Source organism: Dermacentor andersoni, chromosome 7 (genome assembly GCF_023375885.2).
Source record: "Dermacentor andersoni chromosome 7, qqDerAnde1_hic_scaffold, whole genome shotgun sequence".
Lineage (NCBI taxonomy): Eukaryota > Metazoa > Arthropoda > Arachnida > Ixodida > Ixodidae > Dermacentor > Dermacentor andersoni.
In genome coordinates, this window is record NC_092820.1 from 65,645,918 (window position 1) to 65,862,219 (window position 216,302).

Consider the following 216,302-nt stretch of genomic DNA (forward strand, 5'->3'; position numbering starts at 1 on the left):
TGCTGTCACCCTTTAGACTCGTACCAACTATCGACATACCCTGTCTATTTGCGTACTTCGTCGCGTCCGCATAGACCATGTCCCTCGCATTACGGAATCTTTTGTGGAGAGCTGTCTCTCTTTCGATTCTTTGATCTTGGTGAAACTCTAGGTGCATGTTTCTGGTTATGGGGGGCGCGTGAGCACATGACAAAGCGGCCCTTCGCGCCCTTTGGCGGTGCACCCCTGTTGTCAATGCTGACGCCTGTGCGCATGCGCGTCTCTCCGGGTCTCTAAATATACAACGATTAAGCGCACTACGCTGACGCGGCTTGCATGCTACCATAAAAAGCAGATAGATGTCCCCTTATTTTCCTTGGGATGTCTCTCCGCCCTCCGTTTTGTGCTTCATAGGTTATTGCGATGTCATCTAAGGTGCGCCTCTCCATCAAACTCCGTGTAAGTCTTTCATACTGCGCAACTCTCCGGGCCTCAATAAGTTTGTATAGTGCGTTGTGCACGCCGAGCGCCAGGAATTTCTACTTTGACGTATTTGTCGGAAGTCCCAAGGCTTGCTTAGACGCACTCCTAATAATAAATTCTATCTTGGCATTCTCCGCAGCGTTGAGCTTGACGTAAGGGACCACATATTCGATACGACTGATTACCAATGTGTCTATTAATCGTACAAGATTGTTCTCTTTCATGCCATAGTACCGGTTGGATATCCGCTTTATTAGTTTGATTGTTTGTTGAAGACTATTGTCTAGTAGTCTAATGGTTTCTCCATTATGGCCATTTTCAGATATGCGGACTCCCAGTATTCTCAGGTTCTCTACTGTCGGTAGCGGGGTGCCTTCTACTGTGACCACAATACCCGGCCTTTCTCTAATGCTGTTTCGACCCCAGCATGTGGTCAAATTTTTGCGAGGAGCATCTCAGATCTTTGTTTCTGATGTTGTCTTCGACCGTGTTTAATGCGGTTGGAAGGATCTCTTCCACATGCCCATCGCTTCCGGCAGCCACCCAAAGGGTCATGTCGTCCGCGTATAGGCTGTATCCGAATCCTTCTATCTTTTCGAGTCTCGCAAGAAGACCGACCATTGCCACGTTGAATAGAAATAGATAGCACTGAACCCTGCGGGGTAACCCTATTACCTAGTTTGAGCGCCTCCGATTTAGATTCTCCAATTGAAATCTTTGCTGTACGATCCGCCAAGAAGGCTTTGATTTACGCGTATGTTGACGTTGTATATCCACCTTTTGGAGATTTTGTAGTATTGCCTTGTGCGTGACGGTGCCAAAGGCCTTAGTTAGATCGAGACCTAGTATTGCCTTAGTGTCTAGACTTTTCTCACCCGCATCTATGATCTTATGTTTTAGTTTAAGCATAATATCCTGCGCCAATAACTTTGGTCGAAATCCAACCATGGTATGTGGGTAAAGTCCTCCATTATCCATCTATCTCGTGAGACGTGTGAGAACCACATATTCCATGAGTTTACCGACTCAGGATGTTAGAGATATGGACCTTAAGGTCATCAGTTGTGGTTTCTTTCCAGGCTTCGGTATAAAAATAACTTAGGCTGATTTCCATTGACTTGGAATGCCACCTTGCTCCCAGCAGTTATTCATTTAGTCCGTGAGAGCTCGGATGGATCCATAGCCGAGGTTCCTGAGTGTTTTGTTGCTTATCCCATGAGGTCCTGGGGCAGATTTCGCGTTGAGCCTGGTAAGTTCATATGTGACTTCTGCCTCCGTAATAGGGATATCGAGATCAGGATTCTCGTTGCCTAGGTAATCCGGGAGTCGTTCTTTTCCGCATCTCCAGTGTACATTTTTTGGAGCTCTGGAAAGAACTCTTCTTCTGTACCGTCTTAGCTGAATATAACCTTCTGTAGATTGTGTCTTTGTAAGGTTTTTGTACTGCTGGGGTCGAAGAGGGAATCCGAGAATGTTCCAGGTCTTGGACATTCCTATCTGCCTTTCCATAAACTCGCACGTTGCTTCCCACTTTTGTTGGGTTAACCTATTTGCATATATCTCGATTTTCTTGTTTAATTCTACAATACTCTTCCTTAATTTCCGATTATATTTTTCTTTTTCCATCTTTTAAGCATACTACCTTTCGCTTTCCACATGTGCAATAATCTGTTATCCATCTCTGCTATATCTGCCTCCCCTGGAACAGTTTTGGTAGCTCGTTTAATGCTTTCTTGTGGTTTCTCTGCCCATTTCTCAATGTCCGTTATAGTGTCTTCCATATCTTCTTGACGGATTCTGCTGAAAGAGTCTCATTCTACAAGTTTCAGTTCTTTACCCCTCTTTTTCCTTGGGCCTGCTTGTACCGTTGTGACGACGATGTACGGCCCTTAATGCTTTCTATGGTATATCCTCAAGCCCCGTTTGGCGCGTTAAATTCGCTGGCCACGACTAGCACCTGTTTGTGCGCTACACTCAACGCTTTGCGGAAGGAAGGGCCGAATTAGGGCTTGTGTCGGGGTGTACTGTACATGTTAAGAATAAATAGACTTCCCTCTTTTTTACGGGATGGGTTTATTTCAATGAGGACGGGGTCTATGCCGCGTATACCGTTATCGTGCTTGACAGCCGAGAGGTTTCTGTGTATCTGAGTACAGAGTTTCTTAAAGAGTGGAATGGCTCATAATGTTTTTCGCGAGGGGTTTAGTAGAACACAATGGCTGGGAAGAGGAGATCTAGCGTCTGTTGTAGGACTGCGAGCATATCTGTGCTTCAGATAAAACGTGGGTGTAGTGGGAATGCATGGGCAAAGACCGATGACTACTACTGTAGTATGCACGTGCTTGGTTCGCGACTAGACCACCTACAGCAGGATAAATAAAAACTATGTAATCGCAACAACAAGCTAGAAAGAGAACCTAAGAATGCACAAAAAGCACAGGAACGTTGTAGAAGAGGAGCTAGATAATGTAGAAGAGTTGTGGGCATCAATTACGCAAAGCAACATCTTAAGTGTTCGCTTGCCCATTAAGTAGAAAGGTGGCATGCTACTGGTGTTTGTACAGTAAAATCTATTGTCTCAATATCGAAAATCTGCTTAACCTCAACACCAATTATTTAGGAAGCAGAATAACGTACCACTTCGTCCGGACATGGACAGTCTCTGAATATACAATGATTAAGCGCACTACACGGACGCGGCTTACATGCCACCATAAAAAGCAGAACCATTGCCTTTGCATAAAAACTCAGGCACTGAGCAAGGGTGAGTGTGGATGTCTGGGAGAGTGCCGCAAGGGATAGGAAATAGTTTTAGCAGCTTGACGATTGTCGCTGACGCTCAGGCCATCCTCTTAATGGGAACACAAGCACGCGATCCCACACCATTCATGCACGCAGCAGGAGGCGACTGACTGACCGAGGCGTGACCGCACATCCACTTAGCTTTGGTGTTTTGAGGCCCATGCACGTTGAGCGTGTCTCTTGGAGAAATCATGGTGCCTTAGCAGTGCCTGCTTTATATTTAAGGCAGTATTAAATGAGATGTGAGCGTACCGTATAAGACAGTCACCTACAGCGGCCGAACGGAGGTTCTTATTATTTTTTTTCCTATGCCATAGCCATCAATAACAAGAATGTCTCTTTCGCTTCTTCGTCGGGCTCGTATAACGACGCGCAGACACAGACGGCGCTTGTCGTTCGATGGAGTTAAATGATCCACCTACAAATGGTCCAGGCAGGCAGCCTCCTCCGCTTGCTCTGCGATTAACACGTTTGCTAGAACACGATTCGCAAACGCCCCTTCAACGAGTGTGCTTAGTTTCTTTCGGCGCTGAAGGCCGCTGCATCGAGGTGGCCGTTGTAAACGTCGTTTTTCCAGACGCTGCTGTGCAGCCGTCTTCGCAGCTGGGCCTTCCGCGCTGAGTAGCACCGCTATGGTTACTGCCACAGCTCCTCCTTGTACGCCACAGTCAGCTGCTGGCGCAGCGAACATGACGCCTTCGCCAAATAGGAATGCTCCTCGGCAAACGGGACGAGCATCCCACGCTGTCTCCCAGATACATGCGGCCCCAGTCGTCCGTCCTTATGAGGCGACGCCAATTTCAGCGCATAAACAAGCCTAACACAAAAGCGAAGAGAACCAAGATATTTTCATAACGGCCGGCACGTGACCTAGCGACGAAAGAAAGAAAACAACTCAAATAAAGTTAGAAGACTAGTGGGTGCCTGTGTCGCCAGCTCACAATTATTACTTAAAATTGAATTTGAACGTGTTTTATGCAAACCAAGGTTTTTTTATGAAGCTAACATGTTTTAATTACTCTATCGTCCCCAAAGTACAAACAAAAATGATGGCGTGAGCTTCCGGCAGACAGCTGCTTGTTGAATGGTCCCCCTTGCCCCGCCCCGTTCCGCTCTTTCTTCGAGTGACGTAATCCAGACGTGACAGCCACAGCGAACCGGTTCCTAAGCGAACCGTTACATAATACGGCTCCAGGTGTTTGCCAGGAATAATAGCATCAGGAGGCCACTTGTTCCTTAAATGTGTTTTTATACCCCTCCGCCGTGCACCTGCATATATTTCTACATATGTTTCTGCAAGTTGACATTTACAGATTACCTGCTACAAAGGTGGTCATAAAAATAAACGTCGTTGCAGCAATATCTTAAGAAAAATGCTCAATCACCCACTGTATTTCTGTAACTTATGTCTTGCAATGCGGCTTTGGCATCAGTGGTCTACAAGTCATGTATTCTGTAAGACTTGCACTCTTGGCCAGTTTGGTTGTCGCAACAGCAGGCACATACACTCTGGAGGATCTAAAGCATGTAAGCATTTATTATTTACAGAAGTATTACTCTACGTGTACGGAAAGTTTCTCAAAACGTAATTCGTCGGTCCTGTACAAATATCAGAAGTTGCTGACTTCGCTACGAAAACAATTGCCTGAACGATATAAACACATTTTTGCAGCAATACAATGGAGTTTTTTTTTTCTGATAAAAATGCCTCTATTTTGGAGACCGTGTTCAGTTCTTGCTTGTTTAGAGAGCTGTTAAGTCGCAGTGGGAACGTCAAGATAACGGCAAAAGAAAAGAAGTTTACCCAAAGAGGGCAAAAGAAAATGACAGTTTCTGCCAAATTCAGGCTCTGAAAGGGATATCTGCATTTAGCGTTACGCTTGAGCGGCTGGTACGATGTTTTTACAATACGCGTGCACAACATGGCGTGACGCAACACGAGTAACACCTGCCACTGCGCAATAGGAACAATGTTTTGGTAGAGACCAGGCGCCTAGGACACTCGCATTAGGACAAAAGGCAACGGCGCCGTCATCGGCGTCGCCTTACCGGGTGCACTAGGTGCGACTGACAAAGAAATGTATGCATTTGTTAGCGCCCAATGAAAGAAAAAGGTAGATTGAGCTTGAAGTTTATTGTCCGCTCCAACCAGATCAGTGATGCACTGCCGTATGGTGTGTACACAACTTCTAATCGGTAGCTCCTAGGTGTCTGAGCAGCAATGCCACCCTGAAAAGCCAGCACACATTGAGACCATCGGCGCGCGCGCTATGTGGTGTAAGTGTGCGGGGGCCAAGCAGGAAGCGTGGCTTGTCGTTTCCGACGTTGGCATTTCTCGCAACTGGCCACGTAACGTCTAACGGAACGAGCGAGACAACGCCAAATGAAGTGGCACTGAACACGGTCGTACGTGCGGGATGTGCCGAGGTGTTCAGCAGTTGGTTCGTCACGAAACTGATGCATAACAGTGGAACAGGGAAGTTTCACTGCTACGAGAAGCAAATCAGGGCTGTCGGGCTGGATATTAGGACGGTTTGATGTTACACTCGCGCGTAAGATATTGCGGGACGCTAGAGCGGATGACAAAACGGCCATCCGCGCCCTCTGGGGGCGCACCCCTGCTGTCGATGACAACGCCTGTGCGCATGCGCGTCGCTCCAGGACTGCCAGCGTGCATGTTTCCACGCTTCCTCCTTGCACGCCGGCGACATCCGAATCAAGCCAGGTGGTGCTCATCTTGTGGTTGGCGCTGGGGCGACTTCGACGGGCAAAACTATGTGAAGCGCGAGCTCGCGCGCACCACTACGGCCGCTTTTTGTCAAGTCACGAGCGCGGACACATAGGGCCCGGTGAAGAACGCCACGTATCATTGTTTTTCTGCGCTGCGCATTTTCGTGGACAATCATCGTTGTTTCTTTCTTTTTACGAACCGGGCGTTCTCCCGCAAAACGGCGTGGCAGAAAACGCGCTGTATAGGAGACAGTCAAGATGAAAATGAACTGGTGATTTCAGTTGTACAAACCAAGTTTTGCCCATCGAAGCCGCCACAGCGCCAATTGTAAGAGGGGCACCTCGCGGCTACATTCGGATATCACCGGCGCGCAAACACGAAGCATGGAAACATGCACGTTTGCAGTGCCGGAGGGACGCGCACGCGCGCAGACGTCCGTCTCGACAACAGAGGTGCGCCGCTAGAAGGCCTAAATGGCCGGTTCGATACGCGCTTGATCGCCCCGCAATATATTTTGGGCGAGTATACCATCCAAGAGGACGAACATGTGTAGTGACGCGCCCTTAGGCGCCGATTTAAGACGATCGGTCAGCGATCGCAAGGAAGCATCCATGCGTTGCCCGTCTTGAATCTGCAGGAACTGAGACATCGAGAGGACGCATGGGGCCAGGCCGATGTCTCATGCGCCAGGTTGGTTGAGAGGGTAACGAGACAAGCAGTCGGCGTCTTGGTGCAGACAGGTAGACTTGTACGCAAGCTAGAAAGTAACGCCCAATGACTAAGCCGTCCCTTGGGATCTTTCAGTGAAGAAAGCCAACAGAACGCGTAGTGTTCAGTGTCGACACGGAAAGGCCGGACATACAAGTAGGGACGCCATTTTGCGACTGCCTAGTGGAGAGAAACGCAATTATACTCTGCAAATAGTAGTAGCTTTCCGATTATGACAGCAAATGACTGACGTACGCAAGAACGTAGTCTATGGGCAGTTATTGTTTGCCAAAGGCTCATGCGTAGTTATTGTTGGGCCAAGGCTACGTCGACGCGATGGGTACTGTCGACCATTCGCGCTTCTGCAGAAGCAGCAAGGTCGAAATGGCCGAAGATTGGTGAATTGGTTAGAACGGCCATTACTTGAGAGAATGCGTCAGCTTCTAGAGGACACCAACAAAACGCAATATCTTGATTGAGAATGTCGATCAGAGGGCGTGCGAGGGCCACAAAGCGTTTTGCGAAATGATGGAACTATGAGGATGGCACCACAGAACGAAGTTGCAGCCGCATTTAGAAGTCGGGTGAACCGTTACCTTATTCGGCGGTTTATGGCTTGTTCATACCGCCCACATTTTTATAGATGGTATCTACAGTGCAGACGTTTGCGTAAACAAGCAGGTATAAAGCGTCGTCTGCAATGCCTTTTAACACGTACGCAACTTTTTCCGACTCAGACATGCGGTCGTGAACCTTGCGGCAAAGATCCAAGACGTCCTTAATAAAGACGACGTACGCCTCTGTAGACGCCTTAGGTCGAGTCGCCAGTTCTTTTTTGGCAGCAAGCTCGTGACCAAATGCGTTGGCGAATAGGTCGCGGATCTACAACTTCAATGTGTCTCAGCTGGTAATACTAGCGTCCTGCGTCTCGAACCATACCCGTGGTGTTGCACCAAGATAGAAGAAAAAATTTGTGAGCATGAGAGTCGTACCTATAGTCTCCGGTCACACCTTCGTAAAGGTTGATACACTCGTAAATGTCAACGTTAGCTTGGCCGCAGAACATGCCAGGATCCCAGGCAAGAGGCATATGTATATATATGGGAGGCACGGGAGGTGCGGGGAACGAAGACGATGCTCCTACCCCAGAAGACATGATCGCAGCTGCGATTGAGCGGCCGCTGCGGAGCTCCGTGGGGGTACAGGGAACAACGCTACCTCCACCAAAAATGTTACTTAAAAGAAAAACAGGACCTTATTATGTACAGGGTACATTTACATTAGGATTCTAAGCTTTCATCAAATTGATGGAGAGGTCGCATGCAAAATGACACCGTTCTCTTCGTCATTTTTTATAGCGACGGGTCTTTCCTTTCGCCTGCAGTAAACGCGTAGCAATACGTTGTGTACTAGATTGCGTTGTGTTGTCGGGCTGTCTGCAGAATCCATGCTCACAATGCATAAAATGCACTATTGCTAAGGGTGTATGAGCATATGTTTCCACATTACATGATAAAGGAGCGTGTATGCGGTGCAATTGAGAGAAATATGCTAATAGCCTCATACGCCACACTATGCTCTGCATTTTTGCACGGGAAACAGTTCAGGCATTTTTAACATGCGGGGAATTGGTGAAGCAGGCGTGCTAAGCATTCACCATACGAGGGTCGACGCCGAATATAGTACAATACCGGCCCGACCCGCGGTTTAGGTGGAGCAGGCGTTAAGCACTCCGCATACGTGGGCCTATTCCGAAGAGAGTTCAATGCCGGTCCGACCCACAGGGGAGGTGAAACAGGCGTTAAGCACTCCCCATACCTGGGCCGATGCCGGAGATAGTGCAATGGAGGTGCAGTTCTCCATTAAAGAGCCCACATACACAGCTTCGCTTCTCATCCTTATTCACAGAGTGGAAGGGGACTGAGTTTTTTTCTCATTTTTTCTCTCTCCCTTGCCTATAGAATCACTTTACCCCTCTCCCAGTACAGAGTATCCAACAAGATGGAAATAATGTCTGGTTAAGCTCCCTGTCCTTTGTTTCGCCTTTCTCGCTCTATCTCCATAGCTGGCCCCAGGGACTCGTCATAGTCCTAAGCACCATTCATTACCCGGCATTTAATGCATAAGAAACAACCACATGGGCACCTTCAGCGGCAAGCCACGCGATTGGCGGCACCATATGAATATTTGCTCGAAGCAAGACGGAGGCCGATGCCTACACCAAATTACTTAATTGCCATTGCCTCTAATGGAGACATCATTATGGAGAGCTTGGCTCATTGATATGTCTGTGTATGTGTATGCGTAGCGAGAACAGAAGTTTCGTGTGGTTGGACACCTACATAATCTTGTGTCGTGCACCCTTACTTGTTTCATATTAAACCTGTTTTCTCGTCACGTCTGTTTAGTGTCCGCCCTCTCTCTGAAGGGCTTGACATTTCATACATTTCATAATATTTCACTAGCCTGCCAAGTTTTACTTGCCTCGTGACGTAATAATGCGAACAGCATTCTTTGCCTACTTCAGCCGTTTTGAGCCTGTGTTTATGTATGTATGTATGTATGTATGTATGTATGTATGTATGTATGTATGTATGTATGTATGTATGTATGTATGTATGTATCCGCTTACGCTGGTCCAATGTCCCAAGCACTAGGTATGTCTTCTTCCTCGTGATGTCACCGTGGGCGTCCCTCTGTCGATATTCCAGCTTATCAATATCTTACTCATGTCATGTAGTCGTCGCCACGCCTTCTACCCCATTCTAGTGACGCAAGTTTTCTGATAGCTTGGGCCAATAGGTGTAGGTTCGTGGTCGTGGTGCCATTGTGGTCGTAAACTCGCCGTTATTATTCCGACACTCGACATGTCGCCGTCGTACAGTCTTTATGCATTGCCTGTCACACCGCACTAGGGATGCAGTCGTGGCCTTTCAATCGTAGTCATTCCAGATTGATGATGTCACTCTCGTCTTGCTGCCATCGTCACACCTTCTACTCCGACCCAGTGGTCCAAGTCATGATGCCATTGTGGTCATTTCGTCGTCGTGATTTCAGCTTTGTCATCGGACTTTCGGCGTGCTGTAGGCATCATGCTATCATGATCACAGAGTGGTCGTCATGCTGTAGTCGTCACGATGTCGTCTTATCATTGTCATACTTCTGTAACGTCATCTCATTGCAGTCATGTGGTCGCTGTCATACCGCATTCGTTATCCCGCTGACGTCAATCTTTCTTTATTATATTCAAATCACATTGTTGTCATTGAATCGTGATTACGCCGCCATTGTCATGCCGTCATCGTCAGACAGTCGCTATGACGCCTGCATTGCCAGACCATCATCCTAATGCCGTCGTAGTCGTCTGTAATATAGACTGCTGCGTTGTTACCGGACCGTTCTAATGCCGTCATTATCACGCCATCGTCGTCACATAGGTTTTGTGATAGAGTTATCGTCACGCAATTGTCATCATACAGATGTCATCATCCCTTTCTCCTCATGATTTCATGCCATCGTCGTCACTACATTGTTGTTATGCATTCGTTGTTATACGGTCGTCGGGATGCAATTGCAGTCGTACTCTGGTCCTCATTGTAGCTGCGCCATGCGATTCTTGTCATACCATCGTCGTAATACGGTTGCTATCATGCCATCACCGTCACGCGGTCGTTTGTGCATTTTCATCACTTCAGTATTGTCATGCCATTGTCGCCATGCCGTCATCGTCACACACTATTCGTCACTCAATGACGTCACTACTTGTTCATTATTGTATTCTAATCGTACAGTCGACATTGAATCGTGCTTATGCCACCGTTCTGATGCCACTGTTGTAAGTACCTTTTCGTCACAGACTAAACCTTGCTCCATTGTCATGCTATGTTGGTCGTGCCACCGACGTTATTCCAACTTATCAAACTGGTTGTCATCATACCATAGTCGTCATATAGTCAACGCCACCTGACTGCCCGCATGTCAGCCTCGTCACCTATCGATATCTGATCATCGTCACGTCGTAGTTACACGCCTTTGCCCTTCGATCAATATCATTCTTTCTAATTCATTCCATCATCACCACGTCGGTATCATACAGTTGTCCTCATGCCTCCACAATTAAGGGCAACTTTAAGAAGCGAGTACCATAAAAAGGGGGATGATTTCGGATTATGTGGCGTACAGTGGAAGCACCTCTAAAGTCTCATAATTACAACTACACGTGTTCACTAAATATGGCTTCAGTAATATGACCTGTCGCTACATTGCTTGATTATCACTCGCATTACCGTTCACAGTCACCGTGAGATGAGTTATGCCGTAATTTGTAGGCGATCAGGAGATAGACTACATGCTTCTAACCTTTGTAAAATATTTATGTTTTGGGGGTTGAAGCATTTGCACTCTTCGACGAAGAAAGTTCGCTCGATTGGAACCAGAAGAACTTGATAGAAAACGCAGAAATGATCTTGCCAAAGGCGTGAAGATTATTCAATTTAAAAGGAACTTCATTAGCCTGAGTATCGATTGAAACATGCCACAGACGGTCAACATGATGGGGAGAGCGTGTCAGTGTCGCCCGACACAGTCTGCGAAAGCTACGAAAATCCGTCTGAAGAACCTAACGGTAACAATTAAAGGAAAAAGAAACCACCTTAATGCGCCTCTGTATTCCATTGTAAGGGTAGTCCACGGGCAAGGGTGGGACTGCAGTGAATTGGCAACAGCCCTTAACCTTCCGTTGGCGAGGCGTTCAGCGTTTTCGCCTTAAGTACTACATCTGAGTCCTTGAATTATCATGTTAGGGGTGTTTTTCTCGCAAGGTTCCATCAAGCAGTGAATCGTTGCCGCGAGATACTACAACATTGCTAGCCGCATGGTGCGCTGTGTGAAAATAAGCTCGTGTGGAGCCTTTGAAAATTACTTTGATCATTGTACGATGTCGAGAGAACCAGAAAGATAGTTTCGAGCCAAAACAATTAACCTTTTAAACAGGTATTAAACTGTAATTACAAAAATTAATAATTACAAACAATTGATTTGTTGTCAGGTGGTGGTTTTGACACGTACAACCCAAGGGTATATTTTTCCTTCAAAGGACAATGCCTACGGTTGCTAGTAAAATGAGCAATCTCATCTAGCACAATTTGGAGGCTGCAGTTTGTTTCATCTGCCCCGGAAATCCATCAATTGCAAATACTGGTCGAAGCATTTCTATTATTCGAGGCAATGGTAGAGTTCATGTTACTGAACTCCTCTTTCAGAATAGGCGTCCTTAAGAAAAAAATACACATTCATGTCAGTTTTGCGAACAGTCTAGGTGCACCAACCACCACCGTCTGGCTAACAGCCTCCTTGATATGAGTGGTATGGGAGGTGAAGTATTCTGAAGAAACTTGTATCCTAAACAACCTTTCACCTTTACCTCCGTAAGTTCACTGAACCTTGTCCACCACACTTGAGTCATTGATAGCATTTTCATGCGTGTAGTACTTAGCAATGTAATTGAAGTTTTTAGCAATCCATAGCACTTAGTACTGTAAATAATGGGGAATGATCACTCTAGTGCCCCACTTAGTGCACTCTAAATCTACAACCTGCTTACGCGGACAACATGTGATGCTATGTCATCTTCTCTGAGTCTTGAAATTAGGGACTGAAGATAAGAAAAAAAAATACGACAAGGTGCCGGAATTCTGTTTCTCCACGAATTTTATTTGCAAGTTCGACTGCTTCTACAGCGAGAATTAAATCAATAACTCTACGTTGTCTCTATTGTATGCACTTTCGGGAGCGAAAATGAAACAATTAGTAAGCTAAAGAAAAATTTTACACATATGAAAAGGCAATTCCAGGGGTTCTACAGGCGAGGTGCCTTGATTAGGTGAATTGTTTCGATCCTTAATAGGTAGAGCAGCAAGCTGTCATATATAGCTTTGCCGTGCTCAGGGGTTTCTCTTGGAAGCATGCAGTCGTTTAGTGTAATGGCTGAGCTCTGTAGCGCTGCAAGACTGATTCTTGTCAGTTGCGATAGGCCAAGACATATCCATGGTGAGCTGTGGCTGGCTCGCCTGTCTCGCAAGTTCCACAGGTTTGGTGAAGCGACTTGTCAGGGTATTTGGCTCTGAACGGAGGTGTGACTGTCGTGCCGGCACGCAGACGGCGGAGTGCCACTCATTCTCGGCATGGCATCCCATGAGGGAGGGCATCGTGGCCTTCGGGTAGAAGTGCCTCTAGAGCAAACTGTCTATGCTGTCGGAGCCACAGGTGACCATGGACAGCATCTACATCTTCTGCCGATCTGTCCACAACGGAAGTGTCGCAAGGAGAATGGGGGGGGGGGTGTAAATTTGATCCCCTCATGAGCGCATCCGATCGCTCATTCCCTCCTGTGTCTTTATGACTCGGCCGCTTCTGCGTGGATGGCATTTGCCAAAGGGCGCACACCACCCTTTCTCAGTTCGCGTACGGCGTCTTGCCAATCCATGTATAAGTGAAAAAGGCTGCAATGCTCGTGGCGACCATTTCCGGCTTCTTGGGCCTGCTGTGCCATAGCTTGTAGCTCGGCACCGATCTTGCTTATATGGCGTGCTATGAGAAGTTGTGGTGTTGCTATCCTCGCTCTTCGTCCAGTCAGTGCTGGCATGATTCTTTGAAACAGCAGCATACGTGTAAATGCATTGAGATGTGTTATCGTTAAGGATGGCTCTGCAGTGACAATAACGCCTCCGACTTCGTTATTTTTAAACCACGTTGGGTGTGGGGCTTAACACTTGCAGCCATCACGGCAGTCATTGTGCCGAAGCTGTCGGAAGAAGAGGAGCTTGTGGATTCCTCCACACCTGGTCTAGTATTCTTCTTCCTCAAGACGTAGAAGCGAGCCGCTGCACCTGGGCACGTCCTGCGACCTCCCCTAGTTCTTCAAGCGTGTTAGTTTGTGCCTCCGAATAAAGTGTGTCGTTTGGAGTATGCTTCGGCAAACCATACGCTATAGATATACTTTCATAATGAGTTGCATCGAGACAACGACGCATCGTTACCGTGGTTTGCGTGAAAGGGCATCTGTACAGAATTGTCGACATAATGAGATTTGTTGTCATGATAACTAGGGTGCCTCCTCTGAGACCCCCTTCCTACTCGTGATCTTTCGTGGGAGCCCTTGTGTTGCTTGGGCGCAGCTCTGTGTCTGCTGAAGCCACGCAGTGTTGTTGCCTGTGTCTGATGTAGTGAGCCCTTAGCTTCTGTGGAGGTACAGGAGGTATTCAGAGACATGGATTCGGAAGAATTGGGGATAAGGGTTAATGAAGAATGCCTTAGTAACTTGCGATTCGCTGATAATATTGCCTTGCTTAGTAACTCAGGAGACGAATTGCAATGCATGCTCACTGACCTAGACCGCCACAGCAGAAGGCTGGGTCTAAAAGTTAGTCTGCAGAAAACTAAAGTAATGTTTAACAGTCTCGGAAGTGAACAGCAGTTTACGATAGGTAGCAAGGCACAGGAAATGGTAAGGGAATATATCTACTTAGGGCAGGTAGTGACCGCGGATCCGGATCATGTGACTGAAATAATCAGGAGAATAAGAATGGGCTGGGGTGCGTTTGGCAGGCATTCTCAGATCATGCACAGCAGGTTATCCGTCTTATTACCCTTATTAGCCTCAAGAGAACTTATTATCCCTCAAGAGGAAAATGTAAAACAGCTGCGTATTACCAGTATTCAAGTACCTCGCAGAAACCTTGAGGCTTACGAAAAGGGTTCTACTTAGATTGAGGACGAGGCAGCGAGCTATGAAAAGAAGAATGATAGGTGTAACGTTAAGGGGAGGGGAATAAGAAGAGAGCAGATAGGGTGAGGGTACAAACGCGAGTTAATGACATCTTAGTTGAAATCAAGGAAAAGAAATGGGCAGGGAATGTAATAAGGAGGGAAAATAACCGACGGTCATTGAGGGTTACGGACTGGATTCCAAGATAAGGGTAGCGTAGCAGGCGGCGGCCGAAAGTAATGTCAGCGGATGAGATTAGGAAGTTTGCAGGGACAACATGGCCATAATTAGTACACGACGAGGATAGTCGGAGAAGTATGGGAGAGGCATTTTCCCCGCTGTGGGCGTAGCCAGGCGCATGATGACGATGATGATGATGATGGCTTCTGTGGTACTGTAATTTTTAGATCGGGATTCCTTGCGTTTCCCGCACATTCACTATGGCTGTTAATTCTTCCCTCATCTTCTTTGGACCAAGCACAATATACTGAGATTTTCAAGGGGAAGGAGAGAACCTGAGTGCTGAAAGATGAGATTGAGTGAGCAACTACTTTATTAATCCAAAAGGTGAGGGGTAAGGGAGGCCCGTGTCTAGAACTTCTTGGATGGCACCTTGCTGTACAGCATGTGGCCCTCCCGTGGGTCATACTGTGATTTTGTCTGGATATATAGAGTTTTCAACCTATAGTTTCAAGAATATATGGCAAGTAGTGCATGACTACGTTAAAACATAATACCGGACAGCACTGTGCTTTGCGGAACCATACGTGTGACGTAATGAAGCGCAGAGAATAGGTCTCCTACCTTCACTGGAAGCGTGCGGTTTGTCAATATTCATGTGCTGTATGTCGCTATGCGACCTGCTAGTCCTACTGCGCGCATTTGTTGCAACATAGCGCCTACTCCTACGTTGTCAAATTCCTTGTGGATATCAACGGTGGCTAGCATACATGGTCATTGCAAGCAGTCGGAGCTGAGATGTTCTGCATAATAAAGAGGCCGTCTTGCGCCGACAAGCTAACACGGAAGACTATTTGTGTATGTTGAAGTTTTTGTTCACTTCGAGAAAGCACTGAAACTTTTCCGCCACAATTTGTATTTCATAATCTTCCCCACATGGTGGCATTACAATGAATCGCTAGAGAATCGTTCCACTTTTTCTGTACAATTCCGGATTCCCACACACCATTTAAAAGGTCAAGAAAGTCCGTCATTGCTTCATCTGGGAGAATGTGGTTTGTCGTATATGTCAAACCGTCAGGTCGAGGTGCACCTCTGCCATTCAGTTTCATAAGCGCTACGGAACTCCGCAGTAGTGAACGGATGATCAAGCATATGTGTTCCATCGTTAATCTGCCGAGCCTCGACAGTTGATCTATTGGCTGTTGTAGTCGGAAGGACGAGAGGGGAAACTGGATAACTAGTTGAGCAGCGAAATCTTGCTCTTATAGTCCCTGTTTGAGGGCAATGCTCCGCGCGGGTTGTTTTGTATGCGTGATATAATAAAGTTCTGTGCTAGGCACCATCACTGGGAAGGGTTAGTACGATACTTTAGTCCACTGCATCTAAGATGCCATCGCGAACGGCTAAGCTCCTTCAGTACCTTCGGGCTTTTGCACGATTATGAATGATGCGAAATCAAAAATTTTTAAAGCGGCGTTTCACTTGCTGTTGTGCCCTAAGTCATGAAGCTGAGATTCAGCATGTACATGTCCGGGGCAGGGTCTTTCCACCATGTAGGCGTTGTCTTTGTAGCCTTCTGCATTGGTATATTTAGTTTCTCCAGGAAAGAACCCGTGTCATCCACGTACACCTTGTGGAAGCGGACTCACTTTCACGTGGATGTCGTTCCATTCTTTCTGTAGGTCAGACTGATATTGTCTATGCCAAGGAGAATCCCACGGTGGTCATATCCGTGTCTATTCCATTCGCATTGCCAGCGTAAGCGCAAGTGTTGCGACGTGCCCGTGAAATCTGGTGTGCTGCCCATTTAGGGCTTGCCAAATGTAGACGCCACGGAGATGTTGAAGTGGCTTTTCTCCAATGCAACTATAAGTGCTCGGTGACATACTGTGTCTATTCTGTAGCCACAATGGCTATATGGCGCATTGAAATCACCAGCTATAAGGATATGTCTTGCGGGACATCTCTGTTTTAGATTCGACACTCAACTCATTACACCCAACTTCTCTGGGTTTTCAACCAGGTCGTATATAAACTGAAGCAACTGTAAGACTGAAATTTGCGAATGTCGCAGCATCTAGAACTATCTAGCGGTGAGGTGTGTGCGCAAATCTTGAGTGTAAGTCTGAGATTACGGAATGTGCTTGTCGAAAAACAGACCAGCTAAGCTTCTAGCAGTGACGTTTGAGTCCACGTGGTGGCCCTTCAGCTTGCGTGGTATACTAGGTTCAAAGTATTTCTTATAGCCAGACAACTGCAGTGTTAGTGGTGCGTCCATTTCTTAAAGGAGGAACACGGAAATTCGGTTGCCTTTTAGGCGTAAGAAGAGTTCTGTATGTGTTAGAGTTGAACTCTAACAACGCATTTCTTACAGTTGCACTGCAACGAACGCGTTGGGTAATGAATGGTATCAGGGGACAAATTCACGTTGAAGCTCGGACTGTGGCTGGAAGATAACGTTACCGGGGAGCCGCTAACCCTGCTTCACCTCCTGTTTCCGTGAGACTGGCAGCAGTAAGCATGCCGGGTTGGGTCTGTGTCTTCAGCACTAGAATACGAGATGCCAGTTTGCGGATCGTATGCTGCATAGTCATAGGCATAGTCATAGGCTTTTTTGGCGCTCTTTCCAGTATGCCTGTGCATCAAGACAGTCCTCTGGTAATTTCCGTAGACCTGTCTCGTCCGTGTTTCTTGGTTCGGCTACTATCGATGAAAAAGATTGGTAAACGCGCATCTAAGGCTAGTTTGGTAATTGACTGGCGGCGTGTGAGTGACGGCTACGTAGCTTGCTTGCGGCAGATGAGAAGTTCGCGCTTGTATTGTGGGCAGCTTTGATCACCCGTAACATCTTCGCCTTGGCAATGTGGACATCATCACGTCACAGTGCTGCAGATTCCGCCTGCATTGTGCGTTTCTTCGAATCTACCACTTCGTGCTTCATGTGGGTAAATGTTCGCTTTGTGACCACTCCTTTGACAGCACGAAAACAATATTGGCGTTGTCCGAAAAGCTTCCACATGATGCGCCATATACTCCATGCGTACGTGACGTGGGAGGTTATTTCCCCCAAACACACCAAGAGCAGGCTGCTTTTATTTTACCAAACCGTTCGTCATTCAAAATTTGTGGCCCGTCTTCCAGGGGGCGAATTTTATCTCGAATGTCTTCGTCGGTACATTCTGTGCTTGTATATATATATATATATATATATATATATATATATATATATATATATATATATATATATATATATATATATATATATATATATATATATATATATATTAAAGCATTTTTATTACAAACGTTACATTGACGACGTTTTTCTGATTTGGCCTCGTGTGGAACAGGAACTGCTTTCTTTCATATCTGACTTTAACAATGCCCATCCATCCTTATCATTTTCTCACACGTATTCTGCATCTACTATTACCTTCCTCGACGTCAGCGTTTCAGTGCTAAATGATAATCTACTGCCCTATACAAAAAGCCGACAGATAGACGTCAATATTTGCACTTCGATAGCAGTCACGTTAAACATTGCAAGACTAGCATTCCTTATAGCCAAGCCTTACGTTTTAAAAGAATTTGTTCTGAGCAATCAGAGTTTCAAAAGAAGTTGCGGTACCCTAAAAACCGCTTTAGCCAAACAAAATTACCCACCACAAATAATTTACGATGCAATAAAACGCGCAGACGTGCATGACCGAAGGATGCTCCTTTGCATTAAGAACAAACCGACTCCCTCACCCCAGACAAATCTTGTCCTAAGCCACACTGCGTCAGTCTCAAGCGTTTCGCATGTATTAAAGGAACACCACAATATTCTAAGGAAAAGTGTACCCCTCAAAAACATATTCTCTGATCCGCCTAAAGCAGTATACCGTAAAGCTAGAAATATTCGAGATATACTAGCATCATCATCTAAGACTGACTGCCCTGATGCCATCGGATGCCATCCTTGTCGAAAACCGCGATGTAAAGTATGCCCCTACATGGTCACATCGCATCAGGTTACTAGTACGTCTTCAAATTTTTGTTTAAAAATCGAAGGCGATTTCGACTGCGACACAAAAAAACGTAATATACATGCTTGAATGTACGCTCTGCAAAAAACGGTACATCGGACAAACAGAAGGGCTTTTCAGATTCCGCTTTAACAATCATAAATCCCACGCTAACACGTTGCCCAACCTGCCCATCTCAAGAGATGTGCATCTTCCTGACCACTCATTTGATAAACTGAGAGTCACGTTGCTTGAATCGGGATTTCGTTCAAATTATGATAGAGAAGCCCGCGAATCCTTCCTTATCTATAAGTTTGATACCGTCGCGTGTGGTATGTATGAATGTGTAGGAATATTGAGTTGTGTCTTTGTAGCCCGTCACTTGTCCCTTCTTCTACTAGTACATCGCTATTCCCCCTTTTCTGTTTCTGTGTTTGCTTAATAACATAGCACATATTGAGCACATATTGATGTTTTGTTGTCACGTGGCAATTGGCTTTTACAGTTCATTTCGGTGCGTTTTTATGCTTTGTATTTTAGATGATACGTTTGCAATCGCCATTGGTCTATACACGTGTCAGCTATCCTTTGAACGATTCAGATGCATTTTGTTCGCCCATTTTATTCGTTTTTCATGTAAACTTATCTTCATTTGGTTGATAGACACATGTATATTAACTGTAATGGCACCATGCAATGTATTCTGATGAAGGCCGGACCCCGGCCGAAACGTCAATAAACCGCTTCATACGCGCGTCTACTTCACTGTATGTGCATATATATATATATATATATATATATATGTAATGTATGGCGCTTTTGGTCGCGTCCCTCCCTGTAGCTGAGCAGGATCGCATTGGAATAGGGCCGAGTTTCTCTATCTTCACAAATGATTTCGTTACTACGCTGGCAGGAATGCCCACGGGAATGCTGTTTGCACCAAGCTGTTTGCGAATATTGGCCGGTATTTTGCTATTGAGACGTTCTTTGAGCTAGGCGTTCTGCACGGTGTATGGTATCACCGGAACCGACGCTGCGGACTTGGGTCTGATTATTACGGTGGTGGTGTGCTTGAAAACCTCATTAGGGTAAAGGTTCGATATTTGTATGGCTTTCATGGCCTGCGCACGTTTATTCTTTTCACTGAGCGTTTGACCTGCAATCTCAACATATTGATCCAAATCTGAGGCGCATTGCAGCCCGTCTTTTGCAAAGCCATGCTTCCATTGTTGATTGCGTACGTGTTTACCAGCGTGCCGCAGTCGCATGTCTTTTTCCTTGCTTCCGCGTTTACTGTTTCATGTCCCGATCGACAGAGTGATTGGAGTCATCATCGAGAACAGAAAAAGTTTTCTGCTTGCGTTTGGAGTCAAGTCAGTTCGATAGCTTAAGCCCAGGAACGCGGCGGTAGCAGGGGCTACTGCACCGTTTATCTTGCGTCAGGAATTTTAGTTCCATGACAGCAATGCCTGCCACATCATTGATGATCATATCCAGGGCGCCTGCTCGATTTCCCATTCCCCTTGGGTAACATCGTTAGGCCCCACTTGACTAATACTAAGAACTCAGCACTCAGGGGAACCTCCGAAATAACCATCGGATGACATACAGGGCGCTAATCAAAATTATATCACAAAAAGATTATGACAATCACTTTTATTTTGTGCTTTCTTCTCCGATATAGTCAGCACGAGCATGTATACACAGATAGTAGTGTTTGTCCTATATTTCCCTGCGTCTGCAAAATTCCCCGGGGGTGAGTTTGTTGAGGTCCTAATTTAATCCCAACTGGGTTTCATCAATTGTGTTAAAGGTAGGGCCGTTCAGCCTCAATTTTACTTCGGAAATATTTAAAATCGGTTGGGGAAAGTAAGGCTTGTGGGGCGCTTGCGAAAGCAACGTGAGGTTTTTGAAGTGAGGAGTTGCCGAAGAATCAGTAATGGGGTAGCTGGCGCGTTGTAATTGTACACAAGCCAAATGTTCCTCCACCTGTATGGAATATTACGCCGACTACTCCTTAGGCACTTCAAAACTGCAAAGTAAAAATACAAGAGGCAGCCTCCTACGTAGAGGACTACTTCGGAGCAAGAGGGCTAGCGTGTTCCATTGAGAAGTCCGAGATCTCAGAGTTTGTAGAGGAAAGCAAAACCGCACAGTCCCCACCAGCGACGAGTTAAAGCTCAACGTCTACCTCGAGGGGAAGCCGATACCAGAAAAGACGCTGATCAGAATCGTAGGGATGTGGACATAGTCAAACCAACGCTGCACCCACACTCTCGCCCTACTCAAGGCATCCATCCTACAAGTGGCCCGCATGATCACGCGCATCTCCCACAGACGCCACGGCATGCGAGAGGAGGACACATTTAAGCTAGTCAGAAGCCTGGGTGATCAGTCGAGTGGCATACAGCTTCCCCTACTACAATTCCATCAACAGTGAGGTATAACAGGCGGACGCAATTCTACGCAAAGCCTACAAAACCGCACTCCACCTTCCCCACAAAACATCAACCGAAAAGCTCCAAGCCTTAGGACTACACAACACTTTCGAGGAATCTAGAGAGACGTAACTAGTCTCCCAACTGCGCAGACAACAGCAGACCCCATCTGGCAGGGAGTTCCTGAAGAAACTACGCTCCGCCGATCAACTTCAAGAGATACAGAGGAGCGAAACCATTCCGGACGAGTATCGCAACTCACTAAAGCTAGAACCCCTACCCAGGAACATGGATCCCAACCTACACAAAGCACGCAGAGAGGCGAGGGCTGAACAACTACAAAAGGCACTAGTACCCCAAGAAACGACGGTATACGTGGACGCAGCCACATACGCCAAAGCAGCTGGGCAGAGCAACAGCAACACGGTACCAACGGTGATTGATTCGAACCTACGCGAGATCACCAGCGCATCACTACAAGACTCTACGATAGTCGAGGCTGAAGAAGTGGCCGTCGCTCTAGCGGCAGCGGAGGGATATCGATATAAACGGTCTGTAACAATCCTCACAGACTCACAAACGGCGTGCCGCAACTACCTACGCGGCAGAATAGGGCACGAAGCGCCCCTCATACTCCGCTCCGGGTACCACATAACACAACGACAACCAAACGAAGAACCAATTAGGCATACGATTAGGACGCCGGGACACGCGGGAGTGGCACGGAACCAAGAGGCGGACAGGATAGCTCGAGGATACATTTATTACCCAGCATCCAACCTAGGGGACCTCGAGGGGACCGAACATGTACCCCAAGACTATTCGGCGATACTAAATTACTAGAAGGGCTGCAGAAAGCGGTATCCACCACCGCACAACGCCCTAAGCAGAGAGGACTCGGTCGCGTGGAGGCAGCAACAAACGGGTTCGTACCCGAACCTAAACGTACTCAGCAAAAGATATCCCACACAATACAATGACAAATTTCCTTGGTGCAAGGAAACACCCACGCTGTATCACATACCGTCGTCATGCCAGAAGGTAGACGTGGTACACGTTATACCAAAGGCGAGTGCGGAGCAATGGGAGGGAGTGCTCTCCAGCGATCGCCGGGTCGACCAAGAAGGTCTGATTCGGCGAGCACAGCTGGCGGCAGCATCCAGCAGAGCCCTGGACTAAGGGCAACCGACTGTTTTGCAAAAAGATGGATGAAGCCATCTGAAGACTGCAGACCCGACTGCAGACCCGACTGCAGAAGGCCAGCGAATCTAGAGCTAAATAAAGTTTTTCAGTCACTCACTCGATATTTGCGGTTTATCCAGCAAGTAGGACTTGTTTGTGCATAATCCAGTGAATATCCAAGAAGACACTCAACATGGAGCTACGGTGAATTGGAGGCTTCCACTGCAATGACTGCTGCATCGTTTAAACTTCATAACCGTAATCCAGTACAAGTCACATTATTGAAGATGAGAATGGGTTGCTTAGGTGTTGTTACCACATTTCTGTTCAAAGCAAAACATGATGGAAGTTCTGTTCTTAGCTGAGCAGTCTTGGCACAAATATGTCAGAAATAAGTCTCAAGTCCAAACGTCCGACAAAACTCTAGGACGATTAAGCATCGCCTTTCACAGTGCAACGCGATAGCATTCAAAGACCCCCGACTGCTTCTCACGCTGACCTCCAAGTGCTGCTCATGTAACCGTGATGTTTACGGCAAACGCAGCCGACAAACGCAATGCACGAATGCGAGCTTACTGGTAGAAACGTGCCCTTTTTCGTGAGTTGATCCTGGTGGTGGACCCTCTCCCCCCCTTCCCACAACGGCGCCAAAAAAATTATATCCGTCTCAGCTGTCTGTACCGTTTCGCCTATTTAATATATCTGTCTGGGAACATTTAACATAAAAGGCATCCTCTCTCCTTGTTTCGTTTCATGACATTTGGGAGTGACTATCTTGATAATGAAATTCTATTCTCAAAATTGTAACTTTGTCAAGAATGTAAAACAGGGTATGAACATATTTATTGATAGATGGCAGGGGCAATATAACCCTCGTAGACCGCGTGGTAAATCGCAAGGCATGGTGTGTACATATAGATAAATGTAGATGGGAACTTTCGCTCATGGGGACGCCGACGCCGGAGGCCGACACCAAATTTTCTGCGTTATGGGGCCCTTAATGCTACCGCGTTAAAATGGACCTATTTCATGCGAATGCCTTATAATATAACAGACATCGTGGATAGTTCCACTGCAATATTCAAGTATGCCCTTGTCATCATCATCATCACCCTGGTTACGCCCACTGCAGGGCAAAGGCCTCTCCCACACTTCTCCAAATACTACGCTCATGTAATAATTGTGGCCATGTTGTCCCTGCAAACTTCTTAATCTGAGCCGCCCACCTAACTTTCTGGCGCCCCCTGCTACGCTTCCTTTCCCTTGGAATCCAGTCCGTAACCCCTATTGACCATCGGTTATCTTGCCTCCTTATTTGATGCTCTGCCCATGTCCATTTATTTTTCTTGACTTCAACTAATATGTAATTAACTCGCGTTTGTTCCCTCACCCAATCTGCTCCTTTCTTATCCCTTTACGTTACGGCCATCCTTCTTCTTTGCATAGCTCGTTCCGTCGTCCTCAATTTAAGTAGAACCCTTTTCGTAAGCCTCCAGGTTTCTTCCCGGTACGTGAGTACTGGTAATTAGACAGAGCTGTTATACACGTTTTTCTTGAGGGATAATGACAACCTGCAGTTCATAATTTGAGAATGCCTGCCAAACGCACCCCAGGCCATTTTTATTCTCCTGATTATTTCAGGGTCATGATGCGGATCCGCAGTCACTACCTGTCCTAAGTAGATGTATTCCCTTACCACTTCCAATGCCTCGCTACCTATCGTATACTGCTGTTCACTTCTGAGAGTGTTAAACATTACTTGAGTTTTCTGCAGACTAATTTTAGACCTACCCTTCTGCTGTGGCGCTCGAGGTCAGTGGGCATGCATTGCAATTGGTTCCCTGAGTTACTAAGCAAGGCAACATCATCAGCGAATCGGAAGTTACTAAGGTATTCTCCATCAACTTTTATCCCCAATTCTCCCCAATCCAGGTCTCTGATTTTCTCCTGTAAACACGCTGTGAATGGCATTGGAGAGATCATATCCCCCTGCCTTTTCTTTATTGGGATTTTGTTGCTTTCTTTATGGAGGACTACGGTGGCTGTGGAGCCGCTATAGATATCTCTCAGTATTTTTACATACGGCTCGTCTACACGCTGATTCCGTAATACCTCCATGAGTGCTGAGGTGTCGACTGAATCAAACGCTTTTTCGTGATCAATGAAAGTTATATATGTAAGGGTTGGTTGTATTCCGCACATATTTCTATCACCTGATTGATAGTGTGAATATGGTCTATTGTTAAATAGCCTTTACGGAATCATGCTTGGTCTTTTGGTTGACAGAAGTCCAAGATGTTCCTGATTCTATTTGCGATTACCTTAGTAAATACTTTGCAGGCAACGGACAGTAAGCTGGTCGGTCTATAATTTTGCAAGTCTTTGGCGTCCCCTTTTTTATGGATTAGTATTATGTTAGCGTTCTTTCAAGATTCCGGTACGCTCGAGGTCATGAGGCATTGCGTATACAGGGTGGCCAGTTTCTCTAGAACAATCTGCCCACCATCCTTCAACAAATCTGCTGTTACCTGATCCCCCCCAGCTGCCTTCCCACTTTGCATAGCTCCCAAGGCTTTCTTTAGTTCTTCCGGTGTCACTTGTGGGACTTGAAATTGCCCTAGACTATTCTCCCTTCCATTATCGTCGTTGGTGTCACTGGTACTGTATGAATCTTTATAAAACTGCTCAGCTACTTGTACTATCTCATCCATATTAGTAATGATATTGCCGGCTTTGTCTCTTAGCGCATACATTTTATTCTTGCCAAGTCCTAGTTTCTTCTTCACTGCGTTTAGGCTTCCTCCGTTCCTGAGAGCATGTTCAACTCTATCCATATTATGCTTCTTTTTGTTAGCCGTCTCACGCTTGTTGATTACCTTAGTAAGTTCTGCCAGTTATATTCTAGCTGTAGGGCTAGAGGCTTTCATACATTCGCGTTTCTTGATCAGATCTTTCGTCTCCTGCGATAGCTTACTGGTCTCCTGTCTAACGGAGTTACCACCGACTTCTATTGCAGATTCCATAATGATTCCCATAAGATTGTCGTTCATTGCTTCAACACTTAGGTCCTCTTCTTGAGTTAAAGCAGAATATCTGTTCTGTAGCTTGATCCGGAATTCCTCTATCTTACCTGTTACCGCTAACTCATTGATCGGCTTCTTATGTGCCAGTTTCTTCCGTTCACTTCTCAAGTCTACGCTAATTCGAGTTCTTACCATCCTACGGTCATTGCAGCACACCTTGTCGACATCTTGTATGATGCCAGGGTTAGCGCAGAGCATAAAGTCTATTTCATTTCTGGTCTCGCCATTCGGGCTCCGCACGACCACTTTCGGCTAACCCGCTTGCGGAAGGTATTCATTATCCGCATTTTATTATGTTCTGCAAACTCTACAAATAACTCACCCCTTCTATTCCTAGAGCCTATGCCATATTCCCCCACCTACTTGTCTGCAGCCTGCTTCTTGCCCACCCTGGCATTGAAGTCGCATCATCAGTATGGTGTATATTGTTTTGACTTCACCCATCGCCGATTCCACGTCTTCATACAAGCTTTCGACTTCCTGGTCATCATGACTAGATGTTCGTGCACAGACCTGCACGACCTTCAAATTGTACCTCTTATTAAGTTTCACAACAAGACCTGCCACCCTGACGTTAATGCTATAGAATTGCTGTATGTTGCCAGTTATATCCTCATTAATCAGGAATCCGAATCCTAGTTCTCTTCTCTCCGCTAAGCCCTGGTAGCACAGGACGTGCCCGCTTTTTAGCTTTGTATATGCTTCTTTTGTCCTCCTAACTTCACTGAGCCCTATTATATCCCATTTACTGCCAGCTGATTCCTCCAATAGAACTGCTAGATTCGCCTCACTAGAAAACGTTCTAGCGTTAAACGTTGCCAGGTTCAGATTCCAATGGCGACCTGTTCGAAACCAGGTATTCTTAGCACCCTCTGCTACGTCACAGGTCTGACCGCCGCCGCGGTCAGTTGCTTCGCATCCTCTGGGGACTGGAGGCCGGTGTTTGATTGTTGTATTCATATATGACGTTGTGGCCTATATTGCACTAGGGTGGCCAACCCTGCTCTGGTGAGGGAGTTCGTTGCCGGTTCTGGTCCACGGGATCAGGCCGCTCTTTAGGCCTGTTTATGCAATTTTTTCATCACGCGGATTTCTCTCTTTTATCCGGTGGAAAATTGCGCGGCACCGGGATTCGAACCGGTCCTCTTGCGCGCGAGGCGGATACCCTACCTCTACGCCACCATCGCACCGTCATATGCCCTTGTAACGCATGCCAACTCCGAAATCCTGGGAGGCTACGGTTGGCGCTGAGCCGCCGCCTTGGTGCCTGCAGCGAAAGACGAGGAGTATAAAGATGGGCGGCGCGTGTTCGAGGCGCAGGCTGGGCGCGCGCGGTGTGGTTCTAAAAGACTGCTGAGCTGGGACTCTCGTCCTGGAGCACCGCTGGGATTCCTTCGTTCCCGGCAGTGGTGAGTCCGGCATAAGAGCTGACCGAACCCAGCAACCTACCGCCCTTCACCAACCTGACGCCTCACATCGAGCTTATGGCTGACCCTCGCATGCGAAGCGTCGCAGCCCTCGGCTTGCAGGCGAGCCTCGAACACGCGCCGCCCATCTTTATTCTCATCGTGTTTGGCAGCCGGCATCAAGGCGCCAACTGAGAGCGCCAGCCATAGCGTACCCGCATTGCGACGTCGCTGGGTGCTACACCCTCTGGAATGCTTGATATCGTTAACGGTGCTGTGTTTGTTGAGGTTTGTAACTTGCAACCTATTTTGATCCATAGAGGTTCTGTTGTCCTTATAGGTCTTGTACCAGAAAAAACGGCTTGGTTTTGTTCCTGGGATCCTTTCCAAACTCCTCCTGTAACACAACATGGGTGCCTGTTTTAAGAAAATCTACAAGGAAATTTTTGCTCCCCAAGTTAAGTTGTACCTGCTTGAAAATGAATGCACCGAACAAACAGAGCATAACCCTGCTAAATCGCGCTAAGAATCCTTGGCTTTTACTTTCACGGCTGTCGGACTATTGCCACCACACTTAAATGTATTGCTCACCAGATCTCACAGCGGAAATGCGTACTGCCGATAGTTTGCCAACACTGTTAAAATTCATAAAAATTGGGTAGCACCTTGTATGGGGCATGGGCCATGAATAAAATATCAGTGCACCAAGATAGGCCTTGACGTCAAAGCAATTATTTCGTGTCGGAACGTTACTAATTCCTTCGATGTTTTCATAGCAGCTACGCACGTCTGTCTCATCAACTTTGTAGACACGATGCCTTCAAGAATAAAAAAAAAACTCATTTTTTGCATTAGCATTACACTGTGCTGCTCAGACGCTGCTGCAAGAAGGCCCCAAAATCTTGCAGTGCTCTCAAATAAACCAAGGTGCGATCCTTCTCTTTGCATAAAAGGCTAGTGGTGTCCTGAGTAACCTTGGTAACTTCTACCCCCTCTCCTGTAGAAGGTCAAGGAAATGGCAGGCATTACACCTATAATTTTCAAAAGCGCAAGGAAACTCAAGCACCATTTTGCTCTCCCTATCCCCCCTCCATTAAATACTCTTATGCCATCCGATTGTGTTCCGCCACGGCACCTCATATCTTGTAACCGTGTTTTCAATCTTAAGCTCTCTTTGTTGCAATTTCGGTGTTGTCAAACAGCGGGAAGGACGATTGAGGTGGTATGAGCTTGCACTGGTGCGTGAACAGGGGAGAAGTGCAGCTGTGTCTAAATGTCAAAAAATCCGTAGACCTACCTCAAAACAATAAGCATCCGGAAAATGAACTGGCAACACCTCACTGAAAAACTATACCAGGAGCTCTTCGGAGTCTATGTGGTGACATGCTTTTCCCTCTAAGGTGCCAGGCTAAAGTTTCGACAGCCAGTTCTTGACTCATAATGCTGGCATAAATACAACAGCTGGTCAGAAATTTTGGTCATTTTGCCTATGCTCCCGGGTTTGGCATGGCTGCTGCCATCTGCGGTTTATTGCTTTGTCGGCCGGTGTTCTGGTCCACATATTAATAAATATAGGAAGGTATACAGATGCCGATTTCAAATACCAATGCGTAGTCCTTTATTGCTCCTGTTTGCAGACTCAATGTAGTGCCAATTAAGTCCAGCTATGCTACTTTTGAGTCATGCATTGCATAAACAGAAGCGTCGAATTGATTTTCGCTTTGACGCTTGCAGCATATAAAGCATACGCATTGCAGATAATCACACGTTACGTGCAATGAAAGTAACTACAAGTGTACGCAACGTCGTGAGTTCAACTTAATTGACCTCATCAGGAAGGACTTGGTAAGGCCCCTGGATTTGAGAAATTTTTGTTTTTTCCGGGCTTTATCTTCTGGGAGGCAAAATAATCAAAGCACCAATTATGATTTAACCGCTGCTTTTATTGTAGCATGCTCTTGCTGTATCATGAATGTACATTCCAGACAATTTTCTTGTTTATTGTGAGAAATTACTTGCGCGTCATTCATTTTCATCTAACGAGAACATTCCAGTTCTGTATGTTGTCATAATGATGTAAAGCGCAAGAACACAGAGTAATTGTAAGCGCTCGTTCTTCCACGGTCTCCAAATGAAAAAAAGAAATAGAAGAAAACAAGCTGTCAACCTTAGTAGCATCGCCTGTGTAAAAATTTTACATTTGCCCAGAAGCAACGATAGCCCATCAGCCAGCACATGCAACTTACTGGTCGTCTTAAGCGCAACAATTGTTAAGATGGTCATTCTCGATGCGAACGCCAGACGCTGATATGGTGGTTAAATTAGTTTTGCTCAACTAATCGCCCAATACGGGCCCTTGTGAGTGTGTTTAAACGCTCAGTGTAGTGCGAAACAAGGCCCTCGCAGCAGTCGTTTGAAGCTTGATAGCGGAAGCCTTTTTCCGTGCTCGCTAAGCGGCTGCAAAGCAAAACTATTCTTTGAATTATCGCACTCCACGTCTGTATTGGAAAAACAGTTTCAGCTCTTTCGTGACGTAACGCGCATGGAGAAAAGCTTTCTTTTCCAAGCACAAAGATGTGTAAAGGTCCCAAGACACCGTAAATTACATGAAGATGATGACCACCGCTCGACATTGTAAACTCCACAGGCATGGTTTGTACTACATAGTACCAAATATGTTAAGACAATTTGGTGCAGTTGGTGTTATTTGTCTACCCACAGCGCCAGCTGGGCGACGTCACATAGCTAGAAATTCAGGGGTTCCAAGCAATAAATTCACCGATGCTGTATTTGCTACTTCAAAATTATCTGTGTTGGATATGGTAGACGAAAGCGCCAAGCGACAGCACAGCCCTTAATATTCCTCGCTCTAATCTCAAAAAGAAAGAAGAAAGAAACTCCAACCATGCACCCCGTAGAGATGGTAAACCAGCCAAGCTGAAATGTGCGGCCCCGGTGTTTCTCACTACGTTAATTCTGACGGTACAATAAACTCTTTCCAATTATCGGTTAAGTCTGTGTTTCCTAATGAGGTTATGCACATGCTTGGCTTGGGTTTATCACAGTGTTTATTTCACATGCCGCAAATTGGGCTTCGCATAACCACCATCATGGAGGAGGGGTGCAATGAGCCGCTCAGTGTAGCAATCCAGCTGATTCATCAAAGTCTTCTTGAATTATGTTTGGCATTTGTGTTTCGTAATGAGTTAATCGCAGTGTTTGACACGGTTAGGCACTGTAGTTACCTAGTGACGGATCGGGGCCGCACACTTCATTTAATTAAGCACAGGGACACATTTTTGAACACCGAACCATCGGCCCGACGATGCCGCTGGTGACCTCGCTCGGCGGCGGCGTCAGTGGCGCAACGTTGCCGCTTTAGCCCCGCTTCGCGAACAAGCTCGGCCGCACGAGCGCCCGGATCGGCCCGACATTGCCGCTTGCGCTCCACATCGTGGGCCCGGTGTTCTGATGAGGCGTTGGCGCGACGCCGACATATCTCCCGCCCCCGCTCTCGGCGCTGTTGCTCGTAGGCCAGCAGCTTCTCGGGAGAACGAACGACGCGTGGCCGTCCCGCTGCGAAGTAGAAGAGAGGGTGCTACGTGGTCGCTCTGCTGCGAGAGAGAAGCGACGTCACTATCGGCGTAGCCAATGGTGCGCCGCACCTTCCGCCGGAGGCTTTCTGCTGTCGGACCGCGAGTGTTTCGCCTAGGTATATGCAGCTTCGCTGTAAAGGTATTTCTTCAATAATGTCATCACGATATTGTCTTAACCCCGCCTCACTTTGTGTCCCTTCCCTGCAACAATATACTTATATAAATGGAAATGCTTTAAATGCGTAAAGATTTCTATGCCTACCCAACGAGAAATTTGTCCGTCCGTCACGTAAGACAAATGCAAAGGATTATACCCCACACGACGGCTTCTGTGGTCGGGCCATGAGAGTTTCACCTAGTCAGATAGAGCTTCGCTGTAAAAACCAAAATAACAACACCATTGTACACGTCTACTAGAGAGTGCTTCGCTCGCACGCATGCCTCTGTTTTCGCCCAGCGCCGAAGCCGTAAAACATGTTGATTACACATGCTTTGTAAACATGTGCTTATCTGCAGAGATTTGCGCAATGAAAAACGTCTTGATTACTCTGCATAATCTCAGACCATCCCAGCGCCTCTAGCACGCTTACAGGAACGCTTGAAATGCTCACGGGCGGTTGAGGACAGGCATGTTGGAACCGGTGCCAGATGTCGCTCCGTAGTTGTAGACAGCGTGACATACGATGTGAGACACGGAATAAAGCAACTACAAGATGTGATGTGTAAGAGCGAATCGACAGCGCTGATGAACGAGATTCCGCAAAGCATACTGGTGTAGGGCATGAAGACGGCAATAGTAGATTGATTGGAAGCAGGACCGTTCAGTAATATTAACAAGTAACAAAAGGTCGAGTATCTCATTACCAAGCGCATGTTGGCCTTAATCAGAACAACCTTCTCCAGTACTTTGCATACCAACAATATTACCATGGTTGTACCACTGCCTTCGAATTTGTGGACGGGGTTGTCTAGTCCCACAGAGCTTGTAGGCACATCGAAGTTGTAGCCGCTAACCCTTCCTTTATTACACTGTGTTGACTAACTACGAGCGAGCTAAAACTATTCAAGCAGAGAATGTCATTTTAGGTTTTTTGCAGGACCCTGAATAATCACTTTTATAACCAAGTTTCACAAAAGGACACAATGCATACTATCTGCAAACTCTTATAGGTGTTTTTTATCCATTACTCTGTAGGTAGTGACCACTGATGAGAAAATTTGGATCCGTTGTACAAATCATCATATTAAGCGCGACTGCATACATATGAAAATACAGCGATTCTTCCGCAACTACCATTTGCTCCAGCATTACAAGGTTCAACGAGCTAGGTGAGTTGTACGCAACATCATTTGCTATGTTGTTAAGAGTAAATTTGACATCTTGCACGCTGTAAACATCTTGCAGAAAACAGATTCCAAGTTTTGACTATGTTGAATATTTAAGAAACAAAAACTATGGGCACACGCTTCGGAAGGTGAAAAGCTGCACTGAAGACAACCAATGTTTTGGCCATTTGAGAACACGGGGCTATTTTACTGGGATTTTTACAATCACATAACGATTGTAAGTTGGAGGCCGCTGTAAGTCAAGCTGCACGTTGGGTGCAGCGGAACATTTTAGGAGGCACTGGGCTTACTCAGGAGCGCACCCATTAGATTATATGGCAGTCAGGCAAGGTAGCACGACGTCATCGGTCGAAGTGTACCATGCTTGTGCTATCTAGGATGTGTTGGCCAAGAGTCTCAACACGCTCCGGGCCCGCGAGGAGTTCACAACTCGAAACACCACTCAGCGGCCTTTAATTGTATACTCATGCTTTCGTATTTTCAATTAATAAGAAGTGCTTAGGTGTCCGCAGATTTTTACATCAGACATCAAACAACCGGCTACCCAATGGTGGGATTAGTAATCTAAAGTGACCAGGTGCTTCCGTAGATGCAATAGTCTTTACGAAGCGGCTGGTGTGGCTGGCATGTTGGTTGATATCTACCACTGGTTCCGGGAAAATTAGGTGTATTTTCTTTTCATAACGACTTATTTGTGCAGATATTGATTGCAGTGACAAAGATAGGCGTTATGTTATTGGACAAGGATATAAAATAAAGAAACTTGCAAATGGTGACCTTCTTTTGGAAACTTTCAAGAATAACAGCTTTTGGTGACATTCCCATAGCTATCAGTCCTCACCCATCACAGAACACCGTTCGTGGCGTCATTTCCGACGATGACCTAAAGTATGTGACTGAAGAAGAACTCCTAAACGGACTAAAAGAACAAAATGTCACATATGTGCACAGAATAAACATCAGACGGCAAAACAATGAAATCGAAACAAAGCACTTCGTCCTACCGTTCACATTCAGCATACTGCCTGACTCTGTGGAGGTAGGCTACACCAAACAGAAACTTCGACCCTACATGCCCAACCAGCGACGTTATTTCAAATGTCAAGGTCGTCCACAGCTCACAGAGCTGCCGGAATGCGCTAAGTGTGCTTCCCGTGAGCACCCTTCAGACAACTGCGAAGCTGAATTGCACCGCTGCATAAACTGCGAGGGCAGTCATCCTGCTTACTCACGTGCCTGCCCAACATAGAAACAAGAAAAGGACATTATCACACTCAAAGTAAAGGAAAATATCACTTTTAGGGAAGCGCGGAAGCGACTTTCACTGGTGCAAAACAAAAGCTATTTCGTTGTGCTTTAACAGCGCGCGGCAATACAGCGGCCTTGAGAGCCTGCTCAGGTCACACATAGTGAGACTCGGGCATAGCCTCCAGCGCCCACAGTGGACGCAGCTAGCGTTGCGCCGCTCTCTCGAAAGCAAGCCCTGCGGACCCCCAGGGCCGCAGGCTCCATGACCCCACACCACACGGCGAGGTCCAACTGGAACGTACCCGTTCGCCCAGCGCGGATGTCCAGTGTATCTAAGGATACGGTGGACAGATGTAAATGCATCCCTGTACCGTTGACGTCACGTGAACGGCGGGGCTCCTTGGACCGCCACAAAAAAGAGAGGCTTCGAATCGAGGCACCTTAAAACATAACCTAGATCATCTCCGACTCCACACATATAATACGAAATGGCTTTCATTCATTGGCATTGCAGGGGGAATTTTACATAACATAAATGACATAAAAGACATACTGGCGACACTCTCACCTGTGGCCCTGTGTCTCCAAGAAACAAACTTAGGCTCTAAACATGGAAACATACTCAACAAGTACGAACTGCGTAGCTCGAGGACTTGCTGGATGAGCTGCAGAACCCTCCTCGGGACCCCCTTCAGATTACCAGGAGGAAACCATCACTCGCAGGCAGATTTTGGAGTACCAGCGCCTTACCAGACGGAAGTGCGCTCCTCCACATCCCAACTTAAGCAGCCAACAAGCCAGGGACTGGCGCCGCCTTCAAACAAACACATACCCGCACATATCGAGACTGCACGCAATCTTTCCAGAGGTATACACAACAGGGATATGTCCGTGGTGTAACGACCACAAAGCCACACTGACACACATTACTTACCAGTGTACGGAGCGCCCAGCCCAGGCAGCATCTAGGCTGGTGAGCTCATCACAAACACTCACGACGTGGTCTTGGGAGGCACGGCTTTCCGAGCTGGCACTGGGAAGCCAACTGGCGACCCTGGACCAGGCCCGGCGAGCCGCTACGGCCAGTGGGGCTCTACAAGAAGGCTCCACCCGAGATTAACCCCACGGAGTTCCTTCGTACAATAAAAAGTTTATTCTCTCTACTCAACAAGTATAAAGTCTCCCACCGCGACCGTGAGCACGCAAGCAGGCTCTCAGGGGGCGTTGCTATTATAGTTAAAGAGTGGTCGCAGCTAAAGACCATCACCTCAATATTAAATTCGAAGCTGTGGCAGCCATCCTACACACATTTTCAACAATTACACTATGGTGTGTATACCTGGAGCCACATCTTGGTGCAACTATACATGAACTGCAACACCTTATAAAACAGCTACGAGAGCCGTATTTGATATCCGGAGATTTTAACGCGCACTTCAGCTTTTGGGGTAGCGAAAGAAACCGATACAAGAGGCGAAATTATTGAGGATCCTATACTGAGTAATGACCTTTGTTTACTAAACACCGGTGAACCAACCTATTGTTCACCTAGCTCAGAAAAAATGAACTGCATCGATCTGTCCTTTGGTTCACCCTTTATATTCACAAAATTAAAATGGGATGTACTAGACAATCCCTATGGAAGTGATAATCTACCTCTACTGATAATTTCATAATCCTCACCAGAAGTAATCCCAGCGCAACCACAACGGTGGGACCTCCATTTAGCCGACTGGGCCCTGTTAAAGAGGAAGCCAGCCTAGAAAAAATAGTGTCAAATAATCTCAGCATAGAGGAACTGAAAGGAGCTTTCACGAAATGTATTATTAACGCTGCACACCTAGCTGTGCCTCAGTTGTCTGTAGTAGTAAATCAATATATCAAAATTTGGTATACACAACAATGCAGAAAAGCGAAAAAAAAACAACAAAGCTTGGGGAATATTTCGCAGATACCCAATGGCAGAAAAATTTAGGTTATAAAAAAATCGAGAGCGAAAGCTCGATATATCCGGCGAAGGGCGGAAAAGTATTCACAGCAAATCTATGTCTTCTATAAACAGCTCAACCACGTCAAAACAAATGTGGGAGAAAGCACGAAAGCTAAATAACAGCTATTCCCCATTTACAGTTCCGTTTCTCACACCATAGAAGAGCAGGCAGACACATTGGTTGAATATTTCTCGGTAGTTTCCAGTTCATCAAACTTACAGAAACAATTTTAATATTCAAAAATGCAGCTGAGAAAAAAAGACTACCAATAAACGGCAGTAGAAATGAACAATGCAATACTTTAATTAAAGTTCAAGAAATCGACAGAGTGCTGTCCGCTGAAAACAAACAGCACTTGACCCCGATAATATACGTTACCAAATGCTAAGCCATGTCTCCGAGCATGTCGCAAAAGCCATGTTAACATTTTTTTAAAAGTTTGGGTATCGGGGAAGATACCCGATGCATGGAAGAAAGCTATTATCGTTCTATTTTTGAAACTTACCCTTACTTACCCTTACCAGTCGTCTTGCGAAGTCCTTTGAAAATGTCCTGAATGCTACATTAACCTTCGTGCTAGAAACCCGTGAGCTTCTCGATCTTTATCAATGTGGTTTTAAAGAAGCATCCTCCACTAATGACCGTTTACTTCGTCTTGAAAACACAGTCCGCGAATCATTTATACAGAAACAATACTGCCTTGCTTTCTTTTTCAATATAGCAAAGGAATAAAACGACGGAAACGGAGTTAATTGGTAAGAATTCATTATGAAAAAAGGTAAAGCGTGCAGACAGGACACAAGAGAAGTGGACAACACAAACGCCACTATCAACTGAAGGGAGCACTTCTGCGAAAACAAGAAAGAAGACAAAAAATTCATCTGCGCAAGCTCTGAAATGGTATCACCAGGTGTCAGTCAAAACGGCGCGGTGTCAAACTGGGCGGTGTATCAATCAGAGGCTAACGGAACATAAAAAGTCGTTAACCGGTGGATCGTCTTCTAATCTTACCCTAGATTGCCAAGATTGTAACTGCACACCAGAGTTAGATGAATGCGCAGTATTGTACAGGCACAAGAATGAAGACACGCGTCTGATGGTAGAGGCATGGCATATCTATAATGGTGGAAGTGCGTGCATGAATCAGCCTTTGATTACTTTACATAAGGAAGAGATTAAGTGCCTTAACAGCTATCTCTACGTAGACTGGCACATGCACCCGACTGACACGTGGTGATACCATTATAGAGATTGCGCAGATGAGTTTTGTGTCTTCTTTCTTCTTTTCGTCTAATTTGCTCCCTTCAGTTCATAGTCGGCGTTCGTGTTGTCTACGTCTCTTCTCTTCTGTCCTGTCTGCACGCCTTACCTTTTTGCACAGAGAAGGCATTAGACACAACTTTGAGGTTCGGGATTCTTAAAGACCTCGCCGATCTTGGCATTCACGGCAGGTTGTTGAACTGCATAAAAGCCTTTTTGTGCAACCGTTCGTTCTATGTCCGCCTAGGCTCAACCCTGACGAAAAGTTTCGTTCAGGAAAATACACCTGATGGGTGTACTTTAAGCACAACACTCTTTGTTATAAAAATGAATTCTAGTAGCAAAATAATCAAAAAATTCATTATGTATTCAGTGTACGTCGACTACCTTCAGATAGCCTGCACGTCATCAAACATATCAACATGCGAAAGACAGGTAGAGTAACAATAAATAAACTAGCAACATGGGCAGACAGAAATGGTTTCCGCTTTTCTCCATGGAAAGCAGTGGCCATTCTCTTCTCACTCAAACGAGGTGTACAGACAGAGCACACCCTACACCTGAACGAAGCCGAATTAACTGTCGAAAATGAGCACGAATTTCTAGGCATAATTTTTGACAAAAAACTCACCTTCTTTCCTCACATCAACGCGCTGAAAAAGAAAGCATCTCGATCTCTGAACTTACTCAAAGTCCTTTCACGCAAACACTGAGGTTTTGATATGGTATATCTCCTATACATTTGCCATATTGTTATACGCTTCTGCTTAGACTATGCTAAGTGTATGGCTCAGCAAAAAAAGTCGTATTTGAACCACCTGGACCCAGTAGATAATTTAGGTTTACGTCTTTCAACTGGTGAAAGCAGGACGTCGCCTATAGGCATTCTGTATGTAGAAACCAATTAACCACCCCTTTCAGACAGAAGAGCCATGCTTACGTGCTCATACGTCCTAAAAATTCCTTCACTGCCGAAATACATCTGTTACCTAATAGTTACAAGGTGTCCATCACGAAGACTATTTACCAACAAACCCCAAGCAATAAGACCACTCCTCCTCCGTTTTGAGGAGAGATGCCATGAATTAGCCAGAACGAACACACTGCCTCAGATAGTCCCGAAACCCGATCCGCTCCCACCTTGGTATTACCAGCCTTCCGTGTGCGACTTCACATTAACACATCTTCAAAAAAACACCACATGAACACATACTACATGAATGTTTAGCACTAAAGGAAAAAATACGCGGAATACACAGTGCTTTTTACTCATGGTGCGAAATCAGCAGGATAAGTTGGCACAGCCGCGATACAAACATTTGGGAAAACACGGTACACCGAACTCAGTGTGCATCCATTTTAACTGCAGAGTGTTAACCAATCTCTCTAGCTGTAGAAAAAGATATAAATGAAAACATTGAAAACAGCACTATTTACACAGATTCACTACGCTTACTAATAGCACTTCACCCTAAAAATACAATTACACCATTATTCGGAGACATCCTACATAACATGAGAAGGACCACAAGACAAGGACGCAACATAAAATTTTGCTGCGGGCCGAGTCACCTCCGAATCGGTGGTAACGAAAACGCAGATGAATGTGCAGCGAAAGCTCGACATAAAGCAATCATCAAAGTATGAATTGCCTAAAGATACTGTATGAAATGAGTGCACCCTCAACTAAGAAATAAATTGCAGACTACATGGAACAATGAAGTAACAAATAAACTACGCCTAGTAATAAACCTGTGATAAAAGAATGGAAGTCGTGCTCACACAGAGAATGCTTCATCGAAGTCATTTTAAGTCACCTTCGCATCGTACGCACGCACCTTAGACACAACTTCCTTTTGACAAAAGAGAAGCCTCGCTGTGAAAAATGCGGGAATGAACTTACTGTAAACCACATCTTATTATCACACGTGCAACTCGAAACACTGAGGAAAAAATACTTTACTTCGTTTTATATTCAACATATTCTCATTCGCCCAGCATTGATTTTAGGCGACTACGCACTTCTCGATATCACACATGTTATTAGCTTTTCAAGAGAAGCAGGTATCTTTGAAAAACTATAAATGGTCCGACCCACAACTTGATATTATGATACACCTCACCCCGCTTCTCATATCGGAGAAGAAAATTGAGGTCTTCAGTTCGTTAGGATCCTCGGAATCCTTCCCCCGACAAGGATCGTCGCTGAGGGGACCCAACTTTTTAAAAGAAATTTTAGCTTGTGTTTGGCGCATGATAGCCTGAGTTGGGGCGCTATAACGTAAAACTATTCCAAACTTTTCTATTCCAATTCTGCTATCAGCCCTCCGCGATTGGTCAAAAACTTTTTTCGACCACCCCCAACTTCACCTGTCTGTCACGCGACGTCACGAAAACCGCAATACCTCCCCATCTGATATGATGTGTACACACTGATTATGCATGATTTGACAGAAAAAAGAAAAACAGTTATTTCTGATTCGAACCCTCTTCGCCATTAGCCCTCGGCTATTGGTAAAAAGTTTACGGGCTGCACCCACTTCACCTGCCTGTCACGCGACGTCACAAAACCGCACGAACTCACCGCGTCAAAGTGACGTGTACGCGATAAAGATGCATTAATATGCCGAACAAAACTGAATTTTTTTCGGAATAGCCGCAGGCTGCCCCGTTCCGAAAGGAATAAAAGATAGCTGCCGCCCATCGCTGAGACGCTGGCTACTCGCACCTGCCGAAGAGCATGGGTGTATTTGCGCATAATAAAGCTTCTTGCGTGACGGTGTAACGTTTTCAAGCACTTTCGGCACGTTTACTACCTCATTCTGCCAACTTTTCTTTGCTGAGGGTGAGTTTTAGCGTCATTTTTAAGCTTCCGTTGCATGCCACCGCGATTTTCGACCAGCCACCACAAGCTAAGTAAGGGAAAGCCGACCAATCGCAGACGCCGGCGCCACCCTCTTCATCCGGTTATCGATTTTCAGTGCACTGGCTCTGCCCCGGTGAATCCTTCTCCACTTGAGCGTTCTCCTCGCCTCTTGTCAGCCAATTAGACACGACAAGCAACTCAGTGTAGGCAATGTTATTCGTTTTTCAAGCAAGCAAAAGTGACCTCCTATAAACGAGGAGAGAGTTTGATTGGTCTGTTCAGACAACCCTGTGGGTGACCGCCCGGTGCTTGCGTCGGTGGTTACGCAAATTTGACGTCAGGAAATTGGAATAGAAACATATTGGAATAGTTTGGAATAGTTTGGAAACATATTGGAATAGACCTAATTGGCACATATGCCATAGAATAATATCTGTCAGAGGTGATGCGTGAAATAATTTGCAGTACAGAGAAAGCGGTGTGACATTGTGGTGTGAACAATGCTGAAGACATTTATTTGTGCTTTTAGTTTCGGTGAGCTACAAGGGCAGATCAGTATTTCAGATTGTGTGTGATCAATGCGCAGTATGGTGAAAGTTTAACACATTGCAGCGATAATTTGTTAGTGCGGCGAAGGAAACAGACTATATGATTAGCTTCATTCGTTATGTTGCCTATGTGTGTAGACAAAGCGAGATCAGAGCAAAATATAATAGTAAGATATGGGTAATTAAGGTTCAATTCCTCTTACCGTAAAGAATTCTTGCTTCCTTTGCCTTCTTGAACTTGGTAAATAAAATATTATGCCGGCGTCTTTCACATTCTGATTACTCAACCCGGCAAGATACTAAATGGATAACATATTCTCGGGGAGCCATGTCCGTGAAAGATAAAAGATGTTAAATGAAATATCTGTTTCTCCTTTTTGCTATCGAAACAAGAAGTGCCAACCCGAACGTTAAACAGGAATTTGCAATATCACTGTCAATGTTGCATTTGGTCATTTTTACAGTGAATACGGACTCATGTAGCTCCAGAAACATATGTGTTAGTTAATGCAATTGGAGCAGTGACATGCGCGTCGTCAAGCGAATTTAGGCATCCGTGTAATCCTGAAACAAATGACGTTTGGGCATTTGGAAGACGTTAGAAAATCGATAACAGCAGAAGGTTTAAATGTCTTTTCAAGAAATAAATGATACTTCGAAGCGTAGGGAACTTGAATTACGCTGCATAATTATTCGAAGAGAGCGGTCATGAACACAGCACCGCCAGGACTACTTGCACGTTCTCAAGAAGAGATGTCAAATCTAGGAGCGTACTATGCAAACTCATTGTCAGACATCACCCAGTTTAATCACCTTTAAGTCAAGTGACAGTCAGACGGCATGAAGACTAGCTTTGTCTCAATCTCAGAAATGTTTATTTCAGGGAACGCAGACTATATATTGCAAGACTGTCAAATGGTGAAAGAGGACATCATGGACCAATAATGTATCTTACTGGAACAGAAGGTAAACTCCAGTCTCGCCCTTCACAAGCATGTTTACGCCGTTGACGGCAGTTGCGCGTTGGCGTATTTGTGCAGTTAGGCGCAATGTTTTTGTCATGATGTAGTGGAGGTGAAGAACCAGACAGTGAAGAAGCTATGGGAAATAAATCTAGCTCTATATTTGGCGAATCAGCGCACATAAAGCCACGCAACTCTCGAAGCGCAATCATAGTGTGCTTCGAGTGAGTCTGATATACCAGTAAATTGTGTCCTCTGTTGCATATACAACGAACATATCACTTTCTTCAAGATTAAAAGGAGCTTTCCTGTATTACAAGGTGTGCATAAGCATTTACGTCACAGGCGAAATAAGAATACAGAACGGGTTTTTGCTGCAGAAGCCACGACAGTATTAACAATATAAGTACATGCGTCCAATGCAAGCCGACCTATAGGTATCAGTAATACTGTAATGAAACATGTTGACAGTGTCTAAGAAAAAATGTGCGGGGGATAATGTCTCACTTTAAATATGTCATCGTTCAGAAATCTTATTTATTATATTTATCTTTTTTTTTTTCATTGTGCCTCCGTATACCTGTGACCTGTTACAAATGGTACAGCCACAGGGTCATTTCAGTCCAGTTAAGCTCAACTTTATGCCTTCGGTCAAAAGTGCTGTCGCGTCGCGGAAGGTGAATTTGAATTTACTCGTCCCGCGCTCCTACCTTCGTGAAAAACGTAATCGAGAAAATCATGTGCGCGACGCGGACATTGGGACTAAGGCCAGTTTCTTGATACGTATTGACTTCACCTGGTTGGGCTTATAAAGCAATGTGCGCACTTTAGCATATATGATATAGACTAGATACCGTCGAATATGCCGCACGGAAAGTCTTTCTGTACGCCAAATATGACGCATGCGCACTCTTCAGTGACTACAGTATTATCGTACCTACGGTTCTGTAACACGACACTATCCGCCGTGGTTGCTCAGTGGCTATGGTTTTCGACTACTGAGCACGAAGTCGGGGGATCGAATCCCGGCCACGGCGGCCGCATTGCGATGGCGGCGAACTGCGAAAACACCGGGGTGCTTAGATTTAGGTGCACGTTAAAGACCCCCAAGTGGTAGAAATTTCCGGAGTCCTTCACTACGGCGTGCCTCATAATCGGAAAGGGGTTTTGGCACGTAAAACCTCATAACTTAATTTTAACACGACACTGCTAATGCTAGCCAAGGCAACAGCCGAGCACGAAAGAACACAGTATATAACTGTCAAATTAAAGTACAGAAAATTAAGTACAGAAATGAACTACGCGCATCGTGGGGAAGCAGCATGCTGTTCAATAGTTCCATTATTTTATGGTACATTAGCATTCTGAAGGTAATTCAAGCACTTTCCCGGGGTTGGGCGTCTATGTATCTGATTGTTTTCCCACCTACCTGAGTCTCTGGATAGTCCATTGGCTAGCTCAGTGGACTACTGCGCTGAGGAAGCATGGTTTGAAACGAACCGTAGGACTAAGTTGGGTCGCTGAGCATGTGGCAGTGCGTAAGTATGTGCCGCCCTTCAACGAACATCGTTCCCACTGACATGGGTCACTGAAGATGCGGGACTGTGTAGGCACCACTGTTCAAGGGCACTCTTCGGAGCCAACTTGAAACACTGGATATGTGGCAGTCGGTCCACGCTCGTGTTCAGTTAAACTCTTTCATCCAATTTTCCATTACAGGGTATGTGCCATGATGTGTGTGCTCCTCTATGAACCTCTTTCACGCCAACTTGGGTACCTAGCTAAGTGTCATTAGTATGTGCCACTCAGCCATTACAAAAGAATTCCCTTGAATATCTCTTATTCATGTTTGAAATTAGACTGAAGTGCACATCAGACGAGGGGACACAGGGAAGTCGAAAGGGCGGCACTTGACTCAAGTGAATTTAGTGACGCACTTGCCCATCTACATTGCTGTCTGTCATATGTGCGCTTCAATCTCATTTCAAACATGAAAATCAACCAACTAGCCCAACTGCTGATCTTATTACGATATCTCTGATGCTGAGCTGAATCGAGCCCACACCACAAGGTTCCATAAAGAAAGCAACCCGACATTTAATCCGGCTGCTGTACAAATGCAGTGGTTATGTCGCGTGTCTCAAAGTACGTATTTCAGGCCAACGCCTTAGTGAGTTGACCATGAATTCAATGGCTAAATTCCGCTCTTCAATGAGCTTCTCACCAACCTGGGTCACTGACTATGCGATACTGGGTATGCGGAAAGCGAGGAAACAATTCTGAGAATTGGTAGGCAGTGGCCCGCCACGGTTCTCGTCCCGGACGCTAGGCGCACGTTATTGGACAGCGCCACTTAATGGCGCAGCGTGCCCTAAATGAAGCGTGAGGGAGGAGCCCTGTTATCGCATGCCTCTTTTCCAACCATTCGCATGCGCCGGTGCGCCTAGCATCTAGGAGGAGGTCATGCGCAGGCTTTGCGGTACAGGGTACCAAAATTTCTTAGGAAAGCGAAGAAAAGGGGTAACGCTAGAACACACGCCTCACACATCACTCGTTTCAACGGTAGGGATATGTAGAGTTGCTACATTACCGCCGTATTGCAAATTATGTTGATTTAGAGCTAAACGCATTACCGTCGACAGTCATCACGAGATGGATTCTGCCGGATTTTACTGCAAAAGTAATGTATGGACACTACAGGTGCATGTTCGCTGTCCATGGCGGCGTCATCATAGGTGCCTGCGTCGCCGTGATGTTCCGTATTATGTCTAAGTGCGATAACACCAAGACCGCACGCCATATGCTTTAGGTGCGAGTGAGAGCGTTAGATGGTGTGGAGATAATCGTGGCTTGATCTCGCGCGCGCAGAACAGGAAGGTGGAAAGGAAGCACCCCATCTTCTACCGCGAGCAAGGCACTAAGGGGGTTACTTCAGCGGCGTCTGCGTATGGCTCGGCTAAGGATGGCCGCGCGGGCCCTTTCTTAAAGCTAACTGCTAGGAGTATAGACTCAAGATGTGCGGAGCGCTCACACCTTTGTGTGCGCTCTGCTCTTGCCACTTAGTTTGCGCTGAAGCAAATGCAGCACGAAGGTCAATTTGCTCGCCGCTGCTGCCGCTCTTTCTCACGCCAACGTTTTGACAGCGAGTGTCCGCACTCATCAAGTCAGCTGTGTATATCTGTGCATGTGCGCGCGCGCTAGCATGCTTGTTAATTTGTCAATGAGCGAACGTTTATGATTTGATACGGCCGATAACACTACTATCCTTAATTCGCATAGATGTCTACTATTTTTCTATAGGAATAGAAAGATTGGCCTTTCGGGTGAAACTGACGTTTTTTTGCTTTGTGAGTGTTTAATAATATTTTGTTTCCATAAATAGTCATGGCAAGCCAAGCCCCAAGCCACCCACAAGGAAGAATGTCATAGTACTAAAGTGATTGGTTCCATCGTATGATTCCCAAAGCTGACCTTCTCAGGTCGCATGACTGGGTCATCCGCTGGCGCGCGATCGTGGATCGTTGTTCGGAGCGCGCGTTCGATAGCGCCGCGCGCGATTGGCCTAGGCGGCGCCGACTTCGCACGGCTGATGAAGTTCCGTGGCTCAGACAAATCGCAGACGTTGCAGCCAAACGCGCGCTCCGGACGATGATCCCCGATCGCGGCCCTGTTGGCCAGTTTACGACACAGGCTTCCGAAGGGTTTTAAAAATGTCGACAACTTATGGGTTTGTGGTGTCATGAATAGTAAGGCAGGGACCACACGAAAACAATAAGTCAGTAACAATGAAAACAACAGCTAGAAACGCGAAAAATGCTTCATTGTCGCTAAGCAAATCGTTATAACACTTTTTTTTTCTCCATTAGGAATACGACCACCAACCACAGCCTACACCTTGATTTTCTGGGACCCTCTCGAGCACTGTGCAGTATTTGAACAGACAGACAGTGGTAAGACATATACAATAGTATTAAAATCAACCTAATGCTTGTTTGTTTATGTTTATCATCACAGGCTGATGCAACATTTAAATTCGCCATTTAATATCCCATGTATATTGTACCCGCAGCATCACTCAGCATATTTAGATACGCAGTTAAACGGCACTGAGAAATGGCTTCATCACAGAGGTGAAGGACTGATGCGCTGGCAAAACATGATCTATCTATAACACTGAATTTGTTTCAAAACAGTTAGTTTTACTGCAATGAAGTGACATAAACTTGTAGGGAAAAGCACGTAACCGACACCTGGGAACATGTCAGGATAATGATAATATACTGCATCATCTTTGCCATCATCATTGCCATCTTTGCCGTTGCCAATAGATATTTAGCCTGCTTGATTTATTCAGGTATGCAGCATATGTCTTTTGGTCCGACCATTTTTGTATACATCTCCACAATTGTTTTTTAAACTTATCTGTGTACATATTATTGGATGTTATGCTTGTAACGGATCCCGTCGTATCCACCTCTCCGCTGCTTTTTTTTTTTCAACCAATAATATAAACGTCTCTTGCTTACCTTGACTGGTGACAGCTTGATGCGTCCGTCTACTTTGAACCCAAACGCTTCTGGAAGGTGAACAAAATCTACGAGCCTCACTCGGTGAGTTCATCCGAGTTCCATTAGGATGTGCTGAGTTGTGTCAGCATTATTGTTGCAGCGTAGGCATTTCCAGATCTTTTCTGAAATAATTCCTACGTTATGTTTTGTCTCCTGAGACAACCAGCTTAATTCTCAAATAGCAAGGGACTTCCTTTAGTGTTACTGTAGATATTTTTCCGTGGAGAATTACTATACCACGCCACTTACCACTATGGGTCTGCGGCTTATTTGGTGTCGAGTCCCGCGGTAGTGTGTGCGCGCATCCACATACTATCCGCCAGCATTTTCACTTTCCGACTCGCCCAGCTGTCTTTGTATGTGCTCTTCACGATCTAGATTGTGCCACCCACTAAGCATGGCATATCGATGGTAGTGTTTCATCACCATTGACGCAGCCTTATCTCTCGCCGCAGACATGCAGTGATCAAGGCAGCAACTATGACAAGATGATTTTACCTGAAGCGTCTTCACCGAAAAAAACAGAATACCTTGCTTTACTGCTTTTGCAAACCAGCTGTCCCTCCCTCTTCGTTTGCCCTTGTCAGTATTATAGGGTTTTTCAAAGGTGTCAAGCTTTCCTTCGGTATTTCGATGCCAAACGTTATTTGCCTACTTCCCCGCGATATTGGCTCATGTATTCGTCTTTGCAGTGATGGTTCTCATTGGAGTCGTTGGTTAATATTTTGGCGAATCGACGCTGTTATTGGAGGCGATTCGGTCACTTTCACTGAGATCCGCCTTGGTAGCCTGGTGGCTATGGAGTGGGACTTTAGGGCCCAAGGTTGCGGTTTCAGTCATGGCCATTCAACTAATATACTCCCTAAATAAGCTGGAATTGCGAAGATTCTTTTCCCTCTTGCCTGGTAGGTCATGCTTCTGAAAAAAAAGTTACAAAAAATTCAACGACGATTACGATACTCTCGAACGCAACATTTGAGCGCCGCTGCATACTTGTCTTCATTTCGCGATATATTGGCTGGCGCAAACAATATGACTCGTGCGGTACGTTGTGAACGGAGTGACGTGTGTCGCGAATGCTTTGCTAACAAGTAGATTGCGAGCAGCAGCAGGTGGATGACGCGTGAGCGCGATTCACAACAGCTGCCTACGATAAACCTACCAGACGACGCGTGCTATTCTGGCGCCATCTCATAGCCGTCGTCGCCGCACCCTCCTGTCCGCTTGTTCGTTCGCTCGGTTACGTGCTACTCCGCTCGGTTACGCCGTTGACGCCGACGCAGGAACGAGCGCGTAGGAGCGGCATTCTAAAACATTCGCAAACGATGACCATTGAAAGAAGCGCGAACGGGACCAAATCAAGCAAACCAAACAAGCACGAGCGAGAGGTGGCGCGAGCAGGTGATAGTACGAAACAAGCGGTCCGCCTGAGACCAGATACGACTATATGCATCGAGCAGTCGGGCGGGTTAGCACGTAACCAGTCTTCCACGCGCACGTTGTTGTAGCGGCACGAGCCGCTACAACAAAGACGAAAGACCGGAAGCGTCTCTAGTCCAACCCACCGCCAGCCAAAAGAGCCCCATCTTTACTTCCGCAGCAGTTTAAGTCGGACCAGGGTGACGGCAGCTGCACGTGGTTCCATACGTGCGTCTGGCAGAGTGACTTCGCGCGTCCTGCCGGGAGCCTGCTTTCAGCCGCACGGAAATAAATTCCAGCACATCCCCACTTTTGCAAAATAAAACAGTAGTTTTGACGCGTGGCATTTAGAACACCCGCACATGAACGAAAAGCAAGAACCCAATAAGCCAGTTACGAAAGCTAGAATACTTGTACAAAATGAAGGATAATAAGATTAGGAAAGCAGAAAGGTGCAAATACTTGGGGATAACTTTAACTTCACGTCTATCCTGGGTGCCTCACATAGACAATATAACCTCTGAAACTCGAAAAAGATTCGGATTTCTAAAGTTTAAATTTGGTGACTCCACATCCTCATTAAGATTAAAAGCCTATAAAATGTACGTTAGTCCTCTCATAGAATATTCGAGTATTGTTCGGGATCCTCACACAGTGGTAGGTATTGAAAAACTAGAAAGAATTCGAAGGGTAGCCTCGTGCTTCATTTCTAAGCGCTTCAAACGACGTGATTCCCCAACGACTATGCTGGAAACCGCAAACGTGGAACTACTAAGTGATCGAAGAAAAACTGCCAGATTAAATTTCTTTCGCCAGCTTTATTACGGGGAACTAGAAATACAACCACGCGACTATATTATTAAGGACACAACTTGAATTTCCCGCCACAAACACAGCGAGTATTTAAAACCGATCTTTGCACGAACAAAGCTTTTTAAAGACTCATTTTGTCCGAAAACAATCAATAATTGGAATACCCTGCCTGGAAACTGCCAATGGTTCCAACCACCCACTCGATGTATCTTGTTGACCGTATCCCTTCTGTATATTTGTATGTTCGCTTTTTTGTGTTTGCTACAGTAGCCCCCTCCTGCTTGAACAGATGTCCACCGTATTGCGTAAGTAAAAAAAAAAACCTCAGTGCTAATCGAATTTGAACAAAACCTTATTGATCAATCCCGTAGCGAACTTATCGGTTAACTACTCTACCAGACTAGGTCACGGCTACTGAAGCAGAAGGTACTAAAGTAGAAATCATAGCCCCTAAAGCTAAAGGCAACGAAGCTGTTAAGTTAGCGGGTGACTCCCTTTGCGTAGAAACCAATTCGGCTGAGTCGCTTTCATTTGGAAACACGTAGCTGCCTTCGGCCTCTCCCCGTTTTGGCAATTGGCTCAGCATTCGTCGGTTAAACTGCAGCGTAACTCCTTTGCGGGTGCGTCTAATGTATGACCGCGGTGTAGCGGCTGTCCCTAGCACCGTTGCTCTGGTATTCATGTTCGTTACCCAAACGAAATCACCTGCTCAAAGTTTTATTCAATTCCCGGATTCTGTGGCGCCTGTTGCAGGACCGTGCTTGTAAGTTGTTGTTGACACTTCCTTTGGCTTTAAGTTTAGGCAATGGTGGCTGCACAAGACCACGCAGCTCCAGCGCCATTGGAACTATTGTCCTATAACAACGGCCCAGTAGAATTTCAGCCGGACTAGAGCCAAGAATGCCCGGTGTCGCCTTGTAGGCGAGCAGAGCATTGTACGGGTCCCTGAATTTAAGAATCAGGCGCTTCATTCTTTGCATCATACGTTCTCCTTCACCATTAGCCTTAGGATGCGTAGGGATAGTATTGACGTGGCCAAAGCCATAATCATATTCAAATTCTGTACATGAAAAATGTGGTCTATTGTCTGTCTCTATGGTCTCCGGAATTCCATAAGTTCAAAAATGCTTTTTATTCTTTCTATTCTTATTCTTGTTGAAGGAAGGAGGGCTACTTCCGGATACCTTGACAGGTAGTCGACCATGACAAGATAATGACAATTGTTAATAAAGCACATGTCAACCCCAACACTTTCTCACGTGAAACTTTGCCTTGGGGTTGAAATCAATTGCTTCGAGTTCTGGGTGAGAAAGCGTGCACAAGTAACACATTCTTTCACTTGCCGCGCAAATTGTTCTCTGAGGCCTGGCCACCAGGCCAATTCTTTTGCCAAGGTTCTAGTTCTTGAGATGCCCAGATGTCTATAATGTAGCTTTTTGATTACTTCTTTTCTTAGGCACTGAGCTACCACCAATCTGGTCCACTTTAGCGGGATGCCATCGAATTCGGCAATTAGTGCTCGTTCCTGCGAGTGCGTAATTGAGCAACAAGGAACCTTTGATTTTTCGGGCGAGCTTTGGCGACACAACTTAAGGAAGACTTGACAAGCGACGCCCGTCTTTAGCGCGTCGCGTATTCCGTTAACAAAATGTCGCCCATTTGAAGCTCTTTAACACATGTTTTTACGAAAGACGACACTTCCGAAACGGTCAGTTGACAGGCAAATTTATATGCTTTCGTCGGTGCTCGTGAAGGAGCGTGGGCCGTTATAAAGCTCTCAGCGAGAACGTAAACAATTTGAAAGTGATACCTCATCCGCCGCATACTGAAGCGCTGAACCTTTGGCGACAACACATCAATAGGCATTTTAGCACGCAACGAAAGAATAGGTCTGTTTCAAGCATTACCGCAATACCTGTTATTCATTCAACGAATCTTTCGGTAGCCCATGCTAAAGTTAGTGCCTCCTTTTCCACTTGCGCATAGCGCTGCTCTGTTTTGGCCACTGATCTTAAGCCATCTCTATACGCCAGCACTCGCCATTACGTCATTTCTGGAAAAGAATGGCATTTTAGACCATAAGACGAGGCGTCTGCCGAAAGAATCACGGGAAAGCGTGGGTTGTACATAACCATGAACTTTGTTGAGCAGATAAGAGAGTTCAAGCTTTCCAAAGCCATGTTCTGAGCAGGACCCCAAGCCCAGTCAGTCTCTTTGTGTGAAAGCGCCCGTAGTGGAGCAGCGGTTTGCGCCAAGTACGGCAAAAAACGGCCGAGGTTGTGGGTCATACCATGAACACTGCGTAATTCGATATATTAGAGGGTGGCTTCCGCTTGGTTTGGCCCGGATCCGGCTGTATGCCCTCCTGGCTTAGTGAGTGGTCCAGAAAGCTTATGCTTCGAACACCGAATACACCGTTTTCTTTGTTTAGGGCAACGTTAGATGGGCCAACTTAGCTAAGACGTTCAATAATCTAGATGCATGTTGCGCTTGTATTTATTTATTTACTTATTTATTTATTTATTTATCCACATTTCCTGCAGCACTGTGAAGGCGTAATTACGGGGAGGATACAAATATACAACTTTCAAAGATGGTCATACAGCATGCGGCATGGGCTCCACCTCTGGAAAAAATAAATGAAAGGGATCACGAATGTGAAATCACATCAGTCATTGTAGAAAAATAAGAAAAGCGAATTACGAAGAGCGGGTAACAGTAGCTAAGTGCATTAAGTACATCAGCATTCTTGTTGCCATATATAAAAATATTGTCCATTAGGTTAACGAAGCCAGGAAGGCCTGTCAGGATTTCAGACGTCGTTTTTTTTTAAAGTACTCTGGAGCTGATGTACTCCTAAACTTCAACCTAGTGAAACTGTACCGCCCAAACGGCGTAATGAACATGGTGAGCTCTTCTGAGGCCTTGCTAAGTCGCATCTGATGAAAGCCGGAATTTGCGTCCAATTTGGAAAACCATTCTGCACCGGCAAATGAGCCCAGCGCTTGATCGACAGTAGGCAATGTGTATCCTTCTCCTAAGACAAACTTGTTCAATTGCGTGGGGTCTACACAGATCCTCACGTCTCTGGAATGACTTTGTGCATGCACAATGCCGGCACACCACTCTGTTGGCTCTTCAACTTTAGGAATGACTCCCATTTGTTCCATCTTATCGAGTTCTCGTTTTACAGGCTCCTGAAGCGGTATAGGAATACTGCGTGGAGCGCTTATTGCAAATGGAGCAGCGTCGGGTTTAAGCCTTCTGGTATACTCCCCGGGCATAATGCCTAAGTTGTTAAATATCTGAGGGCATCGGCGATAGACCGGAGGTGTCTGTAGTCCAACCTGCCGCCAGACAAAAGAGCCCCATCTTTATTTCCACAGCAGTTTAAGTAGAACCAGCGTGACGTCAGCGACGGGTGGTTCTAATCACGCGTCAGGCACGATGAATCGGCGCGTCATGCGGGAGTGAACTTGCAGCCACACGGAAGGGCCGTTGTATGGTCTCCGCGTTGGCGGTGCTGCTTTTGCTGTTTCATCTTTTGCTTTGTTCGTTCGCTCGGTTACGCCGCGGACGTCGACTCTCACCAGAGTAATGGGCACCTAAGAGCTGTGCTGGCGGCGCTCTATGAAACCAAGCCTCGTGACATTGCAAGGGTTATGTTGATGCGCCAGGAGGAGACGCTATGATACTCCTATACGCTCGAGGAGCGGCCATTTTTCTCGGCAGACGCAAAAGGGATCGAGCACGAGTTGTGTTTGCCATCGAAGTATGTGTTGTTCTAAGAGCGGTCATTTTCAGCAGCTTTCTTCTTGTAGTGACAGTTTCTTTTTGTTGTGTCTGTGTGGTTGTTGACGCATTAGGTGTCAGCAGCGAAACAATTCTCAAAAATTCACCCTATTTCGTTCAAGATACGAGAGCCAGCACACTATAGCGTGCGGCTACAGCGCTCCGGCAGGACAATAATTGGCAGACAAAGTAGCTTTATTTTGCATATTTATTAGCAACTACTGCACCAGTAAGAGATACAACAGACAAAATAATATTACAGAGCTGAGTATCTCGTAGCGACAGTACAAACCACAGATATTATAGTCACAACAACACATTAGAAACCTTCTAATAATTTCTGAGTAGCAAAAACCATTTTCTTTTCCTTTGGATGTGAAAACCCTACGAAAGCAAACCGTTTGTCGGAAGATTTATTTGCGATCACTTATGCAAAGAATTATAAGAAAGACGGGTAAATGCTGTAGACAGCACATACCCAGACAAAGAAGAGGCAGTGATTCACGGGAGGTTGAGCTGGCTGTGCTGGGGCTGTGATCAAATAATAGTGTAGAAAATAATTTATAATTTACACAGAAAACAATTGCTGCAACAAACTGCAGCTCTGTTTTCACATAACAGTGCTTTCATTTAGGCCAGATTTCATTATGTTTTGTAATGGGATTTGTGCGAAAAATCTGGTACAATAATGTAGCCAGCCACCTTCTTATTTTAGCTGCTACTATATTCAAGTAAGAGGATTACTAACACTGGGGCCCTATAACGTCAAACTATTCTAATATGTTTTATTTCAATTTCCTGTCGTCAAATTCGCCTAAGAGCCGACGCAAGCATCGCGCGGCGATCGGCAGTATTGCCTGAGCAGCCCAGTCAAACTCTCTCCTGCTTTGTAGGAGGTGACTTTCATGTGTTTTCAATATAATTGACGTTGCCTACATTGAGCGGTTTTTTGTTTGCAATTGGTTGCCAGGAGGCGAGGAACACGCTCAAGGGTAGAGCGTTTCGATGGGGCCGAGGTAGCGCACTGAATATAGACAAACGAATGAATAGGGTTGTGCAGGAATCTGCGATTGGTTTGCTTTCCCTTACTTAGTTTGCGGTCGTTGGTCAAAAACAGCGGCGGCGTGAAACGGAAGGCCAGCAAAGGCACTCGGAAACGTTACACGGTCACGTAAAAAGTTTTGTTATACGCAACAAAATCCATGCTCTCCGGCAGGTGCGAGTAGCGGGTGCCTGAGCGATGGACGGCAGCCATCTTTTATTCCTTTCGGAACGGAGCAGCCAGTGGCTATTAAGAAAAAAATCAGTTTTGTTTGGCATATTAATGCACATTTAATGCGTACAGGTCATTTTGACGTGGTGAGTTTTCGCGGTTTTGTGACGTCGTGTGCCAGGCAGGTGAAGTGGCTGTAGCCCAACAACTTGTGATCAATGGGAGAGGGCTAATGGCGAAAAGGCGTCGAATCGGAAATATTTTTATTTTCTTCGGTAAGATTATGAATAATCAGTGCGTACACGTCATATCAGGTGAGGAGCTACCGCGCTTTTTGTGACGTCGCCTGACAGACAGGCGAAGTAGCCCAAGAACGTTCTTGACAAAACGAGGAGGGCTGATTTCATAATTGGAATAGAAAAGTTTGCATTAGCTTTACGTTATAGCGCTCCTGCTTCGTCACCGGCGGCCTGGAAGTACTGAACAGTTTCTGGCTGCTAAACCCTTTTCCGTGAATTTCTTTTTGTATTAATAAGATGACACCAGCAGGATTACCTGGTTGAAGTTTTTATTTACTCCCTTTCTTTCTCGTTCTGACGAATGTATAATACAGGAAGAGTAGCTTCCTGAAGTTGTAAGCCACTGGTAAGCTGTCTAAAAATTTCCAGCTGTAGAAAACTTGTGTTATACAAGAGAAAAAAAAAATTGCGCAAACACCACACCGAACACCACCTTCGTACGGAATGCGCGGCAGTCCGACTAGCCGTGATGGTAAGTTCACTCGTTATTAGGGCTATCTGCTCGGCTGCTTAGTTCTCAGTTAACCGCGCACATCGCCGTTGAATATGCGATAAGGAAGAACAGACAAGCAGGCTGTTTTTTGGCGATGCACAATAACTTTCCCTTACTAACGCAAAATGCTTATGGCATCCAAGCAGAAAAAGAGCAGAAAATAGCGCTTGCAGTGCTTGTTCCGCCTGCGCGATAGACCTTGCACAGATTTCCACACATCACGAGCTCCAGGCGGCTTGCATTGCCTAAGCAAGAGCAGGCAAGCACCTCGTCTGCGCAGCACTGATCAAAATGCCTTGAGTAACAATAAAGTCTCAGTTTATTTCTCCACAGACGAACAGCAGTTACTGAGATATAGCAAAGCACAATTGCCGTGAGCGGATTAGCAAGCACTCACTCGACTCTGAAGTTGTGATTTATAGGTAGCTTCAATGCATTTACACACCACAGACCAATGTACTGGGTTTACTGACGACCCTTCTATTCGTCCGTTAGCCGTTTCGATAAGGTAAGCCGCTGTTCACTGCGTAATAATTGCATAAAAGCGTGGTTACCTTTCATTTTATTGGAAGCAAAAAAATGCGGCCTTGCTGTCCCACCCCGTTTTGACCAAACATAGAGCCGCGAAGAACGCCTTGTGGCCTTTCTTCAGTTTTCCTTCCTTTGCTGGAATACTGGCCGATAAAGAAACACAATCTTGCAGCGTACAGTACGTGGGAAACGGCATGCTCATGTACAGAGAGCGCCAGGAGCAGGCGATCAGAATGGAAGTCGAACAGATATCCGCAACAGAGCCAACCATTCGCGCTAGAATGAAGCGACCAAATACAAAAAAAAAAAAATTAACACATAATTCCAAATGCACGCTCCGAAGAGCCATCTCCGATATCGTCCCTGCTTTGTAACATTCACTATCCTATTACATGATATGAGCTTGATCCAGATGTTTCTACAGAAGAATGGAACATTTTGTTAGACTGCCAGAAGGGTGATGCTAAAAATGTGAAGAATTATTGGCCTCTTAGCTTTGTTTTGTTAATGCGTAACCGAGATTCTTTCTAGAAAAACTAAGCCGCACTTGACATCGCAAAACCCTGGAACAGGTTGGTTTCACGAAGGATCATTCAACAATGTGCCAGACATGAAATCATTCATATAAATTAGAAAATTTTAACGTACATTGAACTTCTCTACTGATTCTGACGAAGTGATTATAATTATGTTTAGCAGCTATCAAGAACAAACGTGCAGTCCAACAGGTAGCCTGCTAAATGCGCAACGCATTAATTTTTATAACTGAGTTTTACCTGTATAATACTTCGTGCAGGCGCGACGGGACACCTTGGATTCTAAGGTATACACAATGTTTAACAAAAAAATTAATTCTTTTTCAGGTAAGAAAGCATGCCATATGTACGTGTGGGAGGATCGCCTTTACCAAAGCGTACCGAAATGTGAACATGCATATCAGGCTTGCGCGAAATACATATGCCCTCCATACAAGCGCCACTGCGGGCAAAAGGGAAAATAAATATTTTTTATGCTTCTCTAGGCTTATGGGGGTCGTTCGTGCACGTATGTGGTCTGAGACGGCCATCCGTGCAGAATATCCACATCATACTTTTCTCAGTGGTAAGGGCATCAAAATTACACCTCCAACACCGTAGAGTCAAGAAATACTCAACAGTTTCGAGTTCTCTGTACCAACATTGATCTACCTTTGCCTGCCAATGACCTGTCTGTCTTTCCGGTCGGGAACAGGACCTCCCTGCTGCATTTCGTCCATCCGTAGTCGACAGCCACTGCTCAGGCAACAAAAGCACAGGCTACGGGCCTCTTCAGATCTTGAATGTTTATTCCACGTTCCTCTAAAGTACACACTAGCAAACAACCAGCTGCACACTACGCACTAGGATAACACTCACGAGGATACCTTTGCCTTCTGTGCAATATTCAGACCTCGCGTATGGCGCTAAAATGCAGTCATGATGGACACTTTTCGCAGCGTCGTTCAACCAGAGGAAGTAGTTCAAGATGTTCGCATTAGAAGCAACCGAGCAGAGAGGTACGTTGCAATAAGTCAAAAACAAAAGGCACCAATGCTCTCGCTTAAGGCAGATAAGGCGGATCATGAAAATTACATTGTCGGGAGGAGTAGCTGCGGCACTCGCCGGCTAAGTGCACTGCGAAACGTGACAAGAAGAACGTTAGAAGTGCGAAACATAACCGTATTTCACTGGAACAGGATGCCAAATGAAGCAGTAGTATCATAATTGCAATTGTGTAGTAATGTAAAACAATGAGAAGCCATGTAATAAATGCGGCTTACTCTGTCCATTACATTTGCCGCATTTTGACAGCAGGAATGAAGTCGCTTGTAGTTGCCGGGATTTAAAATTTTTCTGCAGGAGCTCAAAACCAATGCTGCAAAAGAAAAGCCTAAACCAAAGCGACGAAATTTAAGACCTTTCGTTATGCCTGCGATGAGATCTCACTGAACATGAATAAGATTGCGAACAGACATCGTATGTGTGTGGTGTTTTCGCCCCTGTAAAGTTGCCCACACTCTGTCCTTGGATTCGCGATGACAGAAAACGAGGTTTTCAGACGAGGGATGTATACCGCATTGTCAAGCGCCGCGGACACGATAGAGTCCATGAGCGACGTAATAAGAACCATTCAAGCCGCTCGCCCAAACGCACATATAACCATAACGACTGTCGCTCCCCGCCTACAAAACAAACACCGCCCACTAATCTACCAAACTAATGCACTCATGAAGCACAATGAGGAGATTAACAAGCTAAACTCACTAATTTTCAACTTAGAAAACGTCCATAAGAATGTTGACACCATGCACCACGCAGAAATACACGAAGCACCACACGAACACCTAGCTTGGGACGGCTTCCACTTGAACCGCAGTGGAATAGAGCTAGTTTCCCAACACATCAAGTCCTTTATTAAGGACACGTACAGAAAAACTTTTTTAAATTCCACCTCAAATACCACCTCCACCAACTCTGCGGAGCGTGCAACCGCGAACAACACAACTGCGACAGTCACTTCGAGAACACAGGGAATACAGACAGTGGAATGTGAAGCAAGCCACTGCACAAGTGAAACAGTCAACACAAGAACAGTTGGAACACAGACAGTGGAATGTGAAAAGAACCAGAAGGCACACACAGCACCAAAAATGACATCAACCACCGTGCAAACAGACACAATGGCAACAGACAACAGAAAACCCTGCACCGAAGTCTACACACAGACCCCCACACGCCTGCCTGCGCACACACAAACTCAAACAGAGACCGAGATCGAATTAAGCCAGGCATACGATAATAAACCGGCCGAACAGAAAAACACCCCACGCAAATCTGCCCGCAAGAAGACATGTAAATGACAGACATCGCAAATCACTAACTCTTCAATGCCGCGAAGCACCGAATTCCTACAGGCTAGAAAACTTACCAAAAAACATGTGAGCTACACCTCCCATCTGAAAACCTACACAAGCTGCACAGAGAAAAATATAATTCCTAAAGGCCTAACACTCAAGGCTGTACCAGCTCTAGGAACACTCCCACCACACCATCGCGCAAACTGGCAAACAACATTACATAATGCCTCAGTTTCACTTTTGAATATCCTCAAAGAACACTGCGAAGAGCAAATCGAAACTTTTAACCACAGACTTAGGAACATAACCCTGACACCAGGTGAGAAGAGAGATTTAGAACATTACGGCGAAAAACAATCTAGAAAATTGGTTCAAAAACAAAAGAAAAAAGCAAATTTTAATCAAAAAACAACCTTCCAGCCAAACAGCCACCACACCCAGACAAGAGGGACCTCGAGCTTAGAAGTACCAGACAGGAAGAAAATTTCCACAGAACTAAACCGCTCCAATGTTATAGACATTTCTAAAACATTAAGTCAAAAAGAAATAGCCGTACTCAGCAAGGGCTTAAACTTTTGCCCCACGAACAACACAATAAATGAATTCGAGCTTCACAAGGACCTCTCAGAATTCTCCCGACGAATGCGTATCCTACACTTTTTTGCAGACACACCAGACACCGGGACGACACCACTTAGAGCCCAATCCACTTGGACTCCCGAACCAGAACAAGCCATAGAACTTGACATATACCTTAAAACCATCACTAAAGAAATTATAAGCCAATCCAAGACATCTAAGCGACCTAAAAACATAACTGCGTCGGAGAGTCATATCATTTCAAATCTGAGCTGCCGGAATGACATTGTTATTAAGGAAGCAGATAAGGGTGGAAGTATAGTTATTTGGCCAATAGAAAAATACAAGCACGAGGCTTACAGACAACTAAACAACCCAGAACATTACCGCAAACTAGATAACGATCCGACATTGTCCTATACAGTGACAATTACCAACAGGCTGAAATCACTTTTGGCTGATGAATTGATAACACCATCAGAATACAAATTTCTTAAACCAAGCAACAAAGCTGCCAGACGTTTTTACCTCCTTCCGAAAATTTATAAAATTCCATCCGCTGAACTATACACTGCTATTATCCCAGGCCGTCCGATAGTATCAAACAACAACACCCCGACAGAGAGCATCTCCACATTCCTTAACCACTACCTTGGTGACTTGCCAAAAGCACTTCCGTCATTTGTACAAGATACGCCCCACCTGCTGAGAATTATAGAAGACATTATTACTAAAGGCACACTACCCCACAACACAATTCTCGCAACACTAGACGTCACGGCGCTGTACACCAACATTCCAATCCCTGATGGTTTATCTTCGATAAAACAAACGCTGTCTAAACACAGTGCACAACACTCTACTGAAGTCTACCTGTCTCTCCATGAATTAGTTCTCACACATAACTACTTCGAATTTGAAGAGAGTTACTACCTACAGATACATGGTACAAGCATGGGTACGCCTTTTGCACCAACCTACGCGAACATATTTATGGGAATTCTAGAAACAGATTTCCTATCGCGCTGCACTACCAAGCCCCACACATACCTACGATACATAGACGACATACTCATAATCTGGGGACATGGTCAAGACAGTCTAGATAAATATGTAGCCTTTCTAAATTATGTTCACCCAACAATAAAATTCACATCAGAATCCTCAACTGAGCGCATAAACTTTCTGGACACAACAATATACATTGACAATGGTGAACTAAAGACAACGCTGTATAGGAAACCTTTCGACAAACAACAGTACCTAGAATATACCAGCCACCATCCCAGACATTGCAAACAAGGCATCTTTAAAGGCCAAGCCACACGACTACGTCGCATTTGCGTTGAAAACCAAGACTACATAGATAGACTCGATCACCTTAAAGAAACGCTATCAAACAGGAACCACCCAAACAGTGACCTTCAAACAGCTTACATCGCTGCAACCAAACTTGATCGAGCCGAGGTCCTCAAACCCCGCCCGAGGATCACAAGAACAACAACGCCTCTTCTTACTACTAAATTCTCAAACGCACTCCCAAACGTGAATAACATCCTAAGTAAATACTACCCGATTCTCACCAGCAACCAGAAACTTAAGAAGATTTTTCCCGACCCTCCCAGAGTGGCCTACAGACGCAACACTAATCTTAAAGATGTTCTTGTGCACGCCAAACTACAGAAAAAGAAGAAGTTGGGAACCAATCCCTGTGGCCGCCCCAGGTGCTCTACATGCAAACACATTCAATCTACTACTACAATAAAAAGTACAGCGTCGAATTACACACACAAGGTAACTTCGGCTTTCACCTGCACATCAAGCAACGTAGTCTACTGTCTAGAATGCGCCGCTTGTAGCAAACAATACATAGGTGAGACTGGACAACAAATTAATACAAGACTCAATGGTCACCGCGCGGACACAAAACACAATTTACCCAAAGCAGTAGCCAGCCACTTTAATGAACATGGACATATGTTTGACAAAGCAAGGCTCTATATTCTACAAACAAATTTCCGTTCCCCTCGCGAAAGGAAGTATACGGAATCATACCTCATACACAAGTTTAATTGCCTACACCCGACAGGAATTAATTTGGCACGCGGCAACTTAGAATCTTTACAAGCTGTAACTTAAATCTGAAACTCTCATATCATCAACCAATACACAAAACACATTAGGCCACCAGCCAACTTTAATTCTTAACCTCACCTCCTCTTCCATTTCGAAAAACTATTTTCCTGCCTACTACTCAATTTAATGTACTCTTTCAGGTTTTTACGTCTATACCAACTGTACGATCCCCTTCTTCCATGTACACTTGCCCCCTTCTGCGCGCGTCACCCTCCTGTTTGTTATACCGGTTTCGGCCCCCTCCCCCTCTCCCTTTCCTCCCCCCCTTTTTTTTAATCTTTTTTTTTTTCTCGAAATCCCCTCGACAACACATTCCGAAGTCAATATGCCTTTTTCGGCGCCTCAACCCAGAGTATCGCCATCTCTGGAGGCCGCCGTAACGACACCTACGTTAAGCGCGTGGGGCAGTGCCCCTTGAAAGACCATGCCGCTGCCTTTCAGTCACCCCATACATTGCACCGTAGACTCCTCGTGGCCACCTTAACTATTTCAAAATTACTCGACGTATTACTACTATGCTACTCAAGTCACTTTCAACTCATGTTTTTTTCCCTTTTTTTGTCTGGGTTTTCTCGTTTCCCCCTTTTTTTTTGTTTTTGTGTTACTCGCGCGCTGAGCGCTTGACCGGCCGTTTTAATGCCTCAAAAACATGCCGCCAACGACTCCCCCTGAATACCTCCTAAACTTTCGCATCCCCAACACGCTCCCAAGTCCCCGTATTTCTTAAAGACTTCACTTTTATCTGTCTTTTTCTTTCACTCCCCCCTTTCTTGTCTGTCTTGGTGCCGCCCTGGTTTTCCCCACCCCCCCCTTTTCCCCCCCCCTTTTTTCTGCTTCTATTTCTTTTCTTTTCTCCCGCGTGCCCACTCTCACGCTCCTGTCCCCTCGTCCTATGAATGAAGCTCACACACGTCGGACGACAGCGCTTGTTTCCTCTTGTAATCTCTCTCTTTAAAACCAGCCGCCAGCGACAACACCCGCACGTGACGTCACTGCACTAACCCTTTAAAACTAACACGCCGAGGATGACGAGGCCGCCTTTGACGAAGATAGGTCCTCCTATCGAAACGTTGGCCAGCCTGTCTGAGGCACTTCATCCCTGTTTACAAGCTTTATACCACAGTGTGCTATTCCATCTGTCAGCCCCTTTCTTGTTGATGGTCATCTTGTCACATCTTGCATAGATCATATAAATATACGTGCACATAAGTTAAGTGTCAAATCTGCCGTTATTACAACCAAACTCGCTGATCATTACATGGTCTGCTGCTCTCTAACAGATGACACTACCAACTTGGTCGCTCCAAACGAAATCAAACAAATCTCAATTGTTGACCCCTTGGCTTTCGAAAAATTTGTTATGAATCACGACTGGCATAACTTTTTGATGACTGTTCCTCCAGGCGACGCCTATAACAACTTTGTAACACCGTTCACCGATTTCCGCCTTGCAGCTACACGGGTCTGTAAAATAAAACAACGTAAATTGGACCAAAAATGGATGTCGACAGAAATACTCGCGGCAATACAGGCAAAAGACTTGTTATGGGTTCAAACAAAGAGAAGTCCTAATTGTACTGTTTTGCGGCTTCGGTTCAAAGAGCTTCGAAATAAGGTCAATGCTATGATACGTCTTGCGAAACGTAATAACTTACGAGCGAAATTCACGGACGCTCGTTGTGACAGCAGGAAAACATGGCCCCTAATCAACAATCTTAGAGGTGGTGAGTAAACGCTAATCGCCATGTTGATCTGAAGTCTCGTTTTTCTTCAAATGGTACTGCGACCGCTAATGATTTTAACTCATTTTTTTCAAAAGTGTCTGGTGTAGCGTGACCTCATCCAGATATTTGCACATCGCAGACTAGTATTTCAGAATCCGCCCTTCTTCCCATGTTTTCGGAACTTGACCTCAAATCAATCCTTTTCAGTCTAAAACCAAATAAGTCTCCAGGAATTGATGGTATTTTAATATTAGAGCTGCGCAGAACTTTCGAAGCAATAAAAGATGTGCTACTACTCATTTTAAACAATATTATTACCACTGGTATCATTCCCGATAATCTGAAAAATGCGCTGGTCATTCCTCTTTTTAAAAGTGGCGCACGTAACAATATCGAAAACTACCGGCCTATTTCAATCCTTTCATGCATTGGGCAGATATTGGAAAAACATCTGCTCACGACAATGAGCAGCTTTTTAAGCAATCATGGCGTGTTATCTCCTAGCCAGTATGGTTTTGTGCCAAATCGGGGTACGCAGTTGCTGCTTGAAGATTTTTCCGATACACTAAACTCTGCGTTTGAACACAATCAGATTGCTTGTGCATTGTTTCTAGACGTCCGCAAAGCGTTTGACAGCGTCTGCCATAGTATACTGCTAACCAAACTTTCTTTGCTAGGCTTTCGGGGTGCGTTTTTGCGGCTTCTGAAAAACTCCTTATCTCTTAGGCACCAACTTGTGTCCATTAGAAAATTTCGTAGCAACCTCACCGAAATTAAAGCTGGCGTCCCCCAAGGTTCCATTTTAAGTTCGTTACTATTTAATTTATATTTGAACGATTTATCTAATGTTGTGAACGTCAAATTATATCAGTATGCTGATGACACCGTCCTTGTTTCACACGCTCGAAGTTACACTGACGCCATCTCTTCTTTACAAATGGCAACAACATAAGTGATGGACTGGTTTCGGAATAATGTAGTCCATATCAATGCGTCCAAAACTCAACTAATCTGTTTCCACAACCCTGTCAAGCAAGTTACCCTATCTTCCCCATTATATTGCACACATCACATTGCAATCCCTGTTTGTGTGCCCCAGTGCAATACGCTTGTTCAATTAAATACCTTGGCGTGTTTTTTGACAGTGACTTATCCTGGAACTCTCATTTCGTATATATTTGTCAAAAACTTCGCGCAGTGTCTTGTGTTTTGTATAATATAAAATTTTACATGCCATTGTCTGTCCGGAAGCTTGTAGCACATGCCTTATGCTACAGTGTGATCCGGTACGGGATATCTACATATGGTCATGGCGCTCAACATTTGGTAAACCGGGTCAACTCCGTCCTTCGTGGCATTCTGAAGCATGTTGCTTATGATGTTTCCCCCAAATCTGATGTGTTCAAAACTTTGTCCTTACCTGATTTCAATTCTTTGCTGCTAGAAACTGTTATCTTAAAGCATTTTCGGATAAGTCAGTATAAAATTCCTTATGTGCCTGTTCGTTCCCTGAGACCAAAGAATCCTTACGTTACACTCCGCTGTAAGACGAGATATGGTCGAAGACTCCGTAACTATTATGTCCCAGCAATGCTTAATTTACTCCCTCAAAGCATACAAGATGTGAAAACGAAATATGGTCTTAGAAAGGCTCTTAGACACTTTAATGAGTGATGGGAAGCCTGTCATTTGTGTTTTTTTTCTCACTGTTGTCTAATGTGTTTCTGATGGCTCTGTCGCTGTCTGCCAGGCACTGCCGTTCAAGCCCACTGTGGCTTTGGCAGGCCCGATTTCTTCCACTGTAATGATTCTCAAGTCATCAATAAAGTATTATTATTATTATTATTATTATTATTATTATTATTATTATTATTATTATATATGTGCATCTGCAGCTCCAATAAATCGTAATCTATGCCTTCGTGCTTGAGAATATCCCATTACGATTCCTTGTCTACGTTGTCATGGAATCCCTTAGTATCTAGAAATATTATGAAGAACGGTATATTCTTAGGTAATGAAATCTTTGTGTTCTGAGTTAGTACCAAAATCTTGTAGGCGTCTGCCTGGACTGATTTTGTAATTCCCCCAGTGCGTGAGTGTTATCCAACCACTTCGGTAATTCAATTTCATAGCTTTGATTATCATTTTAACATTCTATATAATACTAGCTTGAGGTCCCCTATCTGCATAGCGTGAGCCACTAGCCTTCTCCAATGGTTCATTCTCTTTTGGAAAGTCCTACTGGACTACAACTCTACACTTTATTTTGGCGGTGCAACGTAGAGCACATCATTGAATACTTTGCCTGCGTTACAGCCATCACTCGTTACGGAAGCATGCAGGCTTATCTCGTATATCACTGAATCATAAAGTCAAGCCACAAGAAACTCATTCGTGTAGTGTGCGTTCAGACAGACAAACAGAGCTTTATTTAATCCTGAGGAGCTACTGACAGGACCTCTTAACGGGAGGCCTTTGTAGTCGCTGGTGTGCGTTCAGGAGCGACGAAATATTTATAAAGTGAATACGATGCTTCCGAACCTTTGTGCACAAGCGAGGGGAGCGTATGTATGCGGCCAGAAGCAAAGCCAATCGAAGGAAAACCGCAAGTGCGTGTAGTCGACACCAAAAAAGACTCAAAAGATGGATGTTGTCCTTGCAAAGCAATGTTGGCGCCATCTGTCACCGCGCAGCGTAATGGTGACAGATGGCGCCTCGGTTCTGCTTCAGTGACATCGCGAGCTGCCTTCATGTTACAATTCACTAGTCCTCTTCCCTTGATATGATGAACCAATCTAAAGAGACCCGCCGACGCTACGCCCAAACATAGATGCCGAGGTGAGATAAAGCCGAGCAGAAGTCTGGAACAATGTTCACTTCTCATGAAGATACCGAAAAGGTTAGAAGTGGTTACCTATTCGGCCACAAGCAGGCCTGCCGCCGTGACATACGATGACGTAATTTCCGATGCATCCGAAATCTGCGTTATGCCTCTCGAAAAATCAATTGTGCCGCAAAAATCTAATCGCGCAGCGACGATGCCCAGTGGAGCTAGCATTTTACTGACATTGATTGAGGGTGACCCGGCTAGAGAAAGGGAAATATTGAATAGCGAGCACATGCAATGAAAGCTATCAGGTATGATATTATAATGGTATAATAGCAGACATGTTTCAAATTTCGCTAATGGAAAGGGGGCCTAGCAATAAAACCAATCTGTAGCAAGAAGAGGCAGCGGCAGTGCATATAGGTAACCAGGTGCCACAATATATATAATTTTGGGTAATACACGTAAACAGTTAAGTGAAAAATTCTCGCCAGCCGATACAAGATGCCAATCTATCCATAACCCGAATGACGTGTTGTGTGCTCGGTTGTGAAAGGATGAGTGACGAAGTGTCGGCGTCTAAAGAACGAGGAGGATTTACTGGGGAAGATGAAAATGGTTGATGTCAGCGCAGGCACCATGGAAGGCTTCCCTCATATGGCAGGGTTTTCTGCCAATAATTGCGCAAGCATACGGGCCGATCTCCCACAATGAAGTACCAGCGAGAGCGCCTGTCTTTTGAGTACTCAGGCAAAAAACGAAGACATTGTACGTTGTACGAAACAGTAAAATTCACAACCTCGCCCAATTCCCTCGTCCCCCTCGTAGGTGACACAGACTGAAGGTAGTTGAGTGGTCTATAATGAGACCACTCGGGTCCGGAAAAGGTTTCTGGTGGCGGAGCGCGCGAGATGGAGCAGAACGAAAACAGCTGGAGCCGGCTTCATCCAAGACTGATTACGACGAATGACGGAGGTAGCAGCACAAATGAGGGGTGAATACCTCCGTTTCTTCCTTTCCTCCCTCTTGCCTTCTCGACAAGCATTGCTGAAGTCATTGCGTCTTATTGGGAAGACACAGCAAATTGATTGGTTTCCTTTCTTATCACTGTGTGCGCGTCGTGTAGTCCACCCGTGCGCCAGTTTTACTCTGCGATCTGTACAACCGAAGTGCTCAGGTGCGCTGGTAAATTAGATATTGCTCGTAGCACTTCAATATTAGCTCGATTTAGTAGACTCTGCTTACGGCATGCACATATGATGTACGCTTACTGGTAATTATGAGCCTCACAGACCCAATATTGGAATACTATGTGACTGACACTGCTCAAACACAGGTCTTCGAATAAAAAGCCCAGGCTATCGCTATAGTCCTGCTGTGAGTTTAGTTGTCGAGGTGTATATCTTTATAGGCGCGGTTCGTTACTCATGATGCCTGGAAGCTTAAACTTCTTGATGTCGTGGAGAGCCCTAAGCCTCAGACGTTGGCGGTACAAAGCTGATCGCGTGCACCCAAACAAATTGACAGTGGTTACTCAGCCGAGTATAGTGGTTTAAAGTTGAAGCCATTCTTGAGCAGGCAAATCATCACCAAAAAAGAACTGCCTCTCTTTCATAGTAAGACGGATAAGTCTTACGGAATACAACTATTGGTCAACTCTCACTCACAAAAACTCGTTGCAGACTACACGTATTCCGTGATGAAACACGTCACTGTCATTCAAAAGGTTGTAGTGCTTAGAACTGTGTGTATTTCTTCAAGGCCATTTTGACCGTCCTCGGCCTATTGTTGTGTCCAATGGTGGATGAACTGTTGATATTCGGTAACAATATCCTGCACAATATTCAACGGAAACCGATTTGTCTTCGGCGGTTCTGTTGTTTGTTATCAAAATATGTACTGGAGTTTCATTATACAGCAGCGCCTAAGAACTGAACGTGTTTCTAGCTTCATGCATCTCTCGTCTTTTTTTGTCATGTATACTTTACCTTATGATTTTTATTTTTTATTTTTTATTGGTCAGAACTCCATGCTGTATGCCATTCTGCTTTCACAATCGCTTACCAGTTCTTCGTTTCGTTTCCTCTGTATACATATATAGGCTCAACAGCTGCTTCAGTAACCTCTGGCGAAAAACTGCTCTTCAAAACAAGGTCAAAATGTGCTTGCATACTTGGTCGGTTATATTCATAGCGTCTGCGTGTAGAATCTTCTCAGCAAAGAATACAACACAAAATATCCAATGTGTTTGTTCCTTGCTTGCGTTTTTTGCCGCAACTGCGCTATGACTCTTGCCACGGGCGAATGGTCTCATGTCATTATCATAGTTTACTTATCAGTTTGTGTCTTCCCTCTCCTCTGAGTCACAACACAGCAGCTTGGCGTTCCATGCAACACCAGGTTCATCGAAGTCATGTATAGGCACCGCTTCTACCACTGGCAGTGTGCCTTTCTTGTGCTTGAGCGCTGTCGAACATTCTTACTGTTAAGTGCTTAGAACGGCTTTGTTCTATTTTGCTATTCTTCCCCAATGTATTCGTTCTGAAACACAACTGCTCAAGATTTAGAAAAGAGCCTGGGGCAAATAGGGTAATTTAGGTCCTCTAGCTAGGCAACTCGACGTAGCGGACATTACCCGCGCGAGAAATCAAAATGTATATTAGACACATTACTAAAAATCTATTAATTACCATATTGAGTAATTACTCTGCGGCAGATATTGAGATTTACGAATCGTACCCAGAGAACTTGTGAGCCATATGCGGGGTCTTTTTATGGCTGACATGTTTTCTTTATTCATCTTTGACGCGTAGCCTGATTTTACTTCTCGAGGCAGAGAAGTAAAATATGAGGCAGAGGTTATTTAGAGAAAAAAATGGAAGCGAATATCTGGATAAGTAGCAATTTTTATAGAATTAACATTCAATATAATTCCTGCACGCAACTATAGCAATGTACAAATTGTAGCCGGCGTCTTTTACAGTCGTATGAACCTCTAAATATTGTAAGTATGTGTCAGTTTCGAAATATTGCGCGCCAACATTTGCGACGAAATGCATTGGTTTTCCAGTTGCTTTTCAACGAAAGTGCATACAGCGATGTTCTGCTAAAGAAGTATGCGGAATAACTGTGTACATTTACGGCAAGTTTGACTGCACTTATCTTAAAACTAGTGCTAACGTCAAAATTGTTTTCAGTCAAATATGCCTTGTGAAATTACTGGCTTTAATCCGCGTACTGCAATATGCGCGCTGGAGCAACTGCCTGGAAAGATTATTAGGAAAATGTTACCAATTGTTCGGTGATGCGTACTGATTGCCTTTGCAAGAGATGTGTACCTATTGTTATGTTCCAGCTGAATAAATAGATTTGTGCTATGTACCACAGGCGAATTATTATATTTCTGTTCTGTAAGGAAAATAAATACGCGGTATTTATTCCCTAGACCAACGACAAACAGAACATGGTCTCAAGGGAACTAGAGATGTCTGCTAAGAGCTCCGTGGTACTTAAGAAAGCCATAGTGAAAAGGGGTTTAAGAAACTACTGGAATGTTAAATAAGACTTATGAGTCTTGCAAAGGCGGTTAACGTTATTATTCTTTGACAAATTAACGAATTGTGACAATCTTGACAATTTATTATTTTGAGGTATTATTTTACATTATATGACTATTTTGTTTATCCAAAACATGAGCTATGCTACATCTATTCATGTTCAATAAATACAGCTTCCCTTTTTTCGCCAACTAAGAAACTCCATATATACCTAAATACATTTGAAGCTGGACGCAAAAGTTTCTTGAAATTCTGAAACGAGAATAATTGTCGCTTACAGGAACAACAAAAAAGGGGTGCATCTAGAACATTGGCTGTTGGACGAGCGCACAGTGCGTTAGCTGCCTCTGCTTTGTCCTAACTACATGCGAGTGAGGAGCGCAGAAAGAAGCAACAGGAGATTTCCGGAGATAATTTGGCGCTACATCGAACTTTGTAAGGGTTGGTTTACCAGCGCTGTTACGCTACACGTCCCATATCAATCTATCTCGATTCGCTTTGCACTATAACACCAAGAAATCACAAACTTGGTGATGATGACGTTACAATAATCCAGCTTTTGCGTTCTGCAAAATCTAATTCAACTTGAAGTCAGCTTTGTTTATTTTACCAGTGAGTACCTTGAACCAGGAGGCCGCTTCCTTCAATGGCAGTAATGAGCAGCGCTACATCAAAACATGCTTCGGAAAGGCATATTATAACCAATAATTCTAGCTTATCTAAGCGCATCCAAATTCTTTCAGACACTCGCGTCATAAATTAGTGTAAATAAATACATACACTCGACATATCATGAACAAATAGTATTGCTTACGTTCAAAAGCCGTTTTATTGTTCAGTAGCATTAAGGCAAAAAAGAGCAAAGGAGTGATTTAGGAACAAATGCAAATTAGATATTTTCATAGCATACACATACTAACAATATAGCAGGCACGTATACCGTGCTAAAGCAGTTTAAAGACAAAATCAGAGCGCAGGCTGAAACTGTCAGTCACAAGAATATATTGTGTAAATGTTCAAAAGAAACTATGTAGCAGGAATGGCCATGACATAGCTATATAGGTATTCAATTAAGAGTGTGGACAGCTTGAAACGAAGCATTTCCTTCTTAATGTTTGCGCTGCAGAAGTGTATATTCCAGTGCTTAAAATTACGGCTGTTGTAAGCGCTCGTCTCATCTTCACGTCGTGGCCAGTGAAGTAAAATTTATAATTATTTCTTTCCTCAATCTACAAAGGCGGCTCTACCTAAAATTACACGTACATTCGAGCCAGACTGACATTGCGGAGTTACCAAAAAAGCAGCGTTTGTGCGTGAGAAAGATGGGAGGCTCTGAAAGTTAGCCTTATTTGTCGTTTTTGCAGGAAAGAAGAACTATAAAAAGAAGAAGAACGCATAAAAAGAAAGTGTCTTTGTTAGATATTTAATGCGTGCGTTCCATAGGTCGTGTTCCGAACAGTATATATCCAAAGTTTTAAAGCAATGACCAACTTCAATTTTGATATTTTTAAAAGAAGGAAGGCCAACTGACAGTGTGGTCTTTCTCTGGCCAAACATTATTGCTATGGTCTTGTTAACGCTCAGTTTCGAATTGCTTTGGATAGACCAATCTTCAACTAGGGTCACCGTGTTATTTGCGTCAGAAGGAATTTCAATTAAGATAGAAACCACTGTGCACCGGTCCCTCAAGGACGGTAGCATATCGCTTTAGCAAGATCCGCCGCAAGTGTACGCGGTATGTGCCACTTCTCAATGAGCATTTTTTACGCCAACGATTAAGCGAGCTATTCCATGATTGTACCGAGTAAGTGGCGCTCTTCAGTGGATCTCTCGCCTACTTTGATCACTCACTATAGAATCAAATTCAGAGAGGGAACAATTCTCAGTGTCTGCCGGCTGCCGCGCAAGTCGTCTCAGCTGCGAAATGTGGAATTCTCGGCAGCGCCACTAGATGACGCAGCGTGTCTCGGCACAACCCATCTCACGAACTCTGTCGACGGGAATGCGTTTAGTATTGAATCTATATAGCGAGAGAACGTATTGTCATAATCCACACGACCTATTTATCACGCGGGCACTGCAGTGAGACTCCTCGTTCGCGCTTCCTTAAGAACACTCGGTGCCAGCTATCGGCACCGCTGCGATGCCGCCGTGTCACCTCCGAAATGCATGGGGAGCTGAACCGTGCAGCCGCTGAAAATCGGGTCATGCGGCAACAGAGCTTCTCTCGCGTTGTTATGGATGGATGGATGGATGGATGGATGGATGGATGGATGGATGGATGGATGGTATGAGCATCCCCGTTGGAACGGGGCGGTGGGTTGCGCAACCAAGCTCTTGCTATTATACTGCCAATGTCCTACTTAGGTTAAAGAATAAAAAAGAGAAAAAGAAACACTGTGAACTACCACACCCAAATTTTCTGATCCCCTAATTCGAACTGTGCTTTTGTATGTCTCCGTATTTTTGTCGTTTTCCTACTTTTCTTGCAATAATCCTCTAATCACATCTTACTAATGCCTATTGCGGACATGTTTACTTTTGCACTGCTCTCGCTGAACCCAAGTGCTTCAAGGAGGCCAGTGGCTCCAAAATCGACCGCTGGGTAGACGTTTTCACATTCTAATAAAACATGCTCCATGTAGCGCTGTGTCCGCGTCTTGCCACTGTCTTTCGTCCCTTTTGGTGCGCTAAAAAACCTCAGTTATGGAATACCAACACGCCCTAACCTATGCTCCATAGTCTCCCTAGCTTTACGGCAGCAAGCACATGTTTCTTCTTCCATCTTATATCACGCTTTATAGGTCCGTGTTCTAAGGCATCCCGATCTGGCTTCAAAAAGCAATGAGCTTCCCTTTGAGTTATCATCAATTGTTTCTTTCCTGATTTCGTATTTTCCTCTTATAGTAGTTACTCATGGCAGGTTTCTTTTCCATTGCCGCCGCCCATGAGATTATTTCAGCCTGTCTCACTTTCCGCTAGACCTTCTTTGTTGCTGTGTTACCCACCCTACAGGCCGCATACTTGCTGGTAAGTTCCCTGGTTCTTTTCCTCCACTGTGAATCAATGTTTCTCCTGTAGTTACCTGGAACACTCTCCTACCACATTTACGTTCTTCCATATTCCTCAGCCGTTCTTCACACTCAATTTTACTGCGAGCTTCCCTCACTTCAAAACTAGTCCAGCCCATATCACCCTGCCCAGCTTCATTTGTAGTCTTCCCGTGAGCGCCCAATGCGAGGCGACCCACTGACCTTTGGTTACCGTCGAGTCCTGATTGTACCCCTGATTTAAAGCAAACAACTGCATTTCCAAAAGTAAGTCCGTGAACCATTACACCTTTCCACATACCTCGGAGTGCCTCGCACCTATTGTATCCCCATAGCACTCTGTGCTTCATTATGGCTGCATCTCGCTTCCCCTTTACTGTTAATGTTTTTTCCTCTCTTTCCATATATCTATTGCCTTCGTTTATCCATATACCAAGGTATTTATATTCTGTTACCTGAGGTATTTCTTGGCCCTGTATCTCCACTGTCTGTTCACTGTTTTCATTGAATACCATAACACCTGATTTTCTAACACTAAATGTCAAACCTAAATTGTTGCCTTCCTGCCCACAGATATTAGCCAGACGTCGCAAATCACTTTGCTTCTTAGCTATCAACACAATGTCGTCCGCATAAAATAAACCTGGGAGCTGCTGCTCTATTACTGTAACCGCCTGTTTGTATGAGAGATTAAACCCGATATTACTTCCTTCTAGCGCCCTCTCCATCATCACCATGTACAGCATAAACAGCTGCGGGATAAAGGGCGCCCCTGCCTCAGTCCCTTGTTAATATGAACTTTCTCCTCGCGCCTCATCCCTTCCCATTCAACGCAAATGGTATTTTCTAGGTAAATCTCTTTCAAAAGCTGTAGACAATTGTCACCTAAGCCTTCCCCTTCCAGAATATCCCACAAAATGTTGCGGTCTACATTGTCATAGACTCCCGTAATGTCTAAAAAGGCCACACAAAACGGTATGCTTTCTACTTTTGATATTTCAGTGCACTGAGTCATAACAAATAAGTTATCATCTAAACGCCTACCTATTCTGAAGCCATTCTGAAGTTCTCCCAAAATGCCATTATTCTCTGCCCCATGCTTGAAGCTTTAATTTGATTGCCTGCATTGCTAGCCTCTATTTTAGCGATGTAATGGTCAACGGTCTACACGAGTGAATTCTATCTTTCTCCCTCTTACCTTTATAAATTAAGTTCATTCGACTTTTTCACCAACTGTCTGGTATTCGTCTATCTTTTAAAGTTTTTTCCACTACGTTCACCGGAGCTTCCTTACTTTTTCGTCCTAGTTCATTAATCAGCCAAACGGGAACCTCGTCTAGCCCCGTGGCTGTGCGCTTACGAATTTTCCCTTCCGCTTTCTTCAAGTTGAAATTTGTCAGCACCAGCTCCTTTTCCACTTGGGTCTATTTCATGCTCTTTTTTCTTCAAATACAACCTCGTCATTGTCTTGGAAAGATTGGGCTGTTATTTTTCGGATGTAATTTATTGCCGCTTCTCCTTCCAGTCTGTTTTCATCTTCGTCTAGGATATGTTGTTGTATTGTTGTTGACTTCCTGCTTAATAGTTTAATGATGTTCCAAAATATTCTAGGTGAGCCATTCTTCTTCTCACGTATTTCTGACAACCAACGTTCACTTTCACCTTTTAATTTTGCTTGCACCAGTATTTGAAACATAGACCGGTATATTTCCCATTTACCGGTTACTTCATCCTGCGGCAACTGCGCCTTCTTTGCCTGCCTGTGCTCTCGAGATGCTTTCTGTCGTTCGGCGATCGCTTCTCGTATTTCCCTGTTCCTACAGCTTTTCAGTTTCTTTCTTCCTTTCCAACAAAGATGTTGTTTCTCTTTCCGTATTTCTTTCGTTAATAAACTTAGAAGCTCACCATACTCCCAATCATTACTTGGTCATTTGCCATGTTCTCCCTCGACTCTAGTGATTATATTTGGCATTTGTTCAGCGTTCAAATTCGCACTGGCCATTTTTCGCCCCTTGCTCTCTTTCCCAAATACATATCCAATTTTCAAAATAATGCGTTTATGGCCCCTCCCTATGCTGCTATGCCTTTCCTCATCAATGACTATTTCTCTCAACTTATCATGAATTCCTTCTGTAATCAGACAGTAATCAATGGTCGATTGCCGGTTTCCCACTTTCCACGTGATCTGCCCTTCACACTTAGGCCTTGTGTTCAAGATAACGAGGTAATGCTGCTCTCAAAGTTCTAGCATTGACTTCCCGTTGTTGTCGGTAAAGCCATCTAAATCATGTATGTGGGCATTCATATCACCTAATGGCACAATTTCAGCACCATTCCCGAAACCCTTAATATCAACGCTTATGCATTCCACTAAATCTTTATTCTTCTCAGTGCAATTATTTCCGGTCAACAAATAGGTAACGCCCAGCGATGTTTTTTTCCCACTCATTGTACCTAATAACCAAAGATGCTCTTGATATTTTAAATTTACTCTTGTCCCTTTGGCTCCCTGATGGATGAGCATTCCGACTCCCCCTCCCTTTATTTCCGACTTAGTACTGTTGCACCCTTCCCAAGCATAATTCTCAATAACAGGCGGCTCTTGCGAGTCTCTAAGGTGTGTTTCTGTAACCACATACACCCCTATTTGTTCTCTATGTAACTGCTCCTCAATCTCTGCCCACTTTTCCTTTCTTCTGCCACCCTGCATGTTTATGTAGCCTATTGCATGGCGAGCTCTTTTTCTTGCTTTTCTCCTTTTTCTGTTATCGACGGCGATGCTCTTCTGATGTTCCCCTAGGGGACGTTCTTCATTATTATCTACTCTGGCCTCCTGAGCGCCCGCGGTCCCCCTAAAATATCAAAAGCGCGACCACCAAGTCGCTAGCGTACTTCTCGAGCCAGCCTGTAATTGAAGGGGATCCCGTCTCGTTTAAAACCACCACTTCTCACTTCCCTGTTTACTTCGACAACCTCGAAGCCTTTCTCTCGGGTTATTTTCCATATTGCCTCATTAGCAGCCACTACGACTCTTTGTAGGTGAATTTCACGTACAGGCACCTCCGACACCGTGCACACCACGATCTGAACGTGAGGGGATAGCTCGCGCAAGTCGTCCACACCCTTCGCTAAGCGCTGGGCGAGTCCAGTCCCTTTCCTGTTTAGGACATCATTTAGCCCACCTGCTACTATGACAAAGTTGCGTACATGAGCATTTTCTGCGAGCTTTTCTTTTGCTCGCTCCATGACAGAACTCAATGTCCATCCCTGGAAATGTTCCTACCGCCACTTTTTTGTCGGCTTCCACCCTATCCACAATTGCTTTTGAGCACCCAGCCAGGTTTGAGTGGCCGGCGATAATCACCCTAGCACTCTCTCGTACCTTGCCCTGCTTCCCATTGTCCTTCTCCTCGTGATCTGGACTCGACAAGGGGCATTGTCTCATGGGCTCCTACTTTTCACGCATGGCGGCCTCAAGGTAGGTGCCGCTCTTTCCAGCTAACCCTTCATCACGCTGCATGCATTCCACGTATTTAGCTGACACTCCCTCGCCTGTCGCGTCGGGGGTCTGCGTTCCATTGTCACGCACATTCTCGTTCACAATGGTGGTCCTGTTGAGCGTTTCCTAGGCTGCTTCAAGTCTCTTTTCAACTACCTTCCGTGCATCACGCTCCTGTTTAGCTCATTTTTGAGCTCTTGCACCTGTTTGAGAAGCTCTTCCTGGAAAGCCTCCATTGTCGGCAGCCTAGTATCGACATCACATTGTGTGCCGGTTCATTAGATGCCCTCTCCATTCACATCCGTCTCCTCATCTGCCTTGAGGGACCCCCTGCGCACTGCTTGCTTTCCCGTCTTTCTCGCCATGTATTGCACGGCTTTTTGCAAACACTACAATACTATAATATCGCTACTACTGATGCAAATACTATAATACTATATGAATGTAGAGCGCGTGCGTTTTAGCAGAAACCGATATGCACAGAGTCGAAATCCTCAAAACGTCGCAAAGCCATGCTCACCACTGTTTCAAAAGCAATCAATGCCGCGGAGACCGAAGGTATGACACGCTCTCGCACGCGCTCAACCACGCAGCCACGCTTTCACTTTCCTTCCAAAACACGCACAATAAAACCACTAATAGCTATTTGTCTTGCCACTTCCAAGCTACCACTTAAAGGCTACAGACACTCAACGTCCCACCCGGCTACACGTGTTGGAGCACGTGGCGCGAAAGGACGCCCCAGCCATCCTGCAAATCCAAATGTACACGAAGCACACCTGCGCACGCGAAATACGAGACAAAAAAAGGAACGAGAAAGAAAACCACCCAATTACTATCTAAAGGCAAAAAATCAGCAAATGAAAAACTGAAGCAAGCTCAAAGCATGCACAAAATTCAAACAACCTGGTTAGGATGGATGGATGTTATGAGCGTCCCCTTTGGAACGGGCCGGTGGGTTGCGCCACCAAGCTCTTGCTACTATGCTGCCTAATATCCCACCTAGGTTAACGAATGAAAAAAGAAAAAGAAAACACTATGCACTACCGCGTCCAAACTTTCTGATCCCCTATTGCGAATTGTGCTTTTGTACGTCTCCGTCTTTTGTCGTTTCCCTACTTTTCTTCCACCAATCCTCCAATCGCCTCTTACTAATGTCTATTGCGGACCTGTTTGCTTTACCACTGCTCCCGCTGTACCCAAGGGCTTCAAGGAGGCCAGTGGTGCCTAAATCGACCGCTGGGTAGACGTCTTCACATTCTAATAAAATATGCCCCGTCGTTTCCCTAGCTTTACCGCAGCAAGCACATGCTTCTTCCTTCTTATATCTCGCTTTATAGGTGCGTGTTCTAAGGCATCCCGATCTCGCTTCGAAAAGTAATGAGCTTCCCTTTGAGTTATCATAAATGGTTTCTTTCCTGATTTCGTTTTTTCCTCTTAAGTAGTTACTCATTGGAGGTTTCTTTTCCATTGCCGCCACCCATGAGATTAATTCAGCCTCTCTGACTTTCCGCTTGACCTTCCTTGTTGCTGTGTTGCCCACCCCACAGGCCGCATACTTGCTGGTAAGCTTCCTAGTTCTTTTCCTCCACTGTGAATCAATGTTTTGCCTGTACAGATACCTGAACACTCTCCCAGCCCATTCACTTTCTTCCATATTCCTCAGCCGTTCTTCATACTCAATTTTACTGCGAGCTTCCCTCACTTCAAAACTAGTCCAGCCCATATCCCCCTGCACAGCTTCATTTGTAGTCTTCCCGTGAGCGCCCAATGCGAGGCGACCCACTGACTTTTGGTTTGGTTCCCGTCGAGTCCTGATTGTACCCCTGATTTAAAGCAAACAACCGCATTTCCAAAAGTTGGTCCTGGAACCATTACCCCTTTCCACATACCTCGGAAGACATCGTCCCTATTGTATCCCCATAGCGCTCTGTGCTTCATTATGGCTGCATTTCTCTTCCCCTTGACTGTTATGGTTTTTTCCTGTGTTTCCATATATCCATTGCCTTCGTTTATCCATATACCAAGGTATTGATATTCTGTTACCCGAGGTATTTCTTGGCCCTGTATCTCCACTGTCTGTTCACTGTTTTCATTGAATAACATAACACCTGATTTTCTAACACTAAATTTCAAACCTAAATTGTTGCCTTCCTGTCCACAGATATTAGCCAGACGTTGCAAATCGCTTTGCTTGTTAGCGAGCAACACAATGTCGTCAGCATAAAATAAACCTGGGAGTTGCTGCGCTATTACTGTACCTGCCTGTTTGTATGAAAAATAAACCCGATATTACTTCCTTCCAGCGCCCTCTCCATCCTCACCATGTACATCATAAACAGCAGCGGGGATAAAGGGCACCCTTGCCTCAGTCCCTTGTTGATATGAACTTTCTCCGCGCTCCTCATCCCTTCCCATTCAACGCAAATGGTATTTTCTAGGTAAATCTGTCTCAACAGCTGTATACAATCGTTACCTAAGCCTTGCCCTTCCAGAATATCCCACAAAATGTTGCGGTCTACGTTGTTGTAGGCTCCTGTAATGTCTAAAAAGGCCACATACAACTGTCTGCTTTCTGCTTTTGATATTTCAATACACTGAGTAAGAACAAAGACGTTATCGTCCAAACGCCTACCTATTCTGAAGCCATTCTGAAGCTCTCCCAAAATGCCATTATTCGTAGAGAGGCAGCGCGATCTAGTGGCGTGTGGGGCCTATAAGACTTGAAGAGTTGCATGTCGCTGCATGAAAACGCTGATAATTGTTCCTTCAGTTACCGCAGACTCAGTGACATATACTGAATAGCACAATGCTACGTATTCTGTGACCTACGTTGATTTGACGGTCGTTTCGAACTCTGTTTTGTCAGCAGAGCAGACCGGTGCGCTATCCATTTTACAACCGACAATGGACAATACTGTGGACTAGGTAGACTGGAGAACAGTTAAAGGTGTATGAATCCACGTCCCAGAAAGTGCACAGGGAATCCTAAGAGTAGTGACACAATAAAAGCGCATGGAGGAGCTTATCCAAGTGGTGCGGGTGAGATTGCGGCCAACACGCAATAAGGTAAATATTTACTCTGTTAGCTAAGCGCCTCACATACACAGTCGCACATGCCCAGTTACCCAAGTTGGCATAGAATATGTTTACTCAAGGGTGCGACATGCCTAATAACACATGTCGTTGTGCGCAGCTTTTCATGATTCAAATATACTTCGCGCAACACACCTGGTGACCCAAGCTGGAAATTAGACTGAAGGAAGTTCATTGCACAGCGGCACATATATTATGCCCCAAGTTGGTCGGCCGGCTGGTTTCGACTCTTAGCCGTCGACCGGCACCTTCGATACCGAAACTGCAGTCAGATTCCCAGACGTGGAAGCCCAGCTACGCAGATGTTATCCGTCGACCACCACCTCTGATGCCGATGCCGCAGTATCACCAGCAGTCAGCACCGGCATCACATTCGTACCATAGGGAACAACCGGCGTGACCACCACTTCGCAGAACCGACATTTAGGGCTCAGCTGACTACAGGCCATTGTCTTCCACTGTGGGGAAGCGGGCCACATCTGCCGTCACTACCCTCATTGCGTCAAAGCGTACCGAGAATTTCCATCCACTGCTTCGCGTCGTGCTTTTGATGGCAGCGGAGCAAAAATCGACACGAATTCGACGAGCTGGCAAGCCGATTCTCCGAATTACTGGTCGCGGTCCCCTTCTCCCGGACATCGTTTTCCAGCTGCACGACGCAGTTCCACCAATGTGGCCCGAGGGCGATCTCCGAGCCCACGCCGGGGAAACTGAAAGCCGGGACCTCAGGCGGAAATCTGCTACACATTGAAATGACGAAAATCCCTCATTGTCCTCGAACGAGAAGCCGATACAGCCGGATGATTTAACGACAAACGAGATTGTTAGTGCCGATGCTACAGTATCAATTGACGGCCACAACTTGACGGCGCTAGTTCACACTGGCACGGACTTTTCGATCATAACTGAAAAACTGGCGGACAGATTTTGCAAAGTGAAATTTGAATGGTCAGGAGCACACATTAGAGGTACTGGAAGCCAGCTACTGATGCCGACTGAGAAGTGTACAGCAAGGTTCAACATAGGGATTCGTCATTCATCGCAAACGTTTTTATACTCCCCGACTGCTGCAAGATGTAATCTTAGGTATGGACTTTTTACGTGACAACGGCACCGTCATGAACATACCAGAAGGAATACTAACCTTTTCTGGGGACGAAAGTACAGAAATACAACGCAAATCATTGCGCATCATAGACGACGTGACCGTGCCACCGTTATCTTGCCGTCTTATTTCAGTCAGGTGCGACACAGAGTACGACGGGGAATGTATTGCCGAGCAGATAATATGCTTTTGCTCACTGAAGGTGTTCACAGCCAGAAGTCTCGTCATATTATTGCATGGGCAAACAGAACTACTGCTCACAAACTTCAGCAAGGCAACACATTACAAAATGCGCAGCAGTTGCTTACCTCGACGATATGGTCGAATTCGGAGAATACTTTGCATTATAACAAGGAGTGCAAGACGATTCGGCACCCTTTCCTGTTCTTGACGTGAACTTATCACCAGCGGAAACACAGTGCCTTGTGGACCTGCTTCACCAGTTTCACGATTGCTTCTCGTCGACATCCAGAGTTGGTCAGACGCCACTGACGAAACACAGGATTATCACGGAGGAGATAGCGAGACCAATGCGACAAAACCCGTACCGTGTAGCCCCAAAAGAACGCGAAGTGATCCGAGAGCAAGTGAAGAACATGCTCGACGACGACGTTATCCAACGATCAAAAAGCCCATAGGCAGGGCTGGTAGTGATGGTCAAAAAGAACGACGGCAGTCTACATGTTTGTGTCGACTACCGTAAGCTGAACGGGGTGACAAAGAATGACGTACACCCACGACCGCGTATCGACGATTATCTCGAAAGGCTGAGGCATGTCGGCGACTTCTCGCCGATGGACCTGAAAAATGGCTATTGGTAAATCGAGGTTGACGAGAGAGACAGAGAAAAGACTCCTTTCGTAACGCCTGATGGGCTTTACGAATTCAAGGTCCTGCCGTTCGGTTTATGCTCAGCTCCCGCAACTTTTCAGTGACTCATGGATATGGTTCGGTCAGGCCTTAAGTGGCAGACACGCCTAGTATACCTCGACGATGTCATAGTTTTTTCGGAAACGTTCGAGGAACATCTGAGACGGCAGCTGGCGGTTCTGCAAACTATACGGTCTGCCGGCTTTGCACTGAAAGCAGAAAAGTGTCACTTTACTTTCGAGGAACTCCAGTTCTTATGCCATGTTGTGAGTCATCAAGGCTTCCGTCTTGACCTCGACAAGATCACGGCCGTCGCAAAGTTTCCAATGCAAACTTGTGGTCCCAACGTCTCTGCGTCATGAGGTCTTGCTAGCCTGCCATGATGAACCGACATATGGCGACCTCGGCTACACACGAACACTGGCCCGAGCCAAAGAGAATTACTGGCCAAGCATTGCCACCTTTGTGAAACATTACGTGCGCACGTGCCTCCATTGTGAAAGACGCAAGACGCCATATATCAAACCCACTTGGCTACTTCAACCAGTCCAAGCGCCCACAACTCCATTTTCCCAAATCGCGATGGACCTTCTTAGACTATTCCCGACTTCCAATACTGGCAATAAGTCGGTAATAGTTGCCACCGATTACCTGACATGTTTTGCAGAAACGAAGGCCCTTCCAAGCGGTACCGCAGTCGAAGCAGCGCGATTATTTATTGAAAACGTGGTTCTGGGTCACGGTGCGCCTATGGTGATAATAACAGACAAAGGGACTGCCTTTACGGCTACACTCCTAAAGACAATGCTTAGCCTCAGCGGCAAGGCTCACGGATAGACCACAGCCTATCACCTGCAAACGAATGGCCTAACGGAACGCTTGAACAAGACTATTGCCGACAGGCTGAGTATGTAGGTAGACGTGGAACACAAAAATTGGGATGACATTCTACCGTACCTCACATTCGCTTACAACGCTGCTCAACAGAAAACAATGCCAAAGACCGCATTTAGCCTTCTTCATGGCTGTGAAGTGATAACGATGCTCGATGCGATGTTGCCAGATGACTTCGGTCATACAGGCCTGGACCCTGAAGCTTGTCGAAACGCGGCCGCCGCTATCAGTGCGTTATCGGCGAAAGACCGGAGACGACTGTAGTCCAACCCGCCGGCAAGCGCAAAAAGCCCCCGTCTTTATTTCCACAGCAGTTTAAGTAGAACCAACGTGAGGTCGGCGACACGTGATTCCATACATGCGTCAGGCACAATGACTCGACGCGTCATGCGGGAGCGTGCTTTCAGCCGCAGATAAATGCACTCCAGCACATCCCCCTTTTGCAAAATGAAAGATTGTTTTCGCGCGTAGCATTTAGAACACCCGCACATGAAGAAAAAGCAAGAACCCTCAGTGGTAATCCACCACGAACAAAACCTTATTCATCAATCCCGTATCGAACTGGTCGCTTAACCACTCTACCAGACTTGGTCACGGTCACTGAACCAGAAGGTATCAAAGTTGAAGTCATAGCCCGTGATGCAGGTAACGAAGCTGTAAAGGTAGCGGGTGACTCCCTGTTCGTAGAAACCAACTCGGATGAATCACTTCCATTTGTAAACTCGTATCTGCCTTCTGCCTTCCTCTGTTCTGTCAAGTGGTTGAGCATTCGTCGGTTACGTCGCAGCCTACTCCCATCCTAGGAGCGTATTGTGTAGGACCGCGGTGTAGCGGCTGTGGCTAGCACCGTTGCTGTCACCTTCATGTCCGTTACCCAAACGGAATCACCAGCTTTTAGTTTATTCAATTCCCTGGTTCTGTGGCGCCTGTTGTAGTACCGTGCTTGTAGGTTCTTGTTGGCACTGTCTTCGGCCGCAAGATTAAGTAGCGGTGGCTGCACTGGACCACGCATCTGCGGCGCCATTGGAACTCTCGTCCTAAGACGCCGGCCCATGAGGAGTTCCGCCGGACTAGCGCCAAGAATGCCTTGGGTTACCCTATAGGCAAGCAGAGCCAGGTACGGCTTCTTAGATTTAAGGATCAGGCGCTTAATTGTTTGCGCCATACGTTCAATTTCCCCATTAGCCTAGTAGTGACGTGACCAAAGCCATAACCGTGTGCAAACTTATCAAACTCTGTACAAAAAAATTGTGGTCCATTGTCTGTCACTACGGTCTCCGGGATGCCATGGCGTGCAAAAAATGCTTTTTAGTCTTTCCATCACCGCACTAGTTTTTGTTGAGGCAAGGAGGGCTATTTTCGGATACCGTGACAGCTAGTCGACCGCGACAAGATAATGACAGTTGTTAATAAAGCACAAGTCGCCCCAACTCGTTCCCACGTGAAACTTGGCGTTGGGGTCGGGATCAACGGCTCCGAGTTCTGAGTGACAAAGCGAGCTCAAGTAACACATTCTTTCACTTGCCGCGCAAGTTGTTCACCGGGGCCTGGCCACCAGACCAATTCTTTTGCCAAAGCTCTAGTTCTTGAGATGCCCTGATGTCCATCATGTAGTTTTCATATTAATTCCTTTCTTAGGCACAGAGGTACCACCAATCTGGTCCCTTTTAGCAGCATGCCATTGTATTCGGCAATTAGTGCTCGTTCCTACCAGTACGGAACTAAGTAGGAAGAAAGCTTTGGTTTTTTCGGCCAGCCTTGGCGACACAACTTAAGCAAGGCTTGACAAACGACGTCAGTTTTTGGACATCGCGTATTCAGTTAACAAAATTGTCACTCATTTGAAGCCCTTGCATAAATGTTTTGATGAAAGACTAGTTTATCTGCTTTCGTCGCCGTTATCACGCTTTTACTGGGAACGTACACAATGTTAAAGTGATACCGCATCAGCCGCATCCTGAAGCACTGAACCCTTGGCGACAGCACATCAATAGGCATTTTACCAAGCAGCGAAACGAGAGGTTTGTGGTCTGTTTGAAGCATCACCTCAATACCTCTTATGTATTCGTCGAATCTTTCAGCAGCCGACGTTAACGCAAGTACCTCCACTTGCGCATAGCGCTGCTCAGTTTTGTCAGTGACCTTGAAGCAAACGCTATCGGCCGGCGCTCGCCACTGCTTTGGTTCTGGAAAAGGACGGCACCGAGACCATAAGACGAGGCGTCCGCCGAAAGAATCGTGGGAAGGCGTGGATCGTACATAGCCATGCACTTTGCTGTACAGATAAGAGATTTCGAGCTTTCAAAAGCCGTGTTCTGAGCAGGGCCCCAAGCCCAGTCGGTCGCTTTCTGCAAAAGCTCCCGTAGCGGTACAGTGATTTGGGCCAAGTTCGGCGAAAAACGGCCTAGGTGGTTGGCCATACCCAGAACACTGCGTAATTGAGATATATCGGAGGGTGCTCTCAGCTCTTTATAGGCTCTGAGTTTGCACGGATCAGGCTGTACGCCTTCCTCGCTGAGTAAGTGGCCAAGAAAGATTATGCTTCGAAAACCGAACACATACTTTACTTCGTTTAGGGTAACTAGACTGGGCCAGCTTAGCTAAGACGTTCGACAGTCTAGAGTCATGTTGCGCTTTGCTGTCGCCAAATATGAGAATATCGTCCATCAGGTTAACGACGCCAGAAAGGCCTGTCAGGATTTCAGACATTGTTCTTTGAAAATACTCTGGAGCTGATGTAATCCCGAACGGCAACCCACTGAAACAGTACAGCCCAAACAGTGTAATGAACGTGGTCAGCTCTTCTGAGGCCTTGCTGAGTCGAACCTGATGGAAGCCGGAATTCGCGAGCAATTTCGAAAACCATTTTGCACCGGCAAGAAAGCCCAGTGCTTGGTTGACCGTAGGCAACGTGTATCTTTCTCTTAAAACACTCTTGTTCAATTGGGTAGGGTCTACACAGATCCTAACATCCCTCGAGTGCTTTTGTACAGGCACAATGCCGGCACACCACTCTATTGGCTCTTCGACTTTACGAATGACGCCCATTTGTTCCATTTTCGCGAGTTCTCGTTTTACAGGCTCCTGAAGCGGAGACGAAAGATCTGATCAAGAAACACCAATGTATGAAAGCACCTAACCCTACAGCTAGAATAGAACTGGCAGAACTTTCTAAGTAAATGAACAAGCGTAAAACAGCTGACATAAGGAAGTACAATATGGATAGAATTGAACATGCTCTCTGGAACGGAGGAAGCCTAAAAGCAGTGAAGAAGAAACTGGGAATAGGCAAGAATCAGATCGCAAAAATAGGCAAGAATAGGCAAGAATCAGGAGTCGGACAGGTACATGCCTGAGATCAAGCGCTCGCGAAGAAGTATGAAAACCACCACAACGTGTTGTACGTAGACGTGGCCTGCACCGCAAGAAGCAGCGCATTTGTCACCAGCGTAGTTGAACACCACGGGACCAAAATAAATGCATTGTAGTTTTCCAGGACGAACGCTGCAGAGACAAAGGAACCAGCGAAAGCATTACCCATCACGACGAGACCACACGGGGAGTAGGTCATAGTTCTTACGAACTCTCAGACGGCGTGCAGAAATTTTTGCAAGGCCGACACTTCAAAGGCTTCACATTACATTGTGATTGGAGGGCACCAGCTCCCGCCATACGTACAGATCATGCGGACTCCTGGGCATGACTCCTTATCCGGCAATCAGTAGGCACACGCCTACGCCCGAGCCCATGCACACGTAGAGCCGCGAGGGGCTCACGCCGAACATTTCTACCCAAGCCTATACCATTAAGCTACACGCATATTTGACAACTCTATCGCCTTTTAAAGAGACCATTACCGAAGCTTCATAATTCTCTGATACGAGAGGACAGCGAAATGTGGTGAAAACTACAACCACCTCATATGTACATTTCGGTCTTTACATCGCCATACACACCGCACTGTATTTCTGTAAATGCCCACACTGTGATCAATGCACTATACTTACCACAAGATGCGGCTTTGCGCAAGCACACCACAGCTCACACCCTTAACACACCCCAACACAATGCAATGGGAGGCAGCGCTGTGCAGCTCCGACTCTACGGACCAGCTCAACCTGATCAAGCAAGCGCGAAGGACAGCAATACGCGCTGGACCTCTGCAATGAAGGGACCACTCACTGCACAGGGAAAGAGCTACCTATGCTCCTTTGCTCGTTCCTATAAGACTTACCCTCTCTTTCGGTCGCTGCATCGTCCTCTCAGCCTTGTAATACAATTAATGCCATGCCATCGTGATCACGCCATCATCGGCATACAGCCCTCATACATTTCTTTTCACACCAGCAACCTGGCACAAGCAAGGTGGTTCATTCTTCGTCATTCCAGCTTCGCAATATCACTCTGGTCACGCTGTCATGGTCACACCTACAACAAACCAGGGATCCAAGTTGTTCAATTATTTTGGCCACCATGTATGTGTTTGTGGTCGTCATGATGTCGTGGTTATTGGCACATCGTCATTCCAGTATTCTCATCCGACTCGTCATGTCATCATCGTAACGCGGTACTTTTATACTTGAATCCCTTCCGTAACGTCAATAAATTCCCGTCATGCCACCGTCGCCATACCGGCTTCGTCATTTTCTCGGCATCAATCTTTCTTTGTCATTGTGTGGTAATCCTACAGTCGTCACCCTTGTGGAATCATTGTGAAACAGTCGCTATCAGAGATCCGGTTAATCCATCTACGTTATGACGTTGCAGTCACGCCATCAACCTTCCATCAGGCTCACCACCCGACTCTCGTCATGCCGCCATCTTAACGCGAACGTTGTCATACAAGTTTCATGATATAGTCATCGTTACGCCGTTGTAACCATACACTCGTGATCTTCCCATTCTCCTCATGCTGTTTTCGCACCATCATTGTCACTGCGTCATCATCATAATGTCGTCGATGTGATTCGTTGTCATATACCGTCATTGTGATACTGTCGCGGTCATTACATCGTCGCCATTGTAACTTCGACATCCGACTCTGGTCCTGCCGTCATTTTCATACCATCGTCATCATATTGTCGCCAGCACTGCGAGAACAAAAAAACGACCACTACATCTCAACCGCGTTTGAAAGAGCCGCCACACTGCAAGCGTCAAGCAGAGCACCGCAACGCAACGCTGGGCCTGTGTTGACAGACCGGCGGCTCGTGCGCTAAAATCGGACTGGCACGCGACAGGAGGCGACAAAGAGGAGAACGACGTTCATAGAACTGGAGCTCGAGGGACATGTTTGTTGAGTGCACAGTTGGTTTTCGTTGACAGGCACCGGTTCACCCAGAATAAATTAGTTTTATAGAAACGGCTGTCGTAACTGTTGGTTACATATCGGGGTGGAGGTGCTCGGTATGATTCCAAGCCCCACACACGCCAGGAAAGGTAGCCCGGATCCGCGAAGTTTCGAGCGAACAGAATTAACGCCTGTGCACCAACGCACGAGCTGCCGCATACGAGGTAAGGCCCCCGAGATTGGTGCTCTCGCCGATTCACCAAGTGCAGCGGCGGCAGTCAGCCTAGGTACCAGTGCGATGGCTACTCGAGTAACCCCTCCAAACGTCGTCGTGGACTCACCCCGGACGCCAGAATCCTTTCACAGAGACACATTCAAGCATGCCAAGGACTGGTTCGATAACTTCGAGCACGTCGCCAGATGTAACGGTTGTGCCGAAACAAAGAAACTCCGGTATGTGTACTTCGCGCTGGAGGAATCTGCACGCACGTGGTTTCAAAACCACGAAGCGTCCTTGTCATCGTGGAACGACTACCGACGAGAGCTGCTTGCTACGAACTCGAGCACGGACCCCAGAGGGAAGAAGCCGCTCTTCAGGCGAGTAACCAGAGAAACAAAGAAACTGTGACCAAGTACAGTGAAGACATGACCCACGTCTCCCGCCGAGCCGACCAAAACATGGCTGAGGACAAGAAATTGCGGCACCTATTGCGCGGTGTGAAACAGGAGCTCTTTGCCGACCTAATTCATAACCCGCCCCACACTGTAGCCGAATTTCGATCGGAGGCGACGACAATGGAGAAGACGCTGCAGCAGCGTGCGAGGGAGTACAACAGAGATGTAAGCGTCGCATCATTTGACGTTGTGTCAGGAGCCCTCCCCAACAACATGCACATCCTACGCGACATGGTGAGTTCCGTCGTAAGGGAAGAGCTGCAAAAACTGCAGCTGGCCCAAAGCCCTCCTACGGTGTCCTCACTTGCCCATGTCATACGCGAAGTCCGGCAAGGAATTTGTGAGCCAGATCCTCAGGTACGGCCACGCACACAACCAGAGCGTCAGCCGCGTATATCGTAGGCCCAAGTTTCACGTCAGGACCTAGGACGCACCGACTTTGTACGAACGGCCACAATACCCCAGATGCTTCCTCGCAATGAGCCGCCCATGGCAGAAGGAAGACCAGGCAAGATCGCTGCATTGCACACTGCAGACCGGCGTCACTTCTGCTACAACTGGGAAGAGGCTGGTCATCTATACCGGGAATGCCAGTATCGCCGAGTAGGACTGCGTGGTTTCTCTGTGCATGCGCCTTGCCCTCGAAACGGTGAGCTCCCTGATGAAATTGAAGCATGTTTATCTACGCGCCAAACTATTCAGAACCCCCAGCAACATGAACCTCGATCGGCAGCGCCTATGCGTTATAGGTCGCCCAGTCCGCGTCCCCTTTCATTTCACCAAGGCGTCGCTCACAAAGTCAGCGAAGGGAAAACTGGAGCCAGCGGCCTGTGGAGGCTAGCCGCTGACGCCCGGAACACCGAAGGCTGTCCATAGCCAATCCGGCAGCAGTGACGAAACGACGAACAGGTGCAGTGATCACGCCGTTACTTCTGAGTTGCGCGTCATCATCGACGACATCGAAGTCACTGCGTTGATAGACACTGGCGCCGACTATTCCGTTATTAGCAGTGTACTCGCCAGAAAATCGAAAAAGGTATTGACCCATTGGACCGGATCTCCAATACGCACAGCGGGGGGACACTTAGTCGACCCCGTAGGAATGTGCACAGCAAGAATCGGAATTAGAGGCTTTACATACGTCAGATGCTTAATTGTTCTCCCTGAGTGTTCCCGTGAGCTTATACTGGGCATGGACTTTTTGCAAACGAATGGCGCAATTACCGACTTGCAAGAATCACGCGAGTTGTTTTCTACAAAAAATGCTGTTACCATTTCTGATACAGAACAGCCACATATTTCCTCTCTCCGTGTTGTGGATGAACACGTGACGGTGCCGGCACGGTGCAGTGTGACTGTCGTCGTAAGGAGCGACGTGTTTCGTGACTATGAGGGACTTGCAGGCGGAAATATCGCGCTGCTACTGGAAAAGCAAATATGCGTCGCAAATAGTCTAGTTCACCTGCTTAACGGATGTGCGGATTTCTTCTTGACTAACTTTGGCAATGAGGCACAACACGTGGCGAAGGGAACAGCCATAGCGTCTCTTCATGACTGCACAACTTGCGAATGTGTCAACCCTCGTTGCAGCAACACCAGCTTCAGACACTTTAGACAGTATCCTTACCGCCATCGTCATTGACCGCGAGCTGTTATCACCGCAAAGAGGTAAGATTGTGAGCTTAGTCACAAAATTTGCTGGATGCTTTTCGAATTCATCGCAAATCCGTCGTACTCCCGTCGCGAAACTCCGCATTGTGGTCGAAGAACCTGCAAGACCAGTACGCCAACACCCGTACCGAGTGGCTCCAAAGGAACGAGAAGCGATTACAAGTCAAGTACAGGAAATGCTCAATGATGATTTAATGCACCCAGCCAATAGCCCGTAGGCATCTCCGGTAGCCCTGGTCAACAGGGAGGATAACACCCTAGGATTTTGTGTTCATTACAGGAAACTCAACCTCGTCACCAAGCGAGATGTTTATCCACTTCCACGCATCGAAGAAACCATGGACAAACTACGCAATGCTTACTTCTTCTCTTCTTTGGATCTCAAAAGCGGATATTGGCAGATAGAAATGGACGAGCGAGATCGCCAAAAAACGCCATTTGTGACACCGGATGGTCTGTACGAGTTTAAGGTGCTTCCATTTGGTCTGTGTTCTGCGCCCGCCACCTTGCAGCTGATGATGAAAACTGTTATCTCCGGACTGAAATGGCAGTCATGCCTCATCTACCTTGATGTTGTGGTGGTCTTCTCCACTACATTCTAGCAGCACGTGCAGCAACTGAGAGCAGTTCTGGATGCTATTCGTACGGTGGGATTGACCATAAAACCCGAAAAATGCCACTTCCACATTCGCGTGCTCCGCTTTCTTGGACACGTCAGTGCTGAAGGCGTCCGCCCCGATCCTTAGATGATCACTGTAGTAGAAATCTATCCGAAGCCAAGAGACAAACAAGGTATTAGACGTTACTTAGGAATGTGTGTCTACTACAGGCGTATTGTAAAAAAAGTTTTCTAAAATTGCCGTCCTACTCACGCGACTGACAAAAGAAGAAGTCCCTTTTGTGTGGGAGAAACAAGAAGAAGACGCCTTCTCTGAGCTACGATGGCGTTTGTAGAGTCCTGCTATACTTGCCCATATTGATGAAAATGCCGAAACGGACATCCACACCGCCACGAGTAACGTTGGTATCGGTGCTATACTTATTCAGTGGCAGAATGAAGAAGCAAAAGTTATTGCGTACCCAAGCCGTACCTTATGAAAAGCCGAAACAAATTGCTCAGCTACAGAAAAGGAATGCCTGGCGGTTATATGATCCATCAGTAAGTTCCGGCCATATTTATATGGCAAACCGTTTCGAGCCATCAGCGACAATCATTCACTGTGCTGGTAGGCGAACCTCAAGGACCATTCTAGAAGTCGCTAGATGGAGTTTGCGTCTACTGAAGTATGATATCACTGTCGTTTACAAGTCCAATGCTTCAAGGAATCAAGTCCAAGTCCAAGGAATCAGCATCATTGTGCTTACAAGCACAATGATGCTGATTCCTTATCACGCGCACCAATCGAAGCTACGTCACCTGAATACGAGCAAGATTTCCCATAGCTTGCGGCTGTGAATACGACGGAAATGGCTCATCGTCAACGTACTGATCGGGAATTACTCCTGCTCATCGATTACCTGGAAGGTTCAGAAATGCAAGTGCCTCGAGTTTTCATCCGCGGATTGTCTTTGTATGTCCTTCGGAACAACGTCCTCTACAAAGGAAACATCGAGCACACTGGTGAGACGTTTCTACTTCTCGTACCATCATCGCTGCGAGCTGAGATCTCAGAAGCTTGCCATGATGATCCTACAGCTGGCCACGTAGGCGTTAGTGGGACTCTGGCAAGAATCCGCCAGAAATATTACTGGCCGAGGTTGATGAATTGAGGGCAGTACTATGTCAAATCGTGCCGAGATTGTCAAACACGCAAAACACCGCCACTCAAACCAGCACAATTTCTGCAGCCGATACAGCCATCTGCAGCACCATTTGAACAAATAGGAGGGGATTTACTTGGACCATTTCCCGTTTCAACCTCGGGAAAAGTGATGGATTTTAATAGCAACCGATAATCTGACTCGGTATGCTGATATGTCGTCTCTTACAAAAGGATCCGCCAGTGAAGTGGCTAAGTTTTTGTCACGCACATAGTGTTACGACATGGCGCACCTAAGTACTCATAACAAAGGAACAGCTTTTATGGCACGTTTTATGCAGTCTGTTATGAAACTAACATATACTGCTCATAGAAAAACCACAGCGTACCGTCCGCAAACAAACGGCCTGACTCAATGGCTCAATAGAACACTCGCTCACATGATCTCAATGTACGTGCACATTGACCACCCGACATGGGACAGTATGCTACCATATGCTACCTTTGCGCATAACACTCCAGTACAAGAGACGACACCATTAACGCCATTACAACTTGTTGACATTCGGACAGTAACAACGACACTAAACGCGATGTTAACTGTAAACAACAGCAGCGAAGACGACCTAAACACTAGTGAGTACATAGGTGCGCGAAAATCGGACTGGCACGCAACAGGAGGCGACAAAGAGGAGAACGACGTTCGAAGAAGCGGAGCTACAGGGACATTTTGGTTGAGTGCACAGTCGGTTTTTGTTGACTGGCACAGGTTCGCCCAGAATAAATTAGTTTTCATAGAAACGGCTGTCGTAACGGTTGGTTACAATATCAACGTCATCATACTTTCGATTCAGCAGCATCATTACTTTAGTATTATCATCTCACTCTAGTCATACCAACTACATTGAACTATGAACGTCATTCCTTGTCCATCATTCTACTTCATCCATGTTGTCGTCATTAATCACAACATTACTTCGCTGTCATGCCATTGTCGCCATGCTATCTTCATTCCAAACACGCTATCATGTAGGCGTTGTCATACCATCGCCGTCATGCCATCTTCTTGGTACCACTCGCCATACCCGCTTCTTCATCCGCCAGTTGTCATTGTCAAATGTGCCGCGGTTATTATCTGACGTTCGCCAACTTGGGTCATTGAGTATTCGGCAATTTGAACGTCGCAATGACGATGTGGACTGTCTGAACGGCGACGCCTGTAGACGACGCAGCGTGTGCATTGGGGAGCACGCTGCGTACCAGTAGTGCAGCGGTAGAGGAGCTAGGTCGAATTCCAACCAGGCGAATGACCGTTTGAAAACCTTTGACACGGGTTCCTGCTGGGCAGAACCGAACCCATTTTGCACGCGGCCATGAACCACAGCAACTCCACGCTTTTGCAGACTAAGCCACAAATGCACCAGGTATGCACCTCTCTTCAATAAAATGGTTTCACCGAAACGCTTTAGCGAGCTACGTCATGGGGGCACTCTGTATGTACCCGTCTTCCATAAACTTCTCGCCAGTACGTTCCACTGGGTGTACGGCAAGCAACCAAAGAATTATCAGAATTCGCAGGCACCGGCAAGCCATGCTCGTTGTCTCGGATGCCACACATTGAGTTCTCGGCAGCGCCACTAGATGGCGCAGCGTGTGCGTATTCTAGCGCGAGAGAGAGCGGAGCCCGCCTGCCGCCTGACTCATGTCGCGTCTCTCGTATGCAGCCTCGTGCGCGCCACTTTCCGAGGCCACGCGCAAGCTTCACGGCGGCGCCAACAGACGTTGCCGAGTGTTCTTTGTCGAGCGTGACGCAAAAGTTTTACCGGCAGTGGACGCTTAACATGTAACTTGTTTCGAGCACTACGTTGTGTTGTTGTTTTTATTTAATGATAAACGCATTGCAGTTGACCGTCATCGTGAAATGTGTTTTTCCGTATTTCCTAGAAGAAATAAGTACTTTTATCAAATGAATTAGGCAGGAAAAGAAATTCAATCTGTTTTTATTTCTATGTTGCAAAGGTAATTTGGCGCCAGTTTTGGATCTTTTCAGGTGTGCTTCCGAAAGAATGTGTCGTGTCTATGCAGAGCGGGAGCGTTTACTCGAAGGCGTGATTTAGATGAACTGGCCCGGGCCGAGTCCGTGCCCTCAAATTCTAGAAGCTTCTGGCCCTCGCTCGAGACAATCAGGACAGGGCCTCTACCGCACCCGCCATGTGTTGCTTTGTAAGGCCCAACTCGGGTAGGCCCTGGTCTGAGTGGGCCCGGTACCTTGTAGTACATTTTCGTTCTTTATTGATTTCTGGCAGAGTCTGACACTGTAGTTCTTGTTTTCAGGCTTATTTTTATTGCATATTGCGGGGACATATAATATTTTCTTTCAAAAACATTTGGTGCAGCGTCGACACACTGGCGAAAAAGAGCGCCTTGTGTAACAAAACGAACACTGGCACGAAAAACCACACGAGCCTGCGCAACGCGACGATGGCTGCGCAGAAGAGAAATACACGTTTTTTATGCAATTGATCACGCAGTACCTTTCTTTTAAACACTTGCGAGCAGCAGATATCCAATCCTTTCACACTGCAGCCAGTGTGAAATAATTTAAGTGAAAAGCAAGAAAAACACCTGGACAAGTTGCTAAAGAATATTTTTTTTATCTGCAGTAGAGACGCGTTCGTTGCTTTTCACAATTGTTACGGAATATGCCTGGACACATAATTTCCAATTCGCATTTCGAGGTAAGCGCTGACCCTTTAGCAACAAGATTTAAGCCCTAGTTCCTATAGGGTAGCGCTTTATATTTAGGAAAGAGTACTGTGCAACTCAAGTTCGCCAATATTTATTGACAGGAATGCATTTTGTACAGCTCATCTTAATTACCGCTCTGGCTGCCCAAGCTAAAGCTACTACTATTCAAGACCTAAGGAATGTAAGCATCTTAAATTCTGCGTCCTATTCTTTATCAAGTTGTTCCTCTCAAGTTTCCCAAAATGCGAGTGAACCGCAATAATAACACTTTAAGTATGTGCTATTATAATGTGCCTTGAAATGGTTTTCATAAAAAGCGGCAATCGTTCAGCCGCATAGGGATCGAGGTTAAGTCCACGACAACAATGTGTCAGTCGGCGAGCGAAAGACCTGAGAACCGTTCAGACCGATGGCAGGAGCACAAGGCCTTTCTTTACTGCACCCTTTCTATTCTAACCTCGTTGCCTGTAGTACCAAGCATGGATCACACGTGCCGGAGCACAACACATAATAAAGGCGGTCACGAAGATGACGATGGCTGCTAGATGAAGTATTGCCAACGTTTTTTTTTCTAGCGTCTGGCCAAATAGAAGTGAAAAATGACTTAACCTTAGCCAAATTTAGCCTCAATGGTATTCATATAGTTACTGAGGCTGGCGAGCGGCCTTACATTATGTGGGAACAATAGAAAATAAGCTAACATGATATAACGCACATTCGGACATGTTTTAAGTTTCTCTATTGTCCGTACAGGCGATGAATAAACAGCAAGTAGGGTGCAGATGATATTGATTGTCCTGTAGGCTAAATCAGCTAGGGAAATAGTGAGCTCACTCTCAGACAATAACGTTACAAATTCAGCACAGTTCAGGCAAGTTAACGTAATATCCCAAGATTACGATGCACATAGTCCAGGTTACAAGTGCAAATTGTGCGTACCATTTGGCCCTACGTAAGAGAACAATTGGGTGGTATACCTTTGATCGTATTATCACGTCAATTACGTAAACTAGACAATCATGCAAGTTCAAAACTGTGTTGCCACCTCTTCGTCTCTTTCAAGGCTCCCTGCGGTATTGATCTCTGCAAATGCCGCAATAATCAGAAGTGGCGCATTTAGATTCTCGTGAACGAGCTTAACCGCTTTGACATGTACCTTTCCTGCAGTTTATCTGTAGTGTTAGTTTTCTGTTTCATTGTACACATGATGTTGAAATCTATTACAAATTACAGTTACAAACTTGCAATTTTTGAGCACATTGTGAAGCCTGTTTGTTTTCGGAGCAATTAAACGTAGAGTGGGCGTGCACGAGTACAAACTGCGGTTACTTCAGCATCGCCACAAAGCCTACGCGATGTACACCATGCTTCAACCGTGTACTTCTAGTTCTTCAGTAACAAAGGACAATCCAGTTCCCTCAACCACTCTTTTTGCTAGGAAGCCGGTTAATTGTCTCCAAATTCTTGTCTGTCGCTAAAAAGTTGCTTGTCGCAAAGTTGTAAGATTTGCTGCTGAATACACAGAAAAGTAAGTAAATAAAGCTTACTAAAAAGTGTTATAATGACGTGAAGTATTAGAAGTATTTTACCAAGGTGTCATTCAATATAACATTAGGCATTTGAGCGGAAGTTGCATTAAGGATGTCATTTAGTATGATACTACGGCTGTACGCTGAACGTTATATGAAAGAAGATTAATTTTTATCTGATTCCTACAAGATTTTGCTCAGTGGAATAACACAGTTCCATGAGCTTAGGGCCTTAAACTGTTTATTTATGGGTTCCCTTCAGTGCAAAATGTTGTGCAAGATAAAACCATAATAGCCGGTACATTTTTGGGAATCAGAAGGTTCAGGCGCAGTAGTGTCTTTCGCTGAGCATACTACAACAATACGATGGTTCTCAGTGGGTACCAGGCTAATTTATTTGCGAGTCTTATATGTTCGTGCTCAACAAATTCATCAATTATGTAAATTTCAGTACTCTAAACTCGTTATTACGTTTGTGTATTTCGCAAGTTTACTGTAACCTAACCGCATTGTAATCGATATAGTTTCGTGCACTGCAAGAATCAGGCCTACGACGGACATTTCATATTAGCAGATTGTGAGGTACTCGCATTCCATGTTTACGCAAAACTTTCTTGAGCTTTCAAGTCATAGCTTCTCGCTTCTAGCTAGTGCCCTTCCTTTTGTTCTACACGTTGTCTTTTTATTGTCATGCAAAATATTGTGATATGCGCTGAGTGTTTATCTGCAAAATCGACTCTGTCAAATGGATGTATCACTATGCAACGCCTAATCAGTACTGCAGTGCAAAAAAGGCTGCGTTAAGACTTTTTTTCATGGTGTGAGTCCACAGGACGTGGGCAAGAGTCGGCCGCTCCTGGCACCAAGGACAGGTATGCCCATAGAATGCAGGGTGTGTCTTACTAAAACAGGTGTTTGTCTGTATGCGGCGGCAGTCCCTGGTCTAGTGTCCTCTAATGTGCGGTTGTGGGCGCCTGCATTTTTGTCCCTATTTATTTTAGATTTCGAGGTTGTCGTGTGGGTGGATCAGGGGTTGCTCAGAATGCCTGACCGGTGCTCGGATGCTTATTATTCAAGGAGTAACAACCCGCCTTTCGGTTCGCTCATGTCCAGATTGTGCTGGGCACAACATTATTGTCTGGTGCCATTGTAGAGTCATGCCTAGCATACTGTGAATTTGTGTGTGGGACGGTATCTGTCATGAACGAACGGCATGCTGTCAGGAAGTCCATCACGACTAATGCATATTCTTATTTTACCTTTACATCTCAAATGGCCAACGCTATGGTTGCTGCCTCCGCGCTGCAGGTTGAAGGTTTCGGAATAGAGGCCATTGTCGCAGTGGACGCATTCAGCGCTAGTGTTGTGAATTTGCCGGTTGCCACTCCACACGCTTCCATTTATTATATGTCTGGATTCCACATTTTTTAAAGCCTTTCACCACTCTTTTATTCTCATGAGGTGGTGTTCTGTGCTCATATCCTATGCAATTAAATTGTAGGGTTTTACGCGCCAAAACACTTTCTGATGATGAGGCACGCCGTAGTGGAGGACTCCAGAAATTTTAACCACCTGGGGTTCTTTAACGTGCACATAAATCTAAGTACACGGGTGTATTCGCGTTTCACCCCCATCTAAATGCGGCCGCCCTGGCAGGGATTTAATCCCGCGACCTCGTGCTCAGCCACCCAACACCATAACCACTCAGCAACCACGGCGGGTATTCTATGCGATTGGTGAAACTAAAATGTTCCCTTTTCCGGGTAGCATATCTCGTTCAAGCCCACCGTACTTCGGCCTCAGTGGCTATCACAGATTTTGCAGCAGGGACCTTCCTTTTTCTGTGGAATTTAGATGTTCTCTGGGCCACGACCATCACCGTCACGTGTTCTTGATATGTGTAGTAAATACCCAAAGCCTCCAATCTTTCGGTGCTATTGTGTTTTGGTAGCCCCAGGGCCGCCTTATACGCGCTGATGATGGAGCACGCTTTGGTCGTTTCAACCATATTCAGTTTTTGAAAGTATAAGCTCTATATCGCCCTCCTTAGCACAAATGATTGGATGAGTCTGACCTTATGTGCTTCTTTCTAGCCTGTTCGTTGCTTTTGACGCTAGATCATTCGGGCAACAGTCGTTGTGATTTGTTCCAATGTGTCTAGGGTGTGCGCTACCTCGCCGTTGTCTTGTATCCACATGCCTAGTATGTGTATACAAGACACCTCTCTAATCGGCTGGCCGCAGAATAATAAGCTTATATCCGGTTTATTTATTTATTTATTTATTTATTTCAACACCTTTAGGGTCCATAGGGCATTGCAGAATGTAGTGGTAACAATAAATATCAAAACACACAAAGCAAATATGACGTAACATGTTAAAGCACATTTTTAAAGTCACTGGCATCCGTAATAGATACAATGAAGTTAGGCTAGTGGTTCCAATCGTTACAAATTTGAGGAATGAAAGATTGGAAGCGTTGGTTAGTGTGACAACCAGTAACAAATACTTTTTCACATTGATCGATACGAGATGGTATGAGTGAAGGACGGGAAATTAGTTCTTGCTTGAGACGATGGCTATGGTAATAAGTCTTATGAAAGGAGATACGTGCTAGTTCCCTGCGCAAGGAGAGGGACAGCAGCCATAACGCAGTTTGCATAGTTGAAACACTTGAACGCAGGAGCATTTGGAAAAAATGAAGCGTGCACTTCGATTCTGTACAGCTTCAAAGTGACTAATAAGACTTTCAGTAAATGGATTTCACACAGCTGATTCATATTCTAGTTTGGAAAAAAGGAAAGTCTTATAAAGAAGGAGTTTAGGGAAGAAAGGGCAATTGAAAAGTTACGGCACAGGCACCCAAGCATGCGGTAAACATTACTGGCAATTGACTTTGACATAATTAATGCGTGGCTGCCAAGACAGCTTGTAATTCATGTGAACCGATATATATATGTAAGTAGTATCGTCTTCGAGAGGGGAACCATTTACGTTATACTTACAAAGGTTCCTTTAAAGTTTACGAGAAAGTTTCATCGGTGGTCAGTCCGTCGCTTTGAGTTTCATTTTCCATGTGTTAAGCCCAATAAGAAATATTGTTAAGGTAGGTCTGTAGTAGTGATGTGGCAGCATGCGAGGAAATCCACGCGATAGACAACACAGTCGTCTACAAAAAGTCTAATAGAAAAGTTAATACAATCAGGTAAATCATTATAGTAAAAAAGGAAAAGAGGGGCCCAAAGACAAAACCTTGGATCATTGATGAAAGGGCGGAACAGAGAGAAGAATCGTACGCATTAGCAGTTACAAATTGTAGTCAGTTTAACGAAGTTTTTTTTTTTTTATCCAAGCAAGAATGTTAGGGTCAAGATTTAGTTTCCTCAGCTTGAGATGAAGTAGTTCATGGCCGACAAGGTCAAAAGGCTTAGCGAAATTTAAGAATACACACTCAACATAAGATCCCAAGACTAGAGCTGCTAAGAGTTCATTAGTGAATGAAACTAATTGCGTTTCACAGGAAAATATCTTCCTGAAACCATGGTGACGAGATGGGAAAAAATAATTATGTTCATGAAAGTTAACCAGGTAAGAATAAATGACATGTTAAAAGATCTTATAAAGGACACTGGTAAATGGCATTGACCTATAATATAGTGCAGAATGATAATCACCTGATTTCAACAAATGCACCATTTTGCGCACCTTCCAATAACAAGGCAACACACCAGAATTTAAAGTTTCAGAGAAAAGTTCGCACAACAAAAGGAGGAGTAAGCCATGTTAGCTTTCAAAAATTTAGAGTTTACGCCATCAACGCCTCATGATCACAAAACATTTAAATTGTTAATAAGGCCAACGACACCATCGTGATCAATTACTACAGGCACCATTGCAGGAAAGTTCGCATCACAAAATTCTGGCAAGCACTCAGCACCGTCACCTCAAAATCCCTTAGTAAATAGTTCGTTGAATACATAACACATTGCGAACCAGAAACGGCAACGCCACTGTCGTCAGTTATTGACCATACGTTTTCGCATGCACCCAGAACAACACTCCAGAAATTTTTGGGGTTGTCTTTTACAAAGCAGGTGGAGTAGTGCCAAAGAAAGTGTGCTTGGTGTTTTCTATTGTATGCTTATATTTTTTGGCGAGGTGTTGATATGTTGGCCAATTGCCGTGATAATTCCTGAGCATCATTTTGCGGAAAAGGTGTTTTTTGCAATGTTGGCGGCGCTTTAGGGAAACAGTAAGCCAAGGTAACCTTCGCTTGCGACCGATGGCCAATAGACGTGTGTATTTGCTTGTTAGACAGTGAAATTATTTCTGAAGATTGACAAGTTTTACTCGACAGTGCACTCATCAAAGCAGGGCATGCAGCTTTCAAAGAAGGCTGCTAGCTCACTGTTATCAACTGAAAAATCGGGCTTCTTATAATGTCTGATCGATTTTGGTTCACTGACAGGGCGTTTAACAGTTGCTTTAATTGAAAAGGTAATAGCACAGCGGTCGCTTCGTCTTGATAAAAAAGTAAAGTTAGTGGACAAGATCACGAGCTGTTAAAATAAGGTCATATATGTTAGCGTTGGACGAAGCAGTTCTCGTTGGAGTAGTACCTAATTGAGTGAAGTTCAAATTACTGCATAATTTCACGAAGGCGGCCCTTTCACTTGAGGACTCTTTGAGAACACAAAAGGACCAGACCAATCAATGTTAGGGAAATTGAATTCTCCGAAAATAAAAATGGGTGCGTCAAGGAACCTAGCGATAATAACATTGAAAGCATCATGCAAATCAGAAGAAATGATATGGCCCGCGTTGAGTGGCCGATAGCAAACGCAAGCAATTATATCGCAGTAGTTATTGCGCACGTATGCGCAGAGAGTTCTAAAGGTGACTCAGTAGGGACATGATAAGAAAGAATGTGATCGGAATCAGTTATCAGAACGCCTCTTCCTGATAAAGAATCACGATCAAAACTGCAAAACTTGAACACCTTTTTACAGTCAAATATTTCGCTATCGCGCACTTTGGACGATAACTACGTCTCCATAAGTACGACGGCATCAGTACTAAAGGTGTCAATTAGATCATAAAGGTCATCACACTTGTTATCAATACTACGAGCATTCGAAAAGAGAAAACTATCTTCACTAGAAGTATTTGGCCTAGATGATAGCTATTACAAACGAGTTGTATTTAAAGCAGGTGTGAACACGTCATGGCCCTGCGCAACAGGTGAACCATTGTTCGAAGATATATCGCACACGCAATCGGTTGACGCGACAAGCGCATAGCAATTTTATTTCAAAAACAACCTATTGTGGTTGTTCAGTTCTCCTCGAGTATGCGATTTTCACTCGTATATATCGCAATTTTTTCGTTGCGCATTTCATTCCGGCCTCTGGAGAAAAGTGTTCCGCTTTCTCGATCGCCTTCAGTGAAAAAGGCGTTGTGTGCCCATAGCGTGATGTCGTCTGCATATATGGCGAGCCCATGGTCTTGAACCTAATCAAGAACTAGGGCCAATTTATGGATTCCTATATTGAAGAGTGAAGATAGTATGACGCCTTGTGAATTCCACTGCAAAAGTTACTCAAACCAGGTCTTATTTTCTTGTATTAATTACTCTTCAGAATTTTCGATAATAATAGACCGCAAAAACCATCATACTGTAAATAAACATACCAGATGCAGCGCATGACCTTTATGCTAAATGTTATCGGATTACTAAATAATAAACTTGCAAAGCCCCATCATTCAAAAAACATTAAATTCGTGTAATTTTATAGGTATGGCCTGCGAGGTTATTATGGACAGTGTAGTGGGACCTATGCGATTACATTATCGGCCGTGCACGTCTGGTTAAAGGCTTTAAGACTACCCAAAATTTCGGCACACTGCCGTATGTCGCGTCCACGTTAATCGGACGTGGCTACTCTTAGAACGCCGCCCGACGTGTTCAAGCGCTGCACTAAACCTTCCCACCGCTGTCAGTGCTTAGGCCTTCGGGCGAAACAAATCCTATTGAATAGACCATTAATTATGCCGTCATTCCATGTATAATCATTTCAGATTCATCACATGACTCTTCTCATGTTGTCATCCGTCTTTGCCACTGGTAAAGTGAACCAAGTTATATAATAGCTTGGGTACTAGGTATTTGCTCGTGGTTACATCGTCGTCGTTCCAGCCACGTGATCCGCTGCTTGCCAGGCAGTGGTCGCTAGGTCACCGTCACCAATTGTTCATCATGAATTTTTTAGCATATGGCGTTGTGATGCCATCATGGTCTTTCCATTGTAGTAATTGCCGCTTCATCATCCGACTCTCGTGAGGCAATCGTTGTTACGTTTTTCACGAAGACCTAGTCAACCAAGATGTCGAATAGCTCGGGTTAATAGGTATGTACTCGTGGTTGACGATGTCGGCGTCGTTGCATCATCGTCAGGCCAGCTCCGTTATCCGACTTTTATTATACCATCGTTGTCACGCCATGATCATGGTACAGTCGTGATTTTGCAAAGGTTTTCATACCATCGTCGTGATAGCGTCGTATGCGCTCCGTCGTCGTATCCCCACCCTCGTCGTCTAATCCTCATCGTACCATTCCCCTTGCGTCATTGTCGTCACACATTCATCACACATATGTTGTCATACCGTCGTGGTTATTCTATCACCGTCACGCCAGCTTGATCATCGAATTGCCGTTGCGCGTTTATTGTCATGCCGTCGTCGCGAGTCGTCGTCCCACAGCCCTGGTCACGTAATCGTTGTCATACCCGCGCCGTTATTCCTTGTCCTCATACCGTTTTTATGTATTCATCGGCATGTGCCGTTATCATACCGTCCTCCTGATACATTTGTTTTCATGCCGTCACCGTTGCAACGTCGTGGTCCTTCCAACGTTGTAAATATAACTTCGTCGTACAACCCTCTTCATGCTGTTTTCATCGCACCGTCATCATCACACAGTTTTCCTAATCAGTCGTTATATTATATTCGTCCTTATCCCATTATTCCCATGTCATCGCTACAGCGCCTCCATGTTTCCATCCACGTTTCCTCGTCATTAAATCGCTGTCGCTGCGTTGTCCTCATATATTCATCAGCATGCCGTCAATCTCATTGCCAACTTTGGCAAGCCCAAGCGACAGAAACTTGGGCGGATGCCGGAAAAAGGTGTCTCAAATAGACCCCCTCAGATTATAAATAAACCTGCCTTCCGCAATAAGTGTTGTGTCAACGCTACCTAAACGGTAACGCATTACACTAGACACTTATCGTTATATGGGTTCTTCCGGAATTGCTTGTTCATCATAGTTCTACATATTACTGTATGAATATATTTATTTCAGACGACCCTACTCCATTATGCTTATTTTTGTTTTATTTGTGTGCTATTACGGTTATGCTGCACTGCGGTAAGTTGAATATATTTTGAGTACTGGCAAACACAGTGATAATACTTGTTTCTTTTATTTAGCAGGACAGCGTTCAATTACTAACTTTCTCGACGTTCAAGCAGCATGACATTTGAGATCACTTTCAAATATAAAGTTTATCGCAGACTTTTTACGTTAAGAGCCCTATGGCAAAGAAATTCTGGTGTCTGTATCGGCGGCGTTGTCCGTGGGCGAAAATTTCCGCATATATTTAGGTATATTGTGGGCATTGCTACGTCACAATATGTATACGCGGCGCTTTGTTTTACGACATGGCGTGTATGCGGGTGATATGGCCGCACTATTCCAACACTAAAGGCAAGTACAGTGCACCAGACACCTGAGTGTCATCTGCTGGCGCTCAGACAGGGTTGCCTGTGCTGATTTCAAAGCCAGTGGTTCCTGAGCTCCGTGGAGCGGATTTTTCACCGTCTTCCTCGTGATATGGAGTCACACTGCGTTACCAGGCAGGCAGTGCCCGGCGCCGCCGATTGTTGTGATCTGGTTGTGAGTAATATTCGTAAGTACTCCAACAAGTCTGGTTTGGCGATAGCCATTTCATGCTTACATCTACTCTGGATTACGGAAAAGCCAGCATTCTATATGTCAGTTTTCATGAAGACAATGTTTAATTAACCCGTAACGGGGTCGTTGCTGTCTTAATAACTCCTTGCTTTCCTGGCTTCAACGCCACTTTTCTTAATCTACTCTGAGGCCGATGCTTTGGCTACAACTGAAGTAGTCAGCGAGATGACGCAGTGCCACCTACGAGATTTGATACATTTTTTTCTACCGGTACGTCGGCAGTGCTGTCATCTAGGCCCCTTCGTGGCTGGCAAACCTGTGACCTACTGCGGAAACTACGCAGCGTTATCGCTCCTTCGTGATTATGGGCCTTCACCTCATTGATGCGTTCGACGTTGTTTTGCGCCAAACACCTCACTGGCGGCGCGCCCTGCATTATCGGCATGGGCCGTATTTGAGGAGGGATATCATTAGTGTCTTGTACGCCTCTATTGAGTCCTGGGTGCTCTATTAGCGAGCATGACAACAAAACATTGCAAACCAACACAACGCTACCTTGTCATGAACAATTTCCTTGCGCTGCACACAATGCCCAAGGTAAATATACCTGTTAGCGAAGCTTCCATGGAAACCCATACGTTCAAAACATGGTGGTTCATCAGCAGCTCATGGGGCTTAGCGCCAGGTGCATGTGAAGGACACACTTCCGGCCGAACAAACAATAAAGCAGATGTCCAGATATCCAGTGAGAAAGTGATGTCATTCTTTTTGCACTGGCGAGAAAATAAACTTTAGGATAGTTTATGTAGGCCTGCATAGGAAAGCACTTGCGTCGATTGCAACCGACATGAATCCTTGGGGGAGTTCGCTTCAAGTTGATGTCAGCTTTCTATCTCTAAAGACTAAACTAATATAGACTAATAACAAGACAGTGGTGTTTAAGCATACTGCCGTTTAATTTGCATTGGTTTTACTTGGAGAGTTTATCCTTGGAACACTTATTCTGCCCTCGCGGCAGCCTCCGCTGTTGACCTAAAGGACGAAGCAGTGTACCACTCAACTTTATAGCGTCGTTTACTTATCTCGCAGCGCACAGGCCTCTTAAAGTGTACAGGGTCGTCCACTCTTAGTACGAACATGGTGTAGCGTGGTCGTACTCCGAGGAGAGCCAGCGCACACGACGCGACCACGCATCCAAGCTAAGCGGCTCAGGCGCACAGGAGCATGTAGGCGGGACTTCGCGTCGTCTTCTGAAGCTGTGAAACGCCACCTAACTCTCTGCAACCTCGTAGCGCCGGATCACGACGCGTACGCGTTGCGGGAGAGCGCACTTAATGCGGCATGTTTTGTACAGTTTCCGCGTACAATTGAGCGATTACTTTGTTCAGTGCCACGATCCCATTAAATACATGTATTGTGGCAACCTTCTCAGGACTGCTTTGGTTTGGTTTATGGTGTTTAACGCCGAAAAGGCACTCTGCCAATGTAGAAGCTCCTGAGGGGCTGCGAATAGTTTCAATCGCACGGCGCTCTTTAATCTGTACTTACATCGCGCAGCCCAAGGGCCTTCTTGCACTTTGCCTCCATTGAAACGTGGCACCTCCTGCGGTATGGAACTTGGGTATCCCGGTTCAGTATACCCGAACACACTAACCACTGAGCCACCGCGGCGGGGCATTCTGAGGACATGACCACACCCTGGAAATAGCAGGATTTACGCAGCAAAGCCTTTTCTGCCTGAGCTCTCTAAAGCATATGTGATGCTTTACAGCAGCTGTCAATATCATGGACCCGGATATGACGTCTGGCTTGCTTTTCTTGGCCGAAGCTGTCACGTGCTCCATCTTGCGCGAAGGCGCTCGCGGATCACTTGATGCGACTTAAAATGTGACCAACGAACTTATGGAAATCGACAGCACATGCCGTAAATATAAAAAAATCAGAATGCATTCAATCAACGATGCAGGTGTTCGTTTATATGTGAGCCATTACTTCCATTGTTAAGCAGGCTGAACGACGATGCGTTTGGCCGCAAGCTCGTTCCCCAAGTCACAGGAACATAATGATAGTGCTGAAACGCCTCATAATGCGTCCGTCATTATGCTAGTCCGCGCTGAAGGTTTTCTGCCACCGCAGCTCTTTCTTAGGACAGGCAGAATATGGGAGAGGCCTGCAGGGCAAGGGCCTCTCCCATACTTCTCCAACTACCCCGGTCATGTACTAATTGTGGCCATGTTGTCCCTGCAAACGTCTTAATCTCATCCGCCCACCTAACTTTCTGCCGCCCCCTGCTACGCTTCCCTTCCCTTGGAATCCAGTCCGTAACCCTTAATGACCATCGGTTATCTTCCCTCCTCATTACATGTCCGGCCCATGCCCAACTAAGATGTCATTAACCCGCATTTGTTCCCTTATCCAATCTGTTTTTGTTCTTATCCCTTAACGTTACACCTATCATTCTTCTTTCCATAGCTCGTTGCGTCGTCCTCAATTTAAGTAGAACGCTTTCCTAAGCTTTCAGGTTACTACCCTGTACGTGAGTACTGGTAAGACAGAGCTGGTATACACTTTTTCCTTGAGGGATAACGGCAACCTGCTGTTTATGATCTGAGAATGCCTGCCAAACGCACCCCAGCCCATTCTTATTTTTCTGATAATTTCAGTCTCATGATGCGGACCTGCAGTCACTACCTGTCCTAAGTAGATGTATTCCCTTACCACTTCCGGTGCCTCGCTACCTGTCGTAAACTCCTGTTCTCTACTGAGACTCTTATACATCACTTTAGTTTTCTGCAGATTAATTTTTAGACCCACCCTTCTGCTTTGCCTCTCCAGGTCAGTGAGCATGCATTGCAGTTGGCCACCCGAGTTACTAAGTAAGGCAACATAATGAGCGAGTCGCAAGTTACTAAGGTATTCTCCATTAACTCTTATCCCCAATTCTTCCCAATCCAGGTCTCTGAATACCTCCTGTAAACAAGCTGTGAATAGCATTCTGAGATCGTATCTCCCTGGCTGACGCCTTTCATTATTGGGACTTTGCTACTTTCTTTATGGAGGACTACGGTGGCTGTGGAGCCGCTATAGATCTCCCTGCCTGACCTAACAAATGCTATGACACAACGCAGAACACGTCTGCGTCTATCGGAAGTTTCTCGAATGTTTCAGATGGTTCTATCCTCTGTCTGTTCTGACCGAACCTTGTGTAATCAGGTTTCATGCATGTGGGACGTGAGCGGTGTAGAGCATTCTGGACTGCACAAGGGCACTAGCGATTACTCTGGAACCCTCGATGGCTGATGTATAAAAGCCGACGCGCTCGATCCGTTGATCAGATTTCGACAATCGCTGACTGTATTCGCTGCTATCGTTGTACTTTGAGAGTAGCCTGTTTTTACGGGCGTAGGTTCGCAGATTAAAGAGTGTTTTGCCATTTACAGTTTCGCTACGGTATTCTTGAAGTCTGGAGTACGCCCCGACCCACAGAAGATTGTTGCCATCACAATGTTCTAGGAGCCCTTCGACCAGAAAGCAGAGCGTAGATTCCCGGGCATGTGCACCAACAACAGACGCTTTGTCAAGGACTTCTCACGCACCGCTGCGCCGCGGAAACATCGAACTAAATGTTATGTCGAGTTCAAGTGGAAAACGGCGCAGGCCAAAGCATTTCAAGAACTCAAACGACGCATGCATTTGCCGCCGGTACTTGCGCACTTAGACGAAAACGCCGATACGAAAATCCACACTGATGCCAGACGCCTACGCCTCCGTTCCTGCCTAGTCCCGAGGAAAATTGACTTAAACGGGTGATAGGTTGCGCTAGCCGGTCGCTGTCGAAAGCGGAAGACAATTATTCCACAACCTAAAAGGAATGCCTAGCCATCACATGGACTATAGCCAGATTTCGCTCTTATCTATACAGTAGACTGTTCAAAGTGGCAAGCGACCGTCATGCCTTGTGTTCGCTAGCGACCTTAAAGGACACTTCAGGTTGCCTGGTATGGTAAAGCCGCAGGCTGCAAGAATATGACATCACTGTAATAAACAAGTCCGGACGAAAACACTGCGATGTCGACTGGCTGTGTCGTGCTCCCGTGGATCCTCCGCTCAAAGGTGACCAAGACGACAACGTCTTTTTAGCAACAATAAGTACAGTTGACTTTACATGCACAAGTGAGCGAACCCTGAGCTAAGAAACCTTGCTGAGTACTTGGGAATCACGTCCTGGTGAACTTTTCCGCATTCCGCGCAAACTACCTCGTCATTATACCTGCAACACTGCGGTACAAAGTCCTGCACGCCCTCCACCACGATCACACAGCCAGCAAATCGAGTTTGCCCGTACACCTGCAAGAATACACGCGAAGTATTGCTGGCCGTGCCTGACCGCCGACGTCGCCAGTTACGTCAAGGCTTGCCGTGACTGCCAACGACAGAAGACAGCGCCAATGAGACCAGCGGGATTACTACACCCGATTGAGCCAACTTCCCAGCCTATTCAGCAGATCGGGATGGATTTGCTGGGACGCTTCCCGATGTCAACATCTCGAAAGAAGTACATTGTCATGGCGACGGACTACCTCACCCGTTTTGCTGAAGCGAAAGCTCTGCCGAATGGTAACAGTAGTGGCTAAATTCTTTGTTGAGAACATCCTGATGCGACATGCTGCCGGAGAAGCCCTCATCACCGACACAGGAACGGCGTGTACAAGAGAGGTCGCCGCAGCCATTCTGCAATACAGCCAGATACGCCACAGGAGAACTGTCTACCACGCGCTACCACCCGCTGACAAATGGTCTTCTGGAGCGCCGGAACAAGTCTCTCGCCGACATGCTAGCAATGGATGTCGGCTTCGAACAGAAGACGTGGAAAGCCATCCTGCCGTACGTAACCTTCGCTGACAACATGCCAGTGCGATATATTACAGAGATCAAGCCGGTCGGGCTGTTTTATGGAAGGAACACGATGACGACTCCCGATGCTATGCTACCGCACATCACCGACAAAGAAAATGATGTCGCCGCTTATCTCAATCCCGGCGAAGATGCCCGTCAGCTTATTCACCTGCGCATCAAGAACCAGCAGAGGACCGACAGTGGACACTAAAATCTTCGACGATGTTACGTGCAATATTAGCCCGGCGACCATGTTTGTGTTTGGACCCCGATGCGCCGACTAAGGCCCGGGTTCTGAAACACTCCTTTCCTTACTAAGGATGTCTCACACGCTGTAAGGCGACTTGTCGTCAATTCTGGAACGTACCTTAGTAAGGGGTACTAAGTTAGGGCCTCCTTGGTGCTTCCCCGTACTTAGGGAGCCGGAATGCTACCTTCATGCTTCCTAACCATGATCCTCTAACTGAGTTTGTTAGAACTCCGCACGAGTTTGTACTCGATACGCTCGGCTAGAATAGGTGCAGTGCGTAGGCCATGGCATAGAGAAAGGCCGCGGTAGCCAGCCGCCGTGTATTGATGTGCAGTTTGGTTACGCGGACTGCGTTTTCTGGCATATCGTTTTACTTTGATTTTGTGAAAAGCGAGCGGCGAGAATGACGGCCTTGCGGTACGCATCCGAAGACGATAGCTTCGAATGCTATGCAAGGTCTCCGACGAGCAAATGAACTTCTTCACGGGACTGTGTAGAAGCCTCCTCCTTTGACTCCAGCTCAGCGTCTGATTGACAGGCTGAATCCACTGGAAAATTACGACAAAGTGGACTTTCTAGCCCGGTCACATTTTTCCAAGCGAGCTGTTACAGCCATACTGGCAGAGCTGCAACTGCATTGTAACACTGACAACAGAGGAGAGCAATCGGAGGATTCCCTGTGTGCATCGATTGTGCTCGTATACCCTTCAAAAGTCCGGGTGGAGACGACGCAGAAGTCTTCCTAAAAAGGCGAGGGATATTCTTAGCATATACACACACATAGGAAACAAAACACGTGCAAAAAACAACGCTACGCCTGACCAACCGAACTCATATGCTGCCATAGTTGTTAGACTGAGTTTTCTTTCCTTTCATATGCATCAGTTTTGAACTCTTTTTACGTTATTAATCAAAGAACTAGAATTTATGCCTCGGTATAGAAGGCAATTTTAACAGTCCCGGCACTTTACCTTGGCAATTCATTACAAATATTTTGCATTTTTTGTAAGTAATCTCAAAACCAGAAGCCTCTAACGTTACACTTTCTTTGGTGGGGCGCTCCTTTCACAGGAAAGGCGAAAGGAAGCTTTTCGAATTCGCGGCGGCCTTCCGAGGGGCGCCTAACGTTTAGGTAGCACGGAGGACTCCTTGCGGAAGGTAGGGAAACGGTCTAAGATTAGGAGCATTTCAGAATCTGGCCCATAGGCTCAGTGAGAAACAATTGTGACGCTATTTCGGACCCTATGACATCTTCCGACGCAATGTCGCACTGGACTGTGAGGTCGTGACAGACGGCCTTTCGCCAATCGCAATGGCGCCGTGCCCGCTCTGAAGTGGTCCACGTGGTGCGTCTTAAGCCATTTTACGCACGTTGATGAACTTCGTTATATTTTTCTTCACTGTGGGTGTTTTTGTTTGTCACTTTCGTTTGTTTGCAGCAGCAGGATTATGCTTTTTAAGAGTGAGGTAAAGAAAAGTGCAGTTGATTATCGTTATCAGGTGATCATGTTTCACCGCCTAACAAATGTTGTCGCACATCTCAGGACGTGCCTGCCTGTATCGGAAGTTTCTGAAATGGTATCGATGGTTCTATCGTTTGTCTGTCTTCATCGAGCCTTGTGTAATCTGATTTCATGCATGTACGACGCGAATGATGAAGAACTTTCTGGAATACACGCAGGCACGAGTTCTTATTCTGGAAACTTCGATTACTGATGTATAAAAGCCTACACGCTGGACCCGCTTTTCAGATTTTGACAATTGCCGACTGTGATCGCCGCTATCGTTATGCTTTGAGAGTGGCCTGTTTGAGTGGCCGTCACTACCACGTGACTATATAACGCGATTGATTATCTGTTCCGGACTAATGCTAGGACCGCTTTATTCAAATATCGTAGCCGTTATTTTTTGGCTAACGTTTTTCTTCTCGTAAGTAATGTTCTAATGTATTCTGTACGGGATCGTATTCAGTTCTGAAGAAAATTCAAATTCAGATATGTTTTCAACAGTTCGGTTCTAGACTGCGGTTTCAAGGAGTGCTGTCTAAATCATTTCCGCGGTTACGGCTGATAAGTACACACGTGTTTTTGTTATTTTTTAGGCATTAAATACACATGGTCAGAAAATGTGGACGCGTTATTGTTCATATCAATTGCCCCAGCACAAATGCGTATATGCTGAAGTACGAAGCATAGGGCATGATGAGTACGTATATGTACGACATTACGAGATATGCGGCACTTGGTGAGTATACAAACGGCGCATGTTGCGCCAGCTTTTTCTTCGTTTGGTATTGTTAGTGGCTCTCTAACAAGTGTCGATCTTGTTGAAAAGCTTATTGGGTGTGTACTGAAGAAGAACGAGCAGTAGGCGCTGCTTAGAGAAAGACGACGACAACGTGTGGTTGGAACCCTTGTGCCTGTGTTGCCGAAGCTCTGTGTTTTCTTGCTGCGGTGCTCTGCTATCTGAGTGCTTTAGCAATCGAACTATAACGCCTCTTGACATTTGGTGGAGGTTCTGGGCCCTTCCCAAACCTGGAACTCCGCAGCCGGACGCTCCCTACCGTTTCTGCCATACCTCAGGACGCCGCGCAGCCCGATCCTCCCCTGGCATCGCCTGTCGTCTGCTCCGGTGCTCTACGCCAACGAGATCCTCCTGTCTTCAGCGGCAACGACGACCATGACGTGGAGGATTGGCTCTCGTCATACGATCGCGTGAGTGCGCATAACAAATGGGATGACAAAGCTAAACTTACTAGCGTCATCTTCTATCTTTCTGGAGTCGCTAATCTCTGGTTCCGGAATCACGAATCCAACCTTTCCACCTGGACAGAATTTACCCATTCTTTCAAAGAAGTCTTCGGTCGCCCTGCTGTGCGCAAGCTTCGCGCAGAACAACGCTTGCGTAGTCGCGCTCAGCAAAATGGTGAAAACTTCACAAGCTACATTGAGGATGTAGTTGACCTCTGCCGGCGCATTAATCCCGCCATGCCCGACTCTGAAAAGATCAAGAATGTCATGAAGGGCATAGAGGATGAAGCCTTCCAAATGCTTTTGGCGAAGAATCCTCAAACGATTGACGAGGTCATTACACTGTGCCAGAGCTACGATGAGCTCCGCAAACAACGGCTTACTACGCGCCGAACTGCCACGCCCGACAACACGATTTCGGCTTTAACTGACACTTCCAGTGCTGCTCCCGCCCACTCTCCGTTCCTCGACCAAATCAAACAATTCGTTCGCGAAGAAGTGGCGCGCCAACTGTCACTGCTGCCTTCTTCCCAGTCGTCTGAGTCCTCTTTGTCCCCGGACCTCCGACGCGTCATACACGAACAAGTCAGCGACGCACTACCTTTCTCTAATCAACCACCCTCAGCGCCGGTTCCGCTCACGTACGCTGCCGTCGTCGCCAGGCCAAGACCACCGCCTGAAGTTGCGCACTACACCCCCACAAGCGCCTTCTACGCCTCGCCTTCTCCAGCTGCGAACTACTTGCCCAGAAGCGGCTTCTGCGCGCCTCCGCAGCCCCTACGCCCAGCTCAAGACAGTGCACCGCTACCGAGGCCCCCTGTTGATAATCCGTGGCGTACCCACGACAACCGGCCGATCTGCTTCGCGTGTGGCGTTGCTGGCCACGTGGCACGTTTCTGCCGCCGGCGGGGTTGGTATCCTCCCGATACTGCGAGATGTCAAGGGAATGCTCCTGACTCCCAGTCCCGCTATTCGCCACCAGTTCCGCACTTCGCTCCTTCATCTCCTGTTCCCCGAAGCTTGAACACTCGTCGGTCTCCATCTCCCCGTCGACGTTCCCTCTCCCCCATGGTCCACCGCCCTTCAGCTGTGGAGGAAAACTAAAAGGCGCAGTTCCGGAGGCAAGAACTGCGATCTCTTCGAACTGCTCAAGCCCTCGTTTATTCGCTACGAACATCATTGAAGTTTTTGCCGAAGGTGTCGCCGTTCACGCGCTTGTCGACACGGGTGCCGCAGTGTCCGTGATTGCCGACCAGCTTCGCCGTACGCTCCGAAAAGTCGCGACGCCGTTTTCTGTCATTTCACTACGTACAGCCAGCGCTGAGCCAATTGAGCCCTTAGGAACATGTACCGTCCGTGTCGCCATACAAGACAGTTTACACCACATTGAGTTTGTTGTTCTTCCCCGCTGCTCTCATGCCATCATTCTAGGATGGGACTTCCTCTCATCTCATCACGCTGTTATTGATTGTGCCCGTGCAGAACTTGCGCTGACTCCATTTTGTGCCAGTCCTTCTGAAGATTTGCCTCCACCTTCTGCTCAGGTGTTCGTCGCCACCGACGCTGATATCCCTCCTTTCTCTTCCGCCCTTGTACCCGTTTCCTGTGCTGCTTTCTGTGATTCCACAGTTCTTTTCACGCCATCTCAACTTGCTGCACGCCGTCACTCCTTCTTGCTTCCCTTTGCCCTCCTTCCCTTTCGCCAGGGTTCCAGCGCACTTTACGTTTCGAATCCGTTTTCGTGTCCATCAAGCTTACATCGTGGCGAATGCCTCGGTTTTGCTGATGAATTCGACAGGAGCTCTGTACGATGTGCCTGATGACTCGACTCCTCTGCACGTTGACGCCATGGCTCTCCCTGTCTCTGCGCCTGCGCCTGCATGTGACCGAACGTTTGCTCCATTTATTGATCCTAACCTCACTCCGAGTCAGCGCACGCAGATCATCGACCTCCTTAACCAATTTCGAACTTCTTTCGACCTCCAAAAACAATGTTTAGGACGTACCTCCACAGTCGTTCATCACATCGACACCGGCAGCCACGCGCCTCTACGCCAACGTCCATACCGTGTGTCCGCGACGGAACGCCGAGTCATCGATGAGCACGTAGGAGCCGTTTCCGAATTCCCACGACCAAAGACCACAAAAGAACTCCGCAGCTTCATCGGATTATGCTCCTATTTTCGTCGTTTCATCCGCAACTTCGCCACCATAATAGCGCCTCTGACGCAGCTTCTCGCGGGTAACCACGACCTCATGGCCTGGCCGCCAGTTTGCGATGCCGCATTCACGACGCTGCGTCGTCTTCTAACCTCACCTCCCATACTCCGACATTTTGACCCAAGCGCACCGACAGAAATACACACGGATGCCAGTGGCGTCGGCATTGGCGCTGTTCTTGCACAACGAAAGACTGGCTTCGATGAATACGTTGTTGCCTTCGCTAGCCGCGCACTCACGAAAGCGGAAGCAAACTATTCCGTTACAGAAAAAGAATGCCTGGCTATCATTTGGGCCATAACTAAGTTTCGTCCTCACCTCTACGGCCGCCCGTTCGACGTCATCACAGACCATCATGCACTCTGCTGGCTGTCGTCCTTAAAAGATCCCTCAGGCCGCCTCGCGCGATGGGCGCTTCGCCTCCAAGAGTATGATATTCGAGTGCTGTACCACTCTGGCCGTAAACATTCGGACGCGGATGCCTTGTCTCGCTCCCCAGTGTCAGGCCAGCCCAATCATCAGACAGTACAAATATGCGAGTCCTCCCTCACCACCACGGATATGCTTTCGGAGCAGCAGAAGGATCCATGGATTGTCGCTATGCTGGCGTTTCTGTCAGACCCATCAGGGCCTCCTACTGGCCGTGCATTACGTCGCCAAGCACACCACTTTGCTGTTCGTGACGGGCTCCTATATCGCCGTAACTACCTCTCGGATGGGCGCAAATGGTTACTCGTGGTTCCTCGGCACTTACGTTCGGATATATGTGCAGCGTTTCACGATGACCCGCAATGCGCACATGCAGGAGTACTCAAAACATACGCGCGCCTGCGAATTCGTTATTACTGGCGCGGGATGTACTGATTCGTCCGCCAATATGTTCGCTCCTGCCTCGCTTGCCAACGCCGCAAGAATACCCCTCATGCCTTAGCCGCTCCACTGCAACCATTGCCCTGTCCAGGACGGGCCTTTGACAGGGTCGGAGTTGATCTCCGGCACCCTATGCCCCTGACTCACTAGTCTGGCTTTGGGTTCCCGCTACCAGCCCTGGACTTTCACCCAAGCTTGTGTCCAAGTACCAGGGTCCCTACCGTGTCGTCAGTCAAACGTCTCCTGTGAACTATTTGGTAGAACCCCTTGAGCCGCCTTCCGATAAGCGCCGCCGAGGGCGCGAAATCGTGCACGTTCAGCGGCTCAAGCCGTACTTTGACCCACCTGTGCTATCTTGCCCGTAGGTCGCCGAGACGGCTCCTCTTCCCCGGGGAGGCAATTGTACTGAAGAAGAACGAGCAGTAGGCACTGCTTAGAGAAAGACGACGACAACGTGTGGTTGGAACCCTTGTGCCTGTGTTGCCGAAGCTCTGTGTTTTCTTGCTGCGGTGCTCTGCTATCTGAGTGCTTTAGCAATCGAACTATAACGCCTCTTGACAGGTGTTTTAATGTCAGGAGATGACCTAGAGCGGGTCTTTATATAGCGATTCCCTCTGAATTTCACTCTTGTTAGATGATTATGGGAATATGCACGTAGAAAATTATGAATACATGTATTTAAAGCGTTACGGAGATAGCCGTAACTTGGATGCTGTTCCTGAATAAAGAAGTGGCCAATGATCCACGAATGATTTCTTTTCTTGGGAGTGTGAGTGCTTCTGGGGACTACTCAACTTGTTTGAAAAAAAGCTAAACGAGTGCTGAATTACCATGTGATCCATTCGTTGTGGTCCCAATGTGCAGATGTACTCTGCATTTCATATGCATTAGCAATATCCTGTAGTACGCCTAGCTATTTTATCGCAGTACTCAGTAGAGCCCCTCCAATTACATTTCCTTCCGCACCCGCTTTCTCATTTGAACTGCCTTTCTGAAAGGATTCTAGTACAGTATCTGAGAGTCCAGTATCTAAGAGTCCCGTATCTAAGAGTCCAGTATCTAAGAGTACTGTATTTAACAGTACTGTATCTAATCCATCTAAGCATGGAAATGTATTGTAAGTTTTATTTGTTTTTCGTGTTTTATTTCGTTTCTACTCAATAGCGGTATGTCATTTTGATGATCCTCCGTAGAAGCTTTTTTCCTTGCACTCTATGACTTTTTTACAATTGGCATCTTTGTTTTGCATTTCACCCGGCATAGGGTAATGGCTCTATAAAATATCACAGGTGTAGGGTGACACAGCGCAGTTATTCCAATCTTTTTCGTTTCAATTTCTGCCATTAACAATCCACCATTTGACAAAAATTGTCGGGCCGCATCCATTTGAGTTGTCCGTCACTCGATGTCACGAACACTACGGAACGTTTGTATCAGATATGATGTGTACACATTGACGCGCACAATTAGGCCAAAAAAAGCTTATTTCACATTTTACATATTTATGCTATTAGCTCTCCATTATTGAAAAAAGAACTCATGCGGACTGCTACGCACTTTTATGTCACGAAAGCTTCCCGGTCCGCGCAAGCTCATGACGTCAGTGAAACTTACTAAGTAAACATGCATTATTATGCCCTAAAATAATATTTTTTTCGTACCTGGCCGAGACAGCTACTTCCAGAATGAATGAAAGAAAACTGCGTCGATTGCTCTTGTACTCGGTAGTGTGAGCTATGTGCGAGAATATATTTATTGTTAGATAATAAAGAAATCTTATAGCACTAAATTGTTCTGGAGCCTTTTAGGTAGGAACAATGCATTTCATCTTCTTCAGCCAACTTTCCTCGTTGAGGACTGGTTACAGGCGGCATTTTTACTCTCCGTTCCATGCCGTACCAATATTCAACCAACCATCGCCGCTCAGCAAGGAGAAATGGGGTAATCGCAGACAGCGGAACCATCTCCTTCTCTATTTTAGGCATTTTAATTGGATTATCTCGATCCCACTGAAACCCTCTCCACTGTTGTGCGCTCTCCGCCTGTCGTGAGCCAATTACTTCAACAAAATTCGCTGAGCCAATGAAAAGCTGATTGTCGGTGGTGAAGCGTTTATTATTGAATCTGTATTGCGACTCAAGCTATTGTCACCATCAAAATGAGTTATTAATGGGGCGTTCAGTACTGCGGGCTTCCTTTTTAACGCTTTCCTAAGAACTTGGTGACATCTAGCGCCGCCGCCGCGAAGCATATGCGTGCCGTCGAAAATGCATGGCTCGCCAGCACACGAGAACGCCGAGAAACTCGTCATGCGACAACCGGGTTCCTTTCTCGCGCTTCTTTCTGCACACACTGCGCCACCTAGTGGCATTGCCCAGAATTCCGCGCGAAAAAAAAAAAACTAAAGAAAGAAACTCTCATTGAGGAAACCTTGTGAGACCTAGGTTCGATTTCACTGAGCGTCACAAACAGGTAACTTTTTTTTTGTCATTGTAAGGCGGAACATTCCCAGTGGCACATACCTAGTAACCAATCATAGTGTGGCGTCAAAGACGTTTATCCAAGCGCGCTACGCACCTACCGCCACATACCCGGTGACGTAAGTTCGCTTCAAAGAGGTCAATTGAACACAGTTCAGTCCGAGTGGCAAATGCCAAGTGCTCGAAGTCGACGTCGAAAAGTATTTTCGAACAGTGGTACCTACCAATCCCGCCTGTATAGTGGCCCACAGTTTCGTGAAAATGTGTCGTTGAAGAGAGGCACTTTTGCTCACATTACCACGTACTCAGTGACGCAAGTTAGTCCGATGGCTGTTTTCAAAGGCACTTACCGCAGCACAGCAGCCCGATGCGCTACCCATTCGGCCACGGACTACTCAGTGAACTAAGTAGGCGAGGAAAACTAGTAGACAGAAACACAGATACACACACTATTGAATATTTACTTTTCTTCAAAGAGGTCGTTGAGAACACAAAACGAACTGCCCTCACGCGAGCGTGCGAACTCCCGGAGAAGACTACGAGGTAAAAAAAAAAAAACACACACACACAACGTTCCCCATGGACTGCATTCAATATAATTACTGTAAATAATATAAATACAGTTGTGTTTCGTCGGACGCTATGACTGACATATGCCAATGCTATGACCGAAGCCTGCCGGTAGTAGTCGCGCGGACACTACACGTCTGCAGGGCTAATGGGGAACCTTGAAGGGAAAGAGAGCACGGCGTAAGGACAACGGAAACCTCCGGCGCAAGCCAGGCGGGACGCACTGACTGCACCATCCGTCGTTGCCCTTCACCGTGATGAGACCCTAATCAGCGTTCATGTGAAATGTGCGAGTTCACATAATATTGAAGCACAAGATAACCGCCTCAGTGTCCTCAAAAGCAAAGAAGGGTGAACGACGCTACGCCATATTGATAAGCGTCTTATCAATGAAGTGAAAGCCGCGATAGGAAGCACTGGCACACCAAAGATTTCAACTTTGATTGAACCAATGCCGGCAAATAATGCGGACTTATACAAGCTTAACGCTCAGATAAAGCACGCTATTCCTGAGGACGAATTCGCCGCAGAGTTCGAATTTCGCCACAGAAACTGTATTGACTTATCAAGACGCCGCGCGAAACATGGTGGTGAAGCTAAAGGACGCTCGACTGCCTCGTCAAAATCAGTGTTCTACGATGCCTCATTGATAGCTGCGCGTTCAGCACTGGCACTAGCTGACAGCGCGCCGTACAAATCAATCAAGCTTCCCACTCTCCAGTTGCAGACATTCGACGAACAACTTCGTCACTGGCGTGCTTTTCGGGAGGAATTGAAGTCACCTTAGCATGAAAATGATAAGGTGAGGAAAGAAGAATGATTTCAACGTCTGCAGACTCTTCTGGGCAGTGCAGAAGCGGCTTGAATTTCTGGTCTTCACGGTACAGGCGAGCGCTCCGACGGCGCCACCGAAATTCTAAGGAGACCTTTGGGCCATAACCGTCGCATTGTGCAAGAGCATCTATGCAGTCTCTGCGCGTATTCAGCAGTTGCTTCCTCAGAAAGGTTTATGATTTTCGAAGGCTATTATACTATGCGTACTACCATATCGGAGGTCTCGAAGGACAAAACGTCAATCCCACAAGTTACGCAAATATGATGACGCATATTCTGTCCAAGGCATTCCCAGCAGACATTGCCATTGTCTATTATCGAAAAGAAGCCAGGTCAGAATCCACCGTCTGCTATCGACAGTTCAAGCTATGGACCACCGTAAGAGAACAACGACAACGACAGCCGATGAGGAGTTGCATGAATTCTTGACTCATCTTGGCGTGGAATTTGAAAGGTGAGAAACAAATGGCGTACATGAGTGGAAACGAAAGAAATGCACTAGTCTAATTGAGGAGAAAAGAAACTTGCACTCCGCCCTACCCACAGCAGCTGTCCTGCAGTCTTCCTCGAAAGTTAGAGACAAGGACTGTCTGTTTTGAGAATCTTCAATACACTGAACTCCAGTTTGTGGCAACACTAACACACCGTAAGAGAACAACGACAACGACAGCCGATGAGGAGTTGCATGAACTCTTGACTCATCTTGGCGTGGAATTTGAAAGCTGAGAAACAAATGGCGTTCATGAGTGGAAACCGTCGCATCTGTCGCTCTGTATGCTGCGACCCAAATATACCTATGGTAAATATACCCTGAAGTAAAGTCGAACAAATTGGTTGCAGAAAAGCAATGCTATCTATGCACTGTGAGAGGCCATCTCGCCGGACTGTTATCCAAATTGAATTGTGTAACATACAGACGAAGGCACGTCTCCTTGATATTCGATGGAAAGTAAAAACCTAAGAAAACCTAAGACGGAACAAAAAAGTCCCGTAACCGCAAACATTCTTCATACGAGCTATCCTTTCTACTTAGATGCTGAGGTTTCCTTGTGCCAAGTCGAGGGTCTACGAGATTGAGGATGTGCGCTCTCGTGGCGAACACGTGTACACAATGTATTTCTTCTGGATGTCTGGGCGCTGTGTCCGTCGCATCTGTCGCTCTGTATGCTGCGACCCAAATATACCTATGGTAAACGATTTCCAACAACAGTACCGCCACGGCAGCTCAAAAGGCGATTTTGTTTGAGATTCCGCGTGACAGAATTATGATTTGTGTTATATTCCAAATACACTCCGATGCTATCTTGTCTCTGGGTTGCGTGGAAGTCGTACTTTTGGAATTTTACACACATTTTACTTTGGCATATTCAATTTTTTTCAACAATCCACTTGCGCCAGGCCAAGCGAACCAAGAGTGAGGATGAATGAGGTTGGACCGGAAACGGCAGGTGGAAAAGGGCTTTGTCTTTCATTGTCCGCGTAACAGAATTGTTTTGAATATGCGTACTCCAGCCCGAAACTATAATGTATACAGCTTGTGTGTAAGTCATATTTAACGCATTTGCTGACGCAATTTACTTTTACACACTTATTTACCTTTACAAGGCACTTGCGCTTGGCGGACGGCGTAGGAGAATCAGGATGCATGCTGTAGTTCTGTACACGTGCATGCGCGCTTGACGTCTGTCGCTTGTGGCACTGGTGGTTGAATAACGTCGTTTAACATCAGTTACGGTCGTGGTACTTGTCCAACCTGCGAACCAGCTTCACCGAATTCACTATCAAAGGGTGAAATGGGTGTGCGTGTTTTCTTTATACCAGCTGTAGGACCCTAATTTTGGGCACCATAACCGCAAATAATCTAAATCGTTTGTCTTTCATGCAAATACAAGAAACACCCTAATTTTTCTCACACACAAAGAATTTTTCAGGAACTTGGTTTTCTTAGTCTGGTTTCACTGTGCAATTTCAGGTGGAGCCGCCTTCGTAGATTACGGACCAGAAAGATCTATATTTTTTTTTCACTTGGCACAATATAAAGTTAAGAGGATTTCTTTAACGATCGCAACTCTAAGCGCTTAAATGGGCAAATTTGCCGCGAAACTTATTGAATCAAATGCTTCGGTTCCGGCTTCCCAGCTTCCTAAATGAATTCGTATTTAAAGATTTGCAGTCATAGATTGCTTCGAAAATTTAATCTATCTATCTATCTATCTATCTATCTATCTATCTATCTATCTATCTATCTATCTATCTATCTATCTATCTATCTATCTATCTATCTATCTATCTATCTATCTATCTATCTATCTATCTATCTATCTATCTATCTATCTATCTATCTATGGCAAATTTTTCGAGAAACTTAATGAATCAAATGCTTCGGTTCCGGCTTCCCAGCCTCCTAAACGAATTCGTGTTTTAAGGAGATTAGCAGTCATAGCGTGCTTCAGTAATTTAATCTACCTATCTACTATCTATCTATCTATCTATGGCAAATTTGCCGAGAAACTTAATGAATCAAATGCTTCGGTTCCGGCTTCCCAGCCTCCTAAATGAATTCGTATTTTAAGGAGATTAGCAGTCATAGCGTGCTACGGTAATCTATCTATCTATCTATCTATCTATCTATCTATCTATCTATCTATCTATCTATCTATCTATCTATCTATCTATCTATCTATCTATCTATCTATCTATCTATCTATCTATCTATCTATCTATCGAGCCATTATCGCTGACAAAACGGTCCAAGTTGTCTTTCAGCTCGGGCTACGAGGTGTGTGCTCTCGGTACTAATGCTAGCCGTGTCTTTCCAGCACCATCCTTACAGCTTCGTCATGTCATTCTTATCGTCCCATGATCGTCATTCCTTCTATGCGCACCTAGTGGCCCAAGTTGTGTAGATTGTGCAATTAGGTATGCGGTCGTGGTGGTGACATCGTTGTGGTCACAGAGCTGTCGTCATTCAAACTTTGTGACATGATGGTAGTGATTCTATCGACTACGCGCTATTGTCGTCGCATTGTCATCATGCATTACTTATGCTGTCGCCGTGATGCCTTCGTTGTCGCTGCATTAGCATCCCTTCAGTTTCGCCATCAGACTCTCGTCATCCCGTCCTGGTCATGCCATCGTTGTGGTCACTTCCCATCACGCCAAAGGCATCCTGCTACCGTTGTCACGGCATCGTCATCATTGCACTTTTGTCATAGGTTTGCGTCATGTATTGGCTCCTTTGCTGAAAAATCATCATTCAGATTCCATCATGGTCGTTTCATGCGTGTCATTCTAACTTAGTAAGCAGACTGTGGTTAAGCTGTCGTCTTCCCGCCATCGTCATATTACTGTCATCCCACTGTAGTCCTCATACCGCCTTCATCGTACCAACTGCGTCATTATTTGTTCGTCGTTCTATTGTAATCATGTTGCCTTCATTCAAACGAGATTATGCCGCCCTTGCCATGCTATCCTCTTTAACTCTTTTTTAGAATCGCTGTTCTGCATCTGTTTGATTACCACAAACATATTTCCAGCCTCGTCATCCGGTTGTCATCGCTGTCATTGTTAGAGATTGCCGTGACTCAATCCGGCATCGTCTTGCTATTGTTGTAATGCCGTAGTTGTTATAGCACATTCGCCATTGCATCGACTTCATTGCGTCTTCAATTGTATATTTTAACTAAACTTTCTGTAATTCATGCCATCGTCGTCATTGCGTGCTGGTGAAGCCATATCTCTTGTGCTTGTGCTCATCGTCCGGCTGCCATGGTTATAGCATCGTTCGAGCTTCTTGATGTCTCTACCGTCCTCCGGTTGTAGTTTCACCGTCGTAGTGATTTCTGAAGTGTCATATAATGGTCTTTGTGCTGTCGGCGCCACGGCATTTCTATTTTGTTCTATCCTCATTGCGTCGTTGTATACTGTCGTTACGGACCCATAGTCATGGGCGACCCTGGCAGACCAGTTCTATAGAAATGTGCGATTATTGCGGTACCACTGCATACCGCGTATACGCAAATTGAACAAAATCTCAATGTGAACACTACGGATCTGAAATAAACTGTACTTGAAAAAATATTGCTTGAAGCTGCATTGCATAAATGCGTATGACATTACTGTTGACCGTCACTGCGAGAAAGGTTCTGGACATTTATTTTACCGAAGGTTGCAATCTGCACTCACAAAAAAAATGTTCTGTTGTAGACAAATTGACTTTCCATACGTTGCTGTATCATGATTGTATCTTTCAGGCACAGCACTAAGTATTATGCACTATTGATAGAAGCGGCAAGACCAGGGGCAAGTCCAGTAATGCGAATCAGCACGGAGAGAGGTAAGCTGCATTTTTTATGCTGAAACATTCACTCATAAAGAGCATAAATATACGAAGGATATTTACGAAGGATATACGGCATGCTCAAATTTTCCAGTTCTTGAATTTCGATGATCAATTATTGGCACCTTTGTATTAGTGGACGCCAAAAAAAAAATGCTGGCGATAAAGTCACAAATTGTCCGCTTTGACATATAAGTGGTAGTGTGAAAGTTTCTTTCGGTATCACCGGGATAGGCAACGGTTGACAATTTGCCGACCATTGACAAGATGTCCTAAATGAAAAATCTATGTTAACGACATTTTGCTGGTAGCACCAATCTCGCTTATATTTCTTCCTCAGGGAAACGCAATAGATGGTGTCCCTCCTAACATTAACAAAACTCTTAAAGAACTGCTACATTATACGCGTAGAGAACCTGCACCTTTAGTCATCAGTCCTTCTTTGTCATCAAGATAATATTGTGTGCTAATTATGTAGGTAGAAAAAAAAACCTTTTTCAAGGAGGTACAAAACGCACTTTACCTAAAACACTAGCCAGCCACTTCAATGAACCTGGTCATGCATTCGACAAAGCACGGCTCTGTACACTAGAAACAAATTTCGGTTCAGCTCGCTAGAGGAGGAATAAGGAATCATACATCATGCAGAAGTTTAAATGCCTACACCCGACGGGAGTTGTACTGGTACGTGGCAACGTAGAATCGCTAAAATTCTTAACTTAAACCTCAAATTCTCATATCATAAACCAAGGCACAATAAACATAACGCCACCAGCTAACCTTAATTGTAACCGCATCTGTAGCTGCATATTCAAACTTACCGTGCCTCTCCCCTACCACCCCATTTATTATACTCTTCTACGTTATTACGCATATATATACTGTAGGATTGTTTTCACCATATACAACTGCGCCATCCTGCTTTTACTCATGCCACCTTCCCATTTGTTATTGCGATCGTAGCCGCCCGCCCCCGTTTTCGTCTTCCTTCATATTTTTAAACGCCCTCACGAACACATTCCAAAGTCCAAGACGCCAGAATACTTCTTTCGGCGCGTCGGCCACACAGGGTGTCGCTACTTCTGTATACCACCGTGACGACGCCTACGTTGACCTTCTGAGGCGAATGTCCCTTGAAAGACCAAGCCGCTGCCCTCCAGCTACCCCATGCAAAGCACACTAGACTCCTTGTCAACATCTCATCTCCATCAAAATTACCCGTGGCGTTGCTGCTACACTACTCAAGTCATTCTTTCAACTGATGTCTTTTTGGGTCTTTTTTGTTACTCGCACATAGACCCGTTCACCGGCGTTTTTAAAGCCAAGCCATAAACGCATGCCCCCAACGACACCACTGAAGGCTCCCTGGTGACTCGCTCCCCCAACACCCTCCTATGCCCTTCTTTTTCTTTCTTTTTTCTCCCCACCTTCCCACTCTACCGCTCTCATTCCCTCGTCTTAAGAAGCACACTTACAGACCTCAGGCGACAGCGCTCATTTTCTTTGCAGTCTCTCCCTCTACAGCCAGCACCCAAAGACGACAACTGCACGTGATGCCACTCTGCTAATTCGTAAAAACTAACATGCCGACGATGACGAGGCCGCCTTTGACGAAGGTAGGTCGTCCTATCAAAACGTCGGCCAGCTCTTCTGAGGCACCTTATCCCAGTTTAAACCCTCTATACAACAGTGCGCTTCCCCATCTGTCTGCCCCATTCTTGGTTTTCAATTTCCATACCAGCTGACGATGATATAACAGGGTGAGTGCCCCTTGTTATCCTTTGCCCATTTAGCAGTCGTTAAAGACAGCCACTATAGATACCTGAAGTAACACTTCCCACCAGGCTCACACGCGCCGTACGTACAATACTTGCATAGGTATTTACTTGCATAGGTATTATGTATGCAAATACTTGCATACATATTCTCCCACTGGATTGGTAGACACGACACTTCATTATGAATGTAGAAAGAGACAACCTCAACACAGACAGTGCCACGGAAACGATCGAGTCTATGAGCGACGTAATACAAACAATGCAAGCCGCTCGCCCAAACGCACACATCACCGTAACTGTTGCTCCCCGCCTACAAAAGAAACAACACCCACAGTCCACCAAACACACTCCTGAAGCAGAATGAGGAGACCAACAAACTCAACTTGTTAGTGTTCAACTTAGAGTATTTCAACAAGAACGTTGACGTAATGCACCATGCAGAGATACACGAACCACCGTACGTAACCTAGCATGGCAATGCTTCCACCTAAACCTCACAGGCATACAGCTTTTACAGAAAAACACTCGTTAAATTTACCTCGGAGACAATCCCCATTGTCTCTACCGACCGTGCAACCCCGAACAACACAACTGTGACAGTCGGCTCGGAAAATTCGGAACACCGACAGCGGAATATATGACAGCGGAAGCCACGGGACACTATCAATATCAATGAATAATATCAACGGCGGTGCAAACAGACACAACTGTAAAAGACAATAGAAAATCCACTACCGAAATGTTCTCACAGACACCCACACGCCCGCCTGCGAATGCAGAGTCCAACAGAAGCCGAGCTGTAATCACACGAGCCATGCGGGAAGAAACCTGGCAAAGAGAACACACCCCACGCAGATCTACCAGCAAAAAGGCAAATGAATGACAGCCATCGCAAGTTATTAACTGTTCCCTGCCACGAAGCACCGAATTCCTACAGGCCAGAAAATTTACCAAAAAACGTGTGAGCTACACCTCCCATCTGACAATGTACACAGTTTTGAAAACAACATGACCCTAAAGGACTAACACTGAAGGCTCTTCCGCCTGTAGGAGCACTCCTACCACATCATCGTGCAAACTGGCAAACAACCCGAAATAGTGCCTCACTGTCACTTTTGAATATCATTAGAGAACACTACGAAGGATAACTGGAAAGTTCAAGCCACAGACTTCAGAACAGAGTTCTGACACCGGACGAAAAAAGTTATAAATTTACTAAGAAAAGCAGCCTAGAAATATGGTTCAAAAACAAAGTAAAAAGCAAACATTCATCGAAAAGGATACTTCCATGCACACAGGTAGAAATATCAGCCGTGGCGGAAGCCACCACAAAATTAAACCAGTGTATTGTTGTAGACCTTCCAAAAACATAAAGTAAAGAAGAAATAGATGTGCTCAGTAAGGGCCTAACCTTTCGTCCCACGAACAGCGCAATAAATGAATACGGGCTTCACAAGGACCTTTCACGATTTTTCCGGCGATTACGTATGAAAAAAATTTTTGCAGAGAACAACACACCGGACACCGGGACGACAACACTCAGAGCCCAATCCACTTGGACTGCTGAACAATAGAGCTTCACCTATATTCTTGAGCGTCCAGTAAAGACACTATAAGCCAATCGAAGACGTCTAAGCGACCTAAAAACATACCTGCGTCAGAGAGTAGTATAATTTCAAATATTTGTTGCCGGAGTGACATTGTTCTTAAGGGGTCAAATAAGGGTGGAAGTATAGTTACTTGGCTAGCAGAAAAGTCGGCTTAGAATAGCTAGCAGAATAGCCGGCTTAGAGACTGATATGGAACCCAGAACAATACCGTAAGCTAGATAACGATCCGACGTCATCCTGCAGACCGACAATTACCAACAGGCAGAAATCAGTTTTGGCTAATTAATTCATAACGTCGTCACAACATACAACTTCCTTAAAGCAAGGAAGCAAACTGCCGGCGATCCTCCTTTTAGGGAATTTATAAAATTCCGTCCACTGAACCATACAACGCTAATATCCCAGGGTGCCCGATAGTATCAAACAACAACCCAACAGAAACCATGTACATATTCCTGAACCACTTCCTTGGTGACTTTCCCAAAACACTTGCGTCATTTATACAAGATAGGCACACCTACTGAGAATTATGGAGGACATTAATACTAAAGGTACACTACCCCAAAACATAATTCTTCCAACACTCGACGTCACGGTCCCTTACACCCACATTCTAATCCCCGATGGTTTATCTTCAATAATGTAAACGCTGTCTAAGCACTACGCAGAACAGTGTGTTGAATTACTTCTAAAACATAAACAATTAAAATTTCAGGAGAGTTACTGCAGAGAAATACATGGGACAAGTATGGGTACGCCTTTTGCACCAACCTAGACGAACATATTTACGGCTATTCTAGAAACAGATTTCCTATCGCGCTGGGCAGACAAGCCCCACACATACCTATGGTACATAGACGACATATTCAATCTATGGGGACATGGTCAAGATAGTCTAGATAAATGTGTAGCATTTCTAAGTTCTTTTCTCCCAACAATAATATTTACATCAGAATATTCAACGGAGTGAAGAAATTTTCGGGGCTCACCAATATGTATTGGGAATAGGACAGTAAAGTCAACGCTGTATAGGGAGGGAGAGAGAGAGAGATAACTTTATTTACAGAAAGGCAGAGAGGTCGGTCAAAGCTATAACTTGCTCTGGCCTGCTACTCAACACTGGGGAAAAAGGACGGGGAGGAAAAGGGCTGATGAATGATAATGATATAAGGAAGAGATGTGTATATACAAATTCACAGAGTTGTGGCATCTCTTAAAGCCGTGCGTCCAGCCCAGTGGCTTGGAGAAAAGCTATAGCGGCTCTTGTTACCAGGGCTGCGCTGTTTGCATTAGGACAAGGAACTAAAAGAACTTCGTCAGATAGCTGTCTCTCATGGATCTTTCCAATGGAAGAGACAGGTTGGTGTCGTTCTTGCGCGTACGCGGGACACACACCATGTTCAAGTGTTTCTGGCAGCTCACAGCATTCACAGTTTGGGCTAGTATCACTGGCACCTATCATATGTCTATAACGGTTGGTGAATGCGAAACCGGTGTACCATGGTCGTGTGGCTTCTTTTGAGCTTGTGAGGTATAGGGAATTTCATTTCTTGGTCCCATTTGTGTAATCGCTTGTGTCGTCGATCTGGTTGGGTCCAGTGTTCCAACGTAGAGTTGCGGTTTACGCTATGAAGCAGGGCGTCTGTGTCTGTTCGTGAGAACGGAATCTGCACTTCACAAGCATTATCTAAAGCAGTTTTCGCTTCAGCGTCTGCCTGTTTGTTCCCGATCAGGCCACAATGTGAGGGTATCCACTGAAATGTGACATTGCGACCATTGCTACTTGCGTGGTCTAGGCGCTCTGTAATTTCTATAGCCATGGAATATACGGGGCCCGTCTGAGGCCACAGCCAATCGTTTGAAGAGCTGGCTTGCAATCGCAGAATATCGTCCATGCGTGAGGAGGCTCCTCGGAGAGAAACCAAAGTGCCTCCCGGATAGCAACAAGTTCTGCGGCAGTTGATGTTGAGCTATGGTCTAGTTTAAACCGCCGAGCGATGATCATATGTGGAATGACGAAGGCCGCAGTGGAGGCATACGGTGTGACAGATCCATCCATATACACGTGTACAGTATCTCTGTTCTTTGCAGAAATGTGAAACAGGGTGAGTTGCCTGAGACCAATAGCTGCGACGGATGACATTTTAGTAATTCCAGGGATCTGCAATGTAACGACAGGTTTAGGCAGAACCCACAGGGGTATTCTCGGAATACAGGCGGGAGAAAATCTTGACGGCAAAACAATCTGATGGCGCGATATAGTCCTTGAAAAGCAGGAACCTGGGTGCGTGGCAGGGAGCGATGACAGAGGATGGTGCCTGTGTCGGGTCAACACGCGAAGGTACATTCGAAGAGGCTCCCAGAGCAAGTATACCCCACTTGGACAAGCACGAGCTTCCGCTATTGTTCGATTGGTTGACGTGCATCGTAGGAGGCCTAAGCATGTGCGCAATGCTTGAGCTTGAATGCTCTCCAGCGCGCGCACACAGCTAAGTCCCATGCGTGAAAGCGCCGGAATGCTGTACCGTATATACCGTACGAATAGTGCTTGGTATAATTAGAGTAATGACGACTCCGAGGGGCCCCATCTTGTTCCGGCAACGACGCGAAGGACGTGAACAAAACTCTTCAGCTTTGGCTTCAGTGCGGCGACGTGTCTTGACCAAAATAATCCCCGGTCTATGACTAAGCCAAGGAATCTGTGGTGTGTAACCGTAGGTATTGCTACTCCGTTAACGATTATCGGGTACCTGGTAATTTGATTTCGCGTGAATGTAATCACGGAACAATTTTCTATTGAGAGTTGGAGGCCTTGACGCCGCAGATACTTAGCTGTGATTGTCACTGCACGTTGAAGCCTAGCAGGAATTTGTGGACGGGTGGCTCCAGATGTCCGTATGCATAAGTCGTCCGCATATGCGCTAAACTTCACCGTGCTAGGAAGATTGGATGCGAGGCCAATCAATGCAACATTGAAAAGAGTTGGACTGAGAACTCGCCCTTGTGGAATATCTCGATGTATATGGTACTGTCCGGTGTCGCCATCACTTGTCGATATATACACCGTGCGGTCATTGAGGTAGCTAACACTCCATGCATAAAGTCGGCCACCGACGTCTAAATCTTCGAGTGCATCAAGGATCGCATAATGGAACACATTGCCCTATGCACCCTTAATATCCAGAAAAACAGCTCCAACTAACCGACGGCGACTTCTTCCCTGTTCAACAGTGGAGACCAAGTCGATAACACCGTCAATGGAAGAACGGCCTCTTCTAATTCCGTGCATAAAATCAGGAAAGTAATTATTTCTCTCTAGAAACCATTCCAGCCTTGACAAGACCATTCTTTCCATTACTTTGCCGACGCAACTGGCTAATGCGATCGGTCTGTAGGAGGAAAGCTCGTTAGGGCACTTCCCCGGTTTAAGCTGTTCTACAACGCGACTGCATTTCCAACAATCTGGAACATTTCCTGTCATCCACGTCGTATTATAATGACATAGAAGGAGACATCATGACTCGGTACCAAGATGGCAGAGTGCAGCGTATGTGATTCGGTCTAGTCCTGGTGCCGATGAGCGTCGAGAAACCGAAATCGCAGCGTCAAGCTCTTGCATCGTAAACGGTACTTCGAGGCGCACATCAGGTGACGGGGGCGCGATGGTGACAAGGGATGAAGTCACTTCATTAGATGCGTCCACAATGAGTTTACAGTAGTCCTCTGCTACCTCCAATTCGGTCCAGCCTTGATGCAGAGCCACCGCGCGGAATGGGTGTCCCTGTTGTGGAGTTCCTGAAGACTTCATATCACCCGCCAGATCTTTGATTGAGGCTGTCTTGGATCTAGGGATCCACAGAATGCCCCCCAACGCTGTCTGTCAAGCTTCTCCGGATGTCGAAGAACATGTAGTTGATCTCGGCGACTGTTCGAAAGATCTGACAGTGACTTTGGTCTTCTGTATCGCCGTTCCGCGCGGCGACGAACTGCACGAAAGCCTCATATTGTATGTCGACTGATGATCTGTGCCTCGGTATGCTGACTTCTCTTGTTTTGACTGTTTTGAGTGTAGAGGCAATGATGCCCGCTATTTCGGATGGAGATGTCATACTCTGACAGGCTGTGCCGACAGAAGTCTTAAATGAAATCCAGTCTGTTTGACGAATGCAACGTGAGGCTCAACGGCAACACCAGTCAAAGCGAACGTAAGTGGGGAGGTGGTAAAGCTGTATTATTTACACCTCGTAACAAGATTGTTTCTACTCCACAGATCTGCTTAAAAATGGATTCGCCGTCCATTGAAATAGTTCCCGTGGTCAAAAGTGTGGGTGTTTTCTTTAACAAAAATGTATCGTGGGATGATCACATTGAAATGGTCAGGGGCAAGGTGTCAAAGGTTGTTGGCATTGTGTCCCGACTGCGATATTTCCTACCGAAGCGTGTTAAGCAAATGCTGTACAATGCACTGTTTTCTTCAGTCGTTAATTACTGTATCCTGGCCTGGGGCACTACGTCATTTACCAATATCAGACGGTTGTACATCCTTCAGAAGAGAATCGTTCGAAATATTGTTAATGCTTCGAGATTTGAACATACCGCACCGATCCATAGGCAGGACATGAGCGGAGGAACGGGCAGAGAGAAGCAGATCAGTAGCGCAGAGGGAGTGCGAATGCTTGCCGGCCCATTCAAACGTTCAATGCTCACAGAGAGCAGGCGATGGGGCAAATGTGTATCACGTGACCAGAATATTTACGTTCCTGTGGGGATTGTCACACAGCCTTCGATTCTCAGCCGCCATTACTCCTACACACTGAAACAAAACGACGGGAACACAACGTAACTAAACTGATATGGCTAAAGTGTCTTCTTTCTCATTCCGCTTTACCGTCGACTACTGTGGATGCTGCTAAAATGATCCTGTTCTGCTATCGCATTGCAGCGTTCCTGCTCCTGTTCCCCATTTTAATACAGCTAACCTTGAATGGGAACCTTGGAGATGCTTTGAGTGTTGCTGTTCAGCCAAGGGAACGCGCTACAACTATACACTGGCGCGCCAAAGGTGATAACAAGCCATCGAAGCCATGTAGTGATTACGCATTGGCGTCACTGCGCTGCCTGTAAAGTGTGGCACTGGTGAAATTACATCGCGGTCCAATTGCCTAAGAGCACTTAGCCAAACAAGAAAGGTCGCACTGTTCAGGGAGTTTGTCAGGGTTTCTGTTCGCGCAATATTTTGTTTAAATTCCGAGGAAGAACATAGTCAAGAAAATCAGACCTGGTGTTAGCAGTTTTGCTGGCTGAATAGTATGACACGTATATTTCATGTGCGTTACAGGCAAACATATAGAATACATATGCATATATATGTACGCTACACATTGTGTGTCGCTGCCTACACCGAACATTTGTTTGAAGCGTCCATACAATTATTATCGCAAATAATCAGAATTACGGTATACCGAGGGACCTACAAATTGAGTTCATACCAGAAAGACGCGTACAGGAATGTATTTTTGCCCTAAGTACGCACGAGGTCCGACAGCTTAGAATATAAACAGTACATGTAGCATTTCTACATAATAAGGCAGCTTGCGACAACCTAGATGGGAGAGCGTTATGTGGCATTCCTAAGCACGAGCGTATAGATGACGATTTCGTGGAGCTGCTGAGTGAGAGATATAGGTACAGCCATGTAGAATGCGTACGGGAAGGCAGGAAATGCTGGTCAGATTCACCAAGGAGTGAAGCAAGGATTCCCTCTGTCTGCACTGTTGCTCACTGTTTTTGTTAAGCGAATATAAGGACGGCTGAAAAATAGTGAATTCGGTATATTTTTGTTGTATCCATCATCATGAAACGGGGAAGAACTGTGTAGAGGCTGATAAGGGCGGATGACACAGTGCTACTTTCGCGCCGTGCAAGATATTTAGAGATACCTGTAAATGTGTGCGACAATTCAGCGACAGATATAGGCCTTAAGCTTAGGGCAGAGAAATCGGGAATTATATTTGATTAATAGGCACGTAATTAGGTGGCATCAATTTAGAAGCAAGTCATATCCACAGTGATGGAATTTAAATAATTGGCTGAATACATAAAAAAAATAAAAATCCTGCTCAAGAATCCACGGAGATAATCTACGAATGAAGGGGAAGTGGCAAGCAATGGCAACAACACATGGAACACATTAGGGCTGCATTAAAGATGAGCTGGTGTGAAGAATATCTAATGAAGCAATGGTAGCAGCTAAAACCCTGGAAATACCATTATGTGCTTAAAATTCTACATCTTGTCGTTCGTCATTGTCAGTTAACGAATGATCAGTAGGCAAGCTGGCAGTGGAGGTCCCCGGCAGAAGAAACAAACGAAGCATTGCAAGATGGAATCAGTTGAGCCGCCTAGAAAGCCAGAGAAGCGCCGAGAAGAGTTAGTTTTGAAGAAGGCCTCAGGAATGTAAATGATCATATGTGATTGGCTAAGGTAGATGAATATATGTACTTCCAAAATGTAGAAACACAATGGAGGAAGGTGTAAAGAAAGCTGGCTACGATGAACAGGGTAATTTGAAACTTAAGTAGAAAAGAAGGAGTCAAATAGCGGGAGACCTAGAGAGAGTAAATTGGATGAAAATGGTGGAACTAAAGAGTCCATGGAGATGTACATGAACAGAAAAGAATTATAAAGAAAATCTATACAGTAACCCAATGGACAGTGCCTTGCCAGTCTAGGCGAGACCAGCTTGCCTAAGAACAAAAATATACCGGACAAAACATTCGCAACGGTACGCGGTATGTGTGCTGTAGCAAAATCAAAAGACAACTCAGCACATGGTTTAGGGTAAGTTGTCACACAGGTGTTCTAATAGCGAGACACGTTTTTAAACGTCCACACTATCGCAGGGTTAGGGTTTAAAGCGAATGAAAGCAATAACTTTTTAAAGAGTGTTTTAGGCACAAAAAGTAAGACACTGACAACATAATAAAAGACGAGATCAGGCGCGCACCCATTGTCCATGTCTTTTATTATATTGTCCGTGTCTTAATTTTTTGCCTAAGGCCATTTCTAAACAGCCATGTACTAACTAGCCCAATAGCACACGTTGCTAAGCATTAACTCGTCAGCTTTCGAGTGAAGCAAGCCACGGCTAGTGTATTGGTGAAAAAAAAAGCAGAGCAGTCATTTGAAGGATCGGTTCCTTTACAGGTACAGACAACAGCACAAGGTAGATATAGTTGTATCAGGAAGCGAGAACAGATTACGCCGATGTAGGCGAAGGGCTATAGTGACAAGCATGTAAAGCACCTGATCAGCTCAAGTAGGCCAGATGGCTATTTTTTACCTCCCCTGTTCAAAGTGCATATCAATGCTTTATAATCATCGGAATATTAATCACTGGGATGGAGGCTCTCGAACATCTGCGCCATCTTTTCTAGCTCACTGTTTGGCAGGCGCCGTTATGCGCAGTGTTATGATCTGCAGCAATATGTTGTTCTGGGACGCTCTAACGTAAAGCTATACCAACCTCTTCTATTCCAATTCTGCAAGCAACCCTTCACGATTGGTCAAAAACATTTTTGGACCACGCCCAGTTCGCCTGTCCGTCACCCGAAGCCATGAAAACGGTGATAGCTCCCCATCTTATATGACGTGTACACATTGATTATGCATGATTGTACCGAACAAAAGAAAAATACTTATTTCTGATTCAAGGCCTTTTCGCCATTAGCCCTGGGCTAATGGCCAGAAGTTTTCGGGCTGCACCCACTTCATCTACCCGTCATGCGACGTCACAGAGCCGCGAAAACTCACCTTATCAAAGTGAAGTGTGCGTGTTACAGATGTACTGTAAGTAAGTGCTTTATTTCCCATATACAACAAACATTTGAATATGGACAGGTCTTGAGGAAAAAAGCTGCGTGAGCAGCTTGACTAAGTCCTAAAACCCATTTTATGGCAGCAGCAGGGGGAACAACAGTGCATGTCGAAGTGATAACAATGAAGCAGAATAAGACGAATAAAATAACGCAAAAGAAACAAACAGAAGAATTGATAAACCAAAGCAAGTTACTTAGCTTGCATATTAAGAAATCAGCATTATGGAGAAAAAAAATACGACACTCAGATCAGTCACTCAGTTCAGTCATGCATACTAACAGCAGATGATGTTGCAAAAGTAATATTGTGATCAACAAGTGCACAGTATTAAGCACAAAATCAGCTCTAGCAGCAATAATAATTATACAGACTAGTTCACGAAGAGTCTAAAACATTGATATCATCTGCGATCAGTGTGTTAAGCAGGAGAGGCAGCGTATAAGCAATCATTTGCTTTCCATAATTAGTGCGCGGGTGCATTACGTAACAATATTCTGGAGATCGTGTTTGATAATGGCGTATGTTCTGTTTAAGGTTAGCTATGGAATGGATACAACAATTATTCGATTTACACTCTCTAAGTATGCACGGACTAACCTGTAAGTGTATAAATTATGCGCTTTGTGTATTTTCAGTTCTTGGAAAAGAGGTTCACTTGGGGCGTCCCATGGCACATCACATATCACACGGATATATTTTTTTCTGAATTATGAATAATCTACCTATATTTTTGACAGATGTGGTACCCCAGACAAGGCAGCAATAATTCAGATGACTGATGAAAAGGAAGTTATATATTAGCATTTTCACATGGCGTGGAAGGTACCTAAGGTAGAAAACCAGTCCAACGGTCTGTGAAAGTTTAGTGACAAGTGATATGTGGCTATTCCACAACATATCGTGGTAGAAAATAATCCCTAGGCTCTTAACTGTGCTCACTAGTTCAATTTTCTCCGAATTAAGTGTGCTGTCAGCAGGCAACGTAGCGTTCTTGTTCTTGGCTTGGAATTATATGGCTTTTGTTTTAGTAGTGTTAATTAAGAGACCATTTTTAACGGACCACACATGTAGTTTATCTAGTACTGCATTAGCAGTCCTTAACAAGTTTGAGGCATGATGAGACGAAAACTGTAGGGTAGTGTCATCAGCATAGATGATGTATTTCGTGCCATTGTCAATACTGACAATATCATTAACGTAGATATTGAAAAGGAGAGGGCCAAGTAGGCTCCCTTGCGGCACTCCAATCCATGTGTTCCTTAACTGAGGGGAGAGGTTATTTACGTGTGTAAACTGAACTCTGGATTTTAGATATGGTCTAATTATGTCAAGGGCGACGCCGCGAATTCCATAGGTAAACAATTTATTGAGTAGAAGTTGATGAATAATGCCGTCGAAAGCTTTCGTAAAATCTATTAACACTGCAAGTGTGAGCAACCGCTCTTCGATGTTTTTGAGAATAAATTCTTTTTGATCCAACAAGGCAAGTTGTTTTGAACGGTTTTATGGAAGGCGTACTGACAGTTAAGAGGTTTTTATTTTCCAGAAATGTAGAAAGACGTTTAAATATAAGCTTTTCCAGGCCTGTTGAGAAGACTGGCAAAATGGATATGGGCCTGTAATTTGTGATAAGAGTCCTGTCCCCACGCTTGAATCACGGGATTACTTTAGCGGCTTGCATTTTATGCGGGAAGACTCCGGTATCGAGGCATAAGTTGTATATGTATACCAGCAATGGGGCAACAATATCTAGGGCATACTTAATTGGCTTTATTTGCAGATTATCTACATCCAGGCTGCGTCTGTTGCTCAGCTCAGAAAAAAGGCATATTAACTGATTCATTGGTTGGGTGCAGGAAGATCATGTCTGCAGCACTCGTCCTTATGAAATTATGAAATTGCAGGCACTCATGCATACGGGAATATTATTATTACCGACTAGAACATCATTGAATGCGTCAGGTAGTGACTCATCGGTTATTTGAACACCATGACTGACAATGTTAAATACGTGACTGGGAAATAGGTGTATGGTTGGGCAGAAGATTTAGCTGTTTCCATATCCTCTGGCTGTCCCATTCACAAGAGTTAAGCAAGACAGTATGATAACGGTTTTTTCGCGTTGCGCAGCTCGTTCGTGAGACGATTGCGAAAACCTTTGAACTCGGTCCAGTCGTTTGGATCTCGTGACTAGATAAACTTATCATAAAGGCTATCTTTTTTTCTTTGTTTGATGGAGAAGATTGTTTGTGACCCAGGGCTTGCGTATCCTGGAAAGTCGTTTTTTCAAAATAGTAAAGGGGAAATATTTGTGATAGCATGAGGAAAATAGCCTGGGGAAACTTTCATACGCGACATCCGGTATTTGCGTGGCATAAACATCCGTCCAGTCGATGCTTCCTAATTCGGCATGGAAATTTCTAACGCGTTCTGCGCAATCGCTTGTATGAAGGTATCAGTAGCAGTTGATTGTCGACATGCATGATTCAGGCTCAGAAATACAGGCATATGGTCACTAAGGCCACAGGAAAACGCTCCAGATTTCATCTTACTTAAAGCAATGTTTGTAATGAATAGGTCGGTACACGTACATGCATTATGAGTAGTTCTGGTAGGTGATGATACGACATTGAAGCAACCATGTGCGTATATAACTGCCTCAAAATTTCGCTTCATGGAGTTGTCGAGCATCGTATTGACATTGAAATCGCCACCCAACACCAGTTTAAATTGCAATTCACCGACGTAAAGGAATAACTTTTCAATAAACTGGAAGAAATGGTCTAAATTCCCGCTTGGTGGACGGTGGAAATCTGAGTAGACAGTTCGAGCACTCAGGACTGATAAGACTTCATAGTCATCAGTAATTCAGCAACATTCATTGATGCACTTTGCATCAATGTTATCACGGACACGCACACTGACACCACCGCCTCGCGACGTTTCTCTGTTTTTGGTAAAGCACTGAGATTTAGGCAGTTGCCATACGACTGAGTGCTGGTCATACCACGTTTCAGACAGCATAATGACATCAAACTGAAAGGTCAAGCTCCTGAAAAAAAGGTCGAGCATGTCATGCTTGTTTCGCACTGACTAGCAGTTGAGATGGAAGCATCGAGTGGATTTTTTGTGGTCTGGTCCAACAAAATGCAAAAAATCAGACGGGCATAACGAGTCAACAGAAGCCATGTGAAAACGGGATAACGTAGGGACAACACTTCAGTATCACACTTTCAGGTTTTCGAGATTGGTTGCGGTCTTGATTACATGTACATGGGCATGTTCTGCTTTTTGGACTAATATTCTGCCGTTGCAATGCCACGCAAATTTGAAATTGTTTACGTGTGCCCATTCCTTTGCAACTTTGAGCAACGGTCTAATATACTCGGTTAGGTTTTCGGATATGTAGGCATCATGTTCTACGCTTGATATAACTTTCCTTTTTTTCAAACCATTTTTCTCTTCTCGACTGTCGCGTGAAGCGAACGAGCACGGCTGGTGTCTTATCCTTTTGTGAAGGAAGACGATGAATGGCGGAGACGCTCTGCTCGTTAAGAGGATCAAGTTCCAGTGGGGCAGCAAGGGCGTTTATTCTGGTCATGAGGCATACATTCTCATGTTTAGCCAGCCCATGAATTTCAAGGTTCAGCTTTCGACTGTGGTATTCAAGGTCATTTACAGCCGCAGACACTCTCCTGAGTTCAACGTCTGTTCTAACTTCTTCAAGTTTCGAAACTCTGTTCCTTAGTTGCTTAATTTCGCCTGAGTGCTCTGCGACGATGGCGAGTACCGTGTCATACTGGGCGGACATGTGCTTTACTAAAGCCTCCATATCGTTTACAGTATTCTTGAGAGGAAGCAGCTCATTTAATTTCCCCTTAATGTCGAGCAGAAGCGTCGTGACAGTGCTGTCATTGGGTTCCCTAGAGCTGGGCACAGTTGTCTTGGTTTTACGGCACGTCGTACATTTCCAAGACTGTTTATAGTCGTCCCCTTTAGATTTATATCTAGATTCTGACACGCCAGAACAGGAACCTAGATGAGACTGCCCCAAACAGTCACTGCATATTGCTACGGGATAATATTTCAAATGATTAAGAGCCGAGCAGTAAGAAGACGACGACGACGATTGGAAGCTAGCGCGGGCTGTTGCCTCTTGGCCAACTGCGGCGTATTGCCTTGTAAATATACTTGTAAATAGCTTTTCGTCGGTGTCTTCCTACGTAACATATCTGGTGGAGGTGGACGTTCCCTGTACCTCATCACAGAGCTTCGCAGTGGACGGTACGTCGAGCCTTCCGTCATGGCTCCCGGCGATGACAACTCGACTCCGCCGGCTCCGACACCTGCTGCCACTTCGACGACCTACATCACTCTCCCCGCTCCCCGTGATCCTGGCGTATTCTCGGCAAAAGATGGGGAAGACGTCGATGACTGGATCAGCCTGTACGAACACGTCAGCCGCAATTACCGGTGGGACCCTACTATCATGCTCGCCAACGTAGTCTTTTACCTCGGTGGCACACCTCGAGTTTGGTATCGGACGCACGAAGATGAGCTGACCAGTTGGGATTCGCTTAAGCAAAAGCTTCGAGACGTGTTCGGCAACCCCTACGGTCACCAACTTGCCGCGCAGAAGGCGCTTTCCGGTCGTGTGCAGACGTCAACGGAGCCCTACGTCACGTACATTCAGGACGTCTTGGCTCTGTGCCGCAAAGTTGACGCACACATGACTGAGGCCGACAAGGTCTCACACATCCTCAAAGGCATTGCCGATGACGCCTTCAACTTGCTCGTATTTAACAACGTGGCGACGGTGGATGCAGTTATAGAAGTGTGCCGCCGCCTGGAACTCGCTAAAAGCCGACGTATCGACCAACAGTTTGCCCGTCTGCCCAACACCCCAGCGACATCTTCCTGTACCGACGCTCCTCGTCCCAACAACACTGGCGATGTTACCAGGATTGTCCGGCGTGAGATCGAGGCCGTTTATCCGGCTGCCTTCGACTACAGCCCCTCCAATGCACCTGCAGTCACTGTTTCCCTGATCCAGGAAGTTGTCCGCCTGGAGTTCGCCAACATGGGTATTCACACCATCTGCTCGGCCAATCGCCCTGATACCCACCGGGCTTCTTCGATTCCATCCCGTCCCGCACCTTCTTACCCACCACGTTTCCGCAACCCCTCTGAATGGCACACTGCAGACGACAAACCAATTTGTTTTCACTGTCATTGAATTGGGCACATTTCTCGGTACTGTCGCAGTCGCTGGAGCTCCGTGAACCAATCTACATATACTGCCTACTCTCGCCCCCCAGGTGGCCTTTCTCGTCCCTATGCTGCCTGCTCAGATAATGCCGCCACCGATTTTCCTGCGCCGAACCGCCCCTATTCTCGTTCGCCTTCGCCCCAACGACGACAATCTCGCTCCCCCCAGCCCCGTCGCTCCTATTCGCTGACTCCCTTCGGACGCCGCTCCCAGCCGGAAAACTAGACGATGCAGCGCCTCGAGGTGACGCTGCATTGCCCCCTACGCCGCGAAATCCTCTCCTGACGTTGCCCGCTCATCTGAACCTTCTTGACGTGCAAGTCGACGGTGTTTCTGTATCTGTTCTTATAGACACTGGGCCGCATTTGCCAGTAATGAGCGCTGACCTTCGCAAACGCCTGAAGAAAATAATCACGCCAGCCACGACGCCTGTTGTCCGTGTCGCCGATGGCTGAACAGCCCCCGTAATTGGTATTTGTGCCGCCCGCGTCTCCTTTGCCGATTGCTCCACTATCGGGCTATTTACAGTCATCGCACACTGTCCCCACGACATCATCCTCGGCTTAGGCTTCCTCTCCGCACATTCTGCTCTCATCGCTTGCTCCGCCAGTACTGTCCGCCTTGACCTGCCCGCTCTGGATCCCGCTGAACCACACCCCAGTCGCCTCAGTTCCATCGACTGACTTCGTTCGCTTGCCACCTTTGGCACTGACTTACGTTGACTTAGTGTCATCCCCACCAGTGCCCGACGGTCACTATATCGCGGCTCCTATGCAAGACGTCCTACTTACGCACGGGATCACAGTACCTCATACAGTTTTATCTATTACGGCGAATTGTGTCTGCCTGCCAGTGGTCAATTTTCGCTTGACGACACAACTGCTGCCACGCGGGATGTCTCTGGCCCCGCTTTGCTCATTCGAGGATCACGCAGTAGCACCTATTGCAGTAGACGACAATTAAGCTGATCCTCCTGTACCATCGCAGTCGGCAACTTGTACCATCGCCGACTTACAGGAAATGATTGCGCCGACATGCCGTCCGAGCATGATCCTGAGCTCTAACGCGTTCTGTTTTCCTACCACGATATTGTTTACTTTAACGATCGTCCTTTGGCCCAAACTACAGCTGTTAAACATCGCATTATTACCAGCGATGCCCCTCCTATTCATCGCCGCCCGTATCGAGTATCACCGGCTGAGCGTCAAGTTATTCACACCGAAGTTCGCAAAATGCTTGCTAAGAACATTATTGAGCCGTCATGTAGTCCATGGGCGTCACCTGTTGTGCTGATAAAAAAGAAGGATGGCTCATGGCGCTTTTGCGTGGATTATCAGCACCTTAACAGGGTTACCAAAAAGGACGTGTATCCCCTACCTCGGATTGACGACGCCCTTGACTGCCTCCACGGTGCTCGCTACTTCTCCTCCATTGACCTTCGCTCCGGCTATTGGCAGATTGCCGTGGACTTTCTCGACCGCGTGAAGACTGCCTTTGTATCACGCGACGGTCTTTATCAATTCAAAGTGATGCCGTTCGGTCTATGTAACGCTCCTGCCACTTTTGAACGCATGATGGACTCCCTTCTTCACGGTTTCAAATGGTCCACGTGCCTGTGCTACTTGGATGACGTTATAGTATTCTGCCCAACATTCGCCACGCACCTCGAGCGTCTCTCAGCAGTCCTGGACGTTTTTTGGGGAGCCGGTCTGCAACTCAATGCATCGAAGTGCCAATTCGGCCGTCGCCAGATTACTCTCCTTGGATATCTCGTTGACGCGAACGGAGTGCCACCCGACCCAGGCAAGATCCATGCTGTTACGCACTTCCCTGTTCCAAAGTGCGTCAAGGATGTGTGCAGCTTCATCGGCCTTTGCTCGTACTTCCGTCGTTTCGTGGAAAATTTCGCGGCCATAGCACGACCACTAACCGAGCTTTTCAAAAAAGACGCCCCTTTCCAGTGGGGCGATAACGAGGCCTCTGCATTCTCGCTTCTAATCGACCTTCTCACAACGCCTCCCGTTCTGGCCCATTTCGATCCTTCTGCCCCTACCGAAATCTGTACTGATGCCAGCGGTCACGGAATTGGCGCAGTACTGGCACAACGCCAGCGTGGCCACGACCGTGTTATCGCTTACGCCGGCAGGCTCCTCTCGCCCGCGGAGCGCAACTATTCCATCACTGAGCGTGAGTGTCTGGCCTTTGTTCTGGCGGTTGCCATGTTCCGCCCATACTTATATGGCCGACCCTTTTCCGTTATCACAGACCATCACGCGCTTTGCTGGCTATGCTCATTGAAAGACCCTACAGGAAGACTTGGTCGCTGGGCCTTACGCCTCCAAGAATATTCGTTCTCTGTCACCTACAAATCTGGCCGACTACACAAGGACGCTGACTGCCTGTCTCGCTACCCGGTAGAGGAGCCTGACGACGCTGACAGTAGTACCGCCGACGGCATGTTCTCTGTGTCTGCCTTCGCTAACATCGCCGATGAGCAGTACCGAGACCTATCGCTGCGAGTACTCATCGAGCGTCTGCGCTCTACAGCTACCGACGCATCCGTTCGGCCATATGTCCTCCAGGGCGGCATTCTGTACCGAAGGAACTTCCTCCCTGATGGCCCTGATCTTCTTCTTGTCGTGCCAAAACATCTACGACAGACTGTGGTCTTTGAGATGCATGACGCTCCCACTGCAGGACATCTTGGGGTAACCCGCACGTACGACAGCGTCCGCCGCCGCTTCTATTGACCTGGTCTCGCTCGCTCCGTCCGACGCTATGTTGCTACCTGTGATCCCTGCCAGCGTCGGAAAACACCTCAAGTGCTACCTTCCGGTCATCTCCAGCCGATAACCATCCCTGCGGAACCGTTCTTTCGTGTTGGATTAGACCTCCTCGGTCCCTTTCCCACGTCATCCTCTGGGAACAAATGGGTAGCCGTCGCAACTGATTACGCCACCCGATACGCTATCACGCGGGCTCTCCCTACCAGTTGCGCCGCTGACGTTGCGGACTTTCTCTTGCGTGACATTATCTTAGTGCATGGCGCCCCGCGACAGCTGCTTACTGACCGTGGTCGTAACTTCCTCTCGAAAGTTATCGCCGGCATTGTGCGTTCCTGCTCTATTCAACACAAGCTGAATACCTCATACCATCCTCAAACCAATGGCCTGACAGAGCGGTTAAACCGTACTCTTACCGACACGCTGTCCAAGTACGTTTCGAAGGACCACCACGACTGGGACGTTGCCCTTCCTTACGTCACATTTGCTTATAATTCTTCCCGGCACGACAACGCCGGATTTTCTCCATTTTATCTACTCTACGGTCGCGAACCGACCTTACCCCTTGACACGGTGCTTCCTCCTGCTTCGACCTCAACAACCGAGTATGCGCGCGACGCCATCGCCCTCGCCGACCATGCACGCCAGCTTGCCCGTGCTCGACTGGCGGACTCGTAAACCACGCAGCAGCGTCAGTACAACGCCCGCCACCGTGACGTACAGTTTTCGCCTGGTGCATTCGTGCTCCTGTGGTCGCCCTCTCGTCACGTCGGACTTTCAGAAAAGCTCCTTTCGCGATACACAGGGCCCCACCGCGTGCTGCGCCAGGTGACGCCTGTGACGTACGAAATTTCTCCTGTGCGCTCAACCTCGTCATCTACTCTGGCATCTAGTGATATCGCGCACGTCAGTAGGCTTAAGGCCTGCTACACTGCTTCAGAGTCCGGCCTTTAGTCGCTCCGGGACGGCGCTTTTGCCGCCGGGGGTAGTGCTACGGGATAGTATTTCAAATGACGAAGAGCCGAGCAGTAAGATGACGACGACGACGATTGGAAGCTAGCGCGGGCTGTTGCCTCTTGGCCAACTGCGGCGTATTGCCTTGTAAATATACTTGTAAATAGCTTTTCGTCGGTGTCTTCCTACGTAACAATATTAATGATCGACAGTCAGCTTCTATAGCATTTTCACACTTTGCACAATCAGTAACACATCACTCATGGCAGATTATGTCACCCGGTATTGGAAAGCCAACGAAAGCAGCGTAGTGCTTATTCGACAAAAAAAGCAAGAACAGGAACCAAGAAGGAACAGAAAAAGTATCATGAATTACAACAAAGCATTAGTTAAAATGCAGCAAGACTGGCAGCAGCTGCGGCGAAAGACATGTCTATCAATACGTAGATGACAGGGAGGTGACGATAACCAATCTGCAAAATTCCAGAAGAAAGTGTTGGAAGGCGTCTGCGTTCCACCGCCGCTGCTGCCAATTGAAGAGGGGGTCGGCAGTGGTTTCCTCTTTTATAGCTGTCGGTGGCGCCCTTGTAGATGTTGAACGATGACGCAACACGTTGGCAGCCATCATGATTGCATGGAGCAGGGATTAGGTGGTCAGGTCTTTACACGTGCAGCGACGGAGTCCGACGATTTCTTGCGCAGCAGGATGACACCAGGTCAGGTTTTCGCAACTGCAAAATTCCAGAAAAAAAGTGTTGGAAGGCGTCTGCGTTCCACCGCCGCTGCTGCCAATTGATATGCCGAACCGAATTGATCTACCGAATTAATATGCCGAACAAAACGGAATTTTCTTCTGAATAGCTGCACGCTGACTCGATCCGAAACGAATAGGAGATGGCTGCCACCAATCGCTCAGGTACTGGCTACTCGCAATTGCCGATGAACATGGGTTTATTTGCGTATAATGAAACTTTTTCCGTGGCCGTGTAACGTTTTCGAGCACTTTCGGCACGTTTACGACCTCGTTCTGTCAAATCTTCTTTGTTGGGGATCCGTTTTGGTGTGATTCTTAAGGTTCCGTTACATCCCGCCGCGCTTTTTGACCAGCCACAGCAAGATGAGTCACAGACGCCGGTACTACCCTCTTAATCCGGTTATCAATTTTCAGTGCACTGGCTCGGCCCCATCGAATCCCTCTTCACTTGGGCGTGCTTCTCGCCTCTTGTCAGCCAATTAGATAAGACAAGCCGCTCAGTGTAGGCAATGTTATTCGGTTTTCAAGCAAGCAAAAGTGACCTCCTATGAACGAGGATATTATTTGATTTGTCTGTTCAGACAACCCCGCGGATCACCACCCGATGTTTGCGTCGGCGGTTACGCGAATTTGTCGTCAGAAGATTCGACTAGAAACATATTGGAATAGATTTACGCTATAGGGCCCCTGGTAAACGTGAATGATCGCCTTCCTGACTTGAACGTGATGTTTTTTGTTTTACCCTAGGAAAAGGCGGAACATACTATACCCTGCATTTTTGGGACCAGGAAGAGCATTGCGCCGTATTTTTGCTCCTAAAGAATGGTAAGAAATTTGAAATCTGTATATATTACAGGGAAGAAACAGTGCCAGGAAGACTATTTTACACTGGGAAGCGGCGCAAAGACGTAGCCGCCATGCCCACCATTTAGGCCTGCCAGCCAATGTACCGCGGTATACCCGGAGCAACCGATACCGAAGCCACCCATGTCCCGCACATCAGCGTGTTTTACTCTCGCGCTACATGCATGTGAGCCACCTTCCTCGCGGGTTCTGTAGATTATCGGAACGTTGCGGTACCAAAGTCCACGACAGCAGGCCCCAGTACTAGCAGGCCACGCCCAAGAGCACCTGCCGCCTAGTCCCAAACCAGTGCTCGAGCTAACGAGTCACTTTTGTCCTCCACTTCTTCGTGTGCTGGCTCAGATTCTGGAGTTCCCATTTTACCCCTCCCTCTGCGAAGGCGATAATGGCCCTGGCCCACGGCAGTTTGCAGCGACGTCACCGCACCACCGGTGGTGGACAAACCTTGCTAACTGCTGCAGCGAACGTGGAGCGGTGGAGCAGGCAACGTCCGAGTCACCATGTCTTCCAGGAGCCCGAAGGCCCGCAGCCTGGTTCGTGAAAACGTGGCAGGTCAGGTGGTGGAGCCTCCGAGTCGCCGAGATCTTTCAGGAACCAGGATGCCCTAGACCATTCCCAGCGGCACACCTGGCCGGTCTTCCTCCTCGTCCTCATTGTGATGAGTGCACGCAGCAGGTCGCCGGAAATAGCAGCCGCCCGCTCGCTGCCATTTCACCGCACAGATACCACACGGCACCGCACCACGCAGTTAGCAGGAGGTAAGATCGCAGATGATGATGACTGTCGCTCGAGCGGTGCCACTTCCGCTACCGTTGACATGTGACCTCAAGCCCCGATAAGGTTTTTCCCGTAGCTGTAGTTGCACTCTTCGGAATCATAGTCATCGTCGTCTTCACTGCCACAGAGGCCTGGCGGCGCCGAGGAACTGCCGTCAGAGTCCGAGACTTGGCCCTCCGCGGGCGCGGACGAGGACGACGTGTCGAATTGTTCTGGGCTTCTCTACTTGACGAGCAGTCCTTCGGAGCCATTTCCTTCGACAGCTTGCGTCTGAGTGCCTTGGCAGCTCCCTTCACCGTCAACGGTCCAGTCGTTGTCGCTCTCCGCCACACGTGGTTTCCGTGCTTAGACAACTTGTCGCGTTGATGCAGGGAATGCGCCAACTGTAGCTCCACTAGCTTGAACACCGTGTAAAATACCGCTTGGCTTCAGTGTCCCATGGCAGACCCGATGACGGTGACATAGGAAGTGCCGGGCGGAAACGCTCCTCAGCGGACTCCAGAACTGCAACTCGCACAGCGTAGATGGCCTTGCACCAGGTCGCGCAGGCGTCACTACAGGCTGTGGGACGGGCGCAGCCCGCCTTTCTCATGATCATGGTCCATCCCGGAACGCAGCCAGGGCCCCACTGTACGGGCGCCAATGTGGGAACGGCGTGATTCGGCACTCCACGCCAGCTGGCGCAAGTCCTGGCCGGCCGCGCCCACGAGCGTCCAGCCGAGTTTCGAACCACCGCTCGCACTCACGAGTCACTTTTGTCCTCCACACATTCGACTGCTGGGTCCGATGGCGGATTTCCCGTAAGATGATATTCGCGCCGCTACAGGTCCTCGCTCCTGAAATACACACAAAAGGCGCGCGTATAGAAATAAATGAGTCTGCAAGCCTGTATACATGAGTGACAATTCGTAGCGTCCATTAATAAGCCCACGTAAAGTCCGTACTTTGGCGAAGCGTACGAATAGCTCTCTCGTGGTTGTGGCTGAGATTGCCGCAGGGGACGAAGTTGTACGAGGAAGCGTCATTACGACTGATAAGGAGACAGCCGTCTCTGTCGCAGGTTAGATGTATAATGGTGCTCGAAATAGGGCTGCAGCAGGATTTTGCAGTGGATGCACAAATCACGGAGACGTGCGCGCGTCAAGTGCGCGCCTGTTTGCAGACAGTGCCGCAGGAACACCACGAACTGCCTTGCGCGTTGATAACATGGTCTTCTGTTGTAGACGTCAGCTCGCCAATTGCGTTGCAACTCGGGAAGCATACTTGTGGCGTATTGGCCAGTTCTTGGCGCGTGCCAAGATTTCAGGCCGTTCATGTTCTCGTAGATGCATGGGCCTGGTAGAAGTCGGAGCTCCGAAGGAAGACCATGTGGCAGCTGGCGACTTTCGTGGAGACAGCGCAAGTGTTGATCACTCACGTTGCTGTCGTAAAAGCGAATTTCTAGCTGAAGAAATCAGATGGCACAGCTTCTTCTGCAAAATTATGGTATGCCATGCATCCGCGGAAGGTGCGAGCACGGAAGACCGGAAGGCCCACCAGCTGCTACTTCCCGCGAGATATCGAATACCGATAGCATCTGGGGTGTGGTGGTTGTTGAAGACATCGCGAAGGTTGTGCTTGTGGCGTCGCCATGGCTTCGATTGTGGAATTTGCGCCTAGTGGAGCCTGTGGGAGACCCTCTGAATCAGTGATGAGTTAGGTGCCCCTGAACGGAAAGCCGATCGCTTGCGGGAACGTCCAGGAAAGGAGAATGGCGATCCATAGAATAGCTGAAACCGCTTGTGTTTGGCCCTGTGAATTCTTTGGAGAGAGTGGTGGCACCGCTGCCTTCGAGATGGGGAGGAGGCTCACAGACCGAGTAAAGGTTTGACGCTGGGACTATTGCATGCTGACCATGGGCACGGGTGGACGCTGGCGATGTGGGACCACAAGTCGCGTAATGACGTGGCGGTTCCATTGGCGATAGCTGTTGTCACTCAGTGCTTGAGATGGCGCAGTGAGTAAGGACGACTGCCTGCAAGTACTTGTAGAGGAGGAGACGGCGGTGAGGGGTGTCAGCCGGAGCCTAGCACGTAGCCGGAGCCTGGAAGCTTGTTGATATGGAAGTGGCTGTCCAGCGGCATGAAGCAGATGTCCGGCAAGCCGATGTGGAGCTCGCGGACACTCTACAACCGTGAGACGTCTGCCGGACCGCGTAAGGTCACGTCACTCTCCCCTTTGTTGATTCACTACACTGACGGTGGCATGGCTGAGCTTGGTTGTCCTGGTCCGTAAGCTTGTACGCGTTCGAAAAGCCGATTTTCAGTTTCGCCTCAGGCGATTAACCTAAATTGGGCTTCAAAATCGCGTGAGGCGAAACCGAACGTCGGGTTTTTCAACGCGTACAAGGTAGCAGCCCCGGTTACCATATTGTGGGAGGCAGCTTGAAGAGGTAGTCGTGGGGCCCACAGTTTATTTAGACAAGCCAGCCATGAGGCTGCGGGTCTTCGGGAGCGGCCGATTCTGCAGCCGCCTGGTTGAGCGCAACAGCGATTTCTGTTATGGTGTCAAATGTACGCAAGCCGTGTTCTTCTTCACCGGCTTTGGAGGCGGTAGTCGTGCCCCTACATTACGAAGCCGGCAGTGGAGTTATAAATCCCATGCAATTATCAATACGACTATGCCAGGCAAAACATACGGATCATATGGAAAGAAGAAGCAACCAGGTCACTTGCACTACATTGCACTCATCACCTACACAGTAACCCGCTATGTGTAATCAGTGCAGAGCCCACAAGTGGAATATTCTCCGATTCCCGGAAATGCCCCATAGCCTACCCTTCCGAAAACACTGTATCGCCGACGTTACTATTCATATAGCACCCCTGCTGGTGGCAGGACTTGATCGCTTCACTAGAAGCGTTTAGAAAACGTTAATAATTATTAACTGAGCCAGCGGGCTTAAGCAGACAACATCAACGTAATGTGGACTGGGGTGTAGTTTAGCGCTCCACTTCAGTTCATTTTTATGTACTGCACCATACATTATTCTTCAATAAAACTTGGTGCTGGGCTAGTTGGTGATGCATTCTGTAAAACTGAAGGTAGCGCTAAAAAGGACGAACACACGGTGAAAAGACGACACAACGACTAAGAAACGCTACTGACAACTGGTTTATTTTTTTTAAATGGTTCAGTATTTACGAGAATCACAACACATGCGCACAACCCAACTGCGCCAGCCTTCTTTATCGCAATATCGCAAACAGTTACGGGAAGTGAAAAATGATAGAACACCTGAGCAGCAAGAAGTGAGCACATGGCCAATTGAAGAAAAGCCATATGTTACGATTTTTCAAATCTCTCCAGAAAAGTCCGCTCAGCCAAGTACAAATTTATTGAAGTATCGCTGATGCACAGACCCGCCTTTTTTGTATGTGGAAAGCTTCCAACAAAACTCTAGCTTTAGCGCTTGCACTTCTGCCCAGAACCTTTGCTTCTTTAAACCGCGGCACGCACTCGCAAACCATCACATGCGAAACTAAATTCGCAAGTTTGTCTTTTTTTTAACAGTTTGACGTTTCTTCGTCCTTGTGTCGTCTTTTCACCGTGTCTTCGGCCTGTATAGCGCTACCTTCAGTTTTACAGAATCATACATTATGTTCTTCAACGAACAACGGTACATCGATATTACAATATGGCAGGTCAATACACAGGATATTTTCGTCAAAACAAATTAAAGTCATAATATCGCCAATATAAACATTACAAATAAGCAGAAGGTTAGTATCACAAGATTCGTGAGTCAGTAATATACGCTAAGGTTTTCACTGGAGCGTTTTCCACAGCACTGCAAATAGCTTACTGTTTGAATCAGCCTGAATGAGTGGAAAGGTAGACACCCGAGGCTTTCATGCTGTCAGTAAATTTGAGCAATGTTTACAGTATTTTACAAATTTATCGTCCTATAAATAATCAGACAAAATGCTTTTCTTTTCATGCTAATTACATAGATAGCTTCCCACACTAAATAGATTCCCACTGTTTAAATAATTCCCACTCTTTAGTAAATGTAGTTACAGTATGTCCCTTTCTCACTGACCAAAAAATAGTATCTTAAACTATCTGACTTGTCCACTAGCCAGAAAATTACATTAAAAAATTCATATAATTTGCCTCTCTAGGCCATAACTTTAGCCTATGACCATTCCATCGTACTATTAGGGTTAATAGATAGCAGCCATAGGTCATTATGACTTGTGATAAGAGCGTAATATTAGATGTAGAGCACATCTAGGGCTACTTATAGTTCAATGATAAAAGAAGTTTTGAGTTGCATTAAACAAGCAAATTCCAAGAGAGGACATTCCATTATTTCTTTTCAGGTAAGACTGATTGCCAGATGCACGTGTGGGGTGACCACGTTCGAGCACAGGTACCAAGGTGCGAAATGGCATATAAAAGCAAGTGTGATCAACAATGGCCTCTTTACACTGACCAATGCGGACCACCTTGATTTATTCAAAATATTTGGTTTTTGTTGAGGGCGATATGAGTAACTTGCGTACTGAATAAAGGTTTGAAATCATTGCAATAAGGCATCAATATTATTACGATATCATCGAGTGATGCTGAAGGTACGAGCCGCCGCGAGAACGACGACGAAGTGTGTCTGTGCCTTTTGGCCGCGAGCGAGTGTCGGCCTGGCGATCTGGCTCCAGTGTAAATAACCTGTATATAGCTTCTTTATTCTGTGTCTTTCCACACGTAACATTCTGGTGGAGGTCGGCGATCCCCGTCCTCACCACGGAACTCCGGAGTGGTCGGTACATCGAGCTTGTCACCATGCCTCCCGGTGACGAGACAGCCTCTGCAACGGCTTCGGCTTGTACGACTGCTCCAATTATCACGGTTGCCCAACATCGCGACCCTGGTGTGTTCTCTGGCCTGGAGGGAGAGGACGTTGACGAATGGATCAAGCTCTACGAACACGCCAGTGCTAATAACAGGTGGGACCCAACGATCATGCTCGCCAATGTCATCTTTTATCTCGGCGGCACCCCACGCGTGTGGCACCAAACGCATGACGACGAGATAAACAGCTGGGACAGTTTCAAAGAAAAGCTCAGGGAACTGTTCGGCGACCCCATTGGGCGCAAGGCTGCCGCGAGAAAGGCTCTTGCGTCTCGTGTTCAGACATCTACAGAGCCGTACGTTTCATACATCCTCGACGTCTTGGCTCTCTGCCGCAAAGCTGACGATACTATGTCTGAGGCAGATAAAGTGTCGCATGTGCTAAAAGGCATCGCCCACGATGCTTTGAATTTGCTTGTTTTCGGCCACGTCTCGACTATCGACGCCATCATCAAAGAATGCCGTCGCCTTGAACAAGCTAAGAGCCGCCGTATCACACATCACATCACGCGGCTCCCCAACACTGCCGCTACGTCGACATGTGAGGGTCGACCACGTCAACCCACCCCCTGTGACGATGTAACTCGTATTGTTCGCCGCGAGCTCGAGGCCGCCTGTTTGCCAGCTTTCTCCGCGGCGCCTCCCGATCCACCAGCAACCACGATTGCGCTGATTCAGGCCGTCGTCAGAAAGGAATTTGAGAACATGGGTTTCAACTCCGTGTGTCCATCGTCTACACCAACGGTTCCCCAATTCTCTAGCAGCCCTCCTCGTCCCCGGCAGCCTTTCTCTCCCACACCGCGCCGCAACCCGTCCGAATGGCGTACCCCTAATGACAGGCCGATCTGCTTTCACTGCTGTCGCATCGGCCACGTCGCTCGTCACTGCCGCAACCGATGGCCACCACCTCCTCGGACATACACCGCCGCTCATTCTCGCCCCTTTGGACCTTCTGTTCCATATGCCACCCGCCATGACCCCATTGCCACTGATGCTCCTGCCCCGAACCTTCGCTACAGCCGCTCCCCTTCACCTCGTCGCCATCAGTCTCGTTCGCCCCAACCCCGTCGCTTCTCTCCGTCGCCTATCGCCTCCCGGATCCAGCCGGGAAACTAGGCACTGCAGCTTCTGGAGGTGAAGCTGCCTTGTCCACTCTGCCCTCAAATCCTCTGCTGACGTTACACACGAACCAAAACCTTCTTGACGTTGACGTTGATGGCTATCCTGTCACGGCACTCATCGATACAGGTGCACATCTTTCTATTATGAGTGCTGCCTTCCGACGACGACTGAACAAGCTCCTCACCCCAGCGTCGGCACGCGTCGTCCGCGTCGCGGATGGCGGTACTGTGCCTATCATCGGCATGTGTACGGCACGTGTCAGCATCGCCGGCCGCCACACTCCTGTCCTCTTCACCGTGATTGCTCATTACCCCCACGACCTTATTCTCTGCCTCGATTTTCTCTCCGCGCATTCTGCTCTTATTCACTGCTCTGCCAGTACCCTTCGCCTTGAGTTGCCGATTCTCACAGAACCTTCTGACGCACCCCAGTGCCGCCTACGCCCCACCGGCTTTATTCGCCTGCCGCCAAAATCAATAGCCTATATTGAGCTCTTGTCTTCCCCACCAGTCCCTGATGGCGAGTACCTCGTCACTCCTCTGCCCGACATTCCGCTACAGTTTGACGTTACCGTGCCTCACAGTATCCTTACTATTACGGCGAACCGCACTTTCCTACCTATCTGTAACTTTCGATTGGCAAAGCAAATTCTACCGCAAGGTATTTGCCTTGCCAACGTTGATTGTCTCGGCGACCATCACGTGGCAACATTATCGAGTGATGCTGAAGGTACGAGCCGCCGCGAGAACGACGACGAAGTGTGTCTGTGCCTTTTGGCCGCGAGCGAGTGTCGGCCTTTCGATCTGGCTCCAGTGTAAATAACCTGTATATAGCTTCTTTCCACACGTAACAATATGTTGACAGAATGGTCGTTACTTGCGTTTTGTCTCGTTTCTATTGTATTGTATTCCCCATTCAACTTCCTCGGATCTGCGTCACTATCGTTATCGCCAACGTAGACTTCCGTGGCGTGCGGCTTTTACGAATAACGTGTCCTATTTACAGTTGTCTTTCAAGTGGCGGACGTGCAGTTTTATCTCTAGTTCTGGAACCGCGCAATTGCGGCGATGTGCCGCCGCGTGCTTGATGCTTGTGAAATCTGCTCATTTTTTTGGGCAACGACATCCTTGAGCAAGCATCAGCGGCACACTGATACTGAGTCGTCTAAACGGCTATAGAGTGACGAGCCTACATGGGCTCCTGGCCCGGCGCTAGATTCCGATCCCCTTTCCTACGTAGACGGTCAGCGTCGTTCATCGCCATGACATCAGCGGTGCTTCTATTGCCTACTGCAGTACCTTTAAACGAGGCACCTTTAAGGAGACACATTCACTACCACACAGTCGGATTTGCGGCATCGCAATTGATCGTTGCGAAATCCGTTTGATTTATTTAGCAACAGACATTGTTGAGGAGTGATCGGCGTCCCGTTGAGACTGGCACGTCCAGACGATTTCGGAGTGACCAGTGTACACGTGCTAATAGCTCTTGGCAATGTGTAAATCGCCTGCCTTGCGAAGACGGCCAGCATCGCCGTCACTTCAGCGGTGCTTGATGTTGATATCATTTTAAGTATTCTGTCATATCACTCGTTAGAAATTTCGCACACCTTCTCGTTTCGCAGCACTAATGAATACCGCCTTGTTCTACAGCAAGAGCGCACTAAACTAAAGCTATATCGATAGAATTGAAATAACCTCTTCAACCCAAAGCGCATGGCGCAATTCGCATGTCAAACGCTCCATCAATAAAAAAAAGTACCTTACTTTAAGGTGAAGTGATTGTCGTTTGATGGTGATTGGGAACGTTACTGTGAGACATAACCCATGCAGAACTCAAATGAAGGCGATGGAGGATGACGTTTCTAACAGTCAAAGAAAACTTCGAAAGGAAGGTACCGAGAAGTTTTGGAAGCTAATCATACCCACGAATTCTGGACATGCATTTAGTTTCCTGTTTCGTTACCACGTGGCATATTGACCTTAAAGATGTGATCGATTTATTGATTGAAAACTTTATTATTCCACCGAACTGGGGTGCCCGCCCCTTAGCCTACACGTAGGTAGGGGGGGGCGATGAAGCAGTCCCCACGCGTTGAGGACGGTGAGTCTTCACGGCCTCAACGGCCAGGCGGATTGCTCGACGCTGGTCGTCTTCAGGTTCACTCTGGAGCACGGCCTCCCAGGCTTCTCTACTTTTTATGTTTTCCTTGGCCCCTGGGGAGCCAGCCCACACCCATATTATATGGTGTGGCGTACCTTTTTGCTTACAAATTTCGCAGAGGGCGTCGTTAGAGTCCCTCGTTTGTGGTAAGTAGAACTAATGTGTTATGTATAAATGTTTTCTTGGAGGCGCCGCCAAATGCGAGCCTCCTCTAGAGAGAGAGACCGATGCGGAGGCGGAAAGATTCTTCTTTCGGCTTTGTAATGATCTACAATTTCCCTGTACGTGATGATGCTATCGTTGATCCCTGGAATTGGCTGCTCTAGAGTTGCCCGGTGGTAGAGTGCTAGGGTGAGCTCGTGAGCGGCTTCGTTGCCTGGGACTTCTTCATGGGCCGGAACCCAAACAAACGTTATGTCCCTCCTGGGAGGGTTCTTGAGTAGAATTTGGAAGGCCTCTTCCGAGATTATCCCTTTGTTAAAATTTCCGATAGCTAATTTGTTATCGCATAATATTACTCCCGCTTTTGTACCCGCACAAGCGAGCGCTACTGCAACCTCCTCGGCTGTACAGGCGTTCCTCGTGCACGTGGAGCACGCTATCTTAACGCACCCGTCGCCATCAACCACCGTCAATAGCGCAGCCCCGTCTCTGCCACAAGCGGAGTCTACGTACGCTACTTTATGCGCCGGTGTGTTTTTAATTTTATTTGCTGGAGCCTTAGCCCTGTGAGCTCTCCTCTCATTGGTGTAGTTAGGATGTATATTTTTAGGTAGGGGGGCGATTCGGAAGCGTTTACGCACATCCAACGGAATGTCCTTCTTATCAGTCGGGACACCCCTGTCGCATTGGATTCTTACCCATTCTATGATTTTTCTCCCTGTTTTGAACCGGCCTAATCTTTCCAACTGCGACACTCATACTGCCTCAGTGAGCTCAACTAGCGTGTTGTGAACTCCCATTTTGAGGAGGAGGTCTGTCGAGGTCGAGTCTTGGAGCCCTAGGGCTCTCGGAACGCTCTTCCTAATGATCGCATCTATTTTCTCCTTTTCTTCTCATTTAAAAACAAGATACGGTGTGGCATACGCTATTCGGCTGGTAATGAAAGAGAGAGAGAGAAAATGATAAATGAAAGGTAGGGAGGTTAACCAGCACTGAGCCCGGTTGGCTACCCTACACTGGAAAAAGGGAAAGGGGGACGGAAAGATAAAAAAAAGAGAAAGTCCACTGGAGATATCAGTCGGTCACTCAGTCCGGATCACAGACGCTGACTCAATCCGGTAGCTTTCAAATATCGCGGCAGCGCTTTTGTGACCTTTTGTAGCTGTGATATGCGAGGCCATGATCCCAAGATCTTGTTCAAGGTGAACGGCTTTTCATCTAGCTGATTGAGAGCTGTGCAGAGGTCTTGCCTTTCATTTTCATAAGATGGGCAGTAGCACAGTAGGTGTTCTATGGTTTCCTCGACACCGCAGGCATTGCACTCGGCGCTATCAGCCATTCCAATCAGAAATGCATAAGCATTTGTGAATGCGACGCCCAAACGTAAGCGGCACAGCACTGTTTCCTCATTTCGGGGAAGACCTGGTAACAGCCGCAGTTGCATAGAGGGATCGAGGGAATGCAAGCGATGGTGAGTGAATTCAGGTGTGTGCCACATCTCCAATGTCAAAGAGTGCGCTACCTTGCCTAAGTGTTTGGCTGCGTCGGTCCGCGATAAAGGTATTGAAACAAGGGTTGCTCCTTCGTTTGCTTTTCTTGCAGCTTCGTCAGCGAGGTTGTTGCCGGAGATACCGCAATGACCAGGCAGCCACTGAAACACGACGTCGTGTCCTTTCGCGATCATGTGATGGTGCATTTCTCGTATCTCCGACACGAGTTGTTCACATGACCCGCGACGAAGAGATGCCAGAAGACATTGTAAGGCCGCCTTCGAATCGCAGAATATAGCCCACCGATTTGCCGGTTGGTTATTAATATAATCAACGGCACCTCGGAGGGCAATAAGCTCCGAACTAGTCGATGCTGTCAGGTGAGAAATCTTGTATTGGATGCTCAGTGAACGGGATGGTATAACCACTGCGCTGGTGGAGCTGGTCTGAGTGGAAGAGCCATCCGTATATATGTGCACTCGATCAAAGTGGAAAGTGTGCAAACAATCCAGAGCTGCTTGCTTCAAGGCCAAGGTAGGCAGGTCGGTCTCCGTTCTTATCCCTGGAATCGTAAGACGCACTTGAGGTTGTTTTAAATACCACAAAGCTGAGGTTGAACGTGCAGAGGGTGTGAAACCCGATGGTAAGGAGGCATGATGGATGATGATCTTGTTGGAGAAGGACGCCTGTGGTCGTCGTTCAGGCAGGCACGCAAGAGAGCTTGACTGCATCCGTGAAACATGACGAACATGGGCTCTAAGCGTTTCGGTGCTAATGCAAGTCGTGATCGGATGGTCTTGAGCCATTATAATGGTTCCAGCTGTTGAGGCGCTGCGCGGAAGGCCTAGGCAAACACGTAGTGCCTGCGCCTGCACGCTCTGAAGTTCTCCAAGATTTTACTTGCATGTTTTACCAAGCACGGGGGAGCTATAGCGTAGGAATCCGATGAACAGTGCTCGATATAACTGTAGCATGGAGCCCACTGACGATCCCCATGTTTTGCCGGCGATGAACTTGAAGACGTGAACAATACATGTGAGCTTCTTCTTTAAGTGGGCAACATGAGGGCTCCAATAGAGGTCCCGGTCTACAATGACGCCCGAAAACCGGTGATTTCTTTTGTAGGAGATAGGCTGACCATTGATGCATACTGGATAAGGAGTCATCGTTTTTCGCGTAAAAGCGACTAACGCACACTTTTCTGTTGAGATGGTAAGGCCTTGTGTGTGAAGGTAATCAGATGCCTGTGTTGCTGCTTTCTGTAGCCGTGCGCGAACCTGCAGGCGAGCGACCGCTGATGTCCAGATGCAGATGTCGTCGGCGTAGATTCAAACACTCACTGTTTCCGGTAGGGATTCGGCCAGCCCAAGAAGCGCGAGGTTGAAAAGAATAGGGCTTAGAACACCACCTTGTGGAACGCCTCGGCATGTGTAGTGGTCGGTAGTCGGACCATCTTCCGTTCGTACGAACAAGGAGCTTTGTGTCAAGTAGTTACTGACCCATCGATATAATCGCCCTCCTAGTTCAATTGTCAAAAGTGCGTATAGGATGGTTTGATGGGAAACGTTGTCGTAAGCGCCTTTCACGTCAAGAAAGAGCGCTACTGATAATCGCTTCCAAGATTTTTGTTGTTCCACAGATGATACTAGATCGATGACACTGTCAATCGATGAACGACCGCGTCGAAATCCCGCCATAGAGTCAGGGTAAATTTTGTGCTGTTCAAGGTACCATTCGAGACGCATGAGGATCATACGTTCCATGAGCTTCCCGACGCAGCTGGCAAGAGCTATAGGCCGATAGGATGCCAGTTCGAGCTGTGACTTTCCTGCGTTTAGAAGCGGTACCAGGCGGCTGCGTTTCCATTCCTGTGGATCGACACCATCTTGCCATGAATTATTAAAAAGGCTGAGGAGTTCTCTTCGTGCTTCTCTGCCTAGGTGGTGCAAAGCAATATATGTTATGCCATCGGGTCCTGGTGAAGACGAACACCTGCATAGCGCCATAGCAGTTTCGAACTCTTCCATAGAGAATGGAGCGTCCATACTTGCATCTCGTGGGCCGGGAATGTTGCCTAGAGCCATGTAAGGGACTGAAAGTGTGCCGCCGGCGACGTTCGTGCAAAATTTCTCTGCGACGTCTATCTCACGGCGGTTTTGATAGATAGCAAGGGCGTTGAATGGGTGTCGTTGCTGGGGACTTGAGCAAAGACCCCGTAGGGTACGCCACACACAGGACAATGGCTTGCGGGGGTCTAATGAGTCGCAAAAACATTTCTATCTTTGATCCGCTAGCTTATCCATTCAGCGTTTGATCTTCTTTTGCATGCGCCGAGCTTCTCTGAGGTCAAGAATTGACTTCGTGCGCCTGTACCTCCTTTCAGTTTGGCGACGTAGTGCACGAAGCCTTTCCATTTCAATGTCATTCTCTGTACGCTTTGATGGATGTGTGAAGCAGCGTGTACAATCTTGCATAGCGTCTGCAATTATGTATTCTAATCTGCGTGCAATATGTGTCTTGCATGTGTCTTCTACGCGATCTTGAAAGACTGACCAGTCGATTTGGCGAGAGACAACCGGTAATGCGGCGTCTAGTCTATTGATTCTCACATAGGTCGGAATATGATCACTTCCATGGGTTTCAATGTCAGTGAACCACTGCACGCTCAAAGTCAGGCAACGTGACACCAAAGTCGAGTCAAGGCAGCTACTGTTGTAGTTCCTCGCAGAAATGTCGGGCTTCCGTCATTTAGAAGACACAAATTGTGGCCTGATGCAAAGGATACTAGTGACCTGCCCCTCGAATTTATCCTGGAGCTTCCCCATATATGGTGGTGAGCGTTGAAGTCCCCTGTTATTATCGAAGGACCGGGAGTAGCAGCCATAATATCTTCCAGTCTTTTTCTATGAAACTGACTTGTTGGGGAAAGGTAGACGCCAATAAGAGTAAAAGACAGCTTCTTCTTTTTCACAGTAACACAGACGTATTGGTTACCGTCGTGTGGCGCTACGTGTTGGGAAAAAATGCGTAAAGTCCATGCGAATGTAAACCAGAACCTTACTACTACGGACACACGTGTTTGAAACAAAAGATTCATATCCCGATAGTCTTATGGAGGCTGATAAGTTCGGTTCACAGATTACCAGTATAGGAAAATGGTTTGCAAATACGAACTGTCGGAAATCCGAAATACGAGACCTCAGGCCTCTCGCATTCCATTGGAATATGGAGGCACTTCTCACATCATCCCGGAACGATCGTTGTTGTTGTCGATGAGCCATGGTTCTGCTGTAGAAGTTCTCAAGCACTGGACTTCTGATTGCTCGCCAGAACCGGACTGATGGCATCCAGCACTTGCAATGCACTTCGAGCTGTTGGTGTCTGTAGCTTGTCCAGAAGAACACGAATAGCACTCACCAGAGAGCTGATCATAAGAACAAGTTGTCGATCTTGGTCCGCCAATTTATCAGGAACAGAAGAAGTGTCCCCTGCTGTAGAAGTATCATTTCGCTCAGTAGGGGCATGAAGCTTCGGGAGTGCAGGCCACGCGTCAGGAGCCGTGCTGTTCGATGCACCCTTGTCCTTTGAGCTGACTGCGTTTGGCCTGGGCGGAAGAGTGGGTGGTAATACGTGTGGCGTTCTGCAGAGGCTTTTGAGGCTCTTGATCGACGTTGGCGACGTGATCATCGTCGCTTAATAGATGCTGCTGCTTCTCGGTGAGACGAGTGGTCTCTAACCATTTTCTTCAATATTTGCATTTCCTTTCGAATCAAAGGGCATTCCTTCGAAGATGCATCGTGAGGGCCGCTGCAGTTTGTGCATTCAGCACACTGGCCTCGCACGTGTTTGTGGTGTGGGGCGCAGTGCAGCGAGAACAGACGGTAGTGTTATTGCACACACTACTCACATGGTCAAGCTTCTTGCACTTCCAGCACTGCAGCGGTATTGGTTTAAAGGGGCGAACTGTGTGTCGGAAGTGGCCCACTTTTACGTGCGATGGGAGGGATTCGCCCTTAAATATGATCTTCACACACCGTGACGTGCCGAGACGAAACACGTTTGTGATGATGGTGTTTTCCGTAGCTGGCTTGATCAGGATTGACAGATCGGAGTCGACAATGGTCTCGTCAACATCGTAAATTACGCCAGTACGGACTTGTTTGCCGAGCGGAATATGAGGGCGGACTTTCATCCCGCCAAGTTCCGTGACCTTGCGCAAGGATTCCAACGAAGCCGCGTGTTCTACGTCAATCGCTAGCACGTTCTTATGGGTGTTCACCCTGATGTCTTTGATTTCGTTTGGAACCAGCGCCTCTAGATGAGAAGACACGGCTTGCCTGTTGAGGCGTCTCAGGTTGTCAGTGGCGAGAACTGGCGAGAAGAGGATGGTGAGCTCCTCGGTATCCCGCGAAAATCTCACGGTGGACTCACTCGAATTCGATGATGCGCTGAGAAATCTTCGCTTCGCTTTACGACTCCGCACCAGCTCGAAAGTGTCGTCACCACAAGAATCTTCACTGCTGACATACTACTGCATGGTGTCGTCGCTGTCAGTGTCGCTCTCGGTGCCGTTGCGCTTCCTGGAGGCAGCCGCCGCGGGCACTGCCAAGTCCGGCGGACGCACGTGAGGCTCCATCTCCATCGCAGTTAAGGAGGAAATAGCAGTCCACCAGCAAAGTCTAAGAAATTCACAAAATGGAATAGAGCTGGCAGAGCCGGCGTTCTGCCTGAAAGACACTTCATCTTCTTCGTCCGCTGGTAATGAAGGTTTGCATGATTCTGAGGAGGCTGTTCCTTTTGAGGCCCCTGCCTTTGAGTGAAATTCTCCTGAATATTCCCGTGACCTGCGCCGCATATCCTTCTAGCTTCTTAATTGTCGTGAGGTTGCATCCATTTCTCTGGATATACGTGCCCAGAATTCTGATTTCCTCCACCTCGGGAAGCTCATTTTTGTTTACGAAAACATTGATGGGACATCGGGCGGATATTAAATATGTAAAATTCGCGCCGTGACGTAGGCCATGACGCACAACAAAAGAAAATACACACCCTGAGACTGTTGCTTCACCTCGGTACTTGAAAACGAGCGCGCTGATGTATCAGCGTTATCTTGAAGACAACCTGCTCCTACTTGCTCGACTAGCAATGAATCGACGATTTTGCTAGACATCCTGCAAGACAGCTCGTCGGCATTCCGGGTGAGATATCTGGCCGAGGTAACGGCTCCCGCAAAGCTTGCCTTTGGTTTCCTTCATTGTTTTTTTCCTATTATTTGTGCACCACTGCACTCCGGGCTTGCGTATTGCCAGCTTTATGTTTCGTGGGTTTCCTATAGAACCGGTATGATGCGATGAGGAAGATTTAGGTCGGGCCTATCTTCGATGCCGGTTGCTCAAATACATGTAAAACGCATGATTTTATGAGAAAACCGCTCAATGATCTGAATGAGAATTGTTGCATTTGAGGGAGAACGTGTTACATTTAAGAGACAAAGTTAAATCACAGTGATTCCAGCAAAAATAATTTTAATTTAGGCCATGGCAGCATTGATAACACATGTCGGAAATCAGTAAATCTGAAAAAAGAATAGAAGTACGAAGTCTACAAATCCGCTAGTTAGCATCAAAAACTAATATGTTATCTCTATGTACTGCATCCCTCGGAGTATCTCAATCGGACAAATTTGACCTATGAATTTATGGCGTACGTAAAGTTGTCACAGTGCTTCTAAAGATTTTGAGAATGCGACATTCAGGAGTTAGTGGTGTACTTGAGGGTGTCATGATACAAATTTGTGTCAAATGATACAGCATTTTTGTCCGCAATAAATGAAATATTTGGTGCAACTTAGAGAATTGCGAGAACATTTTTAGTTCCTTAGGTGCAGGGTTCTATACTTCAGGTATTGTATCTTGATATTTTGCATGTTTTATTATTTAAATAAGAGTTAAAGTTAAATAAAAATTCGCTTTCTGAAATGTCATTTTACCCATTTATTTTGAGTTCAACATAACTCATTAATTTCGGTGCAGTGGTCGTCAGATGAAAGGATTATTGCTCATTTCCCATTTAGGAGCAAAAGCTTCCGGTTAGGTTCAATTTAGAATATTGTTGCTGAAAGAAGAAGCGAGACGGGTAGCGCACTTACACTATGGCGGCCGCACTTCTATAGGGGCGAAATACGAAAACGCCCGTGTACTTAGGTATGATGTACGTTGAAGAACCCCAGCTGGTCGAAATTTTCCAGAGTCCCCCACTATGGCGTGCCTCATAATCAGATAGTGGTTTTGGAAGGTAAAACTCCATAATTTAATTTTTCAAATAGCAGAATCTGCAGTAAGTTACAGTAATTTTCAATGACAATTCTACCGCAGGCTATTCCCGGAAGCATCGTCTTCTTCAGTCTCAAGCTGGTGCTCATCTTCCTCAGCGTTGTGCAGGGCTGTACAACGTATTTCCACCCGTCGTGGAAGCGCCCTGCCGTTGAGTTTTTTGCACAAACAGACTAGTAGCGTTTTCAGCGGCTGGCAAAAACGACGTCATGGGACGTCTGGATGGAGCGAGTAGTAGGTGCGACCGGAGAAATCTCGTAGGTTACGTTGGTTACCTGGCAAAGGACCTGGTAAGGCCGGAGTAGCGAGACATTAGTTTTTCCGAGTGGCCAAAGCGGCGGATGGGAGATCGCAGAAGGACAAGATCGCTGAGAACATATTCGGCGTCCCAGTGGCTAATGTCACGAATGCTTTTCTGTTTGTTCTAAGAAGCACAAAGGCGACGGTGAGCAACTTGGCACGTTTCTTGAACTCGAGCAATGACATGGCGGGTGTACTGAAACAGGGGCTCTTGGGCGGTAGCTAGTGTTGTATTAAAAGACAATGCTGTATCTCGGCCGTACAAGTAATAAAATGGCGAGTAACCTAGAGTGCCGTAGCGTGACGAATTGTACGCGATTCTGACAAAAGTGAGAGCAGTATCCGAATCACGATAGTTATCAGAAACACACATGGAGAGCTTGTCCGTTACAGTTCGAATAAACCGCTCCGTAAGATCGTTCCTATGAGGGTGGTATGCTGTACTAAGTTTGTGTTTGGTAGAACAGGAGCGAAGCATGTAGTCCACAAATGTAGAGAGGAAGGAGTGATCCCTGTCGGTAAGAAGTTGACGAGAAGCGCCGTGGTGAACAATGATGTTATGCAACGGAACTAGGCTACGTCTGTTGAAAGGGCTCTTAGGAAGCCGAACCAAGTTGTATAATCAGTTACGACGGCAATCCATTTGTTGCATCAATCCTATGTACGGAAAGGTGCCAATAGGACTGCACCAACGAGATAGAAGGGTTCGGTAGGAATGCCAAGACGTAGGAGGATACCCGCAGTGAGAATATGTGGCTTCTGTAGTTGACATACCTCAGAAGTGGCGACGTAGCGGCGGACAGATTGGCACAGACCAGGCCGAAAGAATCCTCGCCGGACACGGTCGCACGCACCGATTCGCCGAGGTGATGAAGAGTTAGTGGATTGTACAGCTTGGACAGAACAGTGGTGCGAAGATACCTAGGAATGATCAGCACCATCTAAGATCCACTAGGGTACATGCTGCGCCGATATAAAGTGCTGTCCTGGAATAGGAGCATGCCAAGAGAAGGTTCACATGACCTAGATGTGAGCTTCTCCATGACACCACGCATGCTGGATCTCGGCGCTGTTCGGTAGCGAGGTCAGCGAAGCACAAAGCGAAAATGCGGAAGCAGAAGCATAGGTCGCAGAAACATAAGGGGCATCGTCTGTGGGATAGTACAAGCAGTTCGCCTCTTGGTGTAAACTCGTACAAGCAACTGTGTACGAGTATTCCTGCAGGTGCAGCGCCCAGTGATCTATGCGACTGGAAGGGTCTTTGAGGGACGAAAGACAGCAGAGCGCGTGGTGGTCTGTGGTGAATGTAAAGCGCTGATCATATAGGTAAGGGCAAGATTCGCCACTGCCTAGAGAAGTCCAAGGTACTCCTATTCAGTAATCAAATTATTCCACTCATTTAAAGAAAGCAGACGGCTTGCATAGGCAATGACGCGGTCGTGGCGTCGTTGACGTCGGCAAAAAATGGCACCGATTCTATGACCACTGGCATCAGTTCGGACTTCTGTTGGAGCAGTCCGGTCGAAGTGCGCAAGAAGGAATGGAGATGCTAGGAGAGAGATAAACTTCGAGAAGGCAGTTGCTTGTTCACGTCCCCAAGAAAAAACGTCTGCCTTCAGAAGAGCATAGGGCGGCTGACTTCCGCAAAATTGTGCATGAGGCGGCCGAAGTACGAGCACAGGCACTCCGGACATATTTAGCACATGTTGGCTCGGGAAACTTCTGTGCGGCACGAGCTTTGCCGGGTCTGGGCGCACAACACATGAATAAACAACATGACCAAGGATAGTAATTTGGCGGCGTCCGAAGTGACATTTAGACGATGTAAGTTGGAGGCCAGCATTGCGAAAAGCAGAAAGAACAAGCGGGAGGCGCTCCTGTGTGTGGCAAAAGTAGGAGCAAAAACGACGGCGTCATCTAAGTAACAAATACAGATGGACCACTTGAGTTCATTAAGGAGTGTGTCCATCATGCCTTCAAAAGTAGATGGAGAATTACATAAGCCGAAGGGCATAAATTTGAACTGGTATAAGACATCGGGTGTTACAAAGACGGTTTTGTCGCGGTCCACGTCGTCGACGGCAATGTGCCAGCAACACGAAGCATGGTCAATGGAAGAAAAGTACTTCGCACAGTGAAGGCAGTGGAGGGCGTCATCAAGGCGTGGTGGAGGATAAACGTCTTTCTTGATGATTTTTTTGAAGTTCCTATATTCCACGCAGAAGCTCTATCTGGCGTCCTTTTTAACTAGAACTACAGGGAACGCCCAAAGACTGGATAATAGTTCAACGATTCCTCGAGAGAGAATCTTCTCTACCTCCGTTTAAATTGTCGTTGGTGCAAGGACAGACAGTACGGTCACCTGTGAATAGGATGTGGTCACCGTTGTCAATATGGTTTGTCGTGAGAGAGATCTGGCCTGAAGGGCGCGACCTAGGTCAAAAATGTCGCTCAACGCCTAGAGCAGTTGACATCACTAGTCGGCGTGGTGAGGCGAATGTTCGGGAACAATTACGTCTGTGGGCTGAGGAAGCACAGCATCCAAAGAAGAGTCAACCGTAGACGACGTAATGTAATCAGTCAAGCCTGAAAAGGAGGAAGACAGTTTACCTAAGGCTATGCGTTCTAGGAGGACGTGGTCACTGATTCCGAAGTTGACGAGATGAAGGCTGGAAGAGTTGGTGATACCGACGACGGTTTGTGGAAGATAAACGTGATGAGCCAGGAGGACTTCCACGAGAGGAGATAAAACACATTCACCACCAGGCACAGGTGGAGCTGTATAAAGCAAGACGCTGGTCATAGCTTGTGGGGCGAGTGGAATGTGCTTAGCGAAGCAGAGCCTGCTGGGAACTTCCTCAGGGGGGTCTGGACAAAGCAAATGTAGTGGAACAAGTCCAGCGGAGCAGTAGATAAGGGCGGAGTGAGCGGACAGAAATTTCAAACCTAGAATAACATCATGGGGACACTCTTAAAGAACAGTAAACAAAACAGAAGTTTGGCGGCAACAGACACAACAAAAGCGGCACACATTCCTATTGTGGCCAGTGTTCTTCCGCTAGCGACTCGCACAAGACAGGACATCGCAGGTGTCAGGACTTAAGTGAGCTCTCTACGAAGCTGGTCGCTCATCAGATATATACGCGCCTGTATCAAGTAGAGCAGTGACACCATCTACGCCACATCAACTAAATTCCTTTCCATCGGTAAGGTCAGTAGAGCAATTGAAATCCCGGTCGTTCCAGCAGCGTCACCTCTCGAAGCAGTCCCCGTCAGTTTCCCGTACACTGCAGGTACATGGGGGATAGAGAACGGCAAATAGGGGGCAAATAGTAGGGGGCAAATAGTAGAATGACTCAGCCGTGTAGATGAGGACGAGAGTTGCATGGCACTGTGGAATCTTGCGGTGATAGACAAGTACCTAGCGTGTGGCGGTAAGGTTGGAGCACAGACTGATATTGCCATGGCGTTCAAGTATTGCTTCAGTGGCGGAAAATGTGGCCAAAGCGCCAGCACTTGATAAATATCGGCCGGTCATCGGATGCTCGCTATTCCGCTGGGCTGCTAAATGGCCGACAGGGGTACTGGCCTCACGAAGAAGAGATTGTCGGAAAATGTAGGTGTGCCCTCGGTTGACGGAATAGATAGACTGAATTCCAAGGTTCGTCAACTCGTCGCGCACAACAGACTGCACAAGGGAATTCGTCGGTGGAGAATAATCCGAAGAGGTCTGGACGCCAACCGGTGCCGCGGCTCCGCTCTTCCGACGAACGATACGGACGAGGCTCTCAGGCGTTGGCGGCTCATGCACAGAGTGAAAGTCCTCGCACGAAGACTTCGCAGCCGTATTTCGAAGACGCATCAACTGGTGCGCGTTGCGATTAACAAATGCTTCTTCGAAGCGTCGACATTCATTAAGGTGGCGGTACCACTGCGGCGGCACGAGCCCCCGGTTTTCAGTACTTCTGGAGCGACCGTAGTGGCTCTTCTACATAGGATATAAAGTTTTATATACCATAAAAATCTTAATTCTTGAAGATTCCAAGTATATATAACATAAAAATTGATTATAGTGATTTAGAAAGAAACATTCAAGAACAAGCATGAGATACACGATTTTTGCGCACTGTGTAACAATTGTGACCATAGTGAGAAGAAGCTACCGCAGTGATGCATTGCGGCTTGCTCTGTGTAGCTTTAGGACATATTTATCTCTTTCCTAGACGCAGCAAAATAATCTTGAATGTTTACAATTTCGATAATTTGCTTGTGAAGATTGCCAAATAACGCAAATTGTGTTGTAAACAGCCTGACAACTACAAGCTGAAGGAAGCTAAATTTTTGAAAATTTAGGGTACAAGGAATTTCCGTTTTGGACGTAAAATTTCATTCATGTACTCTTATAAGTTTTCCTGACAATGCGACTGAAATTAGGCAATATTTAGAATTCTAGACGTACTTTTGCCCATTTCCGCGAGATGGTACTAAAGCTACGAAGCTGCGGTTTTCGATGAGACGATTAGAAGCCTGAATGCAAAATCTCAACGCATACTTTTCAAATAAAGCAAAAAGAAACGATGTACGGGACGCGTGAATTTAACTGTTTTTTTCCACTGGTAACATCGATAAAGCCGACGCATTCTTCAAACCGTACCATAATCTGAATATTTGAAATCTCGAACATTAGCAGCTATGGTCATTTGTTATTGTAATATGCTATAATCATAGCCACAAAGTGCAAGCAAATGAAGAAATTTATACTATTGTCGCCCTTACATGCAACATTTTCGCCTAGCGCCATCTACACGACTGCCACAAGAGTGCTGAACCGGGAAGTTCACACTTTCTCCGAATGTGCCGGGCCAAAACATTTCACCTCAGGAACGAACGTTTTAGACTTTTCCGCCGAAGCATTCCCGGGGCGGAATCTTATAACGGTCTGGACAGCGAACCGTTTCCCTTGCCCTAACGCGATTGGTCAGAATTGTGGTTGCGTCAGCGGCCATCAGAGACAGCGGGGCGGTACCGCAAATTTTGAAAACGTCACGCATCTTTGAGTCATTTCCAAAGCGAACCCATCGTCAGCCATGAGTGGAACCGGCGAAGGGTTGTCCGCTTTGGGTTCTGTTGCTGTGTAGCTTGGCTGTTTGGTTGCGACGATGGCGGCGCGCCCGGGTCGCGCTGCCTCGGAGACTCGCGGGTGGTGCGCCGTTCGAGCGCGTTGATCGTCTCTAAGGTACGACTTTATACACATGAAAGCATGTTAGCGGCCCTCATTCTTTGCCTCGGGTTGCTCTCCCGGACCCGTCTACGACTGGAGGTAGTAGACGCATTATCAGAGCTGACAGGTAAGGAGTTCCGGCGTGATTATTGTTTGTCAAAGGGAACCATCCGTTGGCTGTGCGACGAAGTGGAGGAGACGACCACCCATCGCCCTTTGCCGGTGCGCCACGTGCGGCCCGAGCAAAATGATCCTGTGCGACGACATCATAGAATAAAGAACCAACTTCCAAAACTTCCGCACAACTGATTTTGTTGGGGCTATTTCATTTGATTCGAGCGGTAACAATTTATAACGCGTGGATTACCACATGGCGACGAACAGTTAAACAAATGGTAATATTATATTATTATATATACAATAAAAGAATATCTCAACACGCGACGTTAATTGAAAACTTTCAGGACAATATTAAAATAATATTTCATATTTATTGAGCGAGAAGAAAAATTCCGCAATTCTTAACTCGTCATATGATGGCGTACACTTCAGAGACGGCACCCTCTAGTTTATTGGTCGCGTACTCCCCGTCTTCCACCTCCGGCTTGAGAGTGGCCTATTTATTGACGTAAGCGGCGAAGCGGACCGGTTCGCATTTGGAACCGTTATAAGGTTCCGCCCCTGGGCTCCCCCGCAATGCATGTCAATCATCCTGAATAGTTAGAGGAATCACTCCCAGAGGCGTGGCCAAGGCCGCGAGACACGCTGTTGTTGTCTGCTTTTGTTGTGCTAGTACGTGCATAGCAGCCATGGCGAAACACGTAGCAGCCAAACGTGAGAGCCGCCATCGGGGCTGAAGAAGGGAGGAGGCCTCGCCCATGGTGCGGTAAAATTCCTCCGCGAAACTTCTGTTCAGTCGTCGACCTTGTAAGTGGCGCGATTACTGTAGCATGATAGAGGAACCTTCCCCTTGTCTTTTTTCTTCGGCTGACACAACGCGTTGGAATGGAGTTGTATTGACACGTTGTAAGAGTTGTCGGACGATCTCGCCGCTGCCACCATTTGTAAGGGTTGAAGGTCGTAAAGAGGAACTTGGGAGGAACTAGGCGTACAGGGTTTATTTACATATTTTTACATTAGAACAAGATACATTCGACAGTCTAGCGTGATTCCCAAATGGACCTCGTAAGACGAAGCATACAACATGCGAGCACGAGGCTCCAAACAGATTGCTTCTCGAGCACCAGCGCACAGCTCACGAGTACGGTCACAAAGCACACTGACGAGCATGAGCACACACTAGCAGCGACAAACAGCTGCTTGTGAACACTCCATGTTCCCTAGATACCTAGGTGAGGGAAACGTTCGAGGTGAGACGGGCTTCGCAGAACCCGAGGCTTACGTCTTGAAAAGCGCGTCTTATTCCCGGAACTGACCCCCGCAGCGTGGCTGCCGGTTCTCCATTGTCTTGCGCCTCTATATTCCAGAGCTGCCTTCTTCCTGTAGTCGCCACGAGTGTCAGCAGACTGTGACGAACCCTGGGGCACGAGAAAAACGTACCGCAAAGCACCCTTTTGTTAGGGAAACTATTCTTGCTGCAGAGAGACCATGAAGACCCGGCAAATCAACCAACAATACACGGGGTGCCAAACGTGGCCAGCCCTGCTGCCGTCACCGATTCTCCGAACGAGGCGCATGGTGGATTAACGCTGCTGTAGTCTCAAGTTCTCCAAAGGAAGTTCATGGTCGGTTAGCGCTGTCTTCTTCGCTGGTTCTCTGAAGGGCGCCACCACCGCGGATCGATCGAAGCACCTGCAGCGGACTGAGACTGAGTTTTTCAGAGCAGTACTCCTGCAGGCCGATCCTAACAACGTGTACTTCTTTATCTTTAACCTGTGACCGCTTTTCACCGTGCGCAGGACGCGCCTGCATGTATCAGAAGTTTCTCGAACGTTATCGATGCTTCTTTCTATCCGTTGTCTGTTTGTCAACGACGCTTATATAATCTCATTGTATGAGAGAGGCGAAAAGCACGCGTGCTTTAGTACTCAACGCGCAGTAAGAGGAGACTGCAGAGAACAAATTGCACCCCATCCACACCACGTGGTGTCGCCCATTGGCCTGGGCCGGTATTTTGTAGCGATACCTTTCCGATGATGATGCCTTTTCGTGCTTTTCGTGCTTGGTCAGTGGTTAGATTGACGGTCCGCTCACGTTACCAACGGGATAAGACTACGGATAAGAGCGGTGGATAAGACTAGCACAGAATAAAGCATAACGCATCGGCCTTTTGATCCTCCCGGTGAGCATGAGACTTTGAGCTGGAGCTGCGCCTGCAGAGCGGCCAAGGCCTCTTCAAGGCGCACCGATGAGTTGCCCAATTTCGAGCCCTACTACTGGCAACGGACGCGCGGTTATCATCTGCCGTTCACCCTGCAACACCCTCGGTCACAGCTCGCACGATTATGGTGAAAGTGCCGACGGCCTCGTCAAAATGGTTCTCGATACGGATGAATTATGACCTGCGTGGGAAACCTCCTTCATGAGAGCTTTCAGCACTTAGCAATGATACGGCTCTCACCTGTCAGCAGTACAAATAACATCGTCAAGCGACCTAGCCTTATATATATATATATATATATATATTATATACGTTGCTGTGATGAAATTGTGCAGTGCACTATGGATTTTTTTGTACCTACGTTCTGACGTTTGTACTTCGTTTGGATACGTAAACTGTACTAGCTGACTTCAAAGTCTAGTTCCCGAAGAGAGAGACTGAAAATTTCAAAAATGCTGTCAAATGTTCCACTCTGTCTTTTCTACGTGTCGTGTTTTAGATAATGAGGTCCTACCTATCTTGACGTGCGTTTCTAATCGATACGTTCTTTTTGTCATTTGCGCACGTGCGCCCTGGCAGTGTTTCAGTGTAAAATCGACTTGAGTATGCTATTCCGCAGCTGCAGGCGGGATCGCACGCGCCCTACCATTTGGTTTGTGACTATAAACAAACCTAACAGACGATTTGCGAATATATGGAAGTTGGCGGCCCTAAAACGCTTCCTTCTAAAGAGAATTCACCAGCAGTCGAGCGTTCTGAAAATGAACGCTGCGAGATCGTATTTATCGATTACGAAATGTTTCGGCAGACTATTCAACCTGATGTACAATTCCATCTTTCAATATACTATTATAACACTTCACCAAAAGTCGAGCGTGAACTTACTGCAAAAAAGCTTTGCATATTGCATTGTCAAAATCAACGGACGAGAAAAATGAAAAGGGAGCCTCGTGCCCAGCATTATTGGGATTGCCCCGTATATTTGTGTTCTTTTTTCACGCTATTTCATGGCTGCGAAGCTCATACCCCTTCCTCCTGAAACGTGTAAATAATTACGGGATCCGAAATACAGCCTTATTAGCAATAGTGTACCGTTCATGTATTGTTTTGCACAATAGCATACGTGTCGAGGAAGTGTGACAAAGAACATCGTTATATGCTTCCGTTATCGTCGCTTTTCTGTACCGCAATCTATTGTAGCGAGTTTTTACGTCCTTGAAGTAAGCTAGGAATGTAATAGAGTGAGAACATTACGTACATCACATACCAAGAAAGAAGACAAACGCCTGCTTTAGCAAAGCCTTCAAATAAAAAAAAAAAAGGGAAGAAAGCATTAATAGCGAAATTTGCTCTACTACGATGCGACTTTTTGACGAGCTACCTTCAAATTTTCGACGTGTACGAGAACAGCATCCCCTCGGCAGACGAAAGCCCACGTGCGCGCCCTTGACCATGGCCTGCTTGTCGCACGGAAGAAGACAGCGCTGGCCACGCAATGCGAGAGTGCGCTGATTTATCACTTTCCCTCCTCTACTATATTTTACCCTATCATCCCGCTGGCCGATTATCAGCTGTCCCTCATGCGCATTGTCAGGAGAGCAAAACTCCGCTCTGCCTTTTCTTCTAACAACCACGAATGAAATCCACGCCTTACGCGGTAAGTTCCGCTGGACGGTCAGGAAGACGGCCACAAAAACAGGGAAAGGATAAAAAGAACACAGGACACGGGCGCATTAGACTTTTCGGGCATGTTTCATTGTCGCGGAGACACCACGGTCGACAGATTACCCTGCTTTTCTTTTGTGTCGTGTTCCTTCACGCTACTGTGATTCCCAAATAGACACTAATCAACAGGCGCTGCAAAGGCAACCTGCAGTAAGCTTCATGGTGACGATATTGTCATACAAGTTTTCAATTGTATTCCTATTGTCACGTACACTCTTAAGCAAAGTTACACCATTTCAGGTGTATCTCTGTCACACAACAATAATCTGCCTCGCTTGCGTTTCCCTTCTTGAAAACGCCGCCCCCGCTATTTTCCTGTAGGGAATGCTATGTCATGCTGATAACGCGCATGCCGTTCGTTACTGGATAGTACCGCGCTCGCCCCGTTAAAGAAAAGAAATGCGGACAAAGATGACGAATATCTTTGTGTGGCAAAAGGGTGAAATTTTGCTTATTAGTGTAGTTGTCACGGTGAAGAAAACAGTCGCAAAACTGTGAATGACGAAACGGATTTTATTGGGCGAACCTGCGCCACAATAGCAAGTTGCACACGAAGCACAACGATAGCGGCGAACTCAGTCGGCGATCGTCGAAATCTGATCAGCGACGAAACGCGTCGGCTTTTATGCATGAGTCATTGAAGCTTCTAGAGTAATCCCTGCTTCCCGCGTGTCTTCCAGAAAGTACTAGACAATTCGCGTCGCTGATACAATCAGATTCTATAAGCGCCCATGATAACAGACAACGGATGGAAGCATCGATAACGTTCCAGAAACTTGCGATACATGTACACGTGTCCTGCTCCGAGCCATAAAGCTGTGCTGCATCGGCAAAGAGCATTTCTTCAGTCATGACCGAGTGGCGTCGCTTGGTTGGGGAATATGAACTACTCGCAAGACGGCTGCCCTAGTGTCACTCCATGGAGGAAGGAAACTGAGAGGCCCTGCCCCTCCGCGCGCTAGATGAAAAGTGTGGAGGAAATGACGTACACTGTAAAATAATTTACACCCCTAAGGGTTTTTTTGAGTGTCTATAACTAACCCCCTAGCACCCTAGAATAAGGTGGGTTTTATAGGCAATTACCCCCTTATGATGGTTATTCTATATTCCAATAACACCCTATCCCTTGAGGGTGTTTTGAACAAAATATTACCCTTCGACCCATGGGGTGTAAGGGTGTGATCAGGAATATATTACCCCTTCACCTATCGGGTGTAATAAGCAATATAAGAGCCCTTGCTAAAAGGGTGTTGAAGTACGGCATGTTGAAGCGGGTACACATGCACTTCATTGTATGTTTCGTAAGTCTAAAGTCAGGCTAGCACACAGAAATGTTATGTACGGTGTGCATACAGTAGGTAATGTGTTTCCAAACGCATGGCATAGCAACTTTGAGAGAAAACACAATCACATGTGAGTGTTCTGCGCGAAATGGTCCCATTTACCACAGATACAGGAAGAGTGACTGCATGGAGGGTCATTTATTCTAGCCACCTGTACAATATTTAGAGCTTGCACTACGCCTTGTATGTGGTGACAAGTCTTGTGGTCGTTCTACACTGAAGAACAGTCTTATTCAAACCAATGTTCCAGGGCACAGGCGAGGCTGGTGATGCCTTTGTGTAGCTCCATTCCAATGTCCTAAGGCGAGCCATCATAGATGAAACCATTTCTTCCTTGATCGCTGTAGCCATCTGCTTGTTTTCTACCTGCAAAATGATTTGTTGCAATTTAATGTCAGGAAAAGTACACGAAACATGACAAGCAGCGCTTCCCTGCATCATTCACTTTAATATTTCAAGATCACATGAAGACCAGGATAAAGAAAACAAGCACAGATAGTGCTTACTTCCCAAGAAATCGTTATTTCGAAAGAATAAGGCATTTATTCTGCCACATCATGAATGTAGGAGAGACAGGTTACACAATTATATGAGGGCAATTCAGATATTATTGCCTCCAAGCCCACTACTTTGCCGATATTACTGCAAACATTTTGAACTCTTTATCATTGATGCACTTATGTTTATGCTATCTAATGTCGCCTCACATTCCTATCTCTTCTCATTCCAGAGCAATCGAGCAATTCATGGCATCCAGTGGTGACGTAAAGTTGAAGCAGCAGGCTGTAATTGAATTTCTGACTGCAGAAGGTTGTGCGCATATCAACATTCATCGCCATCTGACTGCAGTTTACGGGGATTCCTGTGTTGACGTCAGCACTGTGCAGAGGTGGGCAAGGACTGTGAAAGACCAAAATCCTGCCGCATCAAATCTCCAGGATCAGCACCGAAATGGACGGCCCACAATGGCTTCTGATGAGGGTCATGAACATCAGGCAGATAGGTTCACTCAGGGCAATCGCAGGATCAAGCAACACCAGATTTCAACAACACTCACCATTTCCATTGGCTCAGTGAACCACATCATTAAAGACCTGCGTTACAAGAAGACTTGCACTTGTTGGGTGCCATGGCAACTGACGACTGACATGAAAAAGTTGAAGCATTGCGAACAAGTTCAAATCTTCTTGTAACCCAGGAGGTTCTTAATTATGTGGTTCACTGAACCAATGGAAATGGCGAGTGTTGTTGCAATCTGGTGTTGCTTGATCCCGCGATTGACCCGATTCAACTCGTCTGCCTGATGTTGATGATTACGCATCAGAAGCCGTTGTGGGCCGTCCAGTTCGGTGCTGATCCTGGACGTTTGATGCGGCTGGATTTTGATGTTTCCCAGTCCTTGCCCACCTCCACACAATGCTGACTTCAACACAGGCATCCCCGTAAACTGCTTTCAGACGGTAATGAATGTTGAAGGGCGTAGAACCTTCAGCAGTGAGAAATTCAATTACAGCCCGCTGTTTCACACGGACATCACCACTGGATGCCATGCATTGATCGATTACTTTGCAACGCGAAGAGATAGGAAGATGAGGCAAGTGACATTCTATAGCTTAAACATCAGTGCATTAATGATAAAGAGCCAAAATGTTTGCAGTACTACTGGCAAAGTAGTGTGTTTGGCGGCATTACTTCCTTAACCGCCCTCATATTACAGCAATAACACTGGGCAGTTTGTTTTCGTGTGTGACATCTGACCCAAAACTACAACTTAGAATGTGCACAAATAAAGATGCTCGTGTTGAGCCCAATAAATTGCTTACAAATATATCAATCCTTTCTTATGCAATAAGTTTACAATGAGAAGCCACATCATCTCACTGCAACTTTTCCCTGCAAGCAAGTTACATTGAAAATAAGGTGCAGCCATATGCTTCGCTATGCATTGCACTGTAACCATCAAGAGGTACTTTGACATTAATGCCTTGTTCCCAAAACCAAAAGTTTAAATGCCTAACATTATTTCACAGGAGGTGGTGGCCACAAGGCAAAAACAAATTCGCAGGGTTTACGTGCCAAAACAATGACCTTACATTCATCGGTTAATATAACACATGGCATTGTTGTTTTGCCTGCCTCCTCAGAATTATACATTGTTAATAAGAGTAGAAATCAGCATTTTCACAGAAGCTTGCTCCTTTAACAACAAGAGGCACCAACGATGCTGTTCTTTAGGTTTCCCAGGCAAACAATGCAAGCATCACTATACTCACTATCACAAACAATGCAAGCATCACTATACTAACCTTTATTTTTTTCTTAATCTATGACCTACACAGCGGCTGGTAAGAACCCCTCTCCAAGAAATATTTGCAATCTCTACTAGAAGCCCTACCTACACCTTTTAACATCATCTTAGACATCTCCACTAAGCAAGCACATAATCCTGCTGGTATTTTTATTACAGAGGTTTTCACTAAAGATCTTCCAAGCAAGAACTCTTTAGCATCTGATCATTTAGATGCTTTGAACTGGAACAACACAGTGAATGCATCATGCTTAACAGAAGTTTAGCTATTTTAATCAAAGCACAGTTAAAGCCTTTCATGTATGAAGTTTGTCATCTGCTTTTACTTGATCTTGCTGCTTATCTGATTGTGAGTTACACTAAGATCAAACATTCTAATGGCCAACATCTCATCTGTGAAACGCAGAAACTTTAGTGCACTTGTCAGTGTTGTTACGGCATTCTTAAATGTGATGATTAGGCTGCTGGCTGTTTAGCACTGTAGTAGCATTGTACAGGGTGATCATTTTTAAGTATTATGGAATTTTTAAAGATTTCCTGTGGCAGATGGCATAATTCTTGTCCTTGAGCTATATTATTTGAAGAGGTAGAAATCACTAGCATGAGAAATCGAAACACATGTTCAATTAATTAAAAAAATTCACTATTGACTTGGTAACTAATTATTTTACTGTGCATATTGCAATTTACGAATTGTAGCCAGTGAGCTTGGAAGACGTGTGCACTTGAACTTCCAGGATGACACCAGTTTAGGAATATTTCCCTGATAAAGAACACTACACAAGGGTATTCTAGTTACTTTTGTGCATCAGTGCATACAAGCACATTTTGTTAAAAAATTAAGTGGAACAACAGTGCATTTTTACAGCAATTTTGATGGTGCATATCTCCAAACTGGCGTCATTCTGGAAATCAATTCCAAGTGGATGCATCTTGTAATCTCACTGGCTATGATTCATAAATTACAATATGTGCCTCATACATGTGGTGGCACTGGCAAATACTCCCAGAGTTCTACTAGGAAACATAAATACCGAAGAAAGTGGATGGGGAAAAGGTGCCTGCAGTAGTTCAATTGGTAAAGCATCGCACGCGTAATGCGAAGACGTGGGTTCGTTCCCCACCTGTGGCAAGTTGTTTTCTCATCCACTTTTATTTTCATTAATTTATCATTATTTGATTTATTAATCACAAGTAATTTACCCTAAGTTGTCCTTGGTGTTAGTGTTTGCTGGCTTCTTAGGATAAGATTAATAAGCATCGGCCTCTCGGTTAAGCCACTTTCTTTGTTTATATGTGCCATGAAGTAATTAATTGAACATGTGTTTCGATTTCTCGCGCAAGATATGTCTGCCTGTTTGAATATTCCTGCTCAAGGACTAGAATTATGCTATATGCAACAGGTTGTATTTAAAAATTCCACGAAACTTAAAATCATCACCCTGTATAAAGACACTGTGAATTTTAAAACAAGCTTCAGTGAACCTTATTGTATCAGCAAATGGCCAGTGTAACTAGCCTGCTTATCCTGGAAATCTTTTGTAGCTTATAAGCATAGAGCATTTCACTTACACATTTAGGAATGCGAAATTTTCTTGAAATCAGCCCTTTCTTTTTAACAGCTAGCATCCCTGCCAGTTTAGTTAGACATAATGTTGCATAACTTCAATAGTACTGCAAAATCAGATTTTCTTTCTGCTCCCAGTGTCTAGTGATGTATCTTTACCAGTGTCTTTAGCAGCTGAGATAACTAATGTTCCTGCAGGGAAATATAAGAAAACATTGCGATAACTGCCAAGTAAATGCAATCGTGCGTCTTGTTTACAATACAGCATGTGCTCTACCTCCTGCCAGGTTTGTACTCCATATCAGGCCAGCATGCAACTTGTACAAGAGGCACCTTTCGCATGCATGAAGATATTTTATGAGGTTATGGTGGTGTCAAAACATGACATCAACCATAATGCCTTAAACTATTAAATGAAGCACTTACTTGTACAAAGATAGAAAAGGCACCACTTTTGAATTTAGCGCATTCGGTTTACAGTACCATAGTAGAAATGGCTCAACTAGTACAGGTACGCAAACGGGCTAGTTGGTATTCGTCGAGGACTTTCGACAATGTGAACTCGACAAAGGATGGAGAAAGAGGTGATAGCATTTGTCTCCATTTCTCGCCACTTTCGACGTCCTTTGTACAAGCCCGCACTGTTGAACATCATGGGTCAACTAGTACAGCCTGAAAAAAAATGTCATGAAAGAAAACTTGGCACTCAACCTGAACAATTCTGCCTGTCAGGTATTATGGTTTCTTCAGAACTTATTTCTTTATACAAAGACTGACCCATCAAGTAAAGCTTACTGAAAGAGATGAACAACATCAACACCTCGCAAGGCACATGCATCAAAGGAGTTAGAGCATCATACACGTTACCTTTAAGTGCAAAAGTATTCTTTTTCTTAGGCAAACTGCATTTCTAGTTTCTTAAACCCTATATATTCATTTGTCACAGCTATGGGAAAATCACAAGGTGGAAAAAGATGTGTTGGTGCAATTTCAACTTTTATGTACAACAACAAAAGGTAAAGCACAGGAAATCTCACTGGTCCTCTGTCTAAATGACACTCAGTTTCATTTGTCATGTCCACTACCATCCTGACGGCAGCAGAAACAGGAAGAGAGCAGCGTGGTTCAGAAAGCAGACGAAGGAGCTGATATCCTAGCTGACATAAAGAGTAAAGAAGGGAGCTGGTCAGGCCATGTAGTGCAGACTTGAGACATCATTAACTAGCGCGAAAAAGACAATGGACGACAGCTAGAAGCGCACAGGACAGAGCTCTAGGCTTCAACTGAAATTTTGGCTACACAGAAACATAGGATTCAGTAGATGCGACCTCGACGGATGGAAGCAACATTCCTATTTCCCTTTCCCTGTCTGACAAAGGAGATATCGGAGCAAATTGATGGATAGGTTCATTTCGAGATACGAACACTCTTTTTGGTGAGAGCCAGAGAAGGGGTGTTTACACACCTATCACCCGCTTTTTGATGCAAAGTGCTTCGAATATTTTCATGTAGACCTGCCCCTAGAGCCGTCTGGGCAGATGAGTGCTTTGAAACTGCTCAGTGCATGAGCACCTACAGCAATGACTGGCCGGATGGCCACCAGCCACTGACAACTGCGGTCGTTTAAACACCAACCTGTTTGGCTTGAGGAAACATAGGGAAGCTTTCAGTACCTTAGTGGCTGGTGGCCACATGGCCAATCATCGCCATATGTGCTCATGCACCGAGCAGTTTCAAAGGAATCGTGTGCTCAGACGGCTGCAGAATCAGGTACATAGGGAAATATATGAACCACTTTGCATCAAAAAAGCGGGAAATAGGTGTGTAAGCACTCATCTCTGGCTGTTACCAAGAATGTTCGTAAGTGAAATTAACCTGTTCATCAATTTGTTCCGATAGCTCCTATGTTGTTTCTGTCTGTCGACATTCTGTCCATTCCATGTTTCTGTGTAGCAAAAATTTCAGTTGAAGTCTAGAGTTCTGTCTTATGTGCTTCTTGATGTTGTCTTTGTCACGCTAGTTATTGATGTCTCAAGTCTGCCATGAGCACCAACTAGCCCAAGTGCCTTCTTCAACCATGTAATGCATAGGGCAGATAACCGGTGGCACATTCAAGTTACAGAATGGAAGCCAAAAGAAGAGAAGGGTAGTCAAGGACGGTAGAGAAGCAGACTATGATGAAGTCAGAAAATTTGCAGGCTTCACTTCGAATCCGCTAGCGCAAGACAGAGGTAATTGGAGCTCACTGGGAGAGGTCTTCATCCTATGGTGAAAAAAATATGTCAGCCAATTGTGATGAAAAAAGTATACCTGTCAGCTCAGATGTCTTCACAGTCTTTTCAGCAATGTGTAGGCCCAAGACAGCCAGTCGGTTCCCATGCAATTGCTTCATGTTGACTGTAACTGCATGAGCACAAAAAACAACCCACCATTAATGCCACTCGAGATTGACCACTCAATAAAAGAACCTCTCAAAGCTGCAAATACAATTAAGCATTTACCAGCTTAATACATACATATATAAAGGCCAAGAATAGTTACAATAATCATACGCTTTATAACTAGACATTAAAATAAGGTAGTGAAACGTACAATAACCGTAGGACGTTGAGTGCAATTCATTTCAGAAACATTTTTGACCACTGACAGGACGCCTCAGGCAGAGCTCAGTCACACAACAAGAAAACAAATAGTAGTAGTAATAAGCATGCCTGCGTGAAACCAAGATACGAATTCAAGGACGAGAAAAAAATTGATTAGGCTCGGTGTACTTATTTATACAAGAAGATAAATTTATAAACAAATAGCGCAACCACGCGTTCATCCGCAACAGTATGAGAGCTTCTAGAACAAACGAGCACAACTTAAAACGAAGGATTAGTACATAGCCGGGGTGGTCGTGGTTCTTTTGTTTTGCATTAGTTCTAGTCATGAAAGCACGAGCATTGCAAGCTACTTGCGCCATTACCTATCACGTGACCTCCGACAAAAAAACAAAAAAACAAATGAGTGCAAGTAAATAAGCGACATTTAATACGGTTTTCACACTGCACACTTTTGCCCGCGATCGATCCTGACTGGAATTGAATTTCTGGGCGCGTTTGGCTTCGTTGCACAATCTGCGGACGGGAGCCAATCGCGGTCGAAAATTTGCATCCAGAATGGGCTCGATCGTGATCGAAAGTGGCCCTGTGACACCGGTATAAGTCTGCGCCCATCTTTTGTAACAGAATGAACCAATTAGTCAAACCAAAGTATTATTTACCTGCCTGCGCCGAATACTGACGCGTAGCAGTACTTAATTCTCTACAACTCTAGTTGAGGACACGTGAACAATGAAACATTCTTTTTCTTTTTCACATTCGGTGCCCGTAGGCTACGCCTGGAGTACAGATACTACACTGGCATCCAACCCACCTTGTGCTGCCCTTTAAAGAAATTACGCGAAAATTACTACCACAATGACGCACCATAAGAACGCGACGCTGAACGTGACTACGTACGTACCTTTTATATGAGCAGTCCATGCGCCTTGCAAAAGGCCCTCGGTTTGAAGGTGGAGCGCTGTCACGATGTGTACTCTGGGCAAGCCGTTTGGTTTACGTAGTGGATGGACCATGTTGACGATGCATTCCGCCGAAAAAGAAAACGTCCACTTCATCACTGTTCAGGCCGAATGGAAGATGTTTTCTCTTTCGCCACGAATGACGGCCGTCGTAGGCATAGTAAACACACTGTCACAAAGAAACACCGATGTCGTAGGCCGCTGCTGCCTTTCTTTCTCACGCATGATCGCGTCGCCTTCACTCCGGACGCTCACTTCACGTCGATGAGCGCAAAAGTACACGAAAACAACGAGGTGGTACAATCTAAACGCAGCAAAAAACAATCGAATTACTCACAACTTCAAGAATGTCACGGAGAACACACCAAACACACATGCACCCGCCGGCCCGCCGCGAGACGCAGGAAATGACGTAGCGGCGACAACAGCGACACCCGTCGGGGGAAGTTATTTCAATTTCGGTTTCGTTTTCAAGGCATAAATACAAATATTTTTTTAAAAATTACGTGTGTATATTACTTTCCAAGCTATTTATTTTACGCTACCTCTAAGCCATTTCCTGTGTTTACGGGTAGGTTCAATGGAAATTTATTCGCAAAAACATTGGCTGATATCAAATGAAATGGAATGGCAAAGGTGGGCTGGTAACTGCATGTAAGTGAATTCATTTTCTATATATATATATATATATATATATCTATATATATATATATATATATATACATATATATATATATATTTCTTTTTTTTTTTGCTTGGACGTTCATTTGTAAAGAGACGTGGCCCTTCCTGATTACATAGGATGCAGAGGTACTTGCAAGTCTGTCTTTTCTTTTATGCACAGAGAAAGAGAAAGAGAGAAAAAAGCTTTAATTGGCCTTTTTAAAAAGTTTACAATGCTCATATTTCTTAACTGGTTTGCTCACGCAAATTTTAAATAGCTTGGACGAACGACAAATGTAGAAGTACTTGCATAATAGCTTTCTAAACGTATAGGCGATACCACGAAATTTCACATGCACAGAATTACCCGAAAACCTCAAGTTTCCAAGTACGAAAAGTATTTCTTTGCGTGGTGTCGTGAATGTGCAACCGAAGCGAATCCAGTTCTCGTTTCTTTTTTTAAGAGGGGTTGAGCGAGTGGGGCCGATGAAAGCTCAAACGAAAGAACAAATATAACGACTCCCCTTTGGTGGACAGCACCGTGAGTTGTCGTTGTTATAATCTGATGTCGGTCTTTGTCTTACTACAGTTGCTTAGAACAGCAGTTTGACGGGTAATGAGCAAGATATATTCACAATCGAGGAATTTTGTGCATGCGGTAGACAAGTCATTTTCAACCCAACTACTGTCGCCCTCAAACTACCGCTAGCAGAGCAATTTACTATTGTTCCCATTCAATAGCTGCGCCTATACAATCGCCGAACCCCTTTGCTCGGCGAGGGTGCAGCTGTGGTAAAGGCTATTGAATGACAACAACAATTCCATGGCAAAGTGTGGGAACTGTGATGGCATTTAGTCTGGGTGTTGGCTTTAAGCATTCTCTTGTCTCCCCTTAGTACCATACTATCTCTCCTCTGCGCTGTTGCATGTGAGTACAAAAGTAAGCTCTGCACCTTTTGCACTACTTTTGCGGGGGGGGGGGGGGGGGGGGGAGGAGGTGGCTAACGCGTAGTTAGTCTTTCAGAGGGCATTGTGTCGATGGCCAGCTAGGGTGTTTCAGTGGGCATTGTGACGGTCAAAGAGGCCCAAAGAGTGTTGTAGCGATGCCCACGAAGTTCTCGCTAAAACGACTCGCACACGCCTTCCCCGCGTCCCTCTCATGTTCATTATGCACGCTCTCAAACCACCCACCGACGCGGCTGGCAAGGCAGTGACAGCAGCAGCAACAGAATTGGAAAGGGTGAGGGAGGAGGCATAGAAAGCTTCGCTTTAAAATCTGGCAGAACGTCCCCGTGCACACTGTAACCTGCAATCCAGAGCTCTGGTGTTAGGACAAAATTCAATTTCATTCTACAAGGTATTTCTTTCCCGTATTCAGCATGTGCACCTGTCTCACCCATCTCGCGATGGGAGACGGGCGAGTCTCGCGCAGGTCTGCATATGCCAAGATATCGCGAACGTACTTGGCAGGCGGGCAATTGCGCGCACACTTCAAAAATGCCTCGCCACTGTTCCGTGAACAAAGATGGGTCTGCAGATGCCCCACCAATTTCTGGAATCTCGTTATATCTACAATGATTGGCTTAATATCCTATTCATGCATGCAATAATACCGTCTCCAATTTGGGAGGGGAAATATTTGAGTAAATAGCGCTGTTAGTCGGTGTTGTAAATACGTATGTATGCATCGCAAGTTGTACGTTGGTTCTCTATACTTTCTCATATTATTCTCCCTTTCTTTTTGAGCACTCCGTTCTGGCAGCTGTTTGTAAGCCAGTAGAACTTTCCTTTACTATACAACTACAAACTTAATAGTTCCTTGTTGTACAGCCAGCTTCGTAAATTGACGCGGACGCGAAGCCATGAGCGTTTTGCACGGCTCGTTCTGCAGATGCCGCTTGAGCAAAGCATTGTGGTGGGTGAGAAGGCTCAAGTTTGCCAACGAACCTACCTTGTTTATGAACTTGAGAGAAGCAGAACGAATTGGGGTTATTGATTCGGCGAAAAAAGGTCAGGTGGGGTTAAAGCTTCCCAAATCGGCGTATCTTTTTTCCGCGTATGGTTCGTCGCGCCCTTTTCTGCCTGTTTTGTTGTGCTTGAAAGAAACCTAGACGACCGCACTGCTTTCGAGCAAGTGTGGCGCGTCCAGCTGCATGCTGTCACGTGGCCTGTTCATTTTGCTGGATTCCTGGCGTCCCAAAAGCAGCAAGAGCTGCACTAGTTCTGCCTTACTCAAAACATTTTGAACATTTTTCTTTTGGTTAAATATTCAATACCAGAAAAAGTAGGTGCGCGCTTTTGGATTCCGCGGAATTTGTGCGTGACGACATTTGAGAACTGTGTGCCACCTAGAGCAATATGACATAATACATAGTAGTGCTTAAGCAACAGGTTTTTCGAAGGACATATTTAATATAGCTCGTCAAAACAGACAGTGAAACGGAGGGGGACTCTCTTCAGGAGTTTTGTTGGCATTGAAAGCCCGACATGTCTCGGGGGAAGGGGTTGGGGTAGGGGAGGGCACACTTCTGTATCCGCCACTGGTTTTTAGTGCCGTGGGACACGCTGTCTCTTCGTGCAACTGTATGTTTGTGAATGTAATAAAAATAAACAAAAACACCCTTGCACCCACCCCCAATATTCTTAGTCAGGGCACCCTTTCGGTGGGTAAAAGGGTGTTATGGCATCTATAACTGCCCTATGCTTCGCAAAATGTCGTGATGATGGGATGTTTCTTGAGTGAAAACACCCTTCAAGGGTGTTATGATTCGCAATTATCACCATCAAGGGTGTAAATTATTTTACTGTGTAGTAGGTTCTCCTCTTTTTGCTCTTTTTTATTTCTTTGCTGTAGCGGCCACGCCTTTCGAGCCACAATGGCGGCTTTGTTAAGGTTCTATGCGCTCAAGGCTGTTCCACATGCTGCGACTGGAATGACGAAAATCGGTACAGCCGCACGCGTCGCAATGCGATTTTTAGGGGGGCCCCTTTCACATGATGGCGATTTCAACAATGCGACTGGTGCGACGCCCAGGGTTGCTTACTGCGTGGTTTCGTGGCACACGGAGCATAATTCTTTTATTGTAATGTATAAAAGGTTTACTATATAATATTATTGATTTTCCTTGATTAGGAGCAAATAATATGCACGTTTAGTAATTTAAAAACGTGTTAGTTAACATTTGTTTGGAGTGCGCAACGGCGGTTTCTGCAGTTCAATGCGGCATGGCGCACGTAAACAGCTGTTCGCAGATGGTTCAGCGCGTTGTATCATCTCATCTGCCTTCTATGACCGTTTCGTTTTGCCTGCACTACGAAAGTCTACAAGATGACCTGTCGACAAGGTCATATAGCTACCCTCGCAGCATATGCATTGTTCGGAATTCGGCTGCCACGAACTCATCGTGTCAGTCCGACAAGATCATCGCGCTACCTGTGCTCGGCGTCAGCTTCTGGGGAAACGATGTGCGTACATTGCTCGTGATTGCGCACTGGCGGTGCCTGCTCCTAGCCACATTCTTGCGCCAAAGATAACAAGCACCAATCCGAAAGCCTCCATGTGCCCCTGAACGAAGCCGCAAATGATTTGTGTGATTACTGGACGTGAAATGAAAATCGTGTTGTGAAATTCAGCTTTAGCGCTAGCCTGGTTCGTCCATCGCCGTGCGTGCGCTGTAAATATATATATGGGAGCCCTGCCTGAATATTTCTAAAGACGCAATAGCCGACGCATCAAATGTTTTGAGCAGTTACCGTTACTTTTGTAGAAACCTGTGCGTTGCAGCATAGCATTCTAAAAGAAACGCTTCTCGTCCACTTTGTTGTAGTGTGTCTCGCGCTGGTAGTATACTCGGAAAGTCTAACAAGAAAAGCATATCAATACGAGCTATCCATAATACAGTATCGTAGGCCCACGGCAGGCGCACTTGCCGTAGTTTTTTAGCTTTCCGCTCAGCCTCGCCCGCCGCTCACGTTTATCCTGTTTTGTGGAAATAATAATAATTATTATATTATTCATGCTATTAGATATTGTAGTTTTTTCACTGTTTTTATGTAAATAATCCAGATTTCTTCAGCTAGTCATGTATTTAACCTGCATTAGATCAACATTGTTACGACATGCACATGGAAGTCATTTCAAACTAGATTGCTCAGCCAGAGAAAGTACAAATGAAAGTCTCAATGTTTATTCCCATTTGGTATTCCTAAACAGATTATATTGGCAGTATTTCGTGCCTGCTTGCAAATTCCTGCAATTCAATTTTCAGAGCTGTAGAAACTGATTCCCTTTCTTGCTGTCGAAAGGCTGCTTAAATGTCGATAGCAAGCTATAATTATTAATGTCGAAAGTGTTAAGCAATGACTATATCCCTTAGCTTATCAATGCGTTTTTGTTCCACAAACACAATTAAGTTTTCTTTCTCCCTCTCATTGACAGCCATGGAAAGAAACTTTTAACTTTCATAAGTATCAGGATGCAGACATTCTGGAGTTTGTCCTGAGCATGTGCCTGCATCCTGTAGTGTGCATGTTTGTATCAAGTTCTGGTGTTGCAATCGGAGTGATCTACGCATATTTTTATTTTGCAACAAACGAATTTATCGAACTTTGTTTTCAAATCTGCAATGTGGCCATGCAGTAACGACCGCATTATTAAGAAAAAAAAAACTGCAGATTCAGTGCACGTGTTGGAATCTTTGCGAAGTGAAGTTTTTGTCAAGGGATCAATTAAATGCTGTTAAAGTAACAGCGATATATGCAATTTGTCTTATTTTCAAGAATACAACATGTCATCTTTTACAAGGTTTGCTTATGCATCGCATAGGTCACAACCTTAATGTCATGTAATGTTTATGCACTACACTGTTCACAAACCATACGGAAATGCAAACGGCAGTTAATGTAGATGCTGACTGCGAGACATCAAGATAGTCACATTGGTTGAGCAAGGAATGGTGCGAGGTGTGTGGAGATGAATGAATGACATGTGCTTAGGTACGTATTTATTTATATACCTCGCAGGCTGCAAGGTTGGAGTATTAGGTGAGGGGGAATAAAAAAGTAGTTACAAAAGGCAGAAGGGTACAACATTAAGAAAAAAACCCACAAAGGAAAGCAGCACCAATACAATGCACCAACCAGCCAAACGTGTTTTACTGGCACTACATTATACACTACTTAACAAACAATAATAGAAAAGATTACGGCCCATGCAGCCTGTACAGATGGTAAACCATCGAAGCTGAAATATTCGGCCTCAGTGTTTATCACTGGGTAATTCCGACGGTTTATTCAAGTCTTTTTATATTATTGGTTATGTCTGTGTTTCTTACTGAGGTTACGCATTCGATTGGCTTGGGTTTATCGCATTGTTTATTTGGAACGCCACACATCGCGCTTCGCAAGATCACCATCATGGAAAGTGCAATGAGTGGTTCATTGTTTTATTCCAGCGGGTCCATAAAAGTCTTTTGAATTATGTTGCGCATTTGTGTTTTGTAATGCATTAATCATAGTATTTATGACTCGGTTATGCACTGTAGTTACCAATTGACACACCGGGGCTGCACATTTCATTTAATTAAATACAGGAACACATTTTCGAACCTAGTGGCAAGTCGGAGAGACTGAAGCTCTGCTGCGAGAGAGAAACGACGTCAATATCGGTGTAGTCAATGGTCCACAACACCTTTGCTGAGGTTGAAGCTCTGCTGCGAGAGAGAAACGACGTCACTATCTGTGTAGCCAATGGCCGACCACACCATTGCTGCGAGATAATTAAGACATCATGATCTTGTCTTAACCCCGTCCCACTCTATGTCCTTCCTTGCACTAATGCGTAGATAAATGTATATGTTTTAAATGCATAAGCATTTCTACGTCTACCCAACAAGAAATTTGTCCGTCCATCATGTAAGACGAATAATGGCTCACAGCCCCCTAAACAATGGCTCATACCCCTACACTAGGGTTTTTGGGATCGGACCACGAGCGTTTCGCGTAGGCATATACAGCTTCACTGTAAAAAGAATGAACACCTTTCTGCTAGAGACCAAGACAATCATGAGGTGTATTAACAAATTAAAGTTTATTGAACATGCCGAGTAAATACTGGTCGACAAGCGATAAATTGAATTTACACAAAAGGCAGAACAATATCTGATGTGTGTCCATACAGATCCCAACAAGAAACGCATCCATCTCTGAAAGTGTAACAGAGGCCATGCTGACACAAGATTCTGCCAGTGTCTTTGCATCTGCAGCTTCCATAATTTCTCCAGGCAGCCGATCTCCACAGAATGCTAGCTTCTTCCTCTACAATGCACTCTTGACATCTGAGCGTGCATTGCAGAGGAAGAAGCTAGCATTGTGTGCAGATCGGCTGCCTAGAGACATTATGGAAGCTGTAGATCTAAAAATGCTGGGAGAATCTTGTTAGCATGACCTCCGTTACAAATGGATGCGTTTCCTGTCAGGAAACACAGAGTAATGCAATGAGACATTGCGATTGTTTAGTGTTGCTGCGGAGCGCGCGCGTACGAGCAGGCCGAATGCGAGCAGCGTGGCGTACTTTCGAGAGAAAGGTAAACGAGAGAGGAGAGCTCGCCTGATAGGCGGAGCAACGCCATGAGCGACGCCAACTTCCGGCTTCACTTTAGCTTCACAAAGAGTGACATCAGGGTCTCTCCTCAGTTTCTTTCCTCCATGTGCCACCACCTTAATGACGTCGGCTATGGTGCAAAAAATCTTATGCACGAAAAAAGTACAAGCATCGTCTGTTTTGCCCTTCAGTACGTGGTTCACTTTGTGTTCTGCTAATATGCTCTCGTCAGCCTCGCGGCAAAGCGCGAGGACGTCCTGGATGTATGTCGCATGATTCGGTTGACGCCTCTACGCGTGGCCGAAGTTTCCTTTGCGCAGCTCGCTGACGGGCAACAGGTTTCCCGAACAACTCGTGGAGATTTTGCTTACATCGCTCCCAGCTCCTCAGTTCATCCTTGCAGTTTCGAAACCAGAGCCATGCCATTACTTTCAGGTAGAAAATTTTGTTAACCAGGATAACAGTTTGGTACCACCTGCTGTGGGCGCTGACGCTCATGTACATTTGGAGCCGCTCATCGACATCAAGATGACACATGGTCAAGCAGGCACTTCGCTGCCGTCTTCAGCGAAAATTTACTATCGTCGCTATATGATTAATGTTGGTTGACTTTGGCTGCCTGCGTTCATTGAAACTGTAATGTAGAAATGGTAGATTTCATCCTTCACTACAGCTATAAAAAAGATTTAGTGTAGGTAGGCGGAGGAAAACTGTTCAACGCCACATTAAAATATGGCGACTTCCTACACTAACTACACTCGTGTAGCCAGTTTAGATAAAAAATAACCCTGTTGACTTCAAGAAGCTACAAATATAAACTGTCAGGAGATTAATTAGAGCTGGCGTCAGAACTGTAATTGCAGAGCAAGTGTGATTCACGCTGCACTCAGTAGCTTCTTGAGAGGCAGCATGGAGGGAGATTGCGTGTATATGCGTGTGCATGTCTTGAGTGTCCATGCGCGTGCACTTGAATTGGTGCATTCGCGCGTGCTTGTGTGTTCGTATTTGAATCTGCGTGTGGACGAGCGCGTTTATGCATCTGGCAGCATAAGTGCGTTTGTGGATGCGTGCATTTTCGTGCGCGTGCGTGCGATCGTGCGCACATTTTGCTGCGTGTGTACATGTGTGGGCGCGTGTAAATGTACATCGTTGTAAACGTGCCTGTTATCTATGTTTGTATGCGTGAGAGAAAGACGGAGTGGTGAATGTCTGTTTGTGTGCATATGTGTGTGTGAGCGAGCATTTCCTTGCTTACACCTACTCTTGGATGAAAATGGGCAATCGACCTTTAAATTATGGGGTTTTTACTTGTCAAAATCGCAATCTCATTATGAGGTACGCCGTAGTTGGGGATTCCGAAATAATTTCGGCCACCTGAGGCTCTTTAACTTGAACCTAAATCTACGTACACGGGTGCTTTCGCATTCCGCCCCCAACGAAACGCGGCCGCCGTGGCCGGGATAAAATCCCGCGATATAGTGATTAGCAGGCAAACATCACCGACACTAAGCAAGCGCGGCGCAGATATGGGGTTTACTTAAACCTTACTTATATCTACAGAGACAAGAACGAATGACACTGCCTTTATAGCATTGTCACTTTCTGAAAGCGAAACCCACGCGAAAAGAACAGAAAAATATTAGGAGTCATTCCACTCTGTGAAGATGGATGACCAGCTAAGCTGTAGCACATCACACAGGATTAGACAAAGAGACATGTATTTATTTTCATCATTTGGTAATGGTAGCGACGATAGCCTTGTGATTACTGTGATATATACGAGAAGGTCCGGTTACAACGTTAGACAGAATCTTGGCCAAAGTAGAATCTATACGTGACTGTTGTCACTTAATTGAGTTACTTGCAATGGTGTAGCACTACTAATCAAATTCTCCTTGCAGAAACTCAGTGAACCATTTCATTTCTGGTTTTGAAATTGCCGCATTGAAGTCTCCGATTGTGATCACAAGGGTAGTGTAATCGCGGCTAATCAATGCAAAGTGTGTGTTCATCTACTTCTCGATATCATACTTGGGTGTGCCTGAATATACATAGACAGTAGATAGCATAATTCAGTTCTTGTTTGTACGACACATGCAACCCAAGAGTCGGTGCCCCTGTCATCTTACAAGCCAAGGTTGTAAGCTTGCACACACATTTCGTCCTCTGCATATATGGCAATGCCTTCTGCTCGTGAGTCCGTGTTCTGTTCACAAACTATTCCAGCATACCCATCGACTTGAAACAGTGCGTCTTTACTTATTTTCTTCTTCTTCTTCTTCTTGTTCTTCTTCTTCTTATTATTATTATTGTTATTATTATTATTATTATTATTATTATTATTATTATTATTATTATTATTATTATTATTATTAACAGCACTTGAAGCCAGCTTCATCTCCGCCGCATGACGGCCCAATAGTCCACAACCTCCGGGATCACTCCACATTTTTGCTCACTGACACGACAAATGCATTTCGGAGCAGAGGTTCACACCTTCGTTGTGAAAACGCCTGTGCAGTCAGTATTGCTGCCCTGTGTTTTGTTTCGACTGCACCATCACCATCGGCACAGTCCCGCGCGGAGCTTCTAGCGGTTCGCGCTCGTTATCTTCCTTACCTCGGCGGCAGTCAATTCTCTTGCCGGCGATGACGCGCTAAACCGGCCCTATCCCTTCCGCGACCAAGCAAGCTTTCGGCGGCACACTTTCGCTGCTTGACGTTAAAACTTTAAACTGCTTACTTTCGAAAAAACAAGGTAACTACGTACCGAAAGTGGAATAGCCGCAAGGAACATGCTCACGCAGCGATGTCATTGATGGCAATATCACAAAATACTGGGCTCGGTCAGGTCGCCCTTAAAGACGTTCTTTTTCCCCATTAGTTATGCTTTGAATGAGCCTATCTGCAAAACGTTTGCGCAGAACAGAAGCATGTTTAATATTTATTCGCTCAGCTAGATAATCTGGAGGACTCGCTCCAAACTACTCATTTCCGTTAGCCGCCTAAAGTCAATTATTGAAAATTTAATTATCGCAGCTTTGTTTATTATGCAAATTGCTCAACTTACTCCCTATCTAGAGGTTACTAATTTAAACACTCGAATGATAGCAATAATACCAGCAAGATTTACATTGCTCTAATAATGTTTGGCGCCGTTAACAAAAACCTGCCTGAATATTTATGGTGCAGTACGCTTCTGATAAAGCAGGTGCGAATGATTAGACGGGATTTCTTGGCGCAGTAAAAGTTCATAAACTTACACGCATATGCCCAACATTACACTTCTGCCTTTACGACGGTCTATCCTACGTTATACAAGACGCACTTCAGCGCTACTGTATATCACGCAAGGTGTGCGAGAACGTTGTGCGCGCTCCCGATTACACATATGCGCGTTGGTGGCATCAGACTCGGTTTCCTGGCCTCATTAAGAATAAAAACAGTTGCCTGGTGGAAAGCAATGGACAATATCAAGTACATTAGTACAATATAGTACTATAGTATATATATATATATATATATATATATATATATATATATATATATATATATATATATATATATATATATATACTATAGTATATAGTACTATAGTAGTACTATATAGTACTATAGTACAAGTACAATATAGTACATTATATCAAGTAGAGTACCGCGCACGTGTGTGTTAGAACCAAAAGTACTGAACGATCGGGATGAGTGCTTTGCGGAATATATTTTACTTTCTATTGTTGACACATACAGAAACAAATGGTGCGGTTTTTATCTTAGAAATAATGCTGACATACTTATACAGTCAAGTGAAAAATGAGTTCCGACCTAGTGCCCGTGTTGGAAGCAGCTCCGAACCGCACGGCTACATTGGCACATGAAATATTGGTTTGTTAAGGCTAACATGTCCAGGAATTCTGGACATTCTCCTTCGGAACTTCAACGCAATGCATGGCGTAACTCAATGGGGAAATTTTTTTTCAAAGGGATTTTTCAGATTATCGGCCGAGGGTCAAAAAGCTTCAACTGACTAGAACAAGAGGTAGTTTCTCCTCACAACATATGCGTTTCGGCACTTAGTCGGGACGTTGGTAGTGCGTTAAAGCAGTTAAAGTGGTTGAGACAGGGCTGGTGAAGTCCTACGACAGGAGGAAATCGTTTTGCAATCTCCTGGCGGAGGGCATATTGAATTGAAGAAGTGCCAAATTTAAACCATGAAGCGATTTATTGCAGTTGGCATTGAGACGGTAAAGTAGAGGGAGTGTTATGAAGTCTGTTAGCACGCGCAGGTTTTTGAGAGGCAGCCGAGATGGTATAGAGTTGTGATGCGCGTGCCTGGGTATGGTTGTGTGTGTGTGTGTGTGCGCCGGCATGTGCCCCGGCATTTGCGTTTGCATGCACGCGAGTGCGTGTGTGAGCGTTCGCGGTGTGTGTGCTTGTCTGCGTGCGCGTGTGCGCGCGCTTGTGATGCATGCGTGGCCGCGCGTGAACGTGTACGCGTGCCAATGTGTGTTTTCGAGTTTCAGCATGCACGAGTGCGAACAAATGTGTGCGTGTTACTACTGGGCGCATGGATGTCTGTGCCTGCATGCACGCGCGTGTATGACGGATAGAGAGAGAGAGAGAGAGTACGTGCGTGTGAGGGAGAGTGCGGCATGGAGAGAGGGCGTTTGTATGCGCGAAGGAGAGTGTGTGTGTGTGTGTGTGTGTAGAGTGCGCGCGTGCTAGTGCCTCCGTATTTGCATATGCATACACCCGAGTGTGTGTATGCGTGTGTAAGCGTTCGCGGCATGTGTGCATGCTTGCATCTGGGCATGTCTCAACATGTGCGCGCGTGTTAGTGCATGTGCGTGCGCGCTTGCGGGCTTGCGGTGCATGCATGGCGTCGTACGAATGAGCACGTGTGCGACCGTGTGTGTTCGTATTTCAGCATGCATGCCTGGACACAAAAGGTTGTGTGTTCGTGTGCGCATGAATATCTGTGTCTGCGATGGAGAAAGTGTGTGTGCGTGCAGGTGAGAAAGAGAGTGTGCGTTTGTGCGAGGGAGAAGGAGTGCTTGTGTGTGGGCGTGCGAGGGTGTTAATGTGTTTGTGGGTGTGAGCGAACATTTTTCTGCTTACCCCTACTCTAGGAAATAAACGCGATGTGGAGACCATTAAAACCCATATTTAAATCCACGAAACAAGAACGAATGACACTGCATTTGTAGCATTCTCTGTTTCCGATAGGAAAACCCGACAATTAAAAAGGGAAGCGCCTGCACTGTAAACGGAAATGAGCCGAAAAGGGCAGTTTAAGGGATGTGACCTCCCTGGAGAATGCGTGCCTGAAAACCGGGCTCCCTTACAGTGGTGTAGAAATGTTCAGCGTCTTGCATTTCGCTCCCTCGCAAAATGGGAGGAAAGAAGGAGGAGGAACCTCATTCTACATCCTTTTTAAGAGGGAGTTAAGAAGATAGAAGCCTCCCTTTAGCATAAACGCAGTTGTATTTCTTATTTTATCAGGTATCTTATTTTATTTTACATATTTTATTATTTTATTTTTTATTTTATTATAGCATATTTTTCTTCATTCCTGTCTACACTTACCGTCACCTCAACTCATTACGCTGCGAACCTGTTCATCATGTACATTGGCCAATATTGTAGATGTAATCAGAGGGAGAAAAAAATTAACATTCGAATATGCCAAACCATCAAAATTGCCCTGGGCGTACCATCTACGGCTTCGACTACGTGACTTCTCAAGATGGGCGTACAGAACACTTGGAAAGAATTAGCTGGAGCTCATCAAGCCAGTCAGTTAGAATGACTGAAACTCAAGCCAACCGAAAGATCAGTGCTGCAACGGCTGAGCTACGGTGAAACCTTTGTAGCCACCAGCGACGCAAAGAAAGAATTCCTCCAAACATCCGCGAATCCCTGTGCATATGGCACCAATTCCATGCAACATGCACCCCACGTACCACAAGATCAGAAGACAAGCCCGAGTGGATGCCCAGCGGACAAGACACAGGCAAAATCCGGACGCCAGATACACCGACGCAGCCAAATACCCGCAAAAAACGCTTGCGCCCTGAACATTGCAGATTCTCAGGACAGAGAGACAGCGTCCGCCACAGTCTGTGCACAAAACCCAAAGACCGCAGAAGAGACGGCGATCGCCCTAGCAATTACCACGTGCGTGGACGCAGCTGTTGTTCCTTTTCGATTCTGAAGCAACTGTCAGGAACTACACTAAGGGTTGCGTGTCGACCGAAGCACTAAAGATATTGAAGCACCTAAGCACTCCGATGCCCTCCACCTGCGTGAGCTGGGTTCCTGGGCACGAGGGGCTGGAGGGGAACGAAGTGGCACACGCCGCAGCCAGAGGACACACCTGTCGTGCCAACCTTTCCTACTCTCGAAATGCCCGGCCTCCGTCAGCAGGGGCAGAGAACGTACCCATCACCTACTCATCGATCCTTCAACATCACAGGCTGGAACGCAGGGTGTACCCATCGCCTCACCAAAACTCACCAAAGAAGAAAGTACCACACTCAGAAGACTACAGAGTAACACTTACACCCACAGAATACTCATGGACAAGGATACTACAATGATACCACTGCCCAATATGCGGCTTACAGGACACCTTGGTGCACCTGATCCTCGAGCGTCCGTGGCATCTAGATACAGATGCATTGCCTTCACGGAAAGATTATAACGCCGGACAAGAAAGCAAAGACCTAGTTCAAATGTGGGAGGCCAAGCTCGTCTCCGAGGACCTGGAACAACAACGATGCCTCGTCGCCAGGGCCAAGGAGGCAGCGAAGGCCAGACGGTTCGTGGAATGAGGAGACCTCCCACCTAAAGTAGAACCGGGGCTTAACCCTGGATACTGTTTCAAAAATAAACGTTTATTCCTCCTCCTCTTCATCTCAATGAGCGATCCTCTAGTCTGTTCCGGCATAACTCACGTGGACGGGCTGTTTGATCATGCAGTTACTGTAGGTCTGCTTAACTTCTCATTAACAAAAAATAAAACACTACTAAACACCTTAGGTGCAACCATAGGGCCAACTTTCCTCGGCATAATCTTGAATTAATCACCTTTGCAGACACGCTCGAGCTATTGAAGAGAACTAGGTTATGTTTAGAGCCACCTTTGCGAATCTTATCAAAATGTTCGTCCTTTTTCTCATCATTAGATGCAACAAAACATTCAATAAACGCCTGTAGCACGTCATAAATAAAATAAGTGCTCTATACAATGGCGAATAAAAGAAACAAAAATTCCAAGACAGAGCAAAGGTACATATTATTTGACAGACAATATCAAACGCTACTAAAATCCACACGTCAGCAGACTTTCGGCTGTGATTTATCATGAATAACAGTGATTATGCCACGTAATAAAACCCTATTCTCTGCCTGACATAGTCTTAATTCAGGTGGTGATGTGGTTCCCGAGTTATATTGTGTGCACTTATTAAATGACATGTTTCATAGAGTGTCCAGCTGCGAAGACATCACTGCAGGCCCTGACTTCCCCATGCAATTTGACATATCTGTAGTTGTTATGAATGCCTCGGGCATTTTTACGTTACTCAGCAGATTAAAAACTTCATCTACATGAGACCCCAGCGAATTTAATAACAAGCTACCCATGAATGTGTCAAAGTGTATCTGTGACATACGCTCCTGGGTCAATTCTTAAGACTGGCGAGTGACTAAAGACATCCTCTTCTATAAATCAGGCGAATGTTTCTTACCCCTTAACTACCAATGAATACAATTAACCAGTATAAGTTGCGACCTATGGAATACGTAATTAAATCACAAGTCATCGACTATTTCGAAGATCCCTGTTTAAAATTCGACTACCAACACATGTTTTCATTTACGTTACGACTTAAGATGAAACTACCACATTTACTGCATCTTTGCAGCAGTTCATCGCTCTCTTGGCATCGTCGAAAGAAACCTAAAGCATGCTCTTTTCAATATACTCAAATTGTTTACACTGCACCAATCGACACAAAGCTCGAATACGCATCGCTAATATAGTAATCTGGCAGGCATACATTGTAGACGAGATTGCATTTGTTCAAAACTGGGCTGCTCGCTTCACATTTTCCGACTATTCATCTTACACTAGCGTGTCATCTCAAATTCATGTGCATACCACGTCACACGTTACAACATGCATGCTGTTTTATACCCTGCACAATTACTGAATGGACCTACTTGCCCTCTGATATTGCCACAGAATCTGACACTGTAAAGTTTTACAATATGGTACGCCCTGTTAATTAGTTCCCTTTTTAATACATTTTTGTTGCTAATAAATACTTGTATGAATACCGTGGTCTATGTGGGCATGCATATTTTCAACATTTGATTGTGCTGTGTGCATAACTTTTGTTTTGCAACTTTCGCGATTTCTTAGATTCTGTTTCTTAATAGCTAAACAATGTTAGAATACATTTGTTCTGTACTTTGTGCGATTATTTATTGTAGCTATTACTTTGTAATCTCTTCTATGTTTGTACTCCGCACTCCCCTGTTATGTATTGCGCTCAATTGAATGCCTTTAAGGGCACCGTGTATCAACAAAAAACAACATTCATTAGTTTTGGGTGCTAGAAGAGACATACAAAGGGAAGGATAGGACATGATGAAGGCACAAAGTACATAATGACAGGCTATAGGGAAAGACATGTATCATCTAGCACCTGAAAACACTGTTTAGTAAAACATACCAACCTGGCTGTGAAGTTCTTTCAAAGCAAACTCAGATTTTTGTTTTGATTATAAATGTAGAAAAGTGGAATATAAGTGGTTCAAAATGAAATTGTGAGTTATGTGAACAGAACTATATACACAAAGGAAAATACCATGCCTGCTTTCTGCCTGTGTGCTACTGCAAGAAAAGCTAAACAAAGAATAATGCACGAGAGTAAATGCATACAGCCACCACCATGGTGCGACGGTGGAGAGAGCAGATGCATGTCCGTGTGCATACACATCAAGAATATGAGAGCCATGAATTTTGCTATTGTGCGGGGGAGATGTTCAAGATATCCAGGGCCTTCAACTATGCAGATTGAACAGTTGCTCGAAGGACAAGCTACAATTATTTCTAAATTGTCGGCAATTGAAGATACCCAAATGCAAACCAATGCTGATGTAACTGAATTGAAATCGCGTCTGGATTTGTTAGAAAGAAATGTCCCGAAGATAGAGGAAATGCGAACAGTAATACATAACGTAACAGAACAGGAGCAACGATACCAGGATGCGATGTCCCTCGTTCTCGGGAAATTAGATGATCTTGAAAACCGGGAGAGGCTTGCGAATTTGGTCTTCTACAGGTTAGATGATTCAGCGGCCGGCGGGACTAGCGCTCAGGTTAAAGCTTTGATTATTAATTACTGCGCACGATACTTGGCCTCACTTCCGTAAATATTGAGCGTGTCCACAGAATAGGGCCGTATCATGCAAATAAAACATGGCCAGTAATCATCCGATTTCATTCCTTCTAGACGCGACAGCAGATATTGACGAAAGCCTATAACCTAAAGGGGATGGCATACGGAATATCTGAAGATTTTTCACGTACAGTCCGAGAAAAAGAAAGAAACATTGGGCATTTGCAAAGGCAAATGGCAAGGACGGAGTAAAACCAGTTGTAAGATTTGATATTGTCACGTGGTGGTGACGTTGAAGAACACAGTAGCAATACTGTGAACGACAAAACTAACTTTTATTAGACGAACCTGTGCCCAAAAAACAGGCTACACTTATAGCACAACGATAGCGGCGAACACGGTCCGCGATCGTCGAACATCTGATCAGCGGGTCAAGCGCGTCGGCTTTTATATAACAGTCGTCGAATGTTCCAGACTAATCGTTGGGACCCGCGTACATTCCACAAAGTTCTACACCATTCGCGGCAGGCGATGAAATCAGATAACATAAGGTTCGGCGACAACAGACAGCGAATAGAAGCATCGATAACTTTCCAGAAACTTCGGATACATGCAGGCGCGTCCCGCGCTGTGTCACTTGTTAGGCGGCTGAACGTGGTCGCCCGATAAAGATAAGTACACGCGTCATTACCGCCTCTTAAAAAGCATCGACCCGATGCTGCGAACAAACGAAAGTAATAAAAAGCACTCGTAGCAAAGAAAACAACGAAATAAGGAAGTTGGTTAGCGTCCGTTAGAAGGGTTTAAGGCGCACCACGTGGACTACTTCAGATTGTGCGCGGCGCCCCTGTGAATGCGAAATGCCGTCTGGCACGACCTCATAGTCCAGTGCGCCAATACGTCGAATCGCCTTGTAGGGTCCGAAATAGTGTCGCAATAGTTTCTCCCTCAGTCCTCGTCGGCGTATCGGGGTCCATACCCAAACACGGTCGCCGGGCTAGTACTCGACGAAGCGTCGTCGCAGGTTGTAGTGTCGGGTGTCGGTGTGCTGCTGGTTCTTGATCCGAAGCCAGACAAGCTGTCGAGCTTCTCTGGCGCGTTGGAGATAGGCAGCGACGTCAAGATTTTCCTCGTCGGTGACGTGCGGTAGCATGGCGTCGAGCGTCGTCATCGGGTTCTTGCCGTAAACCAGCTTAAATGGCGTGATCGGTGTTCTTTCTTGCACCGCCGTGTTGTAAGCGAATGTTATGTACGGCAGGACCGCATCCCACGTCTTGTGCTCGACGTCGACGTACATTGCTAGCATGTCGGCGAGGGCCTTGTTCAGGCGCCCCGTGAGACCATTCGTCTGCGTCTGCGGATGGTAGGCAGTTGTCCTCCTGTGACTTGTTTGGCTGTATTGCAGAATGACTTGCCTGAGCTCTGCTGTAAAAGCCATTCCTCTGTCGGCGATGAGGACTTCTGGAGCACCATGTTGCAGCAGGATGTTCTCGACGAAAAATTTCGCCACTTCGGCTGCACTGCCTTTCGGTAGAGCTTTAGTTTCAGCGAATCGGGTGAGCTAGTCCGTCGCCACGACGATCCACTTATTTCCGGAAGTTGATGTCGGAAACGGTCCCAACAAGTCCATCCCGATCTGCTGAAAAGGTCGGTAAGGAGGTTTGATCGGCTGTAGTAATCCCGCTGGCCTTGTCGGTGGTGTCTTGCGTCGCTGACAGTCTCGGCATGTCTTGACGTAACGGGCGACATCGGCGGTTAGGTGCGGCCAGTAATACCTGTCTTGTATCCTCGATAGCGTCCGGGAGAAACCGAGGTGCCCTGCGGTCGGATCGTCATGTAGGGCGTGCAGTACTTCTGGACGCAGTGCCGACGGTACAACAAGAAGGTAGCTGGTGCGGACTGGTGAGAAGTTCTTCTTCACGAGCAGGTTGTTTTGAAGCGCGAACGAAGACAATCCACGCTTAAATGCCCTAGGGACAACGTCGGTGTCCCCTTCCAAATACTGGACTAGGGCTTTTAGCTCCGGGTCTCCTCGTTGCTGTTCAGTGAAGTCTTCCGCGCTTATTATTCCAAGGAAGGCGTCGTCATCCTCGTCATCTTGCGGCGGCGGGTCAATGGGGGCGCGTGATAGGCAATCAGCATCTGAGTGTTTTCGTCCAGACTTGTATGTTACAGTGATGTCGTATTTTTGTAGTCTGAGGCTCCACCGTGCCAGCCGTCCTGAAGGGTCCTTAAATTTAGCTAGCCAACACAACGCGTGATGGTCGCTGACCACTTTTAATAGCCTGCCATATACGTAAGGGCGAAATTTTGCTGTAGCCCAAACGATGGCGAGGCATTCCTTTTCGGTTATAGAATAATTGCCTTCCGCTTTTGACGACGACCGGCTAGCGTAAGCTATCACGTGTTCATGTCCATCTTTTCTCTAGACTAGGGTGGCACCGAGGCCTAGGCTACTCGCGTCAGTGTGGATTTCGGTATCGGCGTGCTCATCGAAGTGCCCAAGTACGGGCGGCGACTGTATGCGTTGTTTTAGTTCTTGAAATGCGTCGGCCTGCGGCGATTCCCATTGAACTCGACGTCACATTCGGTTAGCTGTGTCAGCGGCTCAGCGATGCGTGAAAAGTCCTTGACAAATCGCTTGTAGTAGGCACACATGCCAAGAAATCTACGCGCTGCCTTCTTGTCGATGGGCTGCGGGAACTTTGCGATGGCAGCTGTCCTCTGCAGGTCAGGGCAGACTCCAGACTTACTGAAGACGTGGCCTAGGAACAGAAACTCATCGTAAGCGAAGCGGCAATTTTCTGGCTTCAGAGTGAGCTCTGATGACTTGACGGCCTCTAGTACTGTGGCAAGCCGCCTGAGGTGATCGTCGAAATTTCCCGCGAATACAACGACGTCATCCAAGCAAACGAGATAGGTCTGCCACTTCAATCCTGCTAAAACCGTGTCGATCACGCACTGGAACGTTGCAGGGGCCGAGCACAGTTCAAATGGCATAACCTTGAACTCGTAGAGGCCATCTGGGGTGATGAAGGCGGTCTTTTCGCTATCTCTTTCGTCGCCTTCTATTTGCCAATGCCAGATTTGAGGTCCACCGAGGAGAAGTATTTAGCGTTGTAGAGCCGATCCAATGCGTCGTCTATCCGTGGGAGGGGGTATACGTCCTTCTTCGTGATCTTGTTCAGACGACGAGAATCGACGCAGAAACGTAAGGTTCCGTCCTTTTTCTTCACCAGGACAACAGGGGATGCCCACGGGCTTTTCGACGGCTGGATGATGTCGTCGCGCAGCATTTCGTCGACTTGTTCTCTTACAGCTTCGCGTTCTCGCGGCGAAACTCGGTAAGGGCTCTGGCGGAGTGGTCTAGCGTACTCCTCGGTGATTATACGATGCTTGGCGACCGGTGTTTGTCGAATCCTCGATGACGTCGAAAAGCAGCCTTTGTATTGTCAGAGAAGACTTCTGAGCTTCTGTTGCTTAATCACGGGGAGGCTTGGATTAATGTCGTAGTCTGGTTCGGGAACCATGGTCGTCGGGGTAGATGCGGCGGAATCCGAGAGGACAAACGCATTACTGGTTTCCAGGATTTCCTCGATGTACGCGATCGTCGTGCCCTTGTTGATGTGCTTGAATTCCTGGCTGCAGTTTGTCAGCAACACTTGAGTTTTCCCTCCATGCAGTCGAGCGCCCCTCTTGCGACGCAAATTTCCCGGTCTAGCAGTAGACGTTGGTCACCTTCGATGACACCTTCTACGTCAGCGAGTATTTCGGTGCCGACCGAAATAACAATGCTGGAGCAAGGCGGGATGCTCACTTGATCTTCGAGCACACTCAAGGCGTGGTGACTACGAGGGCTCTCCGGCGGTATCGCTTTATCTTCCGACAGCGATATTGACTTCGACTTCAGGTTCATAATTGCGCCGTGTTGGTTCAGGAAGTCCATACCGAGAATGACGCCTCGTGAACACTGTTCGAGGATAACGAAGGTGGCGGGGTAAGTCTGGTCATGAAGGGTTATTCTTGCCGTGCAGATTCCAGTCTGCGTTATGAGGTGTCCTCCAGCGGGCCGAATTTGGGGGCCGGCAGGTCTTCTTTCGTCGTCGTATTCTTTGCTTCCAGACTTCGTCGGGACGGCGGCGTGTCGTTATGTCGTCGAGGTAGTTTCTTCGGCGTCTTCGTCGTCGGCGGAGGATCTTCGTCAGTTCGACCAACAGCAACCGCACATCCATCGGTTGCTGCTTTTAGTTTTCCGGATATGGGCTCGCAGAGCGGTCCCGTGCTGGGACGGTGTATGGTCGGCGCTGCGGCGACAGGTAGCGGCCTGGTGACGGCGAACGGGACGGTCGTCGAGGGCTCCATTGAGTAGCGGCGAGGTAGTCGGCGATGTCACGTGGGCGCCCTCCAGGCTGTGGACGCGGCGCGTTGACTGCGAACCCTCTCAGTCCCAAGTCGCGGTATGTGCTTCGGCGATACACATGGCCGGCTTCTCCGCAGTGATAGCAGAGCGGGCGGTAGTCGGGGGCTCGCCAAATATCCGTCTTCCTCGCGTAGGTGCGGTGGGCGACGGGTGGGCATGCTGGTGGCGGTGGCGGCAGACGACGGAATTGCGGCGCTACTGGGCCCTGGCGCGGTCGCGGAGGGGTGCCTTGACGGCGTGCGACGGCGGCGTAGGTCATCGCTTCCGGCTGGGGCTGTGGTGATTCTGGTTGCACCTCAGGAATTCCAAGCGATCGGTGCACCTCTTCTTTCACGATGTTGGCGATCGAGGCCACTTGAGGCTGCGACGAAGGCAAGACCTTGCGCAGTTCTTCGCGCACAATGTCCCTGATGGTCTCGCGCAGATCGTCCGTGGCCAGTAATTGAATTCCTGCGTAGTGGGTAGAGCTTGTACGGCGGTTGAATTGCCGGTTCCGCATTTCGAGTGTCTTCTCGATGCTGGTGGCCTCGCGAACGAACTCTTCTATGGTCTTCGGTGGGCTTCGTATGATTGCGCCGAAATGTTCTTCCTTCACACCACGCATGAGAAGGCGGACTTTCTTCTCCTCGGGCATATCCGGGTCGGCGTGGCGGAACAGACGGTTCATTTCTTCCGTGAAGATGGCAATGTTCTCGTTAGGTAGCTGCACTCAGGCGTCTAGCATGGCTTCGGCCCTTTCCTTGCGCACGACACTCGTAAAGGTGCGCAGGAAGCCGCTACGGAAGAGGTCCCATGTCGTCAAGGTCGACTCCAGGTTCTCAAACCACGTTCTGGCGGCAACTTCTAAGGCAAAGTATACATGCCGCAGCTTGTTGTCGTTGGAGTCCCAGTTGTTAAAAGTCGCGATTCGTTCGTAGGTCTCCAGCCAGGATTCTGGGTCTTCAGTCGCTTCTCCATGGAAGGTCGGTGGGTCCCGAGGTTGTTGTAGGATAACGGGGGACGCTGGGGCCGCCATTGGGTTTTTTTTTGACCACGATCTTCTTTGTTGACTCAGGTAGAAGTCCGTGCTCTGGGGGCAGTCCTTGTAGTCTGCGGCTGCACGCTGGTCTTGGGCGATGTTGGTTTTGTCGTCGGGCTTCGGGCTTGGATCGCGGCTTTGCGGGGGCGTTCGGTACATGAACGCACTAGCACCTCCACCAGATGTCACGTGGTGGTGATGTTGAAGAACACAGTAGCAATACTGTGAACGACAAAACTAACTTTTACTGGGCGAAACTGTGCCCACAAAAACAGGCTACACTTATAGCACAACGATAGCGGCGAACACGGTCGGCGATCGTCGAAAATCTGATCAGCGGGTCAAGCGCGTCGGCTTTTATACAACAGTCGTCGAATGTTCCAGACTAATCGTTGGGACCCGCGTGCCTTCCCCAAAGTTCTACACCATTCGCGGCAGGCGATGAAATGAGATAACATAAGGTTCGGTGACAACAGACAGCGAATAGAAGCATCGATAACTTTCCAGAAACTCCGGATACATGCAGGCGCGTCTCGCTCTGTGCGATAACACTTGCTAGGCTGTGAAACGTGGTCGCCCGATAAAGATAAGTACACGCGTCAATATCTTATACCTGGGTGATAAACGATATCGATATCGAATCAAACGCACAACTGGTGACGTAGTCGAAACGTGACCACTGTCCCAATCTGTGGTGACGCATCAGCTCAGACTCCTGATGGTCAATTGTAGAAGCCTTAGAAACAAAGTTGATTTTCATTTGCTAAAAAAATCTGTTGAGCCCGCAGTAGTATTAGGAACCGAATCATGGCTTGACACTTTGGTCCTTGATAGAGAAATATTCCCTCATGGTTATCACAGTTTTAGGCGGGACCGTGAATCAAAGAGACGAGGCGTATTCATTCTTGAAAGATCCGACTTGCCCTGTGCTCGAGTTGATTCTGATTCGGAATGTAAATCTGTATTTTGCATGTTGCGGGCGGAAAAATGGTAAAAGTTGTGTTGGATCTTATTACCAACCCCCTGTTGCTTCTTATCATGTGTTTGCCCAAATGACTACATTTCTTGAGACAGTTCAAATGGATCACATGATATTGGGAGGAGATTTCAATCTTCCCGGTATAGATTCGGGATCGGGCAATATGCTTACATGTACTGCCACAGCCAGTTGATATATAGCTCTCCTTGAGTTTGTGCCTGAAAATATGCTCCCGCAGTACGCAACAGACCCCTTGCGTAATGATGGCACTGGTAATGTGCTTGATCTGTTGTTTTGTTATGCACCGAGCAATGTATCAAAATGTACGGGTTTTGCTTGGCATAAGTGATCATAATGTTATTGTAGCCGACACTATTTTTCAAGATGTGTGTGTATAAAAAAACCTCCTAGAACTGTGTATGCATTTAATAGGGCTAACTACGCTGGACTAAAAATAGCACTTGAATCTTATTTTCGTGCTTTTGACACATTGGCCGATGAATTAAACACGGAAGAGTTATGGGGGCTACTTAAAAACGAGATTTTCGAACTGCGAGATTACTTGCAAAATGCAAACGATGACTTGCAAACTTGCAAAATGCACTATGATACTTCATACTAAATTTTATTTATTTAAAGAAAATAAACAATATTTTCAATGTCGCTTCATAATAGCTTCATTGGCATCATTGTGCACTGTGGACACTGAACTGGTTCGGAGGCGCAAACTGACTGAATAGATTCTTGTCTTGCTTTAGCATAAATCAGTTTGAGTATGAAAGAAAAAGGACAGGTGACAGGATGAGCGCACATTATATCGGCCGCTCATAGCACACATGACAAAAACAATTGAAGCAACAACCTTAATAGAAGTGCACGACAGCAGTTCACTGAATACGTGCCGACCAACTTAGAAAGTAAAGTTTCTTGCCTGGTAAAGATAAGGTGTGTGTATGTATCGCATTTCATAATGGAATCATCCTCAATAATGTTGCACATCAGTTGATTGTGGCTGTATTCTATAATGACACATTCTTTAAGAAAACTAGTTTGCATCCACAAGTCTGGCAATGCATGACGAGGGACCCACTTCATTAACTTTTATAAAGGTTGTAACTATGCTCGCCCAAGAAATCACTGATACCCCTTCCCGTCTGTCTAATCTAGATGCCATTGCACCAGAAGGGAAACTTGTATACGACAGCTCAAGTGGAGTCAACATGCCCGTTCGACTTTTTTCCAACCAGTCTGTCAAAAAATGTGTAAAGTACTGGCAAACATGGAATGACCAGTACGTCACTTAGCATTTATTCTGCGATATTCTGCTATCCTAACTGCAGGTTGTCAAGAATTATAAATTACCAGAGCGCACTACTCGAATGGTGTTCACTGTACGGTGATGAGTGTTGTTCATGGTAGCCGCCACGAATATTTCTCATTCATTGTGCACGTATATGTTTCACTAGCTAAATTTTTCCATTACGTAATCAATGAGATGTCAGTGAAAAAGTTTTCTATGACGGTTACAAATGACCGATAACAGCATTTAAAATAGCCTCGGATTTGTGAAGACATTCTTTAACGATAAAGAAATTCACTGAAATAAATAAGAAGTGAAAATAAACTGCCCTGACCATGACAATGCTTCTGCCCACCAAATATTGTATCATTCTTTACGCAAACTTTGTCAAATGGGGGTACGGGGAATGAGTGCCTGCGGCTTTTTCTCGACATGTCAGCAGGTTTTGTCGTGCATGTACAGTCCCTACCAAACGCGATGTAGCGCGATCTTGGTAAGAGTTCGCTTTGCGAACCTTTACAAGACCGTGCAACAGGTTAGCACATTTGTAATATACGCAGTGCACGGATGACAATGTTGCCGCCTGAGACCACTTATATTACTGATGCGGGGGCACACAGTCACGTGAATTTAAAAAAAAATCGCATGTTTCGTATTCTATTTTTTGTGGGAAAAAAGACCACGCAGGTCGTTGTATATGCTGTTATCGGTCATTTTTCGGTGTATTCCACAACCTTTGCATTGGCACCGTATTCAATAAGTAAGGCAATAAACATTCATTAGACTTACATATTACTTGCTAGTTCACAACGCAAAAAAAACTTGAGTAGAGCTAACAGAAGCCTATTAACAAAGAGGGGGCGCTGTTCACAAAAAGCACTCATTTATTTTTTTGTTTCTTGGCCACAGTTAGTTGTCACATCCGGTATGTAAATTAATGCTGGTTTCCGAGAAACCTGTAAAGGTTTGCTTCGTAGCTTCATGCTAAATTAGGGTGAGTGACCATTTTTCCTGTAATGAATTTTAATTGCCCTGCAGGCTTCCGCAGAACTGATCAGCCATATTCAAATAGTGCTCTGCAAAATAAAATAGGGAATACCTTTCCTTCATATGCCTGTATTTCACTCATTGACCTTTATCAAGCTGCTCCAAACTTGAATTTACTGCTCCAAAATGGACAATTCATGCTCCAATGTGTCAAATTTGCTGCTCCCAGAGCTGCTGCAAAACTTATTTGACTGCTTCCATGCCTGTATGAGTGGCCTATGTAATGTTTAACGAGGTTATCACTGGCATCCGAGAAACTTCAAACATGTTAACATCCATCTGTCAAAGTGCCTACATCTCAACATTTTGGTGAGAACTGATCACTTTATTTGTTGCAGGACTGAAGCTGCCTTGATATCTACAATACGTTGGATGCTACGCGCTGGATTATGAATGGCTACCTTAACACTGCTTGAAGTGGCAAGCTCTACATCAGCACTTATGCTCCTTTCCTTGTGTTGGCAAGAGAAACCGTGGCACGCAACTCTACAGGCACTTCTGCTCTTCACTACCTTCGGAGGAGATGCATTGGTATGCTTTTCGTATATTTGACTGTGGGTTCCAGCTGCATCTGCTGCGTTGTCATTTGATGTGCAGGCAGAGAAGTTACCTTCTGAATGCACATGCTGGTTAAAGATACAAAAAGGAAAGTGCTTCTTTGAACACCAATGACCCTGTCCTGTACTTATTTCATTTCATTTTCTTGTTACCCTATGTTTGCTGACTATACAAAGGTCGCAGGCAATTAAGCCAAGAAGAATATTGGCGTAATCAGTGGTGGCTGAAATTAAAATGTAGGAAATATTCAAAAAAGTAATGAAAGCAGACAGAAAGACCTTGTCTTTGGCTGTGACTGAGCCCACAACCTTTGCGTACACACGCGATGCACTACCAATTGTGTTAACTTGGGTATTTATGTATGGTATGCGTAGCCCTGGGAGTGTTAGCCAGTGCCACTTAGACCCATGGAGGGCAGATGTGGAACATCATTTTTTTTGCACGATGGTGTCATATAACACATGAACTGAAGAGAGCAGGCATGTGGCTAATAAACCCACGTGTGCTACCTAAAGGCATCAAGATTATGAGGTTTCAGACGCTCGCATGAATGATTGAAGAGAAGGAAAACACGGGCTTGATTTTTTGTTAATCATGACTATATAAAGCTAGCAGGCAGTGAAGCCAAGAAAAGCATAAGGGTAACTAGCTTTGGTTGAAATTCAAATGTTGCATTGCCACTGCAGCCATCTATCAAATTTCATCGCCATGCATTATTGTAACTCAATAGGCAGCATGTTTAAAAATTATGTCAGAAGACTGCCTGAATTTCAACACTGTTCAGTTACCAGCAATGAGAGCGAACGCCCTTCTAATATTCTGGGTATTTATGGCACTTATTCATAAGTTTTCCGCTCTGTTGTATCAGTGTTTTAATTCGGACCAAAACCGTGCTATTATGCAGCAAAGAGGTTACGGTCTAGTGACGTGAATGTGGATGTTAATAAGAGGGCAAATCCTCTTGACGCTGTTAAATGAAAGTTGTTTAAACTCGGACAGCCTTCCGAAACAGAATTTTTTGAAATTGCTACTCATTGAGTTAAGCTGATGCACTGGTGCGCTTCACGCACGCGCTCTCGGGGGCTATGTATGTATGTATGATGCATATGTATATATATATATATATATATATATATATATATATATATATATATACATATATATACCTGACCGAACCTTGAGTAATCTAATCGCATGTGTGCGTGACGCGAATAATGAAGAATTTCGTGGAAGGCAAGCGGGTCCAGCGATTACTCTGGAACATTCGACGACTGGTGTATAAAAGCCGACGCGCTTGACCCGCTGATCAGACTTTCGACGATCGCTGACTGTGTTCGCCTCTGTCGCCGTTCTTTGAGTGTAGCCTCTTTTTGAGGGCACGAGTTCGCCCAACAAAACGCTAGTTTCGTCTTTCTCAGTGTGGCTGCTTTCTTCACAGTCAATACCACGTGGCAATATATATATATATATATATATATATATATATATATATATATATATAGATAGATAGATAGATAGATAGATAGATAGATAGATAGGCGCAGGTTAAATAACACAAGCCGGTGTAAAATGGTCAATTCAGAAGTGCAGCGTGTCTCACCATATTACATCTTTATCACGTAAATCTTAATACGTAAAACGATCGTAATGTCACGGGACCAACAAGAAAGCGCGATATATTTCCAATTACACAACACAATGTGGCGGTGGCTTCTGCGACTGTGTTCGCTTTCATGCGAGCTCTTCCACTCCCCTGATGTCACGGTAACTTCCTACACTCTCGCTCCTCATATGAAATACAAGGGAAATTAAAAGCTGGTCGAGGGTTCCGTCAATGTGGCCATCAGATTGCCGGAACTCTTCTGCGATTTTCGGAACATGAGCACACGCCCCAAGCGACATGTCTGCCTTCACGAGATTGATGTTTTCATGCAGAAATCCTTGTTATGTGTTCTTGTTAGCAAGAACGTAACCTTTTGCCCGGCACCATATCAGTTCGATAGGATCAAAGTCGCTATGATATGGACAAAGCCTCAGGAAGTGTAGTGGTTCACTACGAAACATCTTTTTGTAGTGGTTCTCCAGTTATAAAAACCCTGCGTTTAATTGGCCCAGGGAAAAAGCGATGTTTTTCTTCGTTAGGCAGCAATAAATGTCACTCATTCGTGGTGACGACGTTAGAACTTTCTCGAGGAGAACGCCAGGTAAGAGGCATTTTCCGTTACTTTGGCAATACGCGGTTTGATGTTAGGCAAAGCTGTTTAGAAAACCACTTCTGGAAGTGCGACCCATCTATTTGCTTTGGTATTCAGCAGTTTCTTGTGCTGCGCGGAAAATGAGGGACACAGCATTTAAGAATTCATCCTCGCTACCGGCGTGCAGCAGGATAAGCCTGCCTCCTTTGCAGCTTGCTGTGCGTAGGCGTGTTGCCAAATCTTACCGAAAAGTATCTTCCCGTGAGGTAACGTTCACGAACTCTCATACTTTCTCCTTTGTGTGGTTGGCGTTGACCTATGTTTCGTCAAGGTAGTATATCGATCTGCAAGAACAAACAAAAAATAAATATTAATTGGAGCATGCCGTCAGCTACAAATACCCCATTTTCGCAATAAAGGAGAAGGAATGAGACAATCAGCACTGTTCAGCTAATATGATCAAGCAATGCGGAGGAGCGGCTTCCTTGTGCTATCTAACAAACAAGATACATCGTTTATTGGACCATAAAATGCTGATCAGTTGAGTGCCGTGATGGGAATTGCTACCATCAAAATGCGATTATACACGACGTGAGGCTGCAAGAAAGAGCGGCGTTTGTAACTTCCGCTGAAATAATGCATACCGAGAGCTGAGAAGCAAAACAATTCGAGGACGATTAAGTATCGCCTTTAAGAGTGGAAGATGATAGCATTGAAAGGTCCCTGATTGGTTCTCACGCTTCGCGGCAACTACAGCTTATGTAACCGTAATGTTCACCGGGAAACGCTGGCGCCGGACACTATGCACGAAGGCGACCTTGTGGTGCTTTAATGGATGGTGTGCAAGGAAGCGAGGGGGCCGCGCCGCTTCTACTAAGACAGACCTCAAACGGCAGCTGGAAAACCTTATCGCCTTAAAAGGGGTTTGTGTTTAAGTTTCCACGTAACTGATTTATGTTTTCTGGTATATTGAAATTACAATCCAGCGCTATCTTGTGTGTTGGTTGTGGGTGAGACGTAGTTTAAAAATTTCTTATGCATTTTGCATTGAAAATTCAATTAGTTCATTAACTTCCCTGCGCCAGATGGAGGGCCTGGGTGGTGGAGTATGCGTAGTTCGAAATTTCTTCTGCCGAAATGATGTCCGGTGCCGGACACTGTACGCCAACGCCGGATTTTCAGCGACACGGGGTCCTTTACGCTATCCCGTTAAAACATTTGTGCTTGTTTCAATCGTCAGCATAGAAAGGTTGGACGCCACCGTGTCCTCACAGAAGAGTATTTGGCTGGACGTGGCGGTGCGTCCTCTACAATTTGACGTAATTGCAGCCAAACGGGTGCCGTGTCTCTTGCGTGTTGATAAAAATCTTTTCATAGTATATCACTCACTGTGCCGGAGGCTCGCCTTCTGCGGCACATCCAAATGAATGCACTGGTTACCCCTTCCCGCCTCTTCCTCTATCGCTATCGCACCGACCCCTCCTGTACCAAGTGCCCCTATACTTATGCAGACCTCTCCCATTGCATATTCCCCTGTCCGACTGCTCAGCAATCAAGTTCATATCCGGCCCCTTCACTTTCCATCACCTCTTGGCTTGACTGGCTTGGCGCTGAAGGCGAAGAAGGACAGCGTCGACTGGCCACCCAGGCGGTCGACATGCTCGGCCTGTAATTGTGGGCTGAATAAAAGTCTTATACTACTACTACTAGGTTGCTGGCTGAATTAAATAAAAATTGTTATTCATCTACACGCTACAAAACTTATAAAATGGACCGACTTTCGTACGTACCGTTTTTCAGTGCGAAGTTCTCCGATGGTATGCAGTACGCCGTCGACACATGATGTCGTCCATTGTCTAAAAAAGCGCACACTTTCTCTTCCGTTTGCGAAGGCAAAAGCTGATAACTCTAACCAACATTTGCATCGCTCGCACGCTCATTTGAGGCACGTTCATATCGGTGTCACTGGCCACATCGTGAGCGACTTCTGCAGCTGTCGGAATTTCATTTCTCAGTAAGTACCGGTGTATTTTTGTTTGTAGAGCTGCAATGGAGATGCTGCCCTTACAGGCTTATACCCTCGATTTTCACATTGGTATTTACGGCCGGAGACGCTAGTACTTGTGTTTCTGTGACTTTAGGGTGCCATATTTATGTCGAGCTTAATCCTAAAGACACTGCGTTCGCTAACACCAGTGAGCTCACTAATCTTCTGACATGCGGCTTTCACAGACAGCTGCGGGTCGCTTTTCCTCCTCCTGACATGATCATTATCATCAGCCTGCTTTATGTCCACTGTTAGACGAAGGCCTCTCCCTGCGATCTCCAATTACCCCTGTTCTGCGCCAACCGATTCGAACTAGTATCCGCGCATTTCCTAATTTCATGGCTCCACCTATTCGTCTGCCGTCCTCGACTGCGCTTCCGTTCTGTTGGTACTCATTCTGTAACCCTAATGGTCCTACGGTTATCTAACTTGCGCATTGCATGACCTGCCCAGCTGCACTTTTTTTCTCTCGGTGTGAATTAGAATATCGTCTATGCCCGTTTGCTCGTCGATCCAAACCATTATCTGTCTCTTAACGTTATGCCTAGCAATCTTCGTTCCATCGCTCTTTGCGCGGTCCTTAGCTTGTTCTCAAGCTGCCTTGTCAGCCTCCAATTCTCTGCCCCATATGTCAGCACTGGTAAAATGCACTGATTGTACACCTTCCTTTTCAATGATAATGGCAAGCTTCCAGTCAGGAGCTGACAATGTCTGCTGTATGCGATCCAACCCATTTTTATTCTTCTATGAATTGCCTTTTCATCATCAGGGTTCCCTGTGATTAATTGATCTAGGTCAACGCGCTCCCTCACAGAGTCTAGAGGCTGAGTGGGTATCCTGAACTCATGTTCCTTTCGCTGGCTATTCAAAATTATCTTTGCCTTCTGCATAATAATCTTCAACCCCTCTCTTACACACTCTCTGTTAAGGTCCCCAATCATTTGTTGTAAGTCTTCTGCATTGTTGCTGAATGGAACAATGTGATCGGCAAACCGAAGGTTGTTGAGATATTCGCCGTCGATCATAACTCCTAAACCTTCCCAGTTTAATAGCTTTAACACCTCTTCCAAGCTGCAGTAAATAGCATTGGAGAGATTGCTTCCCTCTCTGACCCCTTCCTTTATAGGTATCTTCCTGCTTTTCTTGTGCAGAATTAAGGTAGCTGTAAATCATCTCATCAAATATTTTCGAAGGTATTTACGTAAGCATTCTGTACTCATTATTTACGTAATGTCTCTATGACTGCTGGTATGTCTACTGAGTTAAATGCGTTTTCGTAATCTATGAAAGCCATATGGAGAAGCTTATTGTACTCTGAGGATTGCTCGATAACCTCATTAATGACATGGATGTGATACATTGTAGAGTATCCTTTCCTGAAGTGGGCCCTTGCTTGGTTAAAGTGCAGAGTTGGCCTTATTATATTGGAGCTCATTTTGGTAAACATTTTATATTATCCTTTGAGTGCGCCGATGGGCCTATATCTTTCTTTTCTTTAACGTCTTATTTTTGTGGATTAGTACAACGTTTGCATTGTTCCAGTTTTCTGGGACCCTTGCCGTCGATAGACACTTCCTCTAAACTGCCGCCAGTTTTCCAATCAGTATGTCTCCTCCATCTTTGAATAAATGGACTGTTACTCCATCTTCTCCTGCCGCCCTTCCTCGTTTTATGTCCTGCAAGGCCATAGTTTTACGAGGAGTTTCTGTATCCTGTTGATTATCGTTTCGAACGGAGCTCTCCTGAATCCTCTGGGTACTGAACAGGTCAGTATAGAATTCTTCCGCTGCACTTAATATACCTTCGATAGTATTAGAAGATAGTAATAAATAGTATTAGATTAGAAGTGATATGAAAGAGGTACGAATGGCAAAAAACCAGAAAACCTGAAAGAGCGTGAAACGTAATTCCTTCTACTCCACAACATATTGCCACATCCCGTATGCGGCATGTAGAGAAAGACGAAGATCTCGCGCATGGCAGAAGAGAAGACGAGGTCCCTACGCAATCGTTTTTCAGTTTCCCTGCAATTATAGTGTCCTGCCCTGTTCTATTAGTTCCTGCTACTTGTGAATCGAGACTATGCTGGAGGTGCTGGGTAAATGTTTGGGACGCCTGTCAACAGCCCCACGTCAAGCCCAGGACGTTTTCTGCGTGTCGAAACACCCGTGCACAGTGCCAGCCATCGCCTACTAGGCCTAAGCCAAGAATTTTGTGCCCTACCGGTAAGTCTCCCTGTTACCACGAGTGCGCAAGCCATGGCAGACCCAGGCCCTACACAGGTGACTCTTTTGACACCTTGATCTGCCGTGAGTGTCCACGGCAACGTGTACGAGGATGCAGAAGATTGGCTTGAGGAGTACGAGCGCGTAGCCAAGTATAATGAGTGGCATGCTGGACAGAAGCTATCCCATGTGTATTTCCCTCTTGAAGACGGAGCCGGAACGTGGCTTGTAAATCACGACACAATCTGGCTAATCTGGAATAAGTTCCCCCGCCAGTTCATCCATACATTCAGGAGAACCGAGAGGCAAGACCACGCGCAGCGTCTTCACGAATCACAGAATCAAGAACTGAATGAAACTGTGCCCATGTTCGCTGAGGACATGGCTCGCCTTTGTCGTAGTACAGACCCCGATGCGCCCGAGGCAAAAAAACTCAGCCACCTCATGCGCGGCGTAAAGGAGATGCTGTTTTCCGGTCTTGTGCGGAACCCGCCGACAAGCGTCGATGAATTTAATAAAGAATCGATGGCCATAGAGCCCGCGTTACACCTACGTAGCCGCCAGTATGATCACCTTACCAGCACTGGACCGGTAAGCGCCACAGCAGTGACAGACACAACGGTTCCTTGCGCCGGCTGGTACTCGAAATTGTCAGGAAGAAATTCGGAAGCTCACTGCCAAGCCAAATGTATGCACAGCTGCGTCGGTGGCTGAAGTTGTGCGCCAAAAAATGTAAAGTAAGCGTTTGAGGCTTCCCGAGCCCAATTCCCAGACGTGGTAGCCCAGCTACGCACATGCTTTCCGTTGACCGCCACCTGCGATGCCGGCACCGCAGATACATTCTCAGACGTGGCATCCCAGCTACGCAGATGTTATCCGTCGACCGCCACATGCGATGCCGACGCAGCAGTTTCACCAGCGGTTACCACCGGCATCGCCTTGGTACCATAGGGAACAACCGACGCGACAACCGCTTTGCAGAACCGACATTTGGCGCGCAGCTGACTACAGGTCCTTGTGCTTCCACTGTGGGGAAGCAGGCCATCTGTCGTCATTGCCCTTATCGCGTCAAAGGGTACCAAGCATTTTCATCCACTGCTTCTCGTCCTGCTTTTGACAGCAGAGGAGCGAACATCGACGCGAATTCGACAAGCTAGCAAGCTGATTCTCCCAATTACTGGTGGCGGTCCCCTTCTGCGGAACATCGTTTTCCAGCTGCAAGACGCAGTTCCCCCGACGTTGTCCGAGGGCGATCTCCGAGCCCACGCCGGGGAAACCGAATACCGTGACCTTAGGAGGAAATCTGCTACACATTGAAATGATGAAAATCCCCCATTGCCTTCGAACGAGGAGCCGATACAGCCGGATGATTTAACGACAGACGAGATTGTTAGCTCCGATGTTACTGCATCAATTGACGGCTGCGACGTTGCGGTGCTAGTAGACACTTGCGCGGGCTTTTCGATGGTAACTGAAAAACTGGTGGACAGACTTCCCAAAGTGAAAATGGAATGGTAAGGGCCGCAAATTCGATGTGCTGGAAGCCAGCTTCTGACACCGACTGGCAAGTGTACTGCCGGGGTCAACATAGGTGATTCGTCATTCATCGCAAACATTCTTATTCTCCCCGACTGCTGCAAAGATGTAATCTTAGGTATGAACTTCTTAACCACAACACACAACAAACCACAAGGTATACTAACATTTTCTGGGGACGAAAGTGCAGGACTACAGCGTAAGTCTTTTCGCATCATAGACGACGCGACCGTGCCACCGTTATCTTGCCGTCTTGTTTCCGTCAGATGCCAAACAAAGTACGATGGGGAAGGTATTGCCGTGCAGAAAATTACGCTTTTACTCACTCAAGGTGTTGCCACACCCAGAAGTCTCGTCGAAGTAATGCATGGGCAAACGGAGTTACTGCTGACAAACTTCAGCAAGCAAAGACGACACATTGCGAAAGACACAGCAATTGCTTACTCGACGAAATAGCGGAATTCGGCGAGTGCTTTGCATTACATGTTAAAATTATAGTGTTCTTTCTAAATCAATGATGACTACCATTAGTGTACCTCAGGGATCCATACTTGGTACACTATTGTATTAAATATATGTTAACGACCTGCCTAATTCCTGCTTTCCTCTCACTAAATTATTTATGCAGATGAATCTTTAACCCTGAGATTTGTGTAGTGAACCTAGTTTCGAAACTTAAAACCGACTTAACCAATGTGTTAAATTGGTGCGATATAAACCAGCTCAATATAAGCTCGTCTAAAACTTAATTTATTTTATTCACGTCCCACAAACGCTCATCTGCATTCATTTCTTGGCTCTGTCTTGGTAGTAATCTTATCGCGTGTAATAGTTCCTGGAAATACTTGGCTGTAGAACTTGTTTCTAACTCTAAATTTCATCGACACATAACCAACGTTATTCAGAGGGCAACATACGGAATAAGGACACTTTTAAAAGCTCGGTATGTATTTGCCTGGAAAACACTACTCTATACTACTAATTTATCCATTGACATATAAACTATTGCACTACATGCTGGGGCAATACGTATCGTACCCACTTACAATCATTACAAGTATTACAAAATCAGGCTGTTAGAATAATTACACTTAGTTCTAACCATTTTCCTTCCAAACAGTTATTACATAAATATAACATTCTTAAGGTGGACAAACTTATAAAATTTAGTCTTGGTACGTTTCTATACCGACAACTAGATAACGCTCACCACAACAGTCTGATACCTCAATCTTGTTTAATGAATACAAATCTCACGTGATTTGCACTAAATAATAATTTTATTCTTCCCAAGGAATGCACAAATTATGGTAGGAAGACTGTCCATTTTTTGTCCGTTTCCTTCTGGAACACACTACCTCCTACTATTAAGTCATGCAAATCATTTCAATTGAATCGAAAACCAAAAGATCATGCTTTATCAGCTGCAACCACCCATTTAAGTATTTTTTTCCTTTTCTCCCTTCCAACTGTGCATTTGGTTACGCTACACAAATAAACGTTCATTTGGTTATGTCTCATTATTAATTTACTTTCACAATGACGTTATAGTTCTGTGATTCGTCGAATGTAATAAGTATTACTATACTTTTTCACTAGTATGTCTGCAGCTGATTTGTATACGTACTGCGAAACCTAAATCAAAACAACCTTCGCTATGTTTTAATATTTTACATTATTTGTTTCAACTGTTTATACCTTTACTTATACGCTGTACAGGAGGTCCAATTACAGTCTTTGACCTCGGGACCTCCTCCTGTATAATATTCCCTTGTACTGCATCTCATCTATTATGAATAAAAAGCTCATTCATTCATTCAAGGCGCTTCGGCACCCTTAGCTGTTCTGGACGTGAGCGTGAAATTATCACCAGCGGAAAATCAGCGCCTTATGGGCCTGCTTCACCAGTTTCGCGATTGATTCTCGTCGACATCCATAGTTGGTCAGACGCCACTGACCAAACACCGGATTATCACGGAGGAGGCAGCGAGACCAATCCGACAAAGCCCGTACCATGTAGCCCCAAAAGAACGCGAAGCGTTCCAAGAACAAGTGAAGAACATGCTCGATGACGACGTTATCCAACCATCAAAAAGCCCATGAGCATCGCCTGTAGTGATGGTGAAAAAGAAAGAGGGCAGTCTACGTCGTTGTGTCGACTACCGTAAGCTGAACCGGGTGACAAAGAAAGACGAATACCCATTACCGCGTATCGACGATTCTCTCGACAGGCTGAAGCATGACCGGTACTTCTCGTCGACGCACCTCAAAAGTGGCTATTTGCAAATCGAGGTTGGAGAGAGAGACAGAGAAAAGACTGCTTTCGTAACGCCTGAAGCGCTTTACAAATTCAAGGTTCCGCCTTTCGGTTTGTGCTCAGCTCCAGCAAATTTTCAGCGACTCATGGATATGCTACTGTGAGGCCTGAAGTGGCAGACATGCCTAGTATACCTCGACGACGTCATTGTTTTTTCGGAAACGTTTGAGGAACACCTGAGATGGCTGCTGACGGTTCTGCAAACAATACGGTCCGCCGGCTTTACACTGAAAGCAGAAAAGTGTCACTTTGATTTAGAGGAACTGTAGTTCTTAGGCCATGTTGTGAGTCATCAAGGCATCTGCATTGACCACGACAAGCTCACGACCGTCGCAGTTTTTAACGCAAGCTTGTCTTCCCAACGTCTCCGCGTCATGAGGTCTTGCAAGCCTGCCACGATGAACCGACATATCGCCAACTCGGCTGCGCTCGAATACTTGCCCGAGTTAGAGAAATATTGCTGGCCAAACAGTGCCACCTTTTTGAAACATTACGTGCGCACGTGCCTCGATTGTCAACGACGCAAAGAGCCACATATGGAACCCGCTGGGCTACTTCAACCAGTCCAAGTGCCCAAGACTCCATTTGCACAAATCGGGATGGGGCTTTTCAGAACATTGTCGACTTCAAATACTGGTAATACGCCTGTAATAGTTTTCACCAATTACCTTACACGCTATGCAGAAACTAAGGCCGTTCCAAGCGGCACCGCAGTCGAAGCAGCACGATTCTTTATTGAAAACGTATTGAAGGCATGGAGCCCCAATGGTGATAACAACAGACAGAGGGACTGCCTTTGGGGCTACACTTCTAAAGACAGCGCTTAGCCTCAGCGGCACGGCTCAAGGAAAGACCACAGCCTATCAGCCGCAAATGAACGCCCTAACAGAACGATTGAATAAGACAAACGCCGACATGCTGTGTATGTACGTAGACGTGGAAGACCAAAATTGGGATGACATTCTAGTACATAACATTCGCTTACAACGCTGCTGAACAGGAAACAACGCGAAAGACCCCATTTAGTCTTCTTCATGGCCGTAAAGTGACGACAATGCTGGATGCGATGTTGCCAGATGACTGCGGTCATACAGGCGCGGACGCTGAAGCTTTCGCTCAACGGTCTGAAGAAGCGACACAACACGCCCGCGTCAAAATCACCCGACAACAGGACTACGACGCTCGACTCTACAGTCTACGGCACCGATACATCACATATCAGCCAGACGACAAAATCTGGGTTTCGAGTCCCATCCGTCGGCTAGGGCTTTCTGAAAAGCTTCTCAGGCGGTACTTTGTTCCGCGCAAGTTTGTACTGCGCCTCAGCTACCTGAGCTATGATGTTATCCCTGACAGTCCTGCTTCCTCCAGGGCGAGGCAGCGCCCCCCAGAAGTGGTTCATATTGTGCGCAATTGTTCGGAATGAAGTGCTCACACATCGTCTGACACGTATTCCTACTGATAGGTGAGCATCGGAACGATGCTCTCTCTGGAGGGACGCGAATGCCAGATCCAATATGGGGCAAGTAGAGAAAGACGGAGATCTCGCGCATTGCAGAAGAGAATACGAGGTCCCTGCACAATCGTTTATCAGTCTGCCTGCTATTAAAGTGTCCTGCCCTGTTTCATTAGTTCCTGCTGCTTGTGAATCATGACAATATTAATGACTATTAGCAAATAAAATGCGTAAAGAAACAAAGCGTGACTAGTAGATTTTCATTTACCCTGAATAGCCTACGTATTCATTGGGGGACTAAATGTTGGGGCGCAGAAAAGCAAGTATGTTCCGGCTCCATAGACTTGGGCGACCTGCCACAGAAAGTGGTCACCAGGTGTAGGGAACTTGGGTTGTGCTCGAGCGCACTGCTGGGCTTCTTGCAACACAACTTGATGGCGCTCGCCTCCGCGCATACCGGCCGGTGCTACTTCTGCAGCGGTGCATAGTTTGTTCGCACCACCCTCCTGACCCGGTTATGTACCTTCTTTGTGCTGGTTCTGCCTGATCAAAC

The 216,302-nt window shown here is 46.2% G+C and overlaps 2 long non-coding RNA genes across 4 annotated transcripts; one reads left to right on the forward strand and one right to left on the reverse strand.

Moving 5' to 3' along the window:
* Window positions 1–4,670: 4,670 nt before the first annotated feature.
* Window positions 4,671–148,025, forward strand: LOC129385762 (uncharacterized). 3 transcript variants are annotated; one of them, XR_011895688.1, is made up of 9 exons: window positions 4,671–4,791; window positions 31,559–31,692; window positions 40,507–40,589; window positions 44,452–44,535; window positions 108,821–108,963; window positions 120,697–120,779; window positions 122,292–122,398; window positions 142,556–142,633; window positions 147,814–148,025. It is a non-coding gene; the product is annotated as an uncharacterized lncRNA (long non-coding RNA). The 3 variants fall into 3 exon arrangements; XR_011895686.1 differs by lacking the exon at window positions 122,292–122,398; XR_011895687.1 differs by lacking the exons at window positions 4,671–4,791; window positions 31,559–31,692; window positions 40,507–40,589; window positions 44,452–44,535; window positions 122,292–122,398 and adding an exon at window positions 76,919–77,032.
* A 22,635-nt stretch (window positions 148,026–170,660) lies between these two features.
* Window positions 170,661–178,646, reverse strand: LOC126534371 (uncharacterized). Its single transcript, XR_011895689.1, has 3 exons — window positions 177,924–178,646; window positions 176,727–176,819; window positions 170,661–170,907 (listed from the first exon to the last, which is right to left on the reverse strand). It is a non-coding gene; the product is annotated as an uncharacterized lncRNA (long non-coding RNA).
* Between the last annotated feature and the right edge of the window lie 37,656 nt (window positions 178,647–216,302).